The 208193-nt window shown below is 38.4% G+C and overlaps 12 protein-coding genes across 20 annotated transcripts; 6 read left to right on the top strand and 6 right to left on the bottom strand.

The window, feature by feature from the left end:
- Positions 1-1368: 1368 nt before the first annotated feature.
- Positions 1369-3337, top strand: LOC129414111 (uncharacterized). The gene has a single exon (XM_055168021.2). The coding sequence runs from the start codon at positions 2212-2214 to the stop codon at positions 3196-3198; it is 987 nt and encodes a 328-aa protein (XP_055023996.2). The 5' UTR covers positions 1369-2211; the 3' UTR covers positions 3199-3337.
- Positions 3338-3516: 179 nt separating this feature from the next.
- Positions 3517-5684, bottom strand: gstt1a (glutathione S-transferase theta 1a). The gene is made up of 5 exons (XM_055168360.2): positions 5522-5684; positions 5306-5393; positions 5074-5224; positions 4720-4896; positions 3517-4116 (listed from the first exon to the last, which is right to left on the bottom strand). The coding sequence occupies exons 1-5, from the start codon at positions 5631-5633 to the stop codon at positions 3916-3918; spliced, it is 729 nt and encodes a 242-aa protein (XP_055024335.2). The 5' UTR covers positions 5634-5684; the 3' UTR covers positions 3517-3915.
- Positions 5685-8539: 2855 nt separating this feature from the next.
- mmp11a (matrix metallopeptidase 11a) lies at positions 8540-36884 on the top strand. The gene is made up of 15 exons (XM_073867385.1): positions 8540-8822; positions 24713-24966; positions 28053-28196; positions 28297-28430; positions 28532-28749; positions 29411-29615; positions 30254-30517; positions 30604-30718; positions 32824-32935; positions 33351-33416; positions 33508-33581; positions 33767-33860; positions 35802-35997; positions 36199-36289; positions 36364-36884. The coding sequence occupies exons 1-15, from the start codon at positions 8712-8714 to the stop codon at positions 36479-36481; spliced, it is 2196 nt and encodes a 731-aa protein (XP_073723486.1). The 5' UTR covers positions 8540-8711; the 3' UTR covers positions 36482-36884.
- A 1482-nt stretch (positions 36885-38366) lies between these two features.
- smarcb1a (SWI/SNF related BAF chromatin remodeling complex subunit B1a) lies at positions 38367-42314 on the bottom strand. 2 transcript variants are annotated; one of them, XM_073867750.1, is made up of 9 exons: positions 42158-42314; positions 41824-41935; positions 41576-41705; positions 41320-41457; positions 41082-41208; positions 40805-40972; positions 40329-40519; positions 38926-39057; positions 38367-38789 (listed from the first exon to the last, which is right to left on the bottom strand). In XM_073867750.1, the coding sequence occupies exons 1-9, from the start codon at positions 42254-42256 to the stop codon at positions 38750-38752; spliced, it is 1137 nt and encodes a 378-aa protein (XP_073723851.1). In that variant the 5' UTR covers positions 42257-42314; the 3' UTR covers positions 38367-38749. The 2 variants fall into 2 exon arrangements, with proteins under 2 accessions (XP_073723851.1, XP_073723852.1); XM_073867751.1 differs by having other exon boundaries at positions 41576-41684.
- A 1171-nt stretch (positions 42315-43485) lies between these two features.
- On the bottom strand, positions 43486-78241 carry ralgds (ral guanine nucleotide dissociation stimulator). 4 transcript variants are annotated; one of them, XM_055167658.2, is made up of 17 exons: positions 78113-78241; positions 54449-54753; positions 54296-54370; positions 54000-54193; positions 53788-53912; positions 53452-53667; positions 51853-51956; positions 51498-51582; positions 50202-50279; positions 49951-50037; positions 49838-49870; positions 49442-49563; positions 49086-49356; positions 48741-48815; positions 46830-47096; positions 46622-46736; positions 43486-45689 (listed from the first exon to the last, which is right to left on the bottom strand). In XM_055167658.2, exons 1-17 carry the CDS (start codon positions 78146-78148, stop codon positions 45514-45516), a joined length of 2364 nt encoding a protein of 787 aa, XP_055023633.2. In that variant the 5' UTR covers positions 78149-78241; the 3' UTR covers positions 43486-45513. The 4 variants fall into 4 exon arrangements, with proteins under 4 accessions (XP_055023633.2, XP_055023632.2, XP_055023630.2 ...); XM_055167657.2 differs by lacking the exon at positions 78113-78241 and adding an exon at positions 70896-71242; XM_055167655.2 differs by lacking the exon at positions 78113-78241 and adding an exon at positions 69080-69501.
- Positions 78242-78352: 111 nt separating this feature from the next.
- On the top strand, positions 78353-81946 carry ptgesl (prostaglandin E synthase 2-like). 2 transcript variants are annotated; one of them, XM_055167659.2, is made up of 7 exons: positions 78353-78681; positions 78815-79009; positions 79584-79639; positions 79973-80125; positions 80243-80443; positions 80568-80685; positions 80849-81946. In XM_055167659.2, exons 1-7 carry the CDS (start codon positions 78394-78396, stop codon positions 80966-80968), a joined length of 1131 nt encoding a protein of 376 aa, XP_055023634.1. In that variant the 5' UTR covers positions 78353-78393; the 3' UTR covers positions 80969-81946. The 2 variants fall into 2 exon arrangements, with proteins under 2 accessions (XP_055023634.1, XP_055023635.1); XM_055167660.2 differs by having other exon boundaries at positions 78404-78424.
- Positions 81947-82841: 895 nt separating this feature from the next.
- odf2b (outer dense fiber of sperm tails 2b) lies at positions 82842-90999 on the top strand. The gene is given in 19 exon segments (XM_073867749.1): positions 82842-83150; positions 83423-83559; positions 83635-83733; positions 83844-84023; positions 84199-84386; positions 84496-84625; positions 84723-84854; positions 84944-85018; positions 85108-85179; positions 85322-85438; positions 86190-86375; positions 89120-89229; positions 89340-89475; positions 89615-89746; positions 89749-90012; positions 90094-90194; positions 90291-90453; positions 90532-90657; positions 90759-90999. Coding segments are annotated over 18 exon segments (2490 nt in total). The 5' UTR covers positions 82842-83150; positions 83423-83445; the 3' UTR covers positions 90924-90999.
- A 2-nt stretch (positions 91000-91001) lies between these two features.
- snrnp200 (small nuclear ribonucleoprotein 200 (U5)) lies at positions 91002-106811 on the bottom strand. Its single transcript, XM_073867748.1, has 45 exons — positions 106494-106811; positions 105703-105866; positions 105446-105617; positions 104268-104460; positions 103715-103770; positions 103532-103627; positions 103298-103450; positions 103122-103221; positions 102854-102990; positions 102609-102686; positions 102305-102478; positions 102082-102219; positions 101813-101968; positions 101309-101479; positions 101022-101215; positions 100814-100937; positions 100567-100716; positions 100368-100478; positions 100145-100276; positions 99875-100063; positions 99594-99791; positions 99302-99454; positions 99144-99224; positions 98962-99045; positions 98222-98328; positions 98010-98128; positions 97753-97907; positions 97474-97663; positions 96937-97107; positions 96691-96851; positions 96346-96573; positions 96070-96261; positions 95811-95989; positions 95581-95724; positions 95368-95484; positions 95161-95269; positions 93821-94010; positions 93547-93711; positions 93284-93405; positions 93042-93185; positions 92772-92948; positions 92502-92662; positions 91550-91631; positions 91365-91457; positions 91002-91251 (listed from the first exon to the last, which is right to left on the bottom strand). Exons 1-45 carry the CDS (start codon positions 106536-106538, stop codon positions 91102-91104), a joined length of 6405 nt encoding a protein of 2134 aa, XP_073723849.1. The 5' UTR covers positions 106539-106811; the 3' UTR covers positions 91002-91101.
- A 1375-nt stretch (positions 106812-108186) lies between these two features.
- On the bottom strand, positions 108187-119488 carry slc20a1a (solute carrier family 20 member 1a). The gene is made up of 11 exons (XM_055168717.2): positions 119335-119488; positions 115349-115994; positions 115025-115165; positions 114466-114551; positions 114283-114379; positions 111932-112051; positions 111543-111752; positions 110750-111254; positions 109287-109472; positions 108848-108932; positions 108187-108751 (listed from the first exon to the last, which is right to left on the bottom strand). The coding sequence occupies exons 2-11, from the start codon at positions 115695-115697 to the stop codon at positions 108587-108589; spliced, it is 1944 nt and encodes a 647-aa protein (XP_055024692.1). The 5' UTR covers positions 115698-115994; positions 119335-119488; the 3' UTR covers positions 108187-108586.
- Positions 119489-130926: 11438 nt separating this feature from the next.
- Positions 130927-157773, bottom strand: vgll4l (vestigial like 4 like). Of its 2 annotated transcripts, none has more exons than XM_073867747.1 (5): positions 157667-157773; positions 133058-133181; positions 132749-132980; positions 132014-132095; positions 130927-131895 (listed from the first exon to the last, which is right to left on the bottom strand). In XM_073867747.1, exons 2-5 carry the CDS (start codon positions 133141-133143, stop codon positions 131585-131587), a joined length of 711 nt encoding a protein of 236 aa, XP_073723848.1. In that variant the 5' UTR covers positions 133144-133181; positions 157667-157773; the 3' UTR covers positions 130927-131584. The 2 variants fall into 2 exon arrangements, with proteins under 2 accessions (XP_073723848.1, XP_055024212.2); XM_055168237.2 differs by lacking the exon at positions 157667-157773 and adding an exon at positions 135284-135473.
- On the top strand, positions 143111-158183 carry syn1 (synapsin I). 3 transcript variants are annotated; one of them, XM_055168236.2, is made up of 14 exons: positions 143111-144133; positions 144718-144775; positions 145707-145798; positions 147750-147906; positions 148271-148360; positions 150206-150268; positions 150388-150530; positions 150646-150720; positions 151533-151635; positions 151722-151853; positions 155307-155379; positions 155935-156532; positions 157033-157066; positions 157687-158183. In XM_055168236.2, the coding sequence occupies exons 1-13, from the start codon at positions 143826-143828 to the stop codon at positions 157034-157036; spliced, it is 1896 nt and encodes a 631-aa protein (XP_055024211.1). In that variant the 5' UTR covers positions 143111-143825; the 3' UTR covers positions 157037-157066; positions 157687-158183. The 3 variants fall into 3 exon arrangements, with proteins under 3 accessions (XP_055024211.1, XP_055024209.1, XP_055024210.1); XM_055168234.2 differs by lacking the exon at positions 157033-157066 and having other exon boundaries at positions 143112-144133; positions 157649-158183; XM_055168235.2 differs by lacking the exon at positions 157033-157066 and having other exon boundaries at positions 143113-144133.
- A 16961-nt stretch (positions 158184-175144) lies between these two features.
- unm_hu7912 (un-named hu7912) lies at positions 175145-185499 on the top strand. The gene is made up of 2 exons (XM_055168863.2): positions 175145-175353; positions 181077-185499. Exon 2 carries the CDS (start codon positions 181120-181122, stop codon positions 184318-184320), a length of 3201 nt encoding a protein of 1066 aa, XP_055024838.2. The 5' UTR covers positions 175145-175353; positions 181077-181119; the 3' UTR covers positions 184321-185499.
- Positions 185500-208193: the final 22694 nt, after the last annotated feature.

The raw sequence follows: 208193 nt of genomic DNA, 5'->3' as shown, positions 1-208193 counted from the left end.
ACTACCATATAGATAATTTATTATAACATGTTGAAATTGCCACTTTGTAGGTGTGAGCAAAAATCTGTCGTTTTTGCGTTTTTGGCTGTGTCCTTTTAAATGCAAATGAGGTGATCTCTGCACTAAATGGCAGTGTCGTGGTTGAATAATGCAGATTAAGGGGCGGTATTATCCCTTTCTGACATCACAAGGGAAGCCAAATTTCAATTACCATTTTTTTCACATGCTTGTGAAGTTACTGGGTTGTTCTTTTATTCACATTTTCTATGTTGATACAAGTACTGGGAACCGAATTATAGCATTAAACATAGTCAGATTTTCATGATATGTCCCCTTTAAGGTTTTGTATATAGGTTAAACCTCATTGAACCTCATTTAAGTTGGGCAAATCAAAAGACAGATCAAAAACAAGATTACCAAATGTAAATGCTTATTTTTCCCCAAAAATGCCTATTTAATTAGCCGTACTATGAGGGGTGGGAGTATAATCTCTTTAACCCCCTTGTGTACGGTGCATCGCTTTGTGGCCCCCAAAAGAAAAATTATTACATAAAACATTGTAAAACTTAAAATTTGAATTAAACAAAACACATTACATTATATAATGTAGTGCTGTTGGTTAGTAGCCTTATATTTTTTAGGTTTAGTTACACAGAAATTATGAACATTTAATGTATTTTATAATATGTCATAAAACTGGGGCCCCCCTGGCACCATCTTGGGGCCGTGGCGCCCAGTTTAAGAACCACTGCTGTATAACCAACTGTGCATATCTCTACAAATAATACATTAAAGTTAGTATTACCAGATGATTTGCAGTACCTGGAGAGGTGTATTATCAGTTTAAATGGTTGTGATTGGGGATAACATTGACTAACATTGGAATGTCATAACTGACCAATCAGAATCAAGTGTCCCAGAGAGCCATGTAACAAGGTCATTTAACACACATTTTTCAGTCAGTTGCACTTATTTGATTGAGATGCCTATTTAATTTAAAAGATCAATAAGTACTGGGTCTGGGAAAAGATTAATCACGATTAATCGCATACAAAATAAAAGTGATTTTTGGCATAATGTCTGAGTATGTGCTGTGTGTAATTATTATGTACATATAAATACACACACATTCATGTATGCAATTAAGAAACATTTACATGTGTATATATATTTATTTATATTTTTATATATTCTATATTATATATATATAAATAAAAAAATTGATATAAAAAATCTGACATGAACATATGTATGTGTGTGTGGTTAAATATACACAATAATTATACACAGTACACACACACACACATATATTATGCAAAAAAAACTTTTATTTTGTATGCGATTAATCGCGATTTTTCTTTTCCCAGCCCTAAGGGAAAGAAAATGTAGAGTCACAACTTAAGTCTATTTGCTCTTATAGATAGTTTTACAGTTGTCTAGGACAGGTCCAATAGATCTTTGGCAAATCTATTTCAGCAGCATACAATTGCGACAGGTTGTGTCTCCATTTATGAGAGTAGCTGGATTTCCCAAAATTTTTCTGTTTACTCTAAGCTATCTTATATTTCATCTGACATATCGGAGTTATTACCTTATCTATACTGTATAAAGGCCACTAAAATGGTATAGTTTAACTTTTGAACTCTTGAATGGTGTTATGTTAAAGATCACCTTGCCAAAATCATTATCAGTCTTTATATGGATGACACTGGACAGACTTTGTGAAAGCGACCAACTCGAGTCCCCACATATCTTGTCAAGCATTTGAATGTTGTAGGCTTAATTTCATGTACTACATTTCCAAATAATTTGCTTAAATTGCAGACAGACACAGATTTGAATAGACAAATGGAGACCGCTAATAACATTGAATATTGATTGTTGCATATATGCATGTCTTTAATATAGTTTCAGCATGTAAGTGACGTGTGCATTCACCATCAAAGTGCATGTTCTCATCATCATTGAGGACAAAAGAATAAATTGACAAATTATCTTGTCTTGCATTGTCTGTGTAAACTAAATAAAGATGGTGGATTTCTATCATTTTACCTCATTTGTGTTTTCTGATTCATCTTCGACCTGATTTCACCAGGGGTTATTACTCACGCAGAGGCACTTTGCATAGGAGATTCATTCTGTTTCTCTATAAATCAGTGCGAATGTCCTACAGGAGCTCAGCAGGACTGGCATACCTCTCTACAGAGCATCATGGTTGTCGCGACTGTCATTGAGGACATTCTTGTTTTGATTGCACTGGGGCTTGTTGGTATTTCTGGGAACATGTTTAACCTGGTTTTCACCATACAGCAGCACATCAAGTCCAAAAATATTCAGACTGTCGGTTTGATCTTAACCGTTATCTCTCTCAACAATGTTATCTTGGTCACCGTCACTCTCGTAATGGTGTTGAGTGTCTTCTTTCTTCCAACTGTTTGGTGCATGAGACCGTTTCCTTTTTTTCTCCGGATTGTAATATACCTGACGATGAACTGCAGTTGTATCAGCTTCTGGTCTATTGCATGGCAGAGTCTCTTCTACTGTGTCAAAGTTGTGAATTTCTCCTCTGAGTGCCTCCTATCACTGAAGAGGAACATCTCCACCGTGATCAACACCGGAGTGTTGTTGAGCTGCTTGGGTTTCTCTGTGTTTTTCATACCTTTTCTCACACTCGAAGTTCCAGCAACAAATAGTAGCATCGTGTCTGCGAATCACAGCCTGAATGCTACTCAAGGCACAGCCTGCCCGAGACTCATTTTCTCCATAAATATGAATGAGATAGCATATGTAGCTGTGGTTCTGTTTTTTCTTTGCCCATTGCCTCTGATGATCATGTTGCCCACCTCTCTCAGAATGGTGATCCACCTGTGCGCCCATACGCTGGCACTCCGAAAAAATAAGACCCAGGTGCAGGGTTCAGACTCGTACGTCTTGGTGTGCAAACTCACCATCTCGTTGGTGGGGGTTTATCTGGTGACTTTATTTATCGTGGGTGTATTCCTGACTATAAGGTTAATGGAGGGAAATATCACCTATCTCGTCTTAAACTTTGCCTTTAGTTTTTATGGTGGCATGTCTTCTGTTATTCTGACAGCTTCAAATAGGTATCTGAAAGAAAAGCTTTGGAGTCTGTTCTGTTGTAAAAAAGCTCAGGAACCGGCTATCAAAAGCCAAACATGTGAAACAGTGGATGGTTAATATACTGGGATTGTTTAACGCAGGGGATGATGTATAAAAATGTAACACTTGATTAATCTCTATTTTAAAAATTGTTGCTTTACTGGAATGAGTTATATAAATAGAAACATTTTAGTATACTTATCATATTGTTTCTTGTCTGTTTATTGTACATTATGCTAGAAATTAATCTATCTTTACTAATGTAATGAAGAAGTCCTTTTGCAGTCTATTAGACATACTGCAATTTTAGATAAAATCACCTTTTCTGAATTTTGAAAAATATGATAAAATGCACATAACAAATAAATAAATCACACATATGAAAACTTCAGACTTAATTGTTTGTATTCTTTTTTATTTTGAATAGTCATTATAACATAATGTTAAAATGTTTAACTATACCGTAAGACAGTGGTTCTCAAACTTTTTCTGTGTGCGGCCCCTCTTGTGTATGGTGCATTCTTTTGCGGCCCCCCCAAAGAAAATTTATGACAAAAACTGTTCTAAAATGTAACATTTTAATTAATCAAAACATATTAAGTTATACAAATTAGTGCTGTTGGTTAGTAGACTTATTTTTTAGGATTAATTAAACAGAATTCATGATAATTGAATGTATTTTATAAAATGTCATAAAACTGGGGCCCCCTGGCACCATCTCGCGCCCCCCCTGGGGGGCCTGGCCCCCAGTTTGAGAACCACTGCCCTAAGAAATCAAAGTGAGAAGACAAAGGTTCAGTTGAACATTTTCATAATCCTAACCTTGAGAAACTCTGGTAAACCCTTGTTTTCAAATGTCTGTGGGAGTACATCAACATTCATGATGACCTTGTGGGCTTCATCGAAGACTTCCACACCAATCGCATTTTTCACTCGATCTCTCCATGCACCCAGGGCAGGTCTACCTTCAAACACATCTAGACCTGTACCAACAGGCTTCAAACACATATACAAAATAGTTATTGTCAATATTTGCTTTATAGTGTTAGTTCAAATAAAAATGAAAAATCTGCTGTCTATTAGACACTTTTTGACACATTTTTGGGTGTCGGTTACACTTTAACACGGTTATGCACCTGGCCTGAAGTTAACTTCCAGTTTGTGTTATTTATCAATCTGGCTTGTTGCCAAACTTTGAAACAAATACCTTGTCGAATTTTTTTTTCAGTTTTCTAAAAATGATAGGAGATGATGAGCATGCATCACCGATTTGTAAAGAGAGGTTTGGCAGCTTGGCAAGAATGCAAGGATCTGTAGTTTTACATTGTATACATTTGTCAACTCAGTGTACACTTTTATGATTTGAACTAAAGTAATTTACTTGTTTATTTTGCTTGTTATAAGAAATAATCCACTCCAGATGACTGAGTTAGAGTAAGTCTAGAAGTTAAGTTTGGGCCACAAAAGCTATGTGTTTATTTTCCCACTGAAACGATCTTATACGTGACGTGAGTAAAGGATTTTACAGATTTTTTGTGCGATCAATCCTTTTATTAAGCACTGAGTCTTGGAAATCAAATACAGAGAAAAAGTTTTTACCTGCATCATCTCTACAATGGCAACTAGATCTGCCAGTGATATCTCTTGTCCAATTATAAAGGGCCTGTCTTGCAGAAACTTCTCCTCAAAGGTCTTCAAAGACATGTTTAGGTCCTCCAGGGCAGAATCCATCTTCTCCTTTGGCACTGGGGCTCCTGTGACCACAGGCAGGACTCCCTATAATTGGGAAATGTCAGTTACAGCCCAAAGTCTGTAAAATATGTTCATTTCATACTTTATAATTACGTTAGAAACATGTAAATTGTAAACAGAAATCTAGACCAGAAGATTGAGACTGAATGAAAAACAAGGGAGTGAATCTATTTGTTCAATGTTTAATGCAGTGAATCTTACCCTAAACCAGAAAACCTTTGACCCATGAGCTCGTAGGGCTGTGTGCTGCCAAGAAAGATACTCATCGACTCGTGCACGCTTCTGCAGGTCTGCTGGATACCAGTGGTCAGAAGCGTGATGTTTTACTGCCAAATACTGCAGGATTGCTATGCTGCAAGTCAGTCCACTTTGTTATTCATATCTTAGCATATAGTATGTCTGTATAAAAGTGCACTATTTCTTTCTAACATACCTCTCTGTGAGGATGAAATCTCCATCTTTAAGGACAGGTACTTTCCTTAAAATGCTGACCTTCCCAAATTCTTCCCCAAAATGTTCACCTTTCATGCAAAAAAATAGAAAAATGTATACAGAATGTATACATACAAAACTATTTAATGTTTTACAAGGACAATGAGAAACATACGTTTTTCTGGTATGTTAAGTTATTAATATGACAACAAATTACCTGCAGATAAATCCACGGCTTTGTACTCAAAGGGAATTTTTGTTATCTTTGTAAATAGAAATACAGCACGACATGGCTGGGAATGAAGATCGAGATAGAGCTCAAGTGGCATTTTGAATTGGAAGTGTCGAATGCAAAAAAAACATACAGTGTAATTTGCAATGCAAGAAGAAACTTATGCTTTTTGTGAATGCTCCGCCTTACAGCGGTCAATAGTACAGCCTTCTTGCGACACCTAAAACTAGGTCACTATGTTATGACTGTCCGCCTAGTTTATCGAATTTTGTTATTGCCACATTGATGTCATGATAAAATATGGCATGACAGAGATAAAACATGTTTGCATTTCATGGGCAATTTGACTGATATATGGTGGGGTGGAGGATATGATTTTTAAAAACTCAAATATTCCTTATTAGTGTTCAAAGTAATGATTAACTTTTATGTATTTGTGTGTGTGTGTTGTGTGTCTGAGAGTAATGTCAATAAACTAAAGTCCAAGAAAAACATTCAACCCATGTGAAACATATAAAAAAAATTAAATTTCAAGAATAAAGAAAATAATAGTAAATATTGCATCAAAAAACAAAACTTAATATGGATTTCATGCAAAATGCATGCAAATCTTAATTAGTGAAACAAACTGACCAATAAAAAATCCCCAATACATGAATGACATGAATATGGTTGTAAATGTCATATATGTTGTTTGTATATGCTGCAAGGTCAAGCAAAAACCACCCTTAAATGCATATATTCAAGTGCAAATACAACTGCATTATGAAGAACAGACGTGCATAATCTCATTTTAGACAATCTTTTTATAAACTGGTATGCTTCCTTCCTGAGTTTAAAAAGATAATTCATAATATCTAAAGATTGTGAATCAAGATGATAATTGCATTAAGATTAAACTACAAAAATAATTACTACTAATAATAATAATAATAATATGTTTAATTTTTATATTTATATTTACTACTTTGATTTTTTAAAGTTTTGTACTATTAGTGCAATTCTGTGAAAACTTAAAGCCAAACCTGTTTTTATTATATTATGTACCCATAATTGTTATGTAAACATGCAGTCACAGGATGGCGCAAGAAGACTCTTTCTGTTTTGGATAGGCTTGCATCAAGTAGATGTCAAACTCAGTTTATTTCTATTAAGGGTCAGTATCTTTTTAACCAAAGATTAACTAGCTAATTTATTTAATGAATTAAGCAAATAATTATGCTTACTATAAAACATGATTCCTTTATGTTAAACATTACAAATCGAAACAAAAGGTTTGGTTTGCTCTAACATACAGTGGGGCCAGATTTTTATCCCTCTAAATGTCTCAAGCTCTGTTATCAAATGACTTTATGTTCCATATCATTTCCTGATCTCATTTATATTGTAAACAGCTCAAAGGTCATGAGGTTCAATGAGGTCAGTAGATGAGTTGAAGGGTGAGTTATTGTTGTTTTATGAATATTGTGCTAACAAAGTAATAATATGCATACCTACAGCTAAGGGAATTTAAAATGCACACTGCATAAATTTAGTTTTTTTATAAACACATATTTGTTCTGTTTACGCATTTTAGGGTTTAGTATCATTAACCACAATCTAAAAAACTAAAAAAAAAACAAGCTGGGTGAAAAAATGAAATAACCAATAGTTCAAATGATGCCAGTGGCCTTTCTTTCTCCTGAGTCTTCCAACAAGACTGTTCTCAAAATCTGGTTTGAATTTGGAGGCACGTGGTACCAGATTATAGATGTACCAGATACTTAGATCTGAAAACCAAATGGACTCTCTTAATGTCTGGCTGAAATTGTTTAGCTGATACTAATTCCATATGTTTCAAAATATTGTTTGAGCAAATTCTGTTACTATGCAGTCTGCAAAAAAGGTAAAAAAAAGTTGTCCTAATATCTACCATTTAGGAACAGATATGTACCTCTAAGGTAATAAAATGTGTGCCTTTGGGGTACCAGTATGCACCTTTTAGGTACAAAAGTATACTGTGACACGTAAGGATCACCCAACTTTTGTACCTTCTAGTAACTTTTTCTGAGTGTTAAGAGTAATTTGTGCCATACAAAGCAAATGCATTTGTTTAAAAAAAGAACTGTGTAACACAATGAATAACACAATTATGGTATCTAATGGTTTTCAAACAATTAAACCCACAGCTGTTTGTTTTAGACACAATTACATACATCTGTTAAAAGTCACTTTGTTGGCAAACCACGGTTTAAGTTTTGTCTATCTTGTATGTATGGTGTCTTTTATCGAATTAGTAGTTCCATTCTATTCTAATTGTTTTTTCCATTCCTTCATTCCATTGGTTTTACATTAACTTGTGGTCAGATTTTGATCAGATGAAGTAATGAAATTAGTATCATGCTAAGATTTTTGGGGCTTTGGGGGAAACTCCAATATGAGCTCATCTATTCCTTGCAGGTGAGATTTACCAGGGTTCTCCTACGCCCACCAGCTTAACATGTTAAACCCACCTATGCATGCATGTACAGTAAACGACAAATGCATCTTGGCAGCATGACAATGTTGCACTCAAACAAACATTGTGAGTGACGCATTGATGACGAAATGTGTCCATATGGCTTACCAGAGGAGAGGAAAACAACATCTGAACCTAATGGTCGGGCTTTAAAAATAAGTGAAACCTCATTAGTTCTGCACCTGCATCTATGGTGCACCCACATACTGAGTTCAAACGCTAGTCTTTAACATAAAAGCACAGAAGTAAGTTACATTTTGAAATGCAACAATGATTATTGAATAACAAACGTGACCGATACAATAGGATCTTCATAATAACGATAATAATTGATAAAAAAGTCATTGTATAGCAGCAGCTTCATCATATAAAATTTTAGTCATAAAACAGACCAAAACCACATGTAGAAAGTCTAAGCTATTTTCAAGACTGGCGGCGTAAACGAAACGTTTGTGATGTGCTTCGCTGATCTCAAACTTCACTCGCTCCTGAGGCAAAAGAGTTAAAGTCACGTGGGGCCGGGCAATATTGTCACTCCGTCCCATTAGAGAAAAGGTGTATTAGAGGGAAGGGAACGACGAAATCATTTCACATAAAAAACACTGCGAGCATCGCGCGAGGACTTTCCCCGTGACATTCGCACAATCTCGCACTTTTACAGAGCGCGAGGATCGAAGGATGCGGGTGTCCGGGCTTCTGTCTGGCGCGTTCCTACTGCACGTTCTCCTGACCGTCAGATGCGTGCCCGTGCATGGGGGACGAGGGCTGATCCAGCACAAGGAGCATACGGTGAGCTTTTAAAATACAGTAGTGATTTTAATGACCGATTTAATGCATTTCGAAGAAACGCATTTTGTTAGTCATTTTACTCGCACAAAAAGCAAAACGTTTTAATTTAAGTTTAAAAAAAGTTAGTAATTTTTACAATTTTAGTTTCTCGTATTTTTTTCCATTTTAAACTTTGGTGCTTTTTACTTATAATGCTATTCATGCTTGCCAGAGCTGTCTGAACAACACCAGACTGAATTATGGTCGGTACAAGTAGCCTATTGGCACAGATTCAGTTACATTGAATAACATTATCATTAATCACAATGAGTAAAAGAGCTCTGAAGCCTCTGTAAATACGAGCCAGAACCTGCCACATTTAGTTGTGTCATAACCTATGCATATTTCCTAGCAAAACTATTTCGATATATAAAAAATAGCAAATACTTTAAAAAAAAATATCAAACCATTCGTTAGCCCCATTTACTTTCATAGTAGGAAAAATAATAGCCTAGTATGGAGGCTCACGAACGGTTTGATTTCGAACATTCTTCAAAATATCTTCCGTCGTATTCATCAGAACAAAGACATTTATACAGGTTTGTAACAACATGAGAGTGAGTAAATGATGACAGAATTTTCATTTTTGGGTAAACTGTGCCTTTAAGAGAATGACCCCAATCAACCTTTGGTCAGAACGGATTTGTGGATGTTGTGTCTACGATGGCTAAACTGTAAAACTAATTTATAATCTGGTCAATTGGCTGCCTTATTTTGACAAAAGTATGAGGGATTGTGCAGGCATGGGCAAGTTCGTTGTTTTGTGTCATATGTAGGGATACACATACTTATCGGCACACACACATAAATGCATAGTAGTGTGCTCTAGAGAGAATTTGGGGAATGTGAAAGTCTGCTTACAGAAACAGCTTTGCCCTTATTCCTATTATGATTGTTTTGATCCCGTGCTCTGTCTCTCAGGAACATCCCACGCTGAGAGAGAATAGATTGTATAGTTTGTCGTCTGTGGTATTCAAAGTGCTTTATTCACACTGGATTTTGAGCCTTTTCACATCCCTTTCCCATTGATATAAATTATGGAATATAAAGAGCTGAGCATTGGCCAAGTAGGAAGATACCATTTTAACACTCCAGTTAATCTATACAGTTTATATGAGGTTAATTTATGCAGCTTAATAATTACACCATTTAGTTGGACTCCTGTAATTTCCAGTGAACTTTAGTTAATGTTGAATGCGTTAGAAGCACAAAAATAACATTTAGGTAGTAAAGTATTTATTATTAGCTTGTTTTTACTCTCTTTGGAACTGAATGGGACTTTCCAGGAGAAAACATCAAAATAATGTTGACAAAGTATAATGTGTCTGTTCATACATGGGAAATGGGACTGTGAAGTGATATTTATGAGCAGTTTACTAGGTCTGTAATAGCAATTAGGGGACTATTAACAGATGACACGTTTTTAAAATGTGTTGCAAAAATCGAGACCTTAAAGGGATAGTTCACCCAGAAATTAAAATTCTGTCATCATCCACTTACCCTCAAGTTGTTGCAAACCTGTATAGATTTCTCGGTTCGGGTGAACACAAAGGAAGATATTTTTAAGAATGTTAATATAACCAAACAGATCTGAGACACCATTCACTTACTATAATGGAACCTACTACTATGAAAGTCAGTCTGCTCTTTTGAACCATGAAATTTATGCAGGTTTGGACCAACTTAAGGAAGCATAAATTCATTTTTGAACGAACTAAATGTTTAACTTTACTATTAGGTATATATTAAGTCTCAACGGAGTTGTTTATAAATAGCACAAAGTGTAAAAATCGTGCAGTACATACGCCAAATTCCACTTTGGCGTGCATATGATACGCCAGTCCTTCCCATTCACTTAAACGGCGCATATTTTTTTGTCGTTTTACTAATTGGTTTCTCAATTTTTTTGCTTTTTTTTACCATTTTCGCTTGGGTTTAGGGTTAGAACAACTTTTTGTTATATAAAAATGACCCAAACCCCAACTCTAACCCCAACTCCAAGCGACCATGGCTTAAATATGGACGAAAACTTGGAGAAACCTGTCTATTAAATAACCTCATTAAGCAAATCTAAAATCTAACCCTAAACACAAGCGAAAATGGTTTAAAAAACAGAAAAAAATTTAGAAACCAATAAATAAAACGACAAAAAAAGATGCACCGTTTAAGTGAATGGGAAGGACTGGCGTATCATATGCACTCCAAAGTGGAATTTGGCGTATGTATTGCACAATTTTTTACACTTTGTGCTATTTATACGCATCTACATGAGACTGGGTAGCAAGTTTCAACATAATTCTTCCTGAGAAACTATACTGATTTTATACTACGTCATTACAATACTGAACATATCTGTAACAAAAAAACAGCATTTTGTTTACTGTATGATTTCCAAATGGTCTTATAAGTAAAGAATAAGATAGTATATGAGCAGGTGTGTGTTTGTGTGTGTGTGTGTGTGTGTGTGTGTGTGTGTGTGTGTGTGTGTGTGTGTGTGTGTGTGTGTGTGTGTAAGGGGGAGAGAGAGATGCCAAAAAGTGCCAAAATCTTTCAAACATCAATCCAAACTTTCAAACATTACTGTTGCTGGTAGTTGATGAATCAGATGGAGATTTATGCTGTTGAGGATAAAGTTTAACTTTAGCACTGTTGGTGAATCCACAGTATCTGCAGGATTAAGCTCACTTGAAAGTCATCATTACTCCTTTTTAATCCAGTGTTTCATTTTTAATCCTACAGTTTTCATTCTCTAATCACTCATTGCTTCGAAGAGATTTTCAAATAGTTTCTAAGTTTCTTCTGTCAGACCTCTTATCTGGATTTCCTCTTTTGAAGCTGTAAACGAGGGATATGTGCGGGGGGTTGTAGTGCAGGCTTTGGCAGGGGATGTGGGAGCTCTAGTCAGAGCCAATCAGGGATGTTCACTGTTGTATTAAAGCTCAGTCACAGAACTCTACTGACACATTTAAGCACACATGAAAAGATACAACAGTCCCTGTATCTCGGCTTTGTTTGGAGATTTTATAACTGAAACATAAATTAACTTAGACCACAGAAGAAACTTGCTGACTCAAAATTTTTGCAATAATAAAAAAAAATTGGCCAGCTTTCAAGCTCTCTGAGACAAGTTTTTACTCTGCCCATATGATGTCTGTGAACATGAACAAACTTTGATTCCACGCTATGCCCTCTTCGAGAGGTGTGGGAGAGCGGGGCACAAAGTAACACTTACTCTGCTACAAATGAACACTTAAAGTTTGTTTGTGGGACCTATATCCTACAATTACACAGAAATTGACAGGAGTGCAAGTGTTTCAACTTTCCCTGTTTTGGAAAAGTATATGGAATTTGACTTGAGTGTTTTCCAAGTCTGGAATAGTATGGAAAAAATAAAATTGAGTATGGAAAAATATAAAATCAAGAATTTCTAATGATAAATTTATTTTATATTGTTTGGAGCTGCCATAATCTGCTGCAGGACTCTTTGCTGTGATTGGATGTTACGCAGTTAGGCAGCAGTAAACATGAAAGTCAGATGCCCCCAACTGTTCGACTAAACACATTGAACATTGTCAAATTTTGCATTGGAGTGTGATTTTTTGCATTCGTAGCCAAAAAAATTCACATTTTTATTTATCTGTGCGGACTTTTGAGCTAAAACTTCACATACGCACTCTGGGGACACCAAAGACTTATTTTACATCATTAAAAAATCCTATAATATGACCCCTTTAATCTTTTTCAGAGCATACTGCAGCTTTTAAACATTTAAAGGGAGATTTTATTCCTTTAATTTTCTCAGACATTTAACAAAATCAAATACATATGAGATGTTGCGTTTTGCCAAAAGATCAAGGCAACTCTTTCTCAGTAGAAAGCTTATTACCCCTAACACACAAATAAAATAGGGAACTGTTGTGTCACCGTCATTCCCCAATGCATAGAATAACCAAATGTGTCCCAACATGTCCTCCATGTTTTGAAAACTGGAGCAAATACATATATGTTTTGAACCAGAGCATTCAGAACCAGCATTGTGAATTAACAATGTGGAAACCACCTCATCTTTTGTGTGCCAGGCATGGAATGTATGTGTGTGTGTGTGCATGTGTGTATATATGTGTGTGCTATTTCAGTGTAATGGGAGATCTCGTGCAGTGATAGATCAGAAGACACAATGCAGTCGGATGTTATTATAGGATAAACAACTAAGAAAATAATTGAATCAAGCATCTGTCTTGAATTTCAAAAACATTTGAAGTTTGATCAATTAATTTAGACCAAGCTGTCATGTAAGAGCATGGTGTAAATATTTAAAATGAAAATTGTCTGCACTATCCCTTTTGTGCCAAAGCATTGTCTTAGTATATAAAATATCGTTTTGTAAGCATGTTTGTTTGTAAGCATGTCATGCAGAACAGTCAACAAGATCTCGCGATAATAAAATAAGATGAAATAAGGTCATAAGATGAAAAGATTTCTGATGAGTTTGTGGCAAAAAACGTTTACAGTGCTAGCATTATATTACTTAACTGCGTTTGCTTTTTTGTTGTTGCTTTTTGTTTTCAGTAAAGTTCATTTGGGAACTTATTTAAAGTCTGAGGTTTAGCTTTCTAGGTCAAGCAGTTCATTTTAACAGCTGATAAAAATAGAAGGGAACGCTGCCACATTCATTCTCACAAATATTATACATTTCACATTTAAACTTTTGTTAATCATTAACATGTGCAGCATCTCAGCAGTTTAAATCCTCATTCTGAGTTTACACGATTAAGAGGCAGTTTCCTGGACAGGGTTTAAATTAATCCAGGACTATAGGCCTTAGCACTTTCAAGTAGTTTTTACAGCTTACAAAAAAACATTATTGATGCGCATTTTGAAAACAATGGGACTGGTATATGTTAAGATCAGTGCAAGATGTTTTTAAATTAAGGCAGCTTAAGGGGCAATTCACATTTCGCATCTTTTGCGCACTCAAGTTCGTTATTTCAAATGTAGGCACGCGGTATGCATAATGGAAGCGTCACGCACGCGGTGCGACACGCTCGTTTTTTCCAGGCGTGTCCGCACTGCATTAGGTGTGTTCGACTTCATGCGGCGCTGCCGAGGGGCAACCTTCCGATCTCTATAATGAAGCCAACACGGAAGTGACTTAAACTGCAATTCATCGACTGGCCGCTTGAGGCTGGCTCCAAAAGGGAGTCAATTCCCATAGACTCCCATGTTAAAAATCGCCAACTTTACAGTAGAAAATAATATGTTTACAGCCTGGTACAAAAAGTGTTTTTGGCCTATATAGCTAATTTTGCCCTTCATGACAACTGTGAGGGGGTGAATTTTTTTCTAACTCAGATTATATTAAGCCTTAAACTTCTGCATAATTAAGGGCGTGGCTGCTTGAGTGTCGGTTGAACAGCCACTGCTGTCACTAGACTCGCGCTAGGCGGGCGTGGTTTCACCTCAGCTTCACCCATGTCCCGCCTCTTTACCCATTTTCGGTTTTCCGCGAGTAATTCGCGGGGACGCGCGGCCAAGATGGCGACGGCAGGCAACGCCTACTTTAAGCTTCAAAAGCGATCTTCACAAACCAATGGGTGACGTCACGGACACTACGTCCATATTTTTTTACAGTCTATGGTCGCTGCGCAGACCGATCGGCGGCCATAGATATAAAGGCTAGATGGCTCGTCCGCGCTGCTGGCCAATTGAGTGCAACGTCCGCGTTTTGGCGGCCATCTTGGGACGGGGCGCTCGCTCACTCGTGGCATTGAGTTTTGGTGATGCAGGTGCTTTTGGGTGACCGTGGCTTGCTTAGTTTTTTACCGATTTTCAAACGGTTTGGTTTGTTATAAACGTCAAAGATGTACCTATGACACTGCATACCTATACTAAAAATAAAAAATAAATTCATGAAACATGTTAAAGCATCCAGAATCATAGCCACGTTAATAACGTGTGTAAAAACCCAAGCCGTTTGAAAATCGGTAGAAAATTGAGCAAGTTATGGTCATTTAAAAGTACCTGCACCATTAAACTCAATGCTACGAGTGAGCGAGCGCTCTGTCCTAAGATGGCCGCCAGGTAATGCCGTTAGGGACTCCGCCTTGAGCCATCTAGCCTTTATACATATCTATGTCGGCGGCTGCCTTGAAGCAGTGCATTTTGGTTAGTACTTTTGTCCGACTTCAGCTGGCGCTGCAGGCACGTGACTGTGTCATATGGTTTTTAAGTACCGCGAGAGCGTTTCGAGAGTAGCCGGCTGGCTCAGCCGGTGCAGCTTCTCCAGAGCGGCTGCCCGGAGTTGTGATGATGTAACAGCTTAACTTGATTGGTCGCCTCATTGATGACAACGATCACGTGCGTTTCAAGTTTAATCCAACCTTTAGTTTCACTAATAAACATTATAAATTCATGTTTTAAAACAGGAAAAAAACACTTTAATACCCTAAAATATGTTATATTGTGTCGTGTAATAAAATAAAAATGAAAATAACAAACTTTATTGGTATTTTAATAATATAGGCTTGTTTCCCGTTATTTTCGGGTATACAGTTTAAGCAGCAATTAAAATATTCGATATAAAATGTTTCTGGTTGCAACTTTTTATTAAAAGGTTTGTTTTTATCAAATTCAGCATCTTATTCACTTCATTTGCGATTATAAACAAGGAAACACGGCGCACACGTCACTACGGCAAGCAGCAGGTGTCCGGCTTGACGGCTCCGTCTTCAGTTCCTCCCTCGACTGCAAGCGGCAAACCTCGCCGATCGGTCTGCGCAGCGCCGGATGATCTCGAACACACCTATTGAGTTAAAAACAGGCTTGTTTGAGATGCAGCTTGCCTTGCCTGAAATTCAGACGAGAGCAGACGGCTGCAGTAAGGGGAGGAGTGAAAAAAGAGCTTTTAAGTCAGACACTTCACCAATCTCGCAGTCCAGTCGACTACAAACGTCAGCATAGGCAGAGATCACGTTCGCGTATTTTATCGCGGATTAAATAGATGCAAATTAAATACCAATAAATTCATTTACATAAAGATGTTTATAAGGAGAATCAACGAAGGTGAACTGTTCGTTACTGGAAAAGGTTACTTAGTAAATGTTGGGATGAATAAATCTAGTGGTAATACAAATTCGTTTCTGTTGTGTGAAATATAAACACCTCACAGTACAAATAAATCAACACCAATACAGAAGTTTACAGGAACTAATAAAAAATATAAGTGTCATAGTAAAGAACAATTGAATTAATATAAAAACTACTACAGGAATTAGAGCTTTTCGAATTAACAAGTCATCAGCTGACATAACCTGGCCAATGAGCATTAAGCTGTGTCGTCAGCAAGTCTTTTCCCATCGCGCTTTTCGTCAACGCAGTCGGTGGAGAGCAACTGCGCTTGGCTGTAGAATCCGACGAGCCCGCCTCTCCATCGGGAGAGTTATTTTGCACACGTCAGCGTGACATCAGAGCAAGTCGGACGTAAGTCGGACACTTTTCTAACCGACATGCATCTTGCGCGGATCACCGGTGATTAGGGCTGGGCGATAAAACGATAACGATATGTATCACGATAGACACGTGATCGATAGCAATAAAAAATGTGTTCGATAAAACGTTCGATAATTTTTTTTTTCGTCAGAAGAAAACGGAGGTTGCAAAGCAAGTTTCGTTGCATTAACAAAGGCACTCGCTCTCTGGTAACCTAGCAACGTAGGGAGTGACACGCTAACAGCCAATCATGTAACAGTAGGCTTGTTTGAGATGAGCAAATTCTGCGCAGAATCGATCACCGGTGATCTGCGCAAGATGCATGTCGGTTGGAAAAGTGTCCGACTTACGTCCGACTTGCTCTGATGTCACGCTGACGTGTGCAAAATAACTCTCGCGATGGAGAGGCGGGCTCGTCGGATTCTACAGCCGAGCGCAGTTGCTCTCCACCGACTGCGTTGACGAAAAGCACGATGGGAAAAGACTTGCTGACGACACAGCTTAATGCTCATTGGCCAGGTTATGTCAGCTGATGATTTGTTAATTCGAAAAACTCTAATTCCTGGGCTGCGTTCAGCCCCGATAAAACGTTGCACAACGTTTATTAAACAGAACCGGTGATGCGTTGAACGCCCTGTTGTGATGACGTAAGAGTTGCAACTACGGTAGCTGAGAGGCCATTCTTTGTGTTCTTTTTTAAATGTTTCTGAAGCCTGATGAAATCGTTATAAATGTGTGTTTAATACTGTAAAAGACCCTCAATGTTACAGTCACTGACCTTGCCGTCCAGAATGAAAGACAACATTCCAACTTGAACCCATTGAGCGAGCTGTCTCTTTACTACCGCGTGGTTTTATACATCTTGCCGCTGGTTGGGCCGACATTTCTGACACACCCACCAAACAAGAGAAAACGCTTCTAAAACCTGTTGCATTCCGTTGCACACCGTTTCCAGGAAACATGTCGTTCAACCCGGAAACCGTAGCAAAACGTTGCACACCGGTGCGAGATTGAACGTGCCCCTGTAGTAGTTTTTACAGAGGCGATTCTAGGGTTAGAGCTTTAGGGGTGCTGAGCACCCAATGAGCTCCGCTGCCACCACCCGCTCTTTTTTCCTACAGAAACCAATAATATGTATATTGTAAAATAGCTTTCATTTTAACATTGGTTCAACTAACTCCAAAATAAAGATTTTTTGGAGACCTTTCAGGCATGAAAATGGGTCAGGGGTGAAAAAGATGAGAAGAATATTACCCCTAGGGTCCGGGAGCATGCTCCCCCTTAGAATTTTTTTAAAATTACATATTTTAAAGCATCAATCTGGTGAGTTTTCAGATGCATTTTTTGCCAACCTTTTTATTTCTAATTAATGGCGAGCTAGCACTTTTTTGCCATAAATGCCATATTAAAATATCAGGACAAAAGGTGGGCTACACCAGCAGTGTGGGTATGGCTTTATGTGAATATACAGTGTATTGTTTGCCTTTGTCGAAATGACAAATCTCCTAATTTATAACTTTTATGCCTACAACATATGGTAGGTTTATTAATAGTTTGTTAATTTGCAGCTTTTCTTTTAACAGTCCTTTAATTGAACCATTACCTTTACTATATGTCTAAAACAAAACACTTGTGACTCCTGCACTAAGGGTTAAAGACGTTATCACCTTCATATTAGTCTACATGTGACAAACTAAAAAAAATATTTATTGTCTAGTTTGATAGTCAGACAGTTAGTGATTTCACACATAACTTACCGGTAGCCTACTGGTGGTATACAGTGATATGTAGTTTGTTTTCACTCTGTTCCAAACGCCATGTTTTCATGACGACTGACCAGAAAAGACGCACGTGATGTCATGTTTACATGACTCCCGATTGTTAAAATAAGTCTCAAATTAACGATAAATCATACAATAAACTTTAACAACGGAGACACACGTATGCAACTACCCACTGAGACGCACTGCATGCGTCTTGCGGAAGAACATTGTAACCGGCGCTACTTCTCTCCGTTTAAGTCTATGGACGAGTCACCCAGGTACTGTGCTACTCCGCAGCGCGCGGGTACCCGCCAGACTTAAATAATCCGAAAATAAACACTTATTATACGTGTACCATGGTGATTCATTATAAGACAAAAACACGACTTGAAAGATTGATTCGTGGTGTACTCGCTCATTATAAACATAACGTAAACATTTTGTAAGATTTGAACAAAAAAGTTGCATCACAACACTATCTGATTCTCACTCTGCGTGTGGTTCACGCTGAATGACGGACGGGCTAAGCGATGCAGGTACAGAGAAGTAGAACAGGATGACACCATTTGCTAAGCGGGGAGGTTTTCATTTTCTACCTTATTATATATTTTAAACCACAAACTACGGAGTATGTTTTGGACATTATTTAACCTGGTCAAAGACGAACGAACATTTTAGAATAATTAAATTTCTTGCCCCAAGTTTTAGGGGTGCTGAGCTCCTTTTTAGGGGTGCTGAAGCACCCCTAAAAAGGGGCTAGCCTCGCCCATGAGTTTTTATATTAATTCAATTGTTCTTTACTATGACATTTATACTTTTTATGAATTCCTGTAAACTTCTGTATTGGTGTTGATTTATTTGTACTGTGAGCTGTTTATATTTCACACAACAGAAACGAATTTGTATTACCACTAGATTTATTCATCCCAACATTTACTAAGTAACCTTTTCCAGTAACGAACAGTTCACCTTCGTTGATTCTCCTTATAAACATCTTTATGTTAATGAATTTTTTGGTATTTAAGTTGCATCTATTTAATCCGCGATAAAATACGCGAACGTGATCTCTGCCTATGCTGACGTTTGTAGTCGACTGGACTGCGAGATTGGTGAAGTGTGTCTGACTTAAAAGCTCTTTTTTCACTCCTCCCCTTACTGCAGCCGTCTGCTCTCGTCTGAATTTCAGGCAAGGCAAGCTGCATCTCAAACAAGCCAAGTATCAAGAAATCAGAAAAAATCCAAAGTGCTCAAAAATAGCTGAAAGAATTTTTTGTTTGGGAAAAATTAGTTAGGTGCTCTTTGGTGTAGGGTATTCAAACCGTGAAAAAAAGGGGAATCCAAGGCACTCTTCATATATCAAAAGATAAAAAGCCTTTATTGAAATGTGGCTATAACATTAAAAACATATAACAGGGCAGTAACCCACGCGTAGCGGCACAGATAGCCTTCTTCAGGGTATACTGATCAAACAAACAATCTTCACTTAAAAAGTCAGCTAATCACAAACACCTGAATGACATCACAAAGGTAATGAATTCCCATGTGTAAAACATTGCAAGAAAAGACCACTAGATGGCAACCACACCAGAGCAAAGACACCAATAAACAGAACTCTCCAAAAAAAAAAAAAAAAAAAAAAAAAAATTTACAAAAAAGGACTAAAGTCAATCCCATCACCGAGTCCTGGACATGTCATAGCCCGCAAATTATATATATAAAAAGTTTCTCTTTGTAGTAGTACTCTTAATCTATCACCACCCCTAATGTTCTTTTTAATTGTCTCTAGACCTTCAACCATTAAACCATCTGGGTTGCTATTATGTGCACTGTAAAAATGTTTGGCCATTGGGTAATCAAAATTTGCCTTTTTAATAGCATTCTTATGTTCTGAAATTCTGTCTTTAAGACGCCTCTTTGTTCGGCCCATGCAAAAGCAACCACATGTACAAGACAAACGGCAGACCACAAAAGTGGTATTGCAATTAATGAATGATTGTATGTTATATGTCTTATTAGTTTTAAAATCAATAAACTGTTTACACTCTTTAATGTTTGAACAGTGGTTGCAAAATCCACATTTGTACGTACCCAATATCTGTCTGTGAAGCCAAGTGGTCTTTTTGCTCACGCTGAGATGACTAGATACTAGTTTGTCTCGAAGAGTAGGGGCCCTCCTAAAACTAATTTTGGGGGGCGCACGAAAAACTTCTCTAAGGATAGGGTCACTTTTCAATAGATTCCAGTTCGACAAAATTATACGTTTTATTGGATTGGCTAGACTGCTGTATTTAGTAACAAAATAAACTTGCTCTTGACTGGATGATTCTTTTTTCTTTTTTCTAAACAGATCTGATCTTAAAGAAGAGTGAGCTTTTTTGTTAGCAGTCTGTACTACCTCTGTTTTGTAACCCCTCTGTGTAAACCGATTTGTCATAATTTTGGCCTGCTTTTCATACTCTTGATTTTCATCGCAGATACGTCTAAGACGTTGGAATTGGCCAAACGGTATGTTGTGTTTAAGCCAAACTGGATGGAAGCTATCCGCTCGTAAGATAGTATTTCTATCTGTTTCTTTGCGAAACACTGTGGTATGGAGCTGGCCATCCTGACCTTTAGAGATGGTTAGGTCTAAGAAGTTGATCATGGTTTTCGAGTATTCCATAGACAGTTTTACATTCCTATCATTATTATTCAAAAAATCATAGAACAATAACAATTCATCATAAGAACCAGTCCAAATCAGAAGTACATCGTCAATATATCTCCCCCACCATTTTATCTTATCACTGTAGATATTACCCTGGATAAAATCCTTCTCCCATAGACCCAAGAAAAGATTAGCATAATTGGGGGCAAAACATGCCCCCATAGCAGTACCACGTACCTGAATATATAAATGGTCCTGGAACAGAAATATATTGTTTTTCAATGTCCATTCAGTGAGTTGGATAATAAAATCTGAAGGAGGTGAGGAATCTGTAGGCCTGTTTCTTAAGAAGTAACGTAAAGCTTTAAGTCCATCATCATGAGCAATGTTAGTATATAAAGACTCTACATCCATAGTGACTAAAAAAGAGTCATCAGAAACTATCATATCATTTAAGATCTTTAATACATGAGTATTAAGCCTAGTATCAAGTTTGGTTGCGTTGTCTCGTGCTCGATTCCTCTTCAGTAACCGGCAGAAAACTGAGGTTGTTTTCACATATGTTGGTGCGCACCGTGGTGCGGCCTCGGAGCGCACCAAAATACATTGTATCATTTTTCAGTTAGTGCGGTCCGTGTTCACATATATATATATTTTTTACTTTACTTGAAATGCCGCACCGTACACCATGTGACAACGGTCAGCGCTGTCATTGGTCTCTGACAGCTCTTACCGTCTCATGACCACCCCCACGTTTCCACGACAACCAGCCTGACAGGGAGAGCGCAGCTATCAAGATGTGGAGATAAACGATGCACGTCTTTGCAAAGTTTCTTTGCTTTAACGCGAAATTGCGTAGCTGTTCTATTAAAGCCTTTCTCACGGAGCCGTTTGCTAAAAAGCCCGTAATGTCACTATTTGTGTGTGGAGGACAGCTATGCATTTATAAAATCATCAGCTCAAACGTAAAGGAGACAGCGAATCTCTATGCAACGGACCAGGATTGGCTTGTTTGTTGTTAACCCACAATATAACACCCGGCTCACGTCACAACGGAAGCCCAGTGGCTCAAACATGTGGAGAACTTCCTGTATTTGGTTCGGCCCGAGGTCCAGCAGTGTTCACACCACAGGTGGGTCGCCCCAGAGTTCGGCAACAGCCGCTCCGAGACCACCTGTTTAGAGCGGTCTCGGAGCGGCCGTTTAGTGCGCACCCGAGTGCGGCTGTTATGTTTACACTGACCCAAACGCACCGTACTCGGAGCGACACGTCATTTGAGCCGACCTAAACAGTGTATATGTGAAAACACCCTCAAGCAGAAAATGAGTGCTGCAGAGAGCGAGGAAATTGTAAATAAAAGAGGAAAATTCAGCTCGCCAGTATGGCAGTTTTTTGGATATTATAAGTCTGACCGTAGTCAGACCAATGCCGTCTGCAAATTATGCAAGACCGTCGTCCCAGCCAAGTCTGGTAATACCACGAACCTGATGTACCACCTTAGCCGCGCTCACCCTTTGGGGAACTTGCACTAAATTCTCAGGTTTCTATGTTTATATCTAACACTTTGCACTATTTTATTATTTTACTTTATTAAGAATTTCTTACATTTTCTCTTATTGTGCACCTTAAATGTTAGATAAGATAATTGTTAAGTGTTCATTGTAAATTTATACTCATGTTTAAATGTATTTATTTAAGTTTTCTATGGTTGTTGACATTTCTGTCTTAATACCTGAAGGGATTATGATCAGAGGAAGGTTAAGTTTAAAATAAAAATGTTTAAATGTAATATATTTTTCTCCTGGTCCTTATTTTAAATGGGTCATAAAAATATCAATAATTATCGCTATCGAATGATATAACATGCTATATCGATGATAAACATTTTAGCTCTATCGCCCAGCCCTACCGGTGATCGATTCTGCGCAGAATTTGCTCATCTCAAACAAGCCTAACATCTCAACTTTTCAGAATGCCGCAAGCGCACCGCAGGTCATGTGACAGGAACCAACCGACGGTCGCGTTTTCCGCGCGGTTTTAGATGCGAAATGTGAACCGTGCCTAAACATGCATTTTTGTCTGGGATTAGGACAAGCCCTGTCCAGGAAACTGGCCCTTAATGTCTTCATATTCTTGCTCAGTAATTACAGTGGCTGTATCATTTCTATTGTCAAAAAGTGGACAAATAGTAAAGATTAAATGGATTTATATGTTGTTAGGACAAATGTAAGCATGATCTCAATGTAAAATGAAAGTAATATAACAATCGCCAGGCCGTTGGCGCCCTCTGCAGGCATTTGTTATAATACATAATGTTGGTTTTTATTACATTTAGTTTATGTTTCATGTTTTTGTTGGATAAATACCTTGTGTTTACTTGGTATCACTTGGTATGTCATTTTAAAGGTTATTTTATCAATTAGGTCTATTTTTTAAAAAGGGACATTTCACAAGGTTTTTTTAAGATGTAAAATAAATCTTAGGATTCTCAGAGTACATATATGAAGTTCTATCTCAAAATACCCCAAAGATAATTTATTATAAAAAATGTATGTTAAAATTGCCACTTTGTAGGTGTGAGCAATAATGTGCCGTTTTTGGGTGTATCCTTTTAAATGCAAATGAGTTGATCTTTGCACTAAATAGTAGTGCCGTGGTTGGGTAGTGCAGATTAAGGGGCGGTATTATCCCCTTCTTACATCACAAGGAGAGCCAAATTTCAGTGACCTATTTTTTCACATGCTTGGTTTACCAAAACTAAGTTGGTTGATCTTTTTCACATTTTCTAGGTTGATTATAGCACTTAAACATGAAAAAGTCAGATTTTCATGAAATGTCCCCTTTAATACACCAAACTTACTTAATTATCAATTACTAAAATAATTGTTGGTGACATACCTAGATTATTTAAAACATTTTAAAATTATGTGTTTTCAGTTGAATAAAATAGTAATACTTAAATTTTTTTTTATTTATATATGTTATCAATGAGGATTTTTAAAAAAGAGTAAGCCTCGTCTTGTTCTCATGAACCTAATCTCGTGTCTCATCTTGTGTGTCTCGTCATACCCCTATCAAAAACTGAAATAAGGTTTGTGGATTTCTTTTCCCTAACATCTGAAACTTGCATTTAAAATCAGCATGCTGTTAGAAAGTCTAAAATCTCCTGACTCAGATATCAGGGCACATTCCATGGTTCCTGCTGGGTATTGTTTCCAATAGAGCAGCTCAGCCTCACGCATGAAGAGTCACTGCCGTGCCTGCCTGGAGGAGAGACACGGGGTCACATAGGCGAAACTTTTAGCCTGTGTGACATTTTTGCAAACGTCCTAACCGTTTTATAATATAATACATAACAAGGACGCTACAAGTTTGTCAAAACTGTTTTTATCTCTCAGTCTTAAGGAAACAATTTGAGAATGCAAAATCACACTGTATTTTTTTAACTACATTTCAATTGTGTTAATTTATTGTTAATAAACAAAACAATAAACTTTTTCTTCAAGTGGGTTAAAGGTGAGCCATGTAAATAAAAACCTAAACATCCTGAAGTTTAAAGCGTCTGTAAATGCCTCAGAATTATGCCTGAGAGTTCTACAGAGCTGCCCTCGGCATTTTCTCTCTTCATTTAACGCCCATGTTAATGAACAGCCATTTCCTCCAAAATTTTCTTCCCCGGGCAGTATACTGTACCTTCTATCATAGTCCTGTTGTAAGTAAATAGCATCAACAACGGAAAGCCCAAAGATTAAATCTTTTTTTATCAGAATATGATGCAGCGTGTTTATTTTTATTTACCGTTCTTTAACGTACATTATGTTTGTTATCCTGAACTTTGTTGTGCCAGGGGGTTCACTTAATTCAAGACATTTCCTTCTCCATTTACATCACGTTTTTGATCTGATGCCATTTTTTGGCTTAACAGTACATCTGCCTCCATATTTTCATTTTAGGATTGGCCACAACTTTCTCATTACCACTATGAAAAAAAGAGAGGCAAAGCATCCCATCCTCAGGATCCCCTCAAACCTCCAACGTGGCCAAAGGGTGAGACACAACTCAGGAACAGCTCCAGGGCACCGGGACCGCTGCGATGTGGGGTCCCAGACTACCTCAACCAAAGAGAGGTGCATCTCAGCAGACGTCTCCGACAAAAACGCTTTGTGATTTTTGGAGGACGCTGGCCAAAAACAGACCTGACTTACAAGTAAGGAATCAAGAAATTTAATGCAAAATAAGGGCTGGCTAGCCTTTGTTCAGTTGTGGTCAGGCATATGTTGGCCCTGGTGACCTTGCAACAGGCATTTATTTGGAAAAGTTAAAACAAGTCCCAAATTCAGAGCTTTTCCATCACAAGTCTTTCCCTTATTCTGTAACTGAATGGATGATAACGCTTGTTATTTCATTGCACCTGCCTCTATCTTTGTTTCGGATCACATCTGGATCAGGCAGTTTATGTGGAGGTATGCTGGGGTGCCATTTCTGTGAAAGAAACAATCAACCATGTTTGCACATGAATGTATTCACGGGCAGTACAGTGTGAATGTATCTGGTGGTCGATCTTTTTTTTTGGTCCTATATTTCCAGTATGCCTGAAAAGAACTGGGACGTGCAGATTTAAGATTAGAAGAGAGCCATAATTGAATAAATTATGTTTACTATGCCATCTTTATGATATTAAAGGAAAACACCACCGTTCTTACCTCAACATAAACAAATTTCGCTCAAGGAGTGATGATGTTACTGCACCAGAGGTTGAAGTGCTGCAAACTAAGTGTTCTTCTGCAATACAATATTGTTCTCATTTTTTATCCGCTTAAAAAATCGACATATATTTTTTTGTGCCATACTTACTCGTGTAACTACAGTCTTTAAACATGGAAGTGTTCGGTGGCTTCTAAATTCATCCCTGTTTGGATCCTAAGGAATGAATGCGGCTAGGCTAAATGCTAACACATTCACTATGCGCTGTGCAAAGATGAAGTGCATGCATTGAAAAAAGATAGGTGTGTATTAATTTGTCTAAATTGAGGAAAGAACATATTAAAATATTGAAAAACAGTGTTGTTTTTCTTTAAGGGTCTCTATGGCTGAAGTCCTTCCATTAATGTTAAAGGCGGAGTCCACGATGTTTGAAAAACTCTTTGGAAAAGGAGACGGCCCGACTACCAATACACACTTATAGCCAATCAGCAGTAAGGAGCGTGTCTACTAACCGACATCCTTGCCGGGTTGCGTATGTGTGGGGCGGGTCTATCAACCGAAGGTCCAGATTCTATTGGGGTAGGGGCGTGTTTGTTTAGGTGATTTCAAATATCAACATTGGCTTTCAAACATCGTGGAGTCCGCCTTTAATAGACTTTTTTACCCATTTTGTCATCCCCAGTTAAATGTGCAATGTGGGACTTTTAGAAGGATCTCTTGACAGAAATGCAATATAAGATACGTAAGGAATAATTGACGACGGGCTGTTGAATTATTAAAAAAATAATGCACACACGAGGTGGTGATGCGGCCACGACGCGAAGCAGGTGTGCCTTGTGTTTCAATAATTCAACGCCCCGGAGTCAATTATTCTGCTTATACTACCGGTTACCACACCTTAAGACATCTATCACATGATATATTTAAAGGGATTCGTCCGGTTTATTTACTTATATCGCTATTGTGAGTAGGACTATTTCTTACGCATCTCATCCAACGGCTCTTTTGCTTGTTCCAAAATGTCATTTTAAAGCTGGCAATGGAGGCTTGAGCCATTGATAGCATTCTAATTCAGTTATTAATAAAGTTATTAGAAAGAGCGAGAGCGACAAGGTCACAGAGAGAGACAGAAAGAAAGAAAGAAAGAAAGAGAGAGAGAGAGAGAGAGAGAGAGAGAGAGAGAGAGAGAGAGAGAGAGAGAGAGAGAGATTGTGTGAATGAGGCTACCTCTGTGCGTCTCTAAACAGCGCTGCCTCAGAAAATCGTCTGTCATGTTGTTTTTGTTAGTCCGTTATTACAGTTAACTATGCAAAGTGATATGGAACTGTAATGCGATCAAGAGAGCTGCCTGGAACTACGTGCACCGTGCGTTTCCCAGAAAATAATTGCACACCTCAGAACGTTCACCAGCCAATCAGATTTAAGCATTCAACGGACCTGTATCTCGTCAATTAAGAGAAAAAGCTTCCTGCCAATGATCTCAGAAAAAAACAGAACAAAGGAAGACAGGATGAATTTTGTTGTTGTTGTTGTTTGAAAGCAGAGGGTCTGTTCTTTCATTGTATGTTTATATAAGAATACACATTTCTGGAAGGCATTAAACTTTGGTACAAAAATCATAAAAAATGCTGGCGCTGGCTGGCAACTTTTGAGTTAAATCATAAGTCTTAGAAAAGTCTCAACAACTCATTTGATGTATCATCCATTTTTGTAGCACAAATAGTAAGGATATGATAAGGACTAGTTCAGATTTATAACCTTAGTTATAACGATGCTTCCTTTAGCCAATAATTTTAATCTGTGTTTATCTTTATAAATCTAATTTAAAAATTTAGTTGCAATAAAAAAAGAAAGCAATTACTTTTATCTATCTTCTGGTACACATATGCAACAACATACGTCATTGTTGCACATATGTAACAGTATGGAAATTGCTTACTTAATTTTTTGCAGAGTGTATAGTCAAAAAGACCAGAATTAGGTATGGTAAAAACGGCTTAAACAGCAGGGAATGAATTCAGACACATTCCTCGACAAAGACAGGTGTCTTTCCCATTAATAAAGCTTGGCTTCCTTCATTAAAATGTGCATTTCTGATATAAGTAGTACTGTAACTGCTGTACAGTAAGTTACTGTTAACGTGAACTAATTTTGACTAATACCCCTTTTTTTCAAGGAATGTATCATTTAGAGCTCACATTTGTATGAATGTCTACAATCAAAACATAATGACTCTTAAATTGCACGTTTTTGAAGATCCAGAACCGTTTGATCCCTTGACTGAGGTTCAATCCCAGCAGGGAGAATTTTGCTCCTATCAGAGAACTGGGTCACAAAGCTGTGGATTTTATCTCCTGTAAAACCGCATTCGCATTATACTCATAAAACAGTCAGTCAGCACACAGGAGGATATCAGGTGATGTTATCACCAGACAGAAGTCTATGTTGATGAATAGGTAATAAAGATGAAACACTCTGGTGGTGGGCTTTTGTTAGTTGGTGGTCCAATATATCAGGTACTCAGCACCTTTATGTGTTTGTACAGTAAAGAGATGATCATGTACTTAGGTTTCTTACACGTGTGTTCAGAATCCAGCGTTTTCCAAAGCAGATGAGCAAGGATAACGTGAGGCAGGTTCTAAAGGAAGCCATTAAAATCTGGACTGACGTCACACCCCTTACCTTCACAGAGGTCTTTAACCAAGAGGCAGACATAGTCATTGACTTTACAAGGTAACAAGCTTTTTTTGTGGGTGGGGGGGGGTTCGGTCTTTTCTGTTTTAGTGCAATGTAGTGCACTAAAAAATATCTGTGTTTTCATGTATTATATTAGGTATTGGCATGGAGACAATTTGCCGTTTGATGGACCCGGTGGAATCCTGGCTCATGCTTTTTTCCCAAGGACACACCGAGAAGGAGACATCCATTTTGACTATGATGAGGCTTGGACGGTTGGCAATGAACTTGGTAATTTTTAAACACTCAATTGCCTTCACAAAATGCTACAGACGAAATCTCAACATTACAGAGATTTAGTGATGATTCACAGATTTATTCATTTAACACAGGAACAGATCTTCTACAGGTGGCGGCTCATGAGTTTGGCCATGTCCTGGGTCTGCAGCACTCTCTGGAGCCTGGAGCCATCATGTCTCCTTTTTACGGCTTCTCCTATCCTCTTCAGCTCAGCGAAGATGACAAAAAAGGGATTCAGTACCTCTATGGATCTCGACCGCAAGCCCCACCCCAAATTCCTACAGAAACCAATGAGATTATTAGCAGTGCAGTGAGTCACTGAATATGTTTTTGCACTTCAAATATGCCAAACACATGCATCACTGCAGATACAATTAGGAGTTAATACTCCTGTTAAAGGGACACTCCACTTTTTTTGAAAATATCCTCATTTTTCAGCTCCCCTAGAGTTAAACATTTGATTCTTACCATTTTGGAATCCATTCATCCGATCTCCGGGTCTGGCGCTAGCACTTTTAGCATAGCTTAGCACAATCCATTGAATCTGATTAGACCATTAGCGTTGTGCTAAAAACCCCCAAAAAGTTTCAATATTTTTCCTATTTAAAACTTGACTCTTCTAGCCATATCTGTTGGTCTTAGTACACGATGTAACTACATAAGAGTCAAGTTTTAAATAGGAAAAATATCCAAACTCTTTGGTTATTTTTTAGTCCGATGCTAATGGTCTAATCCGATTCAATGGATTGTGCTAAGCTATGCTAAAAGTGCTAGCACCAGACCCGGAGATCAGCTAAATGGATTTCAAAACGCTAAGAATCAAATGTTTAGAATGAGCATATTTTAAAAAAAGTGATATGTCCCTTTACCAAAAATCAAGATTCAAAAGCAGGTTGATAAAAAATGTCAACGTCTGTACCGTTTGCTTCCTGTTTCCATTTTCACTTCTTTCTTTCCATCACTGTTTGCAGCCCGACGCCTGCCACACAGACTTTGACGCCGTGTCTATAATCCGTGGGGAACTGTTCTTCTTCAAGGCCCGTTACGCCTGGCGCATAAGGGACGGCCATCTGCAGGCGGGATACCCTGCCCTGGCCTCTCGACACTGGAGGGGCATTCCAGGGAACATAGATGCCGCCTACGAAGACAAAAAGGGCAATATCTGGTTCTTTGAAGGTTGGTAAATGGAGCACTGGTGGTTGACTGTGGTGACTGTGGTTGAAGGGCAAGATCTGACAGGCTTGCTTATATACATATCAATGGTGATGGGTGGTGCAGTACTTCCCCTTGACCCATATCTGAAGCATCCTGCTTTCTGCCTCATTCAGGGCATGATAAAACATGAACACGTAAAAACACATAACACCAGAAAACTGATATTTCGCACGTATGGCACAGGTCGATATATATCTACACAATGTTGTATTCTGCATACCTAAAAAACGTACAGGTGAGTCTTGGAGCTAAAATGGAAATGCATTGTGAATGATGTGGGTACAAGCACAAATGTATACCCTAAACACATTGTAAGTAGTTCATTGGTAAAACTTTACAACTTAGTTTTTTAAGAGTAGTACATTCAATGAAATGCTAAATGTTAAACAATTTGACTTTGGTAAATGGAATGTCACTGTTTTACCACAGGATGGCGCAGTTGTAATGAGAGTGACCCAATACCATTTTTAAATAACTGTCCAATATATAATTTATTTAGTTACACTGGATAAGTTTGAGTATGAACAAATATAAAAAATAAACTGGAAAAAAGAAAAGCAATACAGTGCCTTTTATCACTGATATTTTTCCTCTGTAAGGTTCCAACTACTGGATATTTGATGCAGAGCACCGGATAGCAGGTCCAGACCATCTACAAACTTTAGGTCTTTCCGTGACACACATTCAGGCAGCAATGCGTTTAAAGGAGTACCACAGCCACCAAACATACTTCTTCAAATCTGGAAGCTACTGGCGAATGGATCCACATGAGAACAGAGTCGACCCGGGCTTCCCACGCAGCATTCAGCATGATTGGTGGGGCATCCCTGATGAGATAGACGCAGCCTTTCAGGATGCCCATGGTACGTCTGCCAGTGGAGCTTATGTCACGTATTAGTGAATGTAAATGTAAAAGAAATCACATGCAATCATCTATGTTTTAACACAGGTAACGCAGTCTTCATCAGTCGCCGACAGTACTGGAAGTTTGATCCAGTTCAACGTAAGGTTCTGGAGGGTTACCCACGATATGTTGGTCCAGACTTTTTTGGATGCAGCATGCCATAAACTCTCAGGGAACCTTCTGGTCTTCTGCACAATGGTCTCAGACTCTCTGGTTTGAAGCATAAAGTGTAACATTTCATAGCATTAGATTGACCAGTCCATCTTTTACATGTATTAACCTCTACTTTTTTAAATCACAATGACAAAATTGATGCTGTAACTTACGTTTTTGCTCCCTCACGCATTTCTCTTCGCTTCATGTCATAGAAATGTCTCATCAATCTATATTCTTCTCAGGAAATCTTCCACATCTGAGCTTTATGAACCATGAGCGACTATGTATTTGTTGTGATTATCATGCTGCCACTGTGTAAGGAGACATCAATACCCTGTTGTTAAGGTGCTAAACAAGGTGCTAAACCATTTGTGATCAGGGATCTTAACATTAGTTGTGTACATAACTTTATTCTTAATTCTCTGCAAGTTGTACTGTAACTTAAAATTCAGGAGAAACTGATTGATTGTAACATGTTAGTTGCAACTGATCACTGTGACTCTCATAACTTTATTTACTGTGCAGTTTGTACAGATTATCACAAAAAATTTTTTAGATTAAGTCTTTTTTTATCCAAAAGTGTTTTTTAGGTGAGGGATTTTTTTAAGTGTTTTTATTACGTTGATTCTGACTGTATAGATTTACTTATATACCGACAAACTGACAACAGTGCAGGACACTGACATTTTTATAAATCATTCTACATGAAAAAATACTATATAGTATATTTTAGTATTTACCATAATATATAGTATTATATTAAAGTAATTACTACACTTGTTAATGTATACTACAGTATTCTGTAGCATTAACCATACTGTTAACTACTGCAGTATGCTTTAAAATGTAGGTTACTATTCAAATATATATTACCGTATATACCCGAATATAAGAAGAGGTTTTTGTACTAAAAATAGACTGAAAAATGGGGGGGGGGTCGTCTTATATTAGCGATATAGACAAAATCACCGGAAAACAGTAGAGGGCGCCAACACTATAGGTTAGATATGTTTGATTTAAAGGTGCAGTGTAAATTTTAGCGGCATCTAGTGGTGAGGTTGCGAATTGCAACCAACTGCTCAGTCCACTGCTCACCCCTCGCTCTGTGTATGTAGATAAAAACGTCTCATTCTAAGGTAATATAAACATAAAGGTTCATTATTAAAATGTCTTTATACACCCCTGATAATATAGTTTTGTATATTTTTTAGCATTTTTGTCAAGAGATCGTTTTAAAAATTACACACTACACCTTTAAAGCAGATTAATTATTTTTTATCTATCTTCACAGTACCACAGTTACATACATACATGGGCCTACATTATTATTGCATTTATGTGGAAAGTTATTCATTTTTGTCACTCAAATATTTAATTTCTGAACTCATTCATTGGCAGAGTGCACTTTATTTTGTGACAAATTAATCAAAATATTTAATGAATGGTGTTAAAATGTTTTTCCAATGAAGTATCACTAGAATTATTTTCTGTTGAAAACCAGATTTTAATAAGTCTGGAAAATGGGGTCGTCTTATATTCAGGGTAGTCTTATATTCGGTATCTAGTAATTTTACTACACTTTACTGGTAAATACTTATAATATTACAGTATTTTTTCATGTGGGATACTCGATCAGCTTGGAATATCCTTTCTTTGTGCATTTGTTTCTTAATTTTAATTAAAATTATATCTTGACTCTATTTCCTCAGATTTTCATATTTACTGTGTAAATACTTTTATATGAATTGTGTGTTAAACTGTATTATGGATTTAAATTAAAATACTCTCTGACAGTTGTGTCGATATTGCGTCCTTATTTGTCGTCTGACGTCAGTGGGATGGTGGAATCTCATTGGTCCACGAAAGAACTAGAGTGTTTTGCCTAACACCACGTGGAGGGGTGAAGCGACCGAACAAACGCAAAAGTCTTTCAAAAGACTTTCATTTTCAACCGCAAACATCATGAACACACGAAGATAACCTTACAGTCCACGTGGACATGGAGACACAATAACTACCAACACCGGGGCGACCGATGGCTGTTCAGCGTCAATGTTTTGAAATATCATGGTGTAAAGCGACCATACGGATACACGTGCTAAGTTGAAGAGTGAAGAAGAGTGTAAAGATCATGGCAAACAGTGTGACACAGGAGTACATGCAGATCCCAGCTGTCACGCGAGCGTACACGACTGCGTGCGTCCTGACTACAGCTGCTGTGGTGAGTGTCACTCATCTGTAACATGTGTCTAAATTAACTGTGATAAATACTGCAGACTACTCTAGTATTTACTGTTGTAAATTCATAGATACTGTTTACCATTATTATTATTGTTACCATAAGTATACTACATTATTTACTACTGTTTTTCACTATAGTTAATACAGTACTACAGAATGATATAGCATACATAAGAAAGTACCGTATAGTATACTACAATTTACCATAGTACACAGTAGTAAATCCTAAAGTATACTTGTTTTTTTCATGTGGGATTGCATTTATGATACAATGTATGTGAATTATTTAAAGAGCCATTATATGTCAGTATATATACTGTATAAACTTTGTGATTGCACACTTAATTGAAGATATTCTTTATGTGGATTACATTGTTTTGTTTTATTAATTTCAGCAACTTGAGTTCATCACACCCTTTCAACTATATTTTAACCCTGACCTGATATTAAGGCGATACCAGGTTAGTTTAGTTCAAAAGTTAAATGTTTTTCTAAAAAATAAATCACGAGTGTGTAATGTTTTATTATGTCATGTGTGTTTCTTTTGTCCAGGTATGGCGACTGATCACAAACTTCTTGTTTTTCGGACCCCTTGGATTCAGCTTTTTGTTCAACATGATTTTTTTGTATCCTCTACAAATTTCACATTATAGGTTGTTTGTAAAATTGTTTGTGGTTTTCTCAGGAAGTGTGCACACAAATGTACGAAAACATTCACAGAGTTTCATATTATGTCTGCTTTACATAACAGTCACTCTTGTGCAGCTGTGTGTTGTATTTCAGATCTCAGTTTATGTCCTTGACTAAGCAGATATCGCTATTGCCGGATGCTGGAGGAAGGCTCCTTTCGCGGAAGGACGGCAGACTTTGTCTACATGTTCCTATTTGGTGGTTTCCTCATAACTGTATCCTTAATAATTCATCAAATTTCTACACACTTCTGCGTTTTTTAAATATGTTTTATGAATAAACATGAATTGACAAAGTCCAGCCAAACTGAAATCTTCATCAGGTCAATTAAAGTTTTAGAATATAGATACATTTTTCACTATTTCACTAGATAAATGTAAAAATGTATCTACCCTCATTAGTATAATTATTAAGTGTTATTATTTATTACAATTTAATAAACAGCAATAAAGTTATGACTGTCACAGCGCTGTAAAACTTCATATTTTTAGCTCATATAATCTTACAAAAAATCCTTTAGATGTAAATAGAGAGGGTTTGTTATAATTATACTATTTTACTTCACAGTGCTCTATCCACCTTTTTCTCGAACGCAGAAGTAAGTGATGTGACGTATTTCCTTTCCGGTGCGAGACTTCTGGTTCAATATCCAGCCGGTAGAAAACAGTGTAGTGTGAGCACGCATAAAACATGATTTAAGTACACCTGCCATGTATGAACCAGTGTGAGGATGAAATGAAGAAGTGGCTTGATATATGAAGATATATTCAATCATTTCATGTTGTTGATCGGAGGTGACGGGTCTTAAATGTGCAAATATAAAAGCACAGAGACATACCAGTATCTTTAGAATGGGATGGTCAGGCAAGTCTTTGTACATGGAATTTACCAAGACTTTGTGTTTTTAATGTTTCAGGGGCTGGTTTAAAATGTCACAACTGTCCCTCTGGTGTGAGTTTTTTTAAACTGCAATTTTTAATGGACTCGTTTATAGCGACACGTCGGCATTTACGCGGCCCGACACAGTCAGCAGTATCTTTCTCATTCAACACATTATAATAAAAAACATAACTACATTTATTGAGTATTGTTTTCGTTTTATGAATAAATTATTACATCGCTTCTTACACAGGTGGAGACATTAGCTTATGAAATTATTTTCTTACTTTTTAAAGTATTTGCCTTTTCATTTAAAACATAACAAAAGTGCGCACAAACACATTGCGAACTATTATAAACATAAACTAAGCAGATTATATCGTATATTTTCTTTACTGTTATCGCATTTTTGTAATAATATATAGTAGCAAAATAAATAAATCAGCATATTATTATCAGCATAATATTAGTTGTTTTTAAACAATTATTGTATTAACTGCTAACTGGCAGTTTCTATGAAAGGTTTTACTGAATGGATTTTTAAATACAGATCATGAGTGCATGTGCATCACAAACACCTTGTATTATGGTTAAAACAAATGTTTTGTAGAGATTTACTGCGTTTGTATTAGCTATTATGGCAACCCCTAAATGCACAAATTATGTCGGTCTTCCCAGATTTCATAAAAAACCTTAACTCAAAACGGCACACTTGTGTCCTTCGCAAAAGACTATCATTAACTTTAGTGGTTTACCGGAAGTCATAAACAGGAAAGCTCAAAGATCGCATCGCCCACATTTACATCAAGAAACAGGTGGACAGACGGTTTCAGCAGTAACAACAAAAACAAGCAGCTTTTGTGGAAAACACGTAACTTCCGGTAAACTCCGCTAAGAATAAATTACAACAAAGTCCTTTTAAAGTAGTTTATTTATATAACCGGCAAATAAACAAAACGTAGATTACCTAGGAAACCAAAAAATGTGTTATTTTCGACAAGGTATTTGTTCAAGAGTTCAGTTTAGCAACCAGTCAGACCATTAAACAAACAGAAACCGGAAGTAAAGTTCCGACCAGACGCGTAGTCGCATCACCGCACGTGTGTTCGATGAAACCGTCTATAGATATTGACATGATTTTCATCGTATTGTCAGGTTCCTGCTAATACCCCTGATGTATATAAGTGAGCAATATGTATCTTCTCATGCTTTTTTTTTGTAAGATTTAAAGACTTCTCTCTGTAGCTGTGTTTCATCTTTAACTTTAATATCTATAGCTCTTCGGGTTGTTTGCCAACCTGTTCTTCTTAGGACAGGCCTTTACCATCATGCTGGTTTACGTGTGGAGTAGAAGAAACCCTTACATTCGTATGAATTTCTTTGGCCTACTCAACTTCCAAGCCCCATTCCTTCCCTGGGTGCTCATGGGATTCTCACTGTTGCTTGGCAACTCCATTGTTATTGATCTCCTGGGTATGTGAACTTATTATCTTTCGAAGAGGTGACTTTTCATGGTTTTCCCCAAAAAAGTAAAATTCTAATAAAACATTGCAGTACCTAAAGCCAAATGTCACAATGAGATTCTGCAAATAATTTAAAGCGTAAAGCCTCATTTGTCTGGAACCTTGTAAACAAATCTAATGTAAATGCCAAAGAATACATTGTTTTCTTCAGGAATTGGTGTAGGACATATCTACTACTTTCTGGAGGATGTCTTTCCTAACCAGCCAGGAGGCAGAAAACTTCTTGCCACACCTGGAATTTTGTGAGTATGAGTTATATGTCTTTGTTCATCAACATTAAGCTAAATCTTTCTAAGTATTCATTTATGTTCCACAGTCGAGCTCTGTTTGACGCACCTCCGGAAGATCCCAACTATTTCCCTCTTCCAGAAGATGTAGAGAGAGAGGATACCAGACAAGGTCAAAATGGGGAAGACCCTCAACAAGAAGATTAGAAGAATCCAATACCACAACGATTAACAGACAGCACTAAATGTGGCCATACATTTAAGGGTCACCTCATTGTTTTATTTAAGGAAGTTTGTTTGTAAAGGAGTTTTTTAAAGCAGAATATGTAATCTCTCCTTGTTAAAGGGATGGTGTATTTGGTTGCACTGTGCATCAGAGAGAGAGACGGTTGCATTGTGGACTATGGCCACGTTGACATTAGGCCACCTTAGTGCCTTGGTGTAACAGATCACAGTTTTGTGTTCCATGCACATTACAAACAAACAAGTATTCCTTTGTGGTTTTGTTTTGCAATAACAATGGCTTTCTGTGTTCGTTCACACCACATGGTTTAAACAATTGCTGTTTTCTTATAATAAATTACAAAGCAATGGTGGCTTTTTAATGTCAGCAACCGAGTTTAAAGTAAAATTATTCATCCAACTATTTTATCTCGATGAAGGATAGAATAGGACAGTTTTTTACTTTTTCTTTGCCATTTAATAGCGAATATCTGTCTAGTCATTCCAAGCTCTAGTTAATTTTATTTGGAAAAATTAACTGGGTGGGGGGCCTTCAAATATTGTTGTGGGCAACTAGCGGGCCTTGAAGTGAAAAAGTTGGGGAACCACTGGCACAGGGTACTGATGGAGGTGGACACATTCACAAACGTGCCAACTATCTGAAATGGCAAATTGAATTGCAGACTATGCAGTTTAACAGCCTTTGTTATTGCAGTGCCAAGGCAAAATGCAAAAAGGCTTTGTGTTTCAAAACAGTTAGAGATGAATTGTTTTCAGGATGAGACTGTTTTCCTGCAAAAGCATACATTTGTAAGAACCTTTATGGGCTTTTTTGACTGTTAACACACGGCTGATTATTAATAAAAACTTGTAATATTTACAATCAGGTTGATTGTGGGATTTCTTCTATTTTTTTGCTCTAGAATAAAATATAGGTCATATTTTTATATCTAAAGCATCGATTGCTTCTCAAGTGAGATGCAAATAGCTGATCTGAGCCAGCGATGCAAAGATTGCAAGATTACAGATTACATTTTTATACCTTAAGGAACATGCCAACTTATTGGAACTTTAGCTTTATTCACCAGATCCTCCAGAGTTGGATAAGGCCATACATAACTTTTCCATCTCCGTGCGAGCCATAACTCTGACACACCCACCGCTAGCCTAGCTTAGCACAAAGACTGGAAGTAAATGGCTCCGCCTAGCAAACTTCTCCCAGTAAGTGACAAAATAACGCTAACATTTTTCTATTTATATGTTGTGATTTGTATAGTCACAATAACAAGGTCATATGAGACATAGCTATCTTTTAATCGTATACATACTGGAAACTGTATTCTCAGAATAAACTCACTGCTACTTCAGTGATTTGCTCACAGCATCTGAGAAGCCCCGTGGTTGGGAGCAGAGAGTTTGCGCTAATCACTCTCCCCAAGTAGCAGTGTTTTGCCTTCTGAGAGTGTAGTTCCTAGTATGTATATGATTAAAAGATATCTGTGTCTCAAATGACCTTGTTATTTGTACACGCTGTGACTATACAAATCACAACATATAAATGGGAAAATGTCTGTGTTATTTTGTCACTTATTGGGAGCATTATGCTAGCTGGAGCCATTTACTTCAAGTCTTTGTGCTAAGCTAGGCTAGCGATGGGTGCGTCAGACAGAGTTACAGCACGCACAGAGATGAAAAAGGTATGTATGGACTTATCTTACTCTGGGTGATACGGTGAATAAGCTAAAGTCCCAAAAAGTCGACGTGTTCCTTTAAGCAGGACACTTAGCCCTGGTTGCCCCATATGGCCTATACTTGCAGAAGTGAATTTCGAGTTGAATTGCACAACAAACAAACAAAACAATGACAGAAAAACATTTTCCTTAATCATTTTATTTAAAAGCACACTGTTTACAAAAATGGCATCTATACACAAACACAAAACAAGACAAATAAGACACCTCAAAATACTCTCAACATTTCAGGACAGATATTGTCTCTCAAGCTGATAGACACTGGGTGGAGGGAAGGGTCACGACATAGTGAGTAAGCCAGACTGAAGCAGATGTTTCTTTAGTTTCCAGGAAATATTGGGTTGCTCAAATCTGAAGGGACTGGACCGGGACCAACCAAGAGAAAAGTCAAAGCCTTCAGGACCGGCAAATGGAATGTCTCTGTCTTAATGTCAGTAATGCTGTATTCTATTGGCATTTGCTCTCTTTAGGTTTGTACAGTTGTGGGAGCGTGTAGTTTTCTTCACCATGCTGGGGCTGTGTTTGCAAGTCGCCTCATTCGCCTGGAACACAAAAAAAATTGTGAACAGTCTGCGTTGAAAGTTATACAACATTGTATAATATGGCTTGCCATATCGGTACACTACTGCTAAGGGGCGAACAACCTAGTAGTATTTGAGAGGCAGTCTGTTTTCCTACCTTGTGTTTCTGTCCTGGTCCCTGATCTTCTTCTCCATCTCAGCATCCGTCAGTGTCTCAAGTAAAGGACACCACTGGTCAGCATCACCTGTGTTTCTGATGGCAATCTCCACTGTGGGGAGAGGGTTCTCACTGCAAAGAGACATAACATAGGGACTATGTGACTATGAGAGGTCAGATTTATTGGCATAAGCTTATGAGTAAGGCTAGAAATAAAAAATAAACTCCCCTGCAAGAAACACATGACCTTTTTGATGAGTTTCATAAGTCCCAGACACTACAACATTGTCTGAAATCAAATCTGAGATGGCCAACTTGGGGAAAGTTTAAAATGCAAGTTAAATCTAAAAAACACCCCTTTAACCTCTTTATTAATACAAACAGAGGCTTTTTTTACAAACAATGTTTTTTTAAAGGGACACTCCACTTTTTTTGAAAATATCCCCTAGAGTTAAACATTTGATTTTTAATGATATTACGCAGTGCCCGAAAATAGTCCCCTTCTATTGAAAGATACTAAGGGGGACTATTTTTGCTGCTGCGTAATATCATTGCGCCTCCTGCAGCCATGTTACAGCAGCAAAGTCACTGAGTATTACGCCAGAATGAGAGTATAGTTCCTAACCATATCGGACTAGAAAATGTCAACTTTTAATTTTCCATCGGTTTTTGTACACGATGTAACTACAGAAGAGTCAAGTTTTAAATAGGAAAAATATTGAAACTCTTTTGTTATTTTTTAGCGTGATGCTAATGGTCTAATCAGATTCAATGGATTGTGCTAAGCTATGCTAAAAGTGGTAGTGCCAGACAACGAGATCAGCTGAATGGATTCCGAAACGGTAAAAATCGAATATTTTACTCTAGGGGAGCTGGAAAATTAGCATATTGTCAAAAAAAGTGGAAGTCTGAAGGCTGTCCTACAAAAGACATTTAGCACAATTTTTAGTTAGGGATATTCAGCAATTTGCCACCAAGCCTGCAGTTATAAGAGGTCAGATTTCAAAGAGGATCATGTAGTGTATAATAAGGGCGTTTCATGTTTTGTGATTTTTAGAATAACAAAGAATGAATTGATAGAGGTCCCTCGAGTCATTTAATGTGTGCTGCCCAGTTTCTGAAGGCATTTACAAAGCCAAAAATTATTGTATTATTGTAATAATAGTAATAATCATAATAATAATTGTAAAGCATAACAAACAGAGATTGCGCTTAGAAATCCACCCCTTGTAATGCCAAGTATTTTGAAATTTGTTGAGACCAGACAAATCATTAAAAACAGTGTGCTCTACATTCACCCCAATATTTCTTATGCTGGAAAAAAACAATCAAGAATGTCTTAAAACAAATCATGCGTGGCCAGAGTAAGCCAGTGCAAGTTTTGACTGTTTGTGTGTTTTTACCTGAAGGCATAGGTTCTTTGATGCCAGCTAAGTTGGCCACGAATGCTATATGCAATAGTGGTGACGAACTCTCCCCCAAGGCCAAGCTCAGAGCACAGCTTTAGGGCAAACTTCTCAGGTGAGTTCTCCTTCTCAGACATGTCCCATTCAAACTGGTCCACCAGAGATATGTTCCCAACGTGTATGTTTAACTGCAAAGGTAAAGAAAACAGCACTCATGGTCATTACATTTTTCCAATGGGCTTTAAAAGTCTGTGACGTTACAGATCTGACCATTTAATTCAAGCAAAAGGGATCCCACACTTGCTTGTATTTTACTAGACGGCCCAAAAAAATATTAATGGGAAAGTTTAATGGATATGTGCTATGAAAATGGAGTTGCTACAATCAAGGACACTTCATGTATAATGTTTGATTGAAGTTTGAATGATTAAGTTCAGTGTTGGATTTCAAGAAGAGCAATGCATGTGCGGTACATTGATGATGACTCTCTGGTCCATCTGCTCATCCAGTATGCTGTCTGTGGGGTAGGACTCTATCTGCTGTCTGATGGCTGAGGCAATGGCAGGAACAAATGTAAGGGGGCTAAGATCCAGATCATCACATAAGATTTCAGCAAACATCTCTGGGGTCATCAGTTTCTCTGTTCGAGGGAAAGAAAAAAATTGTTGGTTTGTGTAACATGATGCTTGTGGTACAGTGGCACGGCACACATAACTCTTTAATTGATGCTTGGGTAAGGGACAGTTTCTCATTCATGTTCCATGTAAAAGCATCACGCAGCTTCTGCCCATCAATCTCCATGTCAAGGCGGATGGGCACCAGGACCTCAGCCTGTGTAGCATTCTCATGGATGACAGCAGGATCGTGGTCATCAAAGCTGCACAGCATATTTAGGGAACAGTTACAACACAGCAAAAATAATACATCCTGCTAATTCCTTTAAATTGTGAAATCTAAAAACAAGTTGTCAAGCTATAAATAAAATCACCAGAGAGGGAAGGTCCTTTTTTTGTCACGTCCCATCCGGTTGCGGTTGATCGTGGTGGAGCAAGGTACAGCATCTAAGTGGTGGGAACTGTTGGGTAGAGTGGGCACCCACTGGCTGTTTCTCTTGGCTTTCTGCTCCCTTTGAAGAAAACCGAAGGGTAAAACAGACATATGCTTTACGCAACAGCACAAAAAAAGTACCTTTTAGGTTATTATTAAATTGAATATCAAAACATCAAGGGTTAGAAATGGTATACCTGAGATAGGCTGGAGGCTCAGTGCTGATGGACACAGCTTTATACTTCTCGTCATGTCCCTCTAATATCTCCTCTACTTCTGAAGCCTTCAACAACGTCACACTGGTGGCTAAAGTGGTGTAACCGTGATCTAACACAACAAAATCGCTTATACCGTAGGAAATCATCATGTTGACATGGCTTACTTTGAACATTTCGTAAACATTTTATTAAGGGTTTAAGGAGTTTGCAGTTAAATCGACACTCACCGTGAGATGATGCTACAATTTTCTTTCTTTCCTCTACTGTCGCTAGTCTTCTTGAAAGTGAAGGGTATCTCTTATATAAAGACCCCCTAAACATACGCAAGTAATTTCCCACCTAAAACATACAAATAAGAGAGACAGTGTTTTTTAATATCATGATTTTAATAATCATCTACTGTAAGAAAACCACAATCAACAGCATCACTCGGTTTATTCTAAACGAAAACAAGCATAGCTGGCTAGCTAGCCGACGTATTAGCACCCATAGAAAACACTTGCTAGTTCATACATACAAACTAAATCACCCTAAACAATATAAGTGCATTTAATCACAAACCTCTGATCCAATCATATAAAAGTCTCCATCTTCCTCCAGTTGAAATTTAATAGGTTTTTGCCCGTATGTTTTGCTTAACGCCATGTTGAATGTTAGCATATTCCGGTGTCATGCGACTTCTGACGCCGGAAAATGACGTAAGCGGATCGCTATCTTAATGCTTGTTTGACTTCATGCGGCCCTGCAAGAGCCGACAGCCGGATGACGTCAAAGTTCCGCGAGAGCGATTTAAAAGTACACTCATCCGTATGAGTTCGCGAATCGCTCTCGCGGTACTTTGACGTCATCCGGTTGTCGATTCTTGCAGCGCCGCATGAAGTCAAACAAGCCTTTTTGCTTCACATTATTTTTATCATCATCTATTTATAATCTGATAAACAATAAAACGGTTAAATCTATTAATGTATGTAAGCATTTCCATGTTTTAATTTATTATTTTTTTCTTTCATCTCCTGGCTAATGTAAAAAATTGTTGAATATGATTGATAAAAAAAGCACTAGTACTTTTTGTAAAGACTTAAAAGTTATTTGTACGATTATGTCATACCAGTTTTTTTTATTTTTTACTTATTTTTAATTTCACTATATCATTTTAGTATCAACAAAAAACATTAGTGTACCATGTTTTGCATTTTGTTTTTCTATTTCCTTTTTTTTATTGCTAATAAACTGTGAGAACCGAGCTAAAGTATTTTTTTATTCACTACATAAAAAAGTTTTCTACATAAAATCATCCTACATAATGAAATTAAAGTAAAATAAATGAGTGAAATCAAACTTTGATGTTCCTAATCTCATAAATAGATTAGTAGACTGGACATGACAGACAGTGTCACAATTTAAGAAATTATAATTATTATTTTACAGCTATAGAATGTTACCCCAACAAAGCAGGAAATAATCTAATAGTGAACCATGCCCAACAATAGAAAGAATAAAATAACCTTATATTTTAGACAATAACAACTTTTTCCTGAGCTTCTGCAATGTGAATATATACACAGAAAATATACTATTTAGCTGAAATCAAAAATAAATGCTCTAAATGTAGGTTGGGAGGAGCCTAAACATTCAGGCCTGTCAATCATCATTATGGGCGTATATAAGACAGCCTTCAGGCCTCTGTGTCCAGTTGCAATTTTCCCAGCATCCCTCCCTTTCTTACTTCGTGTAGTTCTGTTGCAGAGGGGTTGAACTTGGGCCTCAGGTTTCGCTCTCTCTGAAGGGTCAGAGCTCAGGTGCAGAGGACAGCAAGCCAAGTTCGTTTACCATTAATCTTTCAGATCTGAATGTGCAGGCGAATTAGTGAATGAAACATAATACTGGGCTCTTAACATTTCAACATTTATTTGTAAGTTCTTAAAAAAGTAGTGTTTATTTGTACATACAAAGGTGCATTTATTAATTTATCTCCACAACAGTGAAACAATTATAAATAAAACAATTAAAACCATATTAATAAATAAAAACTGGGCAAAGCCACATACTGGACTTTAACATTAACATTCAGAGTTAGGTTCAGACATACAAAGACAGACAAACATAAAATAAGTCCAGATATGGCACATGTTGAATATCAAGCTGCAGGCAATACAAATTTACTTTAGTTTTTGTAGTTTCCTGACAGCATGTCAAGGTGAAATTCATTAAGATTTATCTATGGGTAAATCACTATTGCAATATAATGTCATGCATCTTTTAAATCATACATTGAACACAATCTATATTTAGGTCCAGTTAAATCAAATAGTTGGCATAAATAGCATGAAAAGCACCAACACCACTCACTTTCATTCCTTTCAAATTAAAGCACACACACACATGCACACGCGTGCACGCACGCAAACATACATACAACTGAGTAAACAGATCTCAGATCTGGTGGGAAAAAAACATCCCCACAATTTTTCTACACATCATACAGTGACCGCTTAATTAATGTAATTAATTATTGGCCAGAAAGCACTCATGGTTTTAGCTCACAATGCAAAAAGGCTTAGCATGGTAACGCCACATTCACAGTGTTTGGTACAAACAAGGAAATACTTCCTGTAGACATTAACATGTTTAAACACATGACAATCAAAAGAGGACAACATCGAAAAGACAAGGTAAGAAAAGCTTTGGCATTGGCATCTTGCTAATTAAAATTACTCCTTCTCTGTCACTGAATATTTCCAATTTACATTCCTTGAAAAGCATTAAAATGGTTATTTAATAACCAAAAATAACACTGTAAATCCTGCACCTCAGACCTGTCATCTCCTCATGCCCAAATGTGACTTTGTGACACCTTTACTGTAAAGGTAACCAGCAGTCAGGTAGCAGTCAAAAGAGAATCCTTCGAGTCTGTTATCCAATAGTAACCTGACAGCTTGTCACAAGAAAAAACTGACCACCAGAGGGCATTGGCATGCACAAACAATGTGCAGTATCATCTCTGCCTTTTCTCTATGTTGGGATACTAACAAAATTATTTTAGTAAGCTCACTTGAGGTTTGTCTCAGTTCTGTATTTTTGACCTGTATTTAAAAACCAGTTTTCATATATTCCTTGCTGAGGTTTGGATTACTCAATCTGTTTAGTTCCAACTTTAGTACTATTATTACTCTGTTGCTATGCAATACTTTGTCCCTATATTTTGTCCCTCAGAGAAGCTGATTACTTTTTACCCAAAACGTCTCAGTAAAACCATATAATTTCCAGTGTGTTTGTTTTTGTAATCTCTGTTTGCGACACAGGTTATTTTCAGGCTACGATCAGTCAAGTGCCATCTATAAGAAAGCATGAAGCAGGACACAGTACTAAACAGTAAGAACGACAGTACAAACAGACAAATAAAAGAATAATAACCAAAGACTTATACTGTACATATAATACTGTAGCTATACCAACAGCGGCCCTAAGATCCGAGGGACTGTGGTAACATTTTTGCTAGCATTGAGTCCAGGTGGAGAGCCTGTCTGAAGATGAAATCCATATTTGAAATAAAAGGACCACATCAGCTCTCACATGCTCTCCACAAATCTCTTAAAGTTCTAAAGTGCTTACAATGTTTGTTTAAATGTAGTGTGCTCATGCATGAACGACTGCATTCGCTTAAGAAAATGTTTCTCTCACAGTGTGGCTCTCACGTGCAGTCTTAAGGCAAACTTTGCATGAACCACAGTGGCCTTGTATCTGTCACATAGTCCATAGTGAAAGAAAACACAGGGGTAGCATCCATTTGGAACAAGCAGCGATCTCTCTAATCGAATAATCCATAAAACATTGGATTAAAGATCCAGATAATACTGTTGGGGTTAATAAAGTGACTCTTGCTAATCTCCAAAACCCAAACAGCGCCACGTAAGGTTTCAGAAGAAGCCCTTGGGTATTTTAAACCCCTTCTGCTTCATTCGTGGTAGAGTTAGGCTAGGAGAGCTCTTTGATCTGCAGGTTTTGGGAACACCACGTTTCCTTAGCAGGAAGTCATAGTTGGCAGATGAGTTCATGGCGTAGAAAACATTTCCGTTATCTGGGATTTTGAGTTCTGTGGGGTAAAATGTAACACATATTAAGGTTTAAAATATCAACATGGCTTATCTGAAATTATTCTTTTAGTCTCTCTGCTTACCTAAAAATAAAAACATTTCAATGCAGTGCCTGAACTGTTGTATATGCAGTTTTAGGATGAAACAACTGAAACAACAGCGATATTCACAACAAGAAAGTAGAAGAGTAAATGACTTCAGGACATTTAAAATAAAATGTATAAAGTCGAGAGGAGTTATTTATTTAACACTTTTGGGTCATTTTGAAGCGTTTTCTGGTTACTATTGGAGTGGATGGGGGCCGAGGTGGTCTCCATCCACTCCCATAAGAACAAAAAAAAAAAATCAGAACAACACTTTTAAAAAATCTGAGTTTGGGTTCTGAAGACCAAACAAAGACATTGGGGGATATAAATGAAATGAGGGTAAGTAAATAATGATAAAGTTTAAATTTTTGAGTGAACTATCTCTTTAAAGGAAAACACCACAATTTTTTTGTATTTTACTATGTTCTTACCACAACTTAGATGAATTAATACATACCTATCTTTTTTTAATGCGTGCACTTAATCTTTGTACAGCGCTTGAATGTGTTAGCATTTAGCCTAGCCCCATTCATTCCTATGGCTCCAAACTAAAGTTTTATTTTGTGCCACCATAGTTACTCATGTAACTACTCATGTAAGAGTCTTTAAATAAGGAAAACATGGAAGTGTTTGGTGGCTTCTAAATGAATCCCTGTTTGGATCCTAAGGAATGAATGGGGCTAGACTAAATGCTAACACATTCACAACGCGCTGTACAAAGATTAAAAGTGAAAAAGGATAGGTATGTATTAATTCATCTAAGTTGAGGTAAGAACATAGGAAAACATTGAAAAACGGTGGTGTTTTCCTTAAAGGTAATTTATATGCAATGTGATTTTTTTTACCTTTCTGCTTTGAGACTCTCTGTAACAGTTCATAGTCTTCTGACTTCTCGTTGTCCAGGTTGTGCTTGGCCATGGCTTTCCTTATAACACCCGGTGTTTTATCTTGGCTGGTCACCTGAAGTACATGAGGATTCATATAATTATACATCCCGCAACTTACTAAAACTGTCCTTTATCACACATCCCATTATGCACTTTTCTCACTCACCAGGATGCTTTTGTACATGTTTCCATTTTCCTCATCAAGACTAACTCGGATGATACAGCAGTCATTCGCCTGCTGGTTGTACAGCGGCAGCGAGAGAGACGAGTAATCGGAAACACCCGAGATGGAACGCTTGTGGAAGTGGAACGGCTGCCCACCAGAGGTGGAGAATGAAGATGAGGAAGAGGAGGTGGAACTGGTGGAGCCACACTCCAGTCCCAAACATGTTCCAGACGCCTCTAAAGATGAAGCGGTGGGTGATTCCCAAAGCTGGAAGATAGAGAAAAATGTCAAATGTAATCAAGCATAAATATAGCTACAATGAATAGTTATGGGGGAGACCACCAATAACACACACACGCGATAATGTTGAGCACATTTGTGAGCAGTCTGTGAAAACCCAGCTAAAGTCATTTTTGTTATTTATTATATACTATAGATATAATATTATATTATGTGATTTATTCTATAAATACTTTCTATATAAAATCATCCAATACAACGTAAATAACACACATAATTCTGAAAATATAACCTTGATATCTTTAATACTGAATGAGTAAGGCCATGTCAAAGATTGAAATCAATGTAAAGACAGAGATTAAACAAAAATGTGATGCTCATAATCTCATTACATTTATTTTGAGATTTTAGCCTGGATTCCACAGGGTCATGGCCCTCTTAGTGGTAAACTAAGATAGCAGTGACCCCTTTCCTAAAATATATCCATACATTCATATTTTGTGTAAAGTAACATTTAAACCGTGTTAAATAAATAGTAATTTTGATATTTTATAAAAACAGCAAATTGTTTACAAACTTAAATAATTGGCTACACAGTGGACGTTTTGAATTTTTGTTTCTCTTAAAATTTTCTGGGGACCCCTTAAAATCTTCTGGTTGCCCCCACGGAGACTCTGAGTTGTACACCAAACACATTCTAATAGTCTAAATTTTAATATTTATTTATTACATATTTGGGTCAATGAGATGACGTTAATTATTTTGTGTCTGTATGGTTCAATTACATGTAAAAGAGTAACATTTCAAAATAAATTTGCAGATTACTTGCATACATTTTTTTTTTTTGAGGACCAAGTCTAAAATTTCTGGTTTTATTTAATTTTGAAAGAATATTTGGGGGATAATTGCAAAAATGTCAATGTGGTGTAACCGGTCTGGGACTAGTATTTTTTTAAAATGAAAATATAAATATATTAATTAAGAAATGTGGGAAAAAAATATTAACATCTAGTTTAGTGTAATATGATTTTTTTACATAAATTTTTACATCATTTGTCAAAGATTATTTAGAAAACAAAGCTGTTTTCAGCATATTTCAGGACAAATATTACAAAAACGCATTAAAATGTACATTTAGAAATAACTAATAAAATTTTATTTAACTTTTTTTACGCTTACGCTTATATGCCATCAAGGTGGATACAATATTTAATATTTCTATTAAAATATTTAATATTTGGCAATATTGGCAGTTAAACCATTTGACATTTTCAGGTCCATTAGTCTTAACTTTCATAAAATGGTGCAAATGTAATTTTTTATTGCATAAAATTAACATAAATACAATATTTGCATTGAAATAAACCTGCTGCGTGCTTTTAAAACAGATTTTTTAAGGATTTTTGAATTTCTCATCTTGCCAAACCGTTTTTGTCACTGACCCATTTTTATATTAGCTTGGCTTCTTTTATGTATGTTAACATTTTAAACAATGATAAAATATATCAAGCAAAATAAAATCATAAAATCAGTTTGTTTTACTTGCCTAAATTAAACCATGTAACCTTTGACCACTAGGTGGTGCTTCAACCCAACTGACATGGAAACATCAGGATAAAGTGTTGATGTTGCATACATATGACAAACTGTGCTCTAGAAAGTCAAAAATACCTTAGAAGAGGAATCAGACGCAAGCTCCCCTGTATCTGAGGTTAATATAGAGTGCTTCACAGTTGGTGTAGATGTCTGGAGAAAAATATACAGTTAATATACAGTATTTAGTACATACAGAATTTTTAGGTGTTTACTAAAACTAAACATTACTACAAGCCTATTTAAATCAAGAGCAAAACTTTGAATTGACTGTGAACTAAAAGTAAGTATTCAGTTATTGTTCTTTTGACGACAAGGTTTTTTAGGTACTCTCCCCTTGCTGTATCAGTTTGTTTCGCTTTTGGTCTGAACTGGCCTTTTAGTGTTGCAAAACACAAACAAGCAAACAGTATGTGATCTTACTCTCTGATTGGCTGAATCTGGGGAGTTCAGCAGACTGAGGCTGTTCTCCTCTCCATCTGAAACGCTGGATCCAGCTGAGGTCAGGCTGATGGAGTCGGTGGCATCTTTGAAGCTGTCTTTGAACTGACTCAAGCGTGGCTGCTCAAAGGATTTGGAGCGCGAGGTGCCTATGCTGCAGTAACCCGATTCCTCGCTCATGCGTTTGACGATTCCTCCGTTCTTTTTGCATACAGGTTCAGACGGCGGTTCGATCTCACAGGACAAAGAGTAGCTGAGAAAGAAAAGCCAGCATATTTATTAAATATCTCTGTTTATTTGGAATAACTTTAAGCCACCGTCTCATATTTCTTTCTTACCTCTCGGCCTCTGTAAGTTTCTCCACTCTTTTGAACCAATCGGTAAAGCGCTGGTTTTTGGCGAAGTTGTAGTAATTGCAGGTCAGCTGAAGCAACTTGATCTGAGCAATCACTTCAAACTCCTAATCAGAAAATAATGCACATATTTACTTATTGTACAGTAAAATTGTTATATAGACTAAAACATCTAACATTGCCCTTCATTCATGACTATATTACATCATAACCTCAAGTGCCTTGTCACATTTTTTAAGTAAATTCATCCTTTCATTAAAAGATAAATGTAAACAATAACACTGCATAATTGTATAGGTTCAGTGATATACACACACAGTAGCTTAGTGAACTACTTTTATATTGACCAATCAGCATCCATGTTATGAAATATGGTCTCACCTTTCTTCTCTTCTCGAAGTTAATCAGCCCGACCTGACAAAATAAAAGCATGGTCTTTATGAGATTCGAGAGAATATTTTAAAATACTTTTTCCTTACAGAAATCCTCCTCACCTCTACATGATCTTTCATAGCAGTATCCAACATGACTAGGTCAGTCAAAAATGTACCAAGGTATGGAATAGTTCCCTGCACGACACCCTAAACAGCAGGAAGAAGATAAATATAAATAGACTTATAATTCATATCTCTATTCAGGAAAATATGGAAGTGGTTTCCTGTTTACACTTACAAAAAAAATGAATATAACATCATGCATTCTGATCACAAGGGGGCGCTCTTGATTATTAAATATCATTGCATACCATATCTCTCTGCTGCTGGTGTCTCCTCTGGGTTCCTTTGTGGTTAATTTCAATGATAGCTGATTTCGAGGTGCCCTCCTGTTGAGAAATCCATTTCGTATCAACTTAGTAAGTTTTGCATTGCAAAAGTTTAAGCAGCATTACGAGAGCAAATAAGCCTGTCAAAGTGGAATTTAAAGATTGCATTGTCACGACAAACCATGACGTAAAATGGAAATTAGAGTAACTGAATCGTTTTTAAAGATAGTGCTGAGCAACGCCCTGGGGAAGCCTTTTGGTATTAGAGAGGAGCTTTATCAGGTCACACATGATTTATGACTTTAGGTCACACAAGTTCATGACATCATCTTAGGAATTCCTTCGTAATAAATTGCACATGAATTTGAAGAAGGATTTTCTACACATGCCAAGTATGCTCCCTAATGTTGTGCTCGAATGTACGTAAAGGAAAGCTTTCATCATGCGTGGTTTCATTCTGACAAGTTCAGCTATTTTCTGGGCCAGTCACATAGGAACAGAAATCTAGATAACATCAAAACAAAGGAACTTGAAGTTATTTTTAAAACGCTCAAATTTTCAAAAACACTGATGTGTGTCATGGTACACAGTAATTAAAATTTCACATGATTCACATGAAAAAATATATTCATACACTATCCAAATATGGTCTTCATTAGACAAGTTGTATATCTATACAGTTATTCATATTAATAAATGTAATAATTTATTGGTGTCTTATATTTTCTTATATTTTGCTTTGTGTTGTGCCTCAAAGATCATTGTCTCTCAGCCTTATTGCTTTAATTAAGTTTCTTATTTTCTGAGTTGCAAAGCCCTTTTAACACTAATGGATTCTTTTCAAGATGTCCATCAAACGTACCAAAAGCACGCTAACCAGCAAAAAAGCACAACAAAAGTATTTAAAGCTGTCTTCAACAAAACGCAACAGGCCAAAGGACTGAACGTTGAGCCGGCAGGCTGCAGATATTGTGCAATTGAATAAAGGTTTTGTGTTTACCCAGTAGCTGCTATAGAAACATGGTTTTACAAGCATTGAAAGGGGTTGTAAGTAAGCTTTCCTCTGGATGACCGTGCGATATAACCACATCCTGTCTTACCCCCGCAATAGATACTAACAGCAAATTTTGCTGGGTTTTTACAGTGCATGTTTAAAATTTGAAAAATGCAATGTGTCTGACAATGCGCATGAACGCTAATGGACAGATGCGGCGTAATGCAGTGAGTTTAGCATGCACGCGCACACACACACACACCTTCAATAACCTTTTAACTCACCTTAATAAGTAGCTCTCTGCTTAGGGAGTAATTATTGTCATCTGAGAAGATTTCAGACAGTTCCTGGAAAGTGCGATAATTTTCCCTGAAAACAGCATAACATTGGCAAGTCAATGTGATGCATCCACATTATATGAAAATACTGCACTGAATTGCATGCAAATCTCAACCCTCTTTCTTAAAAAAAAGCATATTTGGTAAATTGCTTTGGATAAAACTGTCTGCTAAATGCCTAAATGTAATGTAAATGCATGTCTTTCACAAACTTTTTTATCTGGTTTAACTTGTACTAAACTAGTATCCCTATTACCCTGCTAAGTCACATTGCAGACAGATATTCTGGTTAGGCTTTTACCTGGACACCTCATCCCAGGTCCTCCTCAGTCTATGGATGGCATTACACTGCAGGGCCGACAGGATGGCCTTCAGAGAGGAGAAGCTCTTCAAGATGCGACACTTCTGCAAGAAATATTTAGGAATTACAAATCTATAAAAACTTGTAATATGGAGTTATTGTTAATAAAAGTATATACTTAACAGCAAGTGAAACAGTGATTTACAATTTTTATTGTATATTATTTACATATTTTTTACAAAATGATTTGAAATAAAACAGCGTTCATATGTACCACATTGTGCGTCCAAGACAATGATAGTAATGTGTCCACCAGAGCATTGTTTTCTGTGGCCGGCGTATGTTTTCAATTGTTTAAAGGAACAGTATGTAGGATTGTGGCCAAAACTGGTATTGCAATCACAAAACTTGTGGCTAAAACTGGTACTGCAATCACACAACTGGTGGCCAATACACAACATGACAACATAAACATCAGTTGAGGGCTGCAACTCTGCTTTTTAAATGACAATATCCTGGCCAGACAACTGTTGTCAGTGATATAAGTATTTGAAATGAAAATAATTTCTTAATGTCTAGTAACATATCAGGGCCATTTTATGATTAAATGATATACATTTCTTACATACTGTTCCTTTAAATAGAAGCGCAGCGTTTTTAAAAAAGGCCAGATGGTGGTGTTTTTGTCTATACTAAGCGACAAGCGTTTAAATATGAATAGGTGTGTTCGACTTCCTGCGGCGCTGCATGCACTGATAGGCGGATGATGTCAAAGTACCGCAAGAGCGTTTTTAAGAAAGTATACAGAGAAGTATCATTTCGAGTCGCTCTTGCGGTACGTCGACATCACCCACCTGCCGCTTTTTGCCGATGTCACACACCTAATAACTTTGGGTGAAATGCTGAGCTTGTCAATGTCACTTTTCACTCAGTCGTCCAATCACAGTGGAGGGGCGGAAGAAATACCACACTAACCAACCAGAGCATCGTACAGTGACTTACAGAATAATCATAGCAACTTAAGCGTTCAGCTAAAGAAATGCCGCCAAGCGCCAACAGTCGGCATTTACCTGCCGTTTTCAGACGCATTTAAAGTGCACCTATGTCATTGCTAAAAAACTTTATTTTGTGTATTTGGTATAATACAATGTGTTTGCGTGGTTCGCATGGTCACACTCTTCCTTAAAGGCACGTATTTGAAAAGCTCTGTGTCCCTAAACAGCCGGAAATGTGACACTCCTTACCATGTTTGAAAGATTTGGTCATAGTGCAATGCTAACAGGAGTTAACTTACAGGCTGTCCAAGCAGGAGAAATTGATAATGTTGGTCTTGTCTACGTCAACAGACCCAGGAAGTAAACTGTTGCCTACAATCCGTGTGTTTGTTGTAGTCCAAGAAAAGAGATTTCCGTTGGAGACGATAACTCCAGTCATTGTTTACTTTGAGGTATGTCCATTTTGCATATCGTTAACATGTACTAATACACACTTACACACCAAAGGAAATTTAAAAATGTGAATCGGACAATAGGTGCTCTTTAAATGCTTTGGTGGACACAGTGCCAAAGACAGGAAGTTTAAAGAAGAGTAGTTTCTCACCCTGGCCACTTCTATCCAGTGTTCAATGCGCTTCGCTCTTTGAAAGGGTCTGAGAGACCTGTTGTCCAAGCAGGTGGCGATCACACAGTTGGTCACGCTGTTGAATTGAGCAACGGTGGCCCGGATGGTGGGTGCCAGGTGCTCTTTACCCTTCTTATCCCGCTGGGACCATATACCACCCAAACAATGATAAGGAACAACCCTCTTAAACAGCTCCTGGAAAAACAACGATTGTCTGGTTAAAACATAATCTAAAAAAATTACCTAACCTCTGACCTTTTAAGCCACTAGATTACTTAAGACTAAAGCATGACAAAAGACTGATTCATCTCTTACCGCATCCATGACTGTTAACTGCTCAGCGACCAGAGCAGGACTGTGAGACATGAAATGAGAGGGGAAGAATTCATCCTCCAAACTGCTCTCCTCAGGTGTGGCAAAGGGGCAGGTGCAAAGATCGGCTACAAAAACAGGGTGTGTTGTAGAAAGTTAGGCCAGTTTTTTACAACCATCTGTTAGATTAATACGAAATACGAATGTAACCTCACCTTCAAGTTCAACCTCGGACAGTTGCCTGCGCTGAAAATGCTCCAGCAAGTTACAAGCTCGTCTTTCTAGGTCCGATCCAGAGAAATTGAGCTTCAAGTAGGATATTAGGCTGTGCAGGCATTCGTGGTCCGGGGGATTCCAGAAATCCTCAGAGTACTGATCCAACCACGCTCCCAGGATAGATGAGACAGTGCTGCCATGCACATAAATTCAAATAAGAAAGGTCGATTCTTAGCAGCAGCTAAATGAATTGAGATCTCAGGGTTTAGTTGAACAACAAGCAAAAAATCATTACTTTTTAAGCTCTGTGTAGTCTTCTGGGGAGAGCTTTGGTCCCCTTGAAACAGGATGATCTTGGAGTTTGGCATACCTGAGATAAGTAAGCATGCACTTCAGATAATATTCACACAATTTTACGTTTTAAAAATGTGTTTAAAGGACTGTGTACCTGTTAAGCAGTAGATCCAGAACTTGTTTGGTGGTGGCAAAAGCTCGGTAGGTGCACAAAAATATAGTCACATACGTATAGTCCTTCCCTTTATATGCCGATACCATATACTCCACCAGTTTCTCCAGCGTGCCGGCTTTAATGGTCCGACCCTTGCACGTCTCATACAGATTGAGGGCAGAATCCGTCTCCACACCCAGCCATCTTTGCCCTTTACTGGCTGTCTGGTGGAGCTGCACCTTTCGGAGTGTGATGGTGTAGATGGCTCCTTCCTCCACCTCCTCTCCAATCTCCTGAACTGAGCTCTGCAGATTGAGAGAAATACAGAGTATATAGTTTTGTTTTCATAACTTTTATCTTATCTTTTATCTTTCTGTACCATTTATGTAAAACTGAGCTATATACTATAATCATGTCTCAAATAGGACATTAAAGTCTGATATTAAACGTGAAAAATGTGAAATTAACCACCGAGCCAAATTTGAATGATTAAAAAAACATCAAGTAAATAAAATAACTTATTATCAAACGCTTGATAAAACAGGCAGAATTCTCAGCTCTCAAACCACGCCCACTCGCGGAAAGCTGCCATCTCTCTTAACTTTCAAATACCACTACCATAGACATTATATACGTAGTAGATCCCTCATAGACTGGCGCTGCCTATTGGAGCTGACGTATCAAGCCCCAAATGTGCGCCCCCTGCATTTATATGAGGAAGGAGTATCCCAAACTACAATAATCTTAACTCCCTGAATTTTTACCAAATTTTCACACACGTAAGTAACATTAATTAGAATGACATAATATGAATGGAAAAATTTTTTTGTTCGATCTTACTTGTGAAGGGTAATCCCATGCGATCTGGTATCAATACTGTGCCGTTATTGCAACCATAAGCTGCATAAAAACGGGCATAGTTGCTCGCTCATTGACTCAGATTGACTCTGGTGCTAGCGTAAAGTGAGGAGACCCAACCAATATGGCGGCGACGCTGGATTACGTTCCAGCACGTCATGAGGCGTCTACATATATAATGTCTATGCACTGAAAAAAAATTATTTATTCAAGTGGTCACAATCAATTTATTTAAGCTACATATAAACAAAAGTTTTTTTGTTTTGTTTTTCCAAATTTTTTTGTTTAAATGTAGCTTAAATAAATTGATTGCGACCACTTACCTTAAAAAAATTTGTAAATTGAATGAATAATTTTTTGACCGCTTCAACCTAAATGAATGCTCGCTATTGTGTTAGGGGCGGGGCCATGCTCACTTGCTTGAATTAATCATCGAGCTACTATTTTAGCCACGCCCAAAAAACGTAACATGTTTCAGCAATACATTTCTAACATTTATAATGTGTTTAAATTAGAATCAATAATTTGAAATTACTTTACATGGACTATAAGGAAAGATTCAAGGGATAACTTGATTTTATCCAGTTGGTGTGAATCAATTAAAAATTATTATAATTGGAAAGAATCAAAACTGAATGCAAATTTTCTAAAACAATGACAAAAAATAAATATTTAGCTACTATTATCCAATAGCCCACAACTCTAGAAAAGGACGGATTGAGCAATTTATTATTATTTATTATTAAGATAACATAACAATAATGAATTGTTCACATATGACCAGAAACGTGCATTGTAGAAAAGGGAATATTTGATTTAATGTTGACTTTAATAATCTAAAGACAACCAATGTGTTTATTATTCAACTAAATGTGTATTTCTGTCCCTGTATTGTGTGGTAAATGTGCAAGGTCATATACGTCTAGAACAGAAGAGGCTTTAAGGGTAAGACAGGATTACTGCTGACCCCGTATTAATCACCCTTAACACCAAGCACACAAGACCGCGAAAGTGTCTCTTTATCAGGCAACGTCACATGGTTAACCCAGCCCACTTTGAGTTTAAATGTGCACTAAGTCATATTTTGTGTTTCACTGACTTGCGTGCCGCAGGGATGGCATATTTTTTGTAAGCCAAACCCGGACTGGATCCCTCACTAAAAAGCCCATTAATTTTTCCCATAGACATTTGGATTATCGCAATATTAAGATCTGTGTTTAACAAACGTTTATGACACTTACACACCTTTTGTCAAACAAAAGAATCTTTACAGATACTAGAAATATAAAAAGCTGAATTTTAACTTCATAAAAGCTGTGTTCATCTGTGAAGACTAACTTGTTGCACAAAATGTGTAAGTGTCATAAACTTTTGTTAAACACAGAGCTCATTTTTTGTGATAATCCAAAAGTTTATGGGAAAAATTACTGGGCTTTTTGCAAGGGAACCAGTATCAAGCTAACTTCCGTGTTAGCCCTATAAAAATACGTCATCTCCGCGGCACTCTCTAGTCTTGTACTTTATACTAATAATACCACAAATGCAGAATCACCTTGACCCTTGTCACCCATAATTAATTTGTTAACTGAGCATGTGTGTGATAAGGGGGGGTTCCCTTATGAAAACTAAGCATGTTTTTTGTGTTTAAAGTGTAGTAACCATGTTTTTTTGGTTTTAACTGTAGTAAAACCATGGTTAATTTTCGTAAGGGTTGAGGGGTCTATGAGATAAAGTGAATAGTTTACGACTGGTCACCCTTATGTAGAATAAAATAGTACAATTCTTTTCTTTAGGTGCAAAAAAAATAGCATTTTTTTCCTATATGATCAACAAATAATGCCTTGTAAGCAAACATAAAAGTTAAACAAAAGTTAGCTTGCCTACAGTAAATGCATAAGACAAACAACTGAAATACAGCCCTTGACGTCACTCACTTAAACTGAAGGGAATTCCTAGGAAACTATTGGGAAGTGACACTAAGCTTGGCCTAAGGCAAAGAGCCAATAGTGCGAGGGTGTATCCTGTACGTGCCGTGTGAGGGGGTGTGAGTCAGTGCATGCTCAACGAAAAAAAAGAAATGACTGCCTGAACAGATAAACCAATCAGAGGACTCCATCCAGCAGTCGCTATGGTAACACAAATACACATGCCACATAACACTTTCCCTCAAATACATTCGCTATACTGTGAAAGAGCATGAATGAGCACCAAAGCAACAGAAATGTATCTTAGATGGCTTGTGAGACAAAAAATACTACTGTTGATGGAGATATTCTGAAACAACTGTATTTACTCTGTAAAAACGGGGGAGTAGAAATTTCTACCTCACCACAAACATAAAAACAAAACAAAACAAAAGTTACACCACACCTGAATGCACATATAGGGAAGCCCCTCTGACTCATGCTGAAACTACTGGGCAGTGACAGTATGATCTATAGAGACCTGGTAATAACAGACCTGACACAAGACTGAATGAATGTTAAGAGACATTTGACAGCTGACATTTAACAACAGGAACAGCAAAGCACCTAAATGTACCTACATTGTATAAGGGAAAATCCACCCTGCAACTACATCCTTAAACAAGTCTCAGCCTGATCTCACAGCAAATTTGTGTGAATTCATACAAAGTGAATTATACAAAAACTTAAAATTTTCATAAAAAACAATAATGAAACCCTGCCCCAACCCCATCATCACAGACCAAATAAAAATCGAAGAAAAATGTGCGAGTGTGGTTGCGCGAATTAATACGAATTAGCCACCTCGTAAAATACATACAAACTGCCATAAGATTACGTTAACAAAGTCATATTAAATAGTCATGAAAAATTTGTCCATGGCACGAAATTCAACTTTTTTTCGTACCTGCAGCACAAATGTCTTTTTCGTGTCACTGAGCACAAATTTTTTATAAATAGTTTTTCGTGTCTGTGACACAACTTTCTTTTCCGTGTCATTTTATGTATTGTTTTCTCATTCCCACTATTTTTAAATCATTGTCGCTTGGGGTTAGATTTGGGGTTTGTGTTATATTGTAATTTTATGTATTGGTTTCTACATGTTTTTCATTCGCTTTTAAAACTATTCTAGCCTGGAGTTGGGTTTGGGTCTAAAAATGTAACAGAAAGTGATTCTAACCCCAAACCCAAGAGACAATGATAAGAAAATAGGAAAAAACTATGAGAAAAAAATACATAAAATCCCACAAAAAAGAAAGTCGTGCAATGGACACGAAAAACTATTTATAGGGGGTTTCATTGGACGCACATGCTGACGCAATACGGGTCTGGTCGGAACTTTACTTCCAGTTTCAGTTTTTTTAATGCTCTGACTAGTTGCTAATCTGAACACTTGAACAAATAACTCGTCGAAAATAACAAATGTTTTGGTTTCCTATGTAATCTACGTGTTGTTTATTTTGCTTGTTAAATAACTACGTTTAAAATACTTTGTTGTTATTTATTCTTAGCGGAGTTTACCGGAAATTACGTGTTGACCACGAAAGCCGCTTATTTATGTTGTTACTGCTGAAACCGTCTAAAGAAATTTGTGCGAGTGACATTAAAAAAAAGCTGAATTTCATGCCATGGACACTAATAAATTAATAAATTTTCGTGACTATAACACGACTTTCTGTGAGATCAGTCTGTTAAATTGAGAAGTAAAACGGTAATTTCAATTTGTTGTTAAAGAATTAATTTGAAATTTAAATACATTTTTAGATTATTCAGACATAAAATATACAAATAATTTGGGCTAAAACAATTCAAAGTATAATCTATATTTCATATTTTACTGGAAAACAACACTCTAAATATGCTGGGTTGTTATTAACTCATGCTGGGTACATATTGAACAGGGTTGTAATAACTCATGGCTGGGTAACAACAACCCAGCATTGGGTCACTTTTAAACCAAGTATTATGTCCAATATCTACCCAGCATGGGTCAAAAACAACTAGAGTAAATATTCAAACTTTCTTCACTTTTTCCATTTAATTAGTCATAAACACCTAACAAAAATATTCAAAGACTCAATATTAATGCTATAAGGTGATGATTCAAAATGAACACTATGACAAAATTAAAACTCTCCACTGCTTCACCTCTCCCCCTCTAAAACCAGTGAGTTTCCTGAGAAAAACAAAGAGCGCTGAAATGTACTGCAAATGTTAGAAGGTTAGGAATACTGCGTAACAGCTTCCTTGACAGGTGCATCCTTCACAAACAATGTAGAGAACAGACACAAACAATACAGAAATCCTCCTGTCAAAATTAGGGAGGAGTTCAATAATGTGCAAGGACAAACCCTATCATGTGGCTGCTTCGGCAGACATTTACATTTTCAAACAATCCAGAAAAACTAGATAAACTATATGCTTGATATCAAATTGTCTTTTTATAACAATAGATGGCATGACGTGATGCATCTGTATTTAAATCCAAAAGAGAAAGACTAGGGTGAGGTCAACTGTAAGGAATGTATTGATGTACTTGGAGTCTGTGCTTAGAGTCCTCCCGTTGACCATTAATGCGTTTCGCTCAACATCTATTCGTGTTTACATAATGTGTCATAACATTTCATGCATACCTGCATATTTGCTTTTTTAATGCCATGACAAGAGTATAAAGCATAGGTTATTTGCATAGGCTTGCGATACAATATTTATAAATGTCCTAAATCACTTTTGTGTGAGCGATGAGCATATCTCTTTTCTGTCAGCATTTTCCAGGTGGCAAAACAATATAGATTTGTGCCATGGATGAGGTTTATGTTTCATATGTTCTCTCTAGATTCATGCTCCTTTAAGAGTAATTAAACTGGAGAGAGATGGAATATTTAGAGCTAAGCTGTAGTCTGTGTATTTTGGCATCGCTCGCTGAGTTTTTAGTGCAGTTAGTCACAGCACATTAAACCTCAGTGCAGAGTGATGGCACAGAGATTCCTGCAGCAAAAATCCACAGTGGAAAAAAGGAAAAGGTAAAAAGGTGATTCCCCATTCAATTCCACTTTATCCTGGAGATTTCCAGCAACTTTTCTTTTTCAAACAATCACTTCTTTTTAGTCTTACACCAACTAGATTTACATTAAAAGTGTTTACGTTAAAGTTACAGTGTGTAAATTTTAGTGCATCTAGTAGTGAGGTTGCCACCACCAGACAAACATGTCATCGTCGGAAACAACTTAGTAAAACGTTTGTCCTTTAAGGGCTTCTGTAGAAACATGGCGGCACAAAATGGCGACTTGCATGTAGGGGACCCTTGGTGTATGTCGATAAAAACGTCTCATTCTAAGGTAATAAAAACATAACAGTTCATTATGTCAGGTCTTTATACGCCACTGATAATAATTTTTAATAATTTTTGTCAAGAGATCCTTATAAAAATTACACACTGCACCTTTACGTGTATAAGTAAAATATATCATGCAGATTGGAATATCCAAATTTCGACTGTGACAAAAAATCTAACAGTGTTAGCATTAACTGTAATTGAACTGGTTAGAGAAAAGGTTTGAGCTGAGCTCTAATAATTAACTTCCTTATCAAGTGACCTTTCTGGTTTCTGGGTTGTTTTCGTACTGTTTTTTTTTTGCATGAGATAAATGTTATTGGGGCGGTTTCCTTGACAGGGCTTATCCTAGTCCCAGACTAAAATGCATGTTCGAGCTAGCTTTTTTAAAGACATTTTGAACTGACATATCTTAAATTATATATGAGTGCCATTGTAAGGTATGTTTGTAAAAACTACTTAAATGTCCCAATATAACTAAAGTCTACTCCTGGATTAATCGAAACCCTATCTGGCAAACCGTCCCATTGGGTTGTAAATTTTAAGATCGTTTCATCAATATTGTTCTGACATTTGCAGTCAATGTAAATGTTGGTTTGCCTGTTTTCGTTCTCCAAAAAACCTGCTCCTATATTCAGAATGAGATTAGCAGAGCTCAGGGAGGAATTCTTCAAAACAAACCTTGGAAAAAAGTTTTTCCCAAAACTCTGCCTGTGAGTGCAGCTCACAGCTGATGACTACGAGTGGTCCAGTATACACCGAATGAATAGTCAGATCATGATCAAAGTTTTTACAGTGTGATTTTAACAGTGACCTATTCAGAATTTGCATAAAAATGCTTCATTCATGAATTCACCAACTCACATATTTATTCCTTCATCTTCCTCTTCAATCTGCCTCTTTGCCCTCTTCTGCCTCTCACATCCATGTTTTTCCTTTATCACTATAACAATGTTCCTCCCTCTTATCCCTATTCTGATCCATCACAAAAGCTTCTCTGTACGTGTCAATGTAGCCCCTGTCTGGTCTTCCCATTACACAAAGTACAGATCTGCTCGTCCCATTACGGCTTTCCGAGTTCAATCGAGCACACAAAGACCCCTTTAAGGAGCATGCAAAATTTGTAAACACTTTTAACAAACACAGAACAATGAAAAGATTATTACAGCGATAACCCTGTGACAACAGTGCAAGTCAGTTCTTTGACCTCTTCCTCATTAAGAGCCACTTCCCTAAAATGTTTCAATAAATGGACGGGGCCGGAGCAATAACATTTAGCGGCTGTATAGAGAAATCGTAGCACCTCCAAGCAGATGGAAAACAGAGTTGCAGTTTGCAACGTGGACATGAAGTGCTTCACAATGTTACTTTAGTGGATCATCTGATCTGAGTACTGTGAGTACTGAGATCTTAATAAGCCATTATACAAGGATAGATTTACATCTAGTTGATTTGGTTTACATCTACAGGGATGATGTAATCGTCTCTGACCCTTGCCAAGACTTACTGTAAATTACTAGTCACAGTTAAGTCTGGAAACAGGAATGGATAGGGAAATAAAGCAAAGTTACTTTACCATTGACTATTTTCAAGCATCCACCCTACTTCCAAAATGTATAGGATTGGGGTTACACAAGCCAACTATATGTAATTGACAAACGGGCAAATGATGATTACATTAAAGAAGGAAGGAAATTTTAAATAACAGCATTTACAAGCTGAGGCACACATGTACCCACAAAATATGCCGACCACGATGATAGGGAATGCCATACAGTGACCGTGCTGGGGATTTACCCAGCAGTAATGGTGTAATGAAAGCAGATTAAATTTAGCCCAGTGAAGGTTAATAGCAGGACAGACTCACTGGCAGCTTCTTCATGTGCCCTAAAACAAGCCTTGGTGCGAATTGCTGTTTAGTCGCAACAATATATTGTTGGCACTGAAATGCAAGATAAAAAGGACATCTTGTTCACAAGCCATGCACAAAACTCGCATGTTTACCACAACAACCCGGCAATTATGAAATGTGTGGCTACCAAAACAACCTAAACAAATATTTTGCATTGGCCAGTCTGATAACTCACAAATGGAAAATCAATAGCTAGAGTCTTTTATCACATTAGACAACTATAAGTGCTTTGCCACGTTACATAAGGCGCTCATAAATTTAACAATCCATTCTTTCTCAGCTAACAATATGTGAGCTGTCACGGTCAATATTCAACAATCAAGTCCCTGTTAAAGGTGCAGTGTGTAAATTTGGTGAGTTTGCGAATTGCAACCAATGGCTTAGTCCACTGCTCACCCTTCGCTTTTGAAACACATAGAAAAGCTACGGTAGCCATCACTGGACAAACATGTCATCATCGGAGACAACTTGGTAAAAAAAATATCCGTTAAGGGCTTCTGTAGAAAAATGGCGGCACAAAATGGTGACTTCCATGTAAGGGGACCCTCTGTGTATGTAAATAAAAAGGTCTCGTTCTACGTTAATAAACACAAAACGGTTCATTATGTAAGGTCTTTATACACCCCTGATAATACAGTTTTGTAAATTATTTTGCATTTCTGTCAAGAGAGCCTTCTAAAAATTACACACTGCACCTTTAACCTCATAAAATTGTATAAACTGCACTAAAGTAACATCTGCATGTATTTAATATGTACATAACAGTCATATGGCAGCATTTCTTTCCTTGTTGGTTGCTAAACCACGCGAGGAAAGAATTTTTTTATTAATACCTGGATGTGACACGAGTGTGCCAGTGCTTGTGATGGTACAGGTGGTAGTTTTGGTTTGATGTTGATGTTACAAAAGATGTAAAGAAGATGCTTAATGTTACTTGATGAGTAAAATATTAAGTACAGCAACACATATACCAGACAAATTCATGGCAAAGTAGTAATAACTGAAGTAGTAGGTCAGCAAATGTTTTATTTTTGGTTGCTATTCATCTGTTAAATTGACACAATGGCAAAATAGCCTAGTGAATAGACTGCTTGTAAACAACAGAAACATATGCCATACACAATATATACACACACACAATGGAAAAAAAGATTTCTAGAAAAAAATAGAAAAAGATCATTTGATCATTAAAAAAAACTATTTTATATCCAATAAGATCACCAAATATACATACACTGACAATTAGTAGCTTTCTAACAAAATAGCACAACGAACATATAACTACTTTAAGGTGCCCTTTTCTATTCAAATATTCAATAAAAATGAATGAAAATCTCAGATTGATGTGTTTTACCTCCTCCAGCACAGGCAGATCAGGGTCCAAATGCGTAAAACTATTCAAGACCACCGGACAACCATCTCCAGAAGCGATCTCCATCTTCACCCCATCCCAAATATTTTTAATTCTCCATGTACTGGAGTCAAACAGCTCATCCATGGGCGTGAGCCTAACGTCTGACTGTATACCCATAACGTAGACCATTACCGAAAAACTGTCACCTGTGTAAATAATTTACTATTTTATCCAGACCCCCATGATTTGAGATCAAGACGTCTGCTGTAGCAACGAGTGTTTGTCTGTATAAGTTGAGGGGAAGAAAAGAAGGGAATACCCTGAGAGACGATACGCCCCGCCCATCATCGGAACTAATCCCTCCTCCTTACCCCAAGACCGCCCACTTGACTAACACACTGCCGGGAAACGGTGACGATTATGAGTACAGAGGCAAAAAATAAATGTGTGCACTTAATGACAAAATCATACGGTTTTAATTTGGATTTGGACATCATGATCTGGAATACCACAGTAGGCTATTTATTTTAAAATGCTGTGTTTGCTGTAAAGCGAAATCCTTCATTCATTATAACCATAAAACTCACACTGGAAATGCAATTTTAACATGTTAACAAATTTAGTACTCTTCTCAGTCTTCATTTAGGATTACTTGTAGGTATTTGAATAACCGGAGTTGTTTCTAATTGGTCAAAATGCCACTAACTACGACAAAATAATAAACAGGCGTCAAATTCCAATTCAACTTGAAATCAAGCCAATAGCGCCCTCTTTTGGCAATAATGGTGCTAATTCTCCCTCTCTCTTGGATGATCGTAATACTGACGCAAAGCTCAAAAGGGAAACTCGAAACCTCCAAAGGGGTTGTGTTTTTACCATGAGTAACTGCAGCTGTTTGTGGCACCTGCTTTGGATGATGGTGTTTTCCCAAGCAAAATTTCTCTCTCAGGCAAATGTAATGATCATAATTTAATCAGACAGCTGATGGGAAACTCAAACATGTCATCCACATTTTCAATGAGAAAAAAATGGGGGGGGGCACTTTTCACAAATCACTTTATAGGCCACTATTAGACATCACTGGCCTTTATTAGATGCACTACAAAATTTGTAACCGTGTTGCATATAGGTTTTGGAGTCAGCTTGGGGAAGAATTCAAGGATACTTGCCAAAAAATTACACAACATATGTGCAAAGCTTACTGAGTCAAGGCAGAGGAGAACGGCTTTTCTAATAAAAACAAGAGAGCATCGACTAACTATTAAGAATTGATGAAATCGGTGTTAATGTATGCTTTATAACTTCTGAGCTTTTTGTTTATCTATGCATTTTTATATTAGGATAAACCCCTGATATGTTAAAGTTAGCATTTTTTGTATTTTTTCAAATAAATGCCATTAAGTTGGTTCTCAATTTGATATACTCATACTTTGGTTGTTTAACTCATTTCCCGCCAGCCTTTTTTTGAAAAGTTGCCCGCCAGCATTTTTTGTGTTTTACACAAAATGTCTTCCAGGAAAATTCTCTTCTAAAAATATATAAACATACAAATATATCAAATGAAGAAACAGACCCATGCTTTCAAACAAACAAACAAAACAGAAAAAAAAACGTTTCATCCTTTCTATTTTTTCTCTGCTTATAAACTTTTAAATATGGTTATTTCTCTTAAAAAAAATGCAAAAAGATGAAATAATTGCATTTTTGTGAAGGAATTTTGTTAGAAATCAGATTCAGAATGATTATCAAAACTTACACAGAGTTTAAAATTAGTAAATACATTTTTTGCTTCAGTTTTTTTTATAAATTAAGTGGTAATTGGTTATATGATCGCAGTTTTACAGATTAACATAAAAACTCACCATGGGACACATTTTTTTGATGCAAATGTTTTCTCTTAATTGACGAGATAACTCGTCAATGGCGAGGAAAGAGTTAATATAACCTGAAGGAGCATTTAAAGCTTAATCTACACTCTAAAAAATGCAAAGTTATTTTCAACCCAGCTATGAGTCAAAAAATGGACAGTCTGTTTGGTGGTAATTTAACCTATGGGTTGTTTTAACACAAAATGTTGGGTTGTTTTATTTAACCCATTGTTGCGTCACATATAAATAATCCACCATTTTAGATTGAAACAACTCGGCATGTGAAACTACAACCCAACAGATTGGGTTTGTCCCTTTTTGACCCAACGCTGGGTTGAAAATAACCCATCATTTTATTTAGAGTGTATTAACAAGTTAGATATGTTATTAAAGGTGCAGTGTGTAATTTTTAAAAGGATCTCTTGACAGAAATGCTAAATAATATACAAAACTGTATTATCAGGGGTGTATAAAGACCTTTCATAATGAACCGTTATGTGTTTATTACCTTAGAACGAGACCTTTTCATCTACATACACAGAGGGTCCCCTTACATGGAAGTTGCCATTTAGTGCCACCATGTTTCTACAGAAGCCCTTAACAGACAAACTTTTTTTACTAAGCTGTCTCCGACGATGACATGTTTGTCTGGTGGCGGGTACCGTAGTTTCTCTATGTGTTTTAAAAGTGAGGGGTGAGCAGTGGACTGAGCCACTGGTTGCAATTCGCAACCTCACCACTAGATGCCGCTAAAATGTACACACTGCACCTTTAAAGAGCTCCTATGGTCCCGATTTTACATTTCCTTTGGCGTGTAAGTGTGTATAAGTACATGTTAACAATATGCAAAAGGTACAAACCTCAAAGTAAACAATGACGCGAATTATCGGCTTCAACAAAAAAAAAATTCTTGGACTACAACAAACACACAGAACACATTATATTATATCCAAAATAACGTTGTTTTTAAGCAACAAAATAGGTGCTCTTTAAATTCCATATGCTTGGCATATGATTTCTTTTCTGGATTATGCCGCACCTTGATCTTATATGATGCTGGGAAGTCACATGAGTTCTTACTAATCTTTGCCCTTGCCACTTCAGCTAATAGATTTGCAGGCATATAATTCAAGGCAGGATAAATTACACAGACATCTAAACTGGATGTGAATAACCCTGGGCCCTCTCTAATTAAACCAAAACAGTTGTTAGTTTTGCTTGGCTGCCATGCAGAACTATCACACTGAGTTATTATATAGCAAATTTTTATGCATCAGAACTCTTGTGTTTTGGAACACCACTCAAATAAATCTTCTTGTTGCCAAAGCAGGCATATTCACACACTCCCTTAATTTCTTTCTATTGACAAACTTATTTGAGTAGCCTGTATTTATTCAGACCTTAGACAAAGGTCAAGCGTTAGCTATTGCATATATGTTGGAAATAGAATTTATAACTAAATATTAATAGTCCAATGTTTTATTTTATTACATTTATTAGGACTGCTCATAAAATGTATAATAAAAGCATTACAGATATATCATAAATCCACAATAGCATTCATTCTATTTTATTATAAATATAATACTATTATGGCCTTAAAGGTCTTTTCAATATAAAAATAAAATAAAATAAAATAAAAATAATGACCTATGGCATGTGTGTATGTTTGAGTTAAGCCTCTATATCTCGGCCACAGCTGAAACTCAATTGCACAACCACTATTTGTCCTGCTTTTTGCCGAGATTGATGGATAACAGCTTGTTGTTCTCTCACAGCACCAGCATAGTTTATAGTTCTCTGGAGACGCTTTCCTCACTGTATCCTATTTCTTTTGTCCTCTTTTCCAGACACACACAACATTCAAAATAAACCAGAAACCAGGTGATCAAAGGATCTGAAACATGGTTACAAAACTTTTTTTTACCATCCCTCCTACTGTTGGGAACCAAGGCCATTGGATTCCTCACATAAGTATTGCAGCAATCAGTGTGTTCACCCTGAACTTTGTCTCCTCAAGCTTGTGTAAACCTTTAAGAAAAAAATCAACCAATGTACTTTGAAAGTACCTAACTTCAGGACAAATGAAGTGCAAACAACCTGAACAAACTTATAAACGCAACCAAATACGAAACAACCTAAATTTCCTCTCTCTCTTTCACACTCCGTTTCTCTTTCTTTCTTTCACTATGTCTTCCTTGGCAATGGAAAGTACCTGAAAGATTATATCAAAAGCTTAAGAAGAAGGAAGTCCCTCGTCACTCATTGGCATCAACTCACACCTACACACTCAATCCTGTCACAATGAAGTTTACCTGTCCAGACATCTTAATACTCGGATGTGACAAATTTCTCTAGAAGCATGTTTGTAATCCCAGAAATTGTAAAAATTGGTTGTAAACAAGAAATTTAAATAACACAATCTGGATGGAGCTGTTATAGACATAACAATAAAAATAATAATATAAAAAACTACATATATAAAAAACTACACAACAAATGTAATATTAAAATAATAGATTATATCAGATACACTGTTAAAAAAGTTGTTTCACGATGCCATATAATTTTTGACCGAATGGTTCTATAAAGAACCTTTAACATCACCTTTCTGTTTCACAAAGGTTTTTGTAATAATTTATTATTATTATTATTATTAACTTATTATTAACTTATTGGTGATAGTGTTTTAGATTATGAAAGGTAAATGGTTCTTCTAACAACCTTTGACTGAATGGTTCTTGGAGGAACCAAAAATGGTTCTTCTACACTCAAAAAAATATTGGTGCTAAATAGCACTAAAAGCTCGTAATCATAGGGGAACCATTTTAAGTGCTATATTGCACCTATACTGAAAAAAATGATTCATTTAATTTACTCAATTTTTTTAAGGTAAGTGGTTGCAATCAATTTATTTAAGCTACATTTAAACAAAAAAATTTGTAAAATAAAATGAAAAACTTTTGTTTAAATGTAGCTTAAATAAATTGATTGCAACCACTTACGTTAAAAAATTGAGTAAATTAAATGAATAATTTTTTTCAGTGTATAAAACACCTATGAAGAACCATCCGGGGGTGATATAGCACCACTATAGCACCAGATATGGTTCTATATAGCACAATATGGTTCTACACAGGTGCTATATGGCACTTAAAATGGTTCCCCTATGATTACGAGCCAGGGAACCACTTTTGGTGCTATTTAGCACTGTTTGTTTGGCATTACGTGTATGGCATTAAGCAGCTTCATCTTTATGAGTGTGCCTTAATAGATCTGGCTAACTTTATAAACTTAGCATATTGTGGAGAATCTTATATATCTGAAGTAGTTGTTCTTACCTGATTTACTCTCTCCAAACTCGTCAAATCACAGTATGTATTTTCATTACCATACATGCAACTCAAGCCACACCAGCGTGTCAGTTGAAGAAGTTGATCAATTCTGTCTTTCCAACGCATCACCCTTATAACAGGTTCCTCAAATAAGCAACTGTATAAAATCCTTAATCCTGTGACAGATGTGAAAAACAAAACTCTTCTCTGCTTTTCGCTGACCCCATAACACTGTGCTCTCTGCAACATGTGTTGACTCAAACAGCTGTATCAATATGCAGGAACACGGCGACATAGAGTCTGAACTCTTTTAACCGTCTCTCTCTGAAGACCAAAATGTTTGTGAGGCTATCATTATGAGATTATCCGCTAACACCCTTACCTAGGTTACTATAAAAGAAACATTGGTAAAATGCCTTTGCCGCTCTGGGTAGTTGGTAAAATTCCCACGCAAAACGAAATTGTGATAAGTGAGGCAAGACCTGTGTGACGACTTTCTGTTTTTCAAACAAGAAATCAAAACTGAAGGTTCGTGTGTTTACAAGCATTTTTCTGTAAAAAATTATATATTTAATCATACATCTAAATGAAATAGTGAAATCGAGTCTCATGAATAATCCATTTATGAGATAAAAAGACATCAAATTTTGATTTCACATTCAATCTTTGACATGACTTTACTCAGTCAATATTAAAGATAATAAGGTTATAGTTTCAAACAGTAAATCACATAAAATTAGCTGGTTTTTCAAGTACTGTATATATTAGGAACACATCCAATCTTATGTTAAAGGTGTCATGTGGTTAAAGACACATACAGTGTCAATCATGTTTTAATGTGTGAGTATGTAAACACTAAACAGCAAAGCACAATCTAAAGAAAAAAAAAACAGGCAATAAAGAAACATGCTTCACTGACAGAATGTATGATGTAAGCTTTCTTTTCTTTCTTCACTGCAACAGAAACACCATTATGTGACTCAATTTATTATTCTCTGGAGCCCCATTACCTTTCTAAGGCTCTTGGATGCTAAGAACTTGGCATTTAAAAGTGCTTTCTCCTCACAACGGGAGCCAAAAGGGAAAATATTTCAATAACTCTGTCTAGTCACATGAATAGAGAGTGTAAATGTCTGTTACAATGACACAAGCAAATCTGACATCATTCGTAAAAAAAATGTTTGTACAGATGATTTTTTTGTTAATCTATAAGTTTAAACGCTTTAATATAAAAAAAATCTAATTACATTTGAGATTACATTCATGATCTTTTATTTAAGTTTTATTTGTTTATAAGCAATAATGCACAACCAAAAATGGATTAGACATCAACTTCAAAAGCACTCATGAAACTTTATCAAGTTATAGTGCAGTAGCACTGACCATATAATGTGTACTGTAATAAGGGCTAAGTAACCATGGACACATACTTGCATCTGCAAAAAATGCAAAAAATGCATCTCCTACTTAGTAAAAGTAGCTGGACATCTCTGTGCAAAATAATATACCATCATAAAAAACTCTTCTTATCCACATGCGGCATAGCAACAACTTCCTGTTAAGCATGCCAAAAGTCCAAGATAGTGAATGCAACTCAAAATACAGTTATTGTTGTGTAGTTACCCTACATGCAAGAGCTGACATGCCTTAAACATAAAAACATGGGAGGAAACGTTCCATAGAGAACTGCCTATTAAACTCCCTAATGGCTTTGAGCCAATGTGAATAAAAAACATCTGACTCGAGCCAACGGATGAGTATACACTTAACAACAGACACACAATAGTTTCAATCAGAATGGAAAAGCTACAGGCTCTCTTACCAGATCATCCAGGATGGAGACAGGGAAATCCAGCATGCACATCTTCACAGGCTGAGCCAGGGCTTTATGCAGGCTGAACACAGATTTAGTCTCCATCTTACGCGATGGAGACAGTGTAGGCAGCTGTCCAGGAGCCTGCTTCATATTAGGGAATGCTGTCTGATCTTCCTCGTATGCTCTCATTGATACACGCCTCCCTCTCTCTGTGCCTTTCGATCACTCCCTTGCCGGAGTCCCCAGCCCCTCTCGCTCTCTTCTGCACGCACGCACAGGCAAAAACTACTCGCCCTGTATTTTCCCTGTACTAGTTACACAGAGGAACAGGCACTTACAGTTGCTGGCACAAACACGCTCTACTGCTGTCTACTTTTGTTGCCCCAGGAGATGGCAGGAAAGCTAAACCCCTCCTCGACCTCCTCTCAGTGTTTCCTTATTGCTTCCTTATCTTTATCAACGTCTCTCTCTCTCTCTCTCTCTCTCTCTCTAACAACCCCCTTACCATGTGAACACCCACACCTATTCTCACAACGTAGGTATGCAGCAAGGTATTCTCTGCAGAATGCTAAACCTAAAAATGTACAGTACGCACAACATATAGCCAGCTCCTTTTAAAGCCACCTAACCATTTCATTTAAATAACACTACTAACCATCATGTCTGAATCTGATTAACACTTCCATAGTAACGTATGCACATTTGCACATCCATAAGCGGATGCTGCACAGATGCTGCAAGCTCAACGTCTGGCTGACCATTTGCTGAATCTACGCGTCATGCTCTATGCTTTGCCCCACATGCTGTTTGTATAAAAGTGGTATTGCAGTGAAAAAGCATGCACTTTAATGAAAAATGTGCCCGGTGACACCAGACCACACACTCTCGTGACCAGTCTGCCCAGTGACCTGTGCAGGAGGGAGTCTGGGTCCTGCAACGAACACACTCGGATCCATTAAAGAGCCCTGTTAAATGTAGGTCACAAAGCTTTTCAACCACAAATGCATTACAAAAAGCGCCAAAAGCCATCACATCCCATAAAGGCCCAGACGAGTCGAGAACAGCGTTCACAGACACTTGTTTTCAAAATACTCAGAGCGAAAGGAGATAGACAGCGTGTGCATATGTTGGAAAAGGTCACATGCAACAGCAGGAGAAGAAATGTAAACCGAAACAGGTGATGGTTCGGTATCAGAGGGCTGCATGCGATGGTTATCTAACAGCATACATAGTTGAGGACCACGGGGTTGTGGCACTCTATTATGAAAGCACAGACTGTGGGAACTGTTTTGAAATGCAGAGGATATCCTACGCAGGCATAGAGCAATGTGGTTGCCATGGAGACAGCAAACGCTCTACACTTGAAAAGAGATGCCCAGAGGAACCGCAATAAAGACCATAGAGACCAACATATATGGCTGACTTATTCAGACAGAAGAACCACTGCCTCAACACACACATAGAAAGAGAAATAGATTTAATAAGCGTACAATTTCAATATGTCGCCTTTATATTGTATTCTGTACTCTGTGTGTGTGGTGACATTTAAAATTCAGTCAGTGTGGACTAACATGTCTTGCTGACATTTGCATCATTCCATTCACGTCCAGACATGTGAATCGGAGCCGTGAGGTATTCCTGCAAACAAATCTGTCTTGTTTGAAAATGCCGTTTTCTCAGCTACCTGTCCCGTATTGACAGTGATAATGTTTTCTCCCACAAGCTTTATCAGGAGGATCATTTTATAAAGATTTTATTAATTTGTATCTTTTATCTTGGCTTTGATTTTATGCATGCTATATAAAACATGAATAGTGCCATAATAATCTATTTACTTGCTTTATGATGCAGAAATCACAAAGGGTATCCATATCTCAATTAGCAACGCATAGGTCATCATGGCTTCAATTCCCAGGGAACACACATAGCTATAAAAATGTATAGTTTAAATGCATTGTAAGTCACTTTGAATAAAGGTATCTGCTAAATGCATAAAAGTCTATTGGAACAACTATATATATATATATATATACACTCACCTAAAGGATTATTAGGAACACCATACTAATGCTGTGTTTGACCCACTTTCACATTCAGAACTGCCTTAATTCTACATGGCATTGATTCAACAAGGTGCTGAAAGCATCTATATAAATGTTGGCCCATATTGATAGGATAGGATCTTGCAGTTGATGGAGATTTGTGGGATGCACACCCATGGCACGAAGCTCCTGTTCCACCTTATCCCAAAGATGCTCTATTGGGTTGAGATCTGGTGACTGTGGGGGCCATTTTAGTATAGTGAACTCATTGTCATGTTCAAGAAATCAATTTGAAATGATTTGAGGTTTGTGACATGGTGCATTATCCTGCTGGAAGTAGCCATCAGAGGATGGGTACATGGTGGTCATAAAGGGATGGACATGGTCAGAAACAATGCTCAGGTAGGCCGTGGCATTTAAACGATGCCCAATTGGCACTAAGGGGCCTAAAGTGTGTCCTAAAGTTTGAAGTTCAGGAGATTGTCTTGACCAAGACCACACCCCTAAATGCATTGAAGCAACTGCCATGTGATTGGTTGATTAAATAATTGCATTAATGAGAAATTGAACAGGTGTTCCTAATAATCCTTTAGGTGAGTGTATATATTTTATATATATATTTTTTCTCTTTGTACTATTTATCCTCTTTAAAACTTAAAATTTTGTTCATTTTCAAAACACATGTTCATTTCTTCACAAAATTTAAGCTTAATCAATAATAATTAAAGGTGTCGTAGAATGGAAACTGTATTTACCTATAGGAATAGATGAATTATAAGAGTTCTGTACATGGTAATGACATATCGTGGGCCTCAAACACTATTGTTTCCTCCTTCTTATGTAAACCTCGTGCATGCAAATAACCGCTGGAAAACAGGCCAATCTCAACATTACACCAACTGTGAAATTACAGCTAGGCCAGTGTTATATATTTTGTCCAGCTGATTACTATCAATATCTGTAATGTTTTCAACTACTTGTAAATCGTGAGAAAATTGCCATTCAAAACATTGACACGGGGAAGTGCAGTCTCCTGTCAATGACGTTAATATCAATGTGACCCTTTGTCACCACCTTTACTGACGTAAAAACCACATGACAACAGTGGTTAAGTTCGAAAAAAATAAAATGGCGGCCAAGGAAGCGACTGGAGCACAAATTTAGTGTAAATAAAGATAAAAAAATCACTTTTTTTCATAGTTTTCAAATATGTGATTAGTTATCACAAAGGCTCTCTGTTTATATTTCAAACACGCTGCATTTGAAGTGTGCCCGAAAGCCTTTCCCGAGCTGCCTTCATGCCTCTGAAGTCATTTCCTCATGAGGCAGCGAGGCAACAAGTCACTGCCTTGAGTTTTCGGACGCAGCCAGTATCGTGGACAAATGCGGAACTATGCGTTAGCGCCTGTCGGGCTACGTGCTTGCTTATGGACTTATGGACTACTCTTTACCATCTGCCGATGGTTGTGTCATGTCAACAAAGACAGCTCCCGTAAGCGTACGGGCCAACCAAACGACCCAAGAAGAGTTTGGAACAAAACAAGAGAAAGAATGAGGATCAATTTGTTGTTGCATTATCTGGATGGAGAGAGCTTCGCGACAACATTTAACTAGACAGAGATTCTGATCCTGCTTGTGTTTTAGGCGATGGGTGAGTTGTTTTGATTCGTAACCCTTCAAAAAACGTATGCTATTATATTGATCACAACATTAGTGTGTAGACTGTAATAAGCGCGTCTTCCCGCGGACGATATGCACATCAAGAGGTATTGTACAGCAATATAAATGGTCATTTTAAGACACTTCACAATTAGATTTGTACTGTCAATACATTATGTGAAAAATCATTGTAGATTGTAAGTTGAAAACTTAATTCTGTGCTGTGTTAACCATCGAATTTGGACTAATACTGTAACATCTATGACTAACAATTTCGTTTTGAACATCACATATAAACTTACTTAATGAATCAGACTTGATTACCTTTTCCGTCAACGTGATTTCTCGTTCGCGTCTGATTTATGGCCATCAGCGGTTGATTAAAGACTACAAATCACATAATTTCACGCTGCTTCAGAGCGTCATTAAACAACGTCATTTGATGTTATTGTGTTTTGGCGCCATCTAGTGGTAAAAATTCTACGTATTCAGGCTCAAACATTAGGTCTGTTAATACACACACAGAGAGCTACTGAACTGCTCTGTGAAACAGTCAATCAGAGCAGAGCTCAACATTATTATTCATGACCCTTTCAACTAAGGTAATAATAGACATTTTCATTCTGGGGACAAATCCTAGGGTTGTAAATGGACATGTAACACCGTTTCTATATATTTTTTTACCTGATAAAGCCACATACCCTCTATGTAGATATTAGATAACAATTTAACATATTATTTTAATGCATTCTTTCAGTGGCGGTGTTTCACCAAAAACCTAGGGTATGGCATAATTTCATCGTACAAGAAGGCCATTCTCAAATACCGTGAGTCTGTTTGAATGTTAAAAGAAAAAAGGATTTTAATTGTGGAAAAAGGTAAAGAACTACACTACCCATAATCTTTAAGTGAGATAACGATTATAACAGCAGCGGTCATCATGATACCTCCTGCAGTATTATAAGTTGTGTTTGACTTCAAGCTGCACTGCAAGAATGACAGGCGGACAACATCAAAGTACCGTGAGGGCGATTCGAGAAATCATGCGGAAGAGTTTGCTTTCTAACCGCTCTTGCGGCACTTTGATGTCATCCGCCTGTCGGTTCCTGTGGTATAGCATGTCGAACACACGTGTAAATTATCCCTATTAGTGATGTACCAATGTTCAGATATGTTATTCTAAAAATATTTAAAATTATCTTTAATGAGCATCATCATAGCCTGTTGATTTCCTAGCAAACGCCATCCATGCATTCTTTGGCACCTTTAATGGAAACTTTGCAGGCCCCCTTGTGGCCATTTGAAAAAATTCTGCACTGTGTATTGAATAGAATGAGAGGTATAATAAAAAGGCACAAAAGGATGCAGCTACTGTCTGAACATACTAAGAGATCCAGCTCCACACAAAGACAGGACAGGGTGGTGTTGGACAGGAACAGAGCCTCCTGTTCTATTTAATGTTTTACTCCACCTCAGAGGTCTCTGACTACTGACTTAATCCTCTTCGTCTCGTGTGGGACATAAGGGCGCCAGGGGACTCTGAGCACTAAGTCATAAAGAAACGTTTCCTGTACTGTACATGACAAATAGATGACAAAAGAAAAAGGGTCTTTACTTCAACAACCATAAATGCGGATTTAAGCAGCATGAGTGAAGCTATTGTGCCTTTAGGAATATTATTCAATATATATTTTTATCAGTGTTTGTGTTGGGACTTTAACCCATGACCTTCTTGTGGCACTACAGAAAATATATATATGTGGAAATCTTCAGCAATAGCCGTGAACGGGACCATAACAGGAAGGCCATTGAGATACAACTGGTGACATGTAACACATCCTCTTGTGTTACATGTCATTCTCTGCAGTCATCATATAACGTTGATTAAAAAAAATTGCCATCATCTTTCTTGAGTACGATTTATGGATTAAAACATGTAAACAACTTGCGTCTGCTTTTAGTAGTTTTCCTTGTTTATACAGTTGGTTAAACAATGATGGTTCTTGCTTTTTATATGCAAAATGGTCATTTTGCTTGTTACCATATCAGTACAGGACAGGAGTGAGTGAGTGACTATTTACTTATCACTTATTCTATCAATTCAATCATTTGTACGTTTAGATCTCACCAAAATCATGTTGTTACTGCGCCTCCTGCTGGCTGTTTTATGTAACACAAGAGGCCATTGACCTGTTTTCTTAATAAATCAAATGATTGATTTATTAATAAATTAAATTATATATTAAATAGTTAACATTCAATTATAAAGTAAACATAACATAGAAAATAATGACTGAAGAAAGCTGAGATCTATTAAATATTTACATTTTGATGTACACGTTAATATGTCCCATGCTGTGTCCGAAATAGCCCCCTATACCCTTATTTACTATTACCTACATTATTCCACTATTATAGTTCACTCAAATGGGGGCATCATTTGCGTGCTTGAGTTAGGTGGTAACTGTGGTGCATCTTTAGACAACAAAGAGGATGGCCACTGACAGCAAACTCTTGCATCTCTGTCTAGTCATTTATTTTTAACGGTTAGTAAATAAAGTATTGATTTAACTTCTTTTATGTAAGGATTATTGTTTTGTTAAGGTGGAAAAGACAAATTTCAATGTTATGGTATTACTTTCTCAAGAACCCCCCCCCCCACCCATTAAAAAAAAGTCAATTATTTGATATTGTAGGTGTGAGTGGGGCAAAAACAAATGCGGGGTAATTGTAACACAACTAATTTACATAAGCAATTTGTGCTTTTTGGTCGTTTTCTCTCACTGTCAGAAGATGATCTCATGTGAATAAGTTTTGATGTGTTTTTGTTATGATACTGGACAAAAAAGTTTTGTTTTAAAAGCATAAAAGTAATTTCTTCATCTTATGTTTATTTTATTCCTGAGCTGGGTGTGTAAGTCCCCAAATCCAACTTTTGTATTATTTTAATCACTGACTTGTTACCTAAAACAGCACCATTTTGAAACGTCATCAACTTTTAGTCAGGCCCGGCTGCAGAATGAAATGACTGAGGTGGCACCTGAAATCTTTAAGAGGGCTTAACCATAAACCAAATATAACCACACAGATTTCTTGCTTTTTTCCAGATTTTTGAGCGCAGCATTCCCTAAAACAGTGTCTCAAAGTTTTTCGTCATGCAGCTTCCCTTGTGTACGATGCATTCCTTCATGCTCCCCCCCAAGGAAAATGTATGATAAAACATTGCAAAACTTAATATTTTAATTAAACAAAACAACACATATTAAATTATACAGTGTATAGTAGGCTACTCTTGGTTAGTAGCCTTATTTTTCTGAGGTTTAATTACACTTTAAAAATGTCATTAAACTGGGGCCCCCCTGGCACCATCTCAGGGCCCGCCCTTTGAAACCACTGCTCTAAAACACAATATTTGCACAAGTATGCCTACTGCACGGTTCACAACTAACCAAACATACAAAACAAATACAATTTAAACTTTAACATTTAATTTTTAAAAGCTTAATTTGAATAATGTCTTACCTTTTTTATAGCGGTGTAATCTTCTTGATTTGGCATTGAATTCCTTCATTAACACGTAATGTATATAAAACTTATATAATATCGCTGATCATTACCATAACTGATAATAACGCAGAAAAATGTTGAATAAAACCAAATATAGCTTTTAAATTAGCCATAAAGATTTTCAATGACGATCTTAGGTCAGCACTATCTAATAAATACAATCATAATATACACGCTCGGTCTGCGCATGTAAGTCATTGCGCTTGCCGTAGAATTGTGGGCGTTTATGTAAAACCATGATGGCGGCGTCCTGTGCGAAAACCCTTGGTAAGGTCGCCCGGTTAGTTTTAGACACGCCGATTAACCGAATAACAAAAACCGACCCATTAATAACTAGAATTCATCTGAGGGGTCAGGTTAGGGCTTACGGTAACAGCCGAGCTGGGTTTAAATCCAGATTTTTGCACATTTCGCCGATACGTGGCAGAGTCCTGGGAGGTGCGTTCCTACTCGGTGGTGGTTTTGGGTTGTACCAGACCATCAAACTCACGTTTCAGCATCATCTTGCAGAAGAGAAAGCTAAAGTAAATGTTTAATTCTGTGCAATCAAAACCTCCATGCCTAAAGTAACGAGTCTTAATTGTTGATCAGGCATGCACTACAAAGTTTTATAGAAAGTATTTGACTTTATTACGAATATGTGCCTATTTTGACCAGGGACCCGAGCTGGGGACGGATCTGAAGTTGACTTTGTATCAGTATAAGACCTGTCCATTCTGCAGCAAGGTGCGAGCCTTCTTGGATTATCATGGCCTTCCTTATGAAATTGTGGAAGTCAATCCTGTTATGCGTCAGGAGATTAAGTGGTCCACTTACAGAAAAGTTCCCATCCTGATGGTGGACAGGACGGTGGTATGTAGCTGTCTAACTGTTGCCTATCAACCCACATGAATAATATTGTACTCTAGTAAACTGCATTACAGTTCCTAGATTCTAAAGTGTTTATGCATATTACTATAACAAATTATTATACAGCATTTACTACAATTTACCAATTTACTATAGTTTAAACATCAGAGCATTATTAGTAATTACACTATAAAATAAAGTGTGCTAATTAAAGTTTATTATAGTGAATACTATAGATCAGTGGTTGTCAAACTGGGGGCCGCAAAATGGTGCCGGGGGGCCCCAGTTTTATGACATTTTATAAAATGCATCAATTTATCATGACTTCTGTGTAATTAAACCTAAAACAAATAAGGCTACTATCCAACAGCACTACTTTGTATAATTTCATATGTTTTGTTTAATTAAAATGTTAAGTTTTAGAACAAATTTGTCACACATTTTCTTTGGGGGGCCGCGAAGAAATGCACCGTAGACAAGGGGGGGCACACTCTGAAAAAGTTTGAGAACCACTGCTGGAAACACGAATGTGATTGTGCTCCAGCTCATCTGTCTTGTTTCTTTTTACTTTCAACAGCAAATCAATGACTCTTCTGTAATTATTAGTGCTTTAAAGACCTACCTGATCACCAAGTAAGTATTTTAAGGAAAAAAACATTTATTATTTACGTACAGTTGTGGATATCTTACTTCATATTATATTAGTCTAGAAACTTTAAAAGTGTTGGTTTGTGTATTCATTCCACATGAAACTTTCGAAGTTTGTGATAGGTGGGAGGACATGGCAACAAAAACACTTAATTTTCTTTACAACATTGATAACATTATTGATTGAAATATATTTAATGCTTTCCTGAAGCACTTTGGTTACTATGCAAGTCACTTTGCTATGCTAGTTAATAATCTATTAATGCAAATAAATGTGAATTTTAATATGAATCTTGATAATGTTTGTTCCATTTTTAGGCAGAGAACAGTATCTGAGGTTCTTGATTGCTATCCGGAGATAAAGGCGAAGAATGACCGGGGAAAAGATGTAATAGAGTTCGGCAATAAGTACTGGGTCATGGTGAACAATGAGGATGCTGATGGGCTGTATCCCGAAAAAGATTCCAGAAAGTAAAGGAAACCAGTTATGTCTTAAAGTGATTTATTAATCTTGCACATCATTTACATACTGTTGTGTTTATGTTGATGTTAAGAACCGTGATCGATATTTTAACACATTTTGCGCAGAGAGGAGATCAAATGGCGTAAATGGGTAGATGAATGGCTGGTGCACCTAATTTCACCTAATGTTTACCGTACACCAACAGAAGCCCTTGCCTCCTTTGACTACATAGTCAGAGAGGGCAAATTTGGCACATTTGAGGGCTTCTTTGCCAAGTATTTTGGAGCGGCTGCCATGTGGATAATTTCAAAAAGACTAAAAAGCAGGTATGTTACATTGTCATTGTAATAGAAGTTTGTATTTGGACTGATTTTTGTGTGTGCTGCTTTGTGAATTTTTGGGGACGATACTTTAGAAAGCTAAATCATATATTTATTATATATTACACAGGCACAATCTGCAAAATGATGTAAGGCAGGATCTCTACAAGGCTGTGAATGATTGGGTGGCAGCAATTGGAAAAAACAAGAGATTCATGGGAGGAGATGAACCAAACCTTGCAGATCTGGTATGTGTACTAATGGAACAACTTATGGTTTGTGTGTAAAATAAAAATGTTTAAAAAGTCATACTGTCTTGATATTTTTATATAGTCTTGTTTTGTGTTGGATGTACAGTTTGTATACAGTTTGCATTATACGTTTTGGTGATTTGATCTGTTTTCAACACAGGCTGTTTTTGGTGTTTTGAGAGTCATGGAAGGCCTTCAGGCTTTTGATGATATGATGGACCATACCAAGGTGAAGAACTGGTACAGGCGTATGGAGAAGGTCACACAACATGTGTCATGAAATCAAGGCTTCTGTTATTTCTTTATCAACTTGGAGCACTTGACACAGCACAACTCTAAAAAGCAAGTTTGATGCCATCGAATGGTAGCTTAATGCTTTTGCATTGTAAGACGTTATTTTGCTCAGAATGTGAAACTGTGGAGCTAAGGTTTAAATTCAAAAAGATTATCAAAGTCATGCACCCATCATACTAGAGAATGTTGTTTTGAATGTCTCAGTGATTTCAATTTTCCATGATTTGTTATAACAATTCAGCTATATTTTTGGATTTATTTCTTTTACTGTAAAACATGTGAATCACACACTATGATCTACAGGTTCTGTGGATAGGTTAGGAAATGGTCCGTCACACTTCTTGTACCCTAGATAAAATCGCTGTTACTTTCCAATTTTATCCATGTTTGGATTTTGCTTGTATATAAATTGGTAATAACAAGCTACTATCTGTAATTAGCTTTATATTCAACAAATGACGGTTAAATTTTCTTGCTTTTGTTGCTCTGTGTCTTACTTTTCTGAATGGATCTTTTCTGCATTTATTGATAGATGAGTAAAGATCGTACAGCAGAAGCCTGCAGTCTACCTCTTGTTTGGATTACTGTTTCCTTGTTCATAAACTTCCAATATGAGTTTGCAGATCTATGGTTTACATCAAAATAAGCGTTAACAAAATAGGAGTTGAGTTTCAACGTATTTTGTTTTATTTGTAACTTTGTAATTATTGAAGGTTGATTTAGATGCAAGACTGTTATGTCCACTTAAATAAAAAAAATGTCTATGCATTATATTTTGGTAACTTACTTGGGTAATATCACAAAAATACTAGTAAAATAAATGAAAGATCTCAAGCAGATGGTTGTATGTTATTATGTCAGTCTTGTCTTCATTTAGAAGAAATAAGCTTATACTATTTGTTGGACACAAGTATTAGAACTAAAAAATAGTACTCAAAAATAAATACTTTAGTTGTCCAAAACACACATTATCTGAGATAAAGAGTACTGATTAAAATAAAACTTATTTTGGGGCTCTATAGCTGTTTTGCCTAGATGGTCAGGGGCCAGTTGTTTATGCACACATAGCTGGTAGGTTAAGATTGTATCTTAAGAACTAGTCTGGCCAACTTGCAATTATTTAGGGCTATCAGTCCTATGTAACTCACCTCAAAACATGATCAGTTTTGAAGAAAACAAATTGATGACTAACTTGCAAGGCTAGTCCAAACACATTATGTAATCTGCCACCTTATATTAAATACAATTCAGCACATTTTTCACCCAAATTTTTATTACCATAAATTCGTATTACCATATGTATCTGCACATTTTACTTGCCCAGTTTTTTTCATTTTATTCTCATTAGTTTCTAATTTTTATGGGAAAAGTTTACAAATATTTTTACATTTTTTTAATGCAATCAACTTTGCTACTTGAAACAAATGCACTGTTGGTTAAATGTTTACTTTTAAAAAGTAACAAACGTATTCAGATCTTTAAAAAAAAATTACACTTTTGTTTTATTCAAGTGCCCGTCATCACCGACGATAGGATCATTTTGGGCTTAAATAGTTTGTAGTGATGCTGTTGAAGGAAATTATTTAGGGTTTTTATTAATATCTTTTTTTACAATAAAAAAGATGTAAGATACAGCAACAAATAAGATTTTTTTTCAAAGTAATATACAAGATAATAAACATAAGAAACCATCAAATAACAAGCACATGGATGTAAATGGAATTCACAAGATCATAAAGAGGAAAAAAGTAAGAAAGAAATAAAATGGAGAGGGCATAAATACATTTACAAGCAAATTCAAGTAAAAGATTGAATATTACAAATTTTAATAGTTTTTATAGTTTTCTTATTAACGGATGTCGAAATTGTATCCAAATATAAATTCAGTTCTTGGGTTATTATTATTATCAGAGGCGCGGTCGACCTAAACCTAGATACGCGTCGTTGCTACAGTAACGGAAAAGCTTCTTTTCATTGGCCGTTAAACACACGTCTCAAACCCACTTCATTCATTGAATTTCGAACCAACCAATAGGATGCCATATAAAAGTTTAAAGGCGGGACTTATGCTGTCAGGCGTGTCTCTGATTGGTGGCTATTGTTGTCAATGCGAGAGTCTACCGGGTGTCGCAAACAACATTGGACTGGGGACGCAACGTTGAATTGAGGTTAGTGGTAAAATGGCTTCATTGTAACGTATTATAAAGTAGGCAAAGAAATTTGTGAATGCATGTCTGATCAATGAGGCTTAACTGACCGTAAAAACAAATGGCCTAATAATATCTAGTGTATCGGACCGAAAACGGATTAGAAAGTACTGACCAAGGAGAGTTCTTCTTTTGAACATACATATACATAATACGTATCTGATTCCTAATACGACAGCTTAAGTATCAAACAAAATTGTTTATTTTTTTGTTCATAAAATATACACTCCTAGTCCAGACACATCTAACTGAAGCGATGAAAACACGCGCGTCTTCCCCGCCTATCCATGTTCATGTCCCAGACTCAACATCTGTTCATGTTCACCTGAAGAAGAGTCCACAGAAGAGCACAACTGTGCCACATGTACAGGTCAGACTTGTATACTCCTTCGTCATTTCAGTCTTTTATTTTGAGATTCGCTGATCACAAGTTGATCCTCAACAGGGTAAAGTTGGCAATCTGCGATCTACTTCCAGCGTAAAGGTCCGAGTTCCCTGGGTTCCTCCTGGAAAGGCCCCGAGAAGAAGAGACTACAAGTGGGAGGTTTGCTTTAGTCTTATCAACTATTGCCAATACTTAACAGCACAGGTTATTAAAACAACTATGTTTTTAATGTGACCGAATGACTGGATTGTAATAACAAACATCATCAGGGGACAACACGCTGCTTAGAGGTGACAACAGGACCGGACGCTGACCTTTCCTCACCTCCTCTGCGGCTCACTGACCTGTCAAGTGAAGAGAATAATGCTAGAGGAGCAACTGGCAACATTTCTGAATATGAAAGAAAAATTGAAAGTCTTATGTATGAGGTTGACTGTATCAAAAGTAAGGTATGAATTTACATTTATGCATTTGGGTTTTATCCAAAGCGAGTTACAGAGAATTTAAGTGATACATTTTATCAGTGTGTTTCCTGGGAATCAAGCCCCATGATTCCATAAAATGGTGAACAGCATTGTAAGATTTTTAAAAATAGATTAAACTCTCTACATGGACATTTTGCAGGTGAAGTTACAGCAAACAGAAGACCAGCTCATGCACCAATCACTGCAGTTGAATGCCTGTCGACGTGTTATTGACCTGCAGGAAGAAAAACTTGAGGAAGCCAGTAGGGAATTAAGAAGGTCAAGGCGTGAAAATTCTAACCTGTGTAGCACTGTAGATGGACCGCAGGGTGGGCCTGGACAAATTAGGTAAAGGTTTATTACACACATTTGCTTTTAGAGAAAAGCCTGTGTGAATTTTTGGGAATTTAGTAATTTATTTATTAAAAAAAAATGTTTTGTGTTTTTCTGTTGACAGGTCAGAAACAGAAGCTCCACACCAGGAGATAGAAACTCTGCTTAGGAAACTGGTGGAGGCTGAGATAGATGGGCAGGCTGTGGCCAAACAAGTGGTGCTTCTGAGGGAAACTATAGGAAAACTTAGGAAGGTGAGAAGTTTTGAGTAGTAGCAGCATATAGCAACCATATAAATAATAATAATAAACATTATAAATCTTATTGAATGCATGTTCTGTGCATGTGCAGGACAAAAAACAGTCAAAGACACATTTTGATCAGGTGGAGCGTCAACATGAGCTAATAGAGCAGAAGTTGGATGCTTTCGAGAAGACAAACCGCACCCTCCGACGACTTCTGAGAGAGCAGCATGGACATGAGGTACAAATAACTTCCTGTACAGATACTGAATCTTATTTCTGCAGTATTGTTAATGATCAGCTTTATTCTGACTCACCGCTGCTCTGCAGACAGATGCCCTGAGGATGTCAGATGAGAGGGAGATACTGATGAGAAAACTTGCTGAATCTGAGTCTGAAAGAAGGGTTTGTGGACTAAATATGTAGTCAAAGAATTTGTATATTGATGATTTAGTCTTGTTAATGATTTATTTGATTTTCACTTTCTCTTTTAGAAGCTTGAGGCTAAACTCAATACTAAAGAAAGAGAATCCGATCAGCTAGCTGAGAATTTGGAAACTGAAAGGGTAATAATTTTTTTTCTACAAAATTGCTTGCAAATTTTCCACAGCATATTTTAAAATTGAAATGTAATGGTGCATGTGTGTTGTATTAGCTTTTGGCCTTATGCATGCATGGTTTTGATTCATGCTGTTGCTATTGTCACAGGACCATTTAAGGACCACAGGAGACCTCTCCAAGGTACTTGAATCCACTCGTAGTCGTCTGCAGAGCCAACTACGCAAGAAAGAGGCTGAAAATAACCGTCTGGAAGCTCAGATTCAAGTAAGGCCTAAGACACACTGGACGATTTTTACATCTGATGCTATTTTAAATACATGGGAGACCACAGATATGGGTACAGTGTCAAACGTTTATTAACAACATAATCTTCAGAACGCACACATTGGATGATTCGACCAGACCGCGAGACCACACAGGTGATGACTGTAGTAACGATTTCATGACACTAGGGATGCACGATAAATTGCATGCGATTTTCATGCGCATCCATCTCATCAGTAAAGCTGGTTCCGTGATTAGTAGTAAATCGCCATCATCTGCTTTCAGATGAAGTGGCATTTACTACACAGAGTCGTAGTTCACTGACAAGCTAGGCAATATCGCATTCATAATCCTGGATGAATCAATTCACGGTTGAGCCTGCACACTCTCATTGGCTATTGCAGCTGTCATGTCGGAGGCAGCCCGATCACTTTGATATTTACGATTTAGGATCGGGGAGGCTCCAACGCAATCAGGAGCAGCAAAATAATTGCAACGACACCACACAGGTAAAACGCTAATCGGGTCACGCCCCTTTTCAATCAACAAGGTTGCAATTTGGACTTAAAATCTTCACGTGTGTGGCTAGCCTAAGCTGATTCTCCACAAGATTTTTGGTTTTAATTCATAGGATTTGAGCACTGTATCATACAGACATCACAATGTACAGTATAGAGCACATAAAATAATATAATAACATATATTAAATGAAAACATTACGTTCTCAGTTATTCTCTTTTCCTGAACACAGAGGCTGGAGGGAACAATGCAGAAGCAGCAGGAAGAGGTTCAAGGTTTGCTGGAACAGATGAAGCAGCTGGAGAAACACTGTGAAGGAGACAGAGACATCCACAAACAGATCCTGGAGGAACAGAGAAAACGTGCTGAACAAAGTATGAACACAGCAACCCAGCTCTCGGAACAAATTCTGGAGAAGGTACAGAATTATGTTACTATACACACCGGTTTCTTATGCCTTATAAAAGTCTTATGTATTATGTATTGATTAAAACAAGACTCCAGCCACATATCAAAATTACCCAATTATTGCTCACCCTCGGGCAATCTGAGATGCATATGTTCATCATCTTTCAGACGAACACATTTGGAGACATTTTATTAAATGTCCTTGCTTTTCCAAGCTTTTAACAGTAGAAAACAGGGATCAGGGAACAACTTCTGACTTTAAAACTCTAAAAAGTGCTTCCATTCTTCACAGAAATAATCCACACGCCTGTCTCCAAGGGGTTAATAAATGCCTGTTGTGGGTAATCGATGCGATTTTATAAGAAAAATATCCATATTGTAAACTTTAGAAACTATAATAACTAGCTTCCGCCACGTCATTCACGAGAGTCACTGCGCAACATATACTCACTAAGCTAATATTCTCTCGTGAATCGCGTGAGTCCAAGATGACGTTGTTACCGATAGGCTAGTTATTATAGTTTATAAAGTTTGTAACATGGATTACCCCGGGTGTGCCTCATAAGTCTTGAAAAGTGAAGCCTCTGGCTCTTTGAGCGCCCCCTGGTGGCTGGCTGCAGTACAAGTCATAACCCGCCCTCTCCATTCAAACGAATGGGACTCTGCTCTAAATAAAAGAAATATTTACACTTCCAATAAAAGTTTCCGATAGATGGTTTTGGTCCTTTCAAATAGTTGTTATCACGCTGATACATGTTCAAGTGTTCATTTTTGTGATAAATTTAATTTTAGCTAGTAATTTGATGCTATAGAAACAGGGCGTGTCGTTAAGATTGGTGTGGTTGAATTGGTTGTGCGAGCGTTTGGGCGGAAGTTTGATACCACGACTCCGGCCTCTGGCTCCACAGACGATTTCTTCTGCGCATGCCTTGGCTCCAAACCGACGTTTTTACGTAACATGCCGGCGACCATGGTCGGACATTTTTGGCTTCAATTCATTACAATGGAGGGAGGCGACGTCGCATCATCCATCTTTTTTTACAGTCTATGGATTACCCCCAGAAGACCTTTATTTATCCATTGGAGCCATGTGGATTGCCTTTGTGAAGGATGAATTAACTTTTTTGGGCATTGTTGTTTTCTGCCATTATAAAGCTTGACATTTATTAAAATCACTCCAAATGTGTTCGTCTGAAAGATTATGGACATATGTATCTCAGATTCCTTGAGGGTGAGTAAATCATGGGGTAATTTTGATAATTGGCTGGAGTATCAATTTAAAGGTCCAATTTGTAAGATATTTGCAATAAAATATCCAAAAACCACTAGACCAGTGTTATATATTTGTTTAGCTGATTATTAACAATCTCTCTAATGTTTTCAACTACTTGTAAATCATGAGAAAATTTCCATTTTAAACCGTGACACAGGGCAATGCAGTCACTTGTCAATGACGTGTCGTGCACAATAGCCGATGTATGCGTTAGTTTATAGCGTCTGTCGGGCATCTTGCTTGTTTATGGTAAGTTTGTTGAACACTTAATTGTGTGCTGTGTTAACACACACCATCGAATTGGACTAATACTGTAACATCTATGACTAACAATTTTGTTTTGAACATTACATGAAACCTTACATAATGAAATAAAACGATGTCATCAAACGCAACATTTATAAAATTTGATTACTTCACCTCATCTGTTAATATGATTTCTCGTTTCCGTCTAATTGATTGCCGTCAGCGGTTAAGTTAAAGACAACAAATCCCACCATTCCATGCTTCTTTAGAGCGTAATTAAAGGATTAGTCCATTTTCTTAATAAACATAATTTACTCACCACCATGTCATTCAAAATGTTGATGTCTTTCTTGGTTCAGTCGAGAAGAATTTTTTTTTAAGGAAAACATTCCAGGATTTTTCTTATTTTAATGGACCCCAATATGTAACAGTTTTAAAAACAGTTTAAAATCGCAGTTTCAACAGAGTTTCACAGGACTCTAAGCGATCCCAAATGAGGCAAAAAAATAAAAAATATGCACTTTTAAACCACAACTTCTCGTCTATCTCCGGTCCTGTCACGTAATTGCGTAGTGACGTAGGGAGGTCACGTGTTACATATATGAAACGCACATTTGCGGACCATTTTAAACAATAAACAGACACAAAGACATTAATTAGTATCATTCGACATACAACAAGGTCAGAACGGTCCTCTTTCTCCACACTGGGGCGTACTTCGCATACATCATCCATGACCTCTTGACGTAATGACGTATTGCGTGAGGTAGTTGCGCTGGCACATCACAAGACCAGAGATAGACGAGAAGTTGTGGTTTAAGTGCATATTTTTTATTTTTCTTGTCAAAAATGACAATCGTTTTGCTAGATAAGACCCTTATGCCTCGTTTGGGATCGTTTAGAATCTAACTCAAAGTGTTGAGTTAAGTGTTGGGGTCCATTAAAATGAGAAAGATCTGGAATGTTTTCCTCGGAAAACATAATTTCTTCTCGACTGAACAGGGAGGGACGTCGACGTTTTGGATGACATGGTGGCGAATAAATTATCTGGATTTTTTTTAAGAAAATGGGCTAATCCTTTAATCTACGTAAATGTTATTGTTTTGATTGTGCGCCCTCTAGTGTTGGATTCTACAAATTGTATCTTTAATGATGATTGTAAAGGTAATTCTTTCAGATTTTGTCTATTATGAATCATGCAGTGTGCACTATTGTTGATGTTTATGTATGTTCAGGAGGCTCAGTTAGCAGAGGCGCTCTCCAAAGCTGAGGAGCTTCGGCAACATTGCTCCAAACAGAGCAGAGAAAAGAGCCAGCTTGAGTTAGAGATCACAACATTAAATAAGTCAGTAATTAGAATGTCTATTTGCTAAAACAGTATTATTTCTCATTTCCTTAATGAAGAAACATAAATTTAGGAGCATTGGTTTTTAGAATTTTTTTTTCTTTTTACAGTCACCTCACCGAGTTGACCGAACAGCTGCGCAGTTGTGAGGCGAAGTCCAGGGCAGAGAGAGAAGGCCTTCTCAGCCGTCTGCATTCACTCACCTCAGATACCACATCTGCTAAACTAGAGAACCAAAGACTCAAGGCAAGATACTTTTTAGGTCAAAATCTCAAGGCATGCATGATTTACATACAATGCACTCCCAGAACACATTGCACGAGCTCAGAATAGCTGAATACATTGAAATCATTACAAATGTATTCAACAACGTCTCCTTCACCAGACCACTCTGTCAGCCACAGAAGACAGGCTCTCTTCGTCTTATTCAGAGGTGCAGCAGCTGAAGATCTCACTGAAGGACTTTGACAGTCTAGTAGAGGGTTACAAGAGCCAGGTACTTTTAACATATCATCCTCATTACAAAAGATGCGTTTGGAATCAGAGGAATACTCACTGAGACTGGAGCTAGCGGAGAAGGAGGCTCGGAGTGATCGTGCCGAGGTGGAGAGAGAGGTGGATCAGGGCCGCAAGCAGCTCCAGGCCCGGCTGAAGGAGATGGAAGTGCTGCATGGAGCTTTTAAGCGCACAGAAGAGGAACTCAGAGAGACCAGAGAGAACATGAACATCCAGGACAGAAAATATGCAGAGCAGACCAGCACCCTGTCGGAGCTCAGGATCAAGGTCATGTGTTGAGATCACACACACACACTTTTTATATCACATATCTTCGGATATCTAATCGTTTGTTGTTTCTGTACGTAGATGGAACAGCAGGGTTGTAAAATAGAGACACTCCAGGAAAACAACTTATTTGTACTTGAAGAGAACAAGAAGCTAAAATGCACCGTGGAGAGCATGGAAAGGTCTGATGCACATTCAGTATGACCTCACAAATTATGACTTAATCAAATTTGACCATTTTTTTTTTAAACAATTTATCTACAATTGGTGGCATACAGGAAGATGGAAGAGGTGAACATTCAAAACAGGGATCTGATTCAAGTTATCGCAAAGAGGGAAGAGACCATTCACAACACACAGCTGCGTCTGGAGGACAAAACACAAGAATGTGACTCCCTCTACAGACAGGTGGAGCAGGCCAGAGAGGAAGCACAGAGACAGGTCCCATTAGACTCTCATTCTATGTGTAAAAATGTTATGTGTGTATATGAATGCTGCAAATTCAATCTATTTTCATAGTTGGACCAGAGCCTCGAGCGGATGCTGTCCAAAGAACGGTCTGCTCAGTCCAAAAAGCTGGACTTGGAGACCCAGCTAAGCATGGCTAAAACTGAGCTGGGTCAGCTACGCCGCAGCAAAGATGATGTAAGTACTGCAAACCAGCGCTTGCACCTATTTAACCCAGCATGCCAAACGTTAAGATATTGCACCTATATGGTTTCTCATAACTGTTTTTATTTCATTAGATGGAGAAGCGATTTCAATGCAAACTTCAAGACATGAAGAACCAGTTGGAGCAGGTGAACAGCACCAATCGAAGCCTGCAGAACTACGTCTACTACCTCAAGGCCTCGTACACCAATGTGTTCGGAGATTCTGCATTAACAAGCTCACTGAACATCCCTATGTAAATGTGCTTTTTCACTTATGATCATTTTTAAATACCTCACTCACAATGACCTTTTAATAAAATACGAATGAAAGAAATCTCCAATTTACAGTTTCCTTTATTTAAATCACAATTAATTAAACAGCCACAATATAAAAAGGTTTCAACATAGATGACATTCACGTAATCCAAGTCTATGACTAATCGCTGTCACTGTCTCCGTCGCTGTCTGCCTCTTTCACGTCCACACTGAACTTGTATTCCTGGTCACAGCCCATGTAGGCGTCGCTCATGAAATACAGCGTGTAGTTGTGCACACCCACAACAGGTGCCACAAAGTCAAGTTTCACCTTGGGAAGAAAGAGCATTACATTGTCACATGTTCTGAATCACCATGAATCATAATTTTTTTATATATGACTACAGTAAACAGCATTTCATTAGACATAAGTGCAGAACAAACCTTGGCCTTCTGTTGAAGTGTAAGTCTCTTGATTGAGATGAGGCTGTTGGATTTGGGGTCTCCTACAACAACCCACCAGCCTTCTTCACGTTTCTGCACGGAAAAAAAAGCATGTTTACAACAAGATCAAAATGAGACGATCTCACACCTTGATATATCTTGAGTTTGTGTAGATGGATACTGACCTGGGGGAACAGAGGAGCTATGACAGGTCCTGTAACTTCCTCCTCTCTCTCCAACTGCACTTGAATGACCACAGGACTTCCACTGTTGGCACAAGAACAAACCATAGCTAAATATCTCCAGCACAGCCTTAAAGAAGTCCTTGATAATGATTTCACTTTTTAAACTTCAGTTAGTAAATGAGAAGCTACATAGTAGGGCGGGGTATCGATTCAGATGTTCCAGATCGATTCAATTTCGATTCACAAGCTACCGGTTCGATTTCAATTCTCAATCCAATTTTCGATTCCGATTCTCAACTCGATTTTTATACCCGATTCTCAGTTCAACTCGATGAATATAGAATATATTATATTATAATATATTAGAATATAGACTGAATGAATGAATGACAGGCTCCCTCTCGCTCTTTGGTAACATTGCGCAAGACAAAAAATGGTGACATCTAGTGGAGAAGACTAGTAATTAGATTAACGTTAATATTACGTTCAATGTTTGCAGAAATAAAATTGAAAAAATAAATAAATAAATAATCGATTCGTGGCCTGTGAGAATCAATTTTGAATCAACCACAGAAAAAAAAGATTCATCGAACAATCGATTTTTCCCCCAGCCCTACTAGATAGGCTACACTGAACTTCTTCCTGTGTTAGTGACATCACAAACACCAAAATGTACACAAACCATGCCACCGGAAACACCCAACAAAAGGAACGAAGGCCATGTTGGCCACCCACAAGGATGTAAACAAAGGACAGTGCTGTTAGGCTTGCTAGCCAGTTAGCTAAATGCTAATTGTGAAAAACAATGCATTTTTTAAACAAAGCATGAGCATGTTACAGTGCACCCTATAAACACAATCAAACCTTCAAAAACAGCCAGTTTAACACCCTTTAAGGTAAAAGTTAAAAAATTTGGCCCCAAACATCAAATACGAGAGTTTTGAGGTTATACCTTTTGATGTCATCTTTCTCAGCAACTTCGTACGAGAGCTCAATGTTGGGATAGCGGTTGCAGAACCGTGCCACGTCAGCCATTTGTACTTCTGAAAGTTGTAGCAGAGCGGTGCGCTCATCGTCTTCCATCTCCATGATGTCAAAGATGCTCTCCACACCCTATACGTGCCAATAAAGCAACGTTGAGAAAAACAGCCAAAGACAGAGTAATATATTGTTTAAATGTCTCTTTAACTACCAAAACCTAGTGCAGCTCAACAAGTCTCACCTTATCTGTACAGCGCTTGATGTGTTCTGAAGAGAAGTGGGGTAGCTGCTTAAGATAAGAGTCTTTGGACCACATGGCTTGTGTGACCATCTGAGCCAGCTCCATAGCAGCCAGGGCAGGACTCAACCAGCCGTTACTTGAAAGTACATCCACACACGCCTGGATCAGCCGAACAGCCTGGACACAAATAGGCAGCAAGACTTGTAACAAAATATTTTTAAGTGATATCAATGCTTAATAAGATCTTAGGAATATTCTGTTCTTCCTTACCTTGCTGAGGATGTCTTCAGTGTCTGACTGGAGCTCTGCGCTCAGCTGCATACGGGACAGATGAGCCTGAAGCATCAGGTTGGTCTTCACATGAGGGTCGTTAAACTTGGGATTGTTTAGTTTATGAGGGACCTTCTGAGCCAGCTGCAAATGCCAAAGAGTGTTAAATGTTAAGTTTTGATTTGGTTATTTGTTATAATACCTTACATTATACGGTTTATAAAGAAAAGTGTTTTACTAACCTGTCGGAGTAGGGTGTCTTCGTGGTGCCTGATGGGAATGTTTTTATATTCTGCAGCGTTGGAGATGATCTCAATGAGACCTCGAATCTTTGTCTTTGCATTCAGGGACATACTGAAGAGCTCTGCAAAGAGAAAAAAACAGATCAGACCCCTGTTTACACAGAACATGCCAGTTCCAGATAGAAAACATTATGACCATGCAAGCAGTCGTCATCACTATAATTATTTTGTATTCAATGAACTACATTAAAGCCAGGCCTCACCAATAGTGGTGTAGTTAATGTAATAGTAAGCTGCGATCATGCCCAGATTCAGAGGAGCAACATCCATCTCGTCCTCAATGCTGATGCACTTGGACTGTTCCAGATCTTGCAAGGTGTTTTCCACCAGCTCAGACAGATGGTCGGAGAGGTGACGGTGAGACATACCTGCAAAATAAAAAAAAAGTTTATACATTTAGAAAAGTTGTAAAAAGCCAAGTTTTTGAACTTGAAGGCATTCTACTTTACTAAAGATCGGCATGCGGTGGTTTCTTACCCTGAAGGTTGTAGTAATTGGGGTTCTGGGTCATTCGGCGGTACAGGAACGTCCATGTCAGGTAGTCCACGGCGTCCTGTTTGTTCTCCACAGTCTTGGTGACGATCTCGGCATTGAAATGGTCGTGGAGGCAGTGGTCCAAGTGAGACTCCACAGGCAGAGGCTCATAAAGGAATTTCTTAAAGAAGTCCTAGTACAGTAAGAGAAAATGGTAATAAGCAAACATGTAGAGGAAATGAAGAGTTTGGTTCCAAAACACGATAAACGCCATTTAAAAAATATTTAGTTACCACCAAAATCTGTATTTTATCAGGTCAGTATTAAATAGTTAATTCTTCATTTTACGCAAAATCCAATATCCGCAGTGTTATTCTGTCATCTTTTCTCCCTTTTCCCCAAAACGCAATAAACGCCAGTCCTCCTTTCCTTACAGAATGCAATAAATCCACTCAACAAATCACAGTGCACCATTCCACGCATTGTAAACAACAATAGAGGCGCGTTGAATACACAGGGAATCCTAGTTTTTCCTTCATCTACTTTGTACTTCAAGATCAACGAACCAACAGAAACATAATACTTTTGATGGCACTCATAAACCTGTGGTGGTTTTCCATGGCGGGGAAGAAATGTAAGCCATCAAAATCTAACAATTTACGTGAGAGGCATTCGGGCGAAGGTAAAATGCCGGCTGTTGCTTGTTCTCACGAGACAACTTTAAGCTTCTGTCATGCTAACACATTTACCACAGGGGATCTTATGAAAAACTTTCCATTATTTTACTCAAAGTCAATGAAAATCGAGCAGGACCAAAACATTTTACAGCTGATGGTTGTCAAAAAAATTTCATCGACGACGTCCCAAGGATGACAGCAGTATTGACAGTGTTCTTAATATGACAAAGTAAGTGTTTTGATTAATGGCATTAATATTTATTTTTTTATCAGTGTATACCACTAGTCAACTAAATGAATATAACATGGCAAAGATGAATGCACATTTATATATTGATTCAATAGATTTATAGCATTTTGAAAAAAAAAACTTGGATTTATTGCATTTTGTGGAAAAAATAATCAGTTTATATAATATATCTTTGAAAATCAAATTATGGATTTGAATTTTTTATGTTTTTATAAACTAAAGATGCTATGTCAAAGTTTGTAACAGAAAATAGTGGTTTTAATTTTGTCACTTTCTCGAAAACACATTTTTAACCAAATAAGTCAAAATGGATTTATTGCGTTTTAGAACCAAACTCTTAAAATAAACATAATAAACCAAAGCAAAAAAATTGAAAATTAGGTAGGTAGCAGTTTAATGTTTTGTGTCCACTTTACCTTTTTGGACCCCTGGCACATGATAACACATCGACCCTCATCATCCTGCAGAGGGCGATTGGCCTTTCCTACCATCTGCAGAACGTCATAGATTGGGTAGTCCACATATCTAATTAAATAAAAACATTTATAATGAACACAATAAGTGATAAGTATTAGTAATGATGACAACTTTAAACTTTTGGTTAAGACTGGTTAAATACTTACGCATGGATTTTTCCATTGTAGTACTGTGTGTCCATAACAATCACAAGGTGGGCGGAAATATTAGTTCCCCAACATAAAGAGCGAGATACTACCATCACCTGAATGGCACCAGACATAAAAGAGGGTGACGAAAGGTTTTAGTTCTAACGTTTTATGAAGATTATTTATAATGTAGCACATTTTAGTATATCTACAGATGTCATACCAGACATATAGAGATGTTCCACAATTCTCCGCTCTGATGATGAAAGGCCCTCATGCAAGTACCCTACCCCATTGGACAGAGTCTCCTTCAGGGTATTATCAGAGAGTTTCTCCATGAATGGAGCCAGATCCTTCTCAGTGGAGTGCAGAAACCTGCAGGTAAAACAAGTTGGTGTTTGATATTATAACTAGACATAAAATAATGGAAATAAAAGTGCGTTATAGATGTTAAAGAGTACCTCTGTGGAATCACATCCGCAGCGCAGAAAGTAAGGATATCGATAGCGGTGAGACGAGTCTGCCGTCTTGATGGCACAAACACCAGCACTGGTTTGGATGGGGAGTGTTTCATGATGGCATGGTACACCGGTTTAGCCATGGACAGCAGACGAGTCTGTGTGTGACTCACGTTGAAGCCCTGTAAATGAAATTATATCATCCAGGTCAAATTTGAGAATGGTTCCAAGGAAATATAATTAATTTAAGCAAGCTTCAGACCTGGATGTGAAGCTCCAATGGAACCGGCCTGACGTTGGGGTGGAAGTTGAACGTCGCTGTGGTGCTGCAGCCGAGCCAGTGGGCCACATCTTTAGCGTTGGAGAGAGAAGAGCTGAGGGCCACAATACGGATGGGCCGCTCAATCTGAGAGGAAATGTACCTCATTCTGGAACAAATCACCTCCAACACAGGCTAAAAGAGATACACAAAAAAAGAATTAAGATTTGAAACACTTCTCCTCTAATCATACCAAATATATCAAATCGGTAAACTTACTCCGTTATCTCCTCCAATGAGATGAACTTCATCCACAATGAAGAGGCTAACGTTCTGCACGTTCTTCCTCTGTTTCCATCGGCGAGACAGGATGTCCCACTTGTCTGGGGTGCTGATGATGATGTCACCTTTCCCCAGCAGCTTCAGGTCAGTGCTGGTCTCACCAGTAAGCAAGACAACCTTCTTATTCAAAGTGTCCTGGAACTTCTGGTGCCAGTCAACAAAAACCTGCACAAACAAGATCGATCTTAAGATCACATCCATATTTATTTCCTTTCACATCCTTTTACGAAAGGAATGTTTTACATGATGTTTTTAATAAAAGTCAGCGATTTGTGGATGTACCTGTTCAGCAAGAGCCTCCATCGGTGTGATGTAGACACATCGACCCTCTGCGTTGTGAAGGAGCATCCTAAGAATGGCGAACTCTGCACATATGGTCTTCCCACTGCCAGTGGGGGCACCAACGAAGACGTTGTCATCACTATTGTACACAGCATTGAAAACTAAAAGAGACAAGTTGATTAGTTTCATTCCAATGAAAATATCCATACAATATTCATGTTGGCATTGTTTATAAAAAGCAGGTACCTTGGGTTTGGATAGGGTTGAAAAAGGGGAAATTTTGGTAAAGGCTCTCAAAGGCTGCATTTCTCAAAGCAGACACGGGCAAAGGCTGCAGATCAAGCAGTTCGGTGGGGGGTGGATACTTTTCGGGCAGGATCAGGTGACGAAACGAGACTGGAAGCTGGGTCTCGCAAGCTTGAGAGAGGAAGAGAAGAAGAAATGTATTCTAATTTAAATCGTCTTTACATAATTCATTACCGCACATTCAATATAAACAATAAAAAAAAGGTGATTGTATTATTAAAAAAAGTGTATGTTTTTGGTATAGTTAACAGTAAACGGGAAGGTAAGCAGTAGCATTTAAAGAAAGAGCACTTTTCAACATGGTATAATAAATTATCTGTAAGGTATTTGAACAGGCACATTCTGGGGACATCTGAGACTAATATTTAGTCTTGAAAAATTGACCTTTAAAGAGACGTTTTGTATTATGTAGCTCTAGTATGTGATCATGAGTATATTTAATAGCAAGTACTGTTGCACAGTGGTAACATCACTTACACAGCCAGCGGTCTGAAGCTATGCGAATAAAATACTGCGGGGGCAGCGGCTCGAACACAGGAACGAAGAAAGTGACCAGATGCTCATCCTGAGCATACTTGGCTTTCAGGAGGAAGTATTCGTGATGAAGGACCACCTCACTGTCCACATCCTCGACCAAGATCCAGAAGGCCTCGGATGAGCCATGTATCTAAAAGAATGAAGCGGTAAATTAAACCTCTTGTGGGTTTGAAAAAAAATAAAGCTAATAATAAAATGTGAAAAAGTCAGAGGACTGACCTTGTCATCCCACTGGAAATCTGGCGTGATGGTGAGTTCCACTTTTAGTGTGGAGCGTGTGATGGGCTGCAGGTGAACTGCCAGGTCCAGCTTTGGGAACTGATGGACATACTTATGGATGGTCTTCCCCATCTTTGGCATGCGAATCAACTCACCTATAAGAGTTTTTGATTATGAAATACAAAAAAAAATAAGCAAGACTGCTTCATACATAAAAAAAATGTAAGTATGTTAGCGTAATAACATGCACTACTGACCAATTTCATTGTGGTTTAGATCATAAAGGCGCTCGAAGGGGAAGTTCTTCTTCTCGATCTTTTTGATGACTTCCTCTGGAAGCTTGCGGAACTGACGCAAAGGAGACATGGACTGCCACCTTGACAGAATGAAGACAATACCATGAGTGATGCAATGCGGGATTTTTTTTCAAGAATTTATGGTTGGTGAAATCAGTATGATCATGACTTACATCCTTTTGTCAATCATCTTGCAGAGATTCATAGTTTTATCAGTAAGTTGTGCCCAGCCTCTGCTCAAAACAATCTCAAAGATCGCCCTCATCAGCCTGCCAGCACTCTGTACAACCAAACAAAAAATGGTGGATACAAAAAAAAAAAAAAAATCGGTGTATTCTAACTGTGCGTTCACAACAGATGTGGAAAAAACGCGCTATTCGCGCGTAGTTGGACACTTGAACATTTTGAGTTTACTTGCTTCGTTTGCACATGAAATTGTAGTTATTCGAGACATTCACACGTAAATGTGTGTCATTGAGGCACTTATATAGCTTAAATTAAGTAACATTGCCAGATTGTTTGACCTCCTCACTCACTTTTTTCCAAACAAGATCCTTTTAATTCCTGTAAAGAATGAAGATGTCTCATGTAGCGATGACGATTGTCCTCAATTGTTGTTCCATTTTTCTGCTTCTACTCGCTTTCTGTGATCACGTCACTGCTAGAGCATGCTCCTGATTGGTTAACGCGGCACGCAAATCTGCCAAAGTTACGGTTTTTCAACTTGTGCGTTCCGCGACATTCACGCTTACCGTGCCGCAGGATGCCTATTCGCGTCTTTGCATTGGCTTAACACGTAAATCACTCACTTGCTGCCTCTTCCGCGTCTGGTGTGAACGCACCATAAGGTTTTGATTTTTAATGTTTTTATGCAAAATCAGAAATATGTAACAGAACACAGCCTGTGTCATACCTGTGTCACATACACCATGTCAGCCATAAGAGCAAAGCCCTCCAGCTTGAGCTGAGAGATATATGCCTGCAGCAGCACATTAATCTGCAAAACAGAGAATACAATTAGTCTAGAAGCTCAATGAAAAGTAATTAAAAGTATGGAGCAGTAGCAAACTACACATATTTCTAATACAAGCACACCTTTGCGCTGGGCTCCTCAATGCTTTCCTTTACTGGAATGGGGACTCTCTCAAGCAGTTTCTGAAGCTCAAGTTTTTCCTCCTGAAAGTAACAAATAGGTGGGTTAGTGCTGAGAATTCATGTGGTAGCCATTACTTGGGATGTTTCAGTAGGTTTACCTCTCTAACTGTGATGTTTCTGAACTCTGAGGAGAGAGAAAACACCCTGAAGAGCTCGATCTCACTCAGAGTGGGCTTTAGCAGCTGGTTGTAGGTCATAATGGACTCGTGGGTGATGTAGAAATGGCTGGCAATGCGGCCCAGGTCTGTCACCTGCAACAGAATGTTTGAATCAATACTTAAGCCAGGTCTTTATCTGCAGAAAACTCGAATAGCCCTGCAAGTGTTTCAGATCTAAATGAGCAATATTCTCAAATGTATATTATTATTTTAGAGTTGTAACACTATTCACCTGAAAGCTGCCGGATCGTTTGTCGTATTTGATCAGGTTGTTCTTCTCCAGGACAGTGGATGCTGTGTGTATAAGGTCCATCCTGCGACGCTCGAGCAGCGGATCAGAGCTGCGGTCATCGTGAGAGACGCCATAAAGCGTGGGGTTACGCAGCATTCGGACATAGAGGTAAGTGTAACCCAGCCAGTTCACTGCATCCTAAAAAACGTTACAGGTCAACAACTGCAGCGCATCCCAAACATTGAAAAACATCGCTCAGGTGTACATTTCCAAAAACGAACCTTAACTGTCTGCACATTGCCCAACACGATCTCAGCATTGAGCATGTCAGGCAGTTTGGCCACCATCTGGCTTTCGATGGGCAGCTGTTGATTAAGCAGCGACAGGTAGTACTGCAGCTCTCCGTGAGATGTGATGAGAATACCCTCTCCTTTAGAGTCATACTGCGGCCTGCCGGCACGACCCAGCATCTGCACCACAGTTACCAGATAAATGTTAAAACACCATTTTGGGCCGCTAAAACAGCATGTGATTGAATGCTCTTCACTGACCTGAAGAATGTCCAGAGCTCCCAGTTCGGTCCATCTGCCTTTCTCTGGGCTGTAGACCTGCGTGCCTTTGATTATGACGGTGTGGGCTGGCAAATTCACACCCCAAGCCAGAGTGGCCGTGGACACCAACACCTACAAATAAGCAAATAAGCAAGTATGGTTTAGCATCATGAATGTGTGCATTTATTTTAAAACCTGAAATTCTTAAATGTTAAGAGCTTACCTGAATGTGACGGTCAGCAAACAGATCCTCTACCAGTGTTCTGTCCACCCTGGTCATTCCGGCATGGTGGATAGCAAAACCGTAAGGCAAGAGATCCTTCAGCTCCAGATTCTGTCAGCAAATATATCAACAAAACAATTAGTAAATTAGTCTACAATACATCAGGTGTATCGAATGTCTGTGATAGGTGTATGCTGACCTTGCACTGCTCTGCTTCAGTTCTCAGGACCTCAGTGGAGGCCGAACCCTCTCTGAGGAACAACCCAAGAGTGTCCTTTTCCAAACACATGTCCCTTATTGCACGTGCAGTCTTCCCGGTTTCCTTCCTGGAATGCACGAACACTAGGACCTGAAAAAAGTTTAAATGATTAGGTGAGAAGTCTAGAGAATTACAAATGATAAGAGGAAAAAATGTCTCATGTATGCTAATTAGTTTTCAGCTTCACCTGATTCTTTCCAGCATGTTCCATGATCTTTTCATAGACGATCTCATTCATAATCTGGAAACGCTTAATGGCCTTTTTCTCTGTGATTCCTACATAGGTTTGTTCCAATGGTACAGGCCGGAAACTACACAAATAAAAACATATGCACATTAATATACACATGCACAATAAAAAAAAAGCCATGCCTGATAACCTTTCCATCTCTGACCTGTTGTCAAAATAGAAAAGTCCCTTTGATGGATCTACACGCAGACAGGTGGCCACGTCTTCATAGTTGGGCAGTGTGGCACTGAGGCCGATAAGCCTCACATCCTCCTGTGTCAGCTCCACATTTCGGATGGTTCGAGCAATCAGGGACTCTAACACCGGGCCGCGGTCATCGTGCAGCAAGTGGATCTCATCCTGAATGAAAAACATGGAACAACTATTTGAAAAACTCGACAAAAACAGGATTTTTCCAGAGTACCATTTAAAAATGGAAACTAGATCACTTACAATAATGATGAGCCGTACAAGTTGTGTGTATGTGCGGTCCCCTCCCTTTCTGGTGATGATGTCCCATTTTTCTGGGGTGCACACAATAATCTGGGTGGCATTAATTTCCTCTTTGCAGAGCTGGTGATCTCCAGTCAACTCAGATACAATAATGCCGTAACTGGCCAAGCGCTGCAATAAAGCGAAAGGTATTTTAGGGGCGTTTAGTTCTTTTCATTTATAGCACACAATTTTAAGATGTTACAGAGAAACTGAAATTATGTATAACTGGTTTAAAATATTTACAGATTCTAAGTGAAACGTATTACTTATTTTTAAGCACCAAAAATATTGAATGTATGAAAGTTATGAAGAAGAATCAGAACTTCCACAAGGCTTGAACCGGCATCTCCCATATGAACACTGGCTTAATAAATCAGAATGTATATAAACCAATCTGCCATGGCTCTAATTAAAAATATGTCTTTGATGATCTAGGTTTCTTCTCCATAATAAAAATCCTACCTTTCCGAAGCTGCCCACCATCTCCTGCACCAGGGAGCGCATGGGAGCGATGTAGATGATCTTAAAATCATCAACATTGATTGTGCCATCCATGTTGATATGCTTGCCGATCTCTCTGAGCATTGCCATCAGAGCAACATTGGTTTTGCCAGCACCCTACAAATAGCAAAAAAAGTTTGTTAAAAGTTCAGTTTTCTTAATCAAATCCATTTGCTGTAGTATTTCAATAGATGATCTTGGTCAATGTCTTTGTTTTAAAGTGGACTAACCGTTGGAGCGCAAACCAGCAGATTCTCATCCGTCTCCATAGTGGTTTTGAAGAGTTTACTTTGTATACGATTCAGTGTTTTGAATCCCTCAAATCCAGCTTGGGCATATTTGGGCAGTTTCTCAATAGCCACCAATGTCTGTGAAAAAAAAAATCCACATGAGTCACCGTTGAAATTACATACATCAGAGCTAACCATTTAGAGCGTTTACGAACAAACGCACCTCATCATCACCGAAAGGCTTGGGCTTAAGAGCGGGCACGTGCACCTCCTCATAACCTTTTCTTTGTTTGCGAAAGGAGCCATCGGGCAGCTGGCAACGCTTGTTGGCCATGAAATGGCTGCCCTGAGAGAAGGCCAGATCTTCAAGGTCTAGTAGTTGCCTAGAGGTCACAGCCTACAGACAAACAATAGAGGAAATAAACAACAAAACTTGCAAACAGTTACATCACTCATGACTGTTTAATGTCAAACTGTACATTGTAAATTGTAATTTATAGGGATAGATGTAGCTTTAGGATGTTTACCTCCCCACGATCAATGTCCATCGACTCCATATCATCCACGCGAGATTTTCTCACTCTTTCCCGTCGAGATCGTTCCTCCTACGACAAAAGGCAAAGTCATAAAACATAAAATAAGCCTACACAGTAATAGGGCAATTAGTTTTTTATGTTGCTACACTTTGTTATAGCTTAAACTTTATTTAAACACCAAATTTATCAAATAAAACATACAGCTACAAACAAACTAAAAAAGAGGAAATTCTGACCCTGATGATGTCCTCCTTCTCAGTCTCCTGCAGCTGGTAAAGAACTTTGGAAAGATCCTGATCAGACTCCATTTTATTCATGATCTTTTCTTTTTCTGCTTCACTTTGGGCGCTGGCCAACATGGTGCAGTAAAGGACTGGAGAAGATAGACAGGAGCAGAAACAAGTTAAAAGTGCTTACTTAAAACAAATTTAACAAAAGCTTAACTGAAGTGCAGTATTATAAGAAATTACAATCCATAATGCTTGACTATTGGCATCCACTTACTCATTCGTCTATGCTGCCGAAGGACCTTGATGAAATCGAAGGTGTTGAAGCCCAAAAGCAGCACCAACTGGTTCTCACACTCTCTGTCATCACCGGCAGTCTAAAAAATATGTAAAATTAGCGATACAGAAAAACTAAAAGAAATGCAAGTCTCCACATTAACAAGCATTTCCCACCTTGAGGATTTCCAAGACTTCATCTGCTTTCTTCTGAGACACAATGGCATCATTATAAAACCGGCTTAGTTGTCGCTGAAGCCAAAAGGCGTCAATGTCTCGTGGATGAAGATCTTTCTTTTTGGTCATCATTACGTCGCCCGTGTTGCCCAGCTATGGAGAAAAGAGATTATGTGTTATTATGCCTGATTGTTTGCGCAAATCTGCATAAACACATGTGGCTTCATGACTTACATTAGCAGTGAGAGTACTGGTCTCATCTGCCTCCTCTCCCTCACTGTCATCAGAGCCTTCATCTCGAACCTCTCCGAACTGGTCCTCATCGCCTTCCTTCAAAAGACACGTTACAAAACAAATGTCAACAATGAAGTCGAGGAACACAACCTAAAAATAAACAACCAGCAAACATGAACTCACCTCCTCATCAGACTCAAACTGTACATTGACTCCATATGTTTCATCGATGTTGTCATCTGCCAAAGCAAAAGAGATGCGGTGTGTTTAACTTGAATAAAATCTATTTTAAAGGTGCAGTGTGTAAATTTTAGCAGCATCTAGTGGTGAGGTGCTGGTGAATTGCAACCAATGGCTCAGTCCACTGCATACCCCTTGTTTTTTAATCACATAGAGAAGCTACTGTAGCCACCACCGGACAAACATGTCATTGGAGACAACTTAGTAAAAAAAGTTTGTCCATTAAGGGTTTCTGGAGAAACATGGCGGTACAAAATGATGACTTCCATGTAAGGGGACCCTCGATATATGTAGATAAAAACATCTCATTCTAAAGGTAATAAACACATAACGGTTCATTATAAAAGGTCTTTATACACCACTGATAATATAGTTTTGTATATTATTTTGCATTTCTGTCAAGAGATCCTTCTAAAAATTACACACTGCACCTTTAAACAGATTTAAAATCGAAAGGAGAAAAATAAAGGATACAATCCTAGGACACTGCATTTACCCATATTCTGGAGCTCCTTGTCTCCACCATAGTCTGAGATTTTCTTGCCCAGGTTGACCAGTACATGGTATCGCGTGTCATCAGCAGGACCCAGCAGTTGCTCCACTTCCCTTCTTCTCTCTTTGTCTCTCATCTTGTCATTCTTCAGCACAGCCAACACTTCATCTGCAGCTCCACATAGGATATCTCTTGGCTTGAAGAGAAAACAGAAAAACAACTTATTAACGTAACATAATCCATATGTGCTCCATACATATTTATCTCTGCACTTCTCCTTAAAGGAATAGTCTACCCTTTTGCCATATTTAACTATGTTATTACCTCAAGACAACCTAGACGAATTAATACATACCTAGCCCCATTCATTCCTATGGTACCAAAAAAAAGTTTTATTTTGTGGCACCATACTTACTGGTATAACTCCTTTATAAGTCTAAGTCTTTAAATAGGGAAAACACGGAAGTGTTTGGTGGCTTCCCTGTTTGGTACCATAGGAATGAATGGGTCTAGGCAAAATGCTAACACATTCACGACGCACTGTACAGTGCACGCATTGAAAAAAGATAGATATGTTTTAATTTGTTTAATATGGAAAAAGGGTAGACTATTCCTTTAAAACTAACTAACAAAGGCATGACTGTGGTATTGCACAGAAGCACTGATATTCATCCTATTATAATTTAAAGGAAAACACCACCACTTTTCAATATTTTACTATGTTCTTACCCCAACTTAGATTAATTAATACAAACCTATCTTTCCTCAATGCGTGCATTAATCTTTGTAAAGCGTCTCGTGAATGTGTTAGCATTTAGCCTAGCCCCATTCTTTCCTATGGCTCCAAACATAAGTTTTATTTTGTGCCACCATACTTACTCGTGTAACTACTCATGTAACAGTCTTTAAATAAGGAAAACATGGAAGTGTTTGGTGGCTTCTAAATTCATCCCTGTTTGGGGCCATAGGAATGAATGGGGCTAGGCTAAATGCTAATACATCCACAAGGCGCTGTACAAAGATTAAAAGTGCACGCATTGAAAAAAGATAGAAATATATGTATTAATATATTTATTAATTCTTCTGAGTTAAGGTAAGAACATAGTAAAATATTGAAAAATGGTGGTGTTTTCCTTTAAAACATTTTAATTGTGCAAGGAAGAAACACTGTATACACTTACCTGATCTCCAAGTGCAGCCTGAATAAAGCTGAGGAGGATTTCATATGTCTCTCTGGTCTCTTTGGTCTTTGGCTTGTACACAATTCCCACCATCTCATCAATTCCTTCAGACAGCAATGTGAAGCCTTTCATTTTGTTGATGTCATGTCTGTCCTCATCTCTCTTTCGCCTCCTACATCACACAAAGACAAGATGTGTTTAAACAACTCAAACTTTCCGCTCTGGGTAGCTTTATAAGTATGTAAGTAAAGACTAACTTCGCTCTCCTCTCCTCCAACATCTGAGGCTTGGTTCTCTGGCTTCTGTCTCCCATCTTTGTTCCCTCCAACTTGCCGACCAGAGACAGGACCTCTCCGGTGGGCTCATCTCTGCGGGTGCGGTCGATCAGAGATCTGTCTGCTTGCAACACCAAGTTAGAGTTCTGTAGAGAAATCCAGAGAAAGATTAGGAAGACAGTCCATTCATTTTCCATACACACCAACACAATTTACTACAGTTATTTGTGATAAACCAGATTGTAATGATTTTATTTACAGTAGGAAAAGTATTTAGATACTGAGTTCTGACCTTGGCTTGTACATTTACCATAATTAATATATTAAAGTGTTTACGACAGTTTGTCGGTTTATTATAGTTTAGACTACTATAGTATACTGCAGCACATATTTACAAAAGTACAGTAAACACTAAAGTGTACTTTAGTATATTATTTTCATGTGGGACTTTTAATTAAAAAAAAACGACTTACAGTGGATTTAAGCTATAACGTTAACGTTACATTGTTCGAACCAATGACCTTTCGTTGGTAAAGCACATAGCAATTTCTAGTTATAATTTCCAAGTACATAAACACATTTATATTAATAATAAACATAACGTTACATTTTTATTATTGTAGATTTCAATGAGGGTAAAATAAACCGTATTTGCTAAACGTGCTTATCAAAACAAACCAACTAATCGACATAAACAATGAGATTTAGCTAGGGAACATATCAAACGCCGTATGACCATAAACATTCTCACATTTATAAGACTCTTTACTTACCGCTTTGTATTCATACTGCAGGCTACGAGCAGTAACATCCGCCATGACTTCTTATTATTGTAAATGCGCTCTAAATGAAAATTAAGTAGCACACGCAGTGCTAGCGGGTAGACAGACGGCTAACAAAAATACAAAGTATTCATGTACGTCCCTTGTACATGCAAAACAAATATTTTAGTGCACCGGTATAGTGCACACAATTATAATAATCCACTTTTTAAAGTACAGTTTCTTTTCTTTCACTTCAAAGCAGCACCATTAGTGAGAAACACGCACGACGTTTTCAAAACGCTGTTAGCTGTTACTTCCGCTTCCGGGTTCACTTGTGTGCCGTGCAGTGAAACTGCTGCCCTCTTTTGGATAGGCATAGGTATGTATGTACTGTACTAAAAACCCAACTCAAAACTACGTAAACATGTAAACGCATAAAGATTTATTAGTCTTTTTTTGCAGTAATTACTTATGTGTAATGAAACCCATGTTTTTAGTTTTTCTGTTCATTTTTATTTTTTGCCTCTTCCCTATTATAATGTTATATAATGACTATGGGACGGTTTCCCGGACTAGTCCTAGACAAAAATAATTATAAGAACTGTTCAAACTGAAAACAACTTGCTCTGACATATTGTACAATACATTTGTACCCTTTGTTTTGCCTCAAAATGCACACAAGTAATGTTTTTAGCAATGAGTGTTTGTTCAAAGTTATATTTCCTAATTTAACTAAAGTCTAGTTCTGGCTTAAGCTAATCCCTGTCTGGGAAACCACCCATGTATGTATTGTAATTACTCTTTAATGCTTAAAACGTTCTTGATTTTTTTAATAAATAGCTTACATCAAAAGTTGATGAACTCCATTTTGGCAGTATGAAAAAAATTATTTGAGATCTCAATCTGAGAATTTAATAGTTCCTTAGCAGAGGGCCCAAATAAAAGGGGGTGACAACAAGACATCACATTTTACCAGGGACAGGCCTAGTATGATGTGAGATTTTGTATTCTTCAAAAAAGTAAAACATGTTATCTTTGTACTGAGAAATCCAGCTAAGGCCAGCATAAGCTGGTAGCTGGTTTTAGCTGGTTTGAGGTGGAAGTAGCTGGTTTTAGCTGGTTTGAGGTGGTAGTAGCTGGTTTATGCTGGTCCTTCCAGCCAAGTGAGTCAGCCTGACCAGCTAAATCCAGCTTAAAATGTGACAAAACAACGCTAGACAGGCTTGCTACACCAGCAAAACCAGCTAAAACCAAGCTGGCACACCAGCTAAAACCAGCTCTTTGCTGGATTTTTCAGTAGGGTAACTGGGATCTTTAAAGTTGCATTTAAGGGTTGCAGTTCCCCAAAAATGTAGTTATACCTTTATAAAATATGCCAACAGTAGTAGTAGTAGACACAGTCCATTGTGGAAGTCTAATTTAAAATGTAAATGATTAAATAATTTCATGGACCATTACATATAGTCATTTATTAGTAATTCTTAACATTTATGGGGACAATATTATCTGGATTATCACAGTTATACTGCACTCAGAGTTTCAGAATAAAGAAATTCCAGATCCAGACGATCTAAAATGTATGTACAAACATTTATAAAAAAAAAAGTTTTAACACTTTTATTTAGAGGAGGAAGTAAATACACAGAACAAATAACATAGAACAAAGTTTTTTTAAATGTCATGCATGTATAGTTTTTTTAAATATAAATAAAACATTGAGTATAAAGTATCAACTGTATGAATCATTTTCATTGCCTTCAAAATGTCAAAAGTTGAAACAAAACATTTGTCTAACCTAAACAACATTGTTTTTTCTTAATGTTAAAATAAAATTAATTGAGGTCCCCAAATAAAAACTTAATAAACATTCTCATATAAAATGTCTCTCAAATATTGCATTAGAAGTAACATTTGCTTTTGAACACCTTAAAAATGTATAAAAAATAACAGAGTAAAACTGTGCTGTATCAACAGTCTGGACTTTGATTTATTATACAGTACATAGAATGGAACTAGATGAAAAAATCAAAATTTTATATTGAGGACCAATTTTGCATAAAAGTATATGTATTTACAGGGAGAGTAATGTACAACATCAACATTTAGGTCATAGGCAGTATAACAAAGTAGAATAGCGCCATAATAGCAGCACTTATGAGACCAGAAATTGGCACAGTCACAAACCAAGCAATAAAAATATTCCGAAACAAATGCCAATCAACGGCTTTCCTGGAGCGAAGCCAGCCAACAGACACCACTGATCCAACCTTGCATGGACACACACAAACAAAGATGATAATGTAAGCTTGGTCTTACAGATAAAAGAAAGCAAATACAATTTAATCTAACAGTAAGCGACCCACCTTGCAATGAGTTGTGCTGACTGGTAGTCCAATGTTGGAAGCAACAACCACAGTTACAGCAGAGGCAAGCTCAATACTAAACCCACTGTGAGAGAAACATTATGATTAGTATAATTACTGTAAACATCTTTTGTGCCTCTTGAAGAGAAAAGTACCGTGCTACTTTTAAAACGTCATAATACCAAAGCCAGTAAAAGACAAATATTCTACGTAAAAGAGAAAATTACTGCTATGATGCTTGAGGGAAATTCCATGGGACTAAAAGTGTTGATAAACTGTTTGTTTACATTGCCTGTCCAATAAAGATAATAATATGGGAACCTGGCCATTAAGTCCCGTGAGAACTACAGTGATACATCTGAACTATAGTGCATGATCCCACACACAAACCCTCTTATCAGTTCTTTCTCAGAACATCTGGGCATGACCTGCTTGTTACCTGGAGGGAGTGATGGGTGTCAGATCCTTGCCCATGGTTTGTATGACCCTACGACCCCAAATCCAGAGGCCTGCGCAGATGCCCACTCCACCATACAGGAGCAACCATAGCGGTGTGGGAACATTGGGTGATACAGAAGCATGTTCATAAATGAGCCAGAGAGCAACAAGAGGGCCAATCGCATTACTGTAAGGAAGAATGATGAGATTATATTTCAAAGACATGCTGTTTTTATTATAAAGCAATGTGAGAAAAGGGTAGTTGGATTTGTTGCATTGCATTTCATAGTATAGAAATATGTCCCAGTACTAAATTCGTCATTTTGTATATAGCTTGCAATAGTAGATTTAACTCCAAAATCATCACAACTAGAACCTCAATTTCATTTATAATTACATTGTGAGATAAATTTAAAGGGACACTACACTTTTTTCCAAAAGAGGCTTATTTTCCAGGTCTTCTAGAGTTAAACATCTAATGCTACATACACACCAAATGTGGGTCATAGCGTTACTCGCGCTAGATTATTTGTGGGATTTAACTTCGTGTCATGCGAATTTTTTGCTCGAGTTGAATATTTTCAACTTGAGCGAAGACGCGTTTAAGGCGAATAGCGCATGTTTTCGTGGTAAACGCGCCACCCATATCACGTCATTCGCATTGCCCCATGCTAGGATGCGTCTGATCGCGTCTTTGCATTGACTTTGTATGTAATCTACTCCCGCAAACCGTTGAACTCGCTTCTGGTGTAAACCCACGGTAAGTTTTACCGTTTTGGGATTCATTCAGCCGATCTCCAGGTCTGACCGCACCACCCCTAGCACAGCCCAGCACAATCCATTGAATCTGACAAGACCATTAGCATTGCGCCCAAAAATGACCCAAGAGTTTCGATATTTTTCCCATTTAAAACTTGACTCTTCTGTAGTGACATTGTGTACTAAGACCGGCAGAAAGGTTGCGACTTTCTAGGCCAATTTGGCTAGGAACATACTCTCATTCTGGTGTAATAATCAAAAACTTTTCTGCCTTAGGGTGCAACAGACGCAATGATATAATGCAGTGCCCGAAAATAGTCCCCTGCTATTAAAAAGTTACCAAGGGGACTATTTTCAGGCACTGCGCAATATCTCTTTGGTTATTTTTGAGCGCGATGCTAATGGTCTAATCAGATTCAATAGATTATGCTAAGCTATGCTAAAAATGGGCTGAATGGATTCCAAAACGGCAAAACTCAAATGTTTAACTCTAGTGGAGCTGGAAAACAAGCCTCTTTTCAAAAAAAGTGGAGTGTCCCTTTAAATATATAACTTGATTTTTTCACTTTGCATGAAGACTTGCATGTGGATTTGCTATTAATGTTTATGATAAAGTTGTCCTGGAAATTGTTGTGTGGTTTGTACAAAGTCAGTGATCCTTTTGGTGAACTTTTAGGACCGTGCACATTGAAATCTATGTAATACCTGACGTCATTTCCACCATGAGCAAATGATCCAAAGCAGGCTGTGAGAATCTGCAGGAACTGGAAGAGCGTGGACACCTCTGGTCTGTCTATCTCAAGCTCATCTATCTCCTCTTCCAGTGGTTCTCCTCCGACAACCGCATTTTCCATCTCCACTGCTGCAGCTCCATCACTCACACCAACCTCTTCATCAGACACAGCGGTACAGTAACTGTTGTAACTGTTATAGCTGTCGTACCGCGTACGCTTTTTCTCTCCATCCAGTCCGGATCTGCTTCCTTCACCGTCTTTCAGTGACCCGTGTATTCCATAGATGGCCATTGTGTAAGAAGTGTAACTGTTGTTGCGGCGCATCGGCTTGTCTCCGGGCTCTCCCATACATTCACCGACCTTGGCCATGTGGAGTTTGTGAAGCAGATCCTTGTAGATTCCAGCGTCTTTGTGTACGGTGTAAAACTGGCTTCCGCCCAAATCTGGTAGAGGCATTCCAGCATTGCCATTCAAAACTAAAGGATGAGCAAAAAAATGTACAGTAAGCTACAGTATAATGCATGTGGCAATGGCTACACCTGACAGACACTGCAACATTGACAATTAATGACTTTAATAAATTAACATGGATTAACAAAAACTAATAATTTAGCCAAAAAATACATTTCGGTCATTTACTCACCCTCATTCCCCTTTGCTAGTTTAAATTTTGGTACACTATTTCTTTAACAATGACAACTTATACATAGCATCTTCAACTACTTGCACTATGAACTTTGTGTGTATCACATTAATTGACTCACCATGGGTGCTATCCAGATCTTTAGTTTCAAAATCTTTGCTGTCCAGATCAGTTTCAGCCGAGCCTCCGATGTCAAAGGCCACCTTGTTCCTGTCAGCAGGGGGAGACTGGGGAACAGGAGAGTAGCTTCGGGCTGGCGTGTCCATTGGGCCATTTGAGACTGCTTTCTTGTCAACCAATGCAGTCCCACTAGTGTCGGCTAAATTTTGATCTGGTAGGGGGGAAACACATTATACAAAAGTATTTGTCACTACTATCACCCAAACTCCATGCAAATGTTTATTGTAACATTTTATAACATCATGGTGCTATGTGCTGTTTTGAGATAATTATGTATGATTAATGATGTAATGTAATAAACAGTTATAAAGGCAACATGCTGATATTTACTTTTTATCTTCTTTCTTAACTGTGGACACACAATGAACCAGACCACCAAAGCAGTTAGCAGGGCACAACCCAGTGAGATCAGTAGAGTGCCCCACCATGGTACTTTATCGAATCCTAACACTGTAAAAATAAAAGCAAAAAGGAAAAGGGACATTTTTAGTGTTGTATAAATAGTCCTACATCTTTAAGCTTGGGCTTCAGGTACCACTTTTGTAACTGAATGTAAAGATTTTCCATTTATGTAAATAAGCCAATTATCATTAGGATAACTCAAGTTGATCAAGTTAAAATAAAAATAAATAAAGAGAAGTAAACCAATAATAGACAACAAAAATGGACAACATTCAGCATTTCTTTTATTTAGACAGAACAGGATCGGTAAAGGACCTCAGAGACGGGAATCAAACTTGGGTCACCGTGAGTACACTGGTGCTATATCGTTACACTAACTACAGGGCTATTGGTACACATTCAGGATTTCTAAACAATGACAGTTTCTCGATCAAAATGAATTTTGTATTTGAGCCAAATATATACAGAGAGATAAGCAAAAAGTTGCACAATTTTGCTGCGTTGGTTGAACAAGATTGAATTAACTGCCTTTCCAACCAAAGCTCCTTTCATCATTACACTGTATACCTAATTTAATTTTCAATTCCCTTGAAAGAGAAGACCCACCTCCCTTAACCGTATCAGCCATGCTTATGTGCATGACACAGCAGATAACCAGGAAGCAGGTGGCCCTGCAGTCCACTGATTAGTGTACACTACAAACTCTAGAACAGCTTTTATTATCTTTAGTACATCATGCTCCCCTGAACTTGCTCAAAAGCGTGAACTCGTTGAACTTGGGCCAAAATCCAATTTTATAATATTATTATCAAACCAGCAAGAAACTGTACATAGATGTAGACTTTTTAATATTGCCGCCACACAATGTACTATATTTATTAGCATGTATACGTAGTCAAACCTACAGCTGAGTTATGAATAAATGTAAAAATCTGAATGAGGAGACCATGCTTAAGTGTTAACATTACATGGGAAATTAAAACATTAGTAAAATCTGTGACATAACACTTCATATGACTAATAAACAGTGTGTCAGCCTTAAAGGGATACTTCAGCCAAATATCAAAATTAACTCACCCTCAAGCAATCCGAGATACATATGCCCATCATCTTTCAGACGAGTACACTTGGAGTCACTTCAGCAAATGTCCCCGCCCCTCCAAGCCCACAATGGCAGAAAAAAGGGACCAGGGAACAACTCTTGACCCTAAATCCCAAAAACGTGCATCCATCCCCTACATAGGTAATCCACACGGCTCCAAAGGGATAATAAAGGTCTTCTGCGGGTAATCGATGCGATTGCGTATGAAAAATATTAGGGATGCACGATATATCGGCCAACATATTGTTATCAGCCGATAACTGCTTATTTTTAATATTATCGGTAAATGAAAAGCCGATAAATGATGGATTATTTTGGTTTGTTGAACCACTTCACTTGCTCATTGCTGGCCATGTGGAGTTTTGATTGGTGCTTTCTGTGACATAGCACGAAGATGACACGTGTTGCGGGCTTAAGAAGAGTATGCTAGTCTAGCGCAAAGACAAGATGTCCGCGGTCTGGGAGTTTTTCATTGTGAAAATAATATGAATATTTATCGGCCTATATATATATCGGTTATCGGTCCCCAAATATAATGAGTTATCGGTTATCGGCCAAAATTCCCATATCGGTGCATCCCTAAAAAATATCCATATTTCAAATGATATAAACTGTAATAACTAGCTTCCGGTAAAGTTTTAGCATAGTAAGCGCTTGTTGCCATGGGTATGTTGCATAGTGACTCTATTGAATTGCGTAAGATGGCGTTGTTACCGGAAGCTAGTTATTATAGTTCATAAAAATTAAAATCTGGATTTTTTTAAAATATCACATTGATTATCAGCAAAAGACCTTTATACACCCCTTGTGTGGATTATTTCTGTGAAAGATGGAAGCACTTTTTTGGGCTTCAACGTCACAAGTTGTTCCCTGATCCATGTTTTCCCCCACCATAAGTCTGGAAAAGCAAGGACATTCACTAAAACAACTCCAAATGTGATTGTCTGCAAGATGATGGGTGAGTAAATCATGGGGTAATTTTGATATTTGGCTGGAGTATCCCTCTAATGTGTGTTTGGCAATGTAAAAATTGTTAATAAATGGCAGATGTATTGAGCTTTGGGTATGTCTTCATCTTGCAAACCTATATAGTTAGTTTTTTTATAAAAAGCCTGTGGTATAGCCCTATTTAGCTAGTTAAAAAACATGTTTATGTACAAAGTGATTGTCATCTTACTTGGTGCGCCGGTAAACATGATGGAGAACAGATTGATTCCCATGGTAACAGCATAAAATACTGGTAAGGCTCTTAAACCATTTGGAACTGGATCCTCCTACAACCCATGGAAAAAGCAGTATTTTATTTATACAAGAGCCACTGTGGCTTTATGTAACAGCTGAAGGTCTGTTTGCTCTTTACCTTATTCAAGATGAACTTGCGCACAAAGTAGAAAAGAATGGCAGACATGAAACCAGACAGAAGCGGTGAGAGAAACCAAGATGCAACTGGAATAGACATGTAAAACATCATGTAGACTTTAGTTTAATATATAACACAAATATGCATTATATATTGTAGATATATAATATGATATATAAAGCACACAGTCACTAGCCAATACTGATCAGCAATACACAATAATATAACAATAATATTTTATAGGGGTGCTTTGTATTAACAAACATCTCAGAGGTCACCGGGGATATTAGGCTCATTTCCTGTGTGTATGGTCCAAACTGTTCTGTTCCCTAAATAGTTCTCATTTAGGTCATGTGAAAAAAATGATAACAGACAAGATCTACACTTAATCATGCAGGGTTGCGTACTATTTCTGGGGTCACAAATTCTAACTGTACATGTGAGAAAATGACATCCTTTTTTCATGCCCTGACTTACTCTTCCGGAAAAAATCTAAATATAATCTTATGATGGATGCTTGCGCAAAATCATGAAAAAAATGCTTAACAGTTTCACATACCGATACGAAGCAACTCCAACCATTTAACACCCTGATGACCCCTGGCGACCATTGAAAAGCCGATTGTGGCGCCTACGATGCAATGCGTTCCAGAGATGGGGAGTTTTAAAAATGAAGCTACGAGCTGCCAAACAGCAGATCCTGTAAGACAAAAACAGATAAATGATTGTGAGATGACAATCACAAGTAACAGCAATATGCTAAAACTGCACTTAGGTGACATTTTGCAATTTTAATCCTCTTGTGACTCTTGATTAGACTTCTCATCTTCAAAAATGTGGACCAAAAGTGTGTATACATAAGTTATATCAAGTACATACTTACCAAACATGGCGCTGATGGAGCCAGCCATCAGCACAGCCTCTGAGCCATTGTACATCTGAACGTCGATGATGCCTGACCGAATGGTCTCACTGACCTTGGCCCCCAAAAGCATGGCGCCCACTGTCTCAAAGATGGTGGCCAAGACGCATGCCTGGCGCAGAGTCACCACCCCAGATCCCACTGCTGTACCAAATGAGTTGGCCACGTCGTTGGCGCCCACAGAGAAGGCCAGGATGAAAGCAATGACGAAGCCCAGCACGAGCAACCAGAGGTGATCAGACATGTCCGTCTGTGTAGCCACTGTCAGCATGGTAAAAGTTGCTAGGGATGCTAGTGTAGTGGACTCCATTACTTAAGCGTAACTGTATTGCTTTCACTTCGAAATTTGTTAAGCAATACAAACAATGGGAATTAATGAGGTATTTATGCTTAATAAATAATTATAAAAAGTAATTCTCTTTTAAAATAAAGGAAACAAAAATCTTACAATATATACCCTGTCTATATCTCTACCTGTGGTCAAATGAATTTGAAAGTACAACTGTTAGCTACATATACTAACATCTGTCAGGGCTTTGCATTGGCTGTGGGTGGCTAGACAGAGATCCATTGTGGACTAGATCTTAGTGGAGATGGATGGTACATTCTGGAAAGGAAAGAACCATTTGATGTTTTAGAGGCTTCAGGCACTGACTATATAAAGTACAAAACAAAAACACACTCTTAAATTAAAACCAGACGTCTCTATATGGGCTTTCATTTTGTTATGTTTTGGGAAAGGCAGATAAACTATTTTTGGGTGCAAAATAGCTAAATGGCCTGACAGTCCACACAACCAAATGCGTAAATAAACCATGATATGGAAATTGGTTATATAGTAAAGCATTTAATAACTTTATTAAATTTAGAATTGATCATTTTTAATGTACATAAAATCATAGGCACTATTAAATAATGTCTACAATGAGAATATACTCTAGTATACTTTAGTATTTATAATATAATAATAATATAGTCATTGAATTTGGAACACTTTGTTCACGTAAAGTATAATAAATAAATCAACTTTTAAAACAGTTTAGTACCCTTTAACATTTGCTATGGTATGGTTCAAAAACACTATACTATCAATTTTACTACAGTTTACTATAGTAAATATGAAACTATACTACAGTATTTTTCACGTGAGTAGAAAACTGCAATAATTTTGCTAAAATCAATAACACAATACATTAACATGATATTAAATATTGACATTAAACATTTATGTATATAATGTTGCAGTTCTGTCTTGGTCATGAGTAGGGCTGGGTATCGATTCACATGTTCCAGAACGATTCAACTTCGATTCACAAGCTATCAAATCGATTCGATTTCGATTCTCGATTCAATTTTCGATTCCGGATCTCGGGTCAGTTTTTATACTCGATTCTCGATTCGACTCAATGAATATAGATTTAATACAAATACTATATTAATAAAAAATAGCAGTGAACAGAAGTTTACAAGTGTGTAATTAATAAATTAATAGTGCTTCTATCAACCTAGAAAATGTGAAAAAGATCAACCCAGCAGTGGCGGATCGTGACTGCTCATCCGAGGGGCGCAAATTCAAAATAAGTGTTCGAAGTGTCATGTGTGTTGCTTATGTTTTCAAAATATGTGTTCTGCACGCTGAGTGATTCCATGCGCATCCCATGTCTTGTCAAAATAATTGCTTGCTGCACACACGTCAAAACCATTTATGATAAAAGAGAGGCTCACGTTCACAAAATACACGCAAGACACTCCCTTAACAGTAAACTCTGATTACACATGAGCTTATGCAAGTACCTGGCACACGCGAACGTCTCTTTTATCATAAACCCTTTAGAGCAGCAGGCACTTAATTTTAACAAGACACGTGATGCACACAGGATGTCCCAACGCACAGAACACATATTTTGAAATTACGAACCACGTACATGACGGGCTACATACATGTTGTGACGAACTTCACATCGAGCGCCCTCGAAAAAAGAAGTCACCGGCCGCCACTGCAACCCAGTAACTTAAAGGAACAGTATGTAGGATTGTGGCTAAAACTGGTACTGCAATCACACAGCTGGTGGCAAATACACAAAATGACAACATAAACATCAGTTGAGGGATACAACTCCACTTTTTAAATGAAAATATACTGTTGTCAGTGATATAAGTATTTGAAATGAAAATGATTTCTTAATGTCTAGTGACATATCAGGGCCATTTTATGATTAATTGATACACATTTCTTACATACTGTTCCTTGAAATTTGGCTCCCCTTGTGATGTCAGGAGAGAGTATTAGCATAGTGTACGCACTTTTCTTAGTGGCATATGACAAATTCGGAGGGCGGGGGCACAGAGCAGCAGCAGAGCAACCTCCGTAAGTTGCGTAAAGCTCTGATCTTGAATGCGGACGCGACTAAGATGGCGGCGCTACCGGAAGGTAGTTATTTTTGTTAATAACGTTTTAAATATGGATATTTCTACAACAACACAGCGCAGATTACCCTCAGAAGACCTTTGTTTATCATCCTGGAGCCGTTTGGATTTATTTTGTGAAGGATGGATGCACTTTTTTTGGACTTAAAGGTCGTGGACCCCGTAACTTCACATTTAATTAACTGAAAGATCTAAAACATTTTCTAAAATATCCGAAAATGTGTTTGTCTGAAAAATGATGGACATATGCAACTCGGACAGCTTGGGGGTGAGTAAATCATGGGTTTAATATCATTTTTGGCCGAACTATCCCTTTAATATGCACTATCCAACCAGGGCACTGCTATTTGCACATTTAGTGCAGAGATCAGCTCATTTGCATTTAAAAGGACACCCACAACGGTAGGGCTGTGTTGAAAAAATCAATTCACCAATTCTTAATCGATTTTCAAGTAAATTTTTAAAGATCGATCCGTAACTCAAAGGATCGATTTAATAATCAATAACTTAAACTTGCTGCGTCATTGAATTCACGCATGCGTGGAAGGACATTAAAACAACGAACATGGCGGTCAGTAACGTTAAGCAAGCTGCAAGCGGTTGTTTTGAAAACTGTAATTCAGTTAACAGCTGGAAAAAAATGCTTTTTTCAAAAACACTTATCTAAATCTCGAAGATCGAATCGGATCGAATCGAATAATGATAATTGATTCAAGATCTTGAGATTCGGAATCGAATCGATTCTTGAAATTTGAATCGAAACCCAGCACTACACAACGGCACATTTTTGTCTACAAAGTGGCAATTTTAACATGTTATAATAAATTATCTATATGGTATTTTGAGCTAAAACTTCACATGCGTACTCCACCAATGATTTATTTTACATCTTAAAAAAGTCTTGTGACATGGCCCCTTTAATAATGGCCATTAAGCTTGAAATGTCACTACAAGCCGGAAAATACTTTTAATATTGCGATGCCAACTTTTTAACACAGATTACATAAGTGTCTAGACATCATGGAGGCTATTCCAATGTACACATTTACAGCTCCATACAAACACAATTGAACCACTGGTTAAATAAACTGGCTATGAATGACTTGTACCTACCTACGCTATAAACCGTTATGATTTTCCAAAAACATTTGAAGTTCAACAAAGTCTTCGCAGTGCGTCCTACATTATATCATAAATTAAAACATTTAAATGTCATTGGAAAGAAACGAAATGTTTGTGTAAATGTTTAGTTTCCAAACTACACAGATATAACTTAAAGCTGTGTAACTAACGTTAAAAGATACACAAACATTTCGTTTCTCCTCAATGAAACGTCAAATAACGCACGTGTCCCTCACACTCGACCTGGCCTAACGATGCCTCGAGTATGCTAACGTTACAGTGTCAGGTGGTGACGAACAATCCAACAGATTTAGCTGATCTTTCCTTTATATTTGAGTAAACATTGTCACGTTTTCCAAATAAAGACATACATACAGGTACTTGCATTGAATACTCACCAAATGCGTCTTTAGCGACTTTTGTCCTTTTCCATGTGCTGCCAATAAACAAAAATCAACGAACTCTGGTTATATTCTCTTCAGTGCTCTACTGTTTATTTCTTACTTTCTAAATCCAAAATTCAACTTGTAGGCTATATCTGCCCTGCCTGTTATATACTGTATTATTACTAGAGGAGGAGGGGAGAGTGAACCACACCCCCATAGCGGATCACGAGACTGAGGCAAAAAACTTTTAATGTTTAAGCCAAGTTTATACGAAAGAAGCTTTACGTGCACTCTCATATTCACACATGCACCTGTTCTGTCTGACTTATGAAACGTGACCATATCCTGTTCAGGTAAAATATTAAAGTAATAACCTATAATAAAGCAGTCAATTTTTGGATTATTGTATTAGACTGTAAAATCAAAGTATTTTTATTGTATTTTTATTTATATTATTAATTTTATACTTAAAAGTTTATCAATTTACTATAAAATGAATGCTGTATACATTAACAAATTGTAGTAATTTTTATTTTTTTTGGGATATTGCATACCCATTTATATAAATACAGTATAGTGACCAACAATCGTATTATATCTTATATAATATATTAATACCTTTATAAAAACTTTGTTATTATGTAAGTGTTGCGATGCAAAAGGCTTAGAACAGGATGTCTGATCCTTATAATATACATTAATTATTAGACCACATGAAAAAAGTGATCATCCAAACTAATGTTATTAATTTCAATAACAAATGCATCATTTTCCATGTATAAGTCACTAATGAACCCATTTTTTATTTGTCCTAGACACAGACCTGTGGCAGTCAGCAACAATACCAAGACCGAAATGCTACGCTGGACACAAGATTGCTGACATCCTCCGTGTACATATTTACCTTTTTCAAGTCATGGGTAGTGTTTGATATGGAAACTGTCATCTCAGCTCAAATAAAGGATGTGAAAGTTATTTTTGGATCAATCTTTGAACCTCATTTGGGAAGACTGGAGTGGCTTTGACTGAGAGACTGTCAACAGTGTCAGGAACCCAAAACATTTTCATCTTCATTCCCTCATTACTTAGTTTTCAAAGACATTATAGAATTTAAGTGAGAAAAACTGGGCAAATAATCAAATGTGTGCAAAAACATGCTTATTAGATTGTAGTTATTAACGGTTTATAAAAATTGTAGAAATAATCAACCTTGAAATGTTCCTTATTTTGGCTTATTTACAAAAAACTCATATATTTTGTATCTTTCTTTGGCAATATAACATATCACTTACTGTAGCATGAGATTTATATGGATATAAACATTATATTTGCCTTGACACTTTGTTTATGTTTATTCAATCATGTGGGCGTGATGAATTTTTCCAACAGGATTTTTCTTTCTACAAACACCTGACCTCAGCCGAGACCACATGCAGCTCAAATGAAAGATCTGGATCATCGCCAAGCCAAAATCAAATTAGCCAGTTGTTGTATTTGTGTGAATCATAAGGTCTGGCACTTTTACTCTATAATGCAGAGACATCATTTAGCAGATACATAACAGCTAACATCATGGTCCTGTTGTTATTCTGGGAAATTCTGCCTTGGCATTTTGAAGTACTCCAGCTTACTCCTACTCATTTTCAGTCATAACATTTGCAAACCTGCTCTGTGGTCATTCATTTCACCTCATTTGGAGAATGAAAAACGAGGCATACAGTGATAGCTCTGTTTTCACTGAAACCGCACGCTTAAACCTGTATTTAAAATTGATGCGTAAAAACAGGAAAGGAATCATCAGACTAAATAGTTTGGTTTTGCAGCGCGTCTCACCCACATATCACCCGCAGGCTGCTCACTGGGCTCTTCTAATAGGTTAGCAGGCTCACACAGAGCACGAAACCTCGAAAAATAACCTGTTCTGTACATGGCTGCTAAACTGGGTGACATAGATTCATGAGTCTTCAATAATTCTCAAAATAGTCAATTTATGTAAACAGATATAAAAGTCACTGGTTCAGATAATGCGTAACTTAGGAGTAAATAAATACATTTACAGTTCTGTGAAAAATGGATTGCTTAAAGGAATACACCACAGTTTTTCAATATTTTACTATGTTCTTAACTCAACTTAGACGAATTAATACATATCTTTTTTTTTAATGCATGAACTTAATCTTTGTACAGCGCGTTGTGAATGTCTTAGCATTTAGCCTAACCCCATTCATTCCTTAGGATCCAAACAGGGAGAAATTTAGAAGCCACCAAACACTTCTATGTTTTCCCTATTTAAAGACTGTTACATGAGTTACACGAGTAAGTATGGTGACACGAAATAAAACGTGGGGATTTTTTAAATGGATAAAAAAAGAACTATATTGTATGGGGGAAGAGCACTTAGTTTGCAGCACTTCAACCTCGGTGCAGTTTTCCTTTAAATCACGATGGGGCTTTAATGCATGTATTAGTTAGCAGATGCTTTTATTTAAAGTGATGTACAAATAAGAGAACATTTAAAGCAACACTAAAGAGTTTTTTTTTTACCTTAAAATAACGTTTCCAAAAAAGTTTCAGTCGTTTATCCACTCGAAACAGGGTGAACGGCACTTTCACATTCACTTTGCAGCCCTCTATTGGCCAAAACCGCACTAAAGAAGTTCCAACCGTCGGGTCGTGGTCCTGTAGTTCGAGTGAAAACTACAAAAACTTGCTTTACGGCAGACCTACAATCCAATCAGAGCCAGCTATGGTGCAGTATTTACGACAGTGGTAATAAACAATTACGCTTCTAACCTGTAGGGGGAGCAAAGAGCAAAAACTCTTTAGTGTTGCTTTAACATTATGTCAATGAGCTAACAATAAGTGTAATCTATATATAGATGTTGGGTCATTTAAAAATGACTCATTTGACACCATAAACCTAGACCAGCAGCTTACAAAACGGCAAACCATCATAACCATCCCATTTACATACGAAAATTATCTCAAATATTATCACAGTATATACAATTGTCAGTTTAGTATAGCTCACCCTATACAATTTACACCAAATCATGCACTAATACATTTTAAAATATGTCAGTGTCATTGCTTTGTCTCAAGATGCATACCAGTAATTGTAAGATATGTTTGTAAAAGCTACTTAAATGTCTACTTAAAAGGCCTAGTCCTGACTTAATCCAAACCCTGTCCGGGAAACTGCCCTAAAATGTTTAGTATTCCTTATCTTTACAGATTTTCAGTAATGAATGAAATGGTGTAAAATTGTATAGTATTACTATAAATTCAATGTATTTATTCAAATGCAAACTGATAAGGCTGACAGGAGGTCAGTTTATGAGTCATGAAGTCAAATTATTTACACAATGCAGCAACCCATAATGGAAAGTGATACACAAACTAAATAAACTGCCATTCAACCACCAATTACATGCAATTTTACAAAGACTGTTAATTATATAGATAAACTATTTACAATGGGTAACTAGAAATGAGTTGGAAATGCTAAACAGCGTGCAAAAGGGTACAGAGATTATTTTAAAATACCACCTTTACTAAAAACACCACTTATGAAAGATAATGACATGCGAATAGTTGTGGGAGGCCACTGTAAACACCAAAAGACAGCAATGTGAACAACATAAAGAATATGCCTAAATAGGTTTATTTATTTGTGCTTATTGTATGTTAGTTTTTTCCCTTGTATCATTTTGTTTACTTTTTACAGTGAGATACAACAGCAGTGATTTTTCCTACACATAAACAGGTTTATGTAAACAACAGTTCAAGTTTGCAATAAGCCAGGAACAAGTTTGTGCTTGCCTGAGGCAAAGCGATGCCATTCCCTGGAGTCACAACTTCTGCAAGCATCTCTCACCAACAAATGTGGTCAGAAACCATTTTTAACACAGCTGGCAACCATGCACACATATTTCACGGCAAAATCTGATTGTTATCTATGATTTTCACCCCCTATTATTTTTATTTAAGCAAGAATGCATAGATAAACAATGCACTTTGAATAAAACCATCCTATACTGCATGCATGTGCATTTGGGAAATACTTTATCAAAAAACCTATAGACATTCAGGTTTTACACTTATTAATATGTGCATGGCCTATATCGAATCCATGACTTTGGTTTTGCTAGCTCTGCTAGTCTTTACATCTCTGAATCTTGTATTCACAGTAAGACAATGGTAAGGTGCTGTCACAAACAATTAGATGGAGGGCGTGCAAAAGACAGGTGACAGTTTATAAATTAAATAATGAATCATAATAGATATCAATTCATTGTTGACATTCACTCATACTGATATGATATAATTTTAAATGTTATTTATAACAACATAGACTTACAATAGGCACAGTCTGCCCGGAGCAAACTGGACTTATTGCTTATTAACCTGCATCTTTAATCACCACACCCCAATATTTACACTCACCTTGAAACTGAATCTCTTAAAGGGATAGTTCACTTTAAAATGAAAATTCTGTCATCATTTACAACATTATCAACATGTTGTTCTAAACCTGTTTGAATTTCTTTTTTCTGATGAACACAACATAAGATATTTTGAGAAATGATGGTAAACACACAGCATATAGTGACCATTGACTTCCATAGTAGGAAAAAAATATTTGAAAGCATTGTGACAAATGATGAAGAAAATATATTGATAAATGATGGAAAGCACACAGTTGACGGTACCCATTAATTTCCATCATATTTTTTTATTCCTACTATGGAAGTCAATGGTCACTATCTGCTGTGTGTTTACAATCATTTCTCAAAATATCTTCTTTTGTGTTCATTAGAAAAAATTCATACAGGTTTACAACATCATTTTAAAGTGAACTATCCCTTTAACCAAGAGCACCACAAAGTAGTTCAAACAATGACCACTAGATGCCAGTAAAACACAAACTCATTTTGTTCCCATTTTTCTTTGGATCTACAGCCATGGAAAAAATAAAGAGACCATTTCATTGGTCCCTTTCAATTTCTAGTTAAAAAAAATCTAATCTGAAAAATACACAGTTTACTATGTGTTTAAGTAAAATGATAAGTTTTGTTACATTCTGTCAATACCGACAACATTTCTGCCAAATTCTTAAATAAAAATTATATTTCTATTTGCATTTATTTATTGAAAATTTAAATGGGGAAAACATGCTCAAAGTAAAAATATGGAGTGTTTTCTTTTCTTCAATACAGCAGAGAAAACCAGTTGAAATTAATTACTAAACAACAAAATACTAACATTTTTACATGTATTTTTGGAAAAACTCGTTTTTTTTAGTCTCATCTTTCATGGGTCTTGTCATGCTCTCAGTCTTTTACATTTACTAATGGGTGACTTTATCTCACTACCAAGGTTTGCTTTTATTGAAATTCAACAAACACTGGACTGAAATGGTCACAATACATCTAATGATGATTAAAGTCAAAACTGAAGTGGTCTCTTAATTTTTTAATTTCTTTGTATTTGTTTGTTTTTAAGAGAGAGGGAGAAAGAGAATTGTCTTTTTTATTGATGTCTTTTATATTATAAAAATCATCATTATCACACATTAAAAAAAGAAAGAGAAATTTTGATTTATTTTTGTCTTCTTCATATATTTTGTTTATTATTCTTATGCATTTACCTAGAGGTTCTCATCTCTGACACTCGAGATTTCCTGCAGAGTTTACCTCCAGCCCTGATCAAACACCAGGTGAGGTAGAACAAGGTAATCAAGGTCTTCAGGAATACCAAAAAATTCCAGGCAGTTGAGTTTGTTTAGGGTTAAAGCTAAACTCTGCAGGAAAGTGGATCTCCAGGGTCAGAGTTGAGAACCTCTGACATAGATTGACATTTACATAGAATTTAAGAAAATAAATATCTAGAAATAATCTACATGTTCAGCTTTGGTTGAAGCTATATGTGTGCAATCGGCTTTGAACAATAACAATTCATAACCATAATTTATGACCAATACAAAATATTTTTCTTCATATGACAAAAATAATCTGTGAATTATGTTTAATAATGTTCTGTTGATTCATGTACATCCTTAAATCCGTGCCATTTTCCATGCATTGGATTTTTAATGATAGGCCTATAATAAATTTTCCACAGTTAAGAAAGACAAAGAAAGCACCAAATTCTCACGGTTTAACGTAATGCAGCGTGCATAAAAACCATCAGAAACATTTAGTAAGAACTATTCTGTCTATCAATACATCTCATTTTTCCCTCCATATGTCGCTCCCTCATCCACCCCTTTCCTCCCTCCATTCCCTTGCCAAACAGGATTGGTAGGATCTCTCAAAGCAATTTTCTCAGAAGACTGGAATGTCTGTGTGTGTGTATGTGTGACCCAATGGACTTGCTATGGCCTGCATGGTACGCTTCCTCAGTTATGTGCAACCCCCAATCCTCAATTTGTGCTTTCTTTACTTGGGTGCCTTTAGGGAAAAAAAGAGGTGTAATACAAAAAAAGAAATATATGGCAGAACCACAGAACGTTCTTTTGGCAAAGCCAATGTCCTCTTCCCATATTAGGTTTATTAATCAAACTGATGTTGGTTGGTTACCTTGGCAACACAGCAAAGCTGTGAGGTACCGGGAGATGAGCAGCAGACAGTTGATGTGTCACCAGTGGAGCAGACTGGTCTGATGCTGACTTACCTGTCTGTCAGACTCGTAAAGGCGCGAAGGTTAGGTTGAATGTCATATTGAGCTGAAATCCTGCGGATGTGAATCAGACAACATGAGCACCTCTTTACTGGAATTTACGTTGGGAGTGCTAACACAACACATAAGGGTGAAGTCTCCACCAATCAGAAAGCTTCGACTCTCCTTACAGTAAATATTCATTGTTATATGCATTTGTACAATTGATAGAGCAATTCAAAGGTCATACACATAATGATAATATGTATTAGATGCACCGTAAGTCCCTTTGGATAATAAGCGTCTGCCAAATGCGTGAATGTAAATAGTTTTACAAAATATTACTATAAGTTGATTTATACACGTGTCTGATTTACATGATATGCAAATGTAATAAAAAAAATAAATAAAAGTATAATGCAGTCTGCTTTCTTTATGGTTACACCCTTAACGTGAAATGAAATAAAATTGAAGGCAGTGACTAATGTCAGACGGGATATGTTTCAACACATGCTATTTTGACATGGATAGGAAGGTGTGGCCCTTTCAAAACCTGCTTCTCCTCCGTTCAACACGTCTAATTCAAACGCTGAAAACTTTTGATCTACTTTATATGCTGATTTAAAGCGTGAGCATCATTGAGGGATCATATTCTGAACATAAAGAAGCCCACTCATTCCCCGGGCCTCTTTCCTTTGACTTGAGGAATTATAACTACACACCACGACAAGCCACAGTATGTGTAGCCTTAGGGATGGGTCTCAATTACAGTAGAGCTGACATGCATGATAACAGAGGCAAAATGACAGCGTAAATGCTTGTTAAAGTCTTCAGCTGCAGAAAAAAAGAACATATAGCGGTACTTAATAGGGTGATAAATAGTTAGTCTATTAATGTGATGTGGGATATTTATACAATAAGAGTGAATGCAAATATTTTCATCTTGATATTATAGATTTATTATTTAAAAGTCTTTACTATATGTGACATATTTTACTACCCATATAAAATAAAGTAAAGATTTAATGATAAGCAAGACTTTCAGTGAAAAAGATAAAAGAACATGCTAAAGTCTTCAATCATTGGCTTAAATCTGAACATTATTCCAAGACCAAATTACCTAAGCAATGTTTTCCCAAATAAACAATCGTTTAATTTGACTGTACTTTTATTTCTCTGTAACGTTAGGAGAAAGTGTGCTTTGCATATAAGTCGCATTAGGTATGCAAAATCTTGCTATTAATAATTTTACATGCAGTGACAATATCTGTGGAGCTCTGCTAGACAATGATGTCATCTATACGAACCTTTCATTTGTCTTAAAGCTGCCTTGAGGTGTCCACATTCCACAAGGACATCATGTTACTGCAACACCTCAAGATTTGAACTAGCGAGCATGAGTCATTTTGTTCTCTGAGAAACATTAGACTCTCTTTTGGTTAAGGCTGGTCAAGCCTGCAACACAGTATAGAAGGCAGGGCTTTGGCAACAACAAGACTCCTTTGAACTCTGTAGCTTCAATGGCTTCTGTTTTGTGCCAGCAAATCTTCATTCAAACCAGTTTCTCGGCTTCATAAACCTGATCTTGTGATTGACAAGTTTTGCATATGATCTTACTGGCAGTTGATTTTTTGTGGCAAACATGGAAGTTGTTTTTCATTTTTTTCCTATTCATTACCAAACAAAAGAGGTCAAATCTATCTGTGATTTAGCTGTTGGCAGGGTTACCTTACATAGAAGCAAGGATGAACAAAACGTCTTTGTCTAGAAATTTTTTTATTACTGTAGCAACAATTTAACGTAAATGTACATAACCTTGCTTAATTGATTTTTGCAATAGGTAAAATTTGCATAGGAGCATATGACCCTAACAGGTTTGTGAGCATGTAGCGTGAAGGGTAGGTGTATAATAACCTATAGGCCCTTATTTGTAAGAGACCCGCTAAGGGGCAGTTTCCCAGACAGGGTTTAGATTAATCCAGGACCTTAATTATATAAAACATTACTGGTGTGCATCTTGAAAAAACCAACGGCACTGATATATTTTAAAGTGCCAAACAGATTAAATGACCTGTATTGCCGTGTGTCATGTAGCTGTCAATTAATGTAAACGATGTGCAAAGTAGTTAAACCAAAAAGTGTGTGATTAATAGAGTTATTGGCTTCTAATGTACTCTGAATCGGTAAAACGAGTTAAAGTATTTTGTTGTCTGTCTACGTATGAAGGCAACACTTCGCAGGATCTCCGCCTACAGTCTTGCCCGCGAGGCACGAAAACCTTGACCTGCCCACAGACACTTCCGCTAGTAAGTGTGTAAACATCATGTCGAGAAGACATTGTATTTTCGTGTTGTTTTCACTACAAAAGCATGAAGATGTGAAGAATCAATGGTTAAAATTACTTTTTCAAGGCAGGATTTACTAAATGTTTGGCCTTGAAAGATGGTTCAGTACCAACTTTATTTGGAGCAACATGTGTTTCCTAACCACAAGCTGAAAGTATAATAATTACATTATGTGTTTATTTCATTTCAAGTGTTCTGAATGCCTAGTTTACTGTAATGTCTTAGCAGCAGTGTTGGGGAAAGTTACTTTTAAAAGTAATGCATTACAATATTAAGTTATTCCCCAAGAAGTAACTAATTGCATTAATTAGTTACTTTTCATTTAAAGCAATGCTTACGTTACTTTTAAGTTACTTTCGCATTACTTTTTCTTACTTGGCTGAGGCTTGATCTCTTTCAGGCCTTGCAGGTGTTTTTTATGATCGCAAAAATGTCAAGCTCTGGCCTGCCATCTCTGTTTCTGACTCAAACTCTCTAATTCTAGAACTCAAATTCTACGTAAATATGTTCAGTTTAATTGAGTACATAATTTATTTTTCAATTGAATGAATTAAACTGAAAAGTAACTCGTATTACTTTTTTTAAAAAGTAACTCAAATATTAATGTGTACATTTATAAAGTAATGCGTTACTTTACTTGTTACTCCAAAAAAGTAATATTATAACGTAATGCACCTTACTTGTAATGCGTTACCCCCAACACTGCTTATCAGTAAGTTGCGCTAGCAAGCGGCTAACGCATGTTGCAGTTATATTCCTGTTTAGCTGTTAGCTTACATATGTGCTTAAATGAGTGTAAAAAATGTTAGGTGTCTGTCATTGTTTTTATTATTTGGATTACTGATGAATGATGTTGATGTCAGTTTTCAAACTTGTAATGTCTTGTCAGAATATAGTGATCTCACGGAAAGTCGTGTTATAGTCAAATTTGATAATAATAAAATGTGATTAATTTATTCGTATTTATTCTCCTTTTTTCGTGCCTTGAGCACAAATGTATTTTTCTATAAATATTTTTTTGTTTTCTTTGCACAACTTTCTTTTTCGTTTCATTTTATGTATTGTTTTCTAATATTTTTTTTCTATTTTCTTACCATTGTCGCTTAGGGTTAGAATCAATTTCTGTTATATTTTTAAACATACTAACCCAAATCCGAACTCTAACCCCAAATCCAGGTGAGAATAGTTTTAAAAGCGGAAGAAAAACATGTAGAAACCAATACATAAAAGTACATCCTAAACCAAACCCCAAATCTAACCCCAACCGAGAAAACAATACATAAAATGACACGAAAAAGAAAGTCATGCCACTGACACGAAAAACTATTTATAGAGTGACACCAAAAAGACATTCATGCTCAAGGCACGAAAAAGCTGAACTTTGTGCCATGGACACAAATAAATTAATAAAAATTTTCGTGACTATCCTATTGCGTCAGAAAGTTGACCTGGCAGCTGGCTAATGCTAAGGCCCGGTTAGCTTACGTATTGCTTAAATGAGTGTAAAAGTGATTACTGATGAATGATGTGTAACGATTTCGGTTTTCAAACATGGCTTACATAATACATTACTTGTGTGCATTTTGAGGTAAAACAAAGGGCACTGATGTATTGAAAGATATGTCAGTACAAGTTGTTTTCAATTTGGACAGCTCTTACATTTATTTTAGTCTAGGACTAGTCTAATCCCTGTATATGGGAAACCGCCCCTTAATGTCTTGTCAGTAAGCTGTGGTCTGTTTAGCTTGCTCAAATGAGTGTAAAAAATGTTGGTTTCTGTCGTCGTTTTTATTGCTTGGATTAATGATGAATGATGCGTATTGATGTCGCTTATGTCTAGTCAGTAAGTCACGTTAGCACTAGGTCAATGCAATGATGAAACTATTGTTGGACTGTGCCACTGATCTGTGGTCTGTGCGGAGACTGTGTAAGCTGACCAATCAGAGCAGAGTAGGGTACAGAAAGGTGGGGTTTAGGCAGACTGAATCTTTGAACGGCTTCGCACGAATCGTTTGGGGATCGTTAAGAAATGGGGTAACATTAAATGTATATTTTGAGAAAATGACAGTGTTTTTTGACCTTGCATGCATTTAAATGTGTTTTTGGGGACTCCTTAACCATATTAGGAAACTTAGAAATTGGACCTGACTGGCACTTTAATCAGTGCAAGATGTTTTTGAATTACTCTGGGATGAAGCCCTGTCTGGAAACCGCCCCTATGTGTGCTAATATTATTGATAATTTAAGATGACAGATTAAAATATTTCATCTTTGCTTTCCCATAGACTCCTATTGTAAGTGCATACATGTGAAAACATTTTTCTTTTGTTTATACAAACTGAGATACGAATCTTTTTTGTTGTGTCACACATGCTTTTAACTGAAACACGATATTAAAATAATAAAGAAATGTTGGACAGGTCTTCACTTGAGTTTATGCATTGGCAATGATTAGACCGAATTGTGAAATGTGGTCTCTACTGGAAGTTTGAAGAGAGGGGTGGGAAAATGTGTTTTGAGACATAACAGAAAGACGTTTCAGAGGCAGAGCGAATGTATATTGCATATGTATATTGAATGCTGAAAAATCTGCAACAAATGCGTTTAAAAATTGTTTTTATTACAAATATTTACAAAAGTTGGCGTGTAGTACAACTTGAAATCTAAACAGGGTTTGAAATGAACAACAGTGTTTACCCAACTCTCATTTTAAGCATTTGTTTGCAATAAAAACATGAAACTTTCCGACCTCGTAATTCTTGGCCTATTTTGCACAGGACTCTTTTTGGGTCACACAGTCTTGGTATACCGTCTATTATAAATATACATACATCAGACCTGATGTACATACATACATATACATAACATACATCGGAGTAAAGATTACAACAGACAAGTGAAATGTAATAAGTAAGCAAAAATCAGTGCAATCACAGTCAACGAATAAAAACCAGCGGCGCCCACACAACCAATGACAAAAGTTAAAGCCATTACAAACAATGCTTTGCTATCAAGAAATAATTGGAGTTTCCGAAAGTGAAAAAGCATTGAATAGCTTCACGTAAAGACATCTACGATGAGAGGAAATTTTACAGCTCTTGCTCACAATCTGCTCATAAAGTGTTAGCAACCATTGCCACACATGAACTCACGGTACTCACTGGCCATCAAAGAATCAATCTCTCCCTTTGCTTTTTTACAGCAGAAAACGCACAGGTTCTACATGTCCATATCTACATCTTTCCTCTCTCTCCTCTTCATTTATCAGACCACATGTTGGGTGTGGTCGTAGAAGGGCTAACTGTGTCTTTGCGGGCCCTTTTGGGACTCTGGCCGTAGCTGGGCGAGTGGATGAAGGTTGGACTGCTGGGTGGGGATGAGGAAGACGATGAAGCAGAAGAGGAGTTGCACGAAGAAGTCGAACCTTTGAGCTGAAGCCATTTATCACCCAGCGCTTTGGCAAAGTGGTCGTCTACAGACACGCTGATGGACGCGGCTCTGTGGTAGTTCATCCCGAGACTCCTCTGGAAATGCTCTTCGACGTGGTCATAACTCTGCTGGGCAACAACTTCAGAGACACAAAAGAGACTGAGTCAAGTAATGACGCATTAATTCTCTCTGGGATCACAAGATATCTGCATGGACTTGTTAAAGCAAGAGTAACTAGTTTGACTTATTCAACTTACTCGTAGAATGATCGCAGCAGTCTTCTGGCTTTCTCGTAGATCTTGTTGCGGAGGACACGCATGTGATAACGGAAGGTCGTACCTGTTAAAGGACAGGAAAGGTCAGTAAATCTCCTACATGTACATACACTGTTCGTCCCTCATCCCCGATGCCACTATCAGGTCAACAAGAACGCTGGTGCGTTGAGACTTGTTGACAACATTCCTCCACCCATTGCTCACATTTTCTCCCTGAATCCGGCTGGATTGCATATCTGAGACAGGTAGAGGCCTGTCCGCACACTAAAGAGCCACTCTCTCAGAACACAAAAGTGCTTTCCTGCTTTATGTTGTGTCTCACAGATAGTGGGAATGAATGTTACTGTGGCCTCAGGTTATAAGCTAGATGGTATATAATACACTAAACATGTTCGGTCAACACGTACTGATTGACAGGAAGCACCAGGCCCAAATTGGCCTGAATTAACATGTAGACCTTTGTCTGTGAATAGACTGGGGCGTAAGGAACATGTTTACGATCCACTGCACTGATCCAATAAGATTATTTAACTGATAATATAAAAGTTGTTTTGGGGGGTACCCTTTAACATCCACAAAACCTCTATTATGTAAATATATTGATTTGTCAATTATATCAAGTATATCATACTAATTATAATTTAATATATTGTTAATTAAAAAATTATTTTCATATTTCAAATCAAACTCAGAACATTTTACATTTGAAATAATCACCTGTATTTGTCTGACTGTTGTAGTTTTGCTCTGGCTTTCTGTTTTCTCCGGTTCTGGGCGTGGTTTTTTGATTAGGGCTAGAGGCTCATCCATCACTGGGGTGGAGTACACCCCAGGGCTGGGGATCAGGTGTGTTGGACTGGCTGTTGGGCTCCATGTGGATGTAGGACTTTCAGGAATACTGAACCCAGATGATCTGCGAACCAGACTCTTACTTAGGGCCCTCTCCCTTCTGAAACACACAGTAAAGAAAACTCAGTACTGGTACACAACATGAATCAAATGTAGATTTATTAATAATAAACATACCTTTCTTCAAGAGTGCGTCCTCTTTCTGAGCTGTGCTTGCGCTTTATTGGATGTGCGGGGCGCATACGCATCCTGTCGCTTGTCATGTGTCGAAATCTGTCTTCGCTTCTCAGATTGGGTTGACCTGTAAGACGAAAACGTATAAATGATATTGCCCCAGGGCGCTCTCACGGTCACAGCCAGTCGTTTTTCATTTACTTGTGTAAAGGTGTGGCAAACAGGTAAACAACTGACTTAATCCTCAGAATTTCATCACTGCGCGTGTATCTTAATTGTGGGAAAAAACGTGGTCGAACCACCGTTAAATGTAAACTCCGTTAAGTGGCAAAGCAAGATGAACTGGCTCTGTGGGTATTACTGTACAACTTCCCAGCTGATTCACTGCTAACGGTAAATGTCATTCAAATGTTGGAAAACACACATGCGCAAAAAAAATAAAACGACATCGATGAGTATATGAAGATATCATCGGCTTGTTGTTCATACCGCTTTGGGGGGAAAACAGGCTTTGTGGGTTAAGGCATGTGAGTTGACTCACAGCATGTTTACCCAACACAACAATTGTAACAGACTATTCAAACTGAAATACACATTATGATTCATATGCTAATATCTTTTTAACTGTGCCATGCAAAGGTCATTAAAGTCACACACTGCATTATTCAAACATTAGGAGTTCATTAGGAGCTCGCACATAATTTAGACAGTTTTGCTAGATTTTAGACCTGAGGTGCAAAATAAAAAATCTTAAAAACTCAAAATTTAAACTTGCTAAAATCTTGATTTATTTAAAGAATTATTTTGTATTTATAAAGTTGGCCTAGATGCATGTGCTGTATAAAGCCAACCCAAAATATATAAAAATGCATTAAATTAAGACCTGAATGAATAATAAATAAATTGAATAATGAATAAATTAAAATGAATAATAATTCATCAATAAATATTTTTTTGTTACTTTAACTTAAAAATTAAGATAAAACAATTTAAACTTTTTTTTAAGTTATGTCAACTAATGTCAAAACTTAAAATAGCAGGTTGAATTAACTAGCAAAACCAAGTTGTTTTAATGTCATGCTGCATTTTTTACGGTGTAGTAAATTTGTCTGTATTTTGACAATATCATTGCTTTATTTACGCCAACAACATTGTGAAGCATCAATTTAAGTCAGGTAAATATACCTATTGTTGCATTCTAAGAAATATATAATAAAAGCATGATAACATTGACTTTGAAACTACACTTGGCCCTTAATTCTCATTAAGATTTTAATTCATCCATTCATTGGTTCACTCTTTAAAAGAGCTACAGATTTTTTTAAACTGGATTTATTACTCTTAAGTCATTACCTCACTGACTATAAGTATGTGTACAATAAACAACTATACTTAAATGTTTACTACCCCAATAATTCGACACGTTTCAGAGTGCTTGAGACCCCCAAACAAGATCACAGACAATGACTATCCAATAAACCACATATCTGACCAGTAAAGGCCTGTGTTGGTTTGATCATGGGGGATTACCGGCACTGAAGCATGTGCACGGAGGAAGTTTTGCAATATAAGACGCTATCAGACTTCAAGCGGATAACTTCTAAATGGCTCGGATGATGAGGGGCCATTGTTGGCATAACCCTTTACACACATACGCACACACTTAGCGAAGATCTCCAAAGCATTGGACTGTGACAAGTTGACTCTGCATGACAGTGGATGGGGGATTGGGTGTAAACCACACCTTAAACCTTGACTGATGACTGATTTTTAATGCCTCAGGGAGGGATATTTTTCTAAGGATTTTAAAGATAAAACAGACCCACATCATTTCCTTTCATCTTTCTTTCATTTGCAGACTAACGGTCAGACTAATTCAGCATCCTCAAATAATCTTTAAGAATACCTTAGCATCACTCTTCATTACATTACTAACAACTCATCCTATTTTTCTGCCAGTAGTTTTAGTTTTCACTTTTTCTTATTTTACCAGTTTATAATTTATACATTATTACCTACATAAAATAAACTGATAAATAACATCACCAATACAGACCAGTGCCAAATGGACTTTTCGTGATATTGCATAAAAATATTACACCAAATTTTAATCTGTACATCATAAATAAATCCACAAATATGATTGTAAAATTGTAAAATAAACAATGCATTCCTGAATGCAGATTACATACTGCCTAGTCGGTATTAAGATAAAAATGTAATAATTACCCTCCAATATGTACACTTTAAAGCCACTGCTCATCCGGGTAATGTAGTGGAAATTTGTGACCGCCATGATTCCAAACTTTCAGTGTTGTCCTAGTAAACCGTGTAATTCTGCTCTAACAACTTGACTTCTGAATACCAAGTCCGTTCCTCCCTAAGCTTTATGTTTTCAATGATCTCAAGTGCACTGTGCTTTCCATGATAATCTCTCTTTCTGCCTTATTATTGGCTGCGGAGAGGCCAAGCCCCTCCTTCTCCCTGCTCTTTGTCTGCTTGAGAGGTCCTACCACCACCACAGGTGCCGTATGGGAGGAGTCAAAAGAAAAGCTGTGAATTGCTGTCTATCACCTCCCACATGATCATGCCTAAAATGGGTTATAGAGTAAATATATAATTCATAATGAATATTTGTAATGCGTGATCTGTAATGATTTATAATGTAACCACCCATCACAATATGGGTAAATGAATGAATGATGGTGTGAGTTTTGTTGAGGTGTGTGATGATTGGATGTGGATATTTGTACTGAAGCACACGCTTGCAACTGAAACACAGTTTAAAATAAAACAGGGTGTAAGGTGTCTCTAATCTCCTCTCCAAGTATCAACATGCTAGGGCACTGGGACAGTAAGACAAATAGTTCCTTGTTATGATATCACAGTTCTTGGGAAAACCATTTCCTGGCTAAAAAACCCTTTGCTTAACAGACCATATCCACATGCACATGACAGACTTCGGAAAAAAAACGTGGTTGCAAAAAAGCATTGCTCTTTATGAAAATATACATTCATTCATGTATAATAAATAAAACACTTAAAGTGCATTTTAATAAATATATATACTTTTTTTTTTAACTTCACCATTCTACTTTTCCTTTCCTGGATCCACTCAGAATCCACAAACAAGTTCTACTCTGTCCTTTGTTTCCTTTCTTGGAGTCAGCACCTGTCGACAACCCCTCCCCTGCCCTAATCTAAAATCTCACCCGACTGCATTTTTCAGAGTGTTAGGCCCACCTGAGCTCTACTCATTCCACTATCTTGCCCATACATGCAGTTATACTGTGTGAGTTTCCTAACCTTTATGCATCAGGCCTTTTCTTTCCATGCGTCTTTTTTTCCATTTCTGTTTTGGCTAAAAGACAAAGACTTTGCAGTACTGAAGACAGCTTTGTACCGTGCTATCCTGCCCGAGCATGCTAAAGCCACAAATGCTTACATACGTGACTGAAAAACACACTCCGTCTGGACACACACAGTTAAGCTCATTTGCATACAAGGAGACCAATACAGTATGTGTAAAGTGTCACCGTAGAAGAGTGAACTGTTGAATTTACATAGATTAGGTAAAATAAATGACTCAAGTGCTGATCATACTACTACTGAACTATATACTCATTTTTTTATGGTTTATTTTGTAACATTCTCCATAAGCGTGTGATTGATTGGCTCTCACACTACCTGCAAATTATCTTTGTAATTATCACCTGTAAATATTTACTCTGCTTACTACCTATCATTATTGGATTGTCATTTTATAACAGATTTTCCCAGGAAGCCACCCACATGGGGCATTTACCACAATAGAGCAGTGCCTTCATGAGAAAGAATTGCATTACTTGTCAATGGGAATTACTTGTTGTGTGAAACAGAGACACCTTGTGGTTGAAAACAAAAGTAGCAATTATTCAGAAAATTCACTTCTTACCACATGAAAGAAATTTGTAATATTTCATTTTTCTATATCATTAAGTGCTGTACAAACCCAGCCATTGGGTTAAATACACCCAGGAAAGTTTATATTTGACCCAGCAATAGGTTAAATTAGCTTATGTTAAATTATCACAGGTTAAAAGAAAACACCACAGTTTTTCAATATTTTACTATGTTCTTACCTCAACTTAGATGAATTAATACATACCTATCTTTTTTCAATGCGTGCACTTAATCTTTGTACAGCGCATCATAAATGTGTTAGCATTTAGCCTAGCCCCATTCATTCCTTCGGATCCAAATAGGGATGAATTTAGAAGCCACACTTCTATGTTTTCCCTATTTAAAGACATGAGTAGTTACATGAGTAAGTATGGTGGCACAAAATAAACCGTGACTCCTGACTATTTCCCCTCTCGCTCAAACTTCAATCGTGTGCTCTTCCGCCATACAATATAGTCCTAATTTTTTATCCACTTAAAAAAAAACGCCATGTTTCATTTTGTGCCACCATACTTACTTGTGTAACTACTCATTTAACAGGCTTTAAACAGGGAAAACATGTAAGTGTTTAATGGCTTCTAAATCCTGCTTGGATCCTAAGGAATGAATGGAGCTAGGCTAAATGCTAATGCATTCACAACGCGCTGTACAAAGATTAAGTGCACCCATTAAAAAAGATAGGCATGTATTAATTTGTCTAAGTTGAGGTAAGAACATAGTAAAATATTGAAAAAGTGTGGTGTGTTCCTTTAAATTACAACCCAGTGGGATTATCTAGCCAAAATTTTTTTTTCTGACTCTAGACTATCCCATATTATCATACATATAATGTTACAGAGTATATATACCTTAAAGCTATAAAGAATGACAATTTTAGTTTATACAAAATGCAATATTGTCAAACATTTAGCTTGCATTTTAGGAAAACATTTAGTTTGTGTGACTTAAACAATGCCCATCAAAAAGTGATTTATCAAAAAAGGCAATAGGCCAACATACACTTCAGTCAAATGTTCAATGAAAAGCAATAAAAGATTCAATTCAAGGGTAAAAAAATGCAGATCGCCCCCCAAGACTTTTTACTTTTTTGGGCTCATAACGTAATACTTTCTGTTTGATTATAACTGTAGTGTACTAAAGTATAAATACTTGCAAATGGAACTAATAATTTCTAATATGTTAATACCAAATTATTAAATGTAATATAAAATAAAAGCTATTTCTCACAGTAGCTTAAACCTAGATTTGTGTACCACATTAGTATAGGTGGATTATACCAGCTTTATCTATCATATTCATACAAAGCCTTAACCCTTTGCAGAAGACGCACATTAACATACAGAACGGATATGCATTTTGATGGCTGTTTTAACATATGTGCTGAGGGGCGTACAGAAGGTGTAAACAGCTTCTGTTGTTTTGAATGTCACAGACTGATTGTCTGAACCCCTCATGTGTCTGCATATCAATGCTTTTGTTCAATCACTAATGGGGCAGTACTGAAAAGATGGGCAAGCTTCCTATGTTAATGTGATGGCCTTGAATTGTGGTCAACACCAGAAGTGACAATTTACTCTAATTCAATGCATATTGTGCACTGTAAGGACAAGCTTGCGCAACTAGTTCCAGATGATGTCTATTAAATATTTTCTCAGGGCAGTGGAACCTGTTTCCGAGCCTTTCCATTGTCTGATTTTTATGACTTCACTAAGAGACAAAGTGTGGATTGGCATTATACTTTAATACAGAGTGTGCATTTTAGGTGTGTTTTAAACAGCTAGAAAAGCTTTGGAGAAACTGTCTGAGGAAAGAATATAATCCATGCACCATGTACATACCAAATGGCCCATTACCAAACAAAATAAGCTTAAAACAACATTAAGCAGCTGTAATGTACAGAAATGGCCCATATGTATGAGTTATTCACGTTATTTGCAGAAAGCTTGGCAAGTCTTGGCATCAAACATCATGTGTTTATAATTTTGTTGCATTTGTTCATCAATATATATGCACATAAATCAAACCGATATTGAATCTGTAAATGAATTTTAATATGTAAATATGAATAATTTATATAATATACAAACATATTATAAATATTTTATTACATTGATTTTTTTTACCCACCGTTGAGATGAAATTGTGAAAGTAAATTTGGGAAATGTAGGTACTGCAGTAAAGCTCAAGTGTGAAATAACTCTTGAAAAGTCACGTCTCAGATTGCTTTGTGCCCTGGAGGTGTCTGGTGCCTACGCCTCCATTTTGTGCTAATGTGGGTGTTACTGATTCACCATTCAGTTAAACCATGTTAACGGTGCACTGTTTATTGATAGGGTCTATCTGTCTGTACAAGGTCCTGTTTCATTATCTTACAGGACTATTTTAAAAAGTATAAATCATACTTTGCCTGTACAAATCATACTGCATGGTTAAATAGGCTGTAGAGGTTTATCAAGTGAAAAACGTACAAATACAAAATGAGAGAACATTGAAATAAACCATAAACATGTAGAGTGGAGTCTACAAACATCATAATGTTTCTGCATTTGAACGTCTGACACATTTTCTGCTGCATTGCATTTAAGGCAGTGTTTAGATGTCTTAGTTGCTAGGTTTCCTAACTATTTTTGCATCAATACACAATTATGCTTTTTTCTATGAGTTCTTCTTGATTTTAAACACTTTAAAACAACAGTTCAAACCTGAAATAATTAAACATAATTTTCATTATAGAGAAAAAAAAACACATTGATTACAGAGTACACAGCTTGGGGCAGGTTGTCATATTAATTTCAGAGGAGTTTGGAGTTTTAAGAGAGTATAAAATGTATTAATAATAGGCTGAGATAGGCTCCAGGCTCCTGCAACCCTGCAGAGGACATGGGTTTGTAGAATGATTCATTATAATATCTGTTTGTCTAAACAAACATGTTTTGATCTTTTGTATGTTTACACTTTTACAGTTTGAGGAATTACTTAAATATTCCTCATTGTATTACAGCTTAGATTTTGCTTATATTCCGCTTATATCAGAGGTCTATGAACCCTGATTTGGTTTAAAATAAGTATCCTGAAATATTCCCTCTGCTACTCCAAGGTTTTGAGTTTGGTGTGTCATTTCTCTCATTTAACTAGTAAGAGCTGAATCAATAAATCTTATTTTAGCTTGCTTAATAGTCTGTTGATTGATCTGTTTACTCTATTGATCTGTTGAATGGCAGCACGCTTAAATTAAATTGCTAATTTACTAATGTAAGAAGATTGTTGTTTGCTATTCTACTGAAATTATTTGTGCATGTTTCAACACTTTTTTGACTTACCAGGGTTATGTGTGTCAAGTGTTAAAGTCTATGGAGTGGTTTCCCGGACAGGGATTAGCTTAAGCTAGGCCTTAGTTAAATTAGGATATTTAAGTCATTTTTAAAAGCATAATTTTAAATAAACATTACTGGTGTGCATCTTGAGACACAACACTTGCACTGATATATTTTAAGATATGTCAGAGCAAGTTGTTTTCGATCAAGACAATGTTACCATTTAAGTTAGTCTGGGACTAGGCTTAAGCCCTGTCTGGGAAACCGCCCCATAATGTCCTTTATTTTTTGTAACCTTCCCTTTACAAGGTGGCCTCTTTATCAAGGGTTTAACTTAAAAATAGAAGTTTTATAACTGCATGATTTCACGAGAATTCGTTCATAGTTACGAGTTGGCTAAATCGTATGAATTCATACAAAGTTAATTATGCTAAAGCATACCATAAAAAACAATAACGAAACCACACCCATAATCCCAACGTTACAGGGACAAAGGCAAATCATACAAAAGGTATGAATGTGGTCGTATGAATTAATATGAATTAGCATCTCATAAAATACATACAAATTGCCACAAGATAGTGTTACCTATGTTAAGATAAAAAGTATGTCATATGAAATTTTGCATATTGTTAATTGATCATTTTTAGAACAGGAAATTCTTTGTTGATATGACAAGATTACAGTATTACTGGGTATTACTGGCAACTAGCTGCCAGTAACTTACTGTAGATTTGACATTTATGTTATTTACGGGCAACAGTTTGTTCAAAGTTCAATGAACATTAAACATTTTCAGTTTTTATCTTCTAGTAAGTTACTGGCAACCAGCTGCATAATTACAGCTAATTTTTTTACAGTGAGGAGACATTTTATGTTCAGTGACTGTTGACTGTTATAGGAACTCAAAAACTTTAGTACAACTTAAAGGGGTGGTATCCCAGACAGGGATTAGTTTAAACCAGGACTAGGCCTTAAAGGACAAGTCCGGTATTTTACACTTAAAGCCCTGTTTTCAGATTATTTATGATGAAATAGAATGGTTTTGACTGAAATTTCGACATATACGGCTGCCCCGAGAATTGTCGGGTGTTTGTTGTTTCACCTCCTACCTCTACAATGGGTCTATAAGTGCACTGGAACAATCCGTCCCAAAATGCATCAAACTTTCGTCCACAAAGACGCGAAACTCAGCGAGTGGCCAGGGGTGTTCACTGATATGCTCACACAAAAATGGCTGCAAAAGATGCTTTCCAACAGGTGTTTTAGCATTCTGTAAACTTGTGGACCTATTTTTCCAAACGCCTCACACCCGTATATTATTACGCTGAGAGCTTGAATAATAGACACTCCCGCCCAGGTGGTGGCGATAATCCACCTTTGCCAATTGCAAGAATACAAACAACGTTCCCGGCGCGGAGTAATACAGTACCTTACAGAACATCTAATACAAGTCAATGGAGTTGGCAAAAACTACGATAAAACCTGTTGGAATGCGTATTTTGCAGCGATTTTTGTGTGAGCATATCAGTGAACACCCCTGACCACTCGGTAAGTTTCACGTCTTTGTAAACGAAAGTTTAATGCATTTTAGGAAGGATTGTTCCAGTGCACCTATACACCTAGAGGAGGTGAAACAACAAACACCCGAAAATTCTCGGGGCAGCCGCATATGTCGAAATTTCAGTCAAAACCGTTCTATTTCATCATAAACAATCTGAAAACAGGACTTTAAGTGTAAAATACCGAACTTGTCCTTTAATTTAATTAGGAAATTGAACTAGTTTTACCAAACATGCCTTACTAAAACAGTACTGTTGTGCATTGTAAGGGAAAAACAAAGGGCACTGATGTATTTTAAGATATGTCAGTGCAAGCTGTTTTTAGTTTGGACAGCTCTTACATTTACTTTAGTCTAGGACTAAAGGACTAGGACTAGTCTAATCCCTGTCCTGGAAACCGCCCCACAGTGACTTGTTTGTTTAACAAAGCAAAATGAATAATTTAAGGGCAACAAGAATCCACACTTTTTACTTGTCCTGTCTTACAGTGCATCTGTAAAAATGAACTGTCATTTTATCCTGGGTAATAACATGGTGTCAACAAATTCACACTTCATACACCTGCTTGAATTCACACTTCAAGGTTTATGCCTATACAGAAAGTTACTATCAAAACTTAAACCATCAAAAGGAAATATTTGCTGAAGTAAAAACTGTAAAAGATAGTCCAAGTATATAACCACAACATTTCAATTCTAGATTCGCTGTCCAGGGTCCTGAAAACCCAGTATGTTTGTTTTGTGGTAACTGTCCAGAGTGCTGAAAACCCTTCCTTTAGTTAAAACAAAATAAACATCATCATTTGGTTTTATTGTCATTAAGTCTCCCAAGTCAATGAATCATTTTAGTCTAATAAAGATATATTGTAAGTAAAATATTTTGGACAATACATAATCTTAAAAGTAATCATTTACATTTAGGTAGGCTTTTTGGCAGACACTTTTACCCAAATTGACACACAGTGGATTCAGTGCATTCAAACCCATCTTTGCACTGCTAAAGTAATGCTCTTCCAATACAGAGACAGTTTCCTTCAAGCAACCTGGGGTTAATGGTCTTGCTCAAGGGCACCGTGGTTATAGTTGAAGCATCGCCACCTGCAGGGGCTGAACTGTCAACCTTTAATTTACCAGTTCACATCTTCAATCACTAGCCTACGCCACCCACTGTTAACTATGCTACATCGATATCTCTTATTTTACTTAAATGAACAGAATGACGTGCCCAAGCCCCCTTTCCTACCCATTCATCGTTATCGTGCTGCGTATGAACGGACACAGCACAGACCCGTCCCCATGCGTAAAAAACGATTGTGAACCCGACGATGGTTCAGAAAAAACGACGAGGGTCAAAGTAAAACGTTGGGTGGATTGCCAGGACTGGATGGTAGGAGTGATGCAATCACTGCATTTACCGAACCATAACCGCGCCTTCCAGATCCCGGACCGGATCACCGAGAATCTGACCGGAGGACGACGGAAGGTAATTCTGCTCCACTCATGACGCTTACTACCTTTACGGAGCACACTTTATACGAGGCGCCTCTTCATTCCCGATTTTTTCATCTATGTCCACTGAAGAAACATCATTAACATCCATGTAAGGAGTTTGATTTATGCCAATTGTTGAACAAGATCCTCGGTGCTGTAAGTCAATCTAATCGAAATCTCTAAACGTTAGCGCCGATTAGTTTTTTTTCAGCTGTTGCAGTGCAGATGTGCATGTTGTGTAGACGACTGTAATGTTTTATACGCGACTTTTGCTTTAAGGTGCACACTGGAGAATTGCGTATCGCCTGATTTTCGCGTCTCTTTGCCGACTGCTGTTTAACTAAGACGCACTGTCGATATTACATATCTGTATAGATCTCCATTGGCTTTGGTTAGTCGCCGTGCAGAACCCACAGAGCGACCGTCGCTTCTTTAATTCGACGCATCTTTTCTCATCGTCACCATGAATTACCTGCGACGTCGACTGTCGGACAGTAATTTTATGTCTAACTTGCCCAATGGCTACATGACCGATCTACAGCGGCCCGATCCGCCGCAGCAGAGCCCTGCCCCGGTGGTGTCGCCAGGATCTCAAGAGAGGCGTCAACCCCCCAGCCAGTCTACCGGCGCCGGCTTCTTCTCCTCCATTTCAAACGCCGTAAAACAGACCACCGCCGCGGCCGCCGCCACCTTTAACGAGGCCACCGAAAGAGGAATCGGTTCGAGCAATGCCAAGATCCTCCTGGTTATTGATGACCAGCAGACCGACTGGTAAGATCAGCATGCCTGTATAGTTGCTCAAAGGTGCGTCGTGATATGGAAATCTATCTGGGCACCTTGAATATATTTATCAGCAAAAAAGCTAGCTATAAGAAACAGTGAGTATGCATGATATGATGCTGGGGTTATGCTTTTAAGACTTACACCTGAAGTGATGCTAGTACAGGCCTAAGGGACTCATTATTTAAATGTCGTGACTCATGTGCCTATATACAGTCACGCGCGTGTGTATGCATTTGTGGGTGTGCCAGGCGCGTGTCTGTGCGCTGAGTTTGGTATTGATTCAGTTAGTGGAGTAACAGCAAGACTATAAAAGACCAAATTGTAACAATGGGGGTATATAGCTCTTTGGTCCAGATTGAAATGTCCTGGGTTATTGAGCCTCAGGATCCACTTGGGACAAGAGTATAAATGCATAATCCATGTGTACTTAAAAAGCAGACTCTGCTTTTAGTAATTCACAAGAGGTCTAGTGACACATTTACCGAGAATGTTACGTCCAACAAAAAGAGCATATGCATTTCAGATGTCATTCAGTAAATAATATTCTTAAAAAATTGTCTTTTTGTCTCTAGGGCAAAAGTGTTCAAAGGCAAGAAGGTTCACGGTGAATTTGACATTAAAGTAGAACAGGTGGGAAGTATTCATTTTTTTCCCCAATTGCTTCATACTAACATGGCAACACACCCACTAGTTCCATTGTAATGAATACAATGTGCTTACATATTAGCAAAACATTTCAGCCGGTTGAAGTCTGAATTCAATTAGCCTGAGAGGAAATCATAATGTAAAGCCTTTGTAATCTCTTCAGTGGCATTTGTTTGTTTTAAATTGGATATTGAATCGTTTTTGTTTTTGTTTTGAATCGTTAAAAAAGTTAAATAGGCCCATAATGAAATGCCAGATTTAATCTGCTATAGAGAAGGATAAAAGTGATCTATTCTGTCAACTAATTTGTCTTAAAAAATAATTAGCCGTTGGCATGTGTAAGGCAATTATTCTAGAAGCTTAGTAGAAATCAAAAGTAATTTATAAGAGATAAAATTATTTTTGTAATTTACTATTTTCCACATAACATCATTAAGCATAATGCAAAAAACATTCTGTGAAAATATAATTTTGATATATTTAATATTGACTGAGTAAGGCCGTGCCAAATATTGAAATCAATGTGAAATAAATTAATTATTAAAAATCAAACTTTGATGCTCCTAATCTTATAATTAGATCATGAGACTTTAGCCTGGATTTCACAGACAGGGTTACAATTTGTACTGGAGTATCGCTTTTTATATTGTTTCACATGTAAGACTCTTAATTAGGGCACATAAATTTAGGGATTATAAAATTTCAGTAATTATACTGATCTTGTTTTCTTTTGTATAGAGACCAAAAGCCATTTAAACCATTATACTGTTGTTCTGGGGTATGTTGATATGATTTTATTTTGTGTGTAAACATAAACAAGGCTCAGGTGCTGTTTACATCCTGACAATTTAACTATATGGTCATGTATTGATCCATTCGTTGACCAAATTATTGGTAATTTTCATTGGTTTTCAAGGCTGATTTCTCTGAGGTTAACCTGGTCGCTCATGCAACAGGAAGCTATAGCGTGGACATTGAGGCCATCCGCAATGGCAACAAAGTCACAAAGTAGGTTTAACCTATATTTGTAAAATTTGTTTCCTTACTCAACATTGTTTTTCAAAGACAGTAAATTGGTGGGGCTTTGTGTTAGTTCATTTAATTAGCAGAGAAACACACCAGGACTGAGAATAATTAAGGCTATAGTATTTTTGGAAATTTTAAGAGCATTCATTCAAAATGATTAAAGCTAATTGTAGAGTTATACATCCATTGATTGAACTTGTAATTAAAGGGACACTCCACTTTTTTCGAAAATATGCTCATTTTCCAGCTCCCCTAGAGTTAAACATTTGATTTGTACAGTTTTGGAATCCATTCAGCTGATCTCCAGGTCTGGTGGTACCACTTTTAGCATAGCTTAGCATAATCCATTGAATCTGATTAGACCATTAGCATTGCGCAAAAACAGAACCAAAGACTTTGGATATTTTTCCTATTTAAAACTTGACTCTTCTGTAGTTACATCATGTACTAAGACCGCCGGAAAATTAAAAGTTGCGATTTGCTAGGCAGATATGGCTAAGAACTATACTCTCATTCTGGGTAATAATCAAGGACATTGCTGCCGTACCATGGCTGCAAGAGGCGCAATGATATTTACGTAGTGCCCGAAAATAGTCCCCTGCTATTGAAAGTTACCAAGTTATTTTCAGGCGCTGCTTAACCTCTCGACACGCACTAGCTCGGGTGCGGAAAGACGTCAGTTTTTTAACGCTGCTAACAATGTCTATATAGCCTACTGTCTACAAACATGAATAATATAGCATCAGTGTATGGTCTTTGTTTTGAGATACAGATGCCCTAGCATCATTAATATAGTATTTTGTTACAGAAGTACAGATGACAATAGGGGTGTCAACAATAATCGATTCGGCAATGCATCGCAATGCGTGCATGCACAATTCAGCATCGATGCAGCAAAGTGCCATAATCGATTATGTCACTGTTTATTTTCTGGCCTCGAGTGGACAATAAAGGTAAAGTTTCAATAACTTCCGGGGGGCATAACAACAACAATCAAGATGGCTAAGGTGGAGAGAGATGACCGCGATAGACGGGTAAATAAAAACGCACCCTTTTCCATGGAAAGTGGACATATGGGCACATTTCGGATTCTATGAAGTTAATGGGAAACTAGACAAGACTTACGCTGTGTGTAAATTCTCATCTCAGGTATATAATTGTCATTGTCTTAAAGCTGCTAAACTTTCGTTTTTGTTGAGAATAGATCCACTTGACTTTACTACTTGACTGATTAAAAATTTGCTTTGTTGTGTACAGTAGAATTCTGATGCATCGCAATGCATCGAAGAATCGAATTGAATCGTTACCTGGTGAATCGTAATTGAATTGAATTGTGAGGGCAGTGCCAATGCACACCCCTAGATGACAATATGCAAAATATAAACGGGACTCCTTACCTTTGTGTTGATCGTTTTGTCCACAAATGGGTATAATCCGTGAAATATAGATATATTGTCCATTGTTTACATCAGATTTCGCATGAACGCCTTGTAATAGAATATAATATACAATCTGAGGACTATTTACATCGTAACACTTGTATATGAGATTACACTCGCGTTCAAACCCGCAGTCAAACATTGTTTCTAAAAGTAGGCGGGAGTATAATACATAATATCCAAACAGCGCTGTCAAATATCGTGACGTCATCTGACTCGCTCGTTCCTCCAATGACTTCATGGAAAATATTGATAGACAGAAGGTAGGTCTTTTCATGGTTTGGGTGCTTTTGAAGAGGTTAATATCATTGTGATGAAATTACTAAACTGTAAAAATCAGATGTTTAACTCTAAGGGGAGCCAGAAAATGAGCATATTTTCAAAAACAGTGGAGTGTCCCTTTAAATAATATGTGAGGTTGTCAATAACAATATTGATATTAATCCATAAAGATATTAACGATTGTGTTAAACGGCATTTCTCTGGTCATTTAGGTGTTTTAAACCAGATTTTGTTCTGGTGCGACAGCATGCATTTAGCATGGCTAAGAATGGCGACCACAGGAACATTGTGATTGGTCTTCAGTATGCTGGCATTCCCAGTGTCAATTCTCTGCACTCTGTTTACAACTTCTGCGACAAACCGTGGATGGTGAGCATTGCATATATTAATTATTGCTGGTCAGTCTAAGGTAGTGTTCAATTTCTGCACCACTAAAGGCACCAGCGAGAAAAGTCTTGCCCCAAACTCATGTCAATGGCATAACCAGGGTTGTTTTGTGCAATTCTGTTTGTTGCAGAAATTGCACACTTGCTTTTAAGTATGTTCAGACATTAAAGATTGAATACTGTCAATTTGAATATATATTGTGTGTCCATTTAAATATAATTGTATATGTTTACAATAAAAAATTTAGCACTATCAAAATGCACCTTCTACTGTTTAATATCAACAATTATTAATGCCCAATATCTGTTTTTGTGTTTGTTTGTTTGTGTACGTCTACGCCTTGCAGTTCGCTCAGTTGTCCAGATTGTACAAGCAGTTGGGTCCAGAGGAGTTCCCACTGATTGACCAGGTTTATTACCCCAACCACAAGGAGATGGTGAGAGAGTTTAACCATCTGTCTCTGTACTCGTCTTGGCCCTGCCCAGCAGTAAACACTACCTCTAGCTGATGATACAGAGCTTTAGATTGTCCCACTGGATCCCACTTGTGGGAGGGACAGTGGTGCTTGGATGGAGTAAACAAGAAATATAATAAGCTCATGCATATTCAACGGCCTACTTCAGCATTGCCCCACAAAACACAGCACAGTTCGGTCTAGACTAATATGTAAAATGCTGTATAGGTAAATAAGCTCAATTTCAGTATACACAATTGTGTGTTACATCAGAGTTCTTTTCACAGAGGTCGTATTAGATTTTAAAAGGAGAAAGGGACATGCTGCAGTGCCACGCTATCCCATACTGCTCGTCTGCAGGCACCGGCCTGGTTTTCCTCATGCATAAAAAATCTGCCAGAATGTTTTCTCACTTAGCCTTGCCTTTATGAATGACAAAGAGCAGCATTCTCAGTTTATACCGTGCCTGTGTAGGCAGATTTTGCTCGTGCAAATTTTCGGCTGCAGGATTATTAAATGAATGCCTATCAAGCAACACGGAGTCTGCAAATTTAGCACATTGTTAACCATGTTTGCAAGGCCTTCAGGCAGTTATTTCAGTTTTGTGAGACTAAATTCCTATCTAATTGAATAGGGAAAGACAGATATCTCTAAAATCACATGCTAAAAACATATTTTTGATTAATAATTAAAACTGACATTCACTGTACCATAACTTTTATTTCTTAAGCTCAAATGTGTTAAAATGCTACATAAAATTGCTACGGCGCATGCGGACATGTTGGCAAGCATCTAACACGACTCTATATAGATTCACTCCCCCAGAGAATCATCAGTCTTTATTGATTGTTGATTGGTTCTTTTAACTGGAAGGCGGGACTTCCACTGCTAGCATTATTAAGCATTGCATTTTGCCCTATTCATAAACGCTGTGCTCAATCTTGTGATATCCAATAGCTTTGACTCTGTCTACTAGTTACTCAATGTATATTTTTTATTTCTTTGTTAAAGGGGTCAGTGACAAAAATGGTTTGGCAAGATGAGAAATTCAATAATATTTTAAAAAAAAGTGTTTTAAAAGCATGCATCAGGTATATTTCAATGCACATAGTGTATTTATGTTGATTTTATGCAATAAAAAAATTACATTTGCACAATTTTTATGAAAGTTAAGACTAAATGGACTTGAAAATGTCAAATGGTGTAACCGCCAATTGCACCAAAGAATGAGAAATATTAAATATTTTATTCACCTTGATGGCATGTAAGCGTAATCATAAAAAAATCATTTTTAAAATATCACACGGAAAAACATTTTATAAGTTATTACTAAATGTACATTTTAATGCGTTTTTGTAATATTCGTCCGGACATATGCTGAAAACAGCTCTGTTTTCTAAAAAATCTATGACAAATGATGTAAAAATGTACGTAAAAAAATCATATTACACTAAACTAGATAATTATATTTTATTCCACATTTTTTATGAATTTATTTATATTTTCATTTTTAAAAAAATACTAGTTACACCACTTGACACAGATCGGTTACACCACATTGAGATTTTTGCAATTATCCCCTATTCTTTCAAAATGAAATAAAAACAGAAACTTTAGACTTGGTCCTCAAAACAGAGAATGTATGGAAGTAATCTGCAAATTTATTTTGAAATTTTAACCATTTTACATTTAATTTGAACCATATGGACATAAAATAATTAACGTCACGTCATTGACCCAAATATAATTTCTTTAAAACATTGCATATAGTTTTGTCAATGAGTGCAATTATTAAAATAAAAACTATTTTATCTCTCTGTCCATAAGATCACTACACCCAGCTTTCCTGTGGTTGTGAAGATGGGCCATGCTCACTCAGGAATGGGAAAAGTACGACAAAAATCCATTTTTCATTGAACTGTTTATACCAATACTTCATTTAACTCATTTAAACTATTTATATTATTGGCTTACAGATACTGTTACTGTAATTAAAATTCTCTGTACAGGTGAAAGTGGACAATCAATACGATTTCCAAGACATTGCTAGTGTTGTGGCTTTGACGAAGACATATGCCACATCTGAACCTTTTATAGATGCCAAGTATGACGTCCGAATCCAAAAAATCGGTGACAATTACAAGGCCTACATGTAAGAGTTTCTTATTATAATATTGTTTTGATCTCATATGTATCCTAACTGTGCATTTATTTCATTAAATTGATTGAGAAACATCGAGTATATCACTTGTTTTGTTATCGGGCAGGAGAACATCTATATCCGGCAACTGGAAGACCAACACAGGATCAGCCATGTTAGAGCAGGTGGCCATGTCTGACAGGTAGATATTTTGATTTAATAAAGGCAATATTATACAGCTTCTACAGAATGATATTAGATTATTTAGATAACATAAAAAACGTATTAAATAATGTCAGAAATCCTAGAGGTAAATTTTTTTGCTCAGATATTTGTATAAGATAAAACATAAACAAATGAAATAAACAGAATGATGAATGTGGACAGCATAGTTAATAGTTTAATTTAAGAAGAATTTAATGAGGTACGATTAAGCTCATACTGAAATATATGACACTTGACTGCAGGCTTTGGTGTCTTGGCAAATCAAAATCCTGTTTAGGAAAATTGTTGAAATCTCATTTGAAACTCTAGAATAAAAACGTGATATTACTAGAAGAAACATCTGAAGCAAGACCATAAATCCCCAAAGTCCTGATTTGCTCTCATTTTAATCTCACTGCTGTCTAGGAAAGGCTAAACCCTTATTTTCTCTCATTTTCCTTTTTATGTGGGATTACACATATTCCATATAATTTAGCATTGCAGATGCATAATATATGATAATGCATAATTCTCATTATTTACATTCTAAATTATTTGGAAACTTCATTATTGTAATTATTTAAGTTTAAATATTATATTTTCAGTTTTGTATATTATAATTTAGTATTATTTTTAAAATTGTGTGCTTTAAGCTTTTCAGGCACAACAATCAAAGACAATAAACGTTAAATACTGGTGCCTTGCTAGCAGTAATCCGGATTTTCCTTGTTTGCTACGGTGAGGTGTTGGTGTGGGTGGATGCTTTTAGTGGAATAAGCAAGGTCATCATTATCACGTTCTACCTGTCAGGTATCGTAAGTGGGTGGACGTGTGCTCTGAGGTTTTCGGAGGCCTTGATATATGTGCCGTAGAAGCACTACATGGTAAAGATGGTCGAGATTACATCATAGAGGTAAGAGGTTACAGGCTACATGTGCAGAGACAGCCATTTTCAAAACATCCCAGCTGCCATGAGCAAATACTGTGTGTGCCTATCAGGTGGTGGGCTGCTCAATGCCTCTCATAGGAGACCAGCAGGATGAGGACCGGGCTTTGATTGCTGATCTTGTTCTGAACAAAATGAACCAGACTGTGACGCTCACTTCAGCTCCCACTCCAGTTCGCTCTCAGGTTAACGCACAAAAACATTCACATATATTCTCATCCAAAGCTCGCTAAGAATACTGTTCAATGCAAACCTGGTTTGAACCAGACTGTTAGTTGCTTAGGCACACAATATAAAAAACTCTCCTTGGCAGCATATCTGACCTTTAAAACAAATGCACACTGAAACCTTTTGCTAATGCAGCATATGCTGCTGAATAATACAGTGAAGCTCATTGTCGATTTAGATGTTCAGCTGCAAAAATATGGCTGGAAAAGCTGTAGCCACAGCATGTCTCTGAGATTGCTTTTAAGAGCAATCACTGCTATTCTTCATATTCCCAAATCTGTGCTTGCAATGATGGGATAAACAGAGATGGGATAAAAGGAAGAGTGATTCTTTTGGAAAATGTCTTTAATGCATAAGCTAGGGACTCTTTAAGATTTCAAACAGCCCTCATCTGTGCCCTCACCACTTTGCTTTAATTTCCTTCCTAGCAATGGCGGCCTGGGAGGGATTTTCCAGAGAGCCTGATATGTAAATCAATATTAATCAAACTAATGAAACATTGCAGTAGTAGACACATTTTATTATCAGAGCTTGCTAAAAATTATGCTCCAGCGGAGATATAATCTCTCCAGTAAAATTGTTTTAAAAATTAACAACGGGTTGGAAATGTTCATGCTATTACAGCATCTATAGCTATATTAATAGCGAGAACTGTTTAATCTAAACACAAGTTAATCGATATGCAAGTTGGGCAATTTGACATCTCCAATTTACCTAACCTGCATGTCTTTGGGCTATAAAAGAAAACCGGAGTACCCGGAGTAAACCCACATTGACACTGGGAGAACATGCAAACTCCAAACAGGAAGACCTCCTGACCCCGCCAGGGCTTGAATTGGAGACGTTGTGAGGCAACAGTGCAACCCACTAAGTCACTCCAAAATTTTCAGATTACCAACCCATCACTGGCAAAGCAAATGAACAGAAGAAATCGCGCAATGTCATTTACAGACTGCGGTTAATACAAGCATTTATACATTTTCACTTAACAATTAACCTATATATGATAACTCTATTCTCCGCTGCATTACTTTGACAGATTTATAAGCCGCTTTCGCACCGCTTAGTTCCGGTACTAATTAATAGGACTGAGTATTGGTGGCGATTATCCAAGAACTAAATGTTCCCCAATACCTTTTTTCTGGATGCAGAAGGGACTCTAAAGTAACGTATCATTCTAATGGATCTGAGATCAGCACAAATGGCCGTAGCATTCATCTAATGGGCAGACCACAAAGCCTTCAGACAGCAATCTGCCCCTAACAATAAGCTTTAGACTCTATAATACACATTGGTAAATACCTGTATACTGTTGTCACATTGATAATGTTTTTCTGATAATGAATTTAAATAGCCACCACAGAAAGACAGTATACACAGTTCTGGATTATAGCTAAAAAAAGTGCAAAATAACATCATAAAGTTGTTTAAGACTAAACTTATCAGCTGCATGTTAAATAATAATAATGTCATTGATGTGTGTCTCATTTTACATGTAAGACTAATGGATCAGATTTCATGCCACTTTAACACAGTAACACCGCGGTGGATGTATAGTACCCATGTAAACAATATCAATATTTCGTCTATTTATAACGTTTGTGGACTAAAAGTATGGATGTTATTGTAAACGCCTGGAATGGACAATCACAATCCCATCTGGATTTATGATTGACATAATAAAGGTATGAAGTGTCCTTATAAATGTAAATTGTGATTGTGCTACTTAATTTATTGTATTACTGTTGATAGAGCAAAACTTTGAATGATTAAAAGTTAATAAAATAAGTTATCAAAATCTTGGAAAAACAGGCAAGATTCTCTGCTCTCAAACGTTTGGGACATGTCTCCTGTCGGCACCACTAAAACTACGGCCACTCGCGGGAATGCTTCTGTCTTCCTCAACTTTTAAATACTGCTAATGGATGCTCGCGATTGTGTTAGGGACAGGGTGATGCTTGCCACTACCACCCAAAATATTCCTAAACACAGAGATATGGTAAAACTGTTTAACAATGTAACTCCATAATTTAGTATTATAGTTCACAGTCTTTGTAACGTGTTTCAGCAATACATTTCTAATATTTATTATGCATTCAGAATCAATTCTCTGAAATGACTTTACATGGACTTTAAAGCGGTTTATAGACGGTTTCATTGAACGTACATCTGGGCGGAACTTAATTTCCGTCTCTGTTTGTTTAATGGTCCGGTTAGTGGCTAAACTGAACTCTGGAACAAATACAGTACCTCGTCAAAAAATAACAAATGTTTGGTTTTATAAACACGAGGGGAGACGGCGATTATGGATCACCCCTATTTGATGGGAGGTCCGGCAGCCGATCTGTAGTTAACATTGTGTCCATTATATAGTACACTTTACACAGTAACGTTAGCTCAGTGTAGTTTTTGATACAATTTAGCTATGATTTGAACTATGATTAGCTACTTGTTATTTTGCTTGTTATCAGAAATAAACTACTCTAAAAGAATCTTTGCGGATTTGCCGGAAGTTAAGTTTATTTCACGAAAGCCGTTTGTTTATGTTGTTACTGTTGAAACTGTCTATATACTAAAAAAAGGACAACTTAAAAAAATATAGTTTTTCTAAATTTACTATTTATTTGTATGTGTTTAAGTAAAATTATAATTGTGTTTCATTCTGCCAACTACTGACAACATTTCTGCCACGTTCCTAATAAAAATAATGTTTTTATTTGCATTATTTACTGAAAATTTTAATTGGGAAAATATAGCTCAAAAAACAAAAAAAGATAGTGTTTTCCGATTTTGAATACTGCAGAGAAAACAAGTTTAAATTAATTTCTCAATAACAAAATGCTAATGTTGTACGTATATTTTAGGAAATATTTAAATGTAATGAAATAACCCTGATTTTTTAATCACATCAATGAGGTCATGAGGTTTGCTTTTATTGGAATTTGGAATTCAACAGACACTGGACAGAAATGGTCATAAAATATGTAGATATTATGAATATATTCAGATGCGCGCAAAACAGACCGCATCCATCTTGCGAGCACACACACGGGTCTCTGTGCTCCTTCCAAACCATACTCAAACACGGACACCTATAGCAGTACAAATTATTTCTCATACAAATGGTTACTTTCCAGATCATCAGGGCAGCGCTGACTGTCATTTAGAGGGCATTCACAAATTAAGGATAGAAAAGTTTCGAAATGTCCTTCAGTTACCAGTCATGTCCTTCGGTTAACAGTTAATTAGTCAATATGAGCATCCCTAATCAACACTGGTAATTTTTATATAAAAAACATTTATAAAAGCTATTTAAAGCCTTGATTCTGGCTTAATATATGCCTTGTCTGTAAAACTGAGCCTATGATCTAACGTACTTTTCCCCTCCTATTTCACACTTGTAACACTAGGCGCCAGCTGTTTCACCTCAACCAGTCTCTGGGGCTAGAGTTCCACAGGCACAACAGCGCCCTCCTCCACAAGGTAAAGGATTACAATACGGTCATCTAAACAGTTTTGGTATATTAACACATTCCCCACCAGCATTTTCACAAAAGTTTCACAAAATGTCTTCAAGGAAAGCTTTCTTCTATAATTATGTAAACATTCATCCTATGTTAATTTTTTCGCTTTTTATAACCTCTTAAATATGGTTAGGTTTTTTCCCAAAACACCAAATTTTGAGCAAAAAGCTGAAATAATTTTTGTAAAGGAATTTTTTAGAGATCAGATTCAGAAAGATCAAAACATACACAGAGTTAAAAATTTTGTTAAATTAGTTTTTGCTTCAGTTTTTTATAAATTTGGGTAAAAGCACCATCTAGTGGATAGTAGCGGAATTACAGATTACCGTAAAAACTTGTCAGGAAAACGGCATTGGCAGAGAAATGTTTTCTCTTACAAAGTTAAGCACTCCTATCGTATCTATCAACTCTACAATACATCAAATCGAAATTGCGTTTATAAATCCATGGAACCCTGAATTACATCTGTAAAGTTTACACCGTGTACTCATTTAGATCTATTCATATGTTTCAGGAGGTCCACAACAGGCACCTGCTAACACTTCTTCTGCTCGTCAAGGGGCTCCAACACAGCAGCGCCCCTCTCCCCAGGGCCAGCCCCCCTCCCAGCCTCAGCCTGTGACCAGTCCTAATGCTCAGAACCCCCCTGCTCAACAGACCAAGCCACCCAACCCAGCACCACAGCGGCAACTCAGTCAAGGGTCCGCGGTTCCGCAGAGGCCCCCTCCAGTACAGGGACCCAGCCAGCGCGGCCCAGGCGGCTCTCCCCAGTCACCGAGGCCCCAGCAAGGCAGCCCCCAGTCACAGAGGCCTCAAACTGCCGGCCAGGGGCCTAAACCCGCTGCCCAACCTCAGCAGAAGCCCCAGCAGCAAAGACAAGGCCAGCCAACCAGGCAGGCTACTCAAGGTGGGTCGCAGCCAAGCCAGGATGCCCCACAACCAACCCCACAACAGCAGGGGGGTCCTCGTCCCCCCACTACACAGCAACCACGGCCTACAACACAGGGCCAGGGAGGACCTGGGAGTGCACGACCTCCCTTACAGCAGAAACCCCAACCTCCACAGAAACCAAGTCCTGATCATCCAGCCCTGAGTGGATCCCCACAGCTTAAGTAAGACTTTTTTCTGGTCCTCTCTCATATTTGATTGAAAAGTGTAACTTAAGTTACTTCGATTATTATTTTCATGATGTCTTGTAGAATTCACTCGAGCATTTGAATGTGTTTTTCCATTTCATTACCCATCAAAAATACATCAGATAGTGGAGATACATCATTAGATTTGCAAATGAATAACATATATGATTAGAAGTAAATGTGTGAATTGCAGGTAACGCTACAGGGGTATAGATGTGTAGAAGGCTTGCCACAATTTCTAACGTTCGGGAGGCATACAGATGACAAGCTGGACAAATCCTGAGTATGAAGCAACTCCGATAAACAGCAAGCCAGTTTTAGTAAATGGACAAACACATCCAAATGCAACTAAATAATTAATGCAAAACATACAAAGATGACCTCATAGACAATTTCGATATTGGTGCTGATAATATATGACAATGATGCTTGACAATAACAGTAACGATAATTATTAATGTGGCTTATATGTATAGGTAAACGCAAATTTAAAACTATGGAGATACAGAAGTATGCTCACTAGATGATCTGGTATTTTGCATGCTAAAGATGGCCTCCTTCGGTCTTACTCTCAAACCATTCATGCACTTGATTGTGGAAATTGCATTTTTCTTGATGAAAATGTGCACTGTATTTGTTTTCACTGTCAAGCAGATGTCAGCAAGTATGAATGTGATCATCTTAAAATTCCCACAATTCCTCAATTTAGTTCAAGGTGATTCATTTGATAAAGAGAAGGCTACTACTTGCCTGTATGCACTGGGTTTATTGTGATGTGCTAGCAAAAATCTCTGCACCTGGAACTTCATTTAGGAATAGTGGCCCAGAATAAACAATAACGCAGAATAAAGTGCATGTTTCTACATCCAGAGATCCCATTTCTCATAATTCCCAAGCCTGATGTAAACATTGCACTTGAGTCATGATCGCTTAAATGAATGACGCGAAAGAAAGCACATGAATTTCATCTCCTCTCTGTCACGGCCTATTTATTTTCTCTCTGCCATACTTTTATAAGCCATCTCCATGGGTTTGCTGCATGACTTTAATAGCCTCTTCCTCTCCTCTATTGCCACTTCTTTCTCTTTGTAGCAAATCCCAGTCTCTTACCAATACATTCAACATTCCAGAAACGCCGGCCGCCCAGCACCAAAATCCTAGTCAGGAAGAAGCCAAGGCAGAGACCATCCGCAACCTTCGAAAATCCTTTGCAAGCCTCTTCTCTGTGGAATAAAAGAAAGAAAGACACACAAACATACCAACACACACACACACATGCAGTCGATATTGAGATGGAGAGGTCATTATATTTATGTTTACACTTTTACACAGTCTTACTGAAAAGCATACAAGCTCTATTGTCATATCAATACTCTGTGTAATAGGACCAATTATATTGCATATTGTGATGCACATCTGTGTCAGATCTGTGCATATCAGTTCGCAATGCTAGATTGATAAAGTACTGCCTACACTGCTTAAAGATATTGTGGCATTGTTTCAGTTCAGTGTTCAAACACAATTTAATCTGCATCCATTAGAAGCATTCCCTGTTGTATCCGAGTCAGGTTGAAAGGAAGAAGGTATGGAAACACACGCACGCACGCACCCACACACACACACGCACGCACACAAATACTTTTATACTACCTACACAGTGATTGAACCTGGATACACTAAATACATATACAGTAAATAATACTTGATGCTTTCATTCCAGGCTCCTGTTATGAACTTAACACTGATTATCATAGATTCCTTTTGAAAGTGATACGCTAAACGTTTTGGTGAACAGTTCGTTGTTTCCTAAAAGATTCCCCACCTTACACTCTCAGATATGATCTGAAATATGTCTGCTAAATGTTTAAAGCATGTTTTGTTACAATAAGGGTTACCATCTAATGATTTTAACAGTGCATTCCATTGTAATGTAACAATGTATTGTTTACAAAGTTTGGATTCTAAAACGATGACCCATTGTGATGTTGTTTAAATTTGCACAAGCATCCATTGTCAAACTAACCTTGCGGCTGTTAACACTAGCCACTTGCGATACTGCATGACACTAAAGGAGAATATAGTCGCACAATGTGGGTGGTCTTGCTTTAGTAACCGTTGTGTCGTTGCACCTAGATAAGATAGTCGTGGTGAAAATGTTGTTTCATTTTTTTGTGAGCAAGCTGTCGCTGCTTTCCTAGTGCCCCTTCTCCTGGCATGAGCAAACAAATGACACAGAATTACACCCTTAAACGTGATAATATGCCTTAGTTAGAGAGGCATATGTAAGAACGTAAGTTTGAACATATGAACATATGTCTCAGGGATGTCCTGGAGAGAAGATACAAATCGTCATTGATCAGGTCTTCCAAATAGTACTGTTGAGATTTTCCAATCTGCAATTGTGAAGGCCAGTAGAAGGAGGAAATTGCTCGTGGGTTTCGTATAATAATTGTTTGCTACTTTAACACGTTTGCACACCAGTACTGTAAACTTGACAACATTTGAGATGGGTAAAACCTCAAAAAGGTTTGTTTCCATCAAGAATGCTTTACATACAAAGAAGGCGGCGTATTATTAAGCTTTTCACAGCTATTTTGTATGCCTGGGGGAAGATGAGAAAACACGGTGTAGGTGTTGCTTGCTTATCACACATTGGCCCAATGAAAATGCAAAACCAAAATACAAAGCCAAGGATGCCATCAATATCAAATGTCTTCACATTTTTAAATGGGATGCCTGTCACATGTCGGGTTTTAGGCTAAACTGCTTTTGGTATGTCCAAGTGTGCCCAGTTACACAATGTGATTTAACCAGTTGCTCGTTAAACTTCTAACCATAACCAAGTAAACTGAAAACCAGCAGTGTGGCAGTGTCTTCCACGAGTGAGGATATATAACATCCCAACACTGATGTGTTTCGGCAATATATTTAAGGCCACTCAGCCCATCCCGAACCCCCTCCGCTTCCCGCTCACCAGCCTGTTGTGTATTCACAGTGATCCTTTTGTGACAAATGGTGCGTTAGTGTGTGTATATATATGTATAATGTAATGTTGTACCGTAAATTGTCAAAACCAAATAGAAGTGTTGTACAGATCTTAACTCAACAAATGATGCAAGTGTCTTGTAATTAATTTTATCCTTAAAGTGATCGTTGTTCACATATTGTGGGTTTGTCTTAGACGGGATTTTTCTTTAATGAGATGTTATTTAGGTTGTGCAATATCTTCTTCATTGTAAAATAACTTACTTAACCTACCTGAAAGGTCTGCGTTCTTTTATTTACATATTTTGTGACACAGTTGCAGTTGTTAGAAATCATCTTCAGTGTATTCATTGATATAATTGTTTGTGGTTTGTTTGGTTGCCACATGTCGTAATCTATTCTAGATGGTCCACCATTATATCATTGTGGCTCAGGCAAACTTTCATGTTGTTCACATTTTTATAAACTATGATAGATATGTGTGTTAAATAATGGCTTTAATGAATGTCAAATGAATTACTGTATCACTGATGCAATCAAGCGTGGAGGCTTTTCAATAACTGATGAATGTTGCAGTACCCATTGAATCCATGCCTGAGGTTTGGTTCTCATTTTAACTTTTGTTTTTTAGTATTTGCCATATTAATTTTTGTGTTACTTTATGTTTTTTTAAAGAGGAGTAATTAAAGAAAATGTATTTAAATTTATCATAATTTCTAAAAAGAAAGTTTATCCTGTTCTGACTGTTTGAATCTCAGTGAATTTTATTGTCTGTTTATGCCTGCCAGTTGTATAAAGAAAGAGTTAATCAAAAATATATAGAAGTCTAAAATACTATTAAAATGAGAAATATTGTTAAACATTGTGTAGTACACACAAAGAGATGCAACTTTGATGTGATCTTTAATGTAGCTTAATAATGGTGTAAAATTATGATGTAAAAATATGTGCACCTATTCAATAAAGTCTATCAAATAAATATGCATTACAGTTATCTCACTTTATGCTTAGTTTCTGTTTAAAGGAAAACACCACCGCTTTTCAATATTATACTATGTGATGATGTTACTGCGCCAGAGGTCGAAGTGCTGCTGCAAACTAAGTGGAAGGGTTTGTGGCTTCTAAATTCATCCCTGTTTGGATCCTAAGGAATGAATGGGGCTAGGCTAAATGCTAACACATTTACGACGCGCTGTACAAAGATTAAGTGCACACATTGAAAAAAGATAAGAATGTATTAATTCATCTAAGTTAAGGTAAGAATATAGTGAAATACTGAAAAACGGTGGTGTTTTCCTTTAAAGGTGCAGTGTGTAAATTTTAGCAGCATCTAGTGGTGAGACTAATTTGCAACCACAGCTTAGTCCGCAGCTCACCCCTCCCTTTTGCAACACATAGAGAAGCTATGGTAGCTGCCACAGGACAAACACGTCATCGTTTAAGACAATGTATTGACAAAATGCACTCTGCGTATAGGGCTACTGTAGAAACATGAAGTGCAAAATGGCGACTTCCATGTAAGGGGACCCGCGCTGTATGTTAATAGAAATTAGCTTATTTTAAGGTAATAAAAAATACACAATACATTCATTATGTAAGGACTTTATACACCACTGATAATATGTTATGTATATTATGTATATTAAATTGGTAGTACATAACATACACCCTCGACTGTCATACTGTCATGCATGCGTCATACAACATCCGTTTGAATTCATTGTTCAATATTTGTATAATTGTTAAATTCATAATTAAAATAAACATTTATTTTGCCAAGAAATATCCCTCATTAGCGAAACTGTAACTATTGTGGCCACTGGCCAACCAATGTTGCAATTTGGCGCGTTATTTGAGAATCTCTTGCTCATCAAAATTAAACGTAAGTGCTCTGCCAAGTGACCTTTATAGGGTAGCAAGCATATACAATTCCGTTGCCAACATATTGAAAGTGAACCACCCGAACCCCCCCGCCTACGGGCTTATATGTTCAGATAAGAAAATTTAGGCAAATACATCACTCCACAGAAGGCGTGTGAATTACATTTTTGTAACTTACCTTGAAAGTTTCACCAGACGACTCTCCGAACGTCGCGCTTCAGGACAAAGGCAGCAAAGTATGCTACCTTAAAAAAATCGACCAGTTGAAGGCATTTAGTAGATATGATGTAACGCAAACATTCAATCTTGTGTCATTTTCCCAACAGTATCCAGCTACTTACAAAATGTAGTACAAGAAGCTGTTACTTACTGTGACCACAGTGTGGCATAAGACGCCAACAACATTCACTCTGGATGTCAGCATGCGCGAGCTTTGCGGAGCTGCGCAGACCGTTCAGCGAATGACATCAAATCTGTGCTTGACCACCACGCCCATGCTTTGCATACGTTAAAAACAAACAGATTATTCATTAGCATGTTTAACTTTAAAGTGTTTCAGTGTTTTTAGATCATCAGTGTGAGCGTGTAGAATCGATTTATGTCGATTTTACAAAGTAATGTTTGGTTATTGTGCACTGAGGAGGATCAGTTCGATAACAGTGCAAATACTTTGGTTTTTCTTTGGCAAATACAGTGGGTGAGTTTGTCAGTTCTTAGCTATTAATAAACCTTATTGGGTCAGTGCTGAGGAAGGGGGAGCTCTGCATTGATTGGCTTTACAAAAATACTGTCTTTGTAAGATAAAGGTTTTAGTAGATTGGCTGTGTCAAATACAACAAGGCAGTAAATCTGCACATCATATAGGCCTACAGTTGAAGACGAAAATATTTGCCCCCTTGGAAAATACTAGCATTTATTGATATATATTGATTTTGTGCTTAGTGAACAATTTTTTTGTTATTTTTGACGTTTGTTTTAAGGCCAATGTCTTGATGGAAGATTTAACCATGACCCATTATAACATTACAAGCAGAGCAAGTTAAGTTTTGAATTTTTTTATCTGTTGGTATTTGATATAATCCATAATGTCTCTGAATAAGATGTCCAGGACCTCTGGTAAAAAATTAGGTTCACAACAATTAAGATCTGGTGATAACTTTTTAATAATTTTGTCTAGTGTGTATTAGAGAAAATCATTCATTTCATAATGTAACCCCTCACACACTTTCAATTGTTTTACTTCAATGAAACAATTAATTTTTTTTATGAAAACACGTTACGTTAGAGACTTATTTTCACAGCATTCTTTGTTCATATTTAACAAGGGGGCTTATATTTTTGTCTTCAACTATATATACACTCACCTAAAGGATTATTAGGAACACCATACTAATACTGTGTTTGACCCCCTTTCGCCTTCAGAACTGCCCTAATTCTACGTAGCATTGATTCAACAAGGTACTGAAAGCGTTCTTTAGAAATGTTGGCCCATATTGATAGGATAGCATCTTTGATAGAGCATTTCATGGAGATTTGTGGGATGCACATCTAGGGCACGAAGCTCCCGTTCCACCACATCCTAAAGATGCTCTATTGGGTTGAGATCTGGTGACTATGGGGGCCATTTTAGTACAGTGAACTCATTGTCATGTTCAAGAAACCAATTTGAAATGACTCGGGCTTTGTGACATGGTGCATTATCCTGCTGGAAGTAGCCATCAGAGGATGGATACATGGTGGTCATAAAGGTATGGACATGGTCAGAAACAATGCTCAGGTAGGTCGTGGCATTTAAACAATGCCCAATTTTCACTAAGGGGCCTAAAGTGTGCCAAGAAAACATCCCCCACATCATTGCATTTGAACAGGTGTTCCTTATAATCCTTTAGGTGAGTGTATATATATGTAAGCTATATCATGCCTTACTCAGGGTTCCCACGGGATCTTGAAATACTTGAAAGTTTGTGAATCTGGGGGAAAAAATCAAGGCCCTGGGAAGTTTTTGAAAATATACATACATAGATATAGGTCATTGAAAGTGCTTGAATCTATTTTATGCAAGAAGTTTTCTAAAAAATCCATATTATTTCCTGTGTAGTGTAGGATTATATCATAAAAATTCTAGACTTTTTAACTTGACTTATACTCAATAAACTGTCATTCCTTTGTTTTTCTGTTTTCATTATACAACCTACCCATAATCAAGGCATTGATTGTGCTATAGAGGCGTGTAATTATTTTTATTGGCCTATGTTCATTCATGTTGAACTAAAGCTTTCTCTCTATTACTGAAAGGGTCTTTATATGTATAAATACGCATCTTTCAGTGCAATCAAATAGAGACATATCACCCATTTAGTGTCTGGACTACTCCACAAGCCATAATATGTGAACAACTGTCATGGTTGTTCAGTCTGACAGTGAGTAAACCCACAGGGAGAAGATACTGATAATCAGCGAAGCGCATTTAAAGGACTACACTGTTAGAAAGGATGTGTTATTTTTTTCACATCTTTTTGTGTTAAGCTTTTAACACATTATGTATGTATTTTAAGACATATGTGTAATTATAACACATAAAACACAAGTTGTGTTAAAAGTAACACAAAATGTGTTGTTTCAATAATAACACAGAGATGGGTGGATCTTGGGACGACACATTTACTGTACTGTGTTGTCCGAAAATCAACACTAATGCGTTGTTTTTAACACATCTGTTTTAAGAGTGTAGTTTAACAACAACAACAAAAAGCCAATAATTTATCTACCTTCTTATTTTGTAGCTTTAAAAATGGGGCACTATCCAAAGCAATTATACAGCTGAAAAGAGCCATGGTATTATTTTATATAACACTGTTTTTGGTTGAAAGAATAAAGTCATATACAGATTGCTTGAGATTTTGGGGTAAACTATACCTTTAAAAGTGGTAATGGTATTTTATTAGTATGCTTTAAAAAAAAAGTGTGTGTAAAAGATCAATCCCCTAGACTCTCACAGGCACCGTGTCCTCCGAAAACTAGGAAAATGAGTCAGACAACAGACCATCTCTCATTTCACAGTTAAAAGTAATTTGTTTTAAACCTAACACAGCACGTTTAAAGGCAGCAGTAATTCTTGTAAATCCCGAACAGCCAATAGCCTTGTTCATTTCCAGGTCTCATAAATGACAAGAAAATTAACATTGGGTGCTCCAGGAAGTGGGAGGTGGATGAGGGGAAGAGGTCAATTTTAATTAAAAGGCAGATCAATTTTTGTCTCTTTGCACCCGCCCATTCATCTGGACTATTAATTAAACCGTATGTACAGTAATTTTGTTCTCCAGCTTCTTTTAAACAAGAAAATGTGTTACATTTGGCTTAGTTCCTCGTAGAGAAATCGTTCGCCCGATGCTACTCTAAGACACCGTGTTCATGGCAGTAACCGGTAGCCTGGGTGCCAGCCGATCTTAGCCCCGCCCACCACAATTTGAAAAACGGGAAGATCGACGAAGATCAAATTCTGACTAGAATTGAGTATGACAACGTCAGGCTAAGTAACCGGAGGTTCAACTTCTTAACTCAACTTCTTCTTAGCCATAGGCACAGATTAATTAGAAAGTGAAAGTGTAGCCACAAAATACTGCCAATGAATATATAGATCATCCATAAAAGAGCACATTCATATTGCTAAAGCAATAGCTTATCTTCTACGTCAATGATGACCCAACAACAAGTCTAAATTGTAGTGTTTCAACAGCTATGAATTTCTTTACCAAGAGTTAAAATGTTATATTGTACAATCACATTTACGATGAGGCGTGCTATCAGGGTCATGTTCTTGTTCCTGGTTAACAGGCCCTGAAAGCTATCATCTTTGAAAGCACTATCCCTAATTAGACATGTAGTGTAATAGCATCCTGGGAACTCACTGCTGTCTGAACAGCCACCTACTGATGTCATGATGTTTTCACTGTTGAGCAAAAGTGTTTTAAAAACTATTTATAACCACTGCAGCTGTGTTGGCACTAATGGCTACGACTGGGAGAAAGAACCAAAGCAAATTTCATTTGACTGCCTGTTTGCACTGAAGCCACATTAGAATAAGTCTAGTTTCCAAAATGACCTTTGGAGTTACGGCGTCCTGACATTTAAAAATGCGTATTTGTGTCTTCATCTGCTCTAAACTTTCAACTTATCAAACAAAGCAGCAATGGGATGTATCAGATAGTTGTAACATTAGTGCACGTCCAGATACAGCCTGAGCATTTGTATATTCTCTCATTGAATCTCTTTTTAGACCACAACAGACGTGCATTTCTGCAGGTCTGTTCCTGAAAGAGACAGAATGATAAATTGCCTGTGGGATTTGAGTGGGAAGGGTGTCTGCGTACTTGGGATGATGAAACGGGACAATTTCATTGAATCCAATGAACTGAAGTTGAAGTAGCATCCAAAAATAGGAATTACAGTCTTCAATTTGTAAAGTCAAATTCATAAAAACACTGATTTTGTTATACAATTAAGCCCCCTAAAATGTTGACTGTAATGATTTCTGTTGTGATCCTGTAGGTGCAGGGGTTCATACCAATTTATGTAACTCTATAATATGCAGCATCATCTAATATGCAGCATCATCATAAATCCAGTTACTGCCAGCCAGACTCATTGGTCCTCCATGATGTAAAGTGTGGGTGAGGGTGTGAGGAGGTAAATTGAGATTCCTCTCTCTCTGACAGGCAGATGGGTCTGACAGCTTTCCCTGGATCTGAACAAACTCGGAACCCTCTGTACTTCCAAGCTATCACCAGCCTCATTTTATCTGATGTCCGTAAAGTGAGTTTAGTTGGTCTCCATGGAGAGCTGCCCTCAGCATGGCATTTCTCAGTATCTGAAATAAAAAACACTATGAAAAATCTACGCTGCAATTTTTGGCATTTGCGTAGTTGGGGTAACCATGGATACTACAGTCGTCTAATCCATGAATGTTCATCAGAAGGTAGGAGATTTGTGTTGATTGTGCATTGTCTTGATCACATTCATTTAAATATTATAAGACATAAAAAACAGGAACGTTTTCAAAGGCAGTCATTCTTTTTATCTTTTGCCGCCTGAATATGAGTGGTCTAAATCAGATTAAAAAAGAAAAACTCCAAAGGAACAAAAGCAGGATGCCAAAAACACATGGCCAGACTCTAGGTGGAAAAGAGGAAAGGGCTCTCACCATGACTGACTACGCGTGAAAGGATGAAGAAATAAGAAAACAATCCCACCCTCTATCCATGTGCCAAGAACCCTGGCAAGATATTTCACCAGACATCACCAAGCATCACCAGAGACAGAGGTGGCTTTCATTGAACACTGCTGCAAATTGTAGGTTTGTGGCATCAGTAGGTCTTAATTCTTTTAGGGACGGTTTATTGGCAAACTAAGTTTCCTGACAATTAAGAAAACAAAAGTGTCAGAGCATAAAAAGTCACGTATATTTGCAGAATCATCATTTGGACTCTTAACATAGATCCCGTTCTTCTGTCTAATGTTCCACTGTAATGCATCTTCCCCTACTGTGGACTGAAGACATATCATCAAATATTATGTAAAGCATGCAGTGCTCATTCAGCATGAATAATCAATTGGTTTATGTATAAAATCTTATTTAAAAATGATTCTGTCATACAGCAGCTTTCTTGCGCTAAAAATTCATGGGCAGGGATGCGGGCGGACAAGTAACTCCTTGCAGGCGGGTAGTAGCACAAATAAAAAATATGTGCATTATTTGTATGTCTAAACTACCATTACAAGCGACTTTTGTTGATGCTTTTCGTAGCCTAGTTGGAGCGAGCATTGCAGGAGCTATGGATGAAGTAAAAGTAAAGTTGGCAAGTGGATATAAAAATGTTGCAACGAGTCTTTAAAGGCAAAACCGGATGTGTGGAGAAAGTGTGGTGTAATACCAGGTTGTATTTTTTTCTTGTTATTTTTTCATTAGGGTTAGGGTCTATTTGCGTATTATCAGGTTTTATAGCCTATTTAGGTGTCGATGGTAGGCTACTTACAGTAAATGGTGCAAAACAAAGCACACTTTAGCCTGTTTCATTAGCCCATTCATGACACTGTTGTGATGTTGAGAGGGGTGCGAGATAAAAAATAAAACACTTTAATTGGAATGATTTTAGCGTGTGTGATTTATCGTGTGCACGGATCGGGTAACGGGACAAATATTAACGGGTCTGGGCAGGTGCGGATTTAATTTTGATATTATCACGGGTGACGGGTCGGATCTGGCGTTGAACTTTGCGGGTATGGGGGGTTGGTTTCGGGGCGGGTCTCCAAAAATAGACCCGTGCAGGACTCTGGAGGGTTCTTCTTAAGAAACAGCTACTTTTTCTTTAAATGGCAGCTCTGACAAATCCATCACACAATAAAAAATTATGGAGCAGAAAAAGCATCTTTTTTTACAGTACACTGTAAAAAATTTGCCATTATGCACGGCGGTTGCCATCGCCAGTAACTTACTATTGAAAATAAAGACTGAAAATGTTTCATGTTCATTTAACTTGAACAAATTGTTGCCAGTTAATAACATACATGTAATTTATTTTTTACAGTGTATGTTATACGTTGTTTTATAATGTCCCCTTTTATCCTATGCACCTTTCTAGAATGCTTAGTTCTGATTGGTCATATGCAACACTGCATAATTGACCGATTACAGATCATGTCCAAAAATTAGAAAAAATAAAGAACATACAGAAAAATAAGGGAAATATAAAACAGGACAATTTTTGAATACATTAATAATGGAATAAATTGTATTATTGCAAAAAAATGATCCCACTTGCAAGAAAAAACATATACAAAAAATATTTCATTCCCACGGCCATTACTACACTGAATAATTGTTTATAGACGAAATCATATTTTTGTATTTTGCACATGTATGTTTGTAGACTGAAATTGATTATTGTATATTTGTTCTTGTATATGTTTTTAATGTTTTAATGTTATTTGAGCCTGTTTTGTAAAAGACAAATTTCTGTCACTTGTGACAGACAATAAAGTTTTTCTTATCCTTATCCTTAAAATTAGTTCTTCTTATTACACGGCTCGTTTAAATGCCTGATTCTGATTAGCCAGTCACGATATTTGCAAGTTTGTTATTCTGAGATAACAACTTAAAACTAATAACACTCGGTAACCGGATGCTGCAAATTTTCTTGACAGGAACACTTTATTATTAGAAAAAAAGTAAATATAAATATGCTTTTTAAGTAAGCAATAAGGTACGAGACGGCTGTGCTGTATCGTGAATAAGTAACGGCTGAAGGGCGTTGTTAGGCACGATGCGAAGCGGAGTGCCTGCAACCCCTTCAGAAGTTTCTTATTCACGATACAGCACTTGCCTCAAGTACCTTATTGCTTTTATAAAACGGTTACCACACAATATTAAAGTAAAAAAATATTAGTGCAACTTTCATGAAGTTAAATCAATAAAAGCATTCCTTCCGCTAAAAAAATAGTCCCTGACCATGAACAAAAATGTCTTCCAATGTGTAATATGCATGAAAGCCCAAATAAAAACAACAAACCGGTACGTGTGGTTGCTAAGGGTGTTGCTAAGGGCGCAGTGATAAACAGAACCATTGGGTGAAGCGGACATAGTCGTGTTTTATCATGAATAAAGCACAGCTATTGACCAATCAGAATCAAGGATGGGAACTAACCATTTTATAATAACATATGGCAATATGGGGCGGTTTCCCGGACAGGGATTAGACTAGTCCTAGACTAAAATAAATGTAAGAGCTGTCAAAACTGAAAACAACTTACATTGACATATTTTTAAATACATCAGTGCCCTTCGTTTTGACTCAAAAGGCAAGTAATGTTTTTAGTAAGGCATGTTTGTTAAAACTAGTTATATTTCCCAATTCAACTAATCTTAAACTAAGATAATCCCTGTTTGGGAAACCACCACATTACAAATGATTAAACCAAATTGTGTGCTTGTGACATTTGAACATCTTGTCTTAAAACCGAAAGTAAACTGGTTTTCCTCGCGGAAAGTCTGCATTAATTAAAAATGAGCGATATGAAATATTTCAAATCAATATTTAATGTTCCTTACCTTACTTATGAGATAAATACATGTGTAATAAGCAGGATAAAATACAGTCAGTAATACTAATTACCGATACTACACTGTGATCTATCTACTGATGAATGTGAAATACATAAAGAATTTGCAGTAGTACCATGAACTGTATACTTTAGAAACATGTTTTATTTTGACACAACACGTGGGAGTGTAAAGCATACTTGCTCTTGGCTCAGATGAACAGATATAACATATGCAAAACAGTATTATTGGACATTCTTTACCTTGTAATTCTGATCTTTTTAGACATTCTGGATCTTTTCTTTTGTACAGCTGTACGCGACACATTAAGTGACTGCTTATGAAATGTGTAAATGACAGTAATTACAGTTCATGCAAACAGAACAGAGCTGAAGTCTGATTATTAGATTAAACAAATACTGAAAGTGTATCATTAGATAATAAATCAGGTTAAGGTCGCTTGAACGTAGGAGTACAGTAAGTGTTACTGCAGGCTATGACAAACATATTCATCAGGATACGAAACTGCATAAATATTTTGACTCACAATAACATGCTTACTCTTATGCTTACACTTTTAATGTTTGTGCATCATTTACCAAATAGGTATGTTTCAGTCAGTTACTTGCTGTTCAAATAGCCATGCACTTTGTTTGTCACGCTGTAGTGGTGTTAACTTAATTGATCCACTGTAGTACAGGACTCCTATCAATAAGAGCAGGATTTGCAGCCAAGCCATTGATCTCACTCTTCCAAATAAGAGTCTCTGGAGCAGCTGAGACACCTGCTAGCATACGCCGTATAATGATAGACGACCTCTAATGCCTGTGGACTTCTTGGAAGGAGCTGCATCATCATTCATGCCTTAAAAAAGATCAAAGTGTTGGGCCTGTAGCTGAGCCTCTCTTCATGCGGCTCTGTAGCGGGGCCATGGGTCCCCACACCTTATGGGAATGGCTCCTGTCATGCTGCATCATTTCAAACCCATATGGGAGCAGGCAGATGGTGGGCAGGCTAAACCAATGGTAAGCTGGGTTGCCATGCCAATAACAGTGTTGAATTTTTACTAAGAGAGGAGAGGGATAGAGGCACAGTTGTTTGAGTACTTCATTATTCTATATTATGAAATATAATGAATATTATAGAGTGCAATAGTGACCCTACCTTTTTCATCAATCCGGTTCCCTACAAATTTTTTCCATTCTTTTTCTCTTTAAGGATTTTGAGTATTTCCTCAATAAAGTGTTGAACCAAACCAACTAGGTTTTGGATGAGTCACATCATTCTTGAATCGCATTGCTTTGCACTTCTTACCTCTATCACCACAATTCACTTTTAAAGGGGCCATATCATGAAAATCTGACTTTTCCATGTTTAGGTGCTATAATTGGGTCCCCAGTGCTTCTATCAACCTAGGAAATCTGTTAAAGAACAACCCAGTAACTTAGTTTTGGTAAACCATTCTCTGCAAGAAAAATAGGTCATTGAAATTTGGCTCCCCTTGTGATGTCAGCAGGGGATAATACAGCTCCTTAATCTGCACTATCAAACCATGGCACTGCCATTTAGGGTGCACTTATATTATCCAAACCAAACCATGCCCCAGCGCGATTGTCCCCCCTCTTTATATTTGGATGTGATTGTTTTGAACAAAGCAGGAATTAAAGCAATCTCTTAACACTAGAACCCATCGTAATGTTAAGTCTGTGTTTTTTATTCGGAGTCGTTTGGTGCACAATGACACACAGCCCTCTCACATGCCTATCATATTGCTAAGTTGATATGTCGCGTGTGCAACGTGGACATACACGTAACCCTGCTGCGTGCATCATAAGGCTTTAATGAAGGCAGATGCGGTGAGTGGTCGCGTAATTGACGTCTCTCCTTTTGAAACGCTCTCTGGTGCCATTAGCGATCACACTGCGCCTTCAGCGCCTTGTGACCCATTTGTGACCCGGACCACAAAACCTGTCATAAGAGTCGTTTGTTTTTTGAATAATAAAGCTGAATAAATAAGCTTTACATGGTTTGTATTTGGCCGAGATACAACTTTTTGAAAATCTGGAATCTGAGGGTGCAAAAAATCTAATTATATTGAGAAAATGAAAATGAGCTGCTGACTCTCAGTGACGAAGCCTATTAAACATTTCTATATACAAGAAATGATGGCTAAAAAGACAACACTAAAATGTATTAAGGTTTATCAAAGTTATTCTTCAACAACTGTATATCTCAGTAAATGCTTCAGTCACCTTTAAAGTACCAAAAAACTTTTAATCTTCTGTGACCTTTCCAACTTATCTTTCCTTGTACACGCTATAATGAACAAGGCAGCCTGAGCTCAGCACTGTTGTCTGTGCCAATTCATCTCTCCTGCGCTAGATACCACTTCCACAGACAGTGTCATGTGATCTTACTGGCGACAATGTAATGAGTCTGCAATCAGCAGGAAAGTGTCATAAATTCAGCTTGGACAAAGGAACGAGGTACACCAGTACAGCAGAGAGAGAGAGAGAGAGAGAGAGAGAGAGAGAGAGAGAGAGAGAGAGAGAGAGAGAGAGAGAGAGAGAGAGAGAGAGAGAGAGAGAGAGAGAAAGAGAGAGAGAGAGAGAGAGAGAGAGAGAGAGAGAGAGAGAGTGAGAGAGAGAGAGAGAGAGAGAGAGAGAGAGAGAGAGAGAGAGAGAGAGAGAGAGAGGCTCAGGTGTATTTGTCGCCTCAATACCCTCAGAACAGCTGAGAGGTCATTAGCTTGAAGAGTTATATATCTCACTCAGTTGTTATGACCTGTAGAATGGAAAGATAATGAATGTACAAAACTAAAAAACAAAAGATTTTGGATGAGGAAGAAATGATTCTGTGATGCCTAATGATGCTAGTTTGTGAATAGTTCCCTAAAGGAATATTCCATTTTCTTAAAAGAAAAATCCAGATAATTTACTCACCACCATGTCATCCAAAATGTTGATGTCTTTCTTTATTCAGTCGAGAAGAAATTATGTTTTTTGAGGAAAACATTGCAGGATTTTTCTCATTTTAATGGACTTTAATAGACACCAACAATTAACACTTAACTCAACACGTAACAGTTTTTTTCAACGTTTCAAAGGACTACACTGTAAAAAAATTCCGTAGAAATTACAATGTTATTGCAGCTGGGTTGCCGGTAATTTACCGTAGATTTTAATTTATGTTATTTACTGGCAAGAGTTTGTTCAAAGTTAAATAAATTTTAAATATTAACAAGTCTTTATCTTTACAGAATAAAACTATACAATAACATTGCAAAGCATTCTAGGAACCAGAAATCATCATTAACCTTTTGCTGTTTTTGCTTCAGATTTTGTTTCCCAGAATGTATTGCTTGATGCATTTTTTGTTTTACTCTGTTAAGACAAAGACTTGTAAATGTTTAATGTTCATTTAACTTTGAACAAACTGTTGCCAGTAAAAAAACATAAATTTAAATCTACGGTAAGTTACCGGCAACCCAGCTGCAATTTCTACGGAATTTTTTTACAGTGTATAAACAATCCCAAACGAGGCATAAGGGTCTTATCTAGCAAAACGATTGTCATTTTTGACAAGAAAAATAAGAAATATACACTTTTAAAGCACAATTTCTCGGATGACATGGTGGTGAGTAAATTATCTGGATTTTTCTTTTAAGAAAATGGACTATTCCTTTAAAGGGCTCATACAGCATATCATTAACAGTTTTAATCCCCCACACGTAATATGAATTGTTTTTGTCATTTTTCAGCCAGTCATTTGTAAAGCTGGTTTCAAATAATAACCTTTTTGAACTGATTAGAAAGTTTGACATTCTTAAAGTTATATGTTTTACTATATTAACCGGGTGTGATGAGGAAATACAACAAGAAGAGTGGTAAATAAAAACAATGCCATCTTACTAAACAGTGCTCTTTCTGTCTTTATCTATCTATCTATCTATGCACAAACACAGCATAGTGTTGAGGCTGTCTTTTTATTTTATTACAAAAGGCAAAGAGAGCAGCAGAAAGAAGCTTTGAAACACAGAACAGGAGCTGAGTCACACATCAGTACACAAGCACCATAGAGCCCGAGGAAAAAAATAGATAACTAGAAACAAAATAATGTGTCAGCTGTCAGTAGCTTTGCACTGTAAATGACTGTGACTGATTGGGAAATAGTAGAAATACATTACGCTGCTTTTGTCACATCATTAGAAATTAATGCACATGTTCTAGTAGGACGATTCTTTGTACTGACTATAAAACAGCGGTACAAGTGCAAATAACAAGTCTGTCAGTCAATTTAAAATTGTGATGCATAAGCAAGCATGAAGCCACACATGTAGCACTCTTAGGAAAATGAACGGCTGGGATTTACAGCTGGATAATGCTATTTAACTGACCAACAAGTCTGGGCTTGCTGGTCAGTTGACTTACTCCCAAAGCTCCCACAGGAACGACATGCGCTTTTACAAATCAGTTAGGTGGTCTATTTGTGCAGTGCACGTTATACAGAAAATGCCTTATGTTGACATGATTCATTAAATAGCCCACATAATCAGCCATAAAGCAAACTATACATGGCATATACGAGCTTATAAATCTGTACTTCGCAAATTGCACACTTCCATTTAATAAAATGAGGGGTTGAAACAGTGCAAGTGGGTTACATTCTTATGGTGCACAGGAAAGATCCCTACTGAAAGATCCAGCAAAGACCAGCATAAGATGGTAGCTGGTTTTAGCTGGTTTAAGGTGGCACACTGAAAAAAATGATTTTTTTTAAGGTAAATGGTTGCAATCAGTTTATGTAAGCTACATTTAAACAAAAAAAGATTAGTAAAGTAAAATAAAATATAAAACTTTTGTTTAAATGTAGCTTAAATAAATTGATTGCAACCACTTACCTTAAAAAAATTGATTAAATTCAATGAATCATTTTTTTCAGTGTAAGCTGGTTCTACCAGCCTGGCAAAGCTGGTCAAGCTGGTGGGTCAGCTGGTCTTCCAGCCTGACCAGCAAAGTCAAGCTAGACCAGCTTAAAAAGTAACCAAAACACAGCTAGACCAGCTTAAAAAGTGACCAAAACACAGCTAGACCAGCTTGCTACACCACTAATACCAGCTAAAACCAAGCTGGGAGACCAGCTAAAACCAGCTCACCAGCTTCTGCTGGTCTTAGCTGGATTTTTCAGTAGTGATGCCGTCTAAAATAATTTCTTAGCCAGGCGTAGGGCTCAACAAACTAGGGTCTCAAGATGACCTAAATTTATTTAAAATAAGACTGAATAAGCCATAAGCACGCTCTAGAGTACTGTCGTTTGGATAGAAATTAAAATTGTCTGGGAATTAATCATAAAAATCTGAATAGGCACATTGCTCCTCAAGTCCAGTGCAGATCAGCATGATCCAACATCTCCATAATTAAAATCACATCTCGTGACCATCTCGGAACTGTGCCACCGCATATGCTTAACAGTGGGCGTTTCGTGCGCACCACTAGCACGCGCGCGCTCGTGGGTGGTTCAAGCGCGCGCACTGCACGAAAGGTTGTGGCAGAAGCCGCACGCGTGCGCAGTCGTTCTGCCTCACACGCAAAAAACGCAACGTAAGAGGAATGCGGTCACACCCCCTCGTCTTATCTCAGGAGTCAGTACGCCCCCGAGACTCGTGGGCGAGCAGCAATACTTAAGGAGTTTGATGATGCAGCCTGTCACACACTAGCCAATATGATATGGATCTCTCAAATGAGCTCTCACATGAACAGTTACAGATAAAAGACTGCGCGCCTTATGAATTCCCATGTTATCGGCAACGTCTGGATTTTAACTATGGATGAAGACGGTAAGATAAATACGCACACTTTCAAAGACGCGATATAGATTGGTATGACAAAACTTACGACTGTGTTAGTTGTGTATTCGTTTAATTTATAGACCGATAAGGTTGTATTGAGTAAGCTTCTCACCGCTGTCATTTGCGCAAGGCATTAGGTCATTTTACGAGAGATGCGCGATAGTGCGCGGGTCGTGCCGCAGCGATAAACGAGAAGTGTGCTTGTGTGTAGCCTAATATTTTGATGCGATGTGCAAAGATTTCATTTTGTACAGCACTTTCACAGGACTATTAAACCACAGCGTTTGGACCTTGACAGATATATTGGCGATACGCGTATCATAACGGACGATGGTCCTACTACGCGCATTATACGTCGACCTTGTAAATCAGTAGGACCTTGTGGTTTGATAGCCTACTCTTGGTATCCAGGCGACAAGGCATGTGGTATGTTGTTGTCCGGAGAGAGCTTGGTTACAAGTTTTAATGTGTTGATGTTTTGTATGTTTTACTGTAAATGTCTTAGTTTACAAAAACTTACAAAAGTCTTACTGTCAAAACTCTTAATAAAGTCAAAGAAAGACAAACCAATAATAAAAATTAATAATTTCATCTCTGGGATCTTTCATTTTAACAAGTCGACAATGCTTAAACCCACAAGAGAGTATGCACTGACTGCAGTAATGATTACAATATAGCACAATCATACTGCACCTGTTGTGCTGACTAAATGCAATGGATTGGGGATTAAAGGAAAACTTGTGTTTTTTTGGTTTGTCTTTGTATCAGTGTTAGTATATGTCAAACCGTAATAGGATTAAAAATAAAAATACTTTGTAGCTTGTACAAAATTACTGTACCACTGGGATGGCTGCATAATCCAAGCATCTAAATGATATGGGAATCTTTATATGGGCAGTGAATTTAAAACTATTTGTTTGTATTTTGTTTTCGATTGTATAACATGCATGGGTGCCTTACCAAGGAAATCTTGAAGATAACAATCCCCCAAAGGCTTGTTGGATTGTGCTGTTGTTTTTATTGATTTAACTTAATAAGAAGTGTAATTTTTTGTAATGTGTTGCTATAGACTGTTATTGTCTAAATCCATTATCTTTAGTGCAAAGTAAATGAGGCTTTCTCTGACTTGGAACAGTGGTTTTCAAACTGTGAAATGTGCATCTCTAATGCCTTTAGGAACTATGGACTGTGAAAATGTTCAATACTTAATATATTATTAACACTTGTCGTGTTTATCTATAGTTTCTCATCCATTTACTTATTTAATTGTTTGTTCATCTGATCTTTAAGCAGATAAAATGAAATGCACAACTTAAAACGTACTGTAATAAAATGGTCAGTACTGACTACACGGTTCATGGATATATTTTGTAGCTTTGTAAGGGTGCAAAAAGGCGAAAAGAAGGTGAATACATATTTGAATAGTCTGATATGAACCTGATATAACCTTTAAAGGTGCAATGTGTAATTTTTAGAAGGAGCTTTTGACAGAAATGCAATATAATAACTATATTATCAGTGTTGTATTAAGGCCTTATATAATGAACTGTATTGTTTTGATCTACATACATGTGTGTCTTAGAAGTCGCTGTTGTGTTTCTACCAAGCGTGCCGCACAAGCCCTGAAAAGTGAAGCCAAAACGTCTCGATCGCTCCCCAGTGACTGGTCCCAGTATAGGTCATAAAGCCCGCCTCCCCATGTAATTCAATGGGACTTGAGACCAACTTAAAAATTTAATTACACTTCAATTATCTTTTTTCCGAAGCTGGTTTCTGTCATTTATTGTAGTTTTTGTCAGGCTGATGTACATTCAAATGTTTGTTTTTAAAATAGGTTTTTGTTTAGTTAGTTATTTAATGTTGTAAAATCGGTGGTGTCAAGTCATGATTGACAGCTGTGATATCGTGTGATATGCGAATTCTACGAGAGCGAGGGCGGGGTTTTGATTTCGCGGCTTCACTTCCTGCTCACTACTGCGCATGACTGGTCCCGAAATCGATACTGCGCAGACTCAAGACCCAAGATGTCAGCGTCATATCGGGACACTGACGGCTTCACTTTTCACCAATGGAAGAGAGCGAACAGGCGTCGTCCATCTTTTTTTACAGTCTATGGTTTCTACAGTAGCCCTAACTAAATGGACAAACTGTTCTACAGAGCGTGTTTCGTCCACATGTTGTCTCGAACAATGACGTGTTTGTCCTGTGGCATCTATGGTAGCTTCTCATTGCGTTTCGAAATTGAGGTTGGTTGCAATTCGCAGTCTTACTGCTAGATGTCGCTAGAAACCCCACATTAAACTGAACGCAACACTTGGCAAAATAAAGAAGCTAAACACACTTTTGGCACAAGGAGCACTTAGGGTTTCTCATGGCTTTATAAACTGGATTTAGGACTGATATGATTTATAGATACGTACAGTTACTGGGTCTCAATACCACAAAAATCATCTGAGCCTTCCTGGGAAAGAAGTTTCACCTCCAATAAATCTGTTTAACTCTATAAAATCATCCAGCTGGGCTGCGTTTCCTGAGATAAATCTTTCCCAGTGTCCAAATATAGCCTCCGTGCCTCATATCGAGCCAAAAAACCTGCTTGCTCATTTGAGGAATGGCTTTTTTTTAAAGAGATAAACCTCATAAGATTAACTGCTTCTGATCACACCTCATTTCTTACACATCATTTCAGTCATGGTTTCTCAGTCAGACTAAAATTAGAGAATTTTTCATTGTTTGCGTAACTCGCAATGTGTGCAACTTACACAAAATGGCAACATCTTGTCCGATTACAAACTGTTAAATTCACTCCAGATCTGATTCATCCTGAGAGTTTTCAGGACCTAATGAGGAAGAAGCAGTAAAGAGGATGCTTGGACAGGTGGTGATGGACTGTGTGAGAGCAGTCAGCCACAGGTACCTGAGATGCTAGGTGTGAAGACGCCTGCTGATCAGCCACCTTGCATATTGGAAGAAAATGAATTTTTAACACCCACCTAGCTTAGATGGAAATGTTTATTTGCAGTGCTTAAATCAAATGAATTGCCTAACTTTAATCTAAAAAACTGTGTAGAAGAACAAGCAGCAACAGTTTTTATCTGATAGATAGCCCTGCATTATATTACTTCTTTATTGTGAGCTAGAATGTTTAAAGGGCGAAAGCGAGAGATGGTGGCTAAATATTACCCTTACCGAAAGGACACCTCTACACCCTTAGTCAGCTTAAAGCAGAACGATTGAAAATGGCAGCCGAAGAGAACCTTATCGTAAGCATCTGCCCTCGCCGACAGAGTTTTTATAAATAGCTTTCAAAATGTGCAATTCAGCTGTCTTTAACAATGGCCGAAAGGAGAGGTCCAGACGGCATACAAGAATTGAAACAATCTTGACATGAAGTACTTATGGGCTATCAACCATCCACACGAGGTTTGGTTTGAACTATGCACAGTCATTCCTGGCTGCAGAGACACTGGAGCCAATGCTTCTAAAAGTGGATGAAGTACTTAATGCGTGTGCCCCCAAAATTGCTCCCAGCAGACATGTAATGCAATAAAGTAGTGCAAGTCATCCAATTCAAACAGCATCAATCACAGAACTGCACCAGATCTGATAGGTGATGACGTTTTATAACTCTTCATTTTCTAATTGTAATTTGTACCCGAGATCTTTATGAGATGCCACAGTATTGGCACCACTAAAGCGGACTTTGATTTAAGCAACACACACACAAAAAAGTATGATGTTGACACTTTTTTTACCTAAAGTTACAGTATGTGCTAACATTATCGTAACAAGGTTATAATTTAAAAAAGTTTGGTTCAGTAAGAGAAGCAATACGTTTACAATGTAATGGTTTATACTACAGATGATAAAAATGTATCCACAAAACAAAATGAAGGTTTGAGTATATATGTGTGTGTGTGTGTGTTTTAGACTAATCGTCAGTCCTCTCTGCAGGATGAACAGATGGTTTTTAGGATTGGCTGAAAAGGGTTAGCCAGTGAGTGGGCCACCATAGCTCCCACTGTTATTTAGAAATCCATGCAACGTCAAATGTTGAAAATAACCTTAAAAGTATATGATATTCTGGTAGATTCTAACCCAATGTGAATGTTACACAACTTTGTCCAGCGAGCAAACACAATAGTAACATTTGTAATATATAAAAAGGTTAATGCGTTGTCCGTGTTTAGTAATACTACTATCTGGCATCCTGGATGCTCCCATTTTTAACATTATTTCTACTCTATTCATTTATTTCCCTATGGAGTAGAGTGGGACTATTATTAATGGGTAAGGCTCTTGCAGTGCATTGCGGTAAAACTGCATGTATTTTTATTTATTTATTTATTTATTTGCCGTAAGAACACATGTATAAATCCTTTGACAGTAATACACTTTGAAATTTAAAAGATAAAAGTCATTTCAGATTCTTGAATAATTTTAATTGCTGTATTAATATTGTTCGATAATTAAAATTTTACAATTAGTATTGTTATTTGCAATAAATCTAAATGACTAAATATATCTTCCAAATCTTTGAGGTATCTTTACATCTTGTTCATATAAACAATCTATATAAAGTATGTTAATTGGATTAGTTATTATCTTATTCAATAATTAATCTGTGGAGGTGTTGCAAGTCCTCCGCATTTTTATAATAAATTCAAATTTTTCACTCAGTGTTGTATTTGTTTAAAATTTTGAGGTGTTTCTCTAACGAATGATTTCATGTTTATGCATGACCTGACATTCAGCAGGATGCTCTTGCATTAAAGGTGCAGTGTGTAACTTTTAGAAGGATCTAAAGACAGAATATAGCAATATAATATACATAACTATATTATAAGTGGTGTATAAAGACCTTACATAATGAACTGTTATGTGTTTATTACCTTAGAATGAGCCATTTTTTATCGACATAAACTGCGGGTCTCCTTACATGGAAGTCACCATTTTATGCCGCCATGTTTGTACAGTAGCCCTAAATGGACAAACTACTGTACAGAGCGCGTTTTATCACTATTGTACAACAACCTGTTTGTCCTTTGGTGGCTGCCGTAGCTTCTCTATGCGTTTCAGTGAATGGTGGACTGAGCCGTTGGTTGCAATTCACAATCTCACTGCAAGATTCCTCTAAAATCTACACACTGCACCTTTAGTAGACTGAATTTCTTACTTATTAAACTTTTAGAACTTTATTTTTTAGTAGTTATATTATTTAAACAAAATGAATTCTATAGCAACCACATACTAAATGTAAATATGTACATTTCTATAGTAACAAAAAAGTTTTTAAGAAGCAGTTTTGGCATACATTTTTGGGAGAATTGAGAAGGAAGAGAGATTTGAGGGGTGGGATAACCTGAGAGAATCAAACTCATGGTGCTGCAAGGCCATAGTGCTGATGAATGCTGATGAGTCTCTTGACATTTTTCTTTTCTCCTTTTGCCAGGCAGATATGTGACTGATGTCTATAATTTAACCGTGCTTGCATTTGTACATAATAGTGGTCCACAAGGCCTATTGTAATGAATGCCTTGTCGAGCATAATACAAATCCACTGAGTCGAAAATTTGAGCTATTATGACATAGTGGGTAATATTTAATAAAGACCCTAATGTACAATTGACTTTGAATTAGATATTCTTTACTATAGAGATATTTAAATTGTTAGATGTGAATCTAATAAGGCTGTTTTTAATTCATTCTAGGAGACACCAGCTGAAGGGAAAAATAACGGGGGTCCCCTTTAAGATGACACGAACGGATCCCCCTGATATATTAACATCCACTTTGTATCAAGACATAACAATTGGCCCCAACTCCGGGCTCTCACGGTATTCAGGATCTTCTAAACAATGTGATTCACAAATGGTTGGCCCACTGAATCAAAACTTTGAAACTATAAACAAAAGACATTGCCGTAGCTTTGACTTCATTGAATCACTGGATGACCCAAAGAACTTATCCTCATCCATGGAGTATCCCTACAGGTCTGACCAGCAAACCATTAATAAGAATGCAGTCTGGAATGGCACTGGACAGCAGGGACACTTACGGTTTTCCTCTCCGGATCTGTTCAACTCTAGACACTCCCACCAACAAGTTAGCACAGACAAAGGCAACGAGGCAGCAAGGACAAGTGTTCACGGTAAGCCTCGATCAAAAAGTACTCCAAGGGTTCGAGCCACCTTGACCCCTGTGCCCATCTCGCCATCAGCAACCATGAGGCGTCAATCTCCTGTGGACCCCCAGAGGAGACCAGAAGGACTGCCAATTCGAGAAGCCTCCCATTCAACATCCAGGGTTTTAGTTAATGAGGTCCATCCAATCAAGCTACAACCCCATACTCCCTTGTATGTTTCTGATTGTTTTGAGGAGAACAGACAGGAGAAACAAGCTAACACTCCCCATGTGAGGTGCCGTGTTGATATTAAACCAGATGCCTCAGTTCTCCAGCACACTACGAGGAAGATGTCTTCCCATAGAAGTAACGTTCCTTGGCAGCTTTCCTCTGCCTCAGGGATCAGGAACCACTCTTTTCCAAGTCAGACATCCACCTCCAGAACGTCTACTCCTAGTGAGTGTTACAGCATGGACTACAGGCAAGCATATCAGTATCCAAACAGCACGTCCAGTTCATTTATTCAGTCTGGAGAGATACCATTTGGGAGGACTTCTCCCAGAGACCCAAGAGATTACAGAACCCTGTCCAATCCGAACATTCCTACCAAATTCTTCTACACAGATGATCCTAACAGGTATCCGGTTCAGCCTCCCAGTAGACCATATTATCAAGATGACCAATACAGTATTAACAGCAGTAACAGCCAAAATCCCTCCCTCAATAATCAGTATGTAATTGACCCAAGGACTCGCTGGGTTCACACTTTGCCTATGCGTTCATACTATGCAGATTGTAATCGTGAACCCATGGACTCTTTCTACAGTAGACCATATTCAGTGACTGAGCCAGGGCCGTACTTCATATCTACCCCTCCCACTGAAACATACTATCAAGAAGATCCAAGAGCATATGCATTTCCCTCAGACGCTTCGAAAATGTTCTATACACGACCTTACCATTACCCATCAGAGTTAAACATTCCTACGAGAGCATATCATACAGAGGGTCGCCGGCGCCCTCGCTTGTCCCAAGTCTTTTCAGATGACTGGCACCGGTCAAGCATAGCCACATATTCCAGTCAGTACGCATCCACACAGGCAACTCCTCAGCGTGTACCATCAATAAGTCCTTGGTATCCTAATGACTTTTCTGAACCGAGCCGTTTAGGACCAGATGTCAGGAACTACTCGAAATCCTGGGACAACATTCTCATTCCACACATGGACCGAGAACATGGAGTTTCACGAGGCAGGAGTTATGAAAACCTTCTCCATCACGGGAGGCCAGGTGGTCCTCCTAATAACAGCCAACAACCGGTTATTCTGAACCTTTCTAGTTCGCCCAGACGCTATGCTGCTTTGTCCCTTTCTGAAAACTGTCTAGAAAAGTGTGCCAGTGACCGACAAAACAGTTCAGGGCAGCACTGGTTTGTAACCCCAGAGATTACAATTACTGACAATGACATCCGTGCAGCGAACAGCAGCAAGAGAGATGCGGGCAACAGCAGCTGGAATGGACAAAACGGAGAGCAAAATGTGAACACTCGCAACATACAGAGACCTACAAATACACCAGAAGTGACAGAGACGAATAACAATAATTACTCCCTGCAGCAAAGCCTGGAACAACTCGATGAGCTGCTTGCTGACTTGGTCATTGATTACAAACCTCAAAATAGCAGGCGACCAAGCAAGGACTTGATTGACCAGCTCAAGCAATTGATTAAAGATGATGAGACAACAGACGGCAAGAGAGAAACCGATCAAGAGGATTCAGGACTTTTGAACACACAAACAGACTCTTCAAAGACCAGCCCTGATACGTTTAAAGACCCAGACAGTGGCTGCGAAGGGTTTCCGAGGAGCATTGAGGATGACTCTTTGAACCACATTACAGATGAGGATGATACGATGGTGTGCTCCAACAGGAAATGCTTGCGTAAAGACACAACATTTAATGCTTGCTTGTACTTCAAGGCATGCCACAGCTGTTACACATACTACTGTTCCAGAAACTGCAGGCGTGACGACTGGGAAACACACAAAGAAAACTGCCTCTATGGCCGCACCAGCAGTGTTTGCAGGCGTTTATTAAAGCACTGTCGAGAGAACTCTGACATTCACAAGGCCTTTTCACGAATTGCTAGGGTAGGGTATCTGTCTCGAGGGAGAGGAGTGCTATTCTTGGGTTTTCCAAACCCAGGGTCTGCAGATAACTTCCTCCAGGTTGGTCTTGAGAGCCTTACCATCTCCCCAACATATTTATCCATTAGAGAGTTAGACAGTTTCAAAGACAACCTTGGGGAATACTGCAAAGAGTTGCAGAATGCAGGGAAAGAGTACGACCCCACCGAATGTTTCCTCCTGAATGTATCCATAGCTGTTGGAGACCTAGTGCCTAAAGTTCCTTCACCCAAATTACTGACGCCAACGGTTCGCAAATACGCCAAGATCTCGTTAGCCTCCTCAAGCCCCGATAAGAAAATACTCAAGAAAGAATGCGAAATGGAGACACTCATTCTCACGCCACCTCCTGGGACGGTTGACATCGATAAGGACGGCCAAGAGGGCAGAAAATCAAGAGAGATCTGTTTCATTAACATCCAGAGGGAACTTCGTACCCGAGGCGTCTTTCTCCGCCACGAGTTCCCACAAATATACAACCAGCTTTGTGAGTTTGTTGAAAGCAACAAAAGATTCACTCCTACCACCATCTACCCCATTGACAAGAGAACAGGGAAGCAGTTCATGTGTATGATCATGGCAGCATCCGAACCAAGAATGCTCGATTGGGTTGGTGCACCACACCTTTTAGATGACATTATATAATCCTATGCATCCAGTATTATTAAGCATTTGCTATATAGAACAAAACTCAATGACTAAGGTTTTTAGAAATGCATTTGAATAGCAAGGCTATATTTTGGGTTTTCCCCTCACTTTCTGCCACTAAGTACTAGAAATAATAAGAGCTGCTTGGGGGATAAAAAGCTAAACAGCACTAAATAATAGATTTAAGCACATTTCCTTAATAAAAAATTCATTAATCAGTTAGCAATTACTGTATATCTCTTATGACTATGTTTCTTGTATTAGTATGTTGCAGCGAGGATGCAAGGATATAACATCTTCTGTGCTAAACTTCTGGAGAAAGTCTAAATTTCTCTTGCAATACTAAAATTTCTAGTTGTCTTTAGCCCTTTGAGAGAATGAAAGTGCACTTGCATGGTAAATGCATGCTAGCAGGAGAAATGCAACTTTACTTACAATTTTAAGATGGTTGGTCTTTAATTATGCTCACAGATAACCAGTACAGCAGATAACACCCTATGTTGGGTAAGCTTATTTTGTATGGAGAAAGTCAAATAAACTGCTTGAAAGGTTCACTGTATTGTACATGGCAACAGCTTTGTGTATTGTGTTCCTGGAGTAATATATCTATTTACATGAGCATCAGCTATTGTTTTACAGAAAAATTATGCTCATTTTCATTATATATAAAAGATGACTTATTTTTAATCTGAAATAATTGTGCTTATTTGCCATATTGTTTTGAGTGTTTTATTCATAAACTGAAACATTCATCCTTGGAAAGTTGACTGTTGTAGAGTTTAACATGTACATAAAATAAGCTATTCAAATTTGAATGATTTGTAATAATCAAATAAACTTAGAAGCCTATATTTTAAATGTAATATTTCAATAAAAAATACATTTTTTAAAATAATTTAAGCAGTGGTGTTAAACATCCATGCAAGACTGTAGAAATAGCACTTTAATAAACATTCACAGACAGCCCAGTTAGACAATGTGTAAAAAGCATGCATTAAACAAACTTAACACCGATTAAAAGATCAGTATAGTGTTGTCTTTATGTTAACATTTTTATGGCAGTATTTATTTATTTACTTAGCCTATTTATTGACATTGTTCATTGCATATTGTGTTTCATTGACAAGTGATGCTTTATTTCTGTACAAATGGTCAATAAAATGAAACATTCAAAGGTCCCTGGCTCATGCAATTGGCTTACACTTTAATAAAGCATTGTGTTATTTCATCTTTGTACGTTAGACCAATAAAGCAGGCGCACGCTTATAAGAACACAAACCTTCATCAACTGTTACTAGTAGTACATCATGTGCGTGCTTATTGGTAAGTTTCCTAATGTATCTAATTTGTCTTACCGTGTAGATACAGGCCTGTTATAGTTTAAGAAAACAAAGGAAATATTTAAGAAGAAATGTGCTTAAATAGCGACACCTGCTGGTTACATTAACTTACTACAACTTAATAAAGCCTTCACAATCACCACACATTTCCGAAAGGTCGCGTATGCAGGCTGCATACGTCACCAAGCCTTGTTTATTTTAGTTAACTGAGCATTCCATTCGCAAGTCAAGCATATTACAACAATTTACGATTAACCAACAATAATAGTTTACTTTATAAATGTTAATATTCTGAAACAATTTTTGTTTTTTTATGACGTATGCATCATCAGTAATGATGTTTATATGTTCTCCATCAAAGCTTTGAAAAAAAGCAACCTTTCTTTTGAGAAACGGCCTTCAAGTACTTAACAGGCAGGTAATGCCCGAAAAATCAAAAAGTTTGATAGTTAGAACTATCACTATCAACCTGACTGAAAAATATTATTTTTATGTAATTTCATATGATAAATGTATAGTTATTGTAATATAGGCTAATTGTAACAGAAACGTATTTCTTAATTTTTTATTAAATTAGCTGCCATTTATCCTTAAGAATATGGCAAATCACTTGGCAAAAAAGCAGCACGGAAACATATTCTTATACGCAAGCACGCACGCGCGCGCGCACACACACACACACACACACACACACACACACACACACACACACACACACACACACACACACACACACACACACACACAAACCTAAAGGATTATTAGGAACACCATACTAATACTGTGTTTGACCCTCTTTCGCCTTCGCAACTGCCTTAATTCTACATGGCATTGATTCAACGAGGTGCTGAAAGCGTTCTTTAGAAATGTTGGCCCATATTGATAGGATAGCATCTTTCAGTTGATGGATATTTGTGGGATGCACATCCAGGGCACGAAGCTCCCGTTCCACCACATCCCAAAGATGCTCTATTGGGTTGAGATCTGGTGACTGTTGGGGCCATTTTAGTACAGTGAACTCATTGTCATGTTCAAAAAACCAATTTGAAATGATTCGAGCTTTGTGACATGGTGCATTATCCTGCTAAAAGTAGCCATCAGAGGATGGATACATGGTGGTCATAAAGGGATGGATGGTCAGAAACAATGCTCAGGTAGGCCGTGGCATTTAAACGATGCCCAATTGGCACTAAGGGGCCTAAAGTGTGCCAAGAAAACATCCCCCACACCATTACACCACCACCACCAGCCTGCACAGTGATAACAAGTCATGATGGATCCATGTTCTCATTCTGTTTACGCCAAATTTTGACTTTACCATCTGAATTTCTTAACAGAAATCGAGACTCATCAGACCAGGCAACATTTTTCCAGTCTTCAACTGGCCAATTTTGGTGAGCTCGTGCAAATTGTAGCCTCTTGTTCCTATTTGTAGTGGAGATGAGTGGTACCCGGTGGGGTCTTCTGCTGTTGTAGCCCATCCATCCGCCTCAAGGTTGTGCGTGTTGTGGCTTCACAAATGCTTTGCTGCATACCTCGGTTGTAACGAGTGGTTATTTCACCTCTATCAGCTTGAATCAGTCGGCCCATTCTCCTCTGACCTCTAGCATCAACAAGGCATTTTCACCCACAGGACTGCCGCATACTGGATGTTTTTCCGTTTTCACACCATTCTTTGTAAACCCTAGAAATGGTTGTGCGTGAAAATCCCAGTAACTGAGCAGATTGTGAAATACTCAGACCGGCCCGTCTGGCACCAACAACCATGCCACGCTCAAAATTGCTTTAATCACCTTTCTTTCCCATTCTGACATTCAATTTAAAGTTCAGGAGATTGTCTTGACCAGGACCACACCCCTAAATGCATTGAAACAACTGCCATGCGATTGGTTGATTAGATAATTGCATTAATGAGAAATTAAACAGGTGTTCCTAATAATCCTTTAGGTGAGTGTATAAAACAATAATAATATTTCTTTGAACACACAAAGCTTGTAAAATCCAAATACACTGCCAACCTTGATACATTTAACTTTACCTTTTTAAATGTTCATTTAATAAACACAGCTGGAGATAAAATAATGAACCTTATTCAACAATCCTTACCTTGTGTAGGTTTCTTTGAAGCAGAATCAATAGCCTTGATTTGGTTTGAACATTAGGTGGGTTGAAGTGTCAATTGTATATGCTTGTATTTTCTGGTTTTGATTATGGGGTAATCTATCTCCCACTGAAAACTACATCTCTAAGCAGAATTTCTTACCATTTGGCATAGAAGTTCAAGTTAATTTGTACAGATACAGTACTCAATATACAGTAAAGTAAGTGTAGATTTAGATTGTACAGGACATTGTGCAATAATGTCTTTTTCACACCTTTGACTGCCTGGATGAATTACAAACGATTCAGTCAACTCTCTGATAGCAAAGCAAGCAAAGTCCTGATAATAAAACAAGCAGCAATGCATTAAGCACTTTTAAGTTCTCCCTGCCTGCTCAGGCAGTAAAGCAAATACATGTTGGTGCTAAAACATGCGTATAAATATGTCCAGTGCAGAAAAAAATGCTGGAAGCGCAGAACTAAGATGCTTGTTGCCGGGAAACAGGAAGCAGAGTGAGTTTACATCCAGGCACTTCAGCCTGTGGGCAGGGTGATGATAAATGTGAGGCTGCTGGGAAAGCATGTGGACGGTGAACTGATACAGCAGTCTTCAGGAAAAACTCCATAAACGGGAATCTCTATCTGTACAGTAAATGAGACATTTCTCAACATCTCGACATTTCCTCTTCAAAAGCCCTATTTCGAAAACACATTTAACATGTCTTTTGTGCCAAGACAGTTATCTTTAAATCCTAAAGTGCATTGTCATTTTACAGCATATCCAAATTCTTAGCAAATAATCATTTGTGTTTTTAGATTGCTTGGGTTAATAAATGCTGTGCATAGTCAAATTAGCCACTTTGCATAACAAAATATGCAGCATATTTCAGAGAGATAACAGAGAGATATGCCATATGATAGTGAATTTTATATATTAACCCACGTGCAGGTTTTCCCTGTGTCCAGCAGAGGGAGGTAGACAGCTTTCTTAGTATGAGTCAGAATGAGTCACGACTGATTCATCTGCTGTAAGGGGGAGATGATGAGCTACTGTTGTCTTTGTAACCACCACATGCCCAAACACATCCCAGCCCACATGATCACCAGGTGCTATCAGCATGTTCAAGGCACAAGTCATCCCACAACTTTGGTGACAATGGGATCACATTAGTAGCTATTCATTATGTTCTGCCCTGTAAAACCATTTACTCACGAAATAAGCTACTTTATATTTCTTAAATATAAAATGTGTTGCTCGTAGAAGAAAACCTGTTTTGCAAATACACTGTGCAGTTTACTAATAAGACTGTGCTGCAAAAGACTTAAAGGTGACATTTTTTGTAATCCCATTTTTCAAAGTTTAGTTAGTGTGTAATGTTGCTGTAAGAGCATAAATAATGCAAAAATTATAAAGGTCAATTAGAAGCAATATATTTTCTTAAACAGAATTCACTTTTCACGGACTACAAAGAGTGGTTTGTTTCGAACAGCCCTCTACTTCCAAGGTATATGACGACAACAGTGGCGGCCGGTGATTTCTTTTTTCGAGGGCGCTCGATGCGAAGTTCATCACAACATGTATGTAGCCTGTCATGTGTTTGGTTTGTAATTTCAAAATATGTGTTCTGCGTATCTAGAGATACTATGTCACGTGTCTTGTCAAAATAAGTGCCTGCTGCAGACGCGTCTAAAGGGTTTATGATAAAAGAATTGCTCGCGTTTGCCAGATACTCGCATAATCTCATGCGTAATCAGAGTTTAATGTTAAGGGAGTGTCTTGCGTGTATTTTATGATCGTGAGCGTCTCTTTATCATAAACAGGTTTTGACGCGTGTGCAGCAGGCACCCACCTTGACAAAACACATGATGCACATGGCTCACGTGTCACAACAAACACACATTTTGAAAACGCAAGCAACACACATGAAACTCCGAACATTAGCGCCCCGCGGATAAGCTGTCACGAGCCGCCACTGGACGACAATATTTTGAACCTACAGGAATATGTCAAAAAAAGGGCGTGACCTTGGTGTGCTTCCACGGAGAAGAGGAAGAGTTGCATTAGTAGTATTTTTGTCACCATCAAGATGTTATTTTTTTTCATCCCGGGTCAAATCCCCTATAGTATGTTTGGCCTTTGCAGAGGGCAGCTTCCTCAATCTGGCGTGACATTTTCGGACACTGTGCGCTAAGCTGCTGCCAAATCACAATACACTGGACCAGCTACACAATCAGAACTCGCTACGTATTTCTGAAGGAGGGACTTCATAAAACAACGAAGACATCAGCCCGTTTTTATTGCAGGGAAAACAGTGATATAGAGAAAAGTAAATAGTAGTATTTTTCACACAGGAAACAGGAACACATGTTATATTGTGCACAGGAAAACTGCACCTTTAATGCATCCAACAGATCCTTTTAAAATAAATAAAAATCGTATACAGAACTGTCGTATAGCAATACTAAAAAATCTAATGTAGTAAATAATTTTGATACACAACTTCCAATAAATGGCTTTTGTGCATGCACAGTGCTTCTCAGTGTGACTTTATCATTTCCGGCAACTCACACGCTTTATCTAAAGTCAATATTCTCCTCATTCTCGCAGCTTACATAAAATGTCGAAAATGCTGGGCAGCGCTGTTGTAAACCAGTCCCTTGGGTCAGCTTGTGGGAGGCTTGGCTGTTCTAGGCCAGTAATGCTCAAATATACTATTAGGAATATACTTCCAAATATAGACACATATATCACATCTAATGGTCTGCTAACATATGACAGGTCGGAGAGTCCCAAAATTCTTTGTATACAGATTTAGTGTAGGGGAGAGCGGGGTAAGTTGTCACACGGGTAAGTTGTCACACTGTTAATAACTCCAACACTAGAGGCTCTATCTCAAAAATCAAATAGCCACTTTATGTGACTTCTTCTTCTATAGTCAACTTCCTGTTCACATGTGGTCAAGATCACTGTAATCTGAGGTTAGCACAATTTTCTTATTTTTCTGCTTAAAAAGTAAAAAAAAATCACTTTACATTTTATGCAATACAACTTTGTTAGGTGTGAATGTTTAAAATGATTATTTTGCACAAAATAGAGGAGACCGTAAAGTGTCTTTTGATACTTTAGCTAAAGTGATATGATGAGCTAAACTTGAGATTTAGACAACATTAGCACACAAGTAAGTATGGGGCAAGTTGTCTCAATGACTTTGGGGCAAGTCGTCACATCTGACAACTTGCCCCTGTACAAACAAACACATCGAACATGCTCAGAAAACATGATATAGAAAAGAATAAGCCTCAATCTAGCAAAAAGCTGTTTCAAAAGAAAGGGAAGCAGAAATCTGGACCTATGAAAAACAAGGCAGCTAAAAGAAGAAAAATCAATCATGCAAGAGTCATCATCAGATGATGAAGAGTGCTTCTGCCTCGTCTGTGTAGAGCCATTTTCAAAGAGTCGTCCAAAGGAGACCTGGGTAAAATGTGTAAAATGCAACAATTGGGCCCATGATGCTTGCACCTCAGGCCAGGCAATTTATGTGTGTCAGAATTGTGATTCTGGAGATGAGTCCTATTAGTCATACAGGGCATCTGTTTTGTTCAGAGGTTAAACATGTTAAGTTAAGCAAGTTATCTGCAGCGTTCCATTCAGTTATCTGGTTTTATGTGAAAGCCATAGAACATTTGAACCAAAGTTCAAAGTAAAGTGGTCTTGCCACTTAATTGAAATGTGCATTATTTGGATTGAAATAATTGTTTTTCCAGATTCTCCAGGCACGGATGTTTATATTTCCAGTTTGGTTTGAGTTTAAAAATTAAAATCAATATTCACAATTAAGTAGTTGTGTTCTTATTTTTAGATAATCTAGTGTGACAACTTACCCGCCCTAGTGTGACAACTTACCCTCCGATGGGGCAAATTGTCACAAGTGCACAGTCACTATTCAACAGTCTACAACTCTGTAATGAGATAAGATATAAAGATGTTATGAATACAACATATGTGCCCAAGACTTCCTTCTTTCATTTGGTATGAGATTTATACCATTTTGATGTATGGTGCTCAGTAAATGTTAGACAGTGTGAAAAGTGTGACAACATACCCCGCTCTCCCCTACATATCCCTGCTCTAGTAACGAGTTATAAACATTTTAAAAGGGTATTTTCCCCACCTTCTGTCCTGTGTAGGAGCAAGGATGACTCAGAATCAGCCACCACAATGCTTTTGTTTACTGAACTTTGTTTAGAAGAGGACAGCGGCGGGGTCAATAATGCTGCATTATATAAAGATCATTATCATCACTAAACCCGCAGACACCTGTGACATTTGTGATAATATTAAACTTGCATGTATGTATGTATTTCCTGCATTGTTATTGTCTTTTTTAAACAGCAGTGTAACACTCAATGCCCTCAATGTTATCTGTTTTTGTGGGTGAAATAGATCACACTACCCATTCTGGGAAAAAATGAGTCATCATAAAATGGCCAAACTTGTAGTGTGTGTACATGGCTGTACAGAATATCAACCTTTGCACTCTTAAACACTTAATCACATGGTCATTTGAGAATTAAGTCATCTGAGGAACCCTTGTGTGAGTGTTTGTCACTATGGTGTGGGAAAAGGCCATTGTATTGTCCATAAGGAAACCCCATGATCTAAGTCACCATGGTAAACATCATAACAGAGTCAGTAATCACCCTATATTTATCACAGATAATGGTGGCAAATGTGACCGAAAGGGGGGTAAGTGTCATGTTGACCACAACAGTCCTGTACATCCAAAAACTGGTTGGCTACCTTAAAAACATGTGTGGGATAAAAGTGCGGTTCAAGAGCACATCATGTCCTTTCCTTTGTAAATATACATCTGAAAATTTAGTTTTTTAATCAATGTACAAAACATTAAGCATGCTTTGTTTTTAAAAGGGTCATGGATGAGCCTCCTGGAAGCACTTAGAGACACTGTGTTCCGAAAGAAAAAATGTAATCTTTTTAAACGATCGTAATTATTGTTTGTTTACTGCATAAAGCTGATGTTTTCATCAATTCTGTGAAAAGATGTCGGCTTTGCATTTACTTGTTACCATTCAGCAACGAGTATAAATTTGAAATAAGTTTTCATGGGTGACCAAACTCATTTTAAAGAATATTTTTAAAGACAGGTGCTGCGTACTTCCATACTATATAGTACGCGAAAAGCAGTAGGCGAGGCAAGTAGTATGTCCGAATACATAGTATGCGAAAAACAGTATGCGAAAAGTACCCGGATGACGTACACTGACGCAGTGTGCATATGATGGACACTATACTATCCCATGATGCCCCGGGAGAGGAGTTATCCAATGAAGAAGAAGAGGCATGCGGCTGTTTTCGTGCTGGAATGACATGACGCGATGACGACGTATGTCACGTGATGTAGCACCATGGCGGATGTAGTACGTCCAAATCTCATTCATACTACCAGGATTATACAGTACCTACTGTATAATATACTTAACGGCAAGTAAGTAGGTACTTCGTCTCATTCAGTACCTAATGTACAGTAAGCGGTTTCGGACGCAGCCACTGTCAGAAAATAAATACAAATTTGAAACCTACCTAAAGATTTCGTATTAGTACCCAGTCGCGGCCGGTGAGTTCTTTTTCAAAATATCTGTTCTGCGCGTCGAGTGATCCTATGTGCATCACGTGTCTTGTCAAAATAGGTGTCTTGCGTGTTTATGAAAAAAGGGAGTGTCTTACGTGTATTTTGTGAACGTGAGTGTCTCTTTTATCATAAATGGTTTTGACGCGTGTGCAGCAGACACTTATTTTGACAAAACAACACATGATGCACATGGTTCACATGACGCAACAAACACATATTTTGAAAACACGAACAACACACGACACTCCGAACACATATTTTGAATTTGCGCCCCTCGGAAAAGCTGTCACGACCCACTGCGCAAAGTAACGTTGGAATGACGTTTATTCATGTAATTTTTGGATGTCCGAATCCGGTCCATAAAAGGGGTTGTTTTGTAACGCCAGGCGACGTCTTTTTTTTCCGACGTCTTCTGCACGTCTAAAGGTTGACATCTGTAGGACCTCCGTGTAAGGAAAATAGACATGAAAAAAGCGAAAAGAGATGATTGTTTCTGTAGTTCACGCATCCATTGCAACACCAACACACTTTAGTCATTTCGTGCCAGCTGCGGGATTCGAACTACCGATCTCTGGATTACAAGCAAGTCTCACTAACAACTCGGCCACACAGCCATATCTACACATTATATATAAGGCACACTTATTGCATTCATACCATGAACTCAACATTATGAGAATATGTGACAATATTTTCATGTTAAATTGTTAGTATGATCATATACTTTTAATATAACCAACTATACATTTAATTACAGATTTTTAATTGTACATTTAGATGAATTTGTATTTAATTCAAGAAAGCAGAAAAAACAGTACTGTATAAATAATATAGACTATTTGTAAGTATTAATCATGTTGGTACAACAATCCTGATATTTGTAAATAAACACATTTTTATAGGCCTAATCATGTAATATAGACATAGGCCTGTCATAGACGTCCAAATGACGTCCAAAGAATCACCCAGTTCAAACGTTAAATGTTGCCCGTAAATATGACGTCCAAATGACGTCCAAAAAAATTACCCAGTTCAAACGTCACATGTTGCCATAAATATGACGTCCAACTGACATCCAAAAAATTACCCAGTTCAAACGTCAAATGTTGCCGTAAATATGACGTCCAAATGACGTCCAAAGAATCACCCAGTTCAAACGTCAAATGTTGCCGTAAATATGACGTCCAAAAAATTACCCAGGTCAAACGTCAAATGTTGCCGTAAATATGACGTCCAAATGACGTCCAAAGAATCACCCAGTTCAAACGTCAAATGTTGCCGAAAAATATGACATCCAAATGACGTCCAAAAATTACCCAGTTCAAACGTCAAATGTTGCCCGTAAATATGACGTCCAAATGACGTCCAAAGAATCACCCAGTTCAAACGTCAAATGTTGCCGAAAAATATGACGTCCAAATGACGTCCAAAAAATTACCCAGTTCAAACGTCAAATGTTGCCGTAAATATGACGTCCAAATGACGTCCAAAGAATCACCCAGTTCAAACGTCAAATGTTGCAGTAAATATGACGTCCAAAAAATTACCCAGGTCAAACGTCAAATGTTGCCGTAAATATGACGTCCAAATGACGTCCAAAGAATCACCCAGTTCAAACGTCAAATGTTGCCGAAAAATATGACATCCAAATGACGTCCAAAAATTACCCAGTTCAAACGTCAAATGTTGCCCGTAAATATGACGTCCAAGTAGGGTCATGGTTGGACGTCCAAATAGTGGACCTAGTTTGGACGTTAAATAGATGTCTAGAATTGGTCATGGACCGACGGACCCACTATAGACATGATCTGCACGTCTATCCACCACTGTTAGTACCTAAGAGATACATATTGGTTCCAAAGGTACATGGTAATTGTATATCTGTACCTAAATAGTACATATTTGGATCTTTATAAAGGGTATTGCCACATGAGACCAATTTTTGACAATTTTTTCTGAAAGTGTAGCGCATTAAAAATATTTATGCCTGTTCAGTGCATCGCATTGGATCGCACATGCATTTTATTAAAACACATCAAAATACCAAGCATGCAGAAGTGATGACTGGGCTAAAATCTCGTTCCTGCATTAGAATCCAAAGGCATCGCCGATGGCCGTTTACTGTTACAGGCGAATGGGAAGGGCTGATAAAGTCAGTGCTGCTCTCTTCACTAATAGATATTGATTTCTGTATGGTTTCCTAGGCTGTAGTGGAATCATTTCTCAGTTCAGAAGCATTTCTGATCACAGCGAGAAATGAGAAATTTAACAGGTTTGTGCTTTACTGGAAAACATAAGTTTGCTGTGTGGTTGAGAAAAGGGCTTGATTTCAGCACACACAGGAAACCGAGATGTAGGGGGAACCCTGAGACAGAAAAGACCCTCCTCAGTTTGCTCACAGGTAACATCTCTGAGTCATTACATCACATTCTTCATAACTAAGTTCTGTTTTCAAGAAAAGCAGTCGGGGCTGTCAATTGAATATTTTAGACATCCATGTGTCAAATCCACATCTACACAGTCAGGTCAAAAGCCCTTAAGCTGAGAGCTAATAGAGGTATCAGCTCCTTATAGTATAGGCTATTGGGTGTTCAAGGGGCAGATTGACCTATACATGCTTGGATCAACCCTAAACTTAACCTCAACCTACCCATTAACCCTCCACTCATCTTGACCCCCATCTTTGTATCTGTCAGTTCTGAAGCCTACCATCATGAGCCATGACATAAAGAGACAATTACTGCCTAATAGCTACTCCATTATGTTACACACTTGCACAAGCTACAAAGTGCATTAAAAGCACATCAGTTATTTTTTCTAGAAAACGTGGCTTTGCAGGTCAACTATGAGACGGTACTGTGAGTTTTCGCAATTGCTGCAGTGCGGTTTATCTTTGAGGCAGGAAAGATGATCAGGCCTTGTGTTGCTCTTAAAATGCAAACAGTGATGAGTCAGAATAAAGCACCGAAATCTCTCCCAGGTGCTGCCAAGTGATACCCATTTGCTTCTGCAAATGTCAGAGGGCATTATGCACAATGGGGTTTTATGTTTCATCTAAAGTATTGATTCACTATAGTATTTAAATCATGCTCTGTATAGCATTGTGTGTATCTCACATGAGACTTTTAATAGTGCCTAAAAGCCTCACCAGCCTTATAATTTCCCACAGCTTTTTAAGAAACAGATGGCATCCAGTGGCACACAGAAAGGGTGTGTGTGATACACCTCATACTGTAAATGACAGTAGGTTGTGGTGCGGGCGACAAATATCAACTAATCTTGACATACTGTGACTCTTGGCCAGTGACTCACTGTTGTGTAAAGGTTTTGGTTAGACCGCACACACTTGCGGTCTAAGTATGGTACAGAAATTTGTGGTTGCCCTTTAATGACATTAAGCTTAAACCCAAGAGGCATGTTCGAAAACATCCCTTTCCTATTGCATTTAAATATGATTGATTTTAAATAGCTACAGTACTGATAATATTTCTACATGGGCGTTTGTAACGTGTAGTTAAAATGCAGATAAGTTTATTCTCACCTAAATAGTTTGTTTGTTTGATCTTTGCATGCATTTAAAAAAGATTCCTGAGGTGTCCATTTCAAAGAGCTGCTAGATGTTGCACATTTTTTGGCAATGACCTGAAAATCGTTACTTTTCTTAGCAAACTCTTTTTTTCTCTCATGTTTATTTGAAGCTAAGCTAAAACCAGAGCCCTCAGGGGTAAGCATATGAGCTATTAGTGTTAGGGGATTTCCTTTGTTCTTGGAAAAAGATTGTCACAAGCCAGGGGCTGGCTGCTAGTGATTAAGCCACGCCCCTTCTCAATTTCCACCTCGAGGAGGTCCCCAAAACCAACCCAATGACCAAACAACAACGAGGAACAGGTAAGTATAAAAAAAAAGTCTTTATTTATTTAAATATTTAAAATGTACTGGGAATTGGGGAAAGGGAAAATTAAAACTATTATCCGGCTCTGCCCTCCAGGGGGCCACGAGCAAGTGAGTGACGGGGGGTGGGGATAACGTCGGGGAACGGGCTCCCGCCTCTGATTCCCTCTGCCCGTGGCGCGCTCCTCTTCCTTCCTGGAGGCAGAAATAAATCAAAGTCAGTGTTGGTATAGACTTGTTCGTATCCGTGTACCTGTAGCTAGCTCGAGGCGTTTCGCCGCCTGTCTCACACAGCTCCTCGCTGGTCAACTCACTCTCCTTCCCTGTTCTCTCTACTTCTCCACAGATGACTGCCGGGACACAAAGGCACAATGAATCGGTCTCCAATGATTCTCTCACCTCTGCGCTGACTACAGCGTTCGGTAGGTAAGGCTCTCTTCACAGCTCGGTATCTCGGTGCTCACGCTGGTTCTCTCTCTCTCTCCACAGATGACTGCTGGGACACAAAGGCACAATGAATCGGTCTCCAACGGTTCTCTCACCTCTGCGCTGACTACAGCGTTCGGTAGGTAATGCTCTCTTCACAGCTCGGTATCTCAGTGCTCACGCTGGTTCTCTCTCTCTCTCCACAGATGACTGCTGGGACACAAGGGCACAATGAATCGGTCTCCAATGGTTCTCTCACCTCTGCGCTGACTACAGCGTTCGGTAGGTAATGCTCTCTTCACAGCTCGGTATCTCAGTGCTCACGCTGGTTCTCTCTCTCTCTCCACAGATGACTGCTGGGACACAAAGGCACAATGAATCGGTCTCCAATGGTTCTCTCACCTCTGCGCTGACTACAACGTTCGGTAGGTAATGCTCTCTTCACAGCTCGGTATCTCAGTGCTCACGCTGGTTTTCTCTCTCTCTCCACAGATGACTGCTGGGACACAAGAGCACAATGAATCGGTCTCCAATGGTTCTCTCACCTCTGCGCTGACTACAGCGTTCGGTAGGTAATGCTCTCTTCACAGCTCGGTATCTCAGTGCTCACGCTGGTTCTCTCTCTCTCTCCACAGATGACTGCTGGGACACAAAGGCACAATGAATCGGTCTCCAATGGTTCTCTCACCTCTGCGCTGACTACAGCGTTCGGTAGGTAATGTTCTCTTCACAGCTCGGTATCTCAGTGCTCACGCTGGTTCTCTCTCTCTCTCCACAGATGACTGCTAGCTACCACTTCGAGGTAGGTATGGCTCTCTGCACAGCTCTCACGGCACACTCCTCTTCCCTGTTGAGTTGGCAGGTTTTAACAGGTTATGCTTAATGTAACAGGGTGGCGGACTTACGATGGCTGGCTACGCGATGCGTCAACTGGACAGTGGTCTTTCCTAGGTGGCGCCGGGGGCCGAAACCCTCTCGGCGAGCTCGTTGGTCCACAGAGGGGCGAGAACGTCACGCCGGCACACCGGGTCGAGCGCTGCCCTTTCCTCGAGACCCGTTGGTCGATCGAAAACTGGACCGGGGCGCCCTCTCGTTGAGACCTCGGGGCGGCGGATCTCCTTCGCCTCAAGCTCTGCGATGATGAAAAGAAGACACAGGTAAGGTAGCAACAATACAGATAATACTCACGCACCGTCAATAGCACAGTTCTTCACCGCCACTCATAAACTCAAGTCCGCCGAGCGCCTAGCTGGGAAAATACTTCGAGATGCCACTTCGTGATTTTTAAGACTGAAACACACTCACAGCATAATCATGTACAGGTCTTACTCTAGGACCATAGTTCCTCTTTACCGTCTCTGAAGCGAGTGACTGGAGGCGGGGGCTACGTCGGACAAGACAACAGCAATCCCACTGCAAGACACAGCATTACACAGCACCACTTCAAGTGAAAATTTCTACATCCAAGACTCACCCACCACTCAGTGCACACAATAGACGCCCGTCTTCCTTTCCTTCGCTCTGGACGGAAATATGGAGATGTTAACTCGGCCTAGTGTTTGTATTTCGTCACTGGAGCTGTTTCACACAAAGGCCCTTCGGCTCACCCACCGCGCTGGCTCAGGGGTAGGGCCGTCCGCTCTCTTTTGGAAACACTCAGAGATATACAGGTCAAATACATACACAATACTTCTGTAAGAAGATTCTGTTACTCACAACTGTTGTATTTTCTTTGTCCTAGATTGTCTTCACGCTGTAATAGTTCCAAATGCACAGACAGGGCGTTTTCCAGCCGCCAACACTACTCTTCCATAAACGTATACTCACAACGGTGCGTCTTTTCTCCCTTCGTTGCTTTCCTCCAAGGTCAGTATTCGTTTACTTCGTTTACCTTTAAGGTCTTCGGTATTTTCCTTCACGTAAATCTATAATCCAGAACGAGAGAGAGAGCAATACAGCAGTCCAAAATAGTGTACCAGGTGAGCCCAACTCAGCGCTACGGTCCACACCAACAACAGGAATAATCGACCTCAAACTGTGTTTCAAACTGATCTAAAATACTCTCCTGAGTGTTGTCCTCGCCCAATCACCCGGCGCTCCTCTTGATAACTCTCAGCTGCATGTAATTCGGCTGATTACAGCGTTCGCGGCGCTACCGGATGTCCGGTGTTTTCTTTTACCGGTCCGGGCGGAAACATCCGGGCGGAACCAAACTGGCCCAATTTTTGGTTCCGCCTAAAAGATCGTCACTCCTGTGACATCCTCCCCCGCCAATGCATTCTAGTCCCTGGAATGCCTCGGCGTTGTCCACTCACCATACCGGGCAGGGGGGCGTCCTCGGCTCTCCCGTTGGGAGCGTCTCACGGGTGAATCGGGTTCGACTGGTTCGGGTACTACCTCTGGTTGCATCTGAGCCGCCGGGGGTTCAACCGGCTCCGGTACCAACTCAGGCGGTATCTGGGCCACTGGGGGTTCAGCTGGCTCGGGTGCTATTTCTGGCTGCCTCTGGGCGGCCGGGGGTAGCGCCGCCACTGGTCGACCTGGTACCACAGCCCATCCTTCCATCCAGGGGGCCACCGGTACTGGCTCTGTGGGCCCTTCTCTCACAGCCTCAGGGTAATTCGGACAAGGGCGGAGCATGTTCCGATGTACTACACGTTCGGGGCCAGGTTTTCCCTCCGGCCGGATGGTGTACACCGGCTGTCCCGGTCTCTGCTGCTTGCAGACCACATACGGGATAGCCTCCCAGCGGTCACTTAACTTTCCCTTTCCTTGCCGCCGGTTATCTCTCGCCAGGACCCTCTCACCTGGTAACAGGGGGGCATCTCGAGCAGTCCGATCATACAGACGTTTGTTCCTTTCTCCTGCCGTCTGTATCTTTCTAGACACTTGCTCGTACGCAAAGTGTAGGCGCTGGTGATGGCGCCCCACCCACTCCGTCACACTCACTTCTTCCCGGTCTGCTGCTACTCCCAGGACCAGGTCAGTGGGCATCCGTACGTGCCTGCCGAACATCAGGTAAGTAGGGGCATACCCCGTCGTACTATGAACACTGTTGTTATATGCTTGCAAAAGGTTTGGTAGCGCACTCACCCAATCGCTCTGCTGTCGTTGATCTAAGGTCCCCAGTAGCCCCAGTAGGGTCTGATTGAACCTCTCACAGCTTCCATTCCCCTGGGGGTGGTACGACGTGGTGTGGGTTTTGGTACATACATACAACTGGCATAACTCACGGATTACCTTGGATTCAAAGTTTGCTCCCTGGTCGGAGTGCAGAAACTCGGGACATCCAAATGTCTGGAACACATTTCGCCATAGAGCTGTGGCGGTGGTGTTGGCAGTCTGGTCGAGCGTCGGGACTGCCCAGGCGTATTTAGTAAATAGGTCAGTAACTACCAGAATGTTTTGATAACGGTCCTGAGGGCGGCCTAGCGTCAGGAAGTCCATTGCCATTATGTGGAGGGGGGCTTTCGCGTGGATGGGTACCATCGGTGCTCGGGCCTCTCGTCGAGATTTAAACAGCGTGCATCGGGGGCACGCTTGAATTAAGTCGTGCACAGACGCCTCCAATCCCGGCCAGTAGAAGAATCTACGCAGTAGGGATACGGTTCTCTCCTGTCCCTGGTGTCCCAACTGGTCATGATAGGCCGAGACCAATGCGTTTACCTGGTTGGCCGGCACCACGATCTGACACACTTCCTCGCCCACTTTCGGATCGCAGGTCTTCCTGCAGAGCACTCCCTCCTGTAGCTCCAGCTTCTCCCACTGTCCCAACAACTTCTTCTCCGTCTCTGTCTGGGCTAGCCTTTCCGCTGGCGCGGGCCGTCGGCCCGTTCTACCCACGTCTTCACCTGACACACGTCCCGGTCCTGGGCCTGTCTCTCTATCCAACGGCGGGGGTCCCACCCCCAGTTCCCTGGTGCAGCTTCCTGCTGGCCTCCTGGCGCCTCCACGGCCCCTATCATGTAGCCCTCCTCACGGCTATCCTCCCTTCGATACCCCTGGTGTCTGGGGCTCTTTCCCTCTGGCAGTCTTGAGAGGACGTCCGCGTTCGTATGTTCTCGTCCAGGCCGATACTGCAGCTTGTAATCGAAGTTGGCCAGCTGAGCCACCCATCGCTGTTCCACGGCCCCCAGCTTCGCCGTCTGTAAATGTACTAGAGGGTTGTTATCTGTAATGACTGTTACCTTAGCTCCCCAAAGGTAGTCTTTGAACTTTTCGCTCAAGGCCCACTTCAGGGCCAGCAGTTCCAGCTTGAAAGAGCTGTAGTTCGCGTCGTTCCTCTCTGCCGGATGGAGACTCCGGCTCGCATAAGCGATCACCCGCTCTGTACCTTCTTGCCGTTGGGCCAATACTGCCCCCAGTCCCAGGTTGCTCGCGTCTGTATATAAGACAAAAGGTTCAGAAAAATCAGCATACGCCAAGATGGGGGCCTGTAACAACTCCTGCTTCAACCTCTGAAAAGCCATCTCACAATCATTGTCCCAATTGATCGGGGGCGACCCACGGCCCCGGTTTCGTCCCGTGCCAACCAGCAACTGGTTAAGGGGCTTGGCAATCTTCGAGAAGTCTTTAATGAATCTCCTATAATATCCCACGAACCCCAGAAAGGATCGTACTTGCCTCACAGTCTTAGGCGCGTCCCAATCTTTCACTGCCGAGACTTTCTCGGGGTCCACGGCCACCCCTGCTGCGCTAACCACATGGCCCAGGAACTTCACTTCTCGCCGCAGCAGGTGGCACTTGTCCGGCTGCAGCTTCAGCCCGTACCTTTCCATGGCTCGGAAGACTTCCTCTAGGTGCCGGAGGTGGGAATCGAAATCTGGGGAATACACAATCACATCATCCAAATATACCAATACCGACTCCATCAACTGACCTCCAAGGCAGCGTTGCATCAAGCGTTGAAAGGTGGCCGGAGCGTTGCAGAGCCCGAAAGGCATCCGGTCCCACTCAAACAGTCCAAACGGGGTCGTGAAGGCGGTCTTCTCCCGGTCCGCCTCGGCTACTTGCACCTGCCAGTATCCACTGGCCAGATCTAAGGTGGAATACCAGGCCGACTGCGTGAGGCTAGCAAGGGAGTCTTCAATTCGTGGTAAGGAGAAGGCGTCTTTCTTAGTTACCAGGTTCAGCTTGCGATAGTCCACACAGAACCTCCAGGCTCCCGTCTTCTTTTGTACGAGCACGATGGGGGCCGCCCAGGGACTACTACTCTCTCGGACAATGCCCCGGCCCAACATGCCCTGCAGGAGTGTACGTACTTCCGCATACAAGGTAGGTGGGATCGGTCGATATCTCTCCCGGCTTGGCCCTGCGTCCCCAGTGGGGATGTGATGTTCCACCACCCTGGTGCACCCGTAGTCCTCATCGTGCCTTGCAAACACATGTTGCCACTTCCGAAGGAGTGCCTGCAGTTTCTGTGTCTGTACCTGTCCCAGGTCGTCTCCTTGCAGTGACTCACCCGCTAGGTGTCTTGGCACACCTCTCCCCTGGTTACTCGCCGGGGCATCCATTTGGGTCAGGGCCACCTCGATCACAGTGGGGCACACCTGACGGAAACTGACGTCCCTCTCTTCCCTCACCTGGTGGGGTGTGACCATCGTCAGCCGGGCCAGTCGTTGATGCCGGTGTAACTGTACTGCATAGGGGTGCTCGTTTCGTACCCTCACTGGAACTCTCCCCCGGCGGACCGCCGCTAGTCCCCGTGCTACCTCCACTTGCGGGCAATCTGTATGTGGTTCTACCAACACCCACTCCTCTGGGCTCGCTTCCCGAAGGGGCACTCTCGCCCATACGATAGCCTCACTCCTAGGGGGAATAGACAAGGCAAAACGACACATTACTCTTCCCACTTCCTCCCGATTTCTACGAACCTGGTTCATTTGGACCCGGCGGCAATCGGCCACTACACGCTCCCACTTGGGTCTCTCAGTAGGTGAGATCCTCGGACCAGGCCTAGCCTGGAATATCTCCTCCCAGCATCCGGAGAGGACATTCATGCCCAATAGGGCTCGGTGGGCGCCTAAACACCTATCTTCGACAATGATCACACCTTTTTGGGGGACGACTACCCCATGCACTTCAAGATCCGTCAGGCGATAGCCAATGTAGGGGATTTCTAGGCCGTTAGCGCCCTTCAACGTCAGCCAGGGGGCCTCCGTTCCTCGTGTTCCTTCCTGTCCGAATATCTCCTTAGAGAGGCTTTCTGCGAACATCGTTACCTGTGAGCCCGTGTCTACCAGGCACTGGATCCATTTGCCACACACTCTTACTTCTGCCACCGGGCTATGCCCGACCATCTGTTGCCTAGAGCTGTCCCTTCTTCCCGGGTCTTCTCGAGGGGTCCCGGCCACACGACCCACTGTGGCCGGTCGTCCTAAAAACCCCCTTCAGATGCCCTGCGGGGCCCACACTGACGGCTGTAATGTCCTGGCTCACCACACCGGTTGCAGATCGGCCGTCCCTGGTCATCCCATTCGAAACGAGGCCGAATATAACGGTTTGGACGTCCAGGTGGCTCTCGGCTCCTCTCCGAGTGTACTCGCTCTCGGGGTGCCGGCCTTGGTTCCTCCCGCGCCCTACCTTGGCGCAGCTCTCCCAACAGAGTTTTAGATAATTCTGACATCTGCTCCCGGACATCCTTCAAAAGTTCGGCTTTCAGAGCCTGCTTCCAATCCGTGCGTTCTGGTTGTGTCGGCACGTTCTCACTTACAGCCGCGCATACTGGGGTCTCACTTACTTCCACCTCATCGCCCTCCAGAGCTAGCGCCTCCTTCCTTAGGTCTTCAAATGTGAGGCCGGGGTCTCTCCGAAACTGGACCCTCAGACTCTGTCTCACGGGGCCCTCTTTCATCCCCAGAAGGAATTGGTCGCGCAGCAAAGTTTCTCCGTCGCCCAGCCCATGGTCGCGGCGGGTCTGTAGCCGGGTGAACTGTTCACGCAGTCTCAGGGCAAACGCTCTAATAGGTTGTCGGGGGCCTTGTTTAATATTAAAAAATTGGGAACGGAGGACGGCTACGGGGGTGTGGTCACCATATTGCTCGGTGAGAAACTGGAATATAGTTTGGGCATTGGTTCGGACAGCTTCAGGGGCGGCCTGTACTTCTCGCCGCGCCTCTCCCTCTAGGGAGTTCAACACGAACTGTAGCCGCTGGGCTACACTAAGGCCCTGCAGGTCGGCTAGATACTCTAGCTGGGCCTTCCATTCCGTTAGCCGTACTCCCGACTCTGTCCCTCCATACTTTTGGACCCAAGGGCTGCCCATAAAAACAGGCACGGCACGGGGTTGGGCTGCGGGCCCCGCGTTGTCGGTCATTGGGCTAGTCTGGTTACTCAACTCGAGGTGGAACCCTGCCGACTGCGCCAAAATCTGTCACAAGCCAGGGGCTGGCTGCTAGTGATTAAGCCACGCCCCTTCTCAATTTCCACCTCGAGCTGGTCCCCAAAACCAACCCAATGACCAAACAACAACGAGGAACAGGTAAGTATAAAAAAAAAGTCTTTATTTATTTAAATATTTAAAATGTACTGGGAATTGGGGAAAGGGAAAATTAAAACTATTATCCGGCTCTGCCCTCCAGGGGGGGCCACGAACAAGTGAGTGACGGGGGGTGGGGATAACGTCGGGGAACGGGCTCCCGCCTCTGATTCCCTCTGCCCGTGGCGCGCTCCTCTTCCTTCCTGGAGGCAGAAATAAATCAAAGTCAGGGTTGGTGTAGACTTGTTCGTATCCGTGTACCTGTAGCTAGCTCGAGGCGGTTCGCCGCCTGTCTCACACAGCTCCTCGCTGGTCGACTCACTCTCCTTCCCTGTTCTCTCTTTCTCCACAGATGACTGCCGGGACACAAAGGCACAATGAATCGGTCTCCAATGATTCTCTCACCTCTGCGCTGACTACAGCGTTCGGTAGGTAAGGCTCTCTTCACAGCTCGGTATCTCGGTGCTCACGCTGGTTCTCTCTCTCTCTCCACAGATGACTGCTGGGACACAAAGGCACAATGAATCGGTCTCCAACGGTTCTCTCACCTCTGCGCTGACTACAGCGTTCGGTAGGTAATGCTCTCTTCACAGCTCGGTATCTCAGTGCTCACGCTGGTTCTCTCTCTCTCTCCACAGATGACTGCTGGGACACAAGGGCACAATGAATCGGTCTCCAATGGTTCTCTCACCTCTGCGCTGACTACAGCGTTCGGTAGGTAATGCTCTCTTCACAGCTCGGTATCTCAGTGCTCACGCTGGTTCTCTCTCTCTCTCCACAGATAACTGCTGGGACACAAAGGCACAATGAATCGGTCTCCAATGGTTCTCTCACCTCTGCGCTGACTACAACGTTCGGTAGGTAATGCTCTCTTCACAGCTCGGTATCTCAGTGCTCACGCTGGTTTTCTCTCTCTCTCCACAGATGACTGCTGGGACACAAGAGCACAATGAATCGGTCTCCAATGGTTCTCTCACCTCTGCGCTGACTACAGCGTTCGGTAGGTAATGCTCTCTTCACAGCTCGGTATCTCAGTGCTCACGCTGGTTCTCTCTCTCTCTCCACAGATGACTGCTGGGACACAAAGGCACAATGAATCGGTCTCCAATGGTTCTCTCACCTCTGCGCTGACTACAGCGTTCGGTAGGTAATGTTCTCTTCACAGCTCGGTATCTCAGTGCTCACGCTGGTTCTCTCTCTCTCTCCACAGATGACTGCTAGCTACCACTTCGAGGTAGGTATGGCTCTCTGCACAGCTCTCACGGCACACTCCTCTTCCCTGTTGAGTTGGCAGGTTTTAACAGGTTATGCTTAATGTAACAGGGTGGCGGACTTACGATGGCTGGCTACGCGATGCGTCAACTGGACAGTGGTCTTTCCTAGGTGGCGCCGGGGGCCGAAACCCTCTCGGCGAGCTCGTTGGTCCACAGAGGGGCGAGAACGTCACGCCGGCACACCGGGTCGAGCGCTGCCCTTTCCTCGAGACCCGTTGGTCGATCGAAAACTGGACCGGGGCGCCCTCTCGTTGAGACCTCGGGGCGGCGGATCTCCTTCGCCTCAAGCTCTGCGATGATGAAAAGAAGACACAGGTAAGGTAGCAACAATACAGATAATACTCACGCACCGTCAATAGCACAGTTCTTCACCGCCACTCATAAACTCAAGTCCGCCGAGCGCCTAGCTGGGAAAATACTTCGAGATGCCACTTCGTGATTTTTAAGACTGAAACACACTCACAGCATAATCATGTACAGGTCTTACTCTAGGACCATAGTTCCTCTTTACCGTCTCTGAAGCGAGTGACTGGAGGCGGGGGCTACGTCGGACAAGACAACAGCAATCCCACTGCAAGACACAGCATTACACAGCACCACTTCAAGTGAAAATTTCTACATCCAAGACTCACCTACCACTCAGTGCACACAATAGACGCCCGTCTTCCTTTCCTTCGCTCTGGACGGAAATATGGAGATGTTAACTCGGCCTAGTGTTTGTATTTCGTCACTGGAGCTGTTTCACACAAAGGCCCTTCGGCTCACCCACCGCGCTGGCTCAGGGGTAGGGCCGTCCGCTCTCTTTTGGAAACACTCAGAGATATACAGGTCAAATACATACACAATACTTCTGTAAGAAGATTCCGTTACTCACAACTGTTGTATTTTCTTTGTCCTAGATTGTCTTCACGCTGTAATAGTTCCAAATGCACAGACAGGGCGTTTTCCAGCCGCCAACACTACTCTTCCATAAACGTATACTCACAACGGTGCGTCTTTTCTCCCTTCGTTGCTTTCCTCCAAGGTCAGTATTCGTTTACTTCGTTTACCTTTAAGGTCTTCGGTATTTTCCTTCACGTAAATCTATAATCCAGAACGAGAGAGAGAGCAATACAGCAGTCCAAAATAGTGTACCAGGTGAGCCCAACTCAGCGCTACGGTCCACACCAACAACAGGAATAATCGACCTCAAACTGTGTTTCAAACTGATCTAAAATACTCTCCTGAGTGTTGTTCTCGCCCAATCACCCGGCGCTCCTCTTGATAACTCTCAGCTGCATGTAATTCGGCTGATTACAGCGTTCGCGGCGCTACCGGATGTCCGGTGTTTTCTTTTACCGGTCCGGGCGGAAACATCCGGGCGGAACCAAACTGGCCCAATTTTTGGTTCCGCCTAAAAGATCGTCACTCCTGTGACATCATCAAGAGATGAGTTGTGTTTCTACCATATTCTGTATTCTGAGTCAGTTACTGTATAGTTCAACTAGAAACATCATGACTTTAATTCTTACCTTTAATCATCTCCAAAAATAATAAATGCATTGCAAATCAGACTCATAATGGATTCTGCCAACAATCTGTTATTTCTGAATGGCCTGAGGCCGGGATTAAGCAAAATTGAAGCGAACGTATTTAATGAAGGTAATACATGCCGAGAGCATTTGGTTAATATCATTATCTCATTTTTAAGGTGGCGTTTAGCGGCTTTTGC

The sequence above is a fragment of the Misgurnus anguillicaudatus genome, chromosome 5 (genome assembly GCF_027580225.2).
Source record: "Misgurnus anguillicaudatus chromosome 5, ASM2758022v2, whole genome shotgun sequence".
NCBI lineage: Eukaryota > Metazoa > Chordata > Actinopteri > Cypriniformes > Cobitidae > Misgurnus > Misgurnus anguillicaudatus.
The sequence above is the reverse complement of the archived record's forward strand: the minus strand, read 5'-3'. Positions and strand labels throughout refer to the sequence as shown.

What these genes read in the sequence shown, in the direction of transcription:
- LOC129414111 (XM_055168021.2), top strand. Translation starts at nt 2,212, where the DNA reads ATGGTTGTCGCGACTGTCATTGAGGACATTCTTGTTTTGATTGCACTG.
- gstt1a (XM_055168360.2), bottom strand. Translation starts at nt 5,633, where the DNA reads ATGCCACTTGAGCTCTATCTCGATCTTCATTCCCAGCCATGTCGTGCT. An exon ending in GATTTCATCCTCACAGAGAG is followed by an intron (nt 5,225 to 5,305) that starts GTATGTTAGAAA and finishes ACTGACTTGCAG; the next exon opens with CATAGCAATCCTGCAGTATT. An exon ending in CCATTGTAGAGATGATGCAG is followed by an intron (nt 4,117 to 4,719) that starts GTAAAAACTTTT and finishes ATGTGTTTGAAG; the next exon opens with CCTGTTGGTACAGGTCTAGA.
- mmp11a (XM_073867385.1), top strand. Translation starts at nt 8,712, where the DNA reads ATGCGGGTGTCCGGGCTTCTGTCTGGCGCGTTCCTACTGCACGTTCTC. An exon ending in GACGGTTGGCAATGAACTTG is followed by an intron (nt 28,431 to 28,531) that starts GTAATTTTTAAA and finishes CATTTAACACAG; the next exon opens with GAACAGATCTTCTACAGGTG. An exon ending in TGATATTAAGGCGATACCAG is followed by an intron (nt 33,417 to 33,507) that starts GTTAGTTTAGTT and finishes TCTTTTGTCCAG; the next exon opens with GTATGGCGACTGATCACAAA.
- smarcb1a (XM_073867750.1), bottom strand. Translation starts at nt 42,256, where the DNA reads ATGCTAACATTCAACATGGCGTTAAGCAAAACATACGGGCAAAAACCT. An exon ending in ACCAGAGAGTCATCATCAAT is followed by an intron (nt 40,520 to 40,804) that starts GTACCGCACATG and finishes TTACCTTTGCAG; the next exon opens with TTAAACATACACGTTGGGAA. An exon ending in GACCAGGACAGAAACACAAG is followed by an intron (nt 38,790 to 38,925) that starts GTAGGAAAACAG and finishes TTTGTGTTCCAG; the next exon opens with GCGAATGAGGCGACTTGCAA.
- ralgds (XM_055167655.2), bottom strand. Translation starts at nt 69,322, where the DNA reads ATGTTGCAGAGAGCACAGTGTTATGGGGTCAGCGAAAAGCAGAGAAGA. An exon ending in GTTTGGAGAGAGTAAATCAG is followed by an intron (nt 54,754 to 69,079) that starts GTAAGAACAACT and finishes CTCAATCTGCAG; the next exon opens with AGCTCAGTTCAGGAGATTGG. An exon ending in ACCAGCAGCAGAGAGATATG is followed by an intron (nt 50,038 to 50,201) that starts GTATGCAATGAT and finishes CCTGCTGTTTAG; the next exon opens with GGTGTCGTGCAGGGAACTAT.
- ptgesl (XM_055167659.2), top strand. Translation starts at nt 78,394, where the DNA reads ATGATGGCGGCGTCCTGTGCGAAAACCCTTGGTAAGGTCGCCCGGTTA. An exon ending in TTGCAGAAGAGAAAGCTAAA is followed by an intron (nt 78,682 to 78,814) that starts GTAAATGTTTAA and finishes TATTTTGACCAG; the next exon opens with GGACCCGAGCTGGGGACGGA. An exon ending in TCAAAAAGACTAAAAAGCAG is followed by an intron (nt 80,444 to 80,567) that starts GTATGTTACATT and finishes TATATTACACAG; the next exon opens with GCACAATCTGCAAAATGATG.
- snrnp200 (XM_073867748.1), bottom strand. Translation starts at nt 106,538, where the DNA reads ATGGCGGATGTTACTGCTCGTAGCCTGCAGTATGAATACAAAGCG. An exon ending in TTGAGGAGCCCAGCGCAAAG is followed by an intron (nt 99,046 to 99,143) that starts GTGTGCTTGTAT and finishes TCTGTTTTGCAG; the next exon opens with ATTAATGTGCTGCTGCAGGC. An exon ending in AGAATTGTGGAACATCTCTA is followed by an intron (nt 95,485 to 95,580) that starts TATGTCTGGTAT and finishes GTCACCCTCTTT; the next exon opens with TATGTCTGGTGCCATTCAGG.
- slc20a1a (XM_055168717.2), bottom strand. Translation starts at nt 115,697, where the DNA reads ATGGAGTCCACTACACTAGCATCCCTAGCAACTTTTACCATGCTGACA. An exon ending in GCAAGTTCATCTTGAATAAG is followed by an intron (nt 114,380 to 114,465) that starts GTAAAGAGCAAA and finishes CATGGGTTGTAG; the next exon opens with GAGGATCCAGTTCCAAATGG. An exon ending in TCAGCACAACTCATTGCAAG is followed by an intron (nt 108,752 to 108,847) that starts GTGGGTCGCTTA and finishes TGTCCATGCAAG; the next exon opens with GTTGGATCAGTGGTGTCTGT.
- vgll4l (XM_055168237.2), bottom strand. Translation starts at nt 135,350, where the DNA reads ATGGCGGTCACAAATTTCCACTACATTACCCGGATGAGCAGTGGCTTT. An exon ending in TAAAGTGTACATATTGGAGG is followed by an intron (nt 133,182 to 135,283) that starts GTAATTATTACA and finishes TTCGTCTTACAG; the next exon opens with GTCAACCCAATCTGAGAAGC. An exon ending in CTGCTGCGATCATTCTACGA is followed by an intron (nt 131,896 to 132,013) that starts GTAAGTTGAATA and finishes GTGTCTCTGAAG; the next exon opens with TTGTTGCCCAGCAGAGTTAT.
- syn1 (XM_055168234.2), top strand. Translation starts at nt 143,826, where the DNA reads ATGAATTACCTGCGACGTCGACTGTCGGACAGTAATTTTATGTCTAAC. An exon ending in GATGACCAGCAGACCGACTG is followed by an intron (nt 144,134 to 144,717) that starts GTAAGATCAGCA and finishes TTTTGTCTCTAG; the next exon opens with GGCAAAAGTGTTCAAAGGCA. An exon ending in GTCGAGATTACATCATAGAG is followed by an intron (nt 151,636 to 151,721) that starts GTAAGAGGTTAC and finishes TGTGCCTATCAG; the next exon opens with GTGGTGGGCTGCTCAATGCC.
- unm_hu7912 (XM_055168863.2), top strand. Translation starts at nt 181,120, where the DNA reads ATGACACGAACGGATCCCCCTGATATATTAACATCCACTTTGTATCAA.